Consider the following 286,580-nt stretch of genomic DNA (forward strand, 5'->3'; position numbering starts at 1 on the left):
TAATTTGCTGCTGCAGGATTTACCCAGAAAAATGCAGACAGCCTGAGCTCCGGGGTGAGAATTCAAGCAACTGGAAAGCAGTGGGGTGCACCCTCTGCATATCAATTTTTCAGCTGGCATCAGAGTTAGTGTTCCCGTTCCAAGAACTGCCACTGAAAACAAACTCCTTGTTTTGAAGAGATGGGAACTCAGATATTCCCAGGGAAAAAAAAGTCTGGGGTCATAAATACAATATAGGTAAAGTTTGCTTTTGCATGTAAATCACTTGTGCCTTCTGCGGTGCTAACTCATTTTTAACGTCTCTGTCCTTACTCACTGCTTCAGTCAAGACAGTGCTGTGTTGCAGCTTTTCTGCAGCTTTTACCTTAGGAATGTTAAAAAAAAAAGCAAAGAGATCATACTGGGAAACCCCCAATATAGATTCAGTTAATAATGAAAAATCAGTCCCTTTGCTGAGAGATCTTACTCTGTTTGAGGTGGTAGTTCCGCCAAACCAACGAGGAACACTTTTTGGCAGTATAAACGGGATCTCTATGTAAGTGGCTTTTAACAGGCTTTGAAGGTAAATCAAGTGCTTGAGGGATCATCCCTGCTGAGCAATAGCTCCTGAAATTGGGCAAAGATGGTGACTGTGCTCCAGCTCTTCCAGGGCCTCCAAGCCTCTCTGCAACCAACTTTCAAATGACCTTGGCTAGACAACTGAGATTAAATCCAAGACACCTTCTCTGCCAGGCAGTGCTATAGTTAATGCAACCCTGCCTGTCACTCCTGTACATTTTGGGGGTGATTACACAGAAATCAGCAATCCCCTAGTGCATCTCTACCCTAACCAAAGGTCTTGGCACTCACGAAGCTGACGATTTAACCAGCGCTGCTGAATCTGGTTCTGCCTTTCTGCTGCCATGGGTGGCCAAAGGAGACGTTCAAGAACTGCAACCAGAAGCAGTTTGGATTCCCATAGTAGAATATATACATTCCCATAGGGGACCATAAACTGTGCTCTCTCCCCAAGCAGGAACCCTTTTCCCCATTGCAGTTGCTGCCTGTCAGAGGCTTGTTTCATGTTTTGCTCTGGGAGCTGGGTGAAACCTCCCTGCCCTTCCCCAGTCCGCTTTACTGAAGGCAAGTTGTGTGTGTGATGTGTGCACTCCAATGTTGCTTTAGTCAGAATATGGATCCCCTTTTGGCCTCATGTTAAAATACATTGTCACGTGGCGAGAAACAGAATTTTGACTGGAAAGATAGGAACACAGAGCCAATATAAATATTCACTGCAAAAATAGGAATTGCTTTCAAAATAGCTAAGCTCCCAATTTATTTCTTCCTACTTCCTGAAAATTTATCAGCGCTGCTTAGCTCATGGCTTTTTCCTACTTATCTCTGTTTTCTCTCTGCTGACACATTTCTGAAAGTGCAGCTGGAGCTGTGTCTTGCTGCATTTTGTGGGCTGTGGTAGTTACTTCAATTAAAACTTGCAATTGTCTCTTCAGTGGGATTGTGGGTTAGCCAGTTCTACTCTTAACAAATTTGTAGTGATACAGGGTAACCAAAGATACTTTGGAGTAACTCAGAATTCCTGCATTCCTCCTTGTGTAAATAAAATGACCAGAGTTGGGGTTTGAGGTTTTCTTTTTTGGTCTGAGCTGCTGGAGAATTCCTCTCCATGTCTACAGAGAAAAAAATCATTTAGAAAACTGCCTTCATGCGGTCAATATGTTTATTTCACTTTTCTCTCCACCTTTCTGGACAGTGCGCCAACCAGTACAAGAGACAAGGACAAAATTGAGAGCCCAGGGAAGTGCCACAGCGAGATTGGCTTTGGTCACCTTGGAGGAGGTGATGGAAGGAGATTGAATCGCACCTTGTGCTGCTCGTGGGGGTTACAAGGACCTTGTAAGGGCGGGAAGCCACAGGTAGTAACAAGGGAAGCTCCTGTTCCCATGCACAGTACCCAGACAGGGCCTCCATCCTTCAAGATTTTGCAAAACTCAACTCAGCAAGGCACTGAGCAACTTGCTCTGGGTTGGCAGCCAGTCCTGCTCGGAGCAGGAGGTTGGGTTGGAGATCTCCAGAGCTCCTGTTCCACCAAAATCCTTCAGTAATTTTTTTGTATGACTTAAGGATCAAGCAGCCCACTGCTGCTGTCAGACACATCGCCACTTTTCCCAGCTCAAAGCACACAAATTTGCAGGTCTATTGCTGCAAAAATCCCAAAAATTCCTTCATGGTGCTCCTCTAGCAGAAATGTTCATCTTTCACAAGCCTGATGAGTACAGATTTATTACAAAGAATGCACAGAAAATCTGCTCTTTCTGCTCACATTGGAACTCAAAGAGCAGCTGCCTGTTCCCTGAGGGACTGATCTAAGTCTTTCATGGGGTACCCGTTCCTTCGAGGTCTTCCTGCCCTCTTTGCCTTTCTGCTTTTTGTCCAGCTTCTGAGACAGACACTGAGAGACCCACAAGTAAAACCACCTTGCCTGCAGTCTTATTTCTTGAGATGGCTAAAACCCCCAAATACCACGGAGGAGGTATTTATTTTGTCTTGTCAGAAATGGCTACAAAGGATGGAAAAATGGGAGAGGACTGGGGCGGCTTAACAAGGGTGTGGGAGTGGAGAGCAGAGAGGGGCACTGGAGAGATGTTGACTAACGGGGAGTCAGATATCAGAGAGTGACTTTTTTCAGAAACTGTCTGGCCAGATGTCACATCTCTTGGGGGACCCTCAGTACAACAAGGTTTCTTGCCTGTTTTTGCATTAGGAAACCATTGACGGGCAATATATCACTTATTGACTTGCCTCTGAAAGTCCATTAATTTTGTTCTGTCACTACACTTTAATTTCCACAACATATCCCGCATTTGGCCTGCTGATGTGTAGCATTTCTGCAACATCACTTCTCCAGATGTCAGCTTCAAACTGGAGATTGAAACATCTGGGGAGGAAAAAGAAAGGCAGAGGATTTGCCAGCTGAGATGGTGTGTGCGATGACAGGTTTGTAGGGGAAGCACAATAGCTTGATGTGTTGCTACAGAGACCTACAGCCAAACAGCTAAAGTGTTATTTACACATGCTATTTACACACCTCACACGAGCATCACTAAATTCATCACATGTCAGTCCCTATTGGAAATGAGTTCAATTTTTTCAGCTAAGGGGGTTACAAATTAAATGTCATATAATACATTTTTGGAGCCAGTGCTGCCTGTCTGGAGCAATTTCTGTGGGTTAGATGAGCCCTCACAAATACTTTCAACAAGCAGTTATCTGGATGGTCAGAAGAATTGCCATAGTATTTTCCCAGGCTGACTGATTAAAGTTAAAAAAAAAAAACCCTGTTCTAATCAAAGATAAACTGAGTGATCATGAGAAAGGAAATGCTTCTGTGAGTAACTCCTCTGCCCTGGCCTGTCATCCTGCAGTGTGCTGTTGCTCTGCCCTTTCCCAGGAGAAGACCATGCACGTGGCTGATCCCACTATTTTGGGATAATGTATATACCCAGGACTCAGTGTGATCAGGAGCAACAGAAGCTGAGTTCCCATTCCAGCACGCTCCCATGGTAGCGTTCGAGAAGAATTGTCTCCCATGGCATGACAAGGTGCCCCAAGGTTCAGCCTCATCCTTTGATTTTGACACCTGGGTCTCTGCTGCCAGAAGAAACTGTCCCCACAGTGGGTTTCGAGCCTGTCTGGCTTCTCAAAATGGAAAGAAGTTAAACTATTTTTTGGACTGCTGGGAGGAAAGTCAAGAGAGTTCCAGAGCTATGGAGAAAGGGGAGGACATGGGCAGAGAGGGGTGTGGGACCAGCAATGTGGGATTGCAGCCATAGACCTGCGATGTGGAGATGTTCCACAGGGGGAAAGAAATAAGCCAATGGCACTGGCATAGTGGGCCATTGTTGCCAAAAACATGGGGGCTTACCGAAGCTGTCTGCTGAGCAGCACTTTACCCCGCTGGTGCCTGTGGGACTGGTGTTTCCAAGGCTCAGGACAGACACCAAAGTGGCACTTGCATTTGTACACCACAGGAAACTAAGCAAAACAAAACAAATGCTCCCCCCAAAAAAACCAAACAAACCAAACCAAACCAGCTCCAAACTTTCTCTTTAACCATCGCAGTGCTGTTAAAATTGCTTGGCCCTCACTGTGATGTGTGTGGGAAAATCCCTTATGTCAGAGACCCCCTCCGAGCCGTGCACACAGCTGGCTGTGGCTGGGGACTTTCCAGGTGTGCTCTTGAATCAGCTAGCAGACATTTTCTTAGAGGTGTATGGAAAATGCACCGCAGGCCAAACAGTTGCGATCACGTCTCATACAGCCCTGAGATCAAAACCCATCACTTGCCTTTGAAGGAGATTGTTACCCTGTAGAAATGAGGATAACTTGTCCGGACAAAATATTTTTTAAATTCCCAGTTTTCCGCAGAGAGCTGTGCTCAAGGTGAAACCAGTTTCACCCCGGTGGAACGCTGACTGCTGGGGGCTTGTGCTGCTGAGCATCACCAGGGGCTTCCTCAAGGAGCCTCTCTGCCCAAGCAGCGCTGGAAACCCGGGTGCAAAGGCTGCTCAGTGCCAGGCAGCTGTCCTGGGGGCCCTGAGGTAGCAGAATGGGCACGTGCCTCCTGAAAATTCATCTAACATCACTAACTGGATGCAGAGATTCAGCTGGTGTGGTGCCATCACTCAGGTGACCGTGGGGAGGGAGCATCTCTGTGCCCCCCGGGGAGGACCAGGCGCCCATCTGAAAAGGGGCAGGGTGAACAGCATTGTAAGACCCTTGGGAGACAGCACACAGGCTTTAAACTGAGTTGGAATTCTACAGCTGTAAAACAAGCACTAAACTCTGCATAAATTTGGAGCTCAGTTTAACCCAAATCTTTGCAAACCTGTGCTCGTGGAACTGGAGGTCTGCCAGACTAACCTGCTGTAGAAGACGTGTGATATTTTGAGAACAAGGAGGGATTTTTTTCCCCAGAGCTTTTGCCAGACTTCAGCTTATGAGCGTGCAGATGTAGCTTAGGCAGCGGGGTCCTGGTACAGGATCTTGCTACATAGCCCAGGAAAAGTAAACCTGGATCAAGCCCACTGGTGTTGGATGCTTTGCAGGCCCACGTTTCTCCAGGGCTTGCTGAGCTGCCCAGCACCGTGGGACCATGGTTGGGCAGGACCCGGTGCTGCTCCTGCTGCTCCTGCATGAGCTGCGAGGGAGCCCAGGATTCCCAAGCTGCTCTGGGCACCGAGCCACTGGCCTTCTTCCCGTTAGCCATAATCACTGGTTTGCTGGAAAATTTATGAGACCTGCTGTAGTGCTGTTCATGAATATAGAAGCTGTTGTAGATGTAATTTGTTTCTAGGATTTGACAGTGTTTATCTGAGTGACTTCAGCCACCCGTCATTCACAGTGTCTGTGACAGTGCTTCTGCTGATGGACTCAGATAGCTGTTAGCTTCTGTCAAGGGATGCAGTTTCACCCCTGACTCTCCTCGTGTTCAGTTGTGCCAAGAAGCATGGCAGTTAGTCCGTCTGGTTTAGTATTATTGCTGGAAATGTTGTTGTTAGCCATTAAATTTGCTAACCCTATTTTCAAGGTTATTACAGTATTTAACTTGGCTGCTCCAGAGTGGCTTTAAAGTTGTATTTCCAACATATGATACGGGTAAAAATAGCCAGTGTCTAATTAGAATAATCCCTAGAGAAACTCAGATTCCTCAGTTTCACAGTGAGTTGTTCTTCTCGCAACATGCCAGGCACATTTCAGCTCAGTGACAGTTCCTTCTCCACCACCATGGGTCAACCTAGACCTCCATCAGCTGGGGAGAGGCTGCCATTGGAGATGCCAGGAGAAATCTCCTGAGAAAAGCCCTGAGAGCATCTCATATCTTAGGACACAGCAGGTTCTCCAGGCTGGATACTTAGATAGGGCTTTGGTGACCACCACCAGTAGCTTCTCCATTTCTTTTTAGGTTTTCCTGTTCTATGTTGCTGTGTGGGTCTGTGAGAAAAATCCACTGCTTCATCCATCGCTGGAATTTCTGGGAATCGGGCAGACTCCGGCTGCAGCGTTATGTATGGTTTGGGGCTTAGGCTGGCGGTGGTGCCAGAAATAGTATTTTGCGAGCAGCAATGCGCAGCAGTCCGGCGGGCAGGCAGATTCCGCGGGGCTATGATTATCCCATTAAACATTGCCGGCATCTGCAGCAGGGCACAGGGGTGAGGGCTGGCAGTGGCCTTTAGGCTGCCCACCATCCCAGCTCCTCCCACAGAGCGAGATGAGTCAGGCCTTTGGCTCTGTCTCTCGGGCAGCTGGAGAGCCATCCAGGCCCTCCCACGACACCCAAACAGCAGCCAGGGACTGTGCTTGGGGGAGCTCCAGTACAGCAATGAAGCCCAAGAGGTCTGGATGCACTGCTGGCGCTGCTGTGTGGCCCTCTGCCCCACGCGTGGCTCCCAAAGTCCTGCTAAATCCCATGTCCATGTTCTGAAGAGCTCCAGGAGCTTTGTTGGAGATGGAGGGGCTGGGGAGTGGCTTAGCTTTTCCTCTCAAAGCCTGCCAAGCCAGGCTTCCATGGCTTTGCCCAGATGCACTGAGCAAGTGCTCTCAAGGGCTTAGTCTTTTTTCATTTTTTTGTTCAAGATTGGAATGAGATATACAAACAAATATGTGAGGTGGATGTTACCAAGTCACCGGGATGTTGTCCTGGGGCTGATGGGACGTTCCTTGGCTGGCCACGACTGTCTGTCCTCCAGGCTCGTGGTGAGCCCCTGTGCTCAGAGCTGCGCTGGGAATGGTGCTCTGTGCAGGACACACATTGCCTCTCTCCCTGAGATGGATGGAAATATTTCTGTTTTCCAAAATTAGTTTCCAAATGTGTTGGAATTTCCTTTCAGAAGGAATTCTTGAAAATCTGGTCCTCATTGTGAAACCAAATGCCAGCTTCTTCCAAACCCCATTTTCTGGATTTCCTCACCCAAAGCGGATGGCAGATTTCAAGCATCTCTGTTCCCAGGGCAGCTTTCAGGATTACCTTGCTGAGAGGCTGAGGCAGGGGCTCGCTGTTTGCTAGGTGGCTGCTTGGATTTTCATTTAACAGTGCTTTAGCTGTTACAGCAAAGGAAAATCACAGTGCTGGTTTGGAAGATGCTTCTCATCTCCTCCAGTGAGACTGGACTGCTTGGGGACCTGGCTGCGTTCAACCCCAGGGACACACACGACCCTGCACGAGTCCCTCCTGCTCCGCACAACACCCTCTGTTTGCACAGGGTCACGCACCCAGACTGCGCTAATACAATGAGAGTACTTTACAGCGAGGCAGAGTGCCAATAATCTTATTTAAGGATGACATATCTTATTTTCCATGTCTTCTGGTACCATCTGGACCTCTGGGGAAATATCTGGAGCGGCCTGGCAAATTCCCAATCACACATCTGAAAAGAGTTATTTTCAAAAGGCCAGCAAAACAACTGCTTGAGAGGGCTGATTTCAGAGTCTGACTTCACTTTGAGCAGTGGTTCCTCATCGGTTTTGTTACCAGGGTCATGCTTTTTTAAAATTTATGACAAAACTCAAGCTCTGGACAGAAAACACAACAGCCTTTCAATATTAAGATGGACTCGTTAGCCCTACACAATAAGGCAGATAATTTTATTTGCAGCCTCAGTTACAGAAACTCTTTGTTAGAAATTCTTCCAGAGAAGCATTATCTCATTGCGTCAAACACCCAACTTCAGCGGGCACCGAGGAAGCATCTATGCCTGGGCCTGTTTTGGCTGTCTGATCCAAATGGCTCTTTTGCTCAAATGTAGGTCAGAATTTTATTCCTTTTCCAGGAGGAAAATTAAAAGCAAGCTCAAATACAAGTTTTCCAGGAAACCAGAAGCAATTGCTGCTTCTATTTCTATTACAGAAGCCCTGCCAGAGACAAGCTCCTTTGTACTCAGGCTAACTCCTCTCCTAACTTTACCGTGTGATTGATGACTCAAATGATGAGGTTTTGTTTCCCATTTCTACCTGAAATTTCCTGCTTAGGCTCTTCCCAGATGCAATGTGAAAGGTTACCACAAAGATATTTATGGGCATATAACTCTAGCTGCTAAATTTGTAATTGCCCAGCCCCAGGGCGGAACATCCTTTTAACTGAATCAGTGGCTGTAAGATACAGCACGTACCGTGGAAAACTGGCCTCACTTGCAACACCACTCACCTACTGTGCTGGCTCCTGTGCAACAAAATTATATTAGACTTTGTGATCCCTGTGTCTGAGTCAGCAGCACTGGATGCCGCAGGCTCGCCATTTTCCCTGGTCCCCAGTATGCCCAGCGTTGTGCTGGTACCCTCCTGTCCTTCAGACGCTCTCCTGGAGAGATTTAAATGTTTGGGTTTGATCCTTCTGAGGATCACTAAGAATTTACATTGCCAAAGGCATTTTTCCTCGGAAATGTCCGTTTGGAACCAGCACCAGCGGTCCCTGTGCATAGCACAGCCTGCATATGAGCCAGTGGGTTATATATGATCGTGTGTAAGATGCACCCAGGCTGAAGAGCTGGCTCATGCTAGAGATGTGTCTGGTCAGGGAGCTTTCCCAGCTCATGTCCCAGCCGTGTCACTGTTCAAACAGCAGTGGGGCTGATGCAGTAAGCGCAGAAACTGTGCATGGACCTGGGTCTTGGAGCATTGTCCTGTGGAGCTGCTGAGAAAGATGTCCAGTCACTCTGCCCATCAACTCCAGTTCAGCTCAGTGACCGCACAAAAACATTTGTGCTTTCCCTGTGGAATAAAAGGATGACGATGGGGATAGGCCCATTCCCAGAAAGGAGGGATCCACACTTCCCAACGTAACAGGGCTGGGATGGCTCCCCTGTCCCAGGGCAGGAGGCCTGGTCCAGGAGATACGAGCACTCACATGTCTTGGCTCCCTGCCTGGAGCACCCATGACCTTCATCTCTGCTGTGTGAGTTGTCAAATCTTTCCACATTCCTGCCCTAAACCACCCTGGGCAGCACTTGCTGCTCATGCCAGGGGCGTTTGTGACCCTGTCTTGGGAGCACACCATGGCAGAGCATGACGTAGCCCTGTGGTCGGTGGCTGTCCCGCTGCCATGGCTGATGCAGGGAGCCCAGCGCAGGTGGCCACAGCCACGTCTCCTCTGCCCCTGTGGCACTGCAATAAAGCAATGTTTATGGGCACAGCCAGGGTCAGGTGTGAACACTTTTGTCCACGTACAAATAGACACAGCTGCAAGAGCAAATGCTCAATGAGCAGAAAGGGTCCTCTCCCTGCCAGGAAACCACATCTGAGCTCACTTACCACTGACCTGCCACAAATTATCATCTCTGCAGTCATTAGGCAGCTTTGGTGGTCAGCATGTAAGCATGTTGCTGATTAAATAATTCCATTTGAGGACAGTCCGAACCTACCAGTGTGGTGTGTGCAACCATGAAAGATCGTGGGGCTACTGGAGTGAAATCCTGATATCTCGTACCACCAGCCTGGTGGGAAAGGCAATGAGGACCCAGCTTGCTCAGTTATAACATGATTTGAAATGATGGTGGCACCATGGAAAAAATATATCTATGCCATTAGTGCAAGGATCCTTCCCCATGGGTTGTGGCATGGAAGGCTGTCTCTTGTACGAGGCAACTCATTTTACTGGAGACATTACGGAGATGTTCTCGGTTCTTCCCGGTGAGCTGAGCAGCAAGCGTGGCCGTAGGGATTGCAGACACTCCGTGGGCATTTTCCGGCAAAAAGCTGTGTAGGACGCCAAGAGGAGAAATTGCTGGCAGTCACGCTGAAGCCACAGATGGTGAAGAAACCACATAACCAAAGGAAACATCCTGATCATCTCCCCCTGCAACCAGGAGCCACCACTGATGCACTCACAGCAGACACTCATTTTCCCATGAGCTTGCACAGATCCAGGGGTTTCTTCTCCTTGATAAACCTATGATGACCCCAGCAGGGACATCCTGCCACCCCAAACTGCTCCTGGGAGCTCATCTCCCAGCTGAAAATCCCCTGGACAGTCCTACGCCCTGGTTGTTCCTACACTTCCCCAAAGTGTGATAGAGCTGAAAGCACACCAGGAAGGATCTGCGAGTTTCAGCATGAAGGTGGCATTGTGTTGAGCAAAGTTTGTCCATTTTGTCTGATTTCCTTGCTATAAGTGAAGAGCTGAAGGGCAGCTTTGTCCCCATTCCCCCAATCTCTTCCTGTAGATTTTTAGACAAGACATTGAGTCTCGGTCCGAGGGAGGATAATCGCTTCCATGGCTGTTGGCAAGGGTAGGAGCTGGCTGCCCTCCGTGCTCAGTAGCTTGAGGCTGAGTATTTGCTCCACTCCCTTTGAGAGAGCAGGAATTATTTACTGGGGAAAAGATCCTCATTACAGCTGGAACGTGTCCCAGGGACCAGTGAACTCAAGGAAAAGCAAATTTGGTGATGAAACCAAAAGCAGAGGTGAAAAGGCTGGACTGGTGATGGGGTCATTGCCCAAGCCGGTGATGGTTGATGTGCTGCCAGGCTCGGGGGGCGCTGGAGAAGCGGGGTGTCCCCGTGCAGCGTGTGCGGTGTCAGGGATCGTGCCCTGGCCCCAGCTCTGCAAACAGGAAGCTGGCGAGCAGCTGCTGAATAAGTCATTTTGGGGAGTTTGCACCAAACTTGCTTTCAACTCCTGAATGTGTAGGAAGGAAAAAGCCGTGAATACGCCTTTGTGACCAAGTTTGGCACCAGCCGCATTCTGAGAGAGGGACAAGAATGTGGCCATTTAGCGGGGAGTCAGCTGCCCTTTAAGAAATTAAATGATCCCTTCCCTTTCCTGCGAGGCTTTATTCAGGGGAGAATAGGAATGAGACAGTGAGCAGCTTCTTTCTCTGGCTGGCACTGAGGGCTGTGATCCAAACTGTGGATGTCGGGGCACAGGAGAGACCCCACTCCAGGGAAGCTGCACATCCCAGCCATGAGCCCGTCCAGCTGGTCCCTCTTGCTGCAGCCCATCTGCTCCAGGAGGAATCGGACCGGGGCAGCGAAGCTCCCGATCTGCCCTTTCCCGGATGATGGCACGTGCCCTGCGGTGATTTTGCTGGGATTCCAGCAAAACATCTGTCTGTCTCCTCCACAGGGCTCAGAGGGGTTTTGGAAGCAAGCAGTTTGGAAGGTTTTACCCTTTTCTGAAACAATTCCCCACCCAGTTTTTGAGAAGTTTCTGTTCGTTACATTAAAAAATGGACTTTGTCCAAACATTTGCGGGTTTGTTTTGTTTTTTTTTTTTTTTGGAAAGGCTTAGATACTTTGTACAGATCTTTCCTTTGTGGACAACATGAAATCCAGGTTTTTGTAGCAATCTGAAATGAAGACACACTCTGTTTTACCAAACCTTTCTGGAGTCTGGCCTTCTGATTTCTGCCTAGTTGAAGCTCTGACCATATTCACTGGTGCAATTGTCACATCCAGTGAAAGAGGGAGCCGGTCCCTGGGGCAGACAGGCTGCCTTAGCCGAGGCTCTGGGAGGACAGCTTGGTCAGGCGCATATCCGAAAATTTTCCAAAGAGTGACTGAGGAGTTTTCTTGGCTTTGGGACCTCAGAGGTCCTGAAGCAGTAGGAAGATCCAGATGATTTCAAAATGCTTCATGTGCCAGAAAAAAAGGTAAAACAAGGAAGGCAGATACTTGCAGGCTGGCTTGTGCTAAAACATGCCACTCTACTGGGACAATTTGCTCAAAGTATAGACTTTTCGTAAGAAATACTTGTAATAAAATGTAATACACTCATGAGTCTTGGGTGGGAGTCAAGGTTGATAGTTGCTTTCTTCTTGGGTTTCATTCCTTTCTTGCCTTCCCCTGATTTGGCACCTTATCATAAGCACAAACAGAATATTGCTTAAAAACTTTGCTGGCAGCCTCCTTTTTCCACCATGTCCTGTGGAAGGCCTGGAACGGCAGAGGCAGCTCCACCAGCGCTTCCTCATTGAAGGTCGGCAACAGCTTCTTTAGTTCCTACACCAAAAAAGTCTGCTGGAAAACGGGGAGACTTTACATATTGTTGTGTTTTGACAGTTGTTTGTAGGCTCACTGTTGATGGGGTTCAATTACAAATAATCCTTCTGTTCCTGTTTGCACAGTGCTGGTGATTCAGTGCATCGCGGCATCCCGTTTTGGACAGAGAAACTGGAGCCCAGTGAAGGGCCACTGGGATGGCTGAGACTGGGGAGCAGAGGCTGAGAGAGCAGCGTTGCTCACCCTGGAGCTGGAGGGGATTGAAACCCACCTTGCACAGCCCATGGGGGCTGCAGGGACCCTGCGAGGGCAGTGACAAGGGAAACCGGCTGCACACAAAGATGGGGCTCGTCCTGGTGAGAGCAGCACAGCCCCGGGACAGAACCCAGAGAGGTGGTGGGACCTCCATCCTCAGAGGTCTTCAAAACTCAATGGCAAGGCCACGCTCCAGGCACGCCAGAGACAGAGCTCAGAGAACCTCTGGAAGCTGGTAACCCCCTCCTCTTCCTTGGGTCCTCTTTCAACCTGAAATATCAGGAATAGCACAGAAGGACTAAACCAGCAGAGCAGTGACAGATGGAGAAGAGGAGCCACCTTTCCAGCTGCACCTTTTCCCAGTTACTGAGCAGCACAGCGGGACCGATAAAGTTCAGACCAGAGCCCATGAAATTAGATTGTTTGGCATGTTTTTTACATTAAATATAATTGTTCCTTAAGTCTAACTACAGTACGACATACTTAAATTATTTGTATCTGGAGAGTGGATCTATGTTACTAAAACAGGGAGAGTGGATTTTACTTTGAAATTTTAGCGTGTTACTTTGTCTTTTACTCGCCTATGCCAAAACTATTCTTAAAGATTTGTTTGAAGATATACCGGATTTACACAAAGCCCTGTTATTTTAGTGAAGCAAGCTCTTTACAAGCTTGTTGTCAATAACCGAACTATTTTTTTTTCCAATTACTGAGTTAATATTTTTACATCAAGATAGCATCTCTCTACTCTTTCTTCAAAAATGTAGTTTACTTCCAACAGACCAACCAAAATTCCTCGTCTCTTTTATGAACTCCTTCAGTTCATTTATGAGTAACTGAACTAGCACTCTTTTAAAAGAAATATTAAAATCCTGTTCAGTTAATATGGGAACTTATGAGATGGTGAACTTCATTGTGGCTGATGATGGGTTTGAGTCCCTTTCTGAACTGAACTAGATCACCCATTATTGTCAGTTTTGAACATTCTCCTTCAAGGCTTGTCCCCAGCAGCAGGCTCGAAGCCACCAGGGCTGGCCACTAGCAGAAGTTGGGCATTTAAATGAAAGTCACCGTTCAAAACCCAGGCACTCCAGAACTACAAATCACCAACTAAAAGGTAATTAGTGTAATTTGCATTCAGCCTCTTTCATGCCTGCATTCTGATAGCAAGCTTTGGTCACACACTTGGTGACTACGCTTCGTGTTTGACTGCTGTATAAGAGTCCTCATGTGCCTCTTGGAAATAAATCTGTCTAGTTTTGTAATTCTGAAGCAATATTATTTCATCTGTTGCCAACATTGGACTGGAAAATCATAAGAGTCTTTCAGGCTACATAACAGATATTTTGGGAGTTTCATCTTACTTCTTTCATGACATTTTTATTCCTTCCATATGAAACATACATATATATTTTATATATTTATGTTAAAAGCTCCTTTTTTGTTGGAGTAAACTGGGGAGAATGCTATTTTGCTAAGTGATATTTCCTAAGTATTTTGGAAATAATAGCCTTCTTTACACTTCTTTTTTTTTGTCAGTTCCCCTAATGGGTTGACCAAAATGAAAATTGCCATTTTGATCTGAATTATCAAAATCAGATCATTCTGGGTGAAAAACAGTTAAAAATAAATATTTCTGTAAGGGCTGGCTATGAAATCCTAGTTTTATGTTATTTCCACTCCTCCAGCTCCATCTGGCATTGCAAACACCCACATTCCTTGCGGCTAGAGCTAGGAATGATCAATTGCAATTAATCTGGGCAGAAAATGAAGGGGCTGAGTTTTGATGTGATTTCCTCATGCTGTGCTGGGCAGCAGCTCCTGTGGCTGTGAGCAGTCTGGGGTACCACCACCTTCTGAGATCCTCAGTATTTTGGCTTCTCTCCTGCCTCATCTCATGGGTTTGGTCCCCAGCCCCACATGGACTCGCTGAACACATCTGTGAACTGAATTATCCATCCTGGTTTGTGCTGAATAAGCTGGAGACTAGGACAGCGGGGCTTGGTTTTATTTTTGAGCCTCTTCCCTGGGCTTTAATTCCTGAATTAATACCCTGTCCTTCTCTGTGTGCAGCCTTGCAGCCAGCTGAGCCCGCAGCACATCCAGCGCTTCGCCGTGCACACTGAATTGCCAGGGTAAAGTCACCTCTGTATCACTCCTTGCCACTGTGATCCCTGCTGCTGGTACCCAGGAACCTGGTGCTTCCCCAGGGGTGGGATGCAGGTGATCTCCAGTCCACCCTGGAAATGCATTCCCCAAAGGGAAGCCTCGTCCTCTTGCTCCTGGCAGTTCCCTCTCAGGCTCCTGGCCAGGCCACCTGCATTTGAAACTCCATGGGACTTCGCTTGGGTTTCTGTGTTATTTATCCTCCCCAGAAGAAATCCCAGGCCTTTCTGGACCTCTTCCCTGTTTGCTAGGACAGCTGCCAGGGCTGAGCCGCCGCTTCGTGTCAGCACAGGAGGCACTGCAAAGCCCGTGCATTTCCAGAAGGCCAGGGGAGCTCCGCTTGCCGCGCAAAGGCTGCAATCTGATGCTCTCTGCTGTGCTTCCCGGATACTTTCTTGGCCTAAACCCTGAACAAAGCAGGTTGAAATAAAATAATCTGTCTAGATAACTCTTGATCCAGATAAAAATAGACCTCTGTGCTCCTGGTGTGTCCCAGCTGTCCTGACATAACTGTTAGGCAACGCATGCAGGCTGCAAGATAAGGGAAAAGGCGCTGTGCTGACTCAGAGCACTGCACAGCTCCCCGGTGCCACGTGTCCAGCGGTGGCCATAAGCACATGTCAACACCACCATTTGCCTACTCAGATGTATAATCAATATACACTGCAGCCTGATTTAATACCTGATGACACAGGATTGGTGCTCCAAGGAGCGTTGCGTACAAATGTGCAAGCAGGAGGGAGAACTGTGGGGCGCTGATGGAGATGAGATATTGAGCAAACACGTGAAGTACTCGTGGGCTCTTCTGCACCACTCCTGGCCAGTGCAGACCCACTGGTGCCTGGCTGTAAGTGGCAGGTGTGTGGTTCACCTGGCTTTGAAGGAGCAGTTTGAGAGAGGCGCTGCACTTCACACGCTGGTGGATATCTGTTTCATTGGGTCTCAACCATGTCTTGTTGCAAGATCATAGTTTCTTATGGGTTTCAAGCAGAAGAGAGGAAATTCCAGTTTCCAGCAGAGAAGAATGAAGCAAATGCATGTAATCACATGTTCACATTAAATATAACAAGCACCAGAAAGAGAGGTCTCCTTTAGCTGGTCCTCAGAGGCCACGTTTCCAACAGAAGTTCCCTCTGCAAGCATTCTTGAGGGAGAAAACAAAGCAAACTGTTGGGGGGGATGACCTGCTCTGGACCAGGGCTGGTGCGTCCTCAACACCAAACTGCTGCTGTGCACTGGCTCGTGCTCAAGAGAGAAGCAGTCAGAAGCTGGCCTTAAGTCACCATGTTCCATGTATTTTAGGCTGATAGGACTCACTGCACTGAAGGAGAAACACCCTGGGTGGTGACAGGAGCAAGGAGGGTGTATTCTTGACCAAGAGGGTAGATTTTATCTAAATGCAGCTTCCTGCAGTGGGGTAAAAGAATCCACCCCACAGACTCAGGAAGTGCCGGGGAAGAAGATCTTGTGGGACGGTGTTAGCAGTGCTGTCTGCAGGAGCGTTGTACATGAGTGAGAAATCACGTTTCAGTGATACAGCTTTGTTTTTCTTGCAAAATGCACGTACTGTTGGCAGGAGGCTAAGAAAGAGCAGGGGTGGGTCAGAGTCATATTCCAGCTCCAGAGCGTTCCTCCTGGGAGATGCTGAAAGGCCCTGTGAGTTCATCTCTGCTCTTTTACATTACTGGACACTTCTTTTCCTTGTTCATGTGGTAGAAACATCTGAAAATAATTTGTGCTTGTTAAGCTTTGCAGAGCTTTGCAAACGGTCAGGGTTCTGCATGCAATTTGGTCTCCACCTCAGCCAGGACTAGCTGAGGCTGACCTGTGTTTCCTCATTAGCTGACGAGGTGCACTGCAGTTAGCAGGGTTTTCGTCTTTGAAGTGTGGATGTTGTTGCCGTGTGTGGGCACACACGGGGGGTGCATTACCGATGAGCTCACCCTTTGCAGGGAAGGCCAGCCCCCGTGACACCGACTCTCCTGCTCATCTCAATCGCTCTCGTGTGCAGGTTGGCAGGGAAGATGCAGTAAGATGGCAAAGAGTAGTTATTACTAATATAAAAAAGCATCTGCAGCAGTGGGTTGGGGACCCGCTGAAGAGGGATGTGTGTGCTGCATGCCTTGCTGGAGCTGTAGCAAACCTCTGAGTGAGCAATACATGCTGACTGATGCTCCGGAGAGGACGGGTGGGGAAATCTTCGGCAGCAATACCAGGACAAAAGTGAGGACGGCTGAGCAATCGAGGTGGGAGGATGCCATCCGAGAAGGGGAAAATGTTTAAGCTGCGGGGAAAGAAACAGCTTAGGGAAGGGATGATACACTAACCACATGGCTGGAGGAGGAGGTGTGAGGAACTTGATGGGAAGCACAGGACTAAGTGGGAGGGGGAAATGGGGCAAGGAGCAGGTAAAGGACAGTGAAGAAAACAGCAAGAAAGGAGGTGATGTGGAGCAGCCCAGCCAAGCGTTAGTTGTTCTGTGTGAGGGCAGAACCGCGACAGACCCAGCTGCGAGGAATCCCTGTGGGTGGCAAGGGGGCCGGGGAAAGCCCGGCCGGGGCCTGGCAGCTCAGCTGTGCCCATCCTTGCGCTGAGCTTGTCCCTGCGCTGAGCTTGTCCCTGCGCTGAGCTTGTCCGTCCGCAGTGCCGAGAGCGGCTCCGGCCCCGGGGCTCCCCGCCCGGGGCTCAGCCCAGCTCCCCAGGCACCGCTGCCGCCGTTCCCAGCAGCCGCGGGAGCGCCCGGCGGGCCCGGGGCTAACGGGACCTGGAGCTGAACACTGTCACCGCGGCTCGGCTGCGGTTCGGCGGCTGCACGCCCGAAGGGTGATGCGGACCCCAAAAGCCCGGCGGGGAGGCGGGGGCTCCAGGCCGGGGCCACGAGGGCCGCGCTGCGGGGGCCGCGGGAGGGCCGGTGGCTTCCGCCCGGCGCGGCGCATTCCTGCACCGTGAGTCAGGGCGGCGGCTGCGAGATGCGTCGTCCCGCGGCCTCGGGCGCTGGCACTTCCTCGGCGGGACTCACGCCGCCGAGCCCGGCCCGGTTCCCATCTTCCATTTGCATGCCGCGGCTGTGAATGGCGTGCCCGGCCGGCCGGCCCCTGGCACGGGGGAGGAGTCTCCGCTCCCTCCGCGGGCCGAGCTCGGCGGCGCCGGTTCCTTAAGCCGCACTGGGGGGCAGCCCGAGCCGAGCGGTGGGTCGCCGCTGCGCTTCACCCGCCTGCACGGTGAGTGCGGACGCGGGGCCAGAGGGGGCTAAGGGGCGGGGGGGGGGGGGGCGCTCCGCGGGGCCGGGCGGCTCTGCCCCGGGGCACGGCGCACACGTGAGTTGCGGGCTCCGTCCCGTCCGCGGCCCGGCCGGCTCAGCCGCGGCTCGGCAGCCCCCTGCTGGCGGCCCGGCCGAGAGGGGCAGCCCCGCGGGCTGAGGGGCCGTTGCCTCCCCGGACCGCGCCGCCTCAGCCGGGCAGGGAGCGGCTCTCGGCGGGGCGCAGGACAAGGCCGGCGCCCCGAGGTGGCGGCCGCCGAGCCGCGGGCAGGTGGCGGCCCCGACCGCTGTCAGCGGGGAGGAGCCCTCAGAAAATGGGCACCGTCGCCTGCCCCGGGAGGTGAGGTGAGGCGGGGGCGGCCTTCGGTGCCCCAGGTGGGAGCTCGGCCCTGTCAGTGACAGGCAGAAGCAGCAGCGCTGGACCTGTGTGATCTGCCCTCGGGGTCCGTGTTGCCCGGGAGCTGGGTGATCTGGGGCTCGGGGCCATAGTTGAAGGTGCACGTTCGTGACTTGTTTCAGCTGATCCAAGTCCATGCTGGAGCTGAAAGGCCCCATCACTTGCCACGCGTTCCCACCCACCCTTCCCCTGATTCTGGCACCGGTGGTTTGGCAGCCACTTTGTGAGCTGATCTGGTGGCAAGCACAGTGCTTTTTATATGTTCAGGTTGGTTTTCCTCTGCATCGAGCCCTTGAACAGAGTTTTCACACCGTGCGCTGCTGGCACGGAGCAGGGGATCTCAACAGCCCCCAGTAAAGCTTTTGCAGGGTTGCACCCTCAGTGCACAGTCCTTTTGGGCTCCTCAGAGAGTGACGCGTCCTTCTCCCCATTGTAGCACACACACATATATCTCGCCCAGCGGTGCTGAAGTGCCCCTTGTGCATATTTTGACTAGTACTTTTCGTGCATGTAACTCAGGAGAGGTGAGCAGCAGCGCAAATGAGTTTTGTCCGGTGCTTGTCCATGTGCACGACTTGGTTCTGGCTGCTGATTCTCTTGCAGGTTGGCTCCGTGGTGAGGTGCACAGTGTTGGTCAGGGATGTCTCCAGGCTGGGTCTTGGAACCAGCAGGAAGTTGTTTCCTTTCTTCCTGTTTTTGTCCCCATGGCTGCTGATTTCCTCTAGGAAGAAAGCTGTACATTCTGTAGTGAAGGAAAAAACAGTCACACGTAATGGGAAGGGACAAGGCAGCAAAGCTGGAGGCACTTCTGAATGAAGCATGGGACGAGGAAGAAGCACAGGGTGTTAACTGCAGTAACGCTGATAGAGCAGCAAAAACAAGTAGCTGCCTTTGTGCTGTGACCGCAGGGATAAAAGGGGCCCACTTGGGACAAGCTGGAGAGCAGACCCTTGGAAGGAGAACTGGATCTCCACTCCAGTGCATGGATATATATATATTGCTCTCCAGCTCTTCTACCATGGCGGCGCAAGGAGGAGGTGATAACTCATGCTAGATCAGTTGATATAGTTGGAAGAAACAGATGAACTTTTAGATGCTTCCTTTCTTCAAGTTTTGACTGTTAAAAGGACTTTATGAAAGGCTTTGTGTGCCTACAAGCTTGTCTGCCTTCTCTTTAACCTTCTGTTGCTCTGATAACAGCTATCATCCCTCCCTCCTGCCGCATCGCTCTCCTGTCCGTAGATCCTCGTGGCTATGGCTGGGCAGCCTAGGTCTCCACTGTCTGCGTGCAGGCTCGTGGGGAGCCTGTGCCACTCCTGAGCTGGCACCCTCCCAGAGGTGCTGTGGATTTGGAACAGGGGAACGAGCTTCGTTATGGTCTCTGCACTCATCGGTGCTGAGCCCCCCGGGAGGCAGCGGCTCTCGCGTGTGGTCAGCGGTGTGCCTGCTTCTGTGTGTTCCCATGAAAGGAGGTTAATGCCGTGCAGCGTAAAAGCAACTCCCACAAAAGTAATTCAGCTCTGGGACTTCCCATGACAGTCCTTTTTTTTTTTTTTTTTTTTTTGTAACAATACACTTGCAAGAGATCTGCCTACAAACTGGCTTTTCAGGTTCTGGGGAAAGCCACGGGCTGGCCCTGGTCTCTGGAATGTCTTGCTGTGTGCTGGGTAGGCTTCCACCAGGGTGACGAGGTTTGGATACAGAGAGCGCTGCTCGCCTGCAGAGCAGGCACCTCTTCTCCTGCACGCTTGTCCTCCCCGTGGTTTGGTGCTGAGAGCACGTGGCCCTGACATGTCACCTCAGTCAGGAGTTACGTCCCTTGGAGAGGGCCAGCACCTCGTCACTGGACTTGGCAGACAGCTCGTTTCACTTTGGTGGCAGGGACTGCAAGAGGCTGCAGCTGAGCGAGGTCGCAAGGCAGGAACAGGAATTCTTTTTGGGGTCATCAGTCCTGTTCCTCTGGAATCCAGCCCCGGAGAGTAGCCAGCAAGTCCCAGCACGTTCCCCTGACAGGGGCAGGGTCTGCTGAGTGTGGCATGATAGGACAGTTTATTCTGGGCACACAGCCCACGTGCTCAGATATAATTAGTAAAGATTTTATTCCATTCAGTGTGTCAGATCTCTCTGCAGTGCAATCACAGCCTGATTAGTGCTGAAGGCCTGAGATAAGCAACATGACCAGGAGTCCCGGGTTGGTTTCCTCTTCCAAAAGGTTTCCTCTTGCAAAAAGGTTGGCAGAGCACCTTGTTGTAATGCTGGGGCCTGCTCAGTGGGACTGGCTGTGAGCTGAAGATCCTGACCTTTCTCTCTCTGTACCTCTGGAGCTTTTATTCAGTCTTGGATAAGATTCTTCCCTTGTGGTTCCTGCCTTTCTTCCTTAGTTATCTCTGGAGGCTTTGGCATCCCACGGAGACCATGTGTCCTTCTCAGAAGTTCAGCATTAATTGTGACCAAACACGACACTTCTATTAATTGCAGTTCTTGCAGCCACCTGCCTGTCACTGGTATCTGGCCTGTTTCAGTAGAAAATACTTAAAACTTGAGGATGGGTTCCTCCCTTAACATTTTCCATGAGCTCAGATGTTGAATTAGTTTCCTTTCTTTCCAGCTGGAGAGGTGCTGGGCTCCAAGTCTAACTTTATCATCATCTACTTGGAATAAAACAGGCATGAAATGTGCAAATCTCAGACTGTTATTGTAAAGTTGCCTCCCTGCTGCTGGGTATGTACCTGTTATATTTTTAAGCAACCCGCAGAATGTATGTGCTGCCTGGAGAGCTGCATTGCATCCTCTCTGCTGAGACTGTGACAACATCTCAATGTGCACTGTGGGTGCTGCAACCTGAATTTAGTGGGACTTGTGTCTGGGTCGGGGGTAGAATGTCCCAGTGCTGCTGCTGGAAAGTAGAGTGAAGGTGGTTTCTTCCTTCAGAGGAGGGGACGCCCTGGTGTCCAGGGTCACACAAGTACTTGTCTTCCCAGTGCTGGGGGTTTTTTAGCTTTGTGGTTGATTGTGGTTTTGTTTGTTTATTTTTTGCCTCATTCAGAACTAGCAGAGGAACCAATTGAACAGAATGGACATCAGGACCCATTGCTTACTGTGCTAGTGTCCAGTGATTCCCCGCTGGGGTCAGTGCCCACCATGCAAGTAATAGAAAAAATATTTAGAAGGGACAGCTCCAGCCCTGCAGCTATTAGTCCCAGGAGATTAGGGAGGCAATGGGCAAGATTTACCCTTGGAAGGAAATGGATCTATTAGACAGTGTTTCCCATGGTCATGCTGGCAGCCGTGTTCCTGTGTCCTTGAAGAACCTCAGGCTGATTTGGTGTGGGGAGTGTGCTCTTGCCATCCCAGCCTGCTTGCATGGAGTCGTGGAGACCCTCACTCCACCACAGCGCGGGGTGGGCAGAGCTGCCCCACCAGCCTCTCTGCTTTCACAGCCTTGGCTGTGCTGTTGGGAAGGTCGAGAGGCAGCCCCAAGAGACTGAGGTTTCCACAGGGAACGGTGGAAGTTGTGGCTGTGCCAGGATTGCATCTTGTCATGTCCTTGTTAATTAAACTTCAGGGGTTTCCGATTGCTTTTTCCTTTTTTAGGTGCTGCTCATCCAGCTGCTGTCCAGGATCGGTTGAAGCTGATTTACACATCTCTCACACTTACTGTTTCAGTCCATGCTGCCGTAGGAATGAGGAAGTGGGGTTTTTTAATGTGTGTTTAAATATGTGGACGATGCCACAATGAGCAAATTAGTAGCTGAGTTTTTGAACAGATCGTCCAAACTATGGTCAAATCTTTTTGAATAGCAAGTGGTGGCCGTTTTCTACTTGCTGAAGGTGGAGAGCTTATTCTTCATGTTAACCTTAGCTATTAAATCCACTAAAGCTATAGTTTCATTGATTGTGTGCTCTGTTTGCTGCAGAGACAGCAAATGTCACACCGACATAAGGTTTGTTCTTGCTGAAATTTCCTTTGGGTGCACTCTTCAACTATGTAGATAAAACATTTGTTTCAAATATAATTAAAGCTACTTTTTGCATACCATAGAAATGTTAAACTATCGTGATATTGTCTTGAGCAGCGGATATATTCTCAAATTGTGGGGCCTTCAGCAACAAACAGACCTTGCCTTGGTAATGAGAGCATCTCTAAAACACAGTGATTATTAAAGGAAATGTAATTTCTTCTCAGTGAACTAAGAAGTATTATTGCAAAACTTCCTTGGCACGGGACAGCCTTCCCAGGGGGAGAAGAGATATCAAGACATGCCTGATCTTGCCTTTTCTGGAAAGCCTACCTTTGCCACCTCCTCCCTTTCCTGTTTCCACTCCGCTGAGAGACACAGCCCCTTGCTCTGCTGGTCAGCAGCAATCCCTGCTTTGAAGGTTTTTCTTTTTTCTTTAAAAAGAAACAATCCATATGAGGTCATGCTGAAGCTGCGCAGGATGCCGTTTTTACTGTTCTACACGTCTGGCACTTACTTGGCTTTGACTCAGTGGAAGTTATAACAGCTTGAATTTTAAAATCTTGAGAGCTCAGACGGCTGGGTTGACAAATTCAGCTTCTGTATTTCAGGAGTTATTGCCCTGTAGCAAACAGCACATGGGAGGTTTGTTTCTCTATCACTTGAATTCAAAGCCTTGTGCTTTAAAGTGAACTGTAGAAGAGAGCGGGCAGGGAGTCGTTTTGCCAAAAAATGTGAGGGTAACCTTCCTTTTCTCTGACTGCTCTGGGACTGTAATTTCAAGGACAACAGTGAGAGAGAATGTGCCATTCTCTCAGATTGAACAAGTATGGCTCACTTAGTTGTTGGGTTTTTTTTTCCTAAAACAAAGTTAGAATTATGATTATTTTTATATGTGTTATAAATGAGTTGGTACATTGGACACACGGGGACATACACATGTGCACACACAACCTGCAGAGCAAGACGAGCTTTTCTTGCAACTCCTTTCCTGGTAGCAGGAGATGTGTGTGACTGGCTCTTGAGCACCAGCAAGAGCATCAGAGCAGCAGGTCAGCTCTCCTGTGGGCCTGGCCAAATGAGCTCGTGCTTAGGAAGAGCAGCTCCAGCCAAACCAGCCCTGCTCCGAGTCCTCGGCTGCGTACTCGTTCTTTTGAAGGATCTCCACTGGGCCTCGTTGCTGCGGGCACTGCTGGTGGATGCAGGTTTGTTCTCTCACTTGGATCCAGGTGAACAGAAGTATGGTCGCTTTGGAGAAAGCAGGTGTGTGATGGTGAGCGAGCACAGTCTGCATTTCAGAGGAACGTGCAAAGAAAGGCAGCCTGAACGGCTCAGATGCTGCGGCTTCCATCCTTCCTGAATATAACGTCTGTCTTCTGGTGGCTCCAGTGTTTGTTATTGTTATTTCCTCTTGGATTTTTTTTTTTAGATTGCTATTCAGTGTGGTTTTATGTAACTTTCCATAGGAAATGTTGTCATTTGCGGCAGTTTTGATCTCATTTTCCAGTAAGGCATTTAATACAGTACAAAAAACAGTGATTCTTAGCTGCTTTTAGTACATAGAGTCTTTGCCATAGAGGTTGGGTGGCTTTTGGTCTAACATAATTTTTGCTTTGGGTATTGTGATCATTTTAGGTGAGGTTGCTAGTTTTGGCAGTTGCTTTTCCATCAATTGTTTATTGATGTCATAATTTCTAAATGAACAATATGGCAATCACTAAGAGGTGTTACCAAGAGAATTGCTTTTGAGGTGGGTGACAGGTATCAGCTATTTCAAAAGCAACCAGAACCAGTGTTCATGGTTGTCCTACCACTGCTGTGTTCCCAACTTTCCTTGTGTCCTGAACGCTCATGGGACTTGTGATGAATATGAGAGCTAGCAGAAAAATAACTTAAAAATGCAGAATTTAAATGAAAAATGATACCTTTGTTAAAATACAGTGGTGGGATTTTGTCGTTTCTGGCTTTTGTTTTCTAATGTGGGGTCCTGGCTGTACTGATAAAAGCATTTTTGTGAACCTTACCTTGCTGTAGAATTGAGGCAGCAAGTGTGTCTGTGGTACCTGTGGGTACCACTGCACATCTCTTATACTAGTAATGAAAATAAATCCAGAACAGGGTTTTCTGGAGCCCCATTGGGCTGTTACGATGAGTTAAACGTGTACTGAAATAGCTTCTGTGATCATTCTTTCCTGCTTCTTTGTTAACGAGGAGCTGTAGCACACACAGACCTGGGCAGAGTGCTGAGACCACTGCGCTTTGCTGGGCACCCCGGAGCGAAGGGCTCTGCCCACTCCTCACCCAGCGGGCAGCTGTGTTACCTTTGAAAAGGTGCAAGAACAAGGCTTGTGGAGATGATCCTTCTTCTGGCTATGCTTCCAGTGCTGGCAGTCAGCTTTTTATAATTGCAATTGTTAATATTTGAGTTGTTAATGCGATTATACTTGTTATCCGTTCTGGCTACGTTCACTGTGGCACTGGACCAGCGGTAGTATCCTGCCTTCCCGCATAGGCATGTTGAGATGCGTCAGCCATAGGGTAGCTGGTAGTGGATCTCCAGGTGGCAACCAGCTCCTTCAGAGGACTGGGCAGTGCTGACTCCACCAGCTTCCAAAAGGAACGGGAGTGCTGGGCAGTGCTGGCTTCTCACCCCCTGTCGCTGGAGCTATTAGCTGGTGTTGTCATCAGTCCGTGCCCAGATGCAGCCTGGAAGTGACATGCTGTGACCAGAGTGTCCCAATAGGACGTGGCTGCTGGAAATGTGGCTATTGCATGTGGTGCCGGGCTGGCGTTTGTACAAAGCTGCAGGCTGTGTTTGTGGAGAAACACAAACTGGGTGAAGATGACGAAGTGCTGCAGAAGGTTTCCCACTGCTCTCCTTCTTTGTTGATGATGTTTTCTGCTCAGCCTGTTCCCCTTGCTGGTGTCTAGGTAGGTTGTAGATGGCTCTGTATTGAGTTCAGTCTAGAAGGTGGAACTGGATGCTGATTGCTCATCGCCCGGGCCCTGCGTGGGCTCTGGGGCACAGACGTGCTGGCTCGTGCTGTGACCCTGCTTCTGTCATCTGGGTCACGCGTCCTTGGGAGGTGGGACAGGCAGCCCCTCTGCCCAGGCCGCTCTGCTTGGCTCCTGACCACCTGGTTGCTTTGTGGGTGCCACAGACCACAGGTGAGCAGAGGAGACTCACAGCTTGGGAACACTACTGTGGAAGCTGCCGGCGCATGATGCTTGGCTGTCAGCTCTGGAGAAGTCTGTGGATGGTTTGGATGTTTTCCTATCCAATGACCCTGGCAAAAATTCACTCTGCCTCTGATGATAAAGTAGTATTTTATTCCTCCTGCACTCAACACCTGCATGGAGGGCACTTCTCAGCAGATTATTTAAGCCTCAAGAGATGCAGAACTCGCCACCTCCCTTGTGATAATTGTTAGCTTCCCGCAGTGCTACAAGTGGCCAGGTTTTCATGATTGCTTTAAACTGTGCTGCCTTGAGCAGCAGTCCAGTCATCTGGCTCCAGCTGCTCTTGTTGTTCCTGTGTCTTCCCCTTTCCTTCTGCTGGCACAAGTGCTCGTGGAGCCATGTGGTGACTTGGATCAGGGAAGAGCTTGGGCTGGAACAAACCGTTTTCTTTGCTGAGCTAATGTGGGTCGGTTCCCAGCGTGGATCACCCGGCAGCTGCGGGGATGCTGGTGCCAGCACGAGGAGGGGGCAGCACAGAGGGCTGGGGGCGCTGCTGCTTCTCCTGGCTTGCGTCTCTTTCAAGTGGCTCTGACGCCTTCATAGCATTTTGAACCTTAGCTTCTGTGTTCTTGTTACTATTCTGCCTTTTGTCTGCTGCAACAAAAGGACCTTGAAGATCAGGGTCTGTCTCCTGTGTGAGTGTTTGCAGGCTGCAGCTGGGGGTCATCTTTTAACCTGTGTTTGCAGAAGTTCAACTACAGATCTGGGGACTAACAGGAATCAGAAGAGTTTTTTTGAGCTCCTTGTTTTTCCTCTCCCTTCTGTATGAGGGTACCAGACCTGGATACCTTTCAAATCCCATGCAAAGCTGCTTGGAAAGCTCGTAATGCTGGCATTCCGGTAGGAGCTCATTTATGGTTGTTGCCATCATGACCCACATCTTTTCCTGAAAATCAAGAAAATCAGTTGCTCAGAGGGACCCCAGATCTGCCATCCTGATAATGAGATTGGCTCACATACATTTAGACTTCCCTGGCAGATGTTTTTATTAGCTATTATTTTAAACCCTCAGGTTCTGTATATAGCTGAGCCTTCTCCAAGTTCCTCGGGTCCCAGTTGAAGCTTTGCACTCTGTGTGCCTCTTGCATACCGCTGTCATTCTACAAGGCTTTGCATGAAATCCAAACCCTTGGGTTTCTTCTAATGTAGCTTCCCATTTCCTGTCTAGGGGTCTGCCTGGCCTCTTCCAAGCCAGGAAATTTCCACTGGTATTTCTCAGCTAATTAAATAAAGTGGTTCATGGTGAGATCCCTCAGCCCTGCCTTGGTTGTTTGGGTAGCCACAGAAGTTAAAGACCTTCCCCATAGCATTCACCCCACCTTGGAGGGTTCCTGCTGGCACAGCTCTGTGCTGGTGCTTGCGTGTTGCTTTTCTATGATCCTGCTCAAGTGTGTAGATCCTTTTCCAGTTCCTTCTAGAGCACAGGTTGAAAATAAAACTCTTGGGAGGAAGATTCTGTGCCTTTTAATTCACCCTCTACAAGGCAAAGTTCTGTTTGAGCCTGCGGAAAGGCTTTTGCTACCCCAGATCTGTTTCCTCCATGTTCTACTTGTACATAAAGTTTAAAAGACTGTGTCTTTCCAATGTGCCGCACTGGCCTGTGGGAAAGCGAGTCTTTTAATAAGAGCTTGGCTGTTCCCAGTCCTGTCTGGTCTTTCTCCAGAGGAGAGTGCAGGGGCACACGTGGTTCCCCAAGCACAGATCTGCCAGGCGGGGATGGAGGAGTGCTGTTTCACATGGGCTGTAGTTTGGTGTTTCAGCTAAGTTGCTATCATGCTGAGCTATCACCGAGTAGGCTGGTCCTATGTTTCCTCTCTCAGGTTGTGCAGAGCCTGGATTGCTCAGACCCCAGTTTCTGCTCGGCAGCCTGTGGGTCTGCAAAGCCTTATAGAGTGTCCTTTGAGCTCGGCAGTGAGGGTCAGGGGAGCAGAGCCCTGCACAGGGCAGCGCTGATGGCCTTGTTTCATTTCCGAGTAGTTTCTTAGGGTTGGATGAGGTGGTGGTCTCAGCCGAAGCCTGGGTGTTGCTGTGTCCTCGACAGCTTTCCCCAAGCGTGCAGGGTCACAAGCCTGTTCCACCCTCCCCGTCCCCGCCTGCCCTCAGCCCCTCCATCTGGCTTGGTTTAAAGGTCTGGCTCGCGCCTGGTATTTGAGATATTATTTGTAACTTGTTGGGTCTGATCCATGCTAGATGGTTTTATTGGCAGCCGTGAGGCTGAAACCCCACTGCTCCTCTTCTGCTTGGACTTCCTGCCTTTTCCCTGCTGTGCCAGCACGAATCCTGGAGAGAGAGGCACAGCCGGCTGCCCCTGCCGCCCCGGCTCGCTCTGTCTGCGCAACACATTTAGGATCCTGGTTTCTTTGCTGTCTCTCCACCCGAATAGCTGCTGGGGCAGACGCCTCCAGGTACACGGGACTCTGCACAGGAGGCACTGCAAATACAGCTGTTGCAGCGGTGGGGGTGTGAAAAATGAAGGAACACAGCTGGGGACTGACCATGGGATGCGGTGATCGGATTGCAGTGGAATAGCTCCGGTGTCTGTTACTTTCTGTGGGTGTCTGTAAGAACATGCACACACTGTGCTGGAGTGGAGCAGCATTGTTGAATAAAACAGATGATGTGTGTTTGTATGGTAGGGTTGAATGTAGCTTTTGTTTGTTTGTTTTTAAATTTTTGTTTATATTTTTAACTTGGAATGTTTTTGGAAAAGTAACAGCTTTATTTTAAATGGGAATGCTAGTAAAAATGGAAATTTTGAAAGAAAAATTCAACATGAGAATAGCTTCAGTTGTCAAGTGGAAGAATGGTCTGTCTTGGAGATGACTGTGCAGATTGCTGAACGTATTAGAGATGCCTGTCTGATTTAGGAGCATGCTCAGGCTTCTGTACGAGGCTTTTCCTTCTCTGTTTGGGTCAGCGGGTTTCACTAAGCAGCTTTTCTTGATCATGTGCCAACTTTGGAATTTAATGCATGGTCCCTATTTCTCAGCCTGACCCATGGCACAGTGGATTTGGCTTTGGTGCTGGTACTGTGACCTTGCTTTGGCAAAGAGCTTTTGAAGTTGACTTTCCCAGAGTATCTGCAATATACAAGTTTTTTTCTTTTGTTTGTTTGTTTTAATTGAAATGGACTTTGTTTGTAATTTTTGTGCTGCTACCACAGTTGTACATGCAGCTCATCAGTTAGAGGAAGATGTATTTGCAAATGCCGTGTGTTCAGCCTGTGTGATGGAAGAGAGTTTGTATTTCCAGGTTTCTCAGTTTTGTGATGCTGAGGGAACAGGTTCTGAGCTGGCTCTCCTGGGAGAAGTCCAGTCCCAAGTATTGGCCCTTCCACCTCTTCCAATCCCTTCAGACAGTCTCCTTACCCACGTCTCCAATGGCTCTTATGTGGTTTTGATAATAGTGGAGACTTCTCTCTTGATGCCAGTTGCTGGAACTGTTATCCCGACGGTTTACAAAAGTTGAGTTTCAAGCCTCAATAACCGTTCACAAAAGCTTGAAAGCACGAACATTTGTACCTACCCAGGATAAAGATATTTAGCTGATACCTAGGCTGGTGGAGCATTTTCTGGACTTTGGGAGATGCTGCAAACCACAAGCAGAGGTGAGAGGTCTGGAACAGCTCCTGTCCAAGGACTGAGCAGCTGGATGTGGATCCCACTGTGTTTGTGGGCAGAGGAGGTAGGAAGGGCACGAAGGAGATCTGTAGAGCCAGGACTGGCATGGAGAAGACCAACAGAGAAAAGCTGTTCACTCTTTTGGCCCCAGAACTAAGGGGCATCAAGTGAATGCAGGAAATGTCAGGTTTAAAGGCAAGCTGAAGAAGGTGGCTTGTTGCATAGCACAAGTTTTGGCTGTGGGATTCTTTGTCATGTGTAGTTATGAATACTAAAAGTTTGCTTGGGTTAAAAAATGGGTTGGATATATTCAGGAAGAAAAATCATTGGCTGGATATGGAGACGGGTACAGAGAGACATCAAATGCAAAGACATCTTTGGCACAAGAAGCTCCCGAGTTATTCATAGCACATGCCGTGACTCTGTCGTGAGATAGGGCTGCAGAGTGATCCTGGACTCTGTACCCATTGCCAGGCATCCTCTGTTGGAAATGAGACACTGCCTTTAGATGGACGCTTGGCCCAGCCTGGTGTGGCTGTGCTGTGCTTTTTCCTACCCTGCTGCTGCCACTGACTATTGAAACCGCTTCTTAGGAGAGTGCTGAGAAACTGGAATTATTTGAGAATATGTGACCATTCACATGAAGTATGTGTCTACGCAGTCAATTTTGAAACAAAGCCTGTTGGCCCAAACAAATACATGGACACTGTATCCTGAAATGGTAACCCCTAAAAATAATAGAGGGGTCAGTGTGGAACTTGGAATGTAGTTTTAGTGCAGTGCTGAGACAGAAGTTGATGACTGTGGCACTTCAAGTGAGGACCAGGTGCAATAAGGCATGTTATCTGACTTGCAAAAACGATGTTTGGCTGTCCAACTGTACATACACAGCAGTGCATCTGCGTACATCCATACGTGTGTGTACAGAGCTGGATTCACATTCAGTCTCGCATTAGCTCCTGGAGATCTGCCCCCCGTGTCTGTGCCCCGCTCTCTCCATGCCCTGGGCACTTGGCTGCCCTGCGCTGGGGCCGCATGTGTGCAGAGAACTGAGCCCATCTCATGTGCTTGTGAGGTTCATTCTTGACCACTCCAAATGCAGACCTGTAGCTGGGAACGCCGAACAGCTCTGTCTTCACTGCACTCTTTTGTTGGGAAATGTATGTTTTAGTAAGTAAAAAAAAAGGTTAAACTGCTAGAAGAATTTGCTCCTGAGTTGAGCGCTCTGTTTGCAGTCACACTTGAAACTCACCTACTTTTTAAATACTTGTGTGCACTTACACTATTACTATGTATACGTTTTGATGCTTTGCTATTTTTCGAGGAACAAGGGAGACAAAGTAGACAGCAAATGCCCATTTTACTTATTGTTAACATAATTCTGAGGCAAGATAGTGCTTTCTGGGCCTTATTTTTCTAGTAGAGCATCTATGTGTTGTCTGCTTTTGAAGATCTTGATTTCTCATTGATGTGCTCTCCAAGGAGGGTGAGACATGTAGATTCAAACCCTTCAGGCAAAGGCAAATGTTGAAACAGGGTCCCCAGCTTTTTCAAGAAAGCTTTAAAGAATTCTTTAACTGCCAAAGTTTGGATGAAAGCGGTCTGTTGCCTCTGTCAGCTACGTGAATCTTGTCCTGACATCTTTTTCTTGTCTAAAGTACAAAGTTGAATCGACTTTGGAGATCATAAGGCCACAGGCTTGACCCCATGTGTATGCACGCTCTGTCCTCTGCACGTGGCGTGTGTGCGCAGTGCTGGGTGTCCCCATGCTCTGGTAGGTGTGGGTGACAAGGAAGATAGTGTGCCAGATACGTGGACATCCCTGTCTGTGGCAATTTAGGAAGGGGAACCGAAAACTGAGTTCAGCAGCAAGTCTTTACGGAGCGCAGTGTTGTTGTCGCAGCTCTCGGGCCGTGCAGGAGCGATTTCACTCACCGCCTTCCTGGCTTGGCCTCGCCGTTTGATAAAACTGCAGATCTGAGACATGCTTGTGTGTTTTACACCCAAAGCACCTGCTCACAAAGGCAGCTCTGTAGGTGGACAGGAAGGAACGTGGGTGATTTCTGCTCATTGAAGAGATGCTGGAAAACCGAGAGTTGATAGTTCAGAGGCTCTGAATTTGCCCTTGAAGGAAAAAAAAACGAGGCTCTTGAGTTGTGTTATGACGGGCATGTGTGAAATAGGTTGTGTTTGGTCACACCAGAGCAATGGCTCTGTCTCTCTGGCTGGTTTCTGATTAGAGCATCTCAGAAAGACCTGGTGTTCATGACCCTCATGGGCAAACGCTGGAGCTCTTTGCATTGCACCCAGGGAGTTTTTCAGATGTGAGAAACCTGCTTTGCTTTCTGACCTCCCATGAAGACAGGTTTGCCCATTTTGTATGCAAGACTGGAAGCTGTCTGGTAGTGCATTTACCCTTAGCAAGAGCAGGCGGGAGTTCCCCAGTACTCTTGCTGTTCTCATCTGGTGGGAAGTTAGAACAGGTGCATTTGGTCAACCCTGCGGCCAGGGCTGGAGGGAGGGCAGGAATCGTGTCCCTCTAATGCACGGCACTGCATCTGTGCACACAGGACTGTGGTGCATGTATGAAGGGCATGTCTGTACAGGCTAGATCGTGAATTCCCAGACTTTTGGGGGCCTGTGGTATTTGCTGAAACCCAACCTTCATCCACCTACAGCTGAGTCCTCCCTTTCTGTCGTTCCGGCTCAGCTGAGCGCAGCCCTCCTGGCAGCCAGCCCAGCTTGTGTGACTGAGCTGGCAGCTGCTCTTCAGCTCCTTTTAGATGAGATTCTCTTCTCCTGACCCAATCCAGGTCACCCCCACTCCCTTCTGTTGACCTGCTCCCCCCTGCTGTGTATCTTTTGCAATGGTAAGCTTCTCTGTTTGTGTGGAAAGGCCAGAGCAGCTGCAGTGAGAATATGGGCTGCTGTGGGAATATGGTGGAAATTCTGTGAAAGGCAGCGTGTGTTTCAGGGAACCAGTGCCTAATTTAGGCTGGGAGGGACCTTCACAGGTTGTCTGGCTCAGCCGCTGTGCGAGGCAGGGCTAATCCAGGCTGCTCAGGGCCTGGTTTAGTTGAGTGCTGAATGTCTCCAAGGATGGAGACTGCCTCTGGTCCCGTCCTGGGGCTTGGCTGCTCTGAAGGAAGAATTCATGTCTTGCATATTAGACTTATTGTGCATTTAAAATAAACTGACTGTGCTAAGATTGTAAGAGCACTGAGTTTTAGTGCAACAGAGTTTTCTACTGCTCCCTTTCAGATCATGTGTGTCTGCAAAGTTAACTGGATGCTTATTCCATCTGTCCACCATGGTGGGGGAAGAGGCTGGGACTCTGTTTTGTCCCTTGTAGGATCTGTGGCTGTGGACAATACAAGGAGGGAACTGGATCTTTTGTACAATTTGGTGCATGTGCTTCCCACTGCTACTATGAGATTGTGCGTGTGCTAGGAGAGGAAGAAATATGGGATTGTAGAATAACTTAGGTTGGAAGGTACCTGTGAGGGCCTCTGAGCTGATCTCACTCCAGTGAAATCTGTTTTCCTAATTGTTTCTCTGAGTGTGCGCACTACAGTAGGTGCTCTGCTGCCCTGAAAGAGTCGCATGGTCCCTGTCCTCCTGCATGCAGCCGAAACTGGAGGAGAAAGCTGCAATGCAGTCGAGTGGGCAAGAGGACAGCGAGTCACCCTGGTTACTTTGGCATTTTGGTAACACAGCGATTTTTATTTAAATACCATATCATTATTATTTATGTATGAAACCCACTCTTAGTTCAGGATTAGTGCCAGTTCTCTAATGTTCATGCTATACTTGATTACTCTGTGTGCTACGTTGTGTTTCTAGAAAATGACTACATTTAAAAGAGATTAGAACCAGCCGTGAGGAATGGCCACTTGCTAATTGCTCAGTAGCAGTTGGGTAGGACAACGCGATGCTTGGCTTTGGGTGGGCAAGACGCATGTGTGAGTCACAAGCTGTTTTTAGAGGGAGGTCAGTGGCTTTTGGTGCTGCAGTTACTTAGCTGGTTGGACTGGATCCAGATCTCATTAAGATTTAATTCATGACTGGTTCTTAAGACATCTGGATCTCAGCAAAAATCTTAATGGGAGGTGACTGTCAAACTTGTGACCATGGTCTCCGGCACCTGGCTGGAGATCCTGCGGGCCTTAGAAATATGCCGTGTCCTCCGAGTGTCTGGTCCTGGCTGAGCAGCGTGGGCACAAGCTGTGACACCTGAAACCTCACAAATATTTGGGAAGTTGTCCAGCGTGGGGCTTCTGTCCCATCAGCCGCAGCCTGGAGGCTGCCCTGCTCAGCCCTGCTGGCATGGCCCCCTCCCAACTGTGATTTCTCCCCTCTCCTAGGCCTGAGGACAAACGTGGGACGATGTCGGAGGTGCGACACGACAGCACGAGCAGTTTACAGCGGAAGAAGCCACCATGGTTAAAACTGGACATCCCGGTGCCAGTGCCTGTGTCGGTGCCAGAAGAGCCCCAGCCCGTGCAGGTACAGAGGCTGGGGCAGGAGGGTCTCTGGGGCTGGGGGGGTGCACAGAGCCCTGCTGCACCAAGAACTTGCCTGTGCTCATGGTCTTCAGCAGTCCCGACTGTGTGTGGTGGCACGTCATGAGGCCACGTGAGTAGTGGCTGAGCCATTGGGTATATTTCTGATCAGTAATTAACTCCCCCTTGAAGGGGATGAGGGAGGGACGAGGGTGGGTTGCTGATGTGCTCAGATCAGGGGACGTGACTGTTTGGATCTGGGGATTGTGAAAAGCGTCCTGGCTGGGGGATATGGGAGTGAGGTATTCAAGCAAGCATTTCTTAAGGGGGCTGGAGAGGTGAAGGGCTCCTAAAGAAACATGAGGGCCTGGAAGTGCTGGAGCTCCTGCTGAAATGAGCAGGGAATGAATCTGACTTATGAGTAGCCAAGATAATGACAGGCTCTTGTCACTAACAGCAGAGAAAGAACAGTTACTGGCAACACAAAGCTGTTACCAGCATGAGGCACAGAAGAAAATCATGTGGGATGAGAAATAAGTGACACTGAAGAGTGGTGAAATAGAGATAGGGTGATAGGTTAAGAGGAACTGTGCAAAGTATAAGAGAAAAACATCCGTATTTGTGTTGGGAATAGGAAAAAAAATAGGAATTTCTGCTACGAAATGACAAAACCTCTAATGTAGGGGTGAGACCTGTGTAAGATGATTGCTGGCTGCTCGTGTGACCTTGCTGCGGGGACAGAGACTCCCTGCACCAAAGGCAGAGCCGGAGGGTTCAAAGTGATGTCTGCCTTAATTGCTTACGTCAGTTGGGCCATCAGAAAAATGGAAGGTTGTACAGCTGTCCTGGAGGGGAGTTGTGTGACAGCTTCTGGCAGATAAATCTTGGTCCTGGTTTTCCCTTGGAAGGAAAGTGATCAGGGTTCAGTCTGCAGAGATTAGAAGTGGAATGCAGGGTTTTAACAGTGCAGGTCGAAACCTTCTGAATGACTTATTTAAAGCTTTGATGGATGTTTTCTTACCTGAAATCTATAAATCCAGATGGGCATCTTCTGGAGGGGCACACTGTACTTATGATGGAAGCTGCTGGAGGTAATGTTCTCTGGAGGTCCGGTGTGCACAGCATGGGCTGTCAGGATGGGAATGCATAATGGGTTTCTTTGACTTTTAGCCAAAAGATATTGTTTGATATTGTTTTCACATAAACCATATTAAAAATGTTGAAATTAGTGGAAATTATTAGCTCTCTGAGCTAGAGTGGCTGAAGTCGCAAGTAGTCCTGAGGCACAGACAGTGTCTGACCAGAGAAACAATTGATCAGGGCTTTACTTGCCAGAGGGGCAGTCTGCTCAGCCTGCATGGGAGACGGTGGCTCTGCCAAGCTGATGAAAAATTAATCTAGAGCGGCCCTGGGGAGGCAGCTGTACGGGCTGAGAACAGTCTGGAGAGTTATGTCATATTTGGTAGGTGACATTCAGCCAAGACCTGCCAAGAGCTTTCAGACCTGAGTGTGTCCAGACTATTGGGTTATAAACAAAGCTGATGTGGCTCTCCCAGCTTGCTTAGCCTGCACCAGGCAGCAGCTACAGCACAGACCCACCCACAGCTCTCACAGGCAGATCCAGAGTCACTTATGAAGCGTATTTTGCTTTCTGTGCTTCTCTTCACCTTGTGGAGTGGTCTAGGAGTGTGTGATCTGGGTTCCTTCTGGCTACAAGGATATATTTCTCATGTAATACACTCTGTCTGCAAATGGATGTCATATTATGGGCCAGGCTAGCACCAGTCTGAACTGAGACCCACTGCAACATGCAGATGCTTGGTGCTGACTGTTGGTTTCTGCAGAGCCATTCCTGGCTAACCTGGCTAATCCTGGCCGTTCCTAGCCTGATTTTGCTGCCCAGCTGCATGCCATGAGCATGGGGGGCTGTTGAATTTCTGACTGTTTCACACCCTGGCTGATGTTGTAGAACAGCACTCTGAGAACACTGAGTCCCCTCCTGCTTCTCTTCGCAGCCAACAAGACGTCAGGCCTTTCTGCGAAGCGTGAGCATGCCTGCTGACAACACCCGCGTGCCCTCCCTGCCGAACGAAGTGAGGCGACCGGTGCTACAACGACAGACCTCAATCACCCAGACCATCAAGAGGTGAGACACTGAGCTCATGGAGCCTGCTTTAGTGGATTCTGCCATGTCTTGCCATCCTTTATTTTTGAATTTATGGTCCTCTGCTTGCCCCATTGCCTGGCACTTAAGTGGCATGCTGTCACAGCAGGATTAGTTTATCTCCCTTGTTATCTATCATGAGGGTTGAAGAGGGTGGTTGCAGATAGGTCCCCAACATATGAGCCGAGATGAATAACAGGATGCCTCAGGCCCTGATGTATAGCTGAGACTGTACGATGTGGCGTGCAGGGCTTGCTTTGGTGCGATATCTGAGAGCGTGTGATTGCTGGGGAGGCAGAATCCCATCCCAAGCAGCCCAGGGCTCTCAGCAGCTTGGCCTCTGGCAATAGCTCATTGGCAGTTCCTTGAGGTGGCTACGGGGGTGATGGAGGGTAAGGAGAGGCTGCTCCAGTCCTGTCCCTCGCACCGGCACAGAAGGTTATTCCTCCTCACGACCCAGGGGTCTCTGAGACACGGCCATGCAGCTGGATGGTCTTTCCCTCCCCGTGGCAAAGGCTTATCCCAGTTTGTCCAAAGGGAGTGGCTTTCCCCGCTGCTCTCCTGAGGTGCCTGGCCTGTATCCCTGGCAGCGTGTCAGGCCTGCCTGCATCCCAGGAGCATCTCTGGGGCTCCACAGGTCGGGGGCACTTCCAGCCAGCCAGGCTTCGCCCACTCATCAAGGAGCAACTTTCCAGCAATGGGAGAGACTAACCTCCCACACACTGTTTTCCTTCGCCTCAGACGTTCTCCAGCTGCCTTGGTGGTGAAGCTCTCCCACAGCAGCTCTCTGTGATCCTGCTTTTTGTGAGGTTGGGAGGGCTGAGCTGTGAAGCAGTGTCTGCTCTTTTCAGAGCCATGGGCAGATTCTGAGCCTACCTGCAGCTGTCCTTGCACACCTAGACTGCCAGTTCCTTCACCTCCCTGTCCTTGTCCCACTCTGTATGAGGACAATTACGCAAGAGCATCCCAAGGATGAGGAGATATCCTGGGAAGGCACTGCAGAGGCCCTGTCAAGAAATGTTGAGCAGGAGGGCCAGGATCTCCTTCTCCCCAAGAGGTCCTCACAACGTGCAGCTTGTGTGTAGGGTGGAGAGGTTGGGGAGCTGCAAACCACTTGGGTGCTGGGGGAACAAATGTACCCCCAGTGCTACTATACTATAGAACAGAAAAGACACATGGAGCTACAAGTGAGCAAGGAAGGAGTCCTGAGGGAGGTGCTAACGTCCTGCTTAGCAGCAGGGCCTTGGGCAGGCACATGTGGCTGTTTCACTGACAGACCCTGTAACAAGTCTTCTACTTACCATGCTGTAATTGCAGCACTGGGCCCAGGCTGGTGGCAGCATCCCCGCCTGTTCCTAGTGGACTGTGCAGACATTTTGGACGCTGGGGATACATATGGTCCCACAGGGACTGGCCCAGAGGTGCACAAGTAGTTTTGGAAGTCCTGGAAGTCTCCTGCTCAAAGTATGTGTGGGGGAATTATGCTATTTTGCAGTGCTGAGCTGTTTCCACACAGACTGTTGTGCAGCTCAGGGGGTGGCTGGGTCTCTTTCTGCGGGAGAACTTGCAGATTGCAGGTGATTTCTGCAAAGTGCTGTGGGATGTGGGCAGGAAAGCAAGAGCAGCGGTGGGAAGGACTTCCCAAGGGGCAGAACTGCAGGAGATGCACACAAGACCTGACAGTAGCAATAAAAGCATGAAATAAGTGTATCAGAAACAAGGACAGGGAACTGGAAAGTACCAAGGAAAGGCCTAAAAAACTCTGTTTTGTATGGCAGACTTAGGGGTGCGATGGAGCATTGCAGGCCATGCATCCACAAAGATGCCTTGGTGATTTGCTTTGTGAGTCCAGGGGGGCTGGCTTCCAGGTTTTCTGCTTAACACAATCCCCAGGGTGCACAGAATATGAAACTGTTCTGGCAGCAGGAGTCCAAACCATCCTGTTCGCTGGGGCTTGGAGGACGCAGGTCAGGTGTGGGCCTAAGGTCAAGCCTCTGTGTTTCAGATCATTGCATGGGAGCAATTCAGGTGCCCAACTGTAGGCATCCAACACCATTTCCAGTCTCCCAGGGTGTCTGAGATGTCCACGTGAGCAGTAGTTGTGGCACAGATAGACTTGTGCCCAAGGTGAGACCCTCCAGCGTTAACCAGAATGGGCCCAGGGCACATCCAGGGGCATCAGACACTTATATCTGTGCAGAACATATTGTGGCCTGCTGACACCTCCATAGTTTCATACTGCAGTGTCCAAAGCCAGCTAGTGGGATGTGTAGCTGGGTGAGTGGGTAAAAGAAGACAGATCACAGAGGTCTGGGAGTGCAGGGGGATTGCAGCACCCCTGGTGTCTGCAAGAATGATGGGAGACACGTTGGAGGTACAGACACACCAACGGAATTCTGCAGCCTCCTGGGTTCAAAGATGGTGTTGTGTGGTTTGAGTTTGGTTGTTTCTCTTGGGTCATGCTCTCAGCTGGACTCTGCTGTCACGTGCAGTGTCACATAACTGCTGCCGATGGGGCTAAGGAAGGAGATGAGGAGGGGTTGGATGCAGGTTGCTGCTCCCTTCCACAGCCCTGCGGGCTTCTTCCCTTCAGCTGTCTTTTCTTTGCAGCAGACAGGTACGGTTTCAAAGGAGTCAGACCCTGCCCGTTCGTGGGCACCGGGCAGGCAGGAGCTCCCTGAGAAAGCGGCAGTCCCTGCCCCGATCGTTTTTCAGGTACTGGTAGCACTGAGTGTGAAACCCACCCCTGCATGCGTGTGCAAGGGCTGTTGTGAACTGCACAGATTCTGGCTGTTGCTGGGACCACGTTGCCTTCCCAGGGATGGCCAGTAGGCCCACGAATGGGTGGCAGTGAGAAAGCCATGTGTGCCTCTAACAAAAACCAGTGATCACTCATACTAAATAAGTAGGCAGCTGTCAATAAGTAGCATGGTCTAACAAGCTGTCCACCCACCAGCCTCACTCCCTCCTGCCTTTCCTAACAAGCTGTCAAGCTCCTGGTGCTCACCACAGCTGGAATATCTCCCCAGGGCAGACACAGCACAGCCTGCCTTTGCTAGCATCAATGCCACATGTGACGTACACATATGTTGGCCCCAGAGCATCCTTGGGGCAGAACGGAAAGGAGAGGAAGCAGCACCGAACAGATGCTAGTCATGTTAGTCCAGAGGATGCACAGAAGCTGATGAATGGAATAGGACATTTGCTTTTTCCCTGTTGACATCATGGCTTTTTCTAATCCAAATGTGACTGTCTTCTTTTTGAGGTGCAGGTCTTCGTTTACTTAGCACCAAGGAGATGAGCCACTCCGGGAGTCCAGGGCACAATGGCCCATCGACCACTACCCCAAGATTGGAGCTCAGTAAATTTTTAAATCAGACAATGTGACTTTGTGTGTAGCAGTGACCGGAGTCCATTCTGCATTCCGTCCTCACTGCAACCCTGGTCAGATGCCACGCTGGCACTGTGTCCACCTTTGGTGGCTGTTTGTGTTTGGTCTTGGGCTTTCAGAGCTGGTTAGCTCAATACGACGGAGTGAGAGCTGACCTCTGATGTTGGTTTGTTGCTATTACAGTGCTCTAGGGAGTATGTAAGATGTGTTGAGGCTCCCCAGCTGGACAGGGGTGTTCAGCATCTTCCCAGGATGCTCCAAATACCCTGAGCTCTGTAGTTGGCTCTCTTGGACTATCTTGACTATGATCAGAGAGTAGGACAGCTCTTTACCCTGGCCCTGGACCAGTAGTGGTCTCTGGCAGTTCAGGAGCGGTTCTCACAGCACAAACCAGCTGTGGCGGTGCTTGTCCCTCCAGGCCAACGGGAGCGCAGTGTTGGAGGGCTCTGAGGCGCTGCTGTTGGTGCAATGGGCCGTGCATCAGCAGGCTCTTGCGGGCGCAAACAGTCTTCAGTCCTCACCCTTTGAGGAGCAGCCCCGTGTATGTGCATCTGCACAGGGCATTACCTCTGTGCCAGAGGCTGGGTTTGGGTCTGTCAGCCCAGGTGCTGACCCCAGGCCCTTGCACAGATTGCTCAGATGAGATGTGGGTCCGTGGGGGCAGAGCAGTGCTCCAAGACCTGCGTGTCTCATGTAGCCCCTGTTGACTTGCTGGAAGCATTTGGAGACATTTGGGTCAGTGAAGTCAGGTGTGATGTATCAATGGCCCCCCTGACTTTGTGTGCTCTGAAAGGTCTGTTCTGGATCGCTGGGAGAACAGGGAAGGCTGAGGGTAACGTGTGGTGGTTTATATCTGGAGGTTTTAGCTGGAGAGGCTGTAGGATTTGAACTCGCATCCTTTTACATGTTGGCAAGGCACCTTCTCCTGTTGTTTGATGGTGTTTTTGTTTGATAGGGTGCAAAACACAGAACTAGTTTCCTGTCTCCAGTGCACTGACTCAGTTTCTCTGTGTGACCTAATTCTAGATTTAACCCAGCCTTTACTCCAGTGTGTGTTTTAATACTCCCTTTGTGATCTGTGAGGTCTTGCTTCTCAGCAGCTGGAAATCCTGCCCCTGAGCAGGGGGCCGGAGGCCAGGGTTTCGGGTTTGGCTTGAAAGGACTTTCAGGTTTCGACACCTGGGTCAGACAACTGTAGGCTGACACAGCTCGTCATCTCCTGAGGAAGGATTAACCACAGTGGAAAAAGCTTGGCAAGGCTGCGATGGTCTTTGGAGGTTTAGGATGCCAGCTGTCTTGCAGCATTTGAAGTAGTTTGTTAGTCTGACTTATCTCAATCCCTCTCTGCTTTCCTTGGGATTTTGCTTCTGATCCAGTGCTCTTCCGTGACAGCAGCCTCTTGGCAGCAAACCTACCTTACGGCTGCAACCTTCTGCTCTTCTTCTGCAACCAAAAGTTTGGAGCTGTGTGTGTCTGCCATAGCAGAGATCAGGACCACAGCAAATATTTGCAATTAGTGTTACCCTCGAGGAGGATGGAAATCCTGCAGCATGACATGGAGAAATTTGGGATATCCTGGGAGTGTGTGGGGAGGCTGGGAGAGAACTGTGAATTCTGGTGGCTCTTGGGAGAAGCTCCAGAGCCATGAAACAGTAGTCCCACAATGGGGACCTAGAGCTGGCCTGCAGACGGTAAGTGTTTTTAATACATAGTTTTAAAAGAAAAAAAAATCCTTTCACCAAATTATCTTCTGAATTTCTGTTCCATCTCTTTTTATTTCTTTTTAGAAAAACTCAGAACAATCTGTCTTTTACACACAATGAATCTCTCCTGTCATTTTTCTTCTGTCTAAAGAGACAGAATGCTGTTGGCGGTTGAACATTTCTGGCCAGCATCTGTCAGGTTGCTAAAACCAGCTGAGGACAGGCTGTGAGATGCTTGTGGGGAGGAGTTCTGCCTGCCTTTGAATCAGGGTGGGCTGGAAGTGATCACCAGGGGCTTTGTCTTTTCATGTGCATAGTCCAAGCAAACATAATGCTTCTTTGCTCTTGTGTGCTGGCATCTTTCAGAGGCACAGCGGACTGGTTTGGGGTGAGCAAAGACAGTGACGCTACTCAGAAATGGCAGAGAAAGAGCCTTCGCCACTGCAGCCTGCGGTATGGGAAGCTGAAACCTCAGGTCATCCGGGAAATGGACTTGCCCAGTCAGGACAATATTTCTCTAACAAGCACAGAGACTCCTCCTCCGCTCTATGTTGGACCCTGCCAGCTGGGCATGCAAAAGGTGAGTAGCCTGGGACAGAGTCAAGGCCATTGTGAGCTTCCTGCACAATGTCTCTAGCACTTTGGCAGCTCTGACCTATCTGTGGGCTTAGTTGTGCCTGAACATGTCTGGGTTCCGTGCTCAGACACTTCCCAAGTCTTGGAGACAGTTTGGCAGACTCCCTCCTTTGGCAATCTCTGGTCCTGTTGGCTCAGATCCCTCGGCTGTTTTGGTGATAGGCTTAGAGCTGTGTTTGTCACCTTGTGACTATGGTAGTGATTAGATGTGTGCAGCATGTCCCAGAGCTCTCAGCTCGGGCCTTTTGCTGCCATTTTGCAAGAACAAAGTTCTGTTGTACACAGAGTGGCTGGTATCCTGATCCCAGTATCCAGTAACAGGCCTGGTGTCACTCAGGACTTGCCCAGTGGATCCTTGTCCCACGCAGAATGCAGGCAATAGCACAACTACTGTCCTCATAGAAATCTGCTTATGCTTTAGGACTTTGAAAACTGTCTCTTGCACCAGCAGTGCTACAGCTCTGCTCACAGGTCCTCAGAAACGGTTTTGGGTGCCTGCAAAGGGCATCTGGTAGCCCTCTACTCGCTACCTTCAAGTGTGACCCCAGGGGACAGGGCCCAGTCAAGTACAACCAGTTCCCAGCACCTCAGAACTAGCCCATGATATCCCAGCTCTTTCCTTTGCTCCATTCAGCGATAGCAGTCGATGTGGTTGATGACTGTGCATGAATGAGCACCACTGCAGCCTGGGCAAGCGGGAAAACCAATTCCTTCCAAAGCAGGTTAGTCTGTGACCTGAAGTCTGGCTGCATTACTGAAGCAGAGGGGAATATTGCGCATCTTTCAATCAAGTTTCACCTTGTCGTGCTCTTTCCTGTTTTCTTACTAGTTGGAGTGTCTTGCAGTTAGTCTTTGATCACAGGGGACTCAGAAATATTGCTGGGCTCTGTGGGCTACATTAAATAAGAACATGGTATCAGTAGGTCTAAGCCAATAAGGCTTCCTCTTGAGTGTGCAACTGTGGATTAAAAAAAGCTCGTAAACATTAGGATAAAGCATAGAAGTCTTATGGAAACCACAGCTGTGATGATGTAAGGACAGAGGCAAGGTTTGTAGCTGAAGGCAATATTTTCATTAGGCTAATTCATATGTTTGGAAGAAGTGGGAGCTTTGGCCTGAAGAGTCCCAAAGAAGGGCTTGCAGCTCCTGGAATCTTGCCTGCTTTTCCCAGCTGTTATAACTTAATTAATGGAAATAGATGTAAATATACAGTTAAGCTTCAAGAGGATACTGTTTTAATTTCTGGGCTGTCCAGTATTAGAAAGGAAACTGGCTGGAGAAAGAGCATGGCTTTCTCATGGATTTCTCAAACTCTTGTTCAGACAGCACAGTCTGTGACTGTAGAGCTCACTGGCACAGGAGGTGAATAAAACCAAGAGCTTAGGAAGGGCTGGAGGAGGTTTGGAGACTTCTGTGAACATCAGGAACATTCTGGGTGAAAATAATCAATACCAATGAAAGAAAAAAAACAAAACAAAACAAAACAAAAAACCCAGGGCATGGGGAGAGGTTTGAGGACTTAGGTTTGAGGCTTACCACTAAGGGCCGAGCTTGCAACAGGTTATTTCTTGTCTCCTTATTTTTAGAATTGCTTGTTGCTCTGTGCAGCCTAGTTCTTGGTCAATGCCAGGAGCCAGGCCACTGTCATGGGCTCAGGATGTTTGCTTGCAGAGAGGGCTTTGTAGGGAAGGGTTTGGGGGTGAATGGACTGACGGGCTGCTTCTCTCGGCAGATCATAGACCCCTTGGCCCGCGGGCGAGCTTTCCGTATGGCTGACGACAACGACGGCTGCAGCATCCCACACACACCGATCACGCCGGGCGCCACGTCGCTCTGCTCCTTCACCAGCTCGCGCTCAGGCTTCAATCGCCTCCCGCGACGGCGGAAACGGGAGTCTGTTGCCAAAATGAGCTTCCGAGCAGCTGCAGCTTTGGTGAAGGTACAGTCTGCGGGAGGGCAGGGACCAGCCTGGCGGCAGGATGGGGCTGTGTCCTGAGAGAAGGGAGAGAGGGAAGGAGCTGCTGAGCAGAGAGGATGGCGGGAGCAGTGGTGGGGGAAGAAACCAAGCCATCTCCTGTTCTGTTTCAGCCGTGTGTCTAGGAGGCAGGATTTGTAAGAAGCAGGGATGATAGCTAGGTTTTGGTAGGTCTTGCTTTCCATTTATTGGTCTGCAAGCTGCGATTCCCACAGCCAGCAGCCTCAGAGCATTCCAGCAGGTCCAGTTCAGCCTGCCTGTACCTCTGTGTGGTCCATCTGCACCTGGTCAGCAGTCATGGAAGAACAGAAGCACCTGAGGCTCTTCCTATGCAAGTCTCTTCATCCTGCCACATGTCCACTTTCCTGGGCCCAGTGACCTTTTTGATGTGTCCAGTACCACCCATGACTGCGGTTTGGTCAGAGACGTTGTACAAAACGTGGCAGAGTTGCACGTTGTGAGCCTCAGCCTCATGGGAGGTGGGCACTGTGGATTGAGAAGTGGGGTAACACTTGTGAGTCTCACCAGGAAGGTGTCACACACCAGCAGGTCTGCACTGGGGCTCCCCCTGTGCTGGCTGGGGTGGCCCTGCGTGTGCCTGGTGTTCAGGTTTCTGGCAGTGACTCAGTGCCACTTTCTCTGGCTACAGGGACGCTCTGTGAAGGACAGCACGCTGAGGAGAGCTCAGCGCCGCAGCTTCACACCAGCGAGTTTCCTGGAGGAGGACACGGTGGATTTTCCGGATGAGCTGGACACTTCTTTCTTTGCTCGGGTGAGGAGCAGGGCTCTGGTGTGGTGCTGGCCCCAGAGGCAGCACAAGGCTCTAGGTCTGGCAGGACTGTGTGTTGCAGAGAGCAACATCTCAATTGTGATGCTGGTTTCTTCTGATGGGACTTCTGTTTCTCTGCCCAGGAAGGAGTCCTTCACGAGGAGCTCTCTACTTACCCAGATGAAGTGTTTGAGTCACCATCTGAAGCTGCAATCAAAGACACTGAGGTGAAACCTCTGGATCAGACAGATCTCACAGGAGGTGCCTTGGACAAAAATGAGCTTGAAAGAAGCCACTTGTTACTGTGAGTGTCTTCCTGGAAACTGCCAAAGCCCAACATGGGTTGGCCAACCCATTCAGAGCAGGACCTTTGGTGCTGGGCAGCTGGAGGGGCAAGGCAGCTGTTCCTGCATGGAGGAAGCCAGGATCTGAGTGCTGTGGGTGCTTGGTGCAGAGCTCAAAGAGCACTGCAGTGATGGGTTTTCTTTAGCCCCCGCTTTAAGATGTCCTGCCCCAGCTACCCCTGCATGCGAACGGTGACTCTGAGGCCACCTGTGCAGTCTCTGCAGCAACTTCTACCCTCATGTGATGTGTTTCAGAGACTGTATCCTGCCTGGGGGAAACAAAAGACACTTCAAATCAGCTGTGAGGATGCTGAGGGCCCAGCCTTTGGCTATGGGGAACACAGCAAAGACAGGAACTCTGTTGCCGTTGTCACTGTCACCATGAACTGTTGTCTCGCTCCAAGGAGTGGTGTGAAGTATTGCTGAGTGTCGGGCTGGGCTACATTCCTCACTTGAAACAAGAGAAAGGTGTGGCACTGATGCTGAGGGCCCTACAAATATGTGGGTGGTACTGTACTGTATGCCTAGATTTTTTCCACCTGAGTAATTTCTCTGTGTCGTTTCCGAGTCAGCTCTAGCTTAGCTGGCAGCTCACCCCAGCAGAGAGCTCTGCTGGGTGTGAACACGGAGCAGACAGGGAGGTCCTTGTTGTGGTTCTGCTGCTCACAGCCCATCTTGCTGTGTTGGCGCTTTCCCTTCAAGTGTTTCCAAGAACCTGACTCAGTCTTAACATAAGTGGAAGCAGCAAATGGTGGGAGTTTGTTGTCACTCTTCTGAGACGGTCTCAGTCTTCTTGGCTCGATTTGGATCTCCTCAAATAGTTTTATTTGTTGAAGAAAATAAGTTTCTTTTCACTCTTTGGAGAACTGTTATCAAAATCATAGTCAGGTGTCCTTTTAGGTGGCCGGGTGTTTATTTTGGCTTAGGCTGATAGCCAAGCACCGGAAATATTGGGAAATAGCACATCCGTAACACAGAAACCACTTGAACTCTTGGGGCGACAGGAGGCTGCAGCGGAATCTGCACTTTCTGTTGGGAGAAGGACTTCCCAAGGGACAAGTCATGGGAAGGTGAACCTAGTTGAGACTTCCAGCTTTATAAAAATGCATCTTCTGCCAGGGACAATACTGAAAATAGCTGAAGTTTCACAGCAGGGTTTTTGGCTAAAGAGGTTCAGTTTCTCGCTCATGCTGTAGTCTGTCCATACTTCAGAGCTGTTGTGATTTCTCCAAGATACTCTGGTGATCTTTCAGAAAAGAACTTTGTCAGCTGGTTTCTCTCACCACTTCTGACAATTGTTGTCTTTGTGCAGAGGGGGTTGTTTAAGAAGCTGGAGGAGATAAACTGGACCAGAGCGTGTGTCGGGGACATGGCTCCCACAGCGCTGGGCAGGGAGCGAGGCTGAAATGGTAGGCAGGTGTTTTTTGGTCAAGATCTGAATGCTGCACACCGGACCTCCAGACTTCTGTTCAAGAGCAAAGAAACACAAAACCATTTGAATATAGTGGAGACTTACAAAGCAGGTACTATTCACCAGCAGCCTGCGCAACATTCATTGCATACTCTATTTCGGTAAAAAAGCCTTCCTTTAGACAGTGGTGCTTGGGATTTTTATTGTGTTGTTGAAGCCTGGTTTTGTTGTTCTCCCAAAAAATGCATACGTCAGTGCAAATAAAGGGAGGAATGGAAGACAGATTGTGAGAGGTAACTGGCACAGCTTGCAGCATGTGACAGTATCACTTTCTTGGTCTGGGAGGCTGCTTGGATTCCTGCTCTCCTCTGTCTGATTTGGTGGGCACAAGGGTTTGACTTGCCAGGCTATGACAGTAAAGTGCTTTGAGGGTGAGGATTTCCACTGCTGGGCTAAACTACATTTCATAGAGCAGAGGACAAGGAATTAAGTAGAGTGGGAAATAGATGCGCATGAGGCTGCAGCCTTCCCATTTTAGTCTGTTGCTGAAACACTCTTTAAAGCCTTGAGAGCTCCTTGTCAGTGGGTCTTACTTTGGCACAGCTGCCTTGTGCCACCTGCGGCGTGTAGCCCTGCGCTTTCATCAGCTGGTGCTGTGTAACCCTTTGAAATACAGTGTCCACTTCAGGGCGCCCTGTCTGCTGTCAGCTGTGGTGGGACAGACAGGGCGCAGGGTCTGCTGCCACCAAACACCAGGGAAGGGCTGGTCCCCCTTGCTGTGCCATGGAGAAGGAAACCATTGTGTCCCGCTTTTTGTTTCAGCCCATTGGAGCGAGGCTGGAGGAAGCAAAAGGATGGGGCGCTGGCACAGCCCAAGGTCCGCTTGCGGCAGGAGGTGGTGAGTGTCAGCCCGCAGAAGCGCGGCCAGCGCATCGCCGTTCCCGTCAGGAAGCTCTTCGCCAAGGAGAAGAGGCCGTATGGCCTGGGGATGGTAGGGAAGCTGACAAACCGGACATACCGCAAGCGCATCGACAGTTATGTCAAGCGGCAGATTGAGGACATGGATGATCACAGGTGGGAGCTGCAGTCATAGAACGGGTCCCAACACCTAGCAAGTGAGCGATTGCTGTTGTCCCTTGGTGACTCAGGTCACTGCCTCGGGGTGGTTGGGTGAAACCTGCTGCTCAGTGAAAACTGCAGCAGACAGCAGCATATTAGCACCACTGTGCACTGGGAGCTCATCCTGCTCCTCACGTTGCTCTGGGTGTCTGTATCTCTTCTTCCTGGAGGGACTGCAGATCTCTGCCCCACCACCACTGTCCTGTGATGAACAGGAGGGCTCAGGTATCCCTGCCTCTGATCATTCCCCTAAAGTCATTATTTCAAACACACAGCACACTTTGGCATCAGGCTTATGTGTGCTCAGGGATGTTTTTTCTGGGAAAAGGTGGCTTGCTCAGTGTGATGGGGGAGTCAGAGTGAGCAGGGTCTGTCTGCCAGCAAGACCTTGGGTCATTGCCTCCAGTCTTGTGCATCCCTAGGTGATCCTGGCCCTGTACCCCAGATTCTGCCAAGGCCCCTGGGGAAAAACAGCAACTTTTCTCCTGTGTTCTGTGAATAGAGAATATGTAATATGCCTGGCTTTCTGCCTCTGATCTTTTCCCTTTCCCTCCATCCAGGCCTTTCTTCACTTACTGGGTCACCTTTGTGCATTCACTCATCACCATCCTTGCTGTGTGCATCTATGGCATTGCCCCTGTGGGGTTCTCACAACATGAAACTGTTGATTCAGTAAGTAAATCCCCCTGACTTGCCTGGAGCATGGTTGTGTCTCAGCTTTCAGCTGCTGGCTCTTGTGTCATAGTCCTCAGCACACCGGCTACTTGCCTGAGGGCCTTGGCGGCTGGATGCTGGCTGTCTGGCCTTGGGACGCTGCCTGCAGCATCTCTGTGAGCCCCCACACCACCTTCTGTCCCTCCTGTAGCCGCATTGCTCTTGACATCAAATTATATCTGGCACGAAGCATGGTGGGCTCTGTGCAGGCTCTCACTGTGCTGAAAGCCCTTTCAAACAACTTGTTGCCCTCCTGATGGAGACTGGAAGGATGCTCACAGCAGGGAAATAGTTCAAGTCTGAGTTAAGTTGTTGCAACAGTTGCGGGATTTTGCTTCTGCCAAGAGTAAAACTGACCTGCCTGACTTTGAGAGCTGATTTTGTAGCTGTTGGTAATCTCATGCGTCCTAAAGGTCCCTGGGGTTCATATCTCTACAGCCATATCCTCGCTTCACGCAGGGGATGCCCTTGGGAGCTTCTCACCTACATGCCCGACAGCTTTCAGAGCACCGTCACGGCACCCAGCCCACACTGCCGGCAGGTGCTGCTCTGCTTCTGAGCTGTATGAAGATTTTTGCAGGCTCTCAAGAAATCCCGGGGCCTGGAGACCTGCGAGTGGCTTGAAAGTTAAAGTAGCCGGAGACAGACATTTAAAATGACATCTTAAGATGAAGGTGCCCAGGCCTTCATGGGGATTTACCTGTGATCCTGCAAAAGTCCAGTTTGAGAGAACCATGTGCTCAGTCATTGGCTGTGGAGATTTCTGTTCGTTGCGAGTGCTGTTTTCACCAACCCCTGCTGCTTGCCTTGCTGATCGTGCGGGCAGGAGCTCATGGGGCTCTCGCTTTCTCTCCTTGCAGGTCTTGCGAAACAGAGGGGTTTATGAAAATGTCAAATACGTTCAGCAGGAAAACTTCTGGATCGGCCCCAGCTCAGTGAGTGCTGTTGCCGGGGACTGTTGTGGGCTGATGGGGCGCTGTGTTGCCACCATGCCACCCCAGGGCCCTCTGCTGCTTGGAGCTTGGTGCTAGCAGCTGCTGTTGGTTGGACTTCCATGGGGTTCTGCTGTCACTAGCAGGGAGCAGCGGTGCTTCCGGCCCCAGGGGCTACCAGGAGGCTGGGATGGGCCTTGGCATGCCTGCTGTGCACACTGTTCCTCCGAAGCCAAGCGTAGGGCTAGAGAAAATGCAGGAGCTGTATGGTGTGGGACAGCTTTCCTGATACCATTCCCCCTGCAAAAGGCTGTTGTGTCCCCAGGTTTCCTTTCCCAGCCACAGACCTGGCCTTTCTGGGGCAATGGGCAAGGAAATCCCTGAACTTTTGTTCTGGGCTTGCCTTCTTCAAAGCAGATATTGGGAGTGTGCCTGATATGTGTTGGACTTCATCATGCAGGACTTGTTCCTGATCCCTTGAGTCCTGAGTTTCTTTGCTATGAGGGTGGCTCTTCCCCACGAGGGTGGTGAGGCACTGGCACAGGCTGCCCAGAGAAGTTGTGGATGCCCCATCCCTGAAAGTGTTCAAGGCCAGGTTGGATGGGGCTCTGTGGTGAAAGGTGTCCCTGCCCATGGCCAGGGGGTGGAACTAGATGATCTTTAAGGTCCCTTCCAACCCAAACCATTCTGTGATTCCATGATGGGGATACTCACCGTTCCCCTAGTCTGCACTGCCCTGGGCAATCATTACCTGCCCCTTGGCTGAGCTGAGTGTTTCCCTCTCTGCCAGGAGGCCCTGATCCACCTAGGGGCCAAGTTCTCACCGTGCATGAGGCAGGACCAGCAAGTGCACAGCTTCATCAGCGCCAAGCGGGAGAAGGAGAAGCACTCAGCTTGCTGCGTACGGAACGACAAGTCGGGCTGCGTGCAGACCTCAGAGGAGGAGTGCTCGGTGAGTGCAGTGGTCCTTTTCGTGCTGTCCCTGCAGGCTCAAGGCCACTTCTGTTGATGCTTCTCCCAGCCTGGGCTTCACAGTGACACCTCTGTGACACCTCTCCTCTCTCCTGCAGTCCACGCTGGCCGTGTGGGTGAAGTGGCCCCACCACCCCAGCACACCAATGCTGGCAGGAAGCAAGAGGCAATTTGGGTCTGTTTGTCATCAGGACCCCAGGTAGGTCTCGCCTAGTCCAGCTGGGGCACCGGGGCTAATCCTGGGTCCTGCCTAGTCCTGGGGCCACCACAGCTGTTGTGACAGTAGTTAGAGAGCTGGGGGTCCCAGGCCAGTTGATTGCTGGATGGGACAGCAGCTGCTCTGGAGACCAAGGGACATGGAGCCAGGGAGTTGCTGGGCAACTGTGTGCTCTCGAACAGCTGCCTTTGTGCTCAAGCCACGATCTCTGCTCGCTGGAATGAGGCTGTGGCTTTGATCAGCACAGTCTTGGCTGATCTGATGTAGCCAGAGACAGAGGGGAGCTCTGGGACCGCAGCTTTGGGACAGGGGCAGTGCGGTGACTCCCTGCGGGATCCTGCTGGGGAAAATAATTCCTCTGGCTGATCTCTGCTTTCTGTTGCTGCAGGGTGTGTGAGCAGCCAGCCTCCATGGAGCCGCATGAGTGGCCGGATGACATCACCAAGTGGCCGGTGAGCATCGCTGGTGGCACGGGGCCTGTGTGGGCAGCCAGAACATGGCATTTACATCCCGTTCTGCAGAGCCACAGCTGTGTTGGTGGAAGGGGTCTCTGCTGCTTGTTGTCACAAATATCAGATCAAGGCAGCCACAGCTTTATCTAGCCAAAGTTTGAAGCCCTCCAACAACAAAAGTTCCCCCCTACCACCTAAAGCCCTGAAAGCCCTGTGCCCTGCCAGGGTGACAGGGCAATGGAGACTCAGCCCAAGTGCTGTTTTCATGCCTTGTTGGAGAGGAGGTGTTGACTGAGGCTCTGATGGCTTGGGCAGGTGGAGTGTCAGTCACCATCTTACTATCAGAGGGAGGCTTTGGGAGGCCCATGTTTCTGGGACTGGCTTCTTCCCAAGGGCCTGTTTTGACCTCACGCGGACAGCAAGCAAAGCCATGGCTGTCTGACTGCAGCCTGTTGTCATTTTCCAGATCTGCACAAAAAACAGTGCTGGGAATTACACCAACCACCTTCACATGGACTGCGTGATCACAGGCCGGCCCTGCTGCATTGGGACCAAAGGAAGGTAACGAGTTCTACCTGTACGGAGAGGGGCTGGGTGTTGAGCTGAGACACAGGAGGCCCTTTTCAGGTTGTTGCCACAGCCATTTGTCCTCCTTGTAGGAAGTCACACGCAGCCAGAGCCGTGCTGGGAAGGGGAGTTGGACAGGGAGCCATGACGGGTCTCCCAGGTGGAGCAGGACTCTGGGATGAGCAGGAAATAACAGCCGGCCTGAGTCTGCACTGCAGCAGGGTATCTCGCTCAGCTGGTCCTGTAGTTTGGATGGACTCTGATCCAAAGGGGTTAAATATTTCTGCTGGGGAGTTTTTCACATTTTTTTGGGAATGGACATATTGGTCCTGACAGACTATATTGGCCTCAGCCTGGTGTCCTTCCTCATGTTGCTCGTCAGCTTGAGTTATCCAGTGTTTGGGCCTGGCTTTCCCTGCTAGGGAGAAAAATCAGTGCTGCCCCAAGGAGCTTCTCTGTCCCTGAAGGTCATGACAGGACACTCTTGGCTGAGCCCCAGCTTTCCACTCTGTCCGCAACAGAGGCACAAGACTCCCCAGCCCCAGAGACACAGCTTCCCTGAGCGCTGGTGGTTCGTTCTCAGCTGCAACTGGCTCAGCTTCAGCACTTGTGTGGGAGCCCTTGTAGGAAGGGTGTTAATCTCTGGGAGTGGCTCAGGCTTGGCTGTGAGAGAGAAGCAAGAGGTGTGTATGGAGGGCGGCACTGGCCTCAAATGGCAATGTAGTGGCATATGTGTTGCAGAGATGCTGCAGCGTCAGGGGCAGCTGAAGGTGGGGGCGTGGGGCGCCTGTGAGGGCACAGGATTGTCCATTGTGCCTTCCACACGTAACTTGTTCCTTGTTTTGATTACCTGTGCCTCCCCCAGGTGTGAAATAACCTCAAGAGAGTATTGTGAGTTTATGCGGGGCTATTTCCATGAGGAGGCAACACTCTGCTCTCAGGTGAGTGTGGAGTTGGCTGTTTGTGCGGCTGCCCTTCTCCCTCCCGCTCCCCTTAGCAGCTCAGCAGGATCTGGGGTGCCCGTGGTGCGGTGTAGGTCAGAGTTCTGTGTCCTGTCCCGCCCTGAGCACAGGGGAAGTGGCTGATCTAGACTGTAGTGACAGAGTGCATCTGTGCCTCTCTGGAGTCCAGTTTAGGACTTAGGCTGGTAGCTACAAAAGCCCAGGACAGGACCACAGTGGAAGCAGCAGGAGGATGCAACCCCCTGCTCCATGGGTGAACAAATGCAGACATCTCAGTTTGCGTGTGTTGGGGTAAGGAATGAGGGCACAAAGCTGCCTTTGGTGGGGTGCGTTCACATGTAACTCGGTAGTGGAGACAGGCTGGGACTCAATGCAGTGGAGAAGAGGGGGGAGAGCCCCCCTTTCAGAGCCAACTGCAGCCCCTCCTTGGCCTTGATAAAGGACGGTGCTGGCTGGTGCACCTCACAACCCCTCTTCTGCCCTAGGTGCACTGCATGGATGATGTCTGTGGGCTCCTCCCTTTCCTAAATCCAGAAGTCCCTGACCAGTTCTACCGCCTCTGGCTGTCACTTTTCCTCCATGCTGGGTAAGCATAGGTATAAAGCTTCCACTGTTCATGTGGGGTCCCTGGAGGTGCTGTGAGGGCTGTTTTGGCAGTCCTGGGGGACACAGCAGGGCCTGAGTTTTGTCCCTGCTGAGGTTTATCATGCCGCGTTTGCTGGGAGGGATAATTAGAATAATGGGTGAGGCCACAGCAGAACCTCTCAGCAAAGAACACAAACAAGCACAGGGATGACTTCAGCAGCTGCTGCTTCAGCTCCTGTACTCTGAACTTGGCAGGATCCTGCACTGTCTGGTTTCCATCTGTTTCCAAATGACAATCCTGCGGGACCTAGAGAAGCTGGCAGGATGGCATCGCATCTCTATCATCTACCTGCTCAGTGGCATCACCGGGAACCTTGCCAGTGCAATATTTCTACCCTACAGAGCAGAGGTGGGTCTCCTGCAGACTGGGGTCCCAGTAACTTGCCCTGAACACAAACCTTTCCTATGTGCCTGTGATTCACTGGTGGAGGCACAGACACCAGCGCTGGGCTCATCTCTGCAGCACATGGTTTGTGCAGATTTGCAGCTGGAAGTCTGGCTGCAGTAAGAAGGGTCTCTTGTAATGAATGGGGGGCTTGTCCAACCCCAAGGTAAGAGAGGCCCCTGGTGGGCTGGGAATTGAGAGCTGTACATGGTGCCAGAGACCCCCCACACACGAGTGGCAGGCAGAAGCAGGGTAAAGAGCAGAGCTCACTTTTCCTACAGACTGTCCCTGTCCACATGCCATAGCTGGAGCAGTCTGATGTCACCATCTGGCTTTGCTTTAGAAGACTGCATGGCAGGATCTGGAGGACTATCTTCCAGGTCCTTCAATAAGGAGAAGTACATGGTGTGTGGGGGGAGCCAGGAGATTGCTTTTAATGGCTTCTCCACTTTGGTGACTTAAACCAGATCTGCCATTTTTAAAGATAAAGTCTGTTCTGGTGCTTGCTGGCCTCACACCTACCTTGATCCTAAATCAGACCAGGCCCCTTTAGCTCACTGAACCCCATTATAAGGCAGAAGTTGCAGGCTGCAGTGTCTCTTTCCCAAGAAACACTGAATGAGGAGTTGCGTGATAAAAAACTGTAATGCCTGGAGCTGGCTGCAGACACCAGGCAGATGGGATGTGCTTCACACTACCTGTAATGCTCTTCTTCCACAGGTCGGCCCTGCAGGATCCCAGTTTGGGATTCTGGCATGTCTCTTTGTGGAGCTCTTCCAGAGTTGGCAGATCCTGGCACGCCCGTGGAGGGCTTTCTTCAAGCTGCTGGCTGTGGTGCTTTTTCTTTTTGCCTTTGGCCTCCTGCCTTGGATTGATAATTTTGCTCACATTTCAGGATTTATCAGTGGTTTCTTCCTCTCCTTTGCCTTCCTGCCCTACATTAGCTTTGGGAAGTTTGATTTATATAGGAAGCGATGCCAAATTATAATTTTCCAGCTCATCTTCATTGCACTCTTCTCAGGACTTGTGATTCTGTTCTATTTCTACCCCATCAAGTGCGAGTGGTGCGAGTTCCTTACCTGTATACCATTCACAGACAAATTCTGCGAGAAATACGACCTGGATGCACAGCTCCACTGAAAGGCAAAGACTGGCTTCTCGAGCAGGCACTGGAGAGGGACCGTCTTTGCGTTCGCTGTGCCAGTTCCGTGTGGACAAAGCCTCTAATCCAATGACACTTCTAACCCTGCCCGTGGTTAATTTAAACTGTCTCCTTAGCACTTGGCAGGCATGGTTTTGCCTTATCTCAGAAGACTCTGACAACAGAACTTTGTGCCTTGTTCAATTGTATTGAACCTTTTTCTGCTGCCATTATTTTTATTACACTAGTTTCAATACTACATTTTTAACCAGAGTTGTTTACTACTGCTAAGGTGGTGATTAAATGGTAAGGTAGCGTTTTAGCTACTGTTAATTGTTCTGCATAGTCTGGCTATGTTTGTTACTTTATCTCACCTACGCTGTTTCACGTACCAGTAGAATGAATCCTTTTCTACCACCCAAATGCATCAGATGCAGATTTGCAGCTGGAAATAAGGGCCTTAAAAGCCTCAGAAAACTAGAAGGTCTCTTTAATCGTGAAAGTCCACTCCACGTACAGCTCAGAATCAGACACTTCAAACAGCAAACTGCAAGAAACACGTGAGAATGTCCATTCCCCTGGAGTTTGTTTCTCCTTGAAATGTTACAACCTTTTCCTCCAGAACGTGCTGGATCCACAGCCTGGTCGTGGTAGGGCTGGATTCTCTGCTCTCTCTGTTGGAGAAAGAGGATATCTGGCAGTGACAATAGTTCCTGTGTGCTGGGCTCTCACCACCACACAACCCACCTGGACAGTCCAGGGGGATCGGCCAGTGCCACAGGTGACCGTGGGGTGGGTGGCTTCTCTCACGACACATGGTTTATTACACTGGATGTTGCAAATGTGGCAGCATTGAAAGAAGAAAAGTTACTGTGGTCACAAAGCACCAGTTTCTATCCCGGCCGCAAAACAAAAGACCAAGCCTTTGGAAAAGCTGCTCTTCAGACACAGTGATTTGTGTTATTAGGTGTGGAGGGGAAGCAGAAATAATTTCAGGCTTACTAAGCTTGAGAGCCTTGGCCAGCTCTTGTGTTTGTGTGCACAGCTTTCTAAAAATAGCAGTGTAATACCAGAATTATGTCTACAGAGGTTACAAACAGGCAAATATACGTGCTCCTAGTGCTGCCTGTGCTGGAAGTATTTTTAAATGCATCAATTGCACAGAAATACCATGACCAAAAGTTGTTTAGTGGTGTGTCCTGTTTTCTGAGAACACTGAATCAGTTGAACTCAAGTTTCTATAGCCAGAAAATGGAGAAACGGAGAGACAAAAACTACAAGATGTGTAAGCTCAGGTGCCTTTCCCTAACTCCTTGGAGCTTGCAGTAGTTAAGGAAGATTGCTCAAAACACACCCCCTGTGGAACAGCAAAGCACAAGCTGCGTTTAGTTGTCGCCTGTGCTGATGCGCAGCCCTGGGACATCTCTGTCAGCTGCAAGTGCTGTGAGCGGTACCGGAGCACCAGGAGAGGGTGGGAGAACAGCCACTGTCGAGCCACACAGGAGGAGCCAGGTGACGTGGGCAATGGCGACTGCCTGTGGCACAGAGAGACCTCTGTCCTCCTGGGGGTTAGTTAGCACCGGGCCATGTTCCTGGCAGTGACTTCACAGATTCAAGAAGCTTTAAAGAAAGCAAAGTCCTTGACGCAATCACAAGGGCAAACAAAAGAACACTGCATTCAATGAATCTCGAGACATTGTGGGATCAGACTTGGAGTCTAAACATAAAATAGAGTTAGAGATACACCACTGCCAGCACTAACATATAATGGTGCATTAACTGAAGGAGCTGAATTATCATCCCCGGCCCTGAGAGAAGCACAGGCAACATGACCAGGGTGTGGAAATAGCCCAGAGAGAGGGCACAAGGCTAATACAGACACTGGCATTCGGAAATGCTCTGCTACACCAGCTGCTGTGAGCCTGAGCGCTAAGGGCTGGGGAAGAGGAATGTGAAGAACTGGCAGATCTTAATGGATATTTAGGACTTACCTAACAGGTTACTTCCGAAGTTTCTTTATGAAGCTGACCTCATCCCGGTTTCTGATGCCGTACCTGAACAGAGAGTTATCCTGTTACACGCCAGTTTCCCAGGAACCACAGCGTTTGAAATCCAACAGCCTCCTCTTTCCCGGGGGGACACGGACACCCACCATCACGTGCTGTGCTCTAATCCAGGACAAGTTAAAATTCTCACTTGTGTATGAAGAACATGCTGCCAGCACTGACGGACCTGATCATCTGCGTTTTTAACTGCAACACCCACTTCAATGCAACATGGATCACCCATGGCTCAGTCTTTTGAGGACAGCTTTCATTAGGGCTTTCTTGCTAAATTTTAATACTTCTGACAAGCTTTTCTTACTGGTCTGCACGCCACAGCTCAAGTGCTCAGAAGCAGCTCCTGCCTTGTCCTGAGAATGGGCCTGGAAACGGGGGAGCGATCACTGGTCTCCGATACGCGGACAAGCAGGTCCAGAGCCAAACACTCTTATGCTTTGCGTGCGCTTTGCTTGTCATTCTTCCACCCTCCTTCATACATTTCCACCTCAGCAGCTCCGCCAAGCCCTCTGTGAGGGTGACCAAAGCACTGCAACAAATTGTCCAGTGAAGTTGTAGAGTCTACATTCCTGGAGATACTCAAAACCCAACGGTGCGCAGTCCTGAGCAGCAAGTTCTAGCTGACCCTGCTCTGCTCTACTGCCCTCACACTCATGCTTTTTCTTACAGGATACCTCAGGTGTAACCTTAGCAAGCACAACCCATTCTGCAGCAGTTTGGCACGGCCAGCCAAGGGGCAACGTGTCTGAGTACCTTGGTGTGGCCTGAATTGGACAAACACGCTCAGCACAGGGCGGCTGGGGCTGAGGAACTACCCGAGGCATTCGTGTCCTGCAGACAGCCCCTCGGGCTGGGTGCAGAGCAGTGTCAAGTGCAGGATCGATCCAAGCCAGGGCACCCGGTCCCGGGTTAGCGCTGCCTCTGCAGATGCTGCGAGGGCTCTACCGAGGCTTCTCCAGCCCCACAGACACCACAAGAGACTTGATTACTCACTCTCTCAGCTTCTTTCTGTCATCTGCCAGCTTCTCTCCAGCGTAGGTTAAGTGGTACGTCCTCCATATGTACTTCCTAGGGGAAAAGCACGCCGGGGGAGCGGCGGGCGGACCCGCTGGCCGGGGGAAGGTGCCGCGGGGGGTAAGCAGCCCGACGCCCGCCCGTCCCGCTCACCAGCTGAGGTGCTGCACGCCGCCCTGCCGGGCCTGCCGCAGCTGGACGTGCCGCCGCAGCGCCTTCTTCAGGTCCAGCACCGAGGCGTTCTGCACCACCACCACGGCTGCGGGGGCACAGAGCCCGGTCAGCGCCCCGGCCCCCGCCCGCCACCCCCGTCCCGCTCCCGCCGGGACTCACGCACGATCTCGCCGTCCGCCTTGCAGACGCGCACGGTCATGGCCTGCCCGTACTCCAGCGCCACCTGCGAGCCGATCTCCTCCGCCGTCACCTGCGGGCGGCACGGCCGGGACAGCCGGGGCTGAGTCCCGCCGCCCGCCCCGGGCCCCGCCCGCCCGCCGGCCCCGGCCCCGGCCCCACCTGCGGCGGGAGGTCGCAGAGCAGCGGGTCCTGCACCAGCCGCGCCAGCGCCGCCTGGAACAGCTCCAGCACCTCGGCGTGCGCCAGCTCCTCCTCGGGCTCCGCCGCCATCGCCGGAAGGGGCGGCCGGGCCGGCGGAAGCGGCGATGCTGCTGTTCTGCCCGGCCTGCGGTAACGTGCTGGTGGCCGAGGAGGGGCCGCGCTGCCACCGCTTCGCCTGCACCACCTGCCCCTACGTGCGCAACGTGACGCGGAAGGTGCGGGGGGGGCGGGCATGGGGCCGGGGGGCGGCCGCGGCGGCCCGGGGCCTCCTGACCCGCGGTCCCGCAGGTGACGAGCAGGAAGTACCCGCGGCTCAAGGAGGTGGACGATGTGCTGGGCGGCGCGGCGGCCTGGGAGAACGTGGACTCCACCGCAGGTAGGGCCGGGCCGGGCCGGGCCGGGGAGCGGGCCGGGGGGTCGGGCCTCGCCTCACGTCCCGGTGCCTCTCCCCGCAGAGCCGTGCCCCAAGTGCGAGCACCCCCGCGCGTACTTCATGCAGATCCAGACGCGCTCGGCCGACGAGCCCATGACCACGTTCTACAAGTGCTGCAACGCGCAGTGCGGGCACCGCTGGCGGGACTGAGCCGCCCGGCCCTGCCCTTCCCCGGAGGGGCCGCGCTGGGCCCGGCCGCTCGCCCCGCGACGAGGCCGCGGGAGCCCCCGGGTCGGGCGGGTCTCTAATAAACATCCGTGGGTAGAAGGGCCCGTCTGCTGTGTGGTGCTTTAAACCCGGCTTTAAGCCCTGGGTAGGGCTGCCGCACAGAACTGAACCTCCAGAAGCTGGGGCGCTGACCCTTGTTTCACACAGCGCCGCGGTCCTAAAAGCACACGGAATAAACTAGTGCCTGCACAACAAGAAACCAGCGTTTAAAATACAGGTAACTAAACTAAAGAAGAATTACCAAACCTTAGCAGTGAAACAGAAAGCAAAGCAAAGGTGAAGTGTCACTGCTGGGGCCTTCTGGGGAGGAAAAGAAAAGAAAAAGGGGCCTTTGCTGTGCCCCGTGGAAACCACATCACTGTGAACTATGTGCTTTACAGTAATTACTGCTAAAAAGATAATATACTTAAAGTGGTATTGAGTATTACCTGTATCTTAACATTGTTTTATTCTCAGTTTAAATACATTCAAAAGTAAAAAAGATATATAACTTAAAAACATGGAGCACAAATCGTAATATTTAATCTGCATCAACGCTCACTCCTACAGGACAAACCAATTTAATGTAACTCGGCTTTACCTCTTTTATACAGGGATAATCTGCACCCATTTATTCCAGTTAATTTCACCAGGGAACACTCTTCCCAGCCTGAGAGTGCAGTCTGTCGTAGGCTCGTAGTATATTGTTGGGGTTTCGCTCAGTTTGGGATTGTTTAGCTGTTCTTCCACAACTGGCTGAGAAAAGAGCGACACCAGGGCCGGCTTTTTCATGTAGAATCGTCTGATACAACCAAGAGTTTCCAGACCCTGCAGAAAAATTCACATATTTTAGCTTGAAAGTTGCACTGAAAAGAAAAATCGACTGAATGTTGTTCTACCTAGAGGGTTCTCAGAAACGTTAGATAATTGATCCTAAAAGTGGCTTCACGCCACCCCCTCAGGAGGCCGTGGGATGGCGAAGGTTACAGCACAACAATGCACGTTCACATAGCTGGGTATCTGCTCACTCGTCACTTTCAGCGCAGCAGCTGACATCTGGATATGGATGCAGAACACATGTTCAACAACAGATCTCAACATTTAGGACCAGTTCCAAATCATTTCAGGCTGGTATAGGTGTAAATCCCAGACTTCTGGGTCAGTTCTTGCAAACGGGTTATTGTTTGTTCCCACAGCAACACCCCGCAAGGCCACTGATGTGCTGAAAACATCTGGTGTATATCCAGTCAGCTCACATAGGTATGCATCTGGATTTACTAATACTTGGTATATTACAGATAAAAACTCTGTCTATGGTTTTAAAACCTGTTCTTATCAAATTAATTGGCAGAGAAGTTAGGTTCGAGTTCTGCAATCTGTAAAATGTATAAGCAATTCCTTGACTTTGTGGACGTGAATGAGTTGCCTGGAGGTCTGTACCGCTCTGTGCTGCTCTGCCTGTGTCCTGATCCCAGCTGCCCAGCACTGTTGCTGCGGCACAGGACACACGGACAAGTTGTGCTGGAACGCCCAGGAGAGAGGATGGCTGCTCAGTGTGTAAACACAACTTGCCTTGTCACCAAAATGCATGAGCCTTTGGGCAGAAATATGGCATTAGTAAGGGAAGTCACACTGATGGGAAAGACTGCAATACTACTGCTCTACTTAACATTTTGAATCATTGTTAGAGGAAAAAAAAAAGTTTCATTTGTAATATAGCAATGGTGGCAATCAAACTGCAAGATGTGGGGAAAAATATGAGAAACACAAATTTTCTCACCATGTACTGATTTACAATTAAGGATGTAGGCCTTTAAGCAGCTCTTAGGACAGAAGCTCTTATTTCCAGTACTGTCCAGCAGACACATTTCAGTTTGATTCTTATGTCAAAGACTACCCATCTGAAAGGCTTATGAGGAAAAAATTAAGATGAACTCTATGGTGATAAAGACTGCATTAAACAGCCCAACTTAATATTTCACAGTGACAAGCCACCGCCCTTCAATAACCAAACAGAATTTCAGCTGCATCTGCAGCCATTTCAGAAGCAAGGTCAAATTTCAAAATCAGGCATATGGTAATTCCAAGGGCAGGTAAAGCAGCTTCTTTCCTTCCTCGTTGTGATCAGTAACTTGCTCTGGCTTTGCTTAATCTGCACTAGAGGGAGAAGATTGTTTTTCATGCTTCATTCACAATCCCATTTTCCTGGGACTTCCAGCAAAGCAGCTGCTGACTCCTAAGTGCGGAAGCTGAACCAGATTAGAATTCACACAGGTGATGGCTCACGTACCTGCAGTATCTCTAGGACGGCAACAGGCTGCAGCACCCCCGCGTAATGCTGCAGCAGCGTGGCCTCCGTCACGCCTGGCTTTGTCATGATGTGGTAGAGCACAGCTTCCATCATCCCCTTACACACAGGCTTATTCAGGTTCCCGTCCACAATCCTCCACGGTCTCCCGATAAAGCAGACGTTCTCACAGGCCCTGCAAAAGACAATTTAAAGTCAGCTCTGTCAGGAATTGCTCTTCTAGATTCTCCATCATCATATTTTCTGTTTAACAAAAATTCTTACAACATGCACTGCCAGGGTTTGCTCACACCCTAGGTGTAAATTCTGCAGCTGTTTGGAGCATGGGCAGAGACTGGTGCTGATCTACTCGACAGTTCCACAGACGTGTGGAACACATGAGGTGTTCACCACCAACACACACTTTCAGCTCCATTACACCACCCAACAACTACCCTGAGTCTGGATGACCAGGAAAGCCTTGTTTCACTTGTTTGTTTGTCACTAGCTCTAATAGCCTTCAAAAGTTATCCAAGACCAGCTTCAGTCTGCAACGTGCAGCAACGGTGCTCAGACAGGAAACCAAATTCCTCGTTTTGGAGTCAACAGACAGACCCTGCATAGAAATTCACATTTCACATATTGAAGTTTCTCCAGGCCTTTCCTGGGCACGTGGAGACTGAGACTCCCTGACACTGGACATATTTGAGAAAGAAAACTAATTTTGTTTCACTGATATTTAGGAGCTAGTTGTTTTTTGGCAAAAAACATGTATCAATTTTTTTCAGTATTTGTATGAACACGAGTAACGTTAAGAAAAACAATGGAGGAAAGCACGGAGCTTCTCCATCATCAGTGCTCGCTACCCATCAAAGCAAAAAACAAAGGTTTGCACAGCATTTGCTTCCAGACGTTATTTTGGTAGCGCTAAACGTTTAGTTATTCTGCCGATCTCTGTTACTCACCGGTCCCTAGCTGCCTGGGATATATCTGTTGTAGAACTTCCTGGAAAGAAAAGAACACACAGTTTTTAATTAACCTTAACTCTTTATCTCGTGGAAGGGAAGTAAAAGGTGTCAATGCTGTAAAATGTAACCGCTTATGCTAGAAAGTAACGCAAGCAAACTAGGGCAGGTGTTGTTCTGGGCTGCATGGGGAGCGCTGAGCGCCACTGAGTGAGTGTCCTGACCTGCCTGCGCTGTCCCACACCTCACAGCCACAGCCGTCTGCTCCAGCAACACCTTTGTGGTTCCGCTCCCAAATCACAGAAGTTTTATTCCTACAAGTCTGATGACATGGGTGAACAACAGGTAATTCTACGGATGGAGAGAATGGAGTTTCACACCGAGCTACGCAGGGTCCCCGCCTGCAAGCACTCAGAGGTTTGTTTGACGTGATGCTTCTCCTCGTCATACAGAAGTTGAGCAGAAGTCTGAGCAGCTGTTGACTGAACACACACTCAAGATTCCAGCAGGGCTCAGTTTCAAAGTGAAGGCTGTCTCTGCAGCTTCCATTCTACATTATGTCATGGGTTTTAATTACACAATTACTTAATGTAGGTAGCTCTACCACGCCCAGAGGCTGACAGCTTTGGCTTAAGCACATGGAAACCCTTCAGCAGCAAGACCGGTAAGAACGCTGTGCCTGATAACGTAACTGTTATTTTTTCCCTTCTGTATTACAAACAAGTAAAGGAAGTTAAATCAAAACAATACTTCAGTAGTTCCATGTTAAGAACTACTGAGGTATTTGCTGCTCAGACAGCTGAGTCCATTTCCTGCAGGAAGGCTCCAATTAAACACTACCAAGGTCTGAAGACTCTACGATCAGTCTGCACCAATTCGCGTGGCATCCTGCAGCTGTAAACGTGGGTAGCGGCAGATCTTGGCAAAACACCGCACAAGCAGTTAGCTTGTGATTCAGTCTGAAATCAGAGCTGATAACAGCAAAACCAAAATAAAATCCCCAACAACCTACTTAATGTAAAGCTTGGCAAGAACTACTAGCTATTAAAAAACAAAACTGGCAGTAAAAAGGAAATGAAAATTAAGTCAAATTGGGTTACAAACAAGGCTATTAATCTTCTCACTGGCATGCGCTGCTCTCTGGTGAGTGGTTTAATGACTTTATAACTTTCAGTCATGGGCATTCTAGTTATATGTACACCAGAAGCACTGTGTTTTGTAGGTTTGGAGGTGTCTAGCCTTTGGACTGAAGCCAGAGATGCAGATGCAAATATGGTTTTGGAGAAGCGTAACACATAGAAATGAATTTCTAAGGAAAACACATTTCTGGACTAGTAATGAACATTCCAGCAATAGGCATAGGAAGGAATCTGTGATGTATCTGAAACCTCCAAGACCTCCCAGGTCAATGACAACTTCTGTCACTGCTACGGCTTCATAAAGAATCTAGTACTTGCTTATAAAATGGAGCTACCCGTTTGGGATCAACTGATGATGAGCTAGTCTCTATTTCTTGGATGCAGAGAGCTCCTACTTACCTTTAGAGACTCCAGGGTTCTCTTGTAAGTAGGAAAGATCATCATCCTGCTCATTAGCTGATTGCTCAAGGCCAGGGATCTGCTTGTCGTGCTCAGGGCTGACCTCCTCATTCTCTACTTCAAGCTCTTTGTCATCACAACAAGATTTATCGTGTTCCTTGTAAGTGTCTGCATCCACAGCACCTGGGTGTTCTGCCTGCCCTCCCAGGGAGCCTGTTTCTTCATCCGTGATTACAGTTTCTGTCCTTGTAACGGGATCAGTTACACCTTCTTCAAAGTTACATTCATTCGCACTTCCCACACCACTCTGTGAAACCTCACAGAGCTGATTGCCATCTTGAAGGACATCATTTTGAGTCTTGCATCTCTTCCTCGGGGGTTCTTCATCACTGACAGATGGCGTGTCCTTCCCCAGCTGCTCCTCCTCTCTTGAATGTTTCTCTCCCTTCTCTGGGTCTGTGGGCAGGCGATCCTGTTGGACATCAGGGAGGGTGCTGTCTGCACCTTGCTGATCACAGTCATCCGGTTTGTTCTTCAAACGTACTGAATGTAATAGCCATGGCTTGGCAAATACTATTGCAACCAGTCTTACAGTGTGGCCTCCTACTTCCAAAACCTGCTGCATTTCAATTAGGTCCTATTGGGGAGAAAAAAAAAATATCTCAGGAACGTTTAACCAGATATCATGGAATTGCCATCCTTAACTGGCAGCAAAGAAGAAGAACTTAGTAGAGCATTCAGTTTTCTGTCCTGCTGCACTGAAGCTGGAAAGATGTTTTGCCCCTTCAACTGTTCTGAAATTACAGCACAAGACACGTTTTGTTCAGCTTAAATTAAAATGTAACTGGCAAAGAGTATTTTGCTTCCAAAGGTGAATGTTAGTACCTCTAAATTCCTGAAATGCCTCATCTCTGTCTTTGACTAAGTGCTGCTTTAATTTTTGCTCTTCCTACATTTGAGGCAGGACAGCTATCAGGTATTGGTATGTGATCTCTTGCCCAACAGAAATAGCTTTGTTCAGTTTATATTTGCTTCCTACAGCCTGTAAGATTGTCCTGTTCAAGGGGAATACTAAACATGCAGACATTAATGTACAGAAAGCAGCTGGCTGTAGAATCACCTGAATGTACTGCTCCAAGCTCCTGGTGCGTTCAGGTTCCACCTCTTCATAGCTGCAGAAATGTTTGCTCAGCTCAGCTTTGCAAATTCCAAAGTGGGAAGTTGCCTCTATTGCATTACGGATCTCCAGAACAGCAGCTGCATCTCTGGGACTATAGCCATAACGCTCGGTGCACTCATGAAGAAACTGATCAACCTCATAATTTTCTTCCTGGACTTTTATCAGCCTGGTGAAAGTTTCAGGGAGGCAGGAGACTCCCACAGTCATGTTGTCAAGCAGAGAAGAAACTGCAAAGCAAATAAAAAACAAGTGCATAAGCTGTGAAACAGTTGGTACTATGCAATACATTATAGAAATATAAATATTCTGAGACAGACAGATTAGAGGTGTTCTAGACTATTCCAATTAAAACCAGAGCTCAGTTTTCCATCTTCATTGCTGCCATTCCCTTTTTTCTTGCTGCCTTACATATTTGTCTCCGAAAAGCCCTGTAGAAGAGCAAGCTGGTTTACAAGGGCTTGTCCCCATATCAGAGTGAAGTATTGCTGAAAGGCAGTGCAGACATATTGGTATTCCCTCTAACACCGGGTCAGCTGAGCTCTAAGTTAATGAGAGAATCATCTCCTTTTTTCTGGAAGAAGGTCAAGTGAAAAATCTAGGGCAAGGAAATGCTATGGAGGACCCTATTAATCAAAAAATTGGAAGCAGCTGGTCCATGGCAGAAAGCTATTGGCCAAATGTGGTATAAACTACACGTTGACAATGTCTTAGTACAATTCGTATAACAAAGCATCTCTGCACAAAACAAACCCCCGCTGTGCCAAGTGTTCAGAAGCTGAAGCGGTGTAACACCTTTTTTCCAGTCCCCGATGATAAGAGGGCAGCTTTGGCACTGTTCCTACCTGCTCCCACCCTTTTATCTGCAGGCTGCATTTACAGCACCCCTTGTGGGACACACACGGCAGCTGCACTTTGACAGCTGAGGAAAAATGAGGGCAACTGTAATGAGCCATCAAGCCAGCAGACCTGGAGGGCATGTGTGGCAGCAGAGATACGAGAAAGAATTGCTATTTTACATCTACCACAACAGCAATAGGAATGGACAGGGACAGCATTAGACCTTCCAACTAAAGCCCTGAACAACTAAAGGCTTTCCTGGATTCATTTGCGTCACAGCTGAGAGGTAGATGCTCTTCAAGAAGGAACAGTGCTGATAAATTGCAAATATTCAGGCTCTGAATGTTATCAAAATGTTTAACTTACTGTAGGTAAGAGGCCAGAGACTGGACAGCACTATTATAAACACTTGCATGAGAAAGGTAAATGTGAATTTCCATTCAAGGAGCTCTGAAAGATTTTGTTGTCTCTTTACAGAAAAGAGAGCCTGGGTGTGACATAATATGGTATTTAAGTTGCAGAAGGGCCTGAAAAATCTCCTGGAGATGGGATAACAGAGCAGAGGACAGACTTCCTCATTGAATTAATAGTTTCACCCAACATGAAATACAGGCAAGGACGTGTTACCAAAAGGTGCTCCTGTAAGTCAGCCAGCAGTTTGGTTTTAAGTCAGGAGAGAAACCATTAGAAGGCAAACTGCATGTGTCATGATAAAAGAATGTCCCTTTAGCAGGCTTTGCTCAAATCAGTTCCTCAGCTCATGAGTTCACTATCTTTCTTGCTTCAACCAGCTTCTGTGTGTGTCAGGCCAAACAGACACTGACCTGGAGAGCTGAGTCTTCCTGGAACTGGTGTACACCGCAGCTTCACCTTCACCTGGCAGGAATTGACCACAATATTGTCACTGGGGCTCAGATTGCGCGTGCTGACAATTCCAGGGGCATAGTAGCCTCTCATCAGTAAGTAATTGGTGTGAGATGCTTGACGAGCTTTCACTTCTATTCTCCGTTTGCCTCCAGAGCCGTCATCATCATCGTCATCATCGTCATCGTCATCCTCAAGTCCTTCTTTGCCCAAACTACAGCAAACAGAGGTGTTATGTTTGTTGTTTTTTTTCTCTCAAAATAAGAAAGTGATCCATGATACTCAGCAGAGCAGGAACACGTGCTATTCTGCATTCTAGCATTTAGTTATGAACAGCTGTGGGTATGGAACCTAAACAGCAGGCTGATTTAAAGTGCCAAGTACAAGCAACTATAGGAAAGAAAATGCACTAAAGATCCCCGGAAAAGGAAACTTTCTCTTATTTGCAAATGTGTTGAAATGAACCCAAAATATCTCAGCTTACAGTGCTGAACCTCTTTGGCTCAGCAGACACTTCATCATGAGGGAACATCTGTCAGAGCACAAAGGTGGAGAACAGAAGTGATAATGCAGTGTAGGGCAGACTGTTTATTTTTAAAGGAGAATTACAGACCAAACACTTCCCTTACTTTAAAAAGAAAACCAAAAAAAACCAAACCAAAGCAACCACACAAAAGACCCAAATCAAAACACAAAGCAAACCCACAAAACCCAACCAAACAAAAAATAAAAACACACCACCAAAAAAAAGCAACATAAACCAAGCTGCAGACAGCCTCAAAGTAAAGAAAGAGTAGTAGTAGCAGCCACAAGAGATTTCTCAGAAAGAAATTTAGTCAAAGCAACACTTTGTTGGACATGACAAGAGCCATTATGAATAAAGGTGAAGGCTCTGAACAGCATGATCTAACTCTGAAGTTGCCTCTGTTTTAAGCAGGTTATGCCAGAGATAACCAAAGGTTCCTTCCAGCCTTTTAAGAGAAGGTACTTAAGGTTTAACTCGTCTTAGAAAACATATTTAAAACCAAAAGGGAACACATAGTTTAGAAAAAATAGTGTTAGTACATAACCAGTTGGAAAACTGGACTCAGATGCCTGCACTCAGCAATGGGACTCCTCCAGGGTTCAGTGTATTTTTACTAATGACCTGGGTGATAAAATAGCTTATGAAGTTTGCTTAGGGTCACCAAACTGGGGAGGCCGCAGGTTTGTGAGAAGACAGGATTTACATTGAGAGCACTTCCAGCAAACTGGAGAAATAGTCTGGAAAAGAGCAGGAAGCAATTTCATATGGAGAAATGCATGTTATCTATATCATAGTACTGTGCACCTTCTCTGAAGGGAAACAATCAGCTGGGTAAAGGAAAAAATACTTGTCATGAATCACAAGGATCATTTTTTGGGGGGGCAAGGGAGGGCGGGCAAGATGCGGCTGTTCATCATCCTGGGATGTGTTAACAGGCATTTCACCTGTGGAGCGTGGTGGAATTGGCACAGACCTGGCAGCGAGACCGTGGTGTTTTTATCACAGTTCAGTCTAGAGGAAAATAATGCGGAAGAAATAGATCTGGATAACACGAGTAACATAGCAAACCCACAACTACAGCACTGAAGCAGCCCATTTTAAAGAATAACTTCTTATGGGAGAAAGACTAAGACAACAATCTTCTAATAGGTAATAAGCTGCTCTAAAGAGAAAGAGAACAAAGAATTTTCTGTGTATGTTTGCAATATAACAGGAAGAAACAGGTTAAACTACAGCAAGACATTTTAGATGCACTCTAAGAAAGCACATAATGATGGTAAAAATAACTGTTCATAGGATTAGTCTGCCTAGGACGAGAATTTCAATTTCAGTGGTATTCAATTAACTGGAGGTTTAAAAAAAAAAACAAACCAAAGAGGGGAGACAGGTTTCACTGATAAAGCTGAAACCTTGTAACTAATCCTCCTTAGTCCTTGAAATGGGAAGGTGCATTGATGAGAATGCTCATCTGGCACACACCGCTCTCCTTTCCGCATCAGCTCTGACAGCAATGAAGTGCCCGGCAATTTAAATGTCACAAATGCGAAGGCAAATGCACTCCAAGGCTATAATGACAGGCACTAACTAAAGTGCCATTAACTCTTCATTAACTCCCTCAGAAATAAAAACCTAAACAACATCACAGTAAAGCATGCCACAATACAGTGCAGAAAATGCTAATGCCTGCCCAGTTTCATCCAAGTTACCCCCAAACTGTATTTACTAATAGAAATAACAGTGTTTACCTTTTTATCACTTCATTTTCCACCATAGTGCTGTCCAGCACAACTATCTGCTCTGGGATTCTCACGTTCACAGACACAAGCCCCAGGGAGAACAGGGAAAGCATCGCCACACACTGGCCACCAGGTCCTTCCATAGGAAACGCAATCATGTCGTCTGATGCTTTGTTTTCTTGATCTTTAAACGAGAAGTGATCTGGCTGGTCTGATTTTTCAGCATTTTTGAGCTTCTCGAGGAACTGAAAGGCCTCTGTACAAATGGTACTGGGAAACCGCCATGTGAAAACTCTGGACAAAAAGACAAATTCAGAGAAGCACAAGACTCTGATAATCTGTTCTTACTGCGCATAAATTTTAGACCCAAGGTAGCACAGAGCAGCCAAATAGTTACAGCACGCCTGGGTAGATTCTTTTATTTGCTCAAACATCAACAGTGACCTTTCTGACACCCACCTGTAGTAACTCTGAGACAGCTGATAGGACATGGGTACAAAAGGCAAAGCCCGGCTTTTCTTTGGACCCAATGTGTGGTTTACTCGACGGCGATTGACCAAGCTCCTCTTCTGACACTCCAGGAAAGCCTTCACAAGAATGTCATCCCGGTACTCGCGGTACAAGCGAAACGTCTGCAAAAAACCCCCGTTCAACATAAAAGGCCGTGTTAGCTCTGAATCCACTGTTAGACTCAGCGACTTGAGGATTACCTAACTAAATGAATATGGAGCTACAAGCCAGAATGTAAATGTTATACATACATTTACTTCACTGTTCTATTCCTTTTATGGACTTCCAGGCTTTCCACAGTAAATGCCAATTAAATTAACCGAATGCTATAGAACACCTGATATTCAAAATGGGATCAGGCTCCCACTACAATTATATGTATAAAAAAATGCTCATCTGCAACACACTTTGGTAAATTCTTCCTGTCATTTTACCAGGAACACCTGCTTCTAAGAGCATGGCTTTCTGGGCTCCACTCTGCCTGCTCGAGAGATACTAAACTCCCTTTGAACTTCTATTCTAATTTATTTTTGTTAAGTGCCTGACTGATAGATCATCTATTTTTGTGGTGTCCACCTGAAGGAGAGGCTCTCCAACACCAGTGTCCGCTGGACACTAGGACTGTCTTTGTGATTTCTCCTCCAGAGTGTAATTCTCTGCTCACGTGGGCACTAAATCATGATACAGTTTGACCCAAGGAAGGGATGTGGAGCTTCTTTCATATGATTTTTGGGGATTGCTTCAACCTCGCATCTTGCAATCTCATCCTCAGAGAGAAAAGCAACATACTGAAAATCTGGATACAATGTACCATTTCCTAAAAGCAGAAGAGAGTAATCCCCATCGTAACTGATACAAATCTAAGTGCCTGAGTTTCCTTTCTCTCGTTTGAAAAAGGCATATATCAAGGGGGAAGGAGAAACTCTTCAGGGTTGTACAGCCAGTAAAGTTTGGTCCAGATACTGTACCTGAAATGACTGGCAAGATTTCATCTGGTTATCTGAGAGTGCCAGAGTGCTCTGAATCAAATTCTGTAGCACTAGAAAATGAATATCATAGACACTGAAAGAAAAAAAACAAAAACGTTTATTCATGATGACTGAGTGTGAGTTACCTACCTTACCTTAAACTAGCACAAAAATATACAAACTCATTACCTACCTTAAACTAGCACAAAAATATACAAACTCAATCACCTGCTTCTGAAATAAGGGCATAAAGGTGTGAGACCACTACAGCTGAGGATCATTCATGTAAAAGAGCCTCTTACATTTTCCATGACCTTCCCCCCTGAAGTTCTGCATCAGTCCAGATAATCAGACCCAAAACAAAGTTCTCTTTGTTAAGATCTCCTCCTCCTAAGGCATAGCACCCACACAGCAAACATACACTGTTGTCCTAATGATAACAGAGCACCATTTTGAGAAGGGCACTCCTTCTGTCATTCCATTCATCAAATCTATAATCCTTCACTAAATTTACACACTGCAACAAACAGATGAAAAACATACTGAATTAGAAGACTATATGTATGATTTTCACAGACGTGAGGGCTGACATGACCTTGGACTCCTAATGGGAAAAACTGATGCTACTGCTGCTCACCTGCTTAGACTGTCCTCCTTTGTGTTCTGATCGGTGTCTTCCCCGATCGCTAAAACTCGAAATCTGGGGAAGGGGAGGGAGAAGACAACACTGAAACAAAACTCACATTCTGTGGTTTTATACCAGCCATGAAACGCAGAGGCTGACAAGCGCAACTGCTGATAGGGCAAGTGTGGAAGCAGCGCAGGGGAGCGCTCTGCTCCAGCAGCCCGCAGCACAAGTGTCAAACATTAAGAGCACCGTCGCGATCCATCTCCCTCACTGCACTAAGCTTTCTGCTGACAAGCAGGTAAAACACATTGACAGGAGACAGTACCAAACTGTATGGATTTGCTATTCTATTGAGGTTTTGGACTTCTAGTTACCATCAGCAGCACGTGCACATACAGTAAGAAAATTTGCAAAGGTGCTAAATTTGTTATCATAAAGTGGTTTGAGACCCAAATTCTCGCATTTCTCTCCAAGTGTTATTCATCATGAAGAAGCCTGACGATCTGCGGTTGGAGGAGGCCACGCAAGGCTGGGCGCTCTGCTCTATCAACAGCAGCACTGAGATGATTCAGCTGAGCAACCAGCTACAAATTGTGATATAAAATATGGCCAGTTAATCTGGAAAATTGTAAAGGCAAGTCTTCTATTGCATTAAAATACTACACCTGAGTACCAATGTCTTCTAATAGCAAAGCTAAGGATTTGACCATTTATAAAAATCTGACATTGTGAACTTCTGGTTTACAAGAAGTCTCATTTAGCAAAATGAGAATGGTTTAGAATAAACAAGCTTGTGCAAATAACTGCACATTAGTTATAGGTACATAGGAAGTCTGGATTTCAAAGAAACATTGCTTGTTGTATTTACTGAAACTTCTTTTGATACTAAGAGTACAAGTACCAGAGGGTGTAAAGCATGCACAGCAGTGAAGAGGTCCTCATGTCCTCAATTATCTCAGCCCACATGCAGAGTCAAAAGCACCATAGCTAAAATACCTGGAAAAGAGTTCTTGCAAAGTATCAGGAATCTCAAGTTTGGGATTCCCCAGGGTTGAACTGAATTTCTCTTTCAGTCTTTCCACAAACTCTTTGAACTCCTTTGCACAAACCTTTGAAAACAAGAGAGAAATGTTATCAACCTTCATTTCTTAGAGTGGGAAAACGCCCTCTATTTCTAAAGCTTTTGTGGAAAATTCTAGAAGAAATAGCTGCTTTTGAATTATCAAGTCAGAAACCGTACAACAGACAAGAGAATGCATCAAAAAAGCTGTGTGGAGGTCGAGTCCGCTGATATCAGCCCCAGGGTCTGTCTGTAATCAAGCTCACAGGTACAAGCAACCCACCATGAACATATTAAAACAAATCACACCGAATTAACAGCATAAGATCTCTTGCTACAGCTTTGCTTAAGTCTTTTTTTGTCCTCTTCATACCTTTCAGGCTTTATCATGTACTCCCTTAACTCTGTTTGTACAATCATGGCCTGGAGGACACCTGTTACACACAGTTCTGTATCTCTCTGGAAACAAGATTTTATTTGCTTCCAAAGACAGACGTTAGGGATTGGGGACCCACGCATTTATTTCAGCAATGTCTCACCACAGAACAACTGTTCTTCATTTAAACAAAAATGAATCTGACAACAGAACTGCTTGGGATTGTCTGACAATAGTATGAATTGTCATTCCTGGATAAAAACAAAGAAAATCTTGCTGTGACATTGTGAAGAAGTTTTGAAATTCCAAATGGAATTGTTTGCACCGAAAATGCAAAAACTTTTCAGTTTGAAATTGTGGTTGATTTAAGCCATAAAAATCTCAACAACTAAAAAAAAACTTTGGACTGATTTAATCAAGGCTTCTCTCACCAAATTTGCTTCCGTTCCTGCTCTCATCCCCAGAAGCTGCATATTTCAACATGCAACCAGAAAAAAAATAATTGGCAATTACAGAGCAAAGATGTTTTCTTGCTCAGGTAACAAGGAGGCTGAGAGGATTAAAAAAATAAATTAAAAAAATCAGTGCATACGGGTGCTCCGTCAGGGATGTTTATAAACAAGCACATTGAAAAACATACATTTCTGTTGCAAAGCAGTGCTGCTTATGTGCCTTTGGAAGGCTGCCTGTGTCCACTTTACTCTCAAAATAGCAACGATGCTGCATTTTTACAATGATGCTATTTTTAACATGGCTGAGGGTACAAGGGAGACGTAAGATATGAAATCACAGTAAGCAAAACAGTGCAAACACTCAGTAAGCCAAACAGTGTAAAGCACTACGTGACCTTTAGAATACTTCCTTCCTACCTGTGGATCTTCATAATTGTTTTCTCTGTTCATGAAATCTTCAATGAGGGTTTTGTCTTGGTAAACTTCAGCAAGGCAAACTCTGCAAGAGATACAATTGAAGGTGTTGTACATAGTTGAAATGTTCCCAATTCAGTACAGACTTCGTAGCACTAGGTGCAAAAAAGTTGAAATTTATATTCACATAAAATAAGTTATAAATGTAGGAGGAGCATATCCCTTCACTTAATTTCAGGGGAATTTAGCCTATAGCTAGAACATAGACAGAAACCTTCTTACTTATAATTAAGATAGGTCTGTGTATTTCTGACAATATAACGAGCTCTTCGTCCAACGGAATGAGAAGTTTTATCGAGGGACTCCTCAAAGCTGGCATGCATGATATCCCGAACTACTTGCCATGGAACAAAGGGCCTTTTTACCTGTGTGAAGAACAAACGTGTTTGGAGTTAAACTTCAGCTCTTACGTACGCAAACGGTGCTTAGAACCTGGATGAATTCCCAGGGCTGATGAAATGTGTGGTCAGTACATAGACCCCTTAAGTACAGGTCCTGCTAAATACCTTTGCATTTAGCACATGACTAGCGATTCGGCACAGCAGGAGCAGACTGTCTTCTTGCACTGTCCAGAAGACACGCAGACGTGTCATTCTCTGCAGGGCACTCTGGTCAGCTTCATCATGGTAGCGGAGCCTTTTGCTTTTTTCTACAGAATCCTCTTCTAACAAATCCAGGAAACAAAAACAAACAAGCAAACAGTTATCTCAGCACTACATATTCTGATTAATTCAAACTCCTATCACAGGCAGTATCAGCACCAACTGGAGTTTATAAGAATTAAAAACAAAAGTAGAGAAGGAAATAGCAGCTGAGAAAGTAAAATGCATTAATTACTCTCCCATGGCTGAGAAAATGAACACTTTAGTTAGCAAATTGATTCTTCATACCATGAAGAACCTTTAAGCCAGCTATCAAAAGCTGATGGTGAGCTGCAAGGCATTAATCTGGTGCAGACACAATTAGAAATTCTTTAGTTTGTACAGTACAGGAGTGCAGCCATGATCCACATACAGGTAACAGTTACAGCATGCGGCTGTTTTTCTCCAGAGCAAGTACACAGCCCCAGGACACCTGGATGTCTTTGCTGAAGGAGGCACCCAGAGAGATGGCCAGTAAGTTTCCATTTCCCACACTCTGTGACAATCACAGCAGCTTTTCTAAAGCAACTTACAGCAGCATATGCATTAAAAAGAAGGCCACTTCTTCCTGGTGTGTTAGTTACTTACCTTTCTTTACCTTCTTGGTCTTCTTTCCTGTGTCTTTCCTAAGCCTCTTCCTCTTTTGGCTTTTTCCACCTCTCACTCGTTTGGTTCGATCCTGGGTTGGTTCTTTAGTTATTTCAACACATTCCTCTTTCTGGACAAGTGACTTAGATGCTACCTTTCCTTCTCTCAAAATATTAAGTTTGTTACCTAAAACGACACATATTTACAGGAGTAGAGCTTTATAGCAGTTACATTCTACAATATTAAGGCATAAAGGGCAAATGCCAAAGTTTCAGTATATTAAAAGACAGATGCCCTCCCAGACTTGCCCTTTATTAGTCATGTCATTTTATGCCACTTCTCAGCAGCTCACAATGAATAAAATCCCACATAAATGAGGAATCATCAAGCAATTCCAAGTCCAGCGTACAATGCACAATCAGACAGGAACTGAGTTGAGGTTTCATATTCAACCTGAAGCATTTCCTCCTCCTTAGCTTAAATGTTAGGCTAAACAATTTTAACAGTGCTTAGTCGTACAAAACATTGGTCCCTCTAGACTTCCTGCAAACTGCAAAACGGAAATTACAAAGGGTAAAAATTATTGTTCTATAGCAAAGGAAATTATTTACATATCTACTTTACTGCCCCAGAAGCATCCTAGATCACTGTAAGGAGACAGAAACAACCTATGTTGTCAATACTGGATAAAAAATTATTATTCCATATATCCAGAATTTTACTGCCCTAGGAGCCTCCTAGATTACCATAAGGCGACAGGAATAACCCACATCATCCATAGTGGGTTTGACAAAGACAGTAACAGCTCTAATGCAGTTGCAGACCCCCCGACCAGCATCACCCCCTTACCTCCTGAGCCGAGTGGGAGCGGGTGTTTTGTTAAGAAGGTTTGGAGCCTCACTGTCAGTCCGTTCTCAGAAACTGTACTTTCCTACGACAACACAGCTTTCAGAAAGGTGATTTGCAAAAGGAGGGCACTGGTTTCAACATCACTATACATGATATCCTTTGAGTGGTGTCAAAAATGAATTTTCAGTATAAAGGAAAAGATCCCTGGTACAATGAAGAATTCATTTGTCTTATGACTACCACATATTTGAATGGCTCTACAGCTTTTCTTCAATCATACTGTAATGACCACTAGATTATGTAGGTTAGAATTTCAGAAAATCTCCTTAAGTTTAGAAGAAGTTATGGCTGGAAAAGAAATGCTTGATTCTTTCACTGCTACAGAAGCTGAGCAGAATTTTCTGTAAAACAGTATTTTTTCAAAGCATTTTAGATTCCAAAGGAACTTCTAAAAAGCACAAAACCAAAATGCAAACACAAAAATTGAGTAAATGCCTCCTACACCATATTCTATCCATCTTAAATCTGAGCCCAAACTGAGAGCGATGTATCAGGAGTTTTGCCATCCTCAGCAAACCCCATTTATCTCGTGGGCCGTTCATTGGTGATAGAAGTTGGACACAGGTGTGGAGGGGAAAGCCAAAGAGATGCAGGGGGTCCTGTTAGTGCTGAACAACTGGAGGACAGAACAGCAGATGAAACTGGGAGTGAAATGATCCCACCTGAGGTCAAAACCAAGCAACTCATACACCGATAGGCTCTAATTTGACCACCACTTAGGGCAGGATAATTACAAACAGTTCTGTGAAAGTACCTGTTCAATGCTTGGTAATGGTCAAAAAGCAAAGCGAATGTAAGGAATTCCTAGGAAAGGAGAGCAACACTATGCAGCTACAGTGGTCACAGCCTGAATGCACTATGTGTTTTAACCTTAAAAATGATATAGCAGAACTAGAACTGTTTAAACAAAGGCAACAGGAATGATTAAAGGCAGAACAGGTTCCATGCTGGGAACAGTTAAGTAATCTGGTAGATGTCAGTGTTTAAAAAGAGACGATAATGGGAAACATCAGAGATGTTTACAAAATCAAGTGAAACAGAAAGGGAGAATTTTTTTTCACAGCTTCTGTTAGTACTACAATGATGAGGGAGCTTAAACATCAAAAGGAAGTGGTGACAGATAATAGGACTTTGAAACACTTTGCTACATGAAGTTGCAGATACGAAAGCAACACACATCCAAAAAACAATTAGACAAATTAATGCTAAAGGAAAAAGCTATTAACAGCTTTCAAACATCTCCTCCAGGTTAAGAATGGTCTTGAGCCAAACTCGCAGACAGCTGGGAGAATATTCTGATGAAATATCACTACATATCTACCTTGCTCTTAAAACCTTCCCTACAAATCTTTAATTGGCAACCATCACCGACAGGACATTAGCAGGATGGGGATGGCCATTCTTATTTGCCTGTGTTGGGCTTCCTAGTCAATTTTTTTGCTGTATGTATTTCCTTATTCTGGATGTTTCAGTTTTCATCTGACAAATTCTACATTTCAGAAAGGCAAGAAGCACCACTAAGTCATCTACGTTTATTGCTTCCTAAAGTATTTCTGCTTTGGTTGAATGTATTGCAAAATTCAGTTCAGATAAAATTTACGTCCAATTCTTTCATTCACTTCAGCACCAAGATTTACCCAATTTGGCATTCATTTCTTTGCAGTGATGCACAGCCTTACTGAGACACTCAGGTGAGAAAGCGTGCAGGCAGTATAATTTTGCTATCAGTATCTCAACCTTAAGAATATTAACATTTGGAAAAGCCATTACAGGATATAAGTTTTAAAATACCCACCTTCCTAGTCTTATTGATGATGTAGCTTGTCCAGATCCAGTTGCGTTTTAGATGCCCATAAAAGCTGGAATCCAGACCTGCAGCTCCCAACCCGTCTCCGGGAATGGTTCCATCGTCAACCACCTCTCGGCTGCCTCTAAGAGAAAGAGAAACAAAGCATCCAGTATTTATTTTGTAGGAAGCGCCTCCTCACCTCTTCTTCACCGATGTGTGTGCAACGTGCAGAACCCCCAATTCAGACAGGGCTGGGAAAGAGGAGGAGGAAAAGAGATGCTCCTTCCCTTAACCCTGGTCCAAAAGCAGCATGACAATGATGCTTTTCCATTAAGTTTTAAATCCTGATATTTAATGACTGAGCTTTCAGCTTAGAAATTGCACCCAGAACAACTTCATAATTGTTCACCAAGTTCCACTGGCCAAGTTAAACTCTTCTCAGCCCTATTCCTGCCACAGGACCAGAGGAAATACCTGCTCAGATGGAAAACTTTCTGAGGACAAGTGTGGGGAAAATCCTGCACAGGAACTAAAGGCATTCAAACCCTTTTTTCACGCTGACTGTCGAGCACTGATCTCTCCAGTTTTATAACAAATACATTAAAGCTTGTTAAGCCAGAAAAACAATGAACTGCATTTCTTTCCTGGAAAGAGCATTAAACTAACAGTGAATAGGACATAATGCATAATTAGTGGGGTATTATGGTGCAAAATGAAAAAAATTGTTTATTTTTCTTCTATAAATATGAGACTGTGCAAGAAATCATGGAGAAAAACTTCCTACTTCTTCAAAAAAATCAAACTATGAATGAGTGCTGCATATGCAGTAGACACGACAGCTCTGACAATCCAGTAATAACACCAAAGAGTATTTTTGAAATCCTGTTTCACCTTATGAAAGATTTTTTTTGAAAGCTACCGTGAAAAAATTATTTCAGTCAAGCTTTCAATAAATTCTTCCATGACAACATTACAAACTATTTCTTGCCCTTAAAGAAGCTGCAGTCACCTCTAGGCTAACTGCAAGTCAACACCAGATCTCCAGTTTACAAGATTTCTTACCATACAATGGAGACCATATGTGAAAGCTGACAAGTGGGCTGAACAGAATTTCCTTCTATCAGCGAGGATCAGTGGGATTAAGTTCACTCACCTCCTTTACTTTTTTTAAAATAACTTGATACATGTACTACCAACACTGAACTAACTGAAAATACTTTTAATCAGGCTGTTTATTAAAAGAATAGAATGTTGGCAGAAGTAAACCACAGTGCACAACACTCAATATAAAAGGTGTGACTGGCATTCTGCATGGCTGTCACAGGCGGTCAGTGCACAACCCTCTCAAGTATTCCGGTTGTGATCAGGCAGAAGATGAAGTGCTCCAGATATCACTTCCAGATTTCACCAGCGTACACCAATATCATATTAGAATTTTATCTGTGAACAATATTCAACAAATTGCAACACAGAAGGACAGATTTCAGAATGTGACACTGGGGAGTATTTCTAGTACAGGGTACTAGAAATACTATGATATAAAGCACAGGAACAGAGAATCTTTAATATATTCCCTTGCAGTGACTGTACCCAGAAGCATTCCTTCCCCTGACTTTGCTTTCCCCAAGACTCTTGCAACACACATCTGTACTACTTTAGAAGGAAATCTGAATCTGGTTTTCCCATTCCCCTAGCATTAAAACCTGCTTGGTAAACAAGTTCCTTGTAAGCTTGATACATAACTACATGTCTTTTTAATCAGCCTCTGGATTATGAAAAACAAACAAACAAAACAGCCCTCACAACACCCAATAGAAACGCTGGAGTCTTAACTGCATTTGCTATTGAGTAACATTCTCAAACGAGAACAGTTGGTTTTGCTCACTTTATTCAAGCAACAACACAAAGATGAAGACAACATACGTGGTATATTCCAACATCGCAGTCTTTCGTTCCAGATTGTGTTTATCCGCTGCTGACTCTTGTTCCATCTCTACATCTAGTGCAGTCTCCTCCCCTTGAAGATTATTTCTCTTTGAACGAGGACAGCGGACAACTCCTAGACATACAGATGAGTTGGACTATCAGCATGAGAAGCCAGACTTCAACCCCTTGTTATCCCACTCTGCCATGGCAACCTACAGCTTCCATTTTTAACGCTTCTCGATAAAATGTGCTACCTTCTTACAGCGGCTAATGGTGTTCCACCTCATTTCCAGTACAAGGCCCTAAATTATCCAAAACTGTATTCAGGGCAGAAGTAATGTAAGGCTGGTACACTTTACTAGGAAAATACTGCAGCAGTTCACTGATATTTTGGATGAATCACAGCTTTTCAGGTACTCAAAGGTGGCAGCACTCCTCAAGAACCATGGCAGGTTGTGACTGCTGAAACACAGCGTGCACACTCTTCGTGTCTGACACCTTCATGTTGGAGATACATTTAGGACAGAGCAGAGGAGTCAGGTGATTGTTTTACAGAATAACAGAAGTCAAAGGTAGAAAAAAGTCCTCCACACAATTTCTAGCTCACTAATGCTTTTTGGCTGCCCATGCTACAAAGATAATAGAGCAGGACAGGATCTTAGATGATTACCTCATCTAGAGACTCAACACACACTGAAGTGCAGCACACTGGTGAAATATCATTCCCATATTTTGGGGGCAGGAACAATCACGGTCTGACCAGCCCACAAAGACTGCAACAATCACAGACACACTACCATTTGAAAAATGTGAAAGGAGCCTGCTTCAATCCAAAAGGAGATAAAATTACAAATAAATCCTTCTACCTGGCTGACTAAGTTACAGAAATAAGCTTAGGGTTGTCTATGGTTTCAGGAGCAATCTCTTCCCTCCAATAGTCCTGCATCTGGGCAGGAACAACCCCAGGTTCCAGTATAGGTTGGGAAACTATATATTAGAGAGTAGTGTAAGGGATAGGAACCTGGGGGTCCTGGTGGACAACAGGATGACCATGAGCCAGCACTGTGCCCTTGTGGCCAGGAAGGCCAATGGCATCCTGGGGTGTATTAGAAGGGGGGTGGTTAGTAGATCGAGAGAGTTTCTCCTGCCCCTCTACTCTGACCTGGTGAGACCACATCTGGAATATTGTGTCCAGTTCTGGGCCCCTCAGTTCCAGAAGGACAGGGAACTGCTGAAGAGAGTCCAGTGCAGGGCAACAAAGATGATTAAGGGAGTGGAGCACCTCCCTTATGAAGAAAGGCTGAGGGAGCTGGGGCTCTTTAGTTTGGAGAAGAGGAGACTGAGGGGTGACCTTATTAATGTTTATAAATATATAAAGGGTGAGTGCCATGAGGATGGAGCCAGGCTCTTCTCGGTGGCCAACAATGATAGGACAAGGGGTAATGGGATCAAGCTGGAACACAAGAGGTTCCACTTAAATTTGAGAAAAAACTTCTTCTCAGTGAGGGTGACAGACACTGGCCCAGGCTGCCCAGGGAGGTTGTGGAGTCTCCTTCTCTGGACACATTCAAAACCCACCTGGACATGTTCCTGTGCGACCTCACCTGGGCGTTCCTGCTCCAGCAGGGGGATTGGACTAGATGATCTTTTGAGGTCCCTTCCAATCCCAAACATACTGTGATAATGTGTAATATGTTTTTTAAATGTGTACTTCTTGTAGCTTGTATTTAAAACCGTAAAAGGATCAAAGACAAAAATAAGCTCCAAAAACCTGGGATGCATGAGCTCCCTTAACTTTCACTTCTCATCTAACTCAGGCTATTGATCAGGTTAAGCAACATGTTTCTAAGGAAAAGGGATCTCTACTTAAACTGGCAGAGAGCTATGGCAAAAATATACTGATAACTATTTTCAAAAAGGCATTTTCATAGCTGGATTAAAATCTTACAGGGCTATTATCAAATTGGATACTTCTAACAGGACGGCAATGCTTTTCTTTTAACACTGCTCTGAAAATTTCAGGTGGATCTCAACTTCACAGAATTATATGGACAAACTTGTAGATATTTTCTGATGCACAAGGTGACCAGCCAAGAGACCAAAACATTGGAAATGACGAAACAGACTGCCTCAGGTTTTAGGAAAAGAAAAGGAATTGTGGTATGAACAGAATAAACAGTAAAGGCGCTAAAAACATAGAGTTATATCATACCCAATGGTGTGTTAAGGCAGACACACTGCAAATCGAACCAGAAGTTTTCCACATCCTGCATGGTGTTCAGAACATACAAGCGTCTCTCGAACGGGCGACTACTTTGAGCCAGGTTATAATGGGGGTCACAGACTGTGGTATCAACAATCACAGCATTTCGCTTCATATACACAAAGACCTGTCAAATACAGTATGTTTCAGGTGGGTAGGTAAAAATCATTGAAATTGCCCAATTTACAGGCCACACAACTTAATCTGGTTTAGGACACCTTAGCATCTCCTCAGTCTTCACTGGTTTGAGCCAGTACTCTGAGAGAAGACACACATACACCCCACCCTTTGACACTGCATTCCCAAACTGCCTTTGCCATCAATCCAGAAACGTGCTTTCCAGATTTAGAAGAGTTTCTTTTTGCCCTTGTGCACAGGATATTCCCAGTTTCCACAGAAGGTGACTGTTTCCTACAAGCTCTCATTCAGTATTTGAACAGAAGCGTTTTGGGGTCTAATTATGTCTCTTATCCTCATAAAATGTATGTTGGGACTGCCTTCTCCTCTGCATGTGCTGTCTATTTATAAAAATATGCATATGAACGTCATTATTTTACTCTGATCAGTGACTTTATTCTAACACTTGGATGGAACAGAATGTGCCATGTTCATTTTTCATAAAGTGCTGCCAGTCTAGAACCTCCCAGATCACTATTGTGTGCAATGTTCAGCATTATACATTTCAGTGGTGTCTTTCCAAAGAAAGAGGCAAAAATATTCTCCACAACTTGCAGTATGTCACTTGGATCTGGTGGTTTGCATATACATCTGAAACATCAGTATTTTATTTAACTATTTAAGGTAATTACAAATCCCAAATCTTGCATTTATTTCACTGGAAAACAAACAAACAAACAAACAAAAACATGTAGAATAATGGATCATTTTTTTAGAAAAATTACCTGATCTTTATCTTGAAACTTCTCTGTTGGGCCAAACTGTATCAGTCCCATATAACATAATCTTTGAAGGTTTTCTACCACTGAAAAGATGTATCTCCTGCAGCAATATTGGGAGTATTACAATTAGCACTCAAGAAAACCATAAAAATGGTACCAGAAAGCATGCCAACAGCAACCTGAAGCTTCAGGAAACCACTGCTTTTTTGAAATACTGAGGTTTAGAACTTCTAAAGTGGTATTTTTGTTTGAATTGTCAGCTTACAGAAAACATATTATATCCCCAAGCTCCAAATTTCCTTTCCTCAGATCACAAACACAATATTTTAGTCAAATACTAAAATATTGCTAGCAAAGAACAAAATTAGCCAGATAAGCCATATGTAAAAAATGAATTAAACAAGGTCAGAACACCAGCAGAACTGCAGGCAATTACATACTATGAAAAGAAGACATGAGTAAGAAAACGTGACTGCTAAATATGGGCTGATAAGCCTTCACACGTGCACACAGAAAGATCTGGACACCGATCCTTGCACTTAAGAGTGTTTAGAATCACTGCTCCAAGAAACTGCTTCCTGTTGCTTACAGCTATGGCAGAGCAAAAAGTGCAACATTTCCCATGTATCTACTTATACAGCAAAATTCTGGAAGCTGCAGGAAACGTCTGCAAGCTCTAGTTTCTGGTTGTCAAAAATTAGCTTTGCCCACATTTACCTTCACTAAGGTGAAGATTTTCTGTGCAGTTAAATGGGAATTGTATTTTGGCAGGAGTTTTCTCTAGGGCTCTGGAAGAAGACAAGCCCAGAAATATTAAAGCAAATTTGGCTGAGTTAGAAGTTCTAGTGAACGGGGGGCAAAGAGACACGGTTCTATGTCATACTGTTTTGCATAAACCAGTCAGATGGAGCCTGCAGATTTCGGAAAATACCATAAATCCGGTTTCCTAGTTCCTGATATTCAGCAAGTAGGAGGTTAGGAATAGCAAACCTGTGCTAACCACGAGTCGTGACAGGAGATACTGTCACAAGTCACCAACGACATTTGCAGGTTTGCAAAATGTTGTACAAGATCTCCGGCCACCCAAATCCATGCTGTTCTCATAGCAATGACCTTCTGGGGAAAGTTCTGATGCTGCCGATTCCACATATTCAAATCACTTTCCTTTAAAGTTGCTTTCCCCTCCTACCTTCAGTCCAATTTCAGTTCTTAAATCTCCTAGATGAGGAATGGCAAACAACGGACAGGCCAATGAGAGCATGAGTGGAAATCGAATGGTATGTATAAGAGGCAGGAACTGGGAAATGTGGCACCTTCTGAAAGATTTATGAAGGACAGCAACATTTAGACTCTATTAAATTCTGAATTTAGCAGCAGTCAGGAGTGTGTTTTATACAGAAGTAACATCCTGCTGATGAGTTATGAAGGACAGAACCTCCCAGCTCTCAAACACTGCCTGACAGCATGCATGAATATTGTTTATTAGTTTCTTATTACCTTCTATTTGGGAGAGAAATATACAATTTGGCACACTATCCTTAGAAGACTGATGATCCTTGTCTTAAGTAACAAAGTTCTCTTTGACACAAACAGGGAATAACTGAGAAAACAGGCAACCACTCTTGTTTCCTCCCTAGATCCATTTACTTACCTTTTGTAGAGAAGCTGCTGTCGGATTGACCTTGGAAGAGACCTGATCAGAATGTGCTTTTTTAGTGGATCGTTTAAAAAGTCTTCTAGGCCATCCACCTAGAATTATTTTAGAAGCTAATTAAAATGTGAAATATACCTATCCTTTAAAGCATCAAGCTTTGGTGCCAGAACTGCCTACTGAAATATTTTCTAAGCAAACATTACCGCTTTTGTAAAATGCTTAAACATTATTCTTGCGCATCAATGAGGCAGAAGATTCAGTGAGATTATAAAAAGCTCTTTGCAAAATATTAGCTTAAGAATTTGCAGTATTACCAAGCTATACATTTTTTCAGTGTGGCTGTAAAGGCAACTAACTTTTCTGGAAAAGAAACTATCAAGAACTAAAGCACCTACTCTCCAATGGTGAGCTTTGTTAAAATAAACTAAGATGATATTTGCTACTGCTTATAGGTACAGTTGATATCATCAGATTTGAAAGTAAAACAAATGTAAATGCAAAAAAGCACCACACCTTGTAGCTGACTTGTACTATCTGAATAAAGATGGAGAGAGGCAAGCAGAGAAGAATGTCACTAACGAGAGCCCATCCAAATCCAAACTCCCTGTGAAGCGGGAGAGGAGGGACGTGGCGCATCCACGACGCATCATCCACGTACACTAGGAACGAGAAGACTGGCTTAGATTCAGACAGGACAAACCTAGTAGTTGTAGTAACAGTTTTGCTTTAAGCATTCAAGCAAAACACGTTTGACAGCTGATAGTCTAGAAATCTGAAAATCTAAGTTGACCTGAAATTTCAATCTTTTCTAAAGTGGCCTTTTGCAGGCTTTTTCAGTGTTGGTGAGGACTCTTGAAAAGCACATTTAAGCCTCCTAAAAATAAGTCCGCCCTTCTTTATTAGCTTACACAGTTCAGAGGATGCCTGAAAGCAACAAACATTATAAATTCCCATGTACAAAGATGATACTCACACCACCCTTGTAACACTTTGTTTTTCACTAAGACGATCTGTTCCAAGACTTAATTATCCTTACAGCATACTAAAATAGCTTCTGGATAAGCAATCCAATTATTTCTTTTTCTGTACTCATTAACACGGAGAATAGCTTATCCGCTGCCTTTAACATCCTTTTTTCACTTTGGAAGATATATATCCCGTCCCCCTTACTTCAACTTGTTTTTGTAAAAGAAACAGAAGGTGGCAACATTTCATAAATTAGTTAAAGAGGTAATTATTTAACTACGGCTTCGGCATAGACCTATTGCTACGAAAATTAAATCTAAACCATTTCTCCAAATTTACTCAAGATTATTCTGACTTCAAATCATTCTCTCTGAATTACTAACAAACTTCCCAGCTTTTTATCATCCACAATTTGAGCCTACTGTATTTCACCATCCAGAACGATGCCCTGTTTGATGTCCCTTTCAGTTTGAGATCAAGCAATTAAAAACATATGAGTAGTTTTTCCAAGCTTTGTGTTCCAACCTTAAAATGTTTTCATTGAAGCCGTATTGTCAAACAGTTATGAAGCTACTACACTGAACTGTGGTGCAGTCAGGACATGCCACTTCTTACCTGTTTGGTTAGACAAGTCCACTTCAGCCTCCTGTGCAGAGGATTCAGGATTCACCGCAGGTGTCACAATTTCTAAAGTCCCATCTGGTTGTGGTTCCAGTACAGCTGCGTTCACATCCAGCCCTTGTTTGCTGCCTTTTTTCTCGCCATCACTACCTCCTTTTTGCCGTGTTTCATTTAAAGGGTGTCCATAAATTAAGTACCAGAGGAACATGTGGACCATTCTTAAACGGGGCATTTTGGGAAGAAAGCCAAGAGAGCGCCCAAGTCCTGGAACTGGGAAGGAAGATTAAAAAAGAGCATTAGAACAGAAGAAACATCGACCTCTGCAAAACTGATGTGAAGAAAACTGGAAGGAAGTGGGCAGTTGAAAGTAAAAATAAGTTACAAATATTAAGTGACAAGTAGCAAAGAAGAAGTAGTGAACACAAATACTCCAGTTCACAACTGTAAAAAAAAAAAAGCAGTTAAGAAAACATCGGATAGTAAGACTGCTTTAACATAAACCTATTTTTTCTTCTATAAAAGAAGAAAAAACACAATTGTACCTTAGGAGAGCCCAATATCTGAAAGTGATTATTAATAATAAATGGGAAAGTGAAAGATGACATAAAAACCACATAACTGTACCTGTAACAGGATGATAGTTTTTTAGTTGTGTTACGCCCATTTTTTCATCAGTTTTCCGTGCCCGATTATTATTATCAGCTTTACACGAGCTTTCTTGCGTTTCTCCTGAATCAGGAGCTGCCTCTTGCCTCAGGTTTTCTTCCTCTGTGTGGTCCTGAGGTGTTGGTGTCTGGGGAACTTTAATCCTGCATTAAAACCACACAGCACTTTGGTAAAAATTAAGCACAGTTCAATTCCTCTTCTTTCCTGATATCAGGAGATAGTCAGCATCTTGCTTCATCTCTCTGCTTCCACGTCTCTGTTGCTAAATAAGAGATTTTTCTTTTCTTTTGCCTACTTTGTGTTTATTTCCTCTGCATATTTTCACATGCACTAGATAAGCCAAGTTCCCCACAAGCCACCCAAGGCATCACTAGAACTTGCCTGTTTGCGGTGCTTGAACTGGAGATTCGGAAGCGCACCTGCTCAATGGCACTTTTCACAAGGGAATCGTTGGGACTCACTGAAGGATGCACAACAAACTCTACCTGTTCAGAGCAGCAGAAAGCAAACAAAAGGTATTTATGCAGATATTGGCTCTTAATAAGCTGCCTAAATTATCAGAGATTAACAAACAGCTAATTAATAGTAACCACGATGGATGAATCCTATGAAGATTTAATAATTCATAGAATATTAACACTTTTGGATCAAAACTCCTGTTGCTACTTTGTATTGAGCAAGAGGCCAGACTGTATGGTCTCTGTACCAATCAGCAGTTAATGTCATTTCTACAAACCTCAGGGGGTTTTTTATTTTTGAAATCTGAAATATTTGGGGAACAAACACTTAAACTTGCAAAGATTAGGCTGAAAGGGATAAATGAAAAGCCATACCACATGAGGCCAAACTAATACAGATTGTTGCTGAAAGTACACACACCATTCAGTTTAGTAAGATTTCATATGTGCCCTACAGTAATTGTGGAGCAGGTAATTTTCAACGGATTATCTCCCTGCTTACAAACATTTCACACTAGATTTACAATAAGTCTCAGCTTTACAACTATAAACACTTTACTTCCATAAACCTCAATAACAGTGGGTTTTTGTTTAAAAAAAACAGGTCACGTTCTATAAATTTCAACTCAGAAGCTAACTTATGATTTCTCATATACTCCTGGCTTCTAAAAGGGGATTAAATAGAATTGTGTTGCAGTCTGACAGTCCAGGGAAAGAATCATGAACTGCATAACTGATAAGCAGCAGAACCTCTCAGAAGGAGGTTCAGAGACTTTGATCTCTGGACTATTCCTTGGTTGCACAATTATCTGCAGCACAATAATTGAAAGCACTAATCTGGTTTCCACAGTAGCTTAGTTCAGGACATGTAGCTTCTGGGCAGCTCGACTGAGAGTTCTGCTACAAAAAGTGAAGTCATTTTGGTAAAAAGGTCCAAAACATTTTGATAAATGAGAAGGTTGTGAGAAAAGCTGCTTCTGCTGCCAGGGTTTGCGCAGTCACCTTTTTACTAATGCCATCCTGAATGACCGTGGTGCGATAGAGTCTGAGGAGGCCTTCTCGTGCAAGGTTCTGGACCAGTCGTACAATAGATTTTCTGCAGCATTTAGTGGAGACACCTTCTTGCTTTTCTTGATCCATGACCATTTTCTGAAGCCTAAAAGATGCAAAAAATACCTTACATTTTAGGCAGTTCGCAGTATTGCGGGACTTAAGCAGTTTGTTAAGAGGATGTGGGGTGAACAGTATTTCCCTACTTCTAGCAATCACTGCTCACTTTTCCCAGTAGGTAACTGATAACTTAGCTTTAAATTTCAGCTGTATTTTCTTTGTAATCAAGCTTACCCTTTTTATGTGAGGATTCCTGTTCTGACGACAGCAAATCCTCGATGCCAGATTTCTCTGTGTGTGGCTATCACGCAATTATGAATCCAGCCTCTCTAAGGTCAGGAAAACCAGCTTTTGTTTCAAGTGGTGATTAAATATATGCAATTTATACTTCCACTTGTAAGCTCAGCTCAGCCTGGGGCAAATAGAATTTACTTAGTGGCATTCGGAACTCAGAAACTACACCTGCAATCACCATAGAGAAACACATATCCCATCACTTGAAGCCCTTGCAGCAGTCTGCAGGAGCGCACTCACGCCCTGCTCTCCTCAGCTCTGTTCTCATGCACTTCATCACAAGTGCCCCAGGCCCTACTTCTGAGTCCTGCAATCCTGGAGAGTCAACTCTGGAAAAGATATTGAAGGGCATTAAGGGAATGAGGCAACAAGTGAGTGTACACACGGACTTAATCTTTTTCAAAAGACTAGTAACTAATGTAACTGGAGTGACAACTCAGCAAATTTCCTTGGCAGAGACTGGGGAGGGACAGAACTGTCACGGGTGCTGTGGGAACCTGTGAGCTGCCTTTTGGCAGCACTGAAGAGGACAGCAGAGACCTGAAATATCCTCTGAGCCCACACTTGGTTGCGAGTAGATGAATCAGTGATGAGGCTGGTGCCAGAAGACAAGGCTCTAATTTTGCAAGGCTCTGCAATTGAACTACGTGACAGAAGGTTTCAAAATTCTCAAACCAGAGGAGAATAAAGCCATGATTTCTTACTGAATTCCTAGAGCAGGCAGCTGTGTGTGTACTGACATGCCAGGATCTTACGTGCTGACACAGAAAATGGACGGTGCAATCCTATTAGCAACAACAGTTCTGCCAAATTGGAAGCTCGGACTCCAGAAGAGCACCAGAATTTCCATTTCTCTTTGGAGGTGAATCTTAAAAGGCTGACAGACATTCAGGGAAGTATCTTTAATCCAGACAAGGCAAGTCAGGAGAAAACATAACACTGTACCACATAAAAGTACGAAGAAAAGCAAGCTTTCTGGACCCTGTTAGAATTCTAGTGACCAATGATGATGGACATGAAGATCTGAGTCTCTACAGTCTGTGGCATCATAACACATGAAACATTTTTGAAACCATGCAGGAATGAAAATTATGTGGATGAAAGAATCCTCAAGCAAGGAAGTGCTGTATCTCGCTGTGTGGCACCAAGCACTGGCACACTGTGAACGGAGAAAAAGGTTCTCTGATCTCTATTTATGGGACTTACAGCATATAAAAATTCACTTGTGTCATTATCTGCAGAGAACTATTATTGCTTCCAAAGAGCTGATTAATTTTTAAGATTCAGTATAACTGCAGTCCCCACACACCTTCTGTGTGCCATCCTCTTCAACATGATACAAACAGTGCCATCAGACACACGAAAAGCCAACAACGGAATAAGCACACAGGCTGCTTGCTAAAGTAGTGCTTCTACTACCCAAATGCACCAGGCTCCTAGTACGCTGTTTCCAGATGAACTCACGTGAACAAGCTCTCAATCAGCCGGAGGTTTCGAACAGCTTCCACAATGAGATTTCGGCGCTTCAGCAGCCTGTACGTTTCATGAGATCTCTCCACGGCTGTAGCTTTGGAACGCTTTTCTTTCTTCTGACTGCACATCTTCTAGGGCACAGTACGGACAAAATGAAAATTTTACATGAAATGTTCAATGTCTTCAGCCTAACGTTGGTTCCTCACACAGTAGGATCTGAGGAATTCAGAGTTTTCATGTATTTATTTGTAACAAACTAAACAGACAGGGATCTAAGGCAGAAACTAAGATTTCCATGCAGTTAGATGCAGAGATTTATGCACTTTCTATGCCCATTCCACATTCTGAGCCACTTGGACTTGAGAGTTAAGGCCAAGCCAACATCTCCTCTTTCTCAGAAAGGCTTCTTGTCCCAGGCTCAGTTGTACGGCAGTGAGGCTACACTTTTATGCTGAAGCCTATTTATTTCTCTGGGTCTAGAGCAGACAGACCAGATGACATGCAACACTTGTGTGCACAGACAGACATTAAGTGAGGACACGCATTAAGTCAACAAGGGAATCTGGAGAGCACCAGGGAACCAACCCAGAACCGTATTTCTTACAACTACCTTGCCTCCTCCTGGAATAATTTTCACTTACAACTACAAGGCAGCCAAAATACGAATGTACTTTGAAATTAAATTAAATAAAACAAAACAATGCCATAAATGAATATAAAACCATAGCTTGAAGTCATGCTGTAAAAGTACATAACTTAGCCCAGATAACCATACCGACAAGAAAATACTAAGACATGATCTTACCTTAAGGTTTTCCAGTCTGACCTCCTCAATCACAGCCACGTCCCCGTCTTCAGAAGTGGAAGCAGCACAGGTGGGAACACTGGACTCCTGCTTCACAGCTTCCAAAGTAGAACTCTCGCCCGAAACGTTGTCTGGGAGCTCTTCAGGCTCTTCAAGAATTTGAGGGGAATGCAGCTTCTTCCGCTGAGACTTCACAGTTGTTGCCTTTGAGCCTGGTTTAAGAGCAAACAGCCTTGTAATTGGTCTGCTCTCACAGTTCCTGTAAATGTTCAGCTTTTCTCTCCATAAAAGCCCCAGGTAACTGTACTTAAAATCATCCTGCTACATTTTTTCCCATATTCTACCCTGCTGGAAGCAGTGGTTTGATCATGAATGGCTGCATTCAGCCTCCAAAAGTACAGTTTTAAAAAAACTGAACTCCCTGTCATCAAATAATTCTCTCCGTGCAGAAGCCATTTCAAGGGCAGACTTAGAAGACCATGAAGGGCCAGATTAACTTATCCAGAAACTGCTGTTTGAAGAAAGAAGGTTTCTGTCACAAAGATTCTGAAGTTCTGCCAGAAATCTGACTTTTCAGACTCAAAGCGGAACAAGGATTTAGCACTACTGCAAAGATAATCTACGTAAGAAATGGAGATCTGTTCTCCCATCTTCCACGGGAGTTTATCAGAGAAGTTGTGAAACATCCAAATAGTTAAAATAAATAAATAAAAATAAACCACCATATCCTTTTTAAAATATGTCCCCAAGAGGCTGGTAGCTTTCACATTAAGATGTTCCAAACTACTAAAGAAAAACATGAAGCAATTAGTTTCAGGAGACATTTTTGCTACAATACACTCAGGCGAGTAAGGCTGTGGGTCAAGTCATCCCCAGTCTATTCCTTCTTCAGAGTGGTTGGTTACCACCTCATCTGCTCTCAGACGAAAAATCAGCATTGCTCTGCTTAAACTCATCCCACCTGAAGCTTTGCATCGGTACATGAATAAATACATTCTGCACAGAGCCAAGACTCTAAACCAGATATTTCCAACTGGAAGAAACCACTGCTAAAGGAGAAGAATTTTTATACGTTACAATTATAAAAAAAAAATCAACTGTCTGCTCTGTCAGTTCCTGTGCTATTTCCCACACCTAAGATGACATTTACATATCCAATGGAATGACATAGTGTGTTTTAATGGGAGGCACAGCCCACCTTTTTGCTTACTGAGGAAGGAAGAAATAGAATATTTCAAGAAATACAAAATGTGTTCAAAACCCTTCTGAAGTATTCAAAGACTAAAAGCTATAGCTCTACCCAGGTGGTGCTCACTGATGGGCACAGCCTGAGCATCTATGACAGAGACCTGTCAGTTCATCACAGAACATCCAAGGCAGATACCAAATTTACCCCAGGATGCTGTTTCTCTTAACGACTGACTGCTGGCTCCCATTGTATCCCCACTCTGCTCATTTTTCACCACACAGTCCTGCCTCCTTCCTTCCAACAGTTCGAGAATTTGTCTGACCCTATGCAGAATCATTTCAGCTCTTCAAGCCAACCGAAAAATAACTGAGCATCCAAGGAGCAAGGTGCATGAGCACGTTTCATTTGTATGGGGAAAAGGAGAGAAATGGCAAAGGAGTAAGGAGAAGGTGACTTTCCCAGTGACTGGTGACAGGCAGAAACGTTCTTTGGTGCACACAAACATCAGAGCACACTTCAGCCCCCAGAATCTCCAGAGATTACCACACCTACAGTATTCTAAAACGTAAGATTTCTGGTGGAAAGAGAACATCAAAAAAGCATGGAAATAATAAGTGTAAAAATAGATATATGATCAAAAACCTTAATGGAAGCTACTAGCATATTTTATAGATCATTTTATTAAAGAAAAAAAAGAAAATTGCAAGGTTCTTTCCAGATTTCAGAATCATGATCTACCTTTAGCTGGTGTTGACTGATGGGTATCATCTTGGAAACTTAATTTCACCAGAGAACCAGAGTTGGTCTTCCGACCTTTTCGTCTCTTCTTGCCATCTTTTCCTTCTTCATTGTCAGACTCTGAGACCAAAGCATCATCTTCACCAGGAGGCACATCTTGCACGGGTGGGGAATCCTCTGGCACTAGCGCCAAAGTCACAGTGGCTAACTGCTCACTCCGAGCCTTCTCTCTCTCAAACTGACGGTTTAAATCACTCTCCTCTGCAAACGTGTATGAAATATACTTTGTTGTCCTTTGCCGACCTTCATCCTCCATAAAACCCTAAGGAAACAGTCAGAATGTTATTTTACCACCTTACTTCTCCATTCTTACTGTCTGTTCTCCAGCATCAACAGTGGAAAAATTTTGTAACTGTTCTCCCCTCACATCAAAAGATATCAAGTTATGATCCATTTTTTCCAAATAAGAAAAACGTTGACTAACCTTAACATACGGAAATCAAAATAAACACCATGCTTGAAAAATAAAAAAATATGCATTACCTGTATACTAGAATGAAACACCTACAGCATGTGGGATGCAGAAAAGTCTAAGGAAGAACAAACTATATGTATTCAGACTGGAAAGAATTTTTCAGAAAAATTACTGCAATTTATTAGTTACAAGAGTGAATCAGACTTAAGTGGAGCTGCTGATGCCCTGTCCACTACAACAGCTGCTTTCAAATATCTTGGAACTCAAACATCTAGCCTATCACAATAAGGGAAGATGTCGTCTTCCCAGCTGTCTTTGGAAAAAGTATGTTTAGACATCCCAATCATTTATATAGTTTGTTTGGTTTTAATTCTATAGAAATTTTTTATCAAAAATGTCTCTGTTGAGGGAAGATGGCGATTATCCTGTCTTTGTGGCAAAGGACAGGTGGGTGCATGTGAGAAATGACAGCTGAATTTGTTCAGCTCGTTGAAAGGAAAAAAAATATTGAAATACCTGGAAATAAGGAGTTGAATCATTATAACCTCTACAAAAGTAACTCTTTTTCCAGAATTTACTGGTACTTTCAAAAGTAGATTGATAATTTTAAATGTACAGAGAGTCTTGGACAAGATCCTTCAGTAGAGGATCTTGCAAAACAGGAGTTATGTTATAGCAAATAATTAAGTAAAGTGGCTATTTTGAGTTGAGAGACATTTACACTCATCTTCACAACGTACCAGCCCCCAGATTACCTGGGTCACCACTGACTACAGTGAGTGACTTGGGTCAGTCGTTGAGGCTGGGTGAGGCAGCGCTGAGGCTCATTTCTCTGCCCCGTCTCTTTTTGGGGAGCAGAGCTGCTTCACGGCATGGGGAACAGTGTTTCTCTGCAATGCTGTGAAGCGGCCGGCGCTCGGCAGAATCCCACCCAGATTCTGGTGGCTCACCAGAACACGCCCTCAATACAGACAGCAAACATGGGGCCACAGGCATTTTTTCCCCATGATCTTCATTACTTAAGCACCCAAACACAAATCCATGTAAAATACTTGTACAGCTGGTCCAGCAAACCAATCTTACCGGGACATTTCACTGTCAGTTCTCAGGTCCCTGCCGTTTCTATTGTCTGAGGGTAACAATGCTGTAAAATACTACCACAGTTACCACCGTTGTATCTCCAGTTTGAATAAGAACCTACTTTATTTTATTTTAACCTTACCTTGACAACTTTGCACCTCTCCAGAAGACGACAGAGCATCCTTGCTTCTAGCTTCCCCACATTCATAGCCAAGCGAATTTCTGCTTGAGAAATACCTTTGGTTCCCCTACTTTCAACTGTTTCAGAAAGGAAAACCAGAAAATATCTCAAGGAAATAATCTGATTAAATTACATATACATACATTTGTATATACACCCATATTTGCTCTGAACAACTATATAGGCCGGATTATACAATTTAACATTCACCACTAACAACTAAAGACATTTTCACAGACGTATACAATATACAGTCAAATCCTGCCATAAATCCCAATTTTATGCAAAGCAGTGCCCCAGCAGAATGAAGTTTGAAGGTGACAGCTTCAGATCAAAAGCAGGAGTGATTTTTTTCCCTGACAGCTTTCCACAGTCAGATATGCATTTCTTCAGGAAAAAAGGTAGGACGAGAAGAAGGAACACTGTTTTCTTCATCACCCTTTCTCATCCTACCACCATCCCCTGTTTCTACCGTGATGTCTTTGTTTGGTGGCACTGAACAGCTGATAAGCTTCCAGGGACTGGGTGGCAGCACCTACAGCTCCAGTTTTATCTGAACATAAAGCTCATCTTTTCCAAGAAAAATTGACACTTTCTGATACATAAAAAGCAATCAGAACTTCAAAATCTCCCCACCACAAAATATATCTTTCTTTTACACATACAAGGAATAAGAAGGCAATGGGAAAGTCTTTAGCATGTCACACTACATCACTTACTTAGCTCATAAGCCTGGGTGAGCATATCCCTTTCACAAACAATATCCACAGGCTGAACAGCTTTTGTGATTATCTCTTCTTCATCATCATCATTATAATCTTCCATTTTCTTCCGAAATTCCTTTAGTAATTTAAGGCAATGGACCATGATATCAGTCCCTGTGAACATGAACGTTAGGAACAACTCTTAACAAAATGCAGGGTGTGTGCATGTTCAAACCATCTTCTTTCAGCAGCACAGAGAAGCAGTTGTGCAATGGGGAACACAGAAGACCAAAGACAACTGCTTATTTCTAGAAAAGGTTTGCAACAGCTTTTCTCTGTATACGAGTCTGTCAAAATGCTGACTAGCCGAATTTTTGAGATGCTCCAAACCTCCCCATCTGTGTCAACTAACATTAGGACTGCCCAATACCGTGATTTACGAGTGGAGCAGAAAACACTGCAGTAGCAGGAGAAACTTCAATAGTACAAATAAATCAACGAAAGGCCTAAGTGCTGATCCACAGTATTACATCTTCAGAACACATTTCTTTCTACAGACTCAAAGCACTTTTTACTTTCTATAAATGCAAATCACGTAATGAAAGAGAACCGTACATCTGAAGACACAATAAGCTACCTGGCTCCAAAACTGTTCCTTAATACAGGATTGCCTTTCCTCAGCAAGTGATCAAACTGGATGCCAGCTGGTGGGTCCTACCAGGTGCTGCTTCCAGTTCCCAATATATAAATATATATATATATATATATATATATATATAAAATATATATAGCTTTTCCTGTGTCCTAGCACCTTATGTATTTGTATGCATATATGCTGGAGGAAGCATACACCAACTAACTAGCACCCTGCAGAAAAGGATCAAATAGAACAGCCCTACCCCATCCAGTGAGCTACTACAGTGTAACTAAAATGTAGAGTTATGTTGCACAGTTCCAAAATCGCTGTGAGAAGAGGCTCTTCTCAGCCTTTTTCTGCCAATTCCACAACACATGCTAGCAGTTATATTATGGAAACTCTATATACAACCACGTATGAGCAGCCAAGCGTCTAGATTTCTTGGAACGGTGAGGTTTGTTAACACGTATGGTGTACTGGAATTACATGCAATGAAAACAGAGACAAAAAAAAATCTAAGGTTGTTATATTCAAGAGCAGAACACGCTGCTGCTCACCAGCCACAAGATCCAATTCCACACCTTAACACGTTACTGTCTGCTGGCTGTGCTGTAGTAACTCTCCACCTGCTTTATGCTTCTGCGATCTCGCAGAAGAGCGGGGACAGATGACTCCAGGAGAGCTGCCGTGATCCTGCTCCCCGATATAAGGATGAGCCACTATCAGCAGTGCCATTCAGCTCCTGCTGAACAATTTAAGAGAGCAGCAGTAAGCTAGAAATCAGTGCACACTGCCAACTGATCAAGTCACAGCGATTCAGCAGCTGCTGCAGAAGTAGCCAACTCATCCTGCAGCAGTCGGTGAGAACAGCTACAGCCTCTACTTCTCTGGTACAGCCCTGCTGCGAAAAATGCCAGGTGAAAGCTTTAGGTGAAATCATTAAGGTTTCAGTTAAATAATTTTATTTTTTATATATATGATCAGTTATTGAAGCCCAGCTGACAAGAAGTTAATCAGCGGTAACTTAATCATGTGACTGAGCTCCAGGCCAGATGATTCCACTGTATTTCCTCACTGTATTTCCTCCCTGCTGGTATCCTAAGATACTGCTTAGGACAGTAATTAAGTGCTGACATTCTGCTAAGGCTGCAAGCACTGTTATCACACCCTCTGTGTTTCTACAGCCCATTAATTTTCACTCGAAGCACTATTTGGAAAAAAACAAAACAAAAAACCCAACCAATTCTTTTTACTTTAGCTCCTGCTGCCCAATGATGTGCTTCCCATAGCAGATGCTCTGGCGTCACCCTCAGTGTGTCCCACATATTTCTATCTGCTTTCCTGTATCTACTCTAGAGATTAAACTATCTTGATCGCCAATGAAAATCAGCTATTATTAATTAATCCTACTTTAAAACCTAGTGTTTTTGAAGGCATTTATGTGGATTTTCAGCTTTTCCGTCTATAAGATGGAATTATCCTTCAAGTGAAAGATTCATCAGGTGTCATTTTTCATGACATACTTAAGCAGTAAATGCAGTTGCCATTGTGCCATCCATGACAAAACAGGAAACATCTACTGCCTTGTGGATTGCCACCAAGTTTATAAATGGACTTGTATTTTCTTGTCTTCTAAATAAATTCTTTAATTGGAATTAGATATTTTTACTACTGATTATAAACTCTATCTTTTAGGAACACTACCTACTATTTTGGATTTTATTTGCAAATATCTTCACCTCATTAGAACATCTCTGAAACTTAATTCTGTGTGAGGAAGTATAAACAAATATAACCTGGTGCGACAGTACTCAAAGGCAGTGTAAGAACAAATCCAGGTTTTTGTCAATGACAATACTAAATGGTGTGACTAAAAGTATCTGTGTCATACAAGCCACTGTGAGACATTTGCTCAAACCAGAAATGCATCAACTATGTAAAACATATATTTTGTAAGAGTTTGATTATAATTTTTTCCACATATTTTATTATACACTGAACCATTCCAGAATATTTTTGAGGATCTCCAGTGCCTTCTTGAAACTCTGAACTTAAATGAATCCTTCTGTGTAGAAGTCCCACTGACAGCTGAGCCAGCACTGTGTCCGTGTGGCCAAGAGGCCAACGGTACCTGGGCTGCATTAGGCAGAGTGTGCCCAGCAGGTCAGGGACGTTGTTCCTCCCCTCTGCTCTGCTCTGGTGAGGCCACATCTGGAGTTCTGGGTCCAGTTCTGGGCTCCCCAGTTTAAGAAGAACAAGGAAGAACTGGAGAGAGTTCAGCGGAGCTACAGAGACACTGAGGGGTCTGGAGCATCTTTCTTATTAAGGAGAGACTGAGAGAGCTGGGTCTGTTCAGCCTGGAGAAGAGAAGCTGAGAGGGGATCTCATCAACGTTTATAAATATCTCAAGGGTGGGTGTCAAGAGGATGGACGAGACTCCTTTCAGTGATGCCCAACGATAGGATGAGGGGCAACGGGCACAGACTGAAGCACAGGAGGTTCCATCTGAAAATGAGGAGAAACTTATTTCCTTTAAGGTGCCAGAGCCTGGCCCAGGCTGCCCAGAGAGGTTGTGGAGTCTCCTCCTCTGCAAACATTCCAACCCGCCTGGACACCTTCCTGTGTAACCTCATCTGGGTGTTCCTGCTGCGGCGGGGGGATTGCACTGGATGATCTCCAGAGGTCACTTCCAACACCAACCACTCTGCGATTCTTACGGGAAGCAGGCGGATCTGTATATTTCATGACAAGTGAACTCATAAAATCACTCCCTTTTTTATACAGTACAATGGGGGAGATTTCTCTCTGAACCATGGTAGATGCTGTACCTACTTTTGGCCACTGCTTCACTTTTTCATAACACAATTTCCCTACAGAGAGATTTCTTTCCCCCAGACTTAAAAGATTTGAAGGAATTTGATGTCTTATCAAGAGACTCAATCCAGCCTCATGTAACTGGCATTCACTTTCATCCTCTTGAAGTTCTCACATTTTTATTGGCTCTTTCACTTGTTCCTTTATGATCAATCCTATTCACAAAGACTCAATAATTTGCCATGCTCAGTTCATACCAGATTTTTTTCCCTACATTCAGTTCACTACATCTCTGAAAAACACTGTTCGTCTTTTAGAATGATTTCTTTTTAATCCTGCCTCTTAGGATTCCTTAAGCAATTACATTAATTCAATTAGTGATAGTAACCTTCCTCATACTTTCTATTATTATTTCTCGTAGTTTTTTCCCCACATGTTTTATCTGCATCTTTTTCTGAGAGCAGCTGCTTTCTTCCCTTTCTTCATGCAGTCCTGCTCTTGTCTTTTCACTACATGTTTGAAAGCTATCAGCAGTTCTTGCAAACCTATTAACACTAAATTCAAAGGTGGTTATGCTTCAAACTATCTCTCAGTAGACTACGTCTTTTTTGAACAGCAGATGTTGGCTATCTTGCTTACTTAAAGAATTCCAAGGTAGTGCTGTGGAAGCTTATGTTCATAATTTGATGTCATTCAGCAAAAGTCATAATTTCAGCATAAGTCATAACTAAGATGGTCTGTTTCTTTAGCTTCTTATTTCATAATGGTATTTTTTTTTGTTTTATATAACTTTAAATCTATTTTTGTCAAGTTTATTGACTTGTTTTTCAACTTCAAACTGTAAAGTCAGCAGACTGCTCTTTGACCCTCCCCTCTGTACTGGCTTGAGCAGTCACAATTCACTGAAACAGCTTACACTGATCCACAACAAACTTGCCTGCATCCATTTCTTAAAAGCCTGGAACAAATGCTTAATTCAACTGGGCTGCAGTGCTCTAGCTTTATTAACACATTTTTCCACCTAATTGCATAGACAGATTTTCACTTGCATGTCTTCTAAATTAAGATTTGAAGCTTATAGAAAGAATGGCATGAATGCAATTACATAAAAAGCAAGCAAAAATATGGTTCTAGTTACCTTTCTTTGTCTTGTAGGGTCCTCCATTGGGGTGTATATCTTGTAATGGGACAGATACCACCTTGGCTAGGCCAGCATTCATCATATATTGATAGAGACGTTTGAAAGTTCTCTCACAAACACCCTAATGCAAAAAGAAATGGCAAAAGTCACTGTAGCCCAGAAGTCTCACCTCTAGGTGTTTAGTAACAAAGACATGCATGCTACCTGCTCTTAAAACACAGTATTTTAGAGCAGGATATCAAAGAAGGATATTAAAAGCCTGCTAGTGCAGACACCAGGCAGAGCGCGAGTTGCTTCTTGGTTGTGTTTTATCCCTTCAACTCTACCGTCCAAACTAGCAGCAGCAACCAGGAGCATCCTGCAAGTAAGAACTGCATGACGATACCTATCAACAAACACTTTCTGAAACTGTGGATCGAACAGAACTCATTCCTTGTCACAAAAATCAAGAGTGACCTGATTGAGTACGTTAAGATCCTTCTTTTGATACCCTACCCCAAAATATTGTGCAACTTTAAACACTAGGCAGTATGAATGACTGCCTTTGATACTAATCATCTAGATTCTAAGAGAGTGAGAATTTGAAAGACAGTAATGATTCTCACCAATTCTTCCCTCAAATTTCCTAATGTTTCCATCTGGTTTGAACGAGCACTTAGTGTAGTTGAGAGCCTCTCCATCAGAATATCATATTTGCTCCTCCTAACCAAGAAAAGAAAATTATTTTACATGTAAGCATGCATGTAACTTTACAAACTGGAGTTAACCTTTACAAAATGTCAGTCACTAGAGAAGTATGCTGTAGTGTTCTCAGATTGTTTTAGGAATTAGAGATTTATTTTCCTTCTGTAAACAGCACATGAGAGAATGTGTCACCAAGAGACCCCAACTGACAGAACAGTGACTAAGTCCAGGCTGTTACTTCATTGGCAATCCATGGAAGCACAAGTTCTAATCACAAACAAAATACAAACCCCCCAAAATTCTACCACAAATGTGTTTGAAGTGAGAACACTCAAAATTAACAGAATGATTAATGCTACAATAAGACTTGGGCTTTTTTAGGCAGGTGACAGGCACTAGAATATCCTATCACTTACAGCTCAAAGACAAGCTTTCACTGTCCAGCATCTGGGAAAGGAGTTAATAAAGACATTGAGAAGGGGCAATACCAGGACACTTTGACAGTTCTGTGACAGCAGAGCAAACTTTCATCACAGTACAAAGTCAGTGTCTACCCAGGAGATCTTTAAAACATCTGAGTGGCACATACCTATCAACATGAAAGCGAGTCAGAAGTAGAAGAATCGAGTGTTGCTGTGCTCCACTTGGCAGCCTTATGACATGGGACTGCATTGTTATGAGACCATTTTTGTCCAATACTCTTCGGTGATAATGAATTTTTCCAGCATCCACTCTAAAGAAAAGATGGCAAGATATCTATAGGCATGGGAACTTCTGCAAATAAATTCTAATCATCCAGTATCCCAAAACACTTTACCTAAATTACCCATGGCTGTAGCAACATGTTAATTTTCAAAGTGACAATCTCAAAATTAGAAGTGCCAAAATTCAGATATTCTGTGAAACTGATTTTCATAGTTAATCCAATTAAATGGAGAGAAATACTTTTGATTTTAACCTACAGTCTCTATGCAAAATCCCAGTGCCATGGCATGGTGTGACGAGACAGCTGGACCAATATTGTATCCCCATCCCTTCTTTCTCCAGCCTCTCCTTCTAAGTCCTGGCTATGCTAACATCACTGTCCCCTTTGTCATAGCTCTGGTATCCATCTCATTGCTTGGTGAGCTGACTCAGGACACTGAACTGACAGAAAAGTATCCACAAAAGTTGTCCCCTCTGCTCCCATCATCCCAGTTACCTAAAACAGCTTCCAAAGTGGCAAAAAAACAATGCCAGTAGGTTATGCAAGGTAGGAGCGGGTAACTCAGGCCCCCATGCAGGTCATACCGAAGATGTCACACAGGGCCAGTGCTGTGGACAAAAGGTGGGCATCCAAGAATGTCTTCAGAACTTGGGCAGGACAAGATGTTGACTCATCAGTTTAGAAAACAAAATGAAAATCATGGTTCCATCCCAAATTTGAAGAAAAAGTGCTTTAGAGAAAGCAAGAACTTCCACAAACTAGAAACTCATGTACAGACCCAACAGACAATCTCTGGTTCCAGGAGGAAGTATCAGGAAGTAAAATGAACTCAAGGAAGAGATCAGAAAACTTCTAGCGATAAAGACTCCAAGAACCAAGTGCTCCTGGTAGGGACGATGAGGTCCTACCAAAACGGACACGAGCAATTCTTAAGTGGAAAGATTTTTACAAATAACCAGTGGAAACTTATTAGCTTTGATTTAATTCATATATTAACAGCAAGATATAAACTCACTTGAAAACCCCGGTGTGAAGGTCCCTCTGAAGCTCTCCTTGCCATCTAGCACGACCTAAACGCTCCAAAATACAGTAGGAGAAGTCAGGGAGTTTTAAGTCAGGGTCCCCCTGCCAGCCTATTAAAGCTCTGTAACGCTGGTCTTGGGAAGCAACAATAACCAGTTTCTCTCCCCATCTAAGAAACAGAAGGAAAAGTAATGAATTACTATTAGTTCCGTAAAAACAGAGAGTTTAATCACTTCCCCCTCCCCCCCAACACTATTCTTGTTATAATCTGCACAAACTGAGGACCTAATTTCAAAACTTAAGGTAAAAATATTTAATGCCATATATATAAGGATCTCACTCACTTTTCAACAGCTTCTACATAGGTACAACAAGGCTGCAAATCCTTTGTCCTTATTTGATCAGTGATATCTACTCTTTCTTTAAAATACTGGCAAGAACCTTGTATGCCATCTTTGTTATCCAAAATCATGTGGACAGGATAAATATCATCTGATGGAACGGGATGTCTTTTGGTTTCCAGTATTCCTGTTTCAAGGTCTATTTCTTCGTATCTGAAATAAAAGCACAGGGCCAACATTTAACCAAGCTGGGGGAATTCGGAACTGAAATATAAGATTGTCACAAACAATGCTGATACCTCCATGGTATCTTAGAAAAAACACAACTCTGTTGAAACCTCAAAAACTGGAGAAATACAAAGAGCAGAGCTGCACTCCCTGCGTTCGACCAGGCCTTATCAGCATGCAGTGTCTGAGGCAGGAGGGGAATACATTTTTAGATCTTCAAAAGTTCAAGGATATTGAAGTGGTGGGAACAGAAGAAACCCATAGAAGAAACAGGCTGCCCAGAGAGGTTGAGGAGTCTCCTCTGGAGACATTAAACCTGCCGGACACGTTCCTGTGTGATCTGCTCTGATGAACCTGTGTTAGCAGGTGGGCTGGACTAGATGATCTCCAGAGGTCCCTTCCAAAGTCAATCAGTCTGTGATTCTGAATACAAATACTAGCGTACAGAAAAGGCAAACACCAGGTACATCCACCCTGATGAGGTGGGACACATCAACTCTGCTTGTACTCGGGTGGTAAAGTCATTAGAAGTGGAATGGGGCCAGGGCCCGTACACGGGAGCTGCTGCAACCCCCAGCTCCTCCCTGCCTGCCGCCAACCGGCCGCTCCAGCGTCCTCAGCACAACCCGAGCGGGGCCGGAGAACCAGCCCCGCGCTGCCCCGGACAGAGCAGCGAGCGCTCCCCGAGCCCCTGCGCGAAGGGAACGGAAGGGAAGAGCGCGGCGGCCCCGACCGGGGCGGCCCGGCGGGTCCCCCCGAGACTCCTCACCGGTCGTACGGGCGGAGCGGCGGGCGCGGCCGCGGCAGGAGGTAGAAGCTGATGTCGGGCTGCGCGCTGAGCGCGGCCCAGAGGAGCTGCTGCGTGCCGGGCTCCAGCGGCAGCGGGAAGGGCGGCGAGCGGGTGCCCAGGCGGTGCCACAGCGCGCCCGGGGTGGCGCCGTCCAGCCCCTCCAGGGCCACCTCGTCCAGCAGCGCCCACAGCGCCTCCATCCCCGCCGCCGCTTCCGGGCGCGGGGTGGGCGCGCCGGACGTGAGGTCGCAGCTGCGACGGTAACCAAGGAAACGCATAAACAGGGCAGCGGCCCGGCCTGTGCTCGCCGCCGTGCCCGCTGAGCTGCCGCGGGGTGTCCGTGCGGCGGGGGCTCTGCCCCGGGGTTCCTCCTGAGCCCGGTGGTGCCGGCGCTAAGCGCAGGGGCGTTGGGCCCCAGGCCCTGCTCAGCCCTTCGGGAGGGCGGTCGGTTGGTTCAGCCCCAACGCGGTGCTACTTCAGCGAGGGCGCGGGAAAGGGCCGCGTTTTAGCACAAATACTCCGTAGCCGGTAAGAGACAGAATACGGGGTTTCTTTTTTTGTCATAGAACTAAGTTAAATGTTTTGGTGACAAGTGTAGGCCTGTGAGTGTGTAAGAGAACACCCTACCACAACTTGCAGCAGCAACTCTGGGATATGTGGTGGGAATTGCTGGGAAAGTTCGTATTTCCTGCAAGGCAAGCAAGGTAAAATCTTCAGTTAAACACTTTAAATGGATACAGCCTCTGTAGCGAATAACTTTTGGAATTAACTGACGGCATCAACAGTAACAATAAAATCATCTTACAGGATTGACTTGCTTGTCAGTTCCTGGATTATAAACTCATTGTAGCATATTCCTTCCATTTTTATAATTTGCAGGCTCTTTGGTAAATTGTGAAGGGATCTGAAAAATAAGCACAACAGGTAAAGTTTCCTCTGTTCTTCAGGATCTTTATTTACTGCACTGAGACTTGTTTGCTTTGTTGAAGGAGAAGCTCTTTTCAGTTTATACCTTTCTTGCCTACTGAGGGTGCAAAACCTTCCTTTCTCTAGGAAATCATTGCTATACTTCAGTGTGACAATTATATTCTCATTTCAGCTTTATATTGGGGACATGGTGACTGACTTTGATGAAAAACATGACGAATACTTAATATTCCTTCAGCAGAGAAACCGGTAAGATACAGGATTGTCCCCACCATTGAGAATGCAATATCTGTTGTGTACAGTCTAATATAGTACCTAAAATCAGCAGTTTTGAGTATTAGTTTAGAAACTTGCGTCTTAAACTTGTGATGCAGATTCTGACTTGCCGTGTCTTAAAGCATTCAGGTGATTCTCTTTTCTTCCCTTTGTTTGCTAAGTACAAAGTTATTATTTCTAGAGGACACCGCAATATTTCTTCAGCATACTTTTAAATATAGATATTTATTAATAAGATATTGCTTCCATGGCTTACAGGGAAGTTTATTTAGCAAAAGTTGCTGAAGTTAAATGTGCAAAGTCAGGTTCTGCTAAGGTGAGAGAAAAGAACACCTAGGTTGCTTTTGCAAACTTCAGTATCTTTCAGACAGCTTCAAAACATTTCTTTTAATCTTCGTTCCTATGAACCTTCCTGTCATTGTACTCTAGACAGATGAATTTCATAGGTTAATTCAGAAGGGTCTACAGAACTTTCTTGTCAGATTCCCTCCTTTACCAGAAGCTGTAAGATTTTTACTCAAATTCTATAACAAACTGAATGGTTTGGTGAAAAGACGAAAAAAAAAAGAAACCTACAAAAGCCACAGTTATGTTAGAAAAACAGCCAATTTTTGTGAACATGGGTTTTTTTCTTATGTAGTCTCCTAAATCGGTTTTAAGAAAGGATAAAAACAAATTATTTAATGATTAAAACAACCTGCATCCTTATTACCAGAGCTCTAATTCTGCAATTTGGTGGAAACAAATGCTGCTGAATTACAACACAATGAGCAGGTGGCAGCTGCATCAGGCAGAACAAGAACACCAGCTGCGTTTCTCTCCGGGTTGGAACTGGCAGCTTTGGGTGGTGGGGGCCGCAGTGTAACCTGTGGTGGGGCAGGTCAGGTCCTGCTGGATCCAAAACTAACAGAGACAGCCCATCATGTGCCAAAACAGCACCAGTCTGAGGAGCCGGGGTGGATTTAAGAGAGTGGTGGCTGCCAGGGGTGCGGTTCTCCTGGCTATGGGGCTGCCGGGGACACTCTTGGAACGAGGTGACTTGTGTCACAACAGATACACCCCTGAGGGACTTTGGCCTGTGGATTGACCCACCCTGGAGTCAGAGGGAAGCAGAAACAGCACAGAGGGGCAGGTGGAAATTGTCACCCACGTGGCCTCAACCTCCTGGTGTGCATGTCACCTCACCGAAGCAATTAGGATGGGCTGAGTATAACCCACGGCAAAAGGAGGGGAGACGAGACTTGGAAGAGGGAATGTGTGTGTTTTACTGAAATTGAGCCTGGGGAAGGGTATTTTGTTAATGTTATTTTAACCAGGCTTTAAGTTTCTGGTATCTTTAACTGCACTATTGATTGGGGGTTTTCCACCTCAAGTTTCAAATCACAAATAATATTTTTGTTTGTAATTTTTTTTCTTGAAAAGGGCTCAACCATTTTTAAAATTCTAAGTAAGGCTCTTAAAAAGTATCAAGAAGAAATTTTAAATATACTAAGTACCAATTGGAAAAAAGAATGTGAAATGGGAAACAACACAGGAAAGAGTCTCAGAAGGGAGAGGCTCAGTGAAACTTTACATGTCACAGCATGCAGGTACTCATACAGGCATTACAGAACAGGAACAGGTCCTGGAAGCTACATTCTGAAATTGCCATTTGAACTATGAACATGTTTTTTGGCTTTATGACATTGTGTGGTTTTGTATTTATTGCTAATCTGACCATCTGTATATGCACTGTGTACAGATGAATTATTATGCTTTCTACTCCAGGCTACTGAGATGCTTAAAAAGAAAGGATCCCATACAAATCAAACTGGAGCAGTTAGAACAAGGATTTTCTCTGTATCTGAATGGAGCTAATTCAGAGTTGAGAAATTACCGCAGAAGAATCAGCTCACATGGCCACGTTAAAAATGAGACAAAGACCAACAGGACAAATGGTGAGTTATATGAGAGTTTTACAGAGATTGCCATCTATAACTATTTCAAACATTTACTCATCAGAGCTGTAATAAAATTGGTAAGGTCAGACTGATGAAGAGACAACAGCATTTTAACCTGGTGGAATGAAATTCCAGGGGACTCTTTAACCAGAGCACTTAAGCTGATTCTATGTAAGGAACAGTCTCTGCAACACACTATTGATTTCTCAGTTGATCCTTCTCTAGTTCCAAAGTTTAATTTCCTCACCTCTCTGTTTGTCAAACACTTATAACTAAAACTAGAAGATTATAGATGTATGTAAATTTCTGGTGTAAAACAGTTGTATGCATTTGTCTGATACATAACACCATTCATAGGCTTTAAGATCTGATGGACTCCAATGTTATCTGATCTGGTTATCGAAGTCCAGTGTCCTGTAGACAAACGACATTTGATGACATAGACTATAATCAAATTATATCCAGTAATAGATGCATTAAGCTCATAAATTATGTTTAAGCTATAATAGTTGTCTTAAAAATATAGCTAATCTTTATTTAAATATTTGAAGTAAAGGAAACCTACCATTTTCTGCCAGTGATTAGCTGTCTTTATTTAAAAATGTGTGATTTATGTCTAATTTAATTCTATCAGGCATAGAGAGCAATGTAGGGACAGGAATAATTTTGCATGTATGAAGGTATAAAGTGTGAGCTTACTGGCTTTCTAATCTGTTTAGCATAATGAAAATAAAGTTGATTTTGCTAAATCCCCGTGTAAGGCAGTTTACCAGCCTTGGTCTGTTATCCTCACACTTGCTACCGCCTCTCTTAGAGTGGATTTTTTAATGTGTTGCTGTGTTGATGGTGTCTGCTTAAGCTTTTCTTAAAAATGAAGATGACATGTTTAAAAAGTTGCATAATAATTTATTATGATTGAAGGTTTATTAATGTCAACAATACCAGAAACTAACTTTTCTTTCAATATCTGTTCTAGCCATGACTAACTTTGATCTCTTTTTTTTCCCTCTGTTTTCCTGCTGCTCTGTGTACATACTATTTGTTTTCAAGTTCGTGTTCAGGTTTATCTATATAATTTCTTGCGGGTTATAGGGGATGGTGATGAGGAATCAGATAGTCACCTGGTTTCACTGTTCTATATGGAAGTAAAAACTTGCATGTAAAGAAGAAAAAAAGTTCATGGTCTTCAATACTGGGAAAAAAAGGAAATTGTGTGCTCTGCCATACTGGGATGGTACACCTGTAGGTAGCTAAAGAGGGTGTAAAACAACCTCTGACTTACTGCTCCAAAAATTGCGCAGGGATATTGCGGCAGCAGCTGTAACAGAACTGTGTCAAGAGACATTTCCTCTTGAAGTTCTGCTGTGCAGCTGCCATCTCTAAGCTTAATCAAAGCTGTTTGTGTTGTGGCCGCTTAATGCCATTTGATGCAGTTAATGTAGAATACTTCAGCTTGTCTTTGGAACTTTAAAAACTTCAGTGTCAGTCTCTGTTCCCTTCCTCTACTCCACCAACTTAGAGACAGTAGCATTACCTCTGCAGAAGAGAATTCAGTGTTTTGTTGTTTCTTAGCTATGCGATGTTGTTATATTAAACGTGTAGTTGCAGTGAAAGATATCAACTAAATCATCATCCTGTCATTTTAATTCTGTTTGATTTTACCACTAGAGTCTAGAGTGGGAGTCATTAGTGATCTGTATAAACTCCTTGCCTGGGGGTACTACCTGAGCAATTTTGTGGTCTGTTTCATTTCTAGGCATTTCTTCTCAAGGACTGAATATGATTTTACCTACAGAAATGATTTCTAGCTGAGATACAGTGCAGAATTTTCTTCCCTATCGATCTCCCCTGAGAGTTATTGCATCATTTTTTATTTGTAAAGCATCCATCTATAGGATTAGTCTTCAGTGAAAAATTAGGAATGTGTGATACTTAATACAGAATGGGCACAAATCCCTCTTTGAGGTTCCTGAAAGTGTAATCCTAAATCTATTTGTCTGGGCTGTTTTCTTTGTCTGTGTTCCCTAGGAGTAATTAATGATAATCGTGATTGATAAACTTTTTATGCGCAGGCTTGGTAAATGAATTAAAGTAAATGGGCTTATAAGGTAGTGAAGCTGGTCTCTAGGTATACTGTAATTTCTTTGGGTGTAGAACCCAAACATAGTTTCACGACTATGTATGTACTTCTAGTGAATGTCCGTGTGGTCACAAAGGGTAGCATTGGGTCACCTTTGATTATGACTAATATTTTGATGATGTGCTACTCAGTTCTTAGCTACTAGAACAGGCAGTGTCAGCTCAAGCCTCCAAGGCAATGACACCAGTGGACCTATTTTGTGTGCCGAAGCAGGTAGTGGTTGGTATTCGCATCCCATCCATCCCATGAGAAGGACATTTTTTGTTCTGAAGCAATGTTTGTAGCACGGATGACTAGCTCAGCTGTATCACCTTCTGCCTGGAATTTGAACTACTTTTTTTTTTTTTCCTGGCTTAGAGAGACCTGGTCATGTGAATTCATCACAAAATATTCAAACAATTCTGAGAACCAAACACTCAGTGGTGGCAGCGTGAGTCCTACTCTACCCCTGTACGTGAGTGGCCTTCTGGGCAGTGGCTTAGAAGAGATGGATTGCTTAGAAAGTGGAAGTGAAAGATGCTTCGAGTTGTGTCCCAAAGCAGTGAGTGAACCAGATCACTCTTCTAGCCTTGTAATCTCAGGACAGTTCACCCTCAGTGCCAGAAGAACCCCATAGCAATCAGCACCAATGCTAATCACTGTGAAGTATTTCTGGAGTTAGGTAGGAATAGTGTAATGGAGCAGCAGGAGCTCCAGCTGGAAGGGCTGTTTTTGTTCCTTGGAGCAGTCCATTCCTTTTCCCTTCTGTTCTTAGTCTTCTTTCAGGCCTAAGAGACAGGTACTTTGTGCTGAAGCAGTAGGACAACCTCTTGTTATTCTTGCTCTGTAATTTTATGTTTACTGTAAGTTGATGTAAGCATACCCTTTTTCCTCCAAGAGTGGTCCTACCCTGTGCCTGCTCTCTCCTCCCTGCTTGTACCAGCATTTGTGCAATCTCATGGTTGACCAAATTGTACAAGTGACTACAGTTAAAAGTAATCTTTCTTTTATGTTTTTCCTCAGTTAAAACTTGCCCATATCAGTTCTCTGAACATGCACAGGTGTGTGTAGCTTTGTCCAACCCAAAAGAGAAAAAGTGGTAATGAGAGTTGTAATGAGCAACCTGATCTAATTTTCAAGTAAGTCCTGCTTTAAATGGAAAGTTGGACTAGGTGACCTCCAGAGGTTCCTTTCAAACTAAATCTTTCTGATTCTATGACCTTTGTAGGACGACTGCTTCTTTTATAGGTAGTGCCAGTTTCTGCTGGCTTAGGGTGACCACTAAATTATGGCTTGAAGAAAAAAGGTTTTGCATCAGCTATTTTTTTTCACTGAGAAGAAATGGAAGCTGTAAATCTGTCTTGGACATAGGAAATGAGATGCCTTTATTTAGGATGCTATTGAGAGTGCTGGTGATGTTCTTGTTCCCTTGAGGATGCTGATGTGACATGCAGGTTGTCTGTGTCTTTGTCTCAATGGAAGCATCTTCTCAAAAATCCGTGGTTCCACTATAAGTTGGCACCATTTCCTGCATAGATACCCTTAATTCTGTTTGACTATACAAAGAATTTTTGCAGAAGTTCTGAAACCAACTCTTCCTTGCCTTGGAAGTGAATGAAAATTATTGTCCTTCATTTACGACTTGTATATGAAGAATTATTCTCTGCACAGTGTGTTAAATACCTAATACATTCTACTTAATCTGCCAGTACCTTATATTTTCTGAGTTTGAGAGTAAATACACACAATTTCTTTGTAAACTCAGCACATCGCCTGTTGTTCACTGGTGCCCTGTCTATCAGAGTCTGCCTTTAGTAGTCTGGATTCTGGGCTCAGTTGGCTTCCTAAGACAGCTTGCTGTCTACCCAGCTGGGAGTTAGTGATTTGTGCCCCTATTCTAGAACATATTGCTATACTTTCATATCAATTAATATGGGGCTTTACTTGCTGTTAAGTTAATGTCTCTTTAAACAATTTATTCTGTTGAATACACACGATGATTACTGTCCCTGAAGAGGTTCAAAACTCCTCCTACAGATAGACACCTATCCAGTATGCAAAGTGGAACGCCTTTTTGGTGTTGATACCAGTCACATGTCAAAGACTTGCTCTTCTGCCCTCATCTGGGAAAAAAAAGAATATGAACTAAGGTGTATTGTCAAATACTATATTTGTATTTTCTGCCTTCTAATTCTTGTCTCTGTGTTCTGAAAAAGCAGCCCAGCTAGAACAGAGTGAGTTGCAAAAATGCAGCACACAGACGGCACCAAGGAAAATGAAACGCAGAGGTTGGTTTCAGGTAAGGAACAGTTTGCAGAATGCATCTTTGAACTAATTCTTAGATTATAAGTAATTTTAGGGGAAATTGATTGCAACTAGTAGATAGTGAGCAGTTGGGATTCTCATAGAATCTGAGTCTTAGTTTGGTCTGGATACGGAGTGGTACCTTGAAATGATACCATGACCAGTTTTGTGTGTACTTTGAAGACCAGAGAGGCAAATCTCATTGAAAGGGTCTGGTTTCAGTCACATCCATGACAGAAACTTGATGTGATTGGCTCACTCTGTCCTCCAGCAAAATAGCTGTTGCTTGACATCTCTGATAGCAAGCCTACAGAGCTTATCTGGTGCAAGAACAGATAATCTCATTTTGGAGATACATCCCTCCTGTCACTGCTGTTCTCCACCCTGCGGTAGTATTAAGGGACACAGAGGTGTAATTTGCATAGCTTGAGGTATAATTTGTGACAGATTCTTGTAAAACAGAGGAGAAGAAACATATTTATGGATAATGAAAATACCCTGCCTGTAAGAAATTTAGGGCCATTAGCTACATAGTTCTTGGTTCACTGAAGAAACCTCAATGATCTCTTTTTCTTTTGGTGTGAAGAAGGATCTGACTTAACCTGTGAAGGAGTATGACTTCATCAACAGAACAAATGTGAATTCTGAACAACTGAGACATTTTACCCACATAATTACCTTAATTGATTAGCAATTGCCCTGGCTGGATGTCCAGTCTGTGCTTGAGTGAATGGAGATCAGAGGTCTGTGTCACATCAAGCAGGTTTTCTTTTCTTTCAGCACATATTTCGCGTTCAAATTGTAAGGCTGCATTACTTTATTTATCACCCTTGCTGCTTAGTTGAATTCATTTTCTCAGCTGCTATTTCAGCAGATCACTGCTTACATACTGGCCTGTCAGAACTCATTTGCTAAGTTTGCCAAATGTGTGTCTAGTCATAATCTAAATCATTCTAATCACAAGAACCAAATGAAGAAGGAGGTGTCTCCTTTGACCAGATTGGAAAGTTAGCCAAATATAGGCAGCTATACTAAAAACTAGCGACTGCCTGAGACTAGCTTAGAATGATAGCTTAAGTCTTTTATCCAATTGGAGGGGAGGATAGCAGAGTTACAGCAACTGGCATTATTTAGCTAAGGAAATGTGCAACCACTGAGTAAGATGCAGGTTGTACCAGACAGTTGATGCAGGGGCCTAAGGGTGACCCCGGGAGGAGAGAAACCTTCATGGAAAAGAGCGGAAAAATGTTGCTTGATCTGGATATTGTTATGTAAAATGTAATGATTATTCTTTTTGCACTGCTGATAGCACAAAAGGTGTCCAATTCCCCTGTATGCTTCTTTTAACAGAAAACTGTGGAGATTAAAACCGAAAGGGGTGATAAACTCTGCATTAAGCCTCCTCTCGAGTACTCTGAGGATTTTGAACCTTATGAAAGCTTGAGCATGGAGACAAATGATGATGATGATCCTCTCCGTTACTCCCAGGTACAACTGGCAGTTGCCTTCTATTGTTCATGGCAGTGTCAACTGAAACATGAACAGGCTCAGGTGTCAGTCCTGACTAGAGCATGCAAACCCAGTACATAGTGTGTCTTTCACTAGATGATTTCACGCTGATAAGCTGTGACATAAAGGAGGAAAAAATGAAAAGAAAAAGTAAAACTACTTTGAAAATCTAATCTCAGTCAACAACACTTTAACATGTTAAATCCTTATTTAAAGAGGTAGAATATTGTGTCTGTTGGATAGAACCAAGGTATTTCATGCAAGGAGACTTTCAGTTCACTTAATGGTTGTCCACATGAACATAACTCCTGGCTGTCAGGTTAGAGAAAGCTTAAACAATAACTTTCTTTCTGGGTTTATGATAGTTTTTCAATAATTGTGCTAAAATTGTTGCATGTCATTGCTTTACCTAACAGAAGTCAGAGTAAAGTTTTAAAAATATTATAATCAATACAGTTGCTTTCCATCAAGGGTTGTTATTGTGTTGACTTCACTGTTTGACGGTTCAGCCTTTCATTTGGTTACTACTTACGGTTGGTTCCAGCACAATTAACAAATGTCCTGTCCTTAAAAATATGAATAAATGAACAAAAATTTCTGCCCAGCCAATTAATGACATGAATAAAGCTTTTCTGGGTAGTGGAGTAGCATCTATATGTGAAACTGTATACAGATCTTACCACTGACATCAGACAAACTTCCCAAACACATTTTCCTAGCAGTGCGTCTTTCTACCTTTCCTATATTGCTTTTGAGCTTATGATTTTTTTTGGTTTTCTAAACCAGTAATTTGTTTACAGTGATGGATATTTATAATCATTTATGTGTAAGTAGCAATCTAATAATTTTAAACCAAAAGCCCCCTTCCCTTTGTATCTCAGATGGAAATACTTCTGTTTTCCTGAAGCTATAATGTGTTTTCTTGAGTATCTTTTTTACAATGCAGGTATCATGAGGTTTCAAACCAAAAGAAATGCCATATAACTGTCTGTCAAATAGCTAGAAATATTATTCCTGACTGTCATAAAGATGTTCTCGATATCAAGCCTCGGGTTGCTTGTAGACCCTCTTTTGAACCAAATTTTGCCTTCTCTTTGTAATATGTTTCTGTCAACATGGATTTTCTAACAAGTGTAATCCATAGCAGAAGAGCAGCTTGAAGCTTTCATTGCAAAGTGCACATACACTGTCACATTTAATTTGTACCTAAGGTAGCTTCAGGTTTTCATTTTACTCGTACAGTTTGCTTACCTATATTTACATCAAATCTCTTAATACCAACAAAGTAGGAGAAAAATAAGTTTAAGATGTGAAAGGTCTTTTCCTTTTACATTCATAAACCCAAATGTCTCTCCAGTATCACCTATGCTGTTTGTGGCATGAGCGGAGAGAGGCAAGGCAGTTCTGTCAGCAGTGTGTTTCAAATAGGTTAATTTTTGCATAAAATCCTGTTACAGTGTGTCCAATTTAAAAAAAAAAAAATATCTGTGAGGGCTGGAAGCTTAGTCCATTAAACCACAATTCTTTTCTACTGTTTTTGTAGTACAGATGTGTACAAGACAGGACTGTTATGGTCTCTCCTATTAATTATGAAGAAGTTGCTAGTACATTGGCTTTGTAGTCTCCTGAAGGCATTTGGAAAATCTGCATTGCAGCTAGTCTTCAGATAGCAAGCTAAAATGCATGGTAACTATGCAAGGCTGGCAAAATATATGCCCTTGCCCTCTCTTACCTCCTGTTTGTAACTTATTCCTAAAAACTGGTTTTAAAGAATCCTTGACCTACAGAATTTACCTGCAAGGATTCTGATGAGAAGGAGTGAAGGAGTTGCAGGATGATTTTCTATACAAGTCATCAGAGGAGTGAAGACAGCATAGGATTGTGAATATTTTTAGCTGCATCATGGCTCTGAGTTCAGGAGAAGATTTTTCTTTCTCCTAGGGAAGAGGCAGCCACATTGGTTTATTTTAAAATACATGTTTGAGCTTTTCTGGCTAATCTGTTTGAATTGTACCAGAAACCGAGAAGCAGCTTACAACTCAGTAAAGAAGAGAAAAGGATGGAAAGAGACTCTCTTGGTGATGATGATGACTCTGTTGAAGAGGATGTGCTTTCAGAACCATCTCCCACTGAGGAAACAATTGCAAGCTTTGGAGACCTTCAGCTGCATTGCAGTGGATCACAGCAGAAAGAAGCTTCTGAACGTCAGGACACTGGGAGATGCTCTGGCCTTGATTCTGGTGGCCTTACCATGTTGGAGTTCAACAAGGATCAAAGTAGTAAGTCAGTTAATTATACACTAGTAAAGTACCATAATAATAGTTCTTTGAGAGCATTACTTTTAAGGGAATCACTGCTGGTTAATCATTAATGATTATTCCATGGTCTCACGAATTGTTTTAATCTCCTGATTTGGGAGACTTGCATCCTCTTACTACTGTGTTAAGAATTTTTTTGCAAAGACAAAGATATAGCCTGGGTTAACCCAGTTGCATCACAGAGCCTTGATACTTGAACTAAGATTGTCTCAGGCTGTCTGCGAGACTTTTCAAGTGATAATTATTTTTTTTAAATATATTTTTGGACTGTTTCTTTCAGTAATCCAGGCAGCCAAATCTTCTCAGTCTCAGCTTCCTCTTTTTCACATCCTGGATGCTGGATACCTGCTGTCACAGCACGTGCTGTTCATCCCCGATGAAAGGTGTATCAACTGAAGAAAGCTGATCTATCTGGCTATGGGCTGCTTCTTTTTGTCAGGTCTTCTCCTTTGGAGATCTCCATGTCCAAACCCAAAACCAGTCACTAGGTCTTATTAACTTGTTAAAGGTAGAGGATTCAGGCAGAAACAAGACCTGGACCTACCTTCAGTATTTCTCAAAATTCCCTCCCCACTCATTTCAGGTACATTCATTTGGTTTCTTGGTAGTTGGGGTTGTGGTTTTTTTGCTTTTCTTTGCCTTATCCACAGTTAATTGCTTAACTGAAGAGGAACAATCTTTGAACAAATTGAGTAAAGGAGTGTTCCTCGCATTATCACAGAGGTGACTGGAGTGCGAATGGGGAGAGGTGGTAGAAGAAGAGATGGGAACACGGGCTGGAGCAGCACTGAGAACAAGATTGTTGGGAGAGAACATGATTATGTTTTTCCATGGAGAAGTTTCAAAGGTGTGAGGCAAACAATGGAGGCATTAATAATTCTCAAATAAAAAACTGAAGAAGTATGAAGAAGTACTCATATGAACTACAGTAGGCAGCCCTCACTCCCTTTGAAACTTCTAAATAAGACAATATTTCTTCTGTATTTTAAGAATTTATTTTGGTATAACTATGTTATTAAGTGACTGGGGACTTCTTTTTTATTTTTGCTTTTCTTGACAGTAATGCAGGTAAATATCTAGTACAGATGAGATATATTTGTACCTTATAATGATATATTTTATTTTGTTTCACTAAGTATGTGCAAGCCATGCATCAACAGAACATTTCCATCAATAGAACAGTATTAACGAAAGGGATGGAGGATGTAGCTTATCACTTGAACTATGCCAGCATAATTAAAGTGGCAAAATTTTAGGAGTTCAGATCCACTAAGTTTTCCCTAGCTGGCTTCTCCTAAAGATCCTTGAAGTTGATTATTTCTGTTCACTTATTATCTTGCAGAAGTGAAGCCGCTACGAGTTCTCTCGGCAAAAAGAAAAGATAATGCTGAAATGTACATTCCCGTCAGACCAGTCGCAGTAAAAAATAAAATCACTCGGCCGCTCTCCGCTGAGTTCCTGCAGCAGGAAAGACATGGAAGAACTTGTTCTAGTAAGAAATAAGAATATGTAATGTCAATAAGGAGAGTTTTCATGCTTTTTTTTCCCTCTGGCTCAGATGTAATTTCAGCACACATCTGTCAATATGTGATTTTTCTTAGCTGTTGTCCTTTTTTTGTAGTGTGGGGTGTTTGTTTGTTTTGTTTTGATTTTTTTTGTGTGTGTGTTGGTTGGTTGGCTTTTCGTTGGTTGGGTTGTCATTTTGTTTTTACCACCTCAAGTGTTTTGACTTAACTAAAATTGTGTCTTCTGCTACATCTTTACTACCTCCCTTCTCTTTTTGCATTCACAGCATCAGACATTTTCCTCTCCCTTTCAGTCCTTGTGCTTGCTCTGTCTTTTGTAATTTCCTCATGGTGATCTGTTCCCTGTCATATTAACAGAAATTTGTCTTCTCAAAATCAGCTATTGATGCTTTGGTGTAAGATTTTAACATAATGCATTTACAGCAAAAGAGGCAGAGTTTCCCACGCCACATCCAAACTGTTGCTGTTTGGGACTGTGCTTGAATTACACCTTGAACACTGCAGGTCAGTCCCCTGTGCTGGGTAGATGTGCTTGTATCTCATACCATACTGGAAAATGTTCTTCCTGGACTGGAGAACACCATTTCAAAACACAGCCCCAAATCTAGGGGCTAAAATTGTGACTGCATTTGTTATTTCAGCACAGTCCTTACCTGAACAACTCTGATGAACTTAAGTTTTGAAAAGTCTGAGATAAAGTTTTCAGATTTGCCGTACTCTGCGGTTAAGACACTTTTCAAAAAAGCAAAATCCAGATGTGTCCCAAGAAAGCAATAAAGCTCACAGTTTTGAGAAGTCAAAATGTTAGTTTCTTAATTGGCAGAAAACCAGAGTGAGGAAAATAAGCTAATTGTTTTTGGCTTCAAATAACTCCTCTTTGTAGCTTCTGAGACCCTCACCCACCATCTGTCTGAGCAGATGCTTGCTTTGACCGTTTTCCAAAGATATGTGTAGCATTTACTCAGGTTATAATTGTGCTTATTAGAAGTGCTTCTATCCAACTATCACTTTAAATCCTTAAATTAATTTCATTTCAGGGGGATGGTATAGTACAGAAAAATTAAAAAAAAAGGCTTTATGCTGTCCCTGTTGCAGAGATGACTAATACTTGCTGAAAGTTTTTAGGAGTGTAGATGGCATAGGGCTCAAAGAGTGTGAGTGCCGCGAATCTCAGTTCAGTTTTAACTTCCTGTCTTTTCAAGGTAGATTTCATGTTACTGGCAAATGCCATTTTACTCTGCAGCTCACCAAACCTCACTGCAGCATTATGAACACGCTTGCGCATCAGTCAGTTCTTCAGTATTTTCACTTGATTTTTAGTGTCTGTACCACTTTGGTTTCTTTTCTTCCTTTGACTTTCAAAGTCCTTGAATATGACCACTGGGCTTCTCTTTTAGTCCAATCTCAGATCCTCTATGGTTAAATTTGATTTCCTTTCTTTTAAACCTGTTTATAGGCTTTGACGTTTCTGTTTCTCCGTGATGTTTGGGAAGACTGGGATGCGTATGAGCATTTTGATGACTACTTAAGTGATAAGGTCATTTATTTTGCCTTGAAAATAGCAACTCCTGACTCCCCTTGTTTTGCTAGAAGTCTCTGGGGATTCCTCCAAAATAGCTGAACACTCCAGTTACATTGAAAAATGCTGTGCTGCTATTATATATACTTCCTTTTCAATTAACTGTTACAAGGCATTTTCATTAAATACCTGAACAAAGCAAGTACAAAAAGCTTTAAAAAATATATTTCTCATTTGTCAGTTTTCCTCCTCTTATCCTACTGTTTCAACTGTTGCCTAAAGTAGATGTGACCTGGCATCTTAATATAAAAACAAATTGGTGCAATTCAGCCTTCCTTGGGCTGATTACAGACTGCTAGCAAAGCCCTGTGTCAGTGACTGAATCGAATGTTTCAAAAATATGTTGTTGTAATGTTCCATACCTGTATGCCGGGAAACATGAATATTCCTTCTTTTTTCGGTGGGGCAGGACCATCAAGTCGACCAGAAAGGCCGCTTTCAGCAACTCGAAAGAATGAGTGTGAGAAGGATCCTGATCTCTCAGTTTCAGCTGTGGTTAAAGCAATGCAAATTGAAAATGAAGCCTTGCAGAGAGATCTACAAATGCAGACAGTTTCCACAAGCCCTCAAAAGGTATGGCAACATACAGAAAAGGGCTGTTTGATGAGTAGCAAACCCCCCATGAATTGCAATTTCTTATACACTGAGATTGTGTATGAATGGATGGTGATGCCTCTTAAGTGTAATTGAATTTGTAGCATTCTTCCATAGGGTGGTTTTCTTTAATCCGTTTCCTCAGGACAGCATCCCAGAGCTCTCTCTTGATTTCAGGTATCGCTGAGTAACTGATAGACCAGATGCGTGGTATGTCTATACAGGCAAATGCACAGCTACAGGCTTGTTTGAGCCATTTTCATTCTGGAAGCTTCTTAAACAATATCATGTGTGATTTCCATAGCAGTAAATCCTGCCTTCCTACTGAAGTCACTAACATGGGCACTGTTCCCTGTTGATACATGCTCTGCTTTCTGAGCAGAGCTCTCGCGTACACTGCTGGCTCTTGCGGAGGAGGAGCTAGTATGGCTTTTCTGCACCAATGCGTGTACATCTCTTACCACCAACAACTATGTTTAAAAGCAATTTAAAAACTCATAAACAAGGAAATCAACAGAAATCTATTCCCTTCCGATTCAGGTCAGATTCCTGGTTAAGTTAAAGAATAAGGAAGTTTGTGTTGACCATCCTAGCTAAACTTTGAGCATAACCTATACTTCAGCTCTCCTAACAGGAAGAAAGTACATAAAGAAATTTGTGCATAAACTAGAATTTACAAAGCTATCTATTATAGACAGTGTTCATGGATTCAAAGTGCGGTTCTGGTTTGGTGTTCCGGACACTCATTTTTGTAGGAAGGGAGATATGTTACTCATTTGAATTCTGAGAGTTTCCAGGACAGCTGACTTCTTTAACCTAAGCTGATGCTCCCTGAAGTTATGAGTTGATGCCATGATGAATATGTATCCACTGTCATTGCTGAGCCAACATTAGGTTTCTGTGAAGTTTTGGTTACAAGCGAAGTCTAAAATGTTCTTTTACAGTAGGTAAGTACTTTAGATATGATTTCACCATCTGGGTCAACTTTTCAATCTTATTCTTCTTGGTTTTGAGATACTTATAACTTTGTGATTGAGAGAACAAGTCGCATTGAATATTCTCACATCTTCCTGCTAACATGGCAACTAATTGTAGTATTGTAGTGCTTAAATGAAATACCATGAAATGATACTTAAAATAGATATAATTTTACCCTGACAATTGAAATAGAGTTTAAAAAACCCAGTGTTAATTTTTAGTCTTAAAACTGACCTAAATTATATTCCAGAAGTAATTTAATTTTGCTTATACAATTAAGGGAATCCGGAACTTGGTCTTTGCTATTTAAATGCACAATAATGCAGAATTTTTAATACTAAAAAAGTAATTAACTTCTAAGCACTTTAAAGTTCTCTTACTCTTCAAAAATTAGAGAAATGGAAGTGACCTAAGAACAGAAGGGCTGCCATTCCTAATCTGACTAGTAGTTCACCATGCTGAATATTCTGTATCTGACAGAACCTACCAAGAAATTTCTAGGGAAAAAGAAAATGAAGGGAGCAGGGTGTACCTGCAACGTGGGGTACAGGCAGACAAAGAGCCTGTAGCATTGTAAGAACTGTAGGACTTCTCCTCTGTTTTCTCTTAGGTAGTCACTACTGACAGCTGTATGTTTAAAAAAATAAATCCAGATTTTATTCTAATAAAACTGAGCATTTTTGGGTGTAACATTCTTTATGATGTTTTCTTCTGGAGAAGGAGAAAGTCTAGACAGACCTCTGCCATAGCTCTGGCAAACTCCAAGTCCTACCAAATGTATACAATGACATTTCAGACATACATATATATGTATTTTTAATAGTCATCAGAGAATGCTTTTATATTACTTTTCTTCCGTGCAGAAGATTAAGCTCTAAGCTCAGCTCTTGCACTGCAAATTGAGACCAATTCTGTTAAATGTGCTTTAACTCAGTACAGAGTTACAGATTAGCTAAGGTTAGCTGAGACCAGAGCTGGGCCCAAACTCTTGTTGATTCCAGAGATGCAGACCGATATGTGTTGGTATGTAGAGAACAATGTGAGTGACACATGTTCATATTTTTCTTATTTAGAAAAAATTTTCTGTTTCATCTGTTGTTTCCGCAATGGTTGAACCTCCAGAAAAAAGCCAGACAAGGACTGCAGTCACAAAAGTTGTTGAGAGAATTTGTGCTTTTGGAAGCAGGTATATATATATATTTCCTTTTTTCGAGAGATATTTTTCACTATGTCTGATAATTTTTAGATACGCAAGACATCATGCAAGTAGTAGCAAATCAGGGAGAAAGTTCCAGCCTTGGGCCAGTCTCTGTGAATCAGGGATCTGCCAACATCTCCCTCTGTCTCTGTATTACTATGAATTATTATACTTTCTTAGGCCGCCTCAGAACCAGCAGAGAACTGGAGCCTGTTTTTTTAACCAAACTCTCTGTATCTAAGGGGGAGGATGCTGCAACAGTTACCCACTGCTGCAGTGGTGTTGGGGTACATGGGATTCTTCTGTGGGCTGTGTGGGTTCATCCTATCATCGCTGCACCTTCACACCAACAAAACTATTTCTTAAAAGCACAAGAGTTATAAGGAAGTAACACATAAAAGTGTATGTATGTTTCAGACAACAGAAGAAACTTCTGAATGTCCTTCAGGAGCCTGACAGCCATTTTGCTTGTGATAACGACATAGTCCTGTTTGATGACAAATCTGAAGCAGATTCCGTGTTGAGAGAGAAGGTTTGTGTGTTTGTGCACCATAACTGATGATACATTGGATGATCTATGTTCCACCAATGCTGCTCCACATCAACTAATAAACCATATGGCAGGGTAAGAGGAGAGAATTTATCACTGTTCTTTGTTCATCAGAATGACAAAGGAATCAAAGAAAGAACAGAGAGCTGGTTTGTCCTTAGGCTTTGGAGTGGACTGGAATCTAAGAAGGTGATAAGTTCTCTTACCCTGCTGTAGATTTATTAGTTGATGTGGGGCAGAATTGGCAGAACCCAGAATGATGGAATATTGTACAGATAGCCTTGAGTTGGTAAGCTTTTTGCTTCTAACTCATCAGTATTGTAGTCATAACAGTCTTATTTTGTTCCACGTTATTGTTTTGTCACTTTTCTTTATCCCATATTTCATTTTGGTCCAGATGACAACCAATATGGAAGTACGTGATGCCATTTATGTGACTATGGAACTGCTTTCTAACTGGGGAAATCCAGTACACGTGGGCCTGAGCGAGGTGGAGTTCTTTGATTTATGCAATGAAAAGATATTTGTGTCTCCTCATGATGTGGACATTCGAAATGCTGACAACCCAGGAGATTTGTGCTGCTTGGTCAACAAGAACTTAAATGTAAGAGCTTGGTCCTGGATGTGAAAATTTCTCATGATAATATTTCTTTAGTATTCCATCACTGGGTTTTTGTTTAGAAACATGATTGCATTTTGAACCTGATTTGCATAGCAATTATCTGATAATTCCAAAAATGCAAATATTATTTACTAGTAACAAATCCAGCTTTTCTGTCCAAAATGTTGGTATTCAGTTATAATTTCGTTTTAGGGCAAAATTTGATTAATTTGCCTGACAATTAACTGAGCAACTGGAAGGAAGCAGCTTTAGCTTGGCCTACTTTCATATTAACTCTGTGGTATTGTCTGTATTGTCTTGGATGAAAAAACACATTCAATTTTTAAAGCATTGTAATACAATCATAGTATCTGTAGAACAAGAACACAGAGCTTTAAGGACAGGAAATTTCACATTTTTGTAGTATGTCTGCTCATAAACATAAGTAAGCTTTGTGATCTGAAGGTGTGGGCGCTTCACTGCTAACTTCTTCCAGATGTTTAATATAAATTTAATTACACTTAAGAAGGAAGCATGCTTATTTTCTCTTGTCCTCTTGTTATCCTTTAACCTGGGCTTAAGTTGCCTCCTCCCTTGTACTCTGTGATATGCTGGGGGGGAAAAAAAGATTGGCAGAACATCTGATCCTCACAATTAAGGAAATAGTGCCTGATGGAATGTAATGCTTAATAAGACATGGATCAGGCGTTTCATTGAAATTGCTTTCCCTAAACCTTTTTGATTCTTATATGCGAATTTAGGTATGTTAAAGCTCAGAATAACAAGGATATCTCAGTTTTAGGGTAACACTCAACATCAAGTATATTAATATTGAACATTTTGATTCTGAAACTCTTTACTCCTTGCTTCTTTCTGAGCTGCCACACATCTTTTTCTTCAACTTCTGAACATGTACAGATATAAGTTCTGGATAATGTCCAGAATTAGGCATTTTTTGGTACTTTGAAATGTCGTTTGTCAGTTGTCTGTAAAATTCACACTGGGAGTTTCTTAGAAAATTTCGAGTGTAGAGTCCTATATATCGCTCCAAGGAACAGATCTGTAAGTGAAATCAGTTGTCTGCAAAGTCCGATTAAAATAGAGGCAGTGAAATAAAGTTCTATAAGATTTCCTTCTTTAGAGGTCAAAACAGAAATGTAAGCATTTTAAGATATAAAATGATTATACAGTGTCCATTGCACTCAGTGATCCCCTCTAGTGCCTGCAAAGCTGATTAATTTGGTTAAAATAAACTGGGCTTGCTCTGCCCCTGCAGTTGCAAAGCATGGCAGGCTGCCTGCGCTTGTGAGCGTGCAGATGTCGTACTGGGACAGCGAGCCGCTGACCTTTATCTAATTGTGAGGTTGTTGTGAGCTGTCTTACGGCAGGAGAGTCGGATTTACTCTTTGGAAATGAGGTTAAGGTTTTGCTCTTAACATAGCAGATTTTACTAGATTGTTACTTTTCTAATCAATGTCTATTTTTCTGTGGGGTGGTGAGTTATTTAAAATATCCTGCTTTAGGAAAGAGTATTAGTGACAGTCTACTTGTATGTGTTTTTAGACCACGAAGGAAAGCTTCCTTTGGACGTGCCCTTTCCATCCGCCCGTCCAACTTTACTTTGTTATCCGCAATCCCACCCGGTCACATGACTTTGGTATATCCAAGATCAAGATTTGGAATTACAACACAACAACTCGCGGTGTAAGTAGCCTTTTCTCAACTCCTCTGTATGTACGCTCTACCTTGCCTAGGGATATTCAGCTTGATCTTCTTTCCAAAAGTATGAAATGGAAGTAGATACCAATTTGTCTTATAACATAGAGAGCTAGGAGGGATCCGTGTCTACTGTGGATTTTCTTTTGTCTTAATTGTAAGTGGTAGCAATGTAAGTGTTAACGTTTTCATAGGCACAATTACCATTTTCTTGTAAAGCTATTAAAGATCTCTAAAGATCCAATAAAAAGCTTGTGTGTTCTGTCAGTTAAACCTTTACTGTGCTGAGAAATAAAGTTACAAAGGTAAATGCATTTTAATATTCAGGACTTTCAGTTGTTTTACCACAATATAAAAAAAAATATGTGTTTAAATATGTGTTTTCTCGTGTATTTAAGTATAAATAGACTGACTGCTTGATTTTGGTTTTGTCACTTTAATTAAAACGTATACTCTGTGTTCGTAACAAAACAAGTCATCTAGTGTTACAAGAGAGACATCTCATGGCAGATGGTCTCTTGTTTGTGTGTTTGAATGTCACCATGGAAATTATTCTTGTTTGTACACCGCAATGTTAAGAAAAAAATCCCAGGTACAGGATCAAAGAGGATTTGCTGTCCTGGATTATAAATAAGAGGCTTTCTCCCTCTGGTTTTGCTGTCATCCATGTTCTTATATAAGCACATATGGTAATTTATGTACATGGAAATGGCCATGGAAGGGACAGCTTAAACAAATTTACTGTAACATGATTTATATCTATTTTCTGGAATTTTAATAGCTTCTGCTATTAAAATGTGGGCTACAGAATGTTCCATCATCATTAGAGAGTGCAAAAGGGACTGCTGTTTTTGGAGCTAACAGTATGATTTGTTACTGAAGCTATTGAATATAATGCAGGAAATACACAGAAGTGAGAGTTGCCCAAGTGCTTTTTCAAGCAACAGGCAAAAAATTAATTCAGGCCAGTACTTTTGTATGTTCAAGTTTTAGAACTTGAGTCTGGAGGTAGTAAAAATATGTCTGAAGGAAGCTGTAAAAGTCAGATTACATCATTGCCACAGATTCCTTGATTCATTGTATTACAAGGAAGGTCTCAGGGAATGCTTCATCTTGCATTTATTTACTTCAGATGAGGTTTGTGGAAAAGGACATCATTTTTAGTCTGCAAAGAGAGATCAAGTGTAAGTAAAGGCAGCCAGCTCTTTTCAAGTTTGTCTGAAATATTCAGACTTTTAGTAAACGCTTTCTACAACCTTGACATTGCATCGTTACTTGATGCCATTAAAATGCTTTTTGTAAGATCCAATATAATGTCTGTTGTGTGTCTTCACAAATCTGTGAATGGAATTAGTACTTGAAAGCACGAAGGTCTTAGTTGCCCTCCAGTTGGATCATTTTCTCCTGCAAGCGATTGCCCATATGCGTGTTGCTCCTGTGAGTATGTTAATGCCTGTTCTCTTGAGCTGGAGATATTTTCAGCACTGGGGTGCATTGTCTGTAAGGATGCAGCAACTTTGCTCCAGCAGAGTTAGGTATATAAAATAACTTTTTTCTTCTAGTTCGCTTTTTCTATTGCTCTTTCTTTTTCACTCTTCAGTGAGAAGTCAGGCAGCGGCAAATTCAAGTCCTCTGTCCAAGTATAATTTGCAGAAAAGTGCTTCTGGTTTTAAGCTTTATCCTTCATGCACAAATATCAGTGAAATGGCCAGAAATACCGTTCCTGCTGCTTCCTTGGGAAGCACTATCCCAGCAGGCACCCTGTGGGGCTGAAGGTACAAGCTGGGAAGGAACATCAAGAGAAACCTTAGAACTGTTTTCCGCAAATCTTTAATTTTTTTTCTCTCTGATGTTGATCATACCTACTTGCTTGTTTTGAGACATTGTGCCATTTTACTTACTCATCTGTGAGGAAAAAAATAACGGCCTTGGATGAAGTATTGAGTGATTGTTTACAGGGTGGCTTCTTGATGGTGTTACTCATGAAGAAGTGATTTCTCCAGGCTCCTTGTGCTCAAGGGGAGTTGAGCAGGGTACTAAGAGAGCCTCACCCTTGTGTCAGTCTTTCCCATCACATCTGATCACTAAGCAACTGGGAGCTCAGAAGGGTGGTGGGAGGGAATGAAGAAGAGCAGTTCTTAGTCTTATGTCTGCATATATTTGTTCTTGGAGTCCCTGGGATTTGTTCATATTTTTCCTTCCTGAGCCTCAGTCTGCTTAGAGTTCTGATGCAAGAGATTTTCATTAGCTCTTTTACTGTTTTTTCGTGACTAGATGGTTCTTCTGAGCTCTCAGCTGTTCCTAACGCCTGCCCCAGTTCAATTTGTCTCTATGGTGCTAGAAATGTCTGTAGCTTTGGCTGGTTCATCTTGATAAAGTTTGGACACCTCTTTTTCTTCCTGCAATACCTATCCCAGACACTCCAAAGCATCAGAGAATGGGACGTCATTTCCCACTGACTGTCCCTCTTTCAGGGAAAATAAGCTCCCCCATCTCATTTTGTAATATTTGCTCTGTCTACCTGTCCTCCTCCAGTACTGGTGGGTGAAGTGAGATTCATTTCAAAACATGTTGTTCATAAGAGGTTGCTGATTTTTAGATAAAAACATGAAATTGGCAAATACTTTTCAAAATATACATGTGTGCATTTCTGTGGTTCCATGCTGTTTATATCTGTTCCTAGGTAAAAAATCTTGCTCTTTCCCGTCATGATTTCAGGCAAAGCCATGTAGTTAGTTTTTAGTATATATGATTATTTCAATGTTTTGATCCTCAATTAGATTACTCTAGCAGTCTCCTTGGTCAAGGGGAAAAAAAATACCATGTTTTATAGGCAAATGCATCAGTACAGACATATAGTACTTTATGATACTCTAGGAATAACACAGGCAGCCATAACATAATGGCCAATTAAACTGGGTTTACAGCTGTTTCTGAGAAGCTGGTGAAGGTTAACCTTTTCTATCAGGAATGTCTCACATTCCTACACCTACTTTCCTCCCTCAGCTGTAGCTTTCTTGGTATCCCTGCATCTTCTGTTTTCTCCTCTGTGTAGGTCTGTATTACGTTTTTTGCCCCATACATGCCACGACTTGGAAAGCAGTAGAATGGAGGTTATATAGACTTGTAAGCTGTAAAGTGCGCGTGCAGGAGTGAAGAAGTGGAGACACTTGTACTTGCAGAAGGAGTAACTGGTTTAGGCTGGGAGCTGAGGAAAATTTAAATGAGTATTCAAAGTGAACTGACATCCAGGAGATGAGCAAGAGGGATGAAACTGAAACTTACTTTCATGAAAAGCTTCTCAGTTTCCACGAAAATAAGAAAAGAACAGAGAGTCTTTAAAGACTCAGCATGATGGACATGTTACCAAAATTTAGAGGGCAGAAAGGAGATGGATTTTGTCTCATCTTCTATATTTTCTTTGAAGATACCAGTATTTTTGTTAAGAGGGAGAAAAGGTTAGATGGAAATGGTAAAGAAAATAGAAAGAATATTAGTTCCAACCCCAATGGAATGAAAAAGTCAGATTTTAGTGGGTGCCACAAAAAAGAACATAAAGTTGTGAGTGGCAGAGTTTTGTCTGAGATAACGGCCTTCTATTTAAAAGACCAGTTAAGCATTGGAATAGGCTATTGAGGCAGATTATTTGAAAATGTTAAAAACAGATTTCTTCACAATGTTATAGGCTATTTTACTTTCTTCAGTGGAAAGAGATGGACCAGATGAAGTTTTTTAATGTCCTTTCCAACTCTATATTTCTATAACTCCTTTTAACTTCAGTGGCTTTGATCTGGGTGTTTGTTTGCTGTGGAACATGTAGTGGAAGTGGTGAATCTTAAAGATGCTGAAGCAAAATGTGCCTCTGGAATTTATAACCTGATCAAATATAATTATACTTAATCTAGGCTTCTTTGCTCAAGCTTTTCTAAAAATTTAAGTCTTGTCAGCCAAAATGGTTCATAGAAGTGTCTAGCAGGGTTTTTAGTCCTTTTAAATAAAGTCTTAAATATTCCACAGTATTTGTCAGTTGTTTGACCTTTTGATTAAAAAGTAGTCAAAAGCATGTTAGTGATATGAGAATGGAATCGTTTTAATCTGTTTGTTGATTAAGTGTTCAAATATCAGAGTTCCAGAACAAGGATATCTAATGCTTGAACAGCTTAATTGAGATCTTCATACCTTTATTTTTGTAGGACCTTGATGTTGGAGCAAGGAAGGTGAAGTTGTATGTTGATGAGAACCTCGTATTTGATGGTGAATTAGAGAAAGCCTCTGGAGTTTTCCTCACTGACCATAGCACTACAATTGACCTTACAGCTCACAAGCAAGACATCTCTGTATATTCTTCAAATGAAAGGAAAGAAGTAAACGCACCTGCAGTCACAGAGAAGAAAGCAGACTCAGACTTAAAATGCTTGGAGTCAAACAGTACTTCACTAAACTGGAAATCTCTGCCAGAAGAAAATCTTCTTGAGCATAAGATGAACTCAATCAGCTTTACGAAGAAAAGTTTGTTTGAGTTAGAGGATGGTAGAAAAGCGTTACCATCTCCAGTTCGTATGAAAGATGCTAAAGAGAATGCAGCAGTACAAGCAGTTATGGAGCATGTCCAATCTGATGATGAACTTACTTTGAGCGAACAAATGGAAAAGCTAACAGGAAGAAAGTTGTCTGATTCTGCGGGTGCAATTCCTTCTTGGTTACAGTCATCTTCCCAAGTAACAGAGAATAATCAGGTTACTTCCAGTAAGCAGAAGCCTCCTTGGCTTGCTACAGAACATTGTTTAGGCTTGAAATTTCAAACACAGTCAGATGGAATCATGAAAAACTTTTCAGATCTAACTAATGAGAATGTCAAATGTCAGAGAAATGAGTTGGGAAGATCCAGTAGTAGGAATGCAAAGGAAGATGAGAAATCAGAAATGCCACCCAGAAAGGATGATGGTGTGGGCTTGGACATTTCTAACAAAAATTGCTGCAGTTCACAGTACCCCACAAGTGGAAGGAGAAGTGTCAGAGGTGTAAAAAAGGAGGGATTAAACACTATAAATCTTGGAGAAGATGATTCCTCTCTCAAAGGTACGAGCTCACAATAGAACCTTAGTGCAAGTGCTGACATGTTCTCGATTTTGCAGAAACACAGAATCATTTAGGTTGCAAGGGATGTCCTGAGATTTCTGAGGTGTAAGCAGTGGGATTTTATTTGTACTGTTTGCAGTGTTCATTTTTTCTCATTCATGCTATAGCAATGCTCAGAGTCTCTCTCCTTGTTCTACACCTGTTGTGAAATGCTCTTTCTTTTCTGAAAAATTTACATTCTGAGTTAGTATTTTTTAATTTATTTGGAGAATATCAAAGACTAAATTTCAGTAAATTGTGTTATAATAATTGACAGTGCTGGAGACGGTAAATGTTTGCAAATATCTATGAAAATCTGCAAAAATATAAAGAGTGTGACCTCAAGGTAGTGAGTAGATTTACAGAATTTATTTGTGTAGCAGGCTTGTGTCAATCTCAGTGAGAATGTATGTTGAATGTATTTATTCAGAGTGAATGGAAAACTGCCCTTATTGTCTGTTCTCTGCTCATGACATTACATACCTCTTTCAAACCTCTCCCTCAGACACCTCTGCTCATTTATGAGGAGTTTTCTACTGAATTTAGCTGTTACCTGGTCCATGCTTTTGATCATCCTTTCCATCCTTCTCCAAAGCTTTTTCAGTTCGCCTGGACCCTGTTGGGGGTGGGGGACCCAGATTTGTGTGGTTGTGTTTACTCTGGCAGCAGCCAACAGTGTGTCCCTTGGGAAGAGTTTGAGAATTAGGCAAGTTCTGAAGCACCTGGTCTCTCCCAGCCGCCAGCAACCTATGGCTAAGATATTTTCTGGGCATGGGGTAATGTTTTTGTGCTTAACAAGTCTAAATAACATGAGATATATTTAGTCTCCCCATTTCAGTTTCAAGCCGTGTGTAACTGACCTTTTTTGGGACCCTTCCTGGCCTTTCCTTGGCATTCTGTAATTCTTTAGCATTCAGTAACTTGTCTGAAATGAAGAGAGTCTGGCTGAACGACAACAAGACCCAGAGAGTTGGAAAAAGAGGTTGCAAAAATACAAATAGAATATTTTAGGTGATTTATCATAATTAACCATCGTAACGATTTACATGAAAGCGTACCTTGCTGTATGTTGTATTTGAGTGTTTGCATTAAATTTATGGTCCTAAAGGACAGGAAGGATGCCCAAACACAGGAATGCCAGTTCAAATTTCACAGCAGGTACTGCATGACTTTTTCAGGCAAAGGTGAGGAAAACGGGTCTTTCTAAACAGAATGTCTGAATTTTTTCTTCTCTTCCTCTCTCTGGAGAAAACAACAATTTTGTAAGTATATCAGAAATTATACCTCAAAGAAGAAAAAAGTACGGAAGTAGTTGGAATAAGTGCCATCTCCTCTTCACACACCCACTCACCACAGCCTGTTTGCTGTTTCACACATTTTACAGTGGCTCTGTTAGACTAAAAACTTGTCAACATCATGAAAACTGTAAATAAATCCCCTCTCAATAATTTCTGTTCAGTCATAGAAACGGTAACAGTTTAGGAGCTTGAAATGTGTACTATAAGATGAGGGTTATTATTATTCTAATAACAATGTCCTCTAATTTTGCTCAGAGCAGGTTTTGTTATGTAAAATTCCCAATATGTGTTTGTCCCTGGGAAAACTAGGTGCCATCTACCAGGTTTTGTTCTGTCTGTACTGTACTGTGCAGGGTAAAGCCAGCCTCAAAGTGGAGCTGAGTGAGCATTAACAACAGGGAAACAGTTTTAAGTGTTTCCCTAAGAGTGGTGAATTTTAATTGGCGCGGGGCTCAGGGAGCTGCAGTTTCCCAGTAGTGGTATGTGACAAAGGGGAGTCTGCACTAGCTCGTGTGCAATGTCGCAACACGTCTTTGGTCATTAAATGAAGAATAACAAGAACAAAAGAATTTAGAAATAACATGTACATACATACTTGGCTCGAGTTAATGTTGCTATAAAAACATACAATTTTTCTTCAATCACTGATTTAATGTGCAAAGGAAATGATGGAAGTATGCTGATAAAATTTGCAAATAACATGTAATTTGGGGTATTATGAGGTAAGAAGATTGAAGAACGGCACAGAAAGATGAACTTGAGGACTGGAGTAATAACAATGAAATGCAATTCAATAGTACGGCTTGCAAGGTCATTTGGGGACTAATAACAAAAAATTAAGTTGTAAGCTGAGTAATCATCAATTGCAAATGACCGAGGAAGAGAAGGATCTCGGTTGAGTAGTTGATCACAGATTGCCTATGAAATGCTGGTGTGACGCAGGCGTGATTAGAGCAATGCGCTCTGAGGATGTATCGGCAGAGGCTTTTCTGTTCGTTAGGAGATGTTAATATCTCAGCACAGGCACTCGTGAGACGTCAGTTGGAAAACTGCAGTTCTGATCACCCGTTTTCAGGAAAGCTGATTACAAAGTGGAACAGATACAGAAGAGAGCTTTTAGAATGATTTGGGAAATGAAGTGTGTGATTGCGGCATGGAAATATGGTTGCTATTTATAACTGCAGGGAGTAAAAATGAGATTAACACAACAGAGGGAGAAGAAAGGTGTTTTTTTCAAGCTAATGTTGCCCCAAACCCTAGTTTGCTGAAGTTTTGAGAGGAATTTTATGGTGTGTGTTGCCATCAGAAGCAGGACAAGGGACTTGGTAATTCAAGACGCCTCCTAAGCCCCCAGGGAGATGTGCATTTGAGGTGTCATTATTGCTGGCCTCTGGCATAACATCCATCACAGAGTCATCTCAGGTATGGAAAAGGATGGGGATGCATCTGGAACATCTGCAGTTGGGATACTCTTTATCTACCAGCAGAGTTTATTGTTCACCTGGCTCCAATAAAAATAACAAATTTTAGATTCTAAAAGTAATGCCAAACCCCCTAAGCCTTCAGCCAGTCACCTCTGCTTACGAGCTGTTCTTGGCTGTTCTCTGCTTCTCCTGTTGTCACTCTTTAATGTAACCAATAAACCTGTTAAGCTCTCGTTGAAAATCACTGCTGCTAAACTGCTGTAAAAGGGCTTCAGAGTTGTAATTTCTGTACTGCTTGGAGTATTTAACATAAAAAAAAAATAAAGGAAAAGAAAAAGAGAACAGAAACATCTCCAAAGCAAGGAAAGCTAATGGATATCAGCTACTCTTCTGTACATGCTAATCCTGGATTTTTAAAGCTTTGACATTTCAAAGTGGTAAAAATACATACAGTATCTTCTTAAGGTAAATTATGAGGCTCTGGGAAGTACTATCTGGGATCACCCACCCCATGAGTATCCATGTAACAATTATTTGAGCAAGAAACTGGCTTAGAAATGACTGATGTTCTTTGAAATATGGACCTTTGCTTCCTATCTGTATTTGCCTCATGGGCTAAGAAGGAATGGCCAGGTTGGTCTCCAGCCTTTCATTCTGGAAGAAAACCCCCTTTAGGTAGTTTTCCACGTACTTGAAAATTCTTATTTTTATCTCATTTGTCCCCAGTGTAAATGATTATTGTCCATAGATAGATTAGGAACATTGCCTTTTTCCCAGTGCTTCCAAAAACGAGGTTAGAAGTTAGTCTTGAACAGTCTTTTGGGAAAACATTATTTTGCATTTTACTGCAAATGGCATTTATTCTTGATAACCACTTGTTTTAGTATCTGCTCAAGGACATTGTACACAAGTAAAATCCAGCCCATGGGTCTGTAATTGTTTAGTACTCCACTTGCTTTTCTTCATTTATTTGAAGAAAATACATAAGTGACAGCTTTATTGAAAATCTTTGTTATTAGCTGCTCTTAATTGTTTTGAGATGGAAATGAAGCAGCTCCCCAGTGCAGTCACAAGGAGAACACGCTGTGCCCCTCTCATGCGTTGCCCCCATTGCGTTCCCATTAGACACTTGGCCATTATCTCCCTTCTACATCTCACACTTGCTGAAAAGTGAGAAGACTATTTGGACACTACCTGTGTAGAATGCAACACTCACCTCACCCTCCCTGTATGCTGAACCTACTTCTTTTTTTTTTTCACCTCTTTATATAGCCATGGATGTTTTTAACAGCACTAGCTTTTCTCTGTAATGCTTTAGAAAGTTCACCCCTTCAGCCATTCCCAACTGTATGAAAGATCTTCTGCAGAAATGCCGGCAGATGATTTAAACTGTTGTGACAGCCACACAATAAGTATCACTGGGCAAAATCCCAATTGTCGTAAGTGTTGAGTCAAGAATTCGCAGTCTAAAACTTAGTTGCATTTTTGTATCTTGGCACCTGCCCTGCTCTTCAGTATTTCGAAGTAATTGTTTTCATTATGTCGAAATGGGGAAGGGAAATTGGGACATGTAGCCTTCATAATGCGGAGGCAATATAAAAGAGCTAGCATAACAGAATTTCACAGCAAGGGAACGCAGATATGACCAGCATAATTCCAAAAAGTCTGTGTTGTAGTGGTTTGCACTCAGTCCTGTTTATGCATTAAACGCATATGTAATGTTATTTTCAGATCAAGACTTTTCTCTCACGGACATAGCAACTTCTAGAACAAAGTGGCACAACGAGCAAGAACACACTCTGCAAGAGTCCTGGAACTCCTTGGTGAAGTTTAATTATTCCCATCGTGGCCGAATCTCTAACATGGATTTTCAAGGGGATATCTTTGATGAGTTTCTCCATCAACAGAAAATCAGACGGCCTGGAGAATATCAGCAAATGAGAAAAGAGGGACTGCAAACACTACCAAAAAGGCAAGAAGAAGAAAATGCTGTGGAGGCACCAGATGGAAATGATTTTGAAATTCCTGTTTTACCTTATGGGCAGCACTTAGTGATAGACATTCGAACAACATGGGGAGACAGGCATTATGTTGGTCTTAATGGAATTGAAGTTTTCAGTTCTAAAGGAGAGCCTGTTCAGATTTCAAAAATAACAGCTGACCCACCTGATATCAATATTTTACCAGCTTATGGCAATGATCCCAGAATAATAACCAACCTAATTGACGGGGTAAATCGGACGCAGGATGATATGCATCTCTGGCTAGCACCATTTACCCCTGGAAAACCCCACTTTATCTTTATTGACTTTGTGAATTCCTGTCAAGTAGCTATGATTAGGATTTGGAATTATAATAAATCTCGCATACACTCTTTCAGAGGTGTGAAAGACATTATAATGGTGTTAGATGAACAATGCATCTTTAAAGGAGAAATTGCGAAAGCGTCAGGAACCTTGTCTGGAGGTATGCTATCATTTCTTGTTTTTGTTGTGGAAACAGCAGTACAATACAAACAAATACATTTAGCTCGGTTGGTGTCGCTTTCCACTTCAAAGCAAGCTGGCACTTTGTATTGTATTTAGTTGTTTTCATTTCAAAATGTAACGAAAACCCCACTAATGCATTCTTCAATGATATTGTGAATTTTAGTAGCATGTAGAGCTAATCTATACTCTTAATGGTGTCTTACCAACAATACCATATTTCAATAACATCAGATAATCACTAGACATTTAGAAGTTGCAGATTTTTCTTGTTTTCACAGATAGGGTCTTTTGAAAAAGGTAATGGGGAAGCTTTGTTCCCACTATATTTTATATGCACTTGAAACTGAGTTTGAACTGGATTCTTTAGGTTTTTCTGCGGTGCAGTATAAGTTTGAGTTTGTATCAATAGTCAGTATCAATTTGCCAAATATTCTCTTTAAACACTACTTCAAATTAAATGTAAAGAAGGACCCAACATAGTTTTTATCACACTCTATATTCTTTTATATGGTTTCTCCATTTAATTCTGTATGTTGCCTTCAGCTCCTGAGCACTTTGGGGATACTATATTGTTCACTACTGATGATGATATTCTTGAAGCTATATATTGCTATGATGAGACATACGATGGAGAAATGGAAAATACCAGCTCCTTGAGATACGAAGAAGAGCTCAAGAGACCAACAACTGCTGACAGAGAAGGAGATGAAAGACCTTTTACACAAGCAGGGTTAAGAACAGAGGATCAACAGGTAGGAGCCTCTGTGTTCAGAACTCTCTATGAATATGCCTTTCTGAAAGATAAAATGAAAGTAGGAGATGCTGATTTCCATGATGCAGTGAAGCTCTGCAGATTAATACAACTACCTGTCTATTTTGAAGATTTTTTTCCCACTAGCTCAATAATTTATGCAAATTTTTTAAGTCCAAAAGGCGTTCCAAATTTTAGTTTCCCTGATCAATAAGACTACAAGAAAGGCTATACTGGATTGTATATATATATATTCTTTTCTTTGCTTACTTGGACAGCAGTTAGAGGGGTTTTTTAATTAGGCATTCCTGAAGCTTTATGCTTCTGTCAGTGATTTTTACCATACAGTTATTATTGCAAGGAGTAGTTGTGCTCCCTGTCAATCCAAACCAAAGATTTTTCCATATTTTCCTCAGTGGATGAAACAGTGTTTTACTGCACTGACAACAGAGCTTTTCAAAAGCTCCTCCAGAAGTGTCTTACTTTCTTGTCAAAATTATCCATGGTCATCTGTCTTTCCTGTTAATTTGGTCGTTCTTCAGATGTCAACCAGCAGGTCAGTCCTGTAACTGGTGCACTTGACCCAGCTCTGACTGTGGCCAGTAGTGGGTGCCCTGGGCAGAATGTCAGAATAGAGCGAACATGCAGTGGTGTTTCTCTGAAACACTCGTCCAGCCCTTAGAAATTTGTCTTACAAAGACTTTTTGACTTAACCTTTGCGTTTAATATCCTGCCATGGATTTTTATTGTGTTAAGTCATCCACAAGCTTTTTGAACACATGCGTGCTTCTACAACTTACAATGCTCTTTGGTAAGTTTCCAAGCTTAACTTGCACAGCACAAAGAACCTATTTCTGTCTCCAGGTTCATTTAATGTCCCCTAGTTTTTACCTTGGGAGAGATTAAGCAGTTATTCCCTATTCCCTTCTTCAAGCCACTCAAGAGATTTATGCCCCTCTGTTACATTCTCTTCTGAATCTCTCTTATCCAGAATGGTTAGTCCTGCTTTAGTCGTTCCTCACATGGAAGGTGCTATACAAGTATGGTCAAGCATAGGAGCATGGTGATACTTTCTACTTTTTATTTCTTTTCCAATAATTCCTGCACTACAACGCTATTTTGTTCTAGCTGTAAGGGTCTAAGAACATAGGTAGGACAACGTTCACAAGCAGAAGTAGTTGAAATAATAGAAAATTAGATCATATCTGAAAGAAAAGACACTGGGCACCAGTGGAATGAAGGGATCTGAGTAGGTAAGAAAGGAGGAGGAGGGAGAAAAGAGGTGATGAGGTGGCTTGGCACAGATCATTTATGGCCTGCAAGGGAGGGTGTTATTCTGCATTCTATAGAACCAGTAGCTTTATCACATTCATGGGTTCTGATATTCAGTAGAGTTGCAAACTTCAACTCTCAGGCTGGTCTTTTGAAGTTGTTCTTAGAAAAAGACATCAGATACAGTCACTGTTTTGTGAGAGAGGCATCCCCAGTTGGAGGGTGTTTTCCCACCTCCTGTAGGTTATTGGTGTGTGGTTATTCCTGTGCACAGTTCTTGTTCAGTTTCACCTACTGAATTACCACAAGGACATTTGCTACTACAGGAAGTATGTTACAGTTTGGAAACATATACATACGAGTCCATCGTTATACTGCAGAGATCTAATACAACAGTAGGAAAAAAAGTGTTGACAAGCCTTTTCTTTCTTTTAGGCACAATGTAAGTGCATTTGATGTATCCTGGATGACAGGAAGTTACTTGTAACGATGAATGAAACTATGAAGAATGAGTCTAGACTTCTAATTTCCTGTTTAGCTTTTTGATTACTAATGAGGATTGAGCTAATGTTTTTGTACAACTACTTATAAAAATACCATTCTAATCCGCTGTTATTTTGTTTGGAGGTCAATACTATATGTCTAAAGTTAGGATTTTTTTCCTTATGTGTAGCATTTTTACATGTAACGTATGTAACCATTTTATCCCATTCACTCAATGAAATGGAATTGATCTGCAACGTTTTGTGGCTGTCCTTTGTCTTCCCTACCCTAATTGTACTAGCATGATCAGCAAATTTTGTCATCTGTTTATTCACTTTCTGGATTGCCATATTTAATAGTATGGGCCGTTATTAATTGGTATTGTCAAAGAACAAATGCCAGATTTTGGATAAGTTTACTTCTTTGTTCTGCCTCCTGATTTTCAAGAATAAATTGTAGTGGCATTCTCTGAGGTCTTAACTTCCATCCAGACTTATTGTTTCTGCAACATATTTGCAATCTGTTGCAAATACAGTGTATTATTATTATTCCCATTAGCTAATAGCAGTCTTCAGGTAAATAATAGTGACTTAAAGATTCCAGCCTCTTTGAGAGTAGGTAGCCCACACTAGGGAGTCTCCCATTTAACACTCCTTTATGCGCTAACAAAAAAAGCCCCAAATAGTCTTGACTTTCTAAGGATCCATATGATCTTCTACATTTTGGGGCATGTTTTTCATCATTTGCAGAACAGCCTGGATGGTAAGGCAGAGAGAGGATTGATACCCTGTTTCCCCGAAAATAAGACAGGGTCTTATATTAATTTTTGCTCCAAAATGTATTACTTTTTTACATGTATAGCTGCCTGGAGGCTATTTAAATGGACTTTTTTTTTATTAACTGTACCTAGGGCTTATTTTGGAGTAGGGCTTATATTTTGAGCATCCTGAAAAATCATGCTAGGGCTTAGTTTCAGGGTAGATCTTATTTTTGGGGGAAAAGGGTATACACAAAGCTGGACATTAACAAAAAACCCACTGCCTCCCCCCCAAAAAACAACCAACCAAACCAGCCATAAAAAACCCCAAAGAAACATACAAATAAACCTTCACTTTATAAACAATATGTCTGTAATATATATATATGATTTGCATGTTCTTTGCACCTGTTGGTTTACTTTTTTTTACTTTTTAGGTTCAAGAACAGGTAATTCAGGCAGACCTTCTCTCTGAATATATACTCAAGGAATCAGGAATATTTACTGGAAAATGTAAGTTCTTATATTTACTTCTTCCTTAACCACCCTCCTCCCTAACATGTTATCAAGGAGGATCTAATTTGTCAGAGCAGTATAGGACTTTGTGACAGATGTCAGGTCTGGAGTAAAGAAGAGTAATTGAATCTTTAAGGCAGAAGCTTTGTTTACTATGGCATTTAGAACATTATATTGTAGCAGTTGTCTTTTAATCTCAGAAAAATAACACTAGCCATTTGCCTAGTCCCTGAATGGGATTTGTAATAGCTGCATCCCTTACCCAGTAATTCTCTCCCAATCCTGTGTATTTATGTAGACTGACTGAATTTCTCAAATTGGATTGACAATAGCTAGACTAGAATGTTATATCCATACTTAAAGTAACTGATTTCTTTATCCTGTACAAAACCAACATGCTCTGAGCTTGGAGTTGGATTGAGACCTCCAGATGTCCCTTCCACCCTGCATCAGTCTGAGGATCTATGGAGGCATTGGCGTGGCAATGTGAATACCAAACCGTGTGTGGAGAGCTGCTTCACCCTTTCTTTCCCCTTTGGTTTGAAAATACACTCTGGTCTTGCCTGAAAATTCTTGCGTGCTTGTGCACAAAACGAGTTTAGTCTTAGTAACTGCCTTGGGAATAGCATCTAATATCAGCGTAGCCATAGCTCCAAACTTGTCAGCTAATGGAACTATTTATTTCTTAGTGTCCCTGCAGATACTGAAGAGATCTTACACCCAGGCGAATTTATTTGTATATCAAGACTTAGTCTCATGTAAATAGCTACAGCTATTTATAGGTAATTGGGCTGGATGGCTTAATAGCTTTAATGCTTGTTTGCTTTACAGACCATCATGGCTGCTGGTGCTTCTTCAGGTATTATCCAGCCTGATTATTTCTGGGCTTCTGTAATGTGTGAAGTGAAAGATATTTTTAAATTTAGAGTGATGGATTTTTATGGAACCTGATCAGATTGGAATATTACTTGTTATGTCTGTATATGCTATTTATACTTTTTCAGGAAGGCATGAAACAGGTGGATCTGAAGATACATGTACAATCTTTTGTCTGCCCCATTTTTCTTTCCTATTTATTTTCTAGAGATGCAGTCTAATCGAGACCGCTGCTTTTCACTAATGCTCTCCCATTAAAATACTTCCATGTGTCCAGTTCTGACATGAAGATGGTAACTTAAACACATTAGCAACCAAATTTGATTTTTGGTTTAACTGTGGGTTGGTATTCTCTAACAATTTTTAGATTTACAAGAGGCTGGATTTATATGAGTCTATATAGTCATTTAGCTGGCAAAAGGTGATAGATGGACTTCAGACTAATAGGTCTTCTCTGTGTCAGCATAATTACAAAATCTGTCATGTAACTGCCTAACCGTATCGCTGAATTACTGTCAGTCTACAATCTAAGTAATGAGACACTTGATAACATGCTTGGTCAGTTGTGTCGTTACAAGTGAACAAGATGCTGGGAGCCCACTAACGGGGTCTAACACAGATTTACAGAACATACTGCGCTGTTCCACGGGCGTAGGCATGCAGACCAGGAAGTATACAAATACAGCGTATAAAGTTATTTAATCTAAACAAAATACACATTCTGCTAGTCGCTGGGGCTTACATGTATACTTATATAGGCTCCTTACTTCAAACTAGTAGGTATTAATATGTACATAGATATATTATATGTATATTCTTTTATATAGGCCTGCAACTGAATTTTACCATGACCTGGGGAGACTCTCATTACCTTGGACTGACAGGGCTTGAAGTGATAGGAAAGAATGGTCACGCATTAAAAATAAGTACAGAACAGATTTCTGCTTCACCCCAAGACTTAAACGATCTTCCAGAGTACACAGGAGATTCCAGAACATTGGAAAAGTAAGTAGCAGAAGAGCTGGATTCTGGATTTTTTTCCCCCCTCCTGCCTGTTGTTTCCACCAACTGTTTTGAAGCTCATCAATTTTAGATGCGTTTTATATCAAACTTTATAAAGTGACAGAATTATATAAACTTTTATTATGTTAACACATGTTAATGCAAACATGATTTTCATACCATCACTGCTCATTCTGGGATTTCACAAGCTACCCAGGAACAGCTTGTTGTAAAAACATGAATGAGATGTTTCCAAAAGATGGTGTTTGAGTTAGAAAATGCTAACATGCCTGGTTGGTATCTCTGCCAAGGACTTTCCAGGCAGAAATGTGGGTGTTGTGTAGCATCTGTCTATGCATATGCAGTGATATTTATGCAGGTTTTCTGGATAATTTCAAGGAAAATTTTCAAGTTAGCAAAGGGTGAGGATGCATTAGGGACTTGCACAAATAGGTGCTGTTCTTTTAGAAATTCTGCAGCTTTTTTATGTTTTTGGTTTTTTTTTTTTTGTAATTCTAATGAAGTTTTATACATTGACAAGTATGCTTCCTCACATTAACTTGTGCTTCCTAATTGGCAGCAGTAGAGAGACCATAGGCTATGGGTTTGGAGAGGACTTGGCATTTGTTGTTATTGAAGCTGTACTCTGTTGTTTCCAAGTCGTATTTCAATTTTAAAGGGTATTTTCAGTTGTAATCCTGTCCTCTGGCATGTTTATGGTTTTGCGAATAAGTTTATGAATTAGGACTTCTCTTTTCAAAGACTTTGAGTCTTCCTTAGAATCTTGTATTTATCCACATGTACACTAACTCTGTTCTTTGTAAATTCTGCTAATCTGACTGGTACGTATGTCAAGCTTACTTGTATATAATTACTCCATTCTTCTGCCTATTTGCATTACAATCTCTCTGTAGGCATCTAAGAAGTCTTCCTATGAGATGCCCTGTAATGAAGAGGTTCTGGTGGGGGAATCTCTCCAGGCTCCACTGTGATGGACCCAAATGCAAAGAAGTCATTTAGCTTTTCTGTTCATGTCTTATCTTCCCTGAATGGTCCTTTTGCAGCCCGGTCATCTGTTAATCCTACAGAATTTCTGGCAGGCTTTCTGCTCCTGATGTATTTGAGGAATTTTATTTATGGTACCTTTGGCTTGCTAGCCTTCATACTCTTTTTTTGGCCTGTGCAGACACAATTCCAGAGTTTATGATCCTGTCAACGCAGGGATTTTTGATCATGACTTTTGTTGGAAGATGGCATATCATAATTTCCTTTATCCTGCCATTGAGCCAGGCTGGCTTTGATTTTTTTGAGTCCTCCCTCTTTCTAACATCTTTCTTAGTAAGTGAGATACATCTGTCCTGTGCTTCCAGTATGATACCCCTTAATGTTCTCTCTGATGTGTGTAATTATTTTGTTTTGTTGTTATTATTATTTTTTTTTTTACATCATAATTTTGGCTTAAGAACCTTTTTGGGCACAAGAAATTGAGGGGTTTTTTGCTTTTGAAAATACTGCAAGCATGTAGAATTTGAGTACACTACAGTGCTCCTTAGATGTAACATTTGAAATGGGTCCTGTGTACTATTCAGTACCAAGTCAAGCATTATAACATCTCTCATGGGCTCCCTAATCAGTTCCTCCCTGAAAGAGTCATTATTCAAATCTTTTTCTTTACGAAACTGCCAAGTCTGGCACTCATTCTTCCATTAAACTTTTAAATAAATAGTAAGTACACAGGGCAGTGTAGAAAAGTAATTATGATGGACAATTAATTCATATTCTCCTTTACTCTATCTTTGTATGCCATATTTTGTGGTAGAAGAATATAAAGTCAGAATTCCAAAATGAGGAAATGATGGAATTAACTTTATCTAACCAGCCTGAAGTCTGTGCCCTTATGAAAAGACAATGTCATGCTGGTAGAAAGCTTTTCTTGAATGTAGGAATGTGCCTGCCTGTGTGCGTGAAGGATGTGAACGGACTCTGCTTCTTCCTGGGGCTATCCAGCTCCTGGTCAGATTTCAGTATAATTGCACCGGTGTAGCAACACACTGCAGAGTACCAGATATACTACTTTAGGCACGGAACAATATTAATAAATTATATTGTGTCTGGGCCTTAGAGTTTTGCCTTCAGCCATTTTGGCACAAAGCTAGTTGAGCTTTGCCTGCCTCTGTTCACACAGGGGAAAACTCAGGATATTTCTGCTTTTCCTCAAATGGAAATACAGCTAACAGAAATACAGGTTTTTCTTCCCCACACCATCTTTAATTCAACAATTTCATACTATTTTCTGTGTTTACCGTGCTTTTTAATTGCGTGCACGTAGGCACAATGAGCCCTGGAAGCTGGAAGTGGTGTCTAGAAATGAATTAACTCCTAGTAAAGTACCTGACTTTTATGAGAAAAGCAAGCTTTTCTTTTCTATTTTATTTTTTCTTTTTCTTCTTTTTTTCTTTTTTTTTTTCTTCTTTTTTTCCCCCAGCTAATGGATTTTTCTCTTTGTAGGTTAATAGATGGGACTAATATCACAGTAGAGGATGACCATATGTGGCTCATTCCCTTCTCTTTTGGAGAAGATCATCTGCTCACAATCTATTTTGATAAAATTGAAAGCATTGCAGGGCTTCGCTTTTGGAACTATAATAAATCTCCAGAGGATACCTATAGAGGGGTAAGTAAAAGAAAAGGAGCACTGCCAGCAAAAATATACAGCAGTGCATTGGAAAATTGGTACTGTGATAAATGAATATAGCTGCCTTAATGGAACACCATAAATCTTTCTAGATTGTCTGAGTCTGAATTTTGTGGCAGGTATAATGCATTTCTGTCTCCACAAACAGCAAATATTGAAAAAAAGCCAGAGATAGTTTAAAGAAATCTTCACAGCTGATTTTTCTAAGAGACACATACAATAGCACATATTATTTTCAAGATAGATGGTTCTGAAGTGGTATCTTCTCAGTATCTAGTATTTAGGCCTAGCATATGATTCTTTATTTCCTGGAATACAAGGAATGGTAAAACAGGGGACTCTTCTCCAACAGAAATTCTGTTTAGGTAAGATACAGGAGGCCAGTCAATCAGTACCACCTTTTCCAAGAAGCAAGCTGTCTCTAGAGCTGTAACAGTTATTAGGGAATGTTGACATCTTCAAATAGTTTGGCTAAAGTAGTTCAGCCAAAATTGTACAATGTATCTCCTGTCGTCTTTTTCCAAATTGCTTGGTTTTTATTTTTTCTCATATTGTATTATTGGAATTGATTGGTAATTGACACCTGTTGGAGATCAGGTAACATCTTGCTGGCATTCTGAGTTTGGCCATCCCACATTTCATAGAATCATAGAATAGTTTGAGTTGGAAGGGACCCTGTTTTTTCTCAGAAGCTATAGATGCACTTGTAATGATAACTAAATAGTAGTTCTTGTTCACTGCACAGCAAGTTTATGAATCCATTTGTTTCCAGGTCTTCCCCTTCACACATAACTATTGCATTCTTGATGTCCAAACTCAGTCAATAGATAGAAGAAAAATGTCGATATGTATTAAACTAGCAAGAGACAGGACACAAAGAATAAGCAAAGTTCTGGAAAAAATCTAGAATTGAAGTTGGAGGCACAGATCCTTCATAGGATTGGGCAAGATAGTAGCAAAACTTGCAGAAATTCTTTGTGTAAATTTACCTTCCAGGTTGAACACTATATGAACACTATATGAACACTACATAAATAGGTGTTACCTCTCCACAACAGAGCCCTGGTGTCTTTTAATATCAGCATGGTATGCTTTTGAGTGCCAAAGACTCCCCAGGGGAACAAAGCGTAAGATCTTTCTTTTAAGCTGCAATTGATCAAGATTTTAACATACAACACCCAATTCTGTAATACATTGCATTGACCCAACACGTTTGACACCATGGAGGGTTCAGGAGCATGTTGAGCTTTCCATGTAAACCTACCCCTTGTAAAACAAATGGGTTTTCTTAGTAAAATCTGCTACTTAATTGATAGGATTTGGCATAAAGGACGGACTCTTCCCTGTGAGAGTGGGACAGTGTACAGTGATGGGAGACTTTCAAAAATAAATGTGACAAGGGCCAGAGCAACCTGATGGTAGCTTTGTGGGCTTCTCTGCTCTGAGCAGGAGCTCTGACTGGAGACATGCAGGAGTTCCTTCCAACCTAAACCTTTCTGTGATTCTGTGTACAAAATGCAATACGAAGAACTGTGTTTAAGTGGTGATTTGGTATGTTTTTCACTGCTGTTGTAAGCCCAACATTCTCTAAGGCGTAGCAAGGGAGAAAAACTTGAACATGAATTTCCATACCAAATCAGCTCCCTGTATGTGTGTCTCAGTTATCAAAGGAAGGAAAGAAATAGCCAAATCCTTAAAATCTAACATGGAATTTGGAGGCCAAACCAAGAAAGAAAGGAAGGAAAGAAGGTATATTTTCACAGTTTACTTTGCTAGGTAGAAAATAGAGGTGAGTCTGATCAAGTATGCATGGAGGTGGCACGCCTGTCAGTCCCATAACAGTTATTGGGTACAATTTATATGAGAAGTTCATACCTGCAGTCCTTTAAAAGGATAAAATAAATTATTTGGAAAACTGAAGATGCAAGGTATCTGCTAGGCCACAGTAAAGAGGCTTTAGACTGTAAACCTAGGGAATCATGACATCTGTCTCTTGAAGAATTGCTGTTCCTTCTAAGAAACAGGCCCTGGCTATGAGATATAATATTTGCTAGGCAGCTTTGGACTGGCAGATTCTATTCGCAGCTTTAGTATGAGAGGGTAATGGCAGTGAACTGCCAAAATGAAGCCTTGTGTGCTATTTCCAGCTCTATGAAAAATTACCTTGTGAAAGCTTTGTTTTGTGATTTCTAAAATGCCATGTGTGATGGTTGATTGCCTTCTCAGATGATGAAAATTACTTAGAAATGAGGGCTGTAAAGGGCACATAAATATAAGCAGCTGTGGTATAATAGGTAAGATTTCATCTCCAAATCTCTGGACTTCCCATTCAATATGTGTTTCCTACAGTAAAGGGTATTTCAGTGGATTTTTCACCTCCTGTCCTTAGCATGACAGACTGGTTCAGCCAGGAAGTAGCATGCAGAAGAATTTCTGATATGAAAAGGCTATTTCCTTTCTTTGCTCCCAAGCTTATTAAAGATGAAAAATAGTTATTTCTCAATACTTGGTACTCATACAAACATCCCATCCTAATTAATCTCCGTGCTGTTTGGAAGTGAACTGAGCAGCTTCTCTAGTCTAGTACAATAGCCACGGTTTTTAAATCGATAAATGTTTGTGTACTTGCTTTTGGGATATTGCAGGTGTACCTTACTGAAATTGAAATTGAATAACAAATTAATTACAAATGGAAAAAAATACGAAAAATGTTAGAAATATCGGGTCACTGATAATATACAGGCTTTGCAGAAAACTCTGAATGTTTTTAAGTTCTTCTCAAATAGACACCTGAAATGGGGAATTTAATGATAAATATTGCAGATGTATTTTTAATAGAAATCCTAATAATGAAAATTAAATATTTGCATACAAAACTAAGTTAAGCTCAAATTATTGTATATGCATCAGTATAAAATCCAAAGATTAGAAAACTGACTCGCATTACCTTTAGTCTAAACTAAGTCTTTTGTTAACTAAATGAATCTATTTTAGTTCAGTCCATTAATCAGCAAGCTTTAATTGTAGTGCCAATTACAAGGCCATCTCATTGTATTTCACAGGTATTATTCCTTCCTTGACTGGTAGTTAGTGAAAGACTCAGTGCAATACGTGCTGCTTGTCTGTTATATTTACCATATTTCAGGGCAAGATGCAGGGATAATTGTTGCTGCATGATTGAATTGTTGTGTGACTGGGATCATGCAGACAACACCAGATGGTGCTAATGGGGGAGGGTGAAGGGGCCAGGACTCCCTCATCAGCTGAATAAGTATGCCTGAATTATTTAGTTTAATCTTTAGAGATTGTGTAAGATGCGCATGCATCTGTGACGTGGACAAGGCTCAATTCTTTCTGCCTGGAACGGGCACCTCTTCTTTATTCATATGCCCTTGGGTTATGTACAGCACTGCTTGGCAGATGAGTTTGCATGATCCTGGAAAAGTCCAAATGTCACCTGCCACAAAGATAAATCAAACTGGTGAAACACAGGCTTTCTGTAAATGCAGCAGAGACACAAAGAGCCTGCTCTCGAGAGAGCACAAGGTTACGGGATATCTTGGAGGCTGGTTTCAGCCAGCACTGAGCAATCAGGCCTGGTCTGGCAGTGCGTTCAGATACATGCTGGCTCTGTCTGTCTCCTCAAATCACCTTTGTGACAGATGCTGACTTGAAAGCCACTTCTCTCCATTCTGTTGACGTGTGTATGTATTGCTGCAGTTTCAGGAATCATAGAATCATTTGGGTTGTAAAAGACCTTTAAGATCATCAAGTCCAACCGTTAACCTCACGCTGCCAAGTCCACCTCAAACCATGTCCCTGAGCACCACAGCTACACATCTGTTCAACCCCTCCAGAGTTGGTGACTCCACCACTGGCCCGGGCAGCCTGTTCCAGTGCCTGACAGCCCTTTCTGGGAAGAAAGGAAGCTTCAGCTTGCTGAGATCTAGTGAGATACAGTAACTGAATATCGCTTGAATACAGGGTTTTTTTTCACCCCAGATCCTCACCTCTCCCATTTCCATCAATGTCAGCTGTGATGGTCTGAGTTGCACACTATGGATTGCAACTGCTATCTGCTGGTTTAAGGATTTTTTTTGCCAAACGATGTCATGCTATAGAGGAATAAGATAAATATAACAAAATTATTGACATTATTTCAGCCTCTGACATGAATGCAATTGTTTTGGATGTATTTTATTTTATATTGTCGTATCATGTAATGATATGTTATTTTTAAACAAGGCTAAGGTAGTCCATGTGCTGTTGGATGGTCACAGCATCTCCCCACCGGGGGGCTTTCTTATCCGCAAGGGACCAGGCAACTGCCATTTTGACTTCGCCCAAGAAATTCTCTTTCTTGACCATCTGCAGCCCCAGCTGATTAATAAAGCACAAAGGAGGTAAAGTAGAATGTTTTTGCTATCTGAACCACACAATTTCTCTTAACCATTTAGTATTCTTTCCTATTCTCTGTTGAAGCCAATTGCATGAGACACACCTGTATGAAATTATGAAGGACTTAGAGCAAAATGTTTCATTGGGTTTTAACTATATACCGTTAAACAGATTTTATTGACATCAGAGGGCAATCTAGTCCATAATCACAGGCAGGGGGATTAGGAGTGGTGTTTGTGGAGGCTTAGTTCTTTGGTTTTGTTATCTTCTTTTCTGAATGAGCTAAGGGTTCATAAAGAAACTACTTTGTCTTGTTTTTTGGCAGAACTGGGTCAAAGAGAATGGAACAAGCGAGTATGGACTATGAAGCACCGCTAATGCCATGTGGTTGTATCCTTCTCTGTCATTTTCTTACTTGTAGTATAGAATATTTTAGTTATACACTATGATTATGAGTCCTGACCTTTTTGAATATAACAATTTCTGATACCTTAAGGAATTATCAAGATACCAATAATATGAGAAAGGCTTCCATTAAGTGTGAATTAGGAATAAATAAATGGAATATATTATATGAATCTGTGACCTCTTTTCAGATACTCTGGTAGCTTTTTCTCCTACCTTTTATAATCCATCCAAGCTGGAACTAGGGGTGCATTAGCACAGTATCCAGCCAGCCCATCAACGTGAGAAGTAGTTTGTATATTTTTGCATATCTTTGAGTATTTGTCTCATTTTATATCTTTATTAAGATCGACCAGGACTGTGTAATATTTTTGCCATTTTTCTTATTGTTTGTTACTTTTTAAGCTTATGTTTTTCCTAGATAAGCACAGCACAGCCTTCTGTGATAATACTGTCATGCCATCCATCTATTTGACAGGCCTTTTAAATCCATTAGGCTATTCTAGCCAAGTCTGGAGACAATGAGGTCCCAACAATACCAAGTTCCTGCCAGTTTCATGAAAATCTATGTCTGGGTGGAGGAAAGAGGTACAAGTGAGTGCTCCATTAGAGAAATGGACAGCACAGATTCCATCATTACATTTTCTGCCATTTGGTTTGGGTGCATATTTGCTGGCCAGTTATCACCTGTATAATTCAAAACCAGGCAAAGGCACATTCAGGAAACACAGGAGGGGAGTAAAAGCTCCAAACAGGAGGTCTGGTGTTAAAAAGTTGCAGTGTATAAGGTCTCTGGTGATTTGACCTTGGTTGAATGCCAAGATGGAAAAAAAACCCACTTGTGGGTCCAGATAAAGGCAGTTAAACGAAAGCAAAGGCAATGCACAGAAGCACAGGAAAGCCAAAAGATTTATTCCCTACTTCCCATCAGCAGGTGATGTCCGGCCACTTCTCAGGACACAGGGCTTTAGTACACGTAGCGGTTGCTCCAGCAGACAAGTGTCATAAATAACAAACGCCTCCCCTTCCTCCTCCTTTCCCTTTGCTTTTATTGCTAGGCAGGCATCATCTGGTACAGAATGTCCCTTTGGACAGCTGGGGTCACCTCTCCTGGCTGTGTCTCCCCCTTGCCCACCCCCAGCCCACTGGTGAGGGAGGGGGGAATGTTGGAGAGACAGTAGCCAAAACACTGGTGTGTTATCAACACTTTTCTGCCTACCAGTACAAAGCACAGCACTATGAGGGCTGCTGGGGGAAAATTAACTCCATCTCAGCCAGAGCCTATACAAGGAGGTGGGACACTCTAATTCATTGGTTCTTCATCTGATGGAAGAACATATATGAACATATATGTGCACATGTGTATATGTGAACATGTATAGACAGACTTTTGCCTAGTTGTACCATCTACAGGTGTCCAGCTGTGTGGGTGTATTATCAGTGGCAGAAATGGCAGACTTCTTGTCTTAAAATAGTTTATTCAGAGATGCTTTAGACATAGTAAATTCAGAAGGAAAAGCAGAATTTTTTCACCCATGGTGTTATGTTCCTAAACTGCAAATAAGAATATCTGACAACAAGGTGTGAGCTGCACAGTCATTTTTGAAACTGCACATTAAATAGTCTGTTAGGACAAAGTATCAGTATCAAAATTTTCCTTAATAGTGTTTTGCTTTTTAGTTATTTTCCAGTTTCAGCTTCTGACAAGTTGGGGTGATCCATACTACATTGGTTTGAATGGACTTGAGCTGTTCAATGAACATGGAGACCAAATCTTACTAACTGAAAACAGTATCCTTCTGCAGAGCAAGGGCCTCTGTCCCTTTCAGATACACACTTTGCTCCCCAGCAAATTATCACATTATCACTTCCTACTTTTTCCAAATTGTCAGTTTATCCCGTGTGATTTACTTTGCTTGTATTTCTCTATATTTACATAATGGTTCTTGTTTCCGTATGTTTTAATGTGTTCTATATACATTGAGAATGTTTCTTCTCTGCGAAGGATGCACTAACAAAGCAGGACAAAGTTACAGAAGGGAAGGTTGAAGAATGATATATGGTATTTTTTTGCTATCAACATTTATTTCTTCTATAGTATGGAAGGACCAGGAAGTTTGATGAGCTATAAATTCATAAGAAAAGGTTGACCTCAGTTCTTTGTTATAGAATCTTTCATTGTGCCACAGGAAAGAAATTTTTCATAATTCTTGTTCTGGAGCTTTAGGCTTTTCTAGACACCTGATCCAGTCGTGAAGATAAGGGCTGAGACTGAATTTGATTCAGTGTTCCCTGGGTAACCAACAGAGGCAATGAAGGACATGTTTGAGAGATTCATAGTCATCAGGGTTACACCTCAGTGCTCTGAATCAGCTCAAGTCTCTTAAGAACTGAAACGTTCATACCCCAAAGTATAATTCATGTAGTTCAGTCAGATGGAAGAAACAGAGTTTTAGCCAACTAGATAAAAAGCGTGGAAGCTGCATGAATTGTATCTCCCTAAGGGTCCCCATTCCCTAATAAACAGAGGATACAATGGAAAAGGTAATAAAGGCTCTTTCCTGAGTGCTGTTTTTATTTGTACCGTGTACAAATACATGATACATGATGAACTTGAAACATTGGGAATGGAGATGAAGCATTTTGAAATTGAAAAGTGATAACAGATTGTTTTTAAGAACAGGGGATCTTTAGCTTAGTTTTTAAACGGTTTGTCTTTACAGGACAATACAATGCCAGGTAAGGATACCTCTGCTTGTTTTGAATGATCTCCTGTTTCTGCTTGTACAGTAGTGTTGCTTGGATATATTAGGATCCAGAAAGAGCATATTTGTCTTAATGCAGTACTAACTGGGCTTTTGAAGTAACCAGATTTTCTCTTCAAAAGCATGTTCAATAAAATCTTTCCTCCTCAAAGAAATGAAAAAAGACCTTGTTAGGCAGTTACTGATTTTCATCACAAAACCTGAGCACACCCTAGTCTGACTGACTACCGACTACCTCCTGCAAGGTTACTTTTCTTGAGATGTATTTCATATGAGGACTTTTCACAAGTTCGTGCTAAAAAAATGAGTCTTTGTCGCAAAAAAACCTGTGAGGTGCCTATTCCTGATAAGGGAACTTTATTGATGAAGTCATAAATACAGATTTGAAAGTAAATTAAATGCAACTAGTTAATTTATTCCTATTTTTGAAATTATTTTGAATGCCAGAATCCATAATGGTTGTACTGCTTTTAAAAATGTGTGTCCAAATTCCTGAGCCACCTGTGTTAAGTACTTGGAGTATTTTTAAGTTTTACTGCTGTAGTGGCGAATACTCGCTCATGGAATCTGGAAGAGCAAGTGTGAACTTTTAAATAGGATGTTTCTGAAATGTGCTTCTCAGTTATTTGCACTTAAAGTTTTTTTCAGATATTGCTGCTTTTCCAGATAGTGTCAACGTTTTAGAAGATGTTTCTGGAGACATCCGAACTCCAGACAAACTCATTGACAGAGTAAATGACACAACTGATGGCAGACATATGTGGCTCGCACCAGTTCTTCCTGGCTTGGTACATTTTCCCTTTTCATTCCATTTTATTGATGGGCATAGGTGTAGCTAGAAACATAAAGGAAAGGGGAAGAGTGCATAATTTTTAGGTAAATTTGATATTACTAAAGGATGCTAAATGGCTGCCTTTTAGAAGAAGTTCTTTTTATCCCAGTTTCTCTTCACTGCACAGATAGCAGCAGTATAGATTTCCCAGGTTTGTCATCTCCTCCTGTCTCCATGCTGTAACAGCAGAGGAATTTCCAAGGCTAGCATAGATGTTTTTTCAGTTATGATAAAGACACAAAAGAGTTTAATATGCGTGGTTTGTGCAATAAAAACCTTTCAAATGGGAGCTGACTGGGGTCTTAAATTCATTTTTGCATAAAGCAATGAATGTTATCCCAGCAGTGAGAATTTTTTAAATCTCATCTGTGTTGGGTTCAAATTCATATATTAGAGATGACAGACTTAGTATTTCATGTCCTAAAGTGATTCAGCCCTTTTAGAAGCCCCGTGTTTAACATGTGGGATATCAGATACCTAAGCAGGAAAAGCAGAATAAACTTGAATAAGTTCTGACTTTGTTTTGGGAGTTGATTTTTTTTTTTATGAGCCTGTTCTGGACATCATTAAGATGTATGTAGTTCTTAGAAGAGGATGAATTTTGAAAGTAACAAAATTTAAACCTGACATGTGATATGTTGTAGCTCACTGTATTAGATGGATCCTTACTCCATACGTTACAGTTATTAATTAGAGTATTAAAAGCAGGGAATTGAGTCAATTTTGAAAATACTTCATTATTTGTTGTAATGCAGTGAATATAATCAGGTTAAAGCTTTGAAGTGTCCTTTGGGAAACTGACCGCTTGCATTTCTTAGAAAAATGGAAGGTCTGTGTGCTAATGCTTGAGGCTCCAACTGTGTAGTTCCCTCATGTTGGATCCTGGTAGTTAATTTGATAGGATGCTCAGATGTCCATTATAACATCATGAATGATTGATTTGACAGCCATCTGAGTGTGCTCATGTCCTTATAAATATGTTCATTTTGGCAAAAGGAAAACAACAGTAGCTGGGGTTCTAGCACAGATGCACACGCTGTTGTGTGTTGTTATGTCTGACACCAAATACTGTACAAGAACATGAGATACCAGTTTTAAAAGGGTAAATTGATGAAGTGTGATATGCAGGAGAGAAGAGTAAGCAATTTAATGGCACTTTCAGTACGTAAACTGTAGCAAATTATACCTTTTCAAGATCCACATAGTACTTTTCTCAGTTCTGTCTTCCCTGGTTGTACAGCCAGAAATGTAAATGCCATCAGCCTATTCATGATCACCCTCTGTAGCTGGGATGCTGAACCAGAGCTTGCGGATACTTACACCCTCATTGCCAGGCTACTTTGAAACATGCTGGTTGCCTAGAAAGCTGAATTAACTCTTTGCTATACCAGAAGGTTTGAAAGCTTTAAGGAAATTTTATATTATAGCTTTTATTTACCTTTCTAAATACCTTTTCCTTTCTAATTCTAAAAGTGTTTTCATCTTTTTCAAATTTATTACTAATGTAGGTACAATTTCATTTCTTTGTTACCCTGTTTCTGATTGCTGTTTTATTTATTTGTTTGGATGTATTGTCCGTCAAATTTATCATTTGCTGTTTGGCTAACACTTGCTATTGGAGACTGTGCCCAAATTGTCTTCTGGCAAATCACAGATCTAAACATTTCTATTGATCACATCTACCTTTCTTCTTCAGTAAAAAAAAATGAATAATGATTTAATACAGTTAACAATATCTTCTCCAATGCATCAAAGGATTAAAACTTCAGAGGATTCTAGATATGAAGCTTAAGATATGTTGGCCCAAAGTTGATATAGTAGCTCATAAAAGGAATACCATAGAATTAGCTGTAATAGGCAAGATTGGTTTCCTGCAGCCTAATCTTTGGTCTTAACATCTTGACGTTAATGTCACTGAAAGTAAAATGAACAATACCTCAAGCAATAATTGTTTAGCAAGCATCTGGCGAATTGTCTCTACATTCCTATTAGTGTACCTCACTCAAAAAGTGTGTGATTTCTGTAAGAGCTTTCAAAGTCAGGGGATATAGGAGAAATTCAAGATTTGCAAATAGAAAGGTGGAATTCATTCTTATTTGGTAGAAATGAGATGGATAGGATAGGATGGGATGGGATGGGATGGGATGGGATGGGATACCAGCTTGTCTTATCCTGTGGTGCATGTCTGTATTTGGTTGATGAAATACTCAATAAAGTACCTCTACTCCACTTCCAAGTGACCGGCGGTGCAGGAGGGCAAGCACAGGGGTAGGTGCCATCTTCTGATGAGTTATATGATACTTACATTTGAGAGGGCAGCTCTGGGATGGAGACAACACCTGGGAATTATCAACAAAGGTGGCCCCTGAACTGAAATCCTTAGCATGAGGTATCTGTTCTCTAGCTATATCTCTTTAAATACAGACCTCTTTTGAGGCAACATGCATGAGAATGTCATTTTTTGGGGGAGTTTGTGCTGTTAAATATAAACTGATTCTCTTTTACAGGTGAATAGAGTATATGTCATTTTTGATGTGCCTACTACTGTGTCAATGATCAAGTTATGGAATTATGCCAAAACACCTCAGAGAGGTGTGAAAGAATTCGGCGTAAGTAATTTTTGTATCCATTTTGTATGTTCTGGTGAGTCAGCTTGCTTGATTGCTGCACTTATTTTCACAGTTTACTGAAGTGTGATTCCATATAATCTCAAAGGATGGGATTCATCTCATTTAACTCTGCATTTAGTATTAAAATGACTAATCTATGCCAGTCATCTGTCCTCCCTTTCTTGTCTGGGGAAAGAACACATTATTTGATTTATTTTTTCTTAGATAATTCTCTTAAGGTAGGATAATGCTTTCGTTTTTCCACTGGCTATAGAGCAAGCCTGGAAGACTAGTTTAAACTACAAACCCAAGTTTTAGGCAGCTCAAGTGAGGTGAAATTCATTAATTCCTAGATGTAAGAGTGATTCACTCCAGTTAATAGAATGGCAATTATGTAAAACATGAAATCCATTTTTAATTACCTATTTGAAAGTTGCATTGTAAACATAAGTGAGAAGACCAAAACTTGGGAAAAAAAAATCAAAATTCAGCAGCAAATAGAGCGAAATAAAAGATTTGAGGAACAAAAGCTAAACTAATGACCAGACTTGTGAAACAAATGGGGCAAGATGATTTCTAGTGAATTGACAGAGACAACTGCTGAAGGCAGTGCCTGATTTCTGCATGTTTTTATTTGTTTCTTAAATATCTTTAGCTTCTGGTGGATGACTTGCTTGTGTACAATGGGATTCTGGATATGGTGAACCATGTAGTATCAGGCATCCTGCCAACCTGTGAGCCAGTGGTGCCGTATCACACCATTCTCTTTACAGATGATGAGAAGATTTGCCATCAGGAGAAGAGAACTGTTATTAGGTATGTGAGTGCATCTTGATTGGAAGAAAGAATCTTGTTTTCAAAAAATGATCTTATCTGACTAATATCAGCAATATGTATATTGCTATAGAAAATTCCCTTCCAAAGTGTACTCAGCCTCACTTAGTGAGAAATAACCAATAGTTTTTTTAGATAGTAGGATGACATTACCGGCTTTATTTGTAAGCATTTTTTTCTCACTTACTGGGATTCAGGATTCATATTTACATATGTTTTTGTGGAAGCCTATAGTAATAAACACAAAAGAAAGAAGTTAAGCTTCCTTAGAGAAGAAGATATTACCCGGAGAAAAAAGGAATTCGAAGTTAATGAAAAGGAGCCGAACATCAGAAGTAAAGAAAGTCCTCTGATTTGGCACAGATACTAAATAAGGAATCAGAATTCTACTATTTTTTAAATGTTTTAAAATAATGAACTTCTTAAATGATAAATGAATTGCATTCAGAGGAATGACACTTTGAAACCACTAAGTTGGCAATCTCACAGAAAGTATGATGAAAGGCAGTGAAAAATGCACTTAGATTTAGAAGGTCAGGATTGATAGGGTCTAAAAACCAATGCCTAACAGGGAAAATAAAGATTGAAAGAATATTTTAAATGAGATTGAAAAGTGAAAAATCAAAAGCTTATAAAAATAAATGCTTTCTTATACATTGCATAGCTCACAAATAGAATGTTTTGCATGTATATCACTTGGGATAAAAGGTGACAGTTTTGCCTTCAGAAATGGCACATAATTTGTTCAGAAGAATATTCAAAGATTTAGAAATAAGTGGAAGGAATGTAAGCTGTCCTGATGAAGAGCAGAAGCTCACATTTACCTGTGGGGTTTGTTTTCCTGCGGTTCTCTAAAGCATTGGCTGTTGGCCACTGGTACTGTCAGATGTTAAAATAAGTTATTATTACTTGGATGTATTGTGTTAGACTCATGTTTTTGTACAAGTGGCTGGGTTGTCATGGTAAAATTTGGAGGTAAACAATTTTTCAAGTGAAAAAGTTACTGAAATGAAAATGTCTTGAGGAAATATGAGTTTTGAGAAATTTTTTCTCTCAAATATGAAAAGGAAGAGGAGAAACAAACCTTTGCTTTCTTCAGCTTAATGTCTTTCTGTGAGTAAAGTTATTTCATTGGAAGCAGAGAAGCACCTGCTGAATCATAGATCTTTTTCACATAACTTCCTTGGCACATACAATATTTGTAAGACATACATCCTTTGATTTAGTTCTAAGAAGGGTATATTTTGGGGTCACACAAACTGCTTGATCTGTTTTCCAGTCAAGAACATGCTGAGGCTCTTCTCTTGTAGACTCCTGTGTGGGAGCTTTCTTGGTCATTCTTCTTAGACTGTTTTGTAATCTTCTTTTTCTTTTTTTTTCACTACTACCCTACTAAAATATAGGGTACTTTGGCAATAGAAGACAAATCCTTCACAACATGCTGGATAATACCGCTCCATTTAAAAAATGCTCTTGAGCTTTTATATATCGTTACTTTTGATTTTGGCCTATTCTCTTTCACATGTCACTGTTCAATAGTTTATGAATCCTGAACTTGAGTCTGATATGATCATCAATAGCATAAGTTCTGATTTACTTTGGTATTGGTTCCTTGTTTCACTCTGACAGCTTGAGACACATTACATTTTTCTTCAAAAATAGAAACCTATTTTTTGCGGTATTTGTAGAGAAAAGAAAAATACGCTTACTTTTTCCCAAATGCATGGATGTTTTGTTTTTGTCTACATGAAATGGAGATGTTATTAGTGATGTTTTCTTTAGCTTTCGATTCAGCTCATATTTTTTTTAAATTTAATTTAACTTGGAAGTTATTACTTCTTTCCCAAAAAGAAATTGTTAAAATTTTGCAGTAGCCTGCAAACAAGACTTGTCACAGTAAATGAATTTTCTTTAGTTCAGAAAATTTTCAAGTAATACTAATTACAAAACAGTGTTAAGTTCCATGTAGGGATTTTTATACCCTCTTTATACAGCACTGATTTAAAATCTCACTTTGGTTAATGTGGTTCAAGCTGTGTAGGCAGGCAAGAAAATTGCAGAGTGAATATGATATGTATATTTGAATGTGTGCCTGAATGGATGCCACTAATTAAAAACTGGCAGGAAGTCCTTCAGGTGGACACAGACGCAACGGCTTTATTTCTGGATAGTCTCGTAAAACGTGCTTCAGAGCTTTGTTTAGCCTCCAGGACCTAAATAACTTATTTGGTGACCTTTTCCATGACTCTCATAACTTTTCAGAATGTTGATTACTTTGGCTGTTGTACTGATTTTAATCTTTTCAGCAATCACATGGGCGATCAGGATGTACGAATGATGAATGAAAATGAGATTGTCACGAACAGCAAAAAGAAGCAGGTTGTGGCTGATCCAGGTTAGTTCTGTCTTCTATAGTTTTCTTCTGCTCACTTTCTACAGAGACAGTATGGACAGTGAACATTGTTACACACCTAAACTGGGAAAAGTGGAGAGACTTACACCTCTTTTATATATTTGGGTCTACTTTTTCTGCCATAGGAAGGCAAACCAAGAATGTCATACTCTGGTGGATTTTTATTCTATATCTGAATCTAAAAGTGGATGACATAAATGAAAGACATGTGACATGTAGTCATAGCTTATTCCAACACATACACAGAAGTCCTCAGGAAAGAAAGTGGCTGAAGATAAACTGGGAACTGGTGTTAATTGTGCAGGTTCATAGATAGCTGGTGGAATAATAGACTCATTACATCCACACTGGCCATTCAGGCAGCTTTAGAGATGATGTGTATGTTTCAGAATTTGCTGCTTGTTGCTCCTCAAGCAAATCCAAAATCCTGATTAGTGTAACAAGGGGGAAAACGTGGACTTTACTCTCCCCACTGTCTCTCTTGTTGGTCTTTTCTCTTACAAAGTGATAATTAAAAAGACAACTTCTTTTTTTTTTTTTTTTTTTTTCCCCAAGGAGAAAGAGTAGATTGTGTTTATAGTCTGAAGAGTCCCAGCCGTTCATTATAAAGTGCTCAAAATAGCTCCCTAAGTACGTTACAAATTCTCAGCCAAACTGGTGTATTGAAGATTGTTTTTCTCTCCTGAGCATGACACTTTCTTCAATTAGTTCCTCTGGAAAGTGTTACAGAAATTATTTGATGGCTTTTAGTAACAGTTCTGTAGGAAAAGGATTTGAAATGCCATTTCCTGTACAAGTGCAGCTTCAAAGTTATTAGTATATCAGCCCTAGCTGCATCAAAGTATTTTGAACATCTCTGTGCCTGTTGTAACGACATCCTGGGTTCCAGTGCAGCCATAGCCGATGTCCAGTAAAAAGTAACTGTCATTTGCATGGCCATCACATCCATTGTCCAAGCATTAAGGACACAGAATGCTTCTGAACTCATCAGTTGAGGATTGAGGATTGCCATCTGCCCCGTGTCTCCTCTGTAGTACTTACTGCTATCAGCCACAGTGGTTGATAACACAGATACGCAGAACGATTTGGGTGGAGGAGACCTCAGGGTGTCCCTTCTTGAGGGAGGGTCCCATCTCCTGCTCAGAACAGTGTCAACATTGAATTCAGACCAGATTTCACAGGAAAGTGATACTTGGAAATGTGAAAAAATTGGCAGTGCTCAGTGTCAATGTAAGGAACATTACTGAGAAGAGGAGCTGAGCTTTCGTTCTGGGATGGGATGAGAAATGGGCATGTTTCTGCCTCATTTTAGTGTGTGGCTTCGCTGTTAATACAGGTACAGTCTTAAAACAGCACTCAATTTTCCTTAACAGCTTTACGTCCAAAAACCTGCATATGTGAAAAAGGACAGAGGAGGAAAAGATAACAAGGGATTGTGATTGGAGGGACCTGAATACATCCAGCCCCAAATAACTGCAATCTAGATGTCCAAGATATTTATCATACAAATGGAAGATTTTCCATATCTGCTGCTGCTGAACCACCTCCTGCCTTATGAGAGACGTTTTGTTTGCTACAGGAAATTTTCTTCAGTAATGAAATTTAAAGCAGGAATTCATTTTTCTGTTTGTTTAAAGTTGTTATTATCTGTCTGGGTTTCCTCCCTCCCCCCCTTAATTGAAAATCCAGAGAGGAAGGAACATAAAGGAGTGAGAACCTTGTTGCTGACAACTGTACCTGCTGAGTACCAAGAACTTGGCTGAAGCAGGCTGGTTATAACAAGAGGTCTTTCAGAGTCTTTCTCAAACTTTAATTCTTAAATCCTGACTGATGATAAAGCGCCTCACTAGAAAAAACAAACCAAACCAAACTGTCTGCTTTGTTTCTGATGCCTGTAAATAGTTCTTTGGGAAATGCAGTTACTAGAGGAAAGACTCTTTACCTCTGTTTGTGGGCTGTTCCTGACGTCTGAAGAGGTTCCCCCGGGTGTGGAGAAGTGTGATGAATGCTTTTAAAAAGTGGAGATCAGGAAATGGCATTTCTCAAAGTTTAATAAGTAAGTCTCAGCTGTCACTTCTTACATTTTTTGCAGTGAAATATTTCTTTACCATGAAAAGAGCAAAATAGGTGTATCGCCTGAAGTGCCATTGACAGGCGCTCGACACGTTCTTCAGAGTCCTCCTGCTACAGAGCAATGCTCTTTTCTCCTGTTTAGCCTGAATTTGGTTATATGAACAAGGCGGCCGTACCTCTGTGCTGCAACAACCAGATCTCTTGCCAGCAACATGCCATCACTTTTGAGAAACGGTAAATGCATTTTAACTTGCAGAAGGTAATGAGTGAACTGCATTTTCAAACACAAAATACTCTGCATTTATAGTCATTTAAAGAAAAACTCTAACCAAACAATTATGCTGCAGGATTTATAGCTATGCAAATGTACTTTTCTTTGAAAATTTGTCAGTTGTGACAATCTGTAAATCTCCATTGAAAATTCTTCCTTTCTTGTTTAGAGCTCACTCGTTGTTTCCAGAGAGAACTGAACACTCTGAAGTTGGTGTATGTTTTAGACGTGAAACAGAGAGGTACTCTTGCAGCTCCTGATATAGGGCCAAATGTGCTGCTTCCCTTTCTGTACTAAGTCAGGAGTGCAATACCTTGTATATTGGCTTATACAAACCATACTTCTTAACTGTTTTTGGCTAAGCTGAAAAGACACAACATAGCAATGTATTTCTCAGATTTATGTGTGTTGATGGAGCAACAAAAATGTATTTTGTACTAAATACAAACACTTTACTTCTAAATGTAAAATTGTGTATGTGAGCGTATTGTACTGTGTTTAAAGGCTCTTCCCAAACTGCGCTGACAAGTGAACCCTCTGGTGTTCTGAGAACTGTCACCCTGTGTTTACCAGTGTAGCTTTACCAATTTTTGCTCCAAATCAGATAACCATTACATGCAGCTCCCAAACAAAGAGGAGGAGATGCTGAAAGGAGGGTTATTGGTAGGGTAAAACCAAATAGAAATGTATGCCTTTGGAAGAGGAGAGGCTATAGCAAGGTTTTTATGACACAATCACGGATTTGCCATGTAAGCAATCTCTTGATTGATCTCTTGATGAGACTTGTCATATTGTTTGTTTTTCTGAGAAAATTCTATTGAATGTGAAGAGAAATGAAATCCATCATGTTTCCTGGCACAGAATAGCATCCTTCTTATTGATCAGAAAAGGTGTGAGTGGGAGAGGACTTCCTGCGCTCATCTGTCTTCTCCATATCTGTCTGGAGCAGCGCAAGTCCTATGCGATGGACTAATGATTTTTCAACCCTAATCCTTTGAGTTAACTCTGGGTTTTGTAAATTATTGCCAAGCACTTGGTCAGGCTTAGATGAGTCACAGTTCTCTCTGTCGTCTGTTACTCTGCCACCAACTCTTCCTCACCGGTCAGCTGGTAATTCAGCCAGTTTTCACACCTTTTGCCTTTGGAAATCTGGATCCAGTGCAGCTCACCTGGCACAGAATATTGGCTTGGACCTTCTGCCAGCCTCTCCCAGTGGCTCCTTTTACCCACAACTGCCACACTGTGGAAAGACCGTGAAGGTCTTTAAAATATTTCCAAAAAACTGTTGAAGTTGTGGAATGTCCTCCCCTGCAGTGTCTCTGTCTGAAAGGTTTGCCAGCCTGCTGACTGGGCTGGGGTGACATACACCACCAAGGCAAAGCCTAATGAAGTCCTTGATTCTAGTCAGTCAACTAGAGAAAGTAGCATGATGTTTACAAAATACTTCATTGTTCTCTGTGGAGTAGGAGATGTCGACATTTGCCCTCGTAATTGGAGCTGAGATGTAATGACCCTTTATATAACCAAAGATAGTTAAGTCCCCTAGTCAGGCCTATATACTCAAACGTAGATACTTGACTCATTGCCACAGTGAATCAGAGTTAAAAAACCAACCAAACAAAAAGTTTTATTCCATTTTTCACCTTTTTTTAACTAAGTACTCACAAGTAGATTTAAGTCAGACTGGCATTTACAGGAGGGAAAAAAGTAAGAGTAAACACACAATCAAGAAAATCCCTGCAGAGCACTTCAGTCGATGCCAGACAATTCCAGCAAGAGTAATTCAGCGGGAAAGTGCACGGTAAGATCATTCGACATTGTCAAAAGCATGACAAAGGAAAAGGAAGGATTAATATGAATTTTTGCTAAAGCCTTTTATGTAAATTATTAAACTTTGACCCAGTTCCAATTTCTGGGCCACCCAGAAACCTCTATGCGATAATTACTCACCTTTGGCTGTTGTGACTTGCTTTAAAGGGGTTTGATCAAGATAACAGAAATGAGTGAGTTTGTCCCACAATGACGCTGAGAAGGGCAGAGGATATAGAAATGATCTGTGAGGAAGTACATGTCATGCTGCCTGCTTTTTGATCTTTAAAACGATATTTTTATCAGTCTTCACAGTGTAATCTGAAAACCAGGATGCCTGAGAAGGCCTGTATCTTCTGTTTTCAATTTCTGCCTTTTTGTGGTTTAATCCTGCAGAATTTAAACAGCAGCGAGAAGCACCTGTCTGTGGACAGGGGAACAAGTAGGGGTGCAGAGAGTGTAAGAGGCAGCATAGAAGACCTCATGGAAGACCTCTTCACTTTGGAGGATGAATGCATATGAGCTACATGGGGAGCTACATACAGCAGCTAAATTAAACAGCCCTTCTCATGGCTTAGGCTGGACCTGGATGTAAAATTGCACTACAGCACCCTGCTGAGGCGATGCTGTTTTCTATAAGATTTCCTGGTCCTGCTGGACTTTTACCATGTTCCTGGTGTGTTGGTCATTTCCCATAGTGATGTTCAGTCCTGTCATTACAAGGATGTGTGCCAGACTGGTAACATCTGCAAGAGCCTGACAGTGCCGGTGAGTGACTGGGTGTTGTGAGACTGGACAGAGATCTTGTAAACCCGGTAACATGTGGGACAACCAGAGATAGCTGTCAGTGAGGATGAGAGCAATAGGTGAGGGAAATTGAATGTTGAGTCTTTAAACCCTCTTATGTTACCAGGAAAAGCTCACCTCTCAGCCTAAGTCAGGTAAGAGCAAACATGAAGTGCTGTATTGACATCTGAATTCCGGCTCATGCAGGGGATGAAGTCTGCTTTTCATTTGGTTGAGTAAATGGCTTTTACTCCATAAGAGACAAGAATTTCCCATTCTCACCTGCTGTCTGCCTCAGTAATCCTCACCGTTGGATGCATCACTATACTGGCCTGGGGAATATTGCAAGTGATTGGAGTCCAAAGCAGCACTGGGGTTGAGTAGACACGTTGTGCGGGGATGCCCTGGGCTGGCGTCCACGTTCTGGGGCTGCCGATCCAGGAGGCTGAGCTCCAACAGGAGCTGCTCTGCTGATAAGAGCCAAATCTTCTCCCCTATTCTTCAAAAAACACGAAGTCAAGAACATGCTGCCTAGTAATGATTTCACTGGTACTATACATGCTGTAACTATGCACACTACAGCATTTGATGCACCTTCCTGTGTTCCCTGTTAGCTTTTTTCATCATGTCTGTCTTTTAGCTGCATCGTTATGCTTAGAAGGTCTCTCCTTTTGTCTTCCGAAACAATCCTGAAGGTCCTGTTCGGAATTATTCTTTGTCTTGCAGGTGTGACCAACCTGTTTTGTTCCTCAGGCATACGTGCTCAGATGTATTGGAGCATTAGTTTCATTTCACCTGGTTTCATATCTGTGGGCCCCTTGCTGTCTGTGGTGTCACCAGCCCCTATGGTCACAGCACAGTGGCTCCTGTTCGCACGGGGCCCTTGTTTCCCAGGGTGCTGGTGCTGCATGTCTGCAGCTTGATTATTGTCCCTTCAAAAATGCTGCAGAGATAAATGTTCTTCTTGGAGATGTGCACTGCTGTGACTCCTCTAAAGAGCACAGAGGAGGATAACATACTGGAAGAATGTTTGCTTCCATTTGTGTGCTGAGGTCCTGCTATTCGGAGCACAAGGAGGTTCCTGGTTCAGTGGTCTCTTTGCCCATTTTTGTGACTATTTGGTTGTTTACTGAGAAATGACTTACAGTCCATGTGAGACACAAACATCCCTTTATCACACAGCTTGTATCACCCTAATGGAATTCTGTCAGCTGAGGATAAAATGTGGACTAAGAAAGCAATTATAGAGTGAATCTCCTAGCTGCAGGCCGAGCCGAGAGATGGGGACAGAGTGCCCAGCTGGAGTTATTTCCTGTCCAACTGGCCTCTAAATCTTGCTGGGAAGAGATCAATTTTCCACCCTTGTCTAATAGCACCAGCCCCAGTCACTCTGGCTCAGGACCCTGTGAAGTGCAGCAGTGTTCAGATCTAGGCACAAAAGGAAACATTTGCGATTTGTGACTTGTTCTTACTGACCTAGAAATTACTGGAAAAGTGAAAATATGGCTACAGACCTTCTGCCTGATGACAGTGATCAGTGGGGTAGGAGTTTCCCAGCCTGGACTGTTGCTTCCAACACTGTTTTGGCTCTAATTAGAAGAGGAAAACCACTACCTCATGATCTGCTAGCAAGTGTGCTGTGTATTTCTGGAAGGTCCCTATTACACAGTGAGATCACAGTGAAATCCTGCCTTTAGCTTTCAGCTTGCTCAAGCTCTCCTTGGTGTGACTAAAATCAACTTGACTCACGAATTCTCAGTGTGTCTCTGCTCCATTGCTCATGGGACTTGCAAACTGTCAGCAGATTTTGTGCAGTTTTCCCGGGAGGATGGGCGTTCTGGGGAACCACCAACCAAGGGAGATACATCAGACACACAGAGAATTCACTTGTGCTCTGCTCTTTCTTCGTACTCATATGTGATCAGTTGTTTCAGAGCTCAGTTGCTGATGTTCCGTAGCTGATCTGGATCAGCTGACAAAGGAGCTTCATGGGGGTGTCTGAAAGTCCATTACTCTGAGCTAAGCATGTGGAGGTGAATGTTGTCAAACACTAAAGGAACTTAGAAATAGCCAAGTCTCCATCTTTTTAGCAAAGAAGCCAGTTGCTATCTGCATGTCTTCTGGCCCTGGTGGAGGCAGGGGGTGTGTGCCATGCTAAAGAGAAGTTTTAGATCTGGACTTTTCATCTGAGAGCCATTGTAGGGGCCAGGAGGAGCCTGGTATGCAGCTGCCTCCTCCCGAGAGTGTGAGCCCAGCTGAATATTTTGGACTGGACTGATCTCCAAACTGTGTACCTGTCAGAACAGCTGGAGCTAAAATAGCTGTTGGTCAAACGCTCTGATGGAAAGCAAGCATGGTAGGCATAAGGGTAAGGGAATATAGCAGAAGCTGCTATGGCTTTGAAGGTTCCTCAGGGAAATGACTCTTCACCCAAGGGGAGGATTGTGCTTAGGAGAAGAGATGGTCCCTGTGGTAAAGATAATGAACTAGGAGCAGCTGAGCCCTGTTATCTTTTTCACTAAGATTTCTCTTCTGCCTGATGGCAGCATAAGGTGGCTGCCAGAATAGACATTTCTGTCTGTAACAAGCTGGGGAAGGAACTTTCATCTTGAGCAAGAGAGAGCTTTCATCTTTCATCAGAAAGGGCAAGGGCTGAGGCAGCACCAGCACAGCAGCTTTCCCGAGCGCACGGGGTGGCTGTCAGGAAAATGAGTCGGCCAGCACAGCCACCGCGGCTGGGACACTCGCTGTCACCCGCCTGCTTGCAAGTGTAAAACACTGATGGTGCTGTTCATGGCTCTGTGCTCCCATTCATTAGAGATTTTCCTGACTGCTTTCTGCAGTTACACACCTTTTTTTAAATTATTATTAACCGTACAAAAGTCAGACCAGGTTACACAGGGCTTCATCCCATTTGGCCTGGAAAACCTCTACGGATGGAGGCTGCACAACCTCTCTGGACAATCTGATTTAATACTTGACTGTCCTAATAGGGAAAATGTTTTTCCTTTGACACATCATAATTTATACTTTCCCCTCACTGATTAAAGGTCTAGATCAGTGTGGATAAGACTTCTGGCATTGCAGGAAGGTCATGTCTGCTGTCGTCATCTAGCTGTGTAATAATAAATTCAGTCTCCCAACTATAATTTCAGATTTGCAGATTAGCAGAAGTCTTATGATCTGCCTCTTTCCTGGTCTGCTGGAGGCATTGCTAAAAATAGAGTAAGTAGCAAAGCTACCTGAAATGCTGTAAGCCTAAACAGTGGTAAAAACTAATCTGCAATGAATGTCAGTTCTAGCTTATTTCCAAAGGAATGTTTTTTGGATGGCTTGTTATATACTAGAAATTGTTTGGTAAGAATAAGTTGGTGAACAGATGAATCAAGCTGACATTTCCATTACCAACAGGAGATCTGTCTGTGGCCAGAATTCATGGAGAAGGGTGTGGGATGATAGTAAGACTTTTCATTATGTTTAATATTGTCAGAGAAATGAAATAGCTTCTATTATTCATTTGTCTGGGATGGTGACATATCTGAATATTAACACAAAACGGGAGATCTGATCAGAACCCACTGACCCAGCAAGACATTGATACGTATTTTAATCACTCTCTTTGAGGCAATGAGAAAATGTACTCTTCACAATAAATCTGCAAGAAGCTCAGCTTTGTATTTCTCAGTATAGAACCTTGGTAGATCTGTATGTGATCTGTCCTTGTGTGTTCTGTCTGAAGTCCTCTGGGATCCCCCAGTGGCATTAAGGCACTGAGGCCGTAGAGAGACAACCTTGGTTGTCTGCTTGTGGTTTGAGAGTAAGGGTTGGAGGATGACTTGCTGGATGCTTGTTTGCCTGTCAGACTCCAAGGGCAGGAGGTTACCACCTATAGAAGCATATGGATATAAGAAATGAAAAAGGGTCTCCAGAGGCAGTATCACCTTGGGAAACAAAGACCTGCAGATTTAATGTGGGAATTGCTAAAGACAATTTGGAGTTTGCAAGAGGAACTAGGTATATAAATGTATAGAGAACACATCGCGAGAAGCAGGCATTTATGTAGGAAGAATGGAGAAGGGATTCACGGTAATTAATGGTACCGCCCAAACCCTTGTGACTCAGATTTCAGTACCGATGATGCTGATATTTAATATAAAGATATTGACAGTTGCCTAAAACTGTTTCTGCTATATTTTAAGCCACAAAACAGAAGGGCCAGTGGACTTGTTTTGCGGAAAGCATTCATATTGTGCAGGGATATTATTATTAACAGTATGAAGGGGTAAGCATGAGGTCATAAAATGTATGATTCAGTGACTGATTTTGACTGCAATTATGCATTAGAGATATTAATGAGAAGTCTGAAAAATTAATTTGGCAGTGCATGTTTATCTAACCATAGTAAAGAGCCCTCCGAAAGAGTGCCACAGAAACTTTGCCATTTATCTTATTTTTCCACTGATGCAGATGTAAATTAAGTTTCTACAGGCTGATGAGCCTGTGGAGAGCTCCTGTCTAGATAATGTCCGAGCACAGTGCTGCTGGGAGAAAACTCCTCAGATTTTCCTGTGGTTGATCTGCAAGGGATTCCAAGGCACATTGTTTGTATGGCTTCTATCCTTTTATTTTTTTCCCAGCTGTTGCCAGATGATTGTTGTATTGCAATGTTTTAGTTTTTGCAGCACAGATTTTATTATTTGGTTTCTTTTACTAGTATACTGTCCCATCAGAGAGGTTTGACCAGTTGACCTCCAGAGACTCTTTCAAGCCTAAATTATTCCATAGTTCCATGACCAGTACCGATTAGGAACCTTTGTTTAATCTGACTTATCTGCTCTAGAATCTCTTCTGCCAACCGATGCCTACTGAGCTCCAGCACGGTGAATATTAATAGGTTGCTTATTTAACACAATCAGTCAGTACAAACCACAGATCACCCGAGACTGAAAAAAGTATTCATGTCCTCGCACTTCTGAGCAGACATCTGCTCCTAGAGGGGACACGGGAAGGCAGCCTGTGTGGTGGCTCTTTGGTCCTCAGGTTACATGTGGGAATGAATACGTAACAGTCAGTGCGTGTCGCTCAAATAAGTGCAATACTAATGAATCTGTGGATCTGGGTATGACTGGAGAATAGCAAATGTAATTCCTACAGTTAAGAAAGGAGACAAAAAATAATTTGGACCAGTAGCGGGTCTTCAGACTTGAAAATACGTGTTCAAGGAAGAAAATAGAGTTGTATAGTTTAAAGGAGAATAGAAGGAATGCAACGTGGATTTATGGAATAATTTTTCACTGTGTGTCTGATTGCTTTCTCTGTCTCTATACAAGTGAAGGTGATGACATTTCTGAGAGAAGGCTTATTTAGGCTAAGGAGCAATGCAGGCACGGTGCAAATCAGTATGAATTGTCCAAGAAGAACAATGGCTGGATCTTTTTAACTGTCAGAATAATGGGACTGTGTAATTCCCTTTCTGTCTGAACACTGGGCAGCAAAACCTAAAGTCTTAAGACAGAGCAAAAAAATTGCTTTCTGGCCCGTGTATTTAACACACTGCTGTCTTACTGTTGTTTTGCTGACTCAGTGTTCTTACCCTCCAAGAAGAAGGGCACTTTGTGCAGTAGCAGGTGTTCAGCCCTCACCCTCCTGTTGTGTTAGGAGGTGGTGAACAGAAAAAATAGACTGGACACAGAAGAGCTCTGGGAAGACATTTGTGTTTCTGTCCCCAGCAGAGCCAGCAAGGACAGGTAGGGCTTGTAAAAGGAGGAAAGGACTTGGCAATGCACAGGAATGCAAACAACAGGATGTGCTCAGGAAAATAAGTGGATTTTTCTCTGTGTAGAAAAATCCAGGAAGGTGCCTCAAGTACTGGAGACGGTCACAAAGGTGCAGATAATGTAGTAACTGAAGAACAAACCATCTTCACAGAGGCAGAGCTGCCTTCAAGGTAGAAGCGCAGCAGAAGCAAGGAATGAAGCAATGAGGCTGTGAAGGACAAAGTTAGTGGGTATGCCTTGTTGCTTTTTTTGTAGGTTCCCTTCAGCTGACCACTTGGGCTGCTGTGGCAGATACCTAATAATAATGTATGGACGGTCTGGTAAGACTGGCCAGCTCTGCTTGGATGCAAATAACCTGGAAGCTCCACTGGAATAGCTAAAAGCCATAACTATCAGGGTAGAAAACCTAATGCACATCTCTAAAATGGGCAGAAATGATTTATACCACAACTGATCCAGAAGAAGGAGGACACTGAAACCTGAAAGGGACCCAGAACTGACAGTATCTGACAGAACTGACCTTGATGATGCAAGGCTAATAAAAATAATTCATAGACCTGTGCTGGCCCTTATTAGTAGTAGGCATCAGGAGAACAAGGCTAATAGAGAATCTGAGCATATTGTCTAGCCTCATGAACATGAGAAGCTACAAAACTTGTCCTTATAGGAACAGCTGAACTAAGATTTCACAGGCAGAGAGGGCAGGCGATACAACGTACAAAGACGGATATTGGGAATACCTGCACAGCGTTTTCCTCAGTTCTGTGTCCACTGGAGATTATGGAAAGCTCTGCAGAGAGACCTCTGAGAGAGTTGGGGGTCTGCTCTGTCACAGAAAAGCAAGTCCAGAGCAGTGTCTACATGAGGCCTGTGAGAGGGGCCAGCCTCTTCCCACCCATCTGAACCAAAAGGATGCATTTTCCTACAAAAAAAGAGCCATGTAAGCAGAAAATAACTGCTTTCTGGGAGGGGGTGCTTGTGTGAGAAACAAATATCCCCTCCACAGTGCATGGAGACTTCCAGATGATTTGTCGTAACCCGCCGTGATGCTCAGTGGGGTGTGTGATTTGCTCTGAGGGGACACTGCATCTCCAGCGGCTCCATCCATCCTGCGCTCACCTCTGTGCCCACCTGCGCAGGGAGCTGGCTGTGGGGGATGTGTCCCTTTCCCGGTCCCTTGCTTTGGTGCTGTGACTGCCCCGAGGCCCTCCACTGTGCACAACCCTCTGTGTTGCTGTAGCTACCTGGTAATTTCCCAGATGTGGCTGTAGATCTTGGCTGGAGTGTGGTACAGAGGCTACATGGGCAAACTGCTGTGCCTGTGTCTGCATGTCAGCTTGGAAGTAAAATAAACTGCTAATAATAAGTAACTTTAAAAAAAAAAAAGTATTTGCAAGCCCAGCAGAGAACAGTATAGATACATCACGCTGAAAAATGGGTAGGATCTCTCACACAGATGTCAGAACATCCTTAGGCAGAAGAGCCCGGAAGGTACAGAACATGTCCTTGGAAGGTACTGCCCCCTCCCATCCTCCGGAGATGTCTGGAGTTGTGGTGACATGAGGAATGATCTGCTTTTATTTTATTTTTTTTAATTGCTCCTTTTGTTTTGTTTTGCTTGTTTTTGGAATAATCTTCAGAAGTGGATTATATCCCAGCAGAGGGAAAGGTAGGCTGAACTCACAGGTTACCTTTTGCTCAGTGGCCTGGCAGGCAGCAGCAGCAGAGTGCAGTGTGGACATGTTCTGGTTTTGATGTATTTGTCACATTGGGACCAGGGGAGTGACTGTTTCCAAGAAGTGTCAATTACTTTCTGAAAGGGGGTGGGGGAACCAGTAGGGCAGGGAAGTGTATCTTCCATTGGTACTGAGCAAAATGGCACGAGGACATCACTCCTCCCCTCCACCCTCACCAGATCTTAAAAATATGGGCTACAAGACCAGCCGCATGAGCAGAACTTCATGGACAAACTGTTGTTCATCCATTGCACTTTGCTGGATCCCAGATGGGGAGAAAGGAGCTCCAGGGCCACTTTCCTCTGTGTCCTGCATGACCAGCATCCTCCTTTCCTCAGGGCAGGCTCCGTTGCAACCATCACCTTGAGGGGCATTTGCAAGTCTCTCAGCACCGTTGTCAAGGGAAGGTAAAGCACAGTTGTTAACACAAGAGCTGTTCTGTCAGCTCGGTTAGCACAGGTTGGGTGAGATGGAGGTCACAGACTTTTATCTGTTTCACTGGTGGGGTGATGACTTAGGGACACATTGCACACTCTTATGCCCTGGTCCCCAGTTACCTGGAATGGAGACCTGCTCAGGTGCAGCTGCTGACCTCTCTGCCCTGGTTTTCTTCTCATGTAGCCCAAGATGCAGACAGGCAGGGAGGGGAAGGTGGTAAGGTGATTTGCTGCATACCCAGGTCTCATCCCAGTGTGTACTCAAGTTATGATTGTTGTTTGATTTGATGCACGAAGCATTTTTAGACAAAAAAAAAGATCAGGCACAATTTTCTAACAAGTAATGTCATTTAATGAATGATATACACTAAAAAATAGAAACTACCCAGATGCTGGTTGGTTGGTCTGTTTGGGGCTGGGGGACGGCCCTTGCTTGGACACACAATGCCTTCTCTGGATTCTTTTGTCAGCATTTGTAGTTGCTGGTAACAAGGAAACATCCATATAATGAAAGAGACACTAAGGGGGCACTTTTTTTCTAAAATGTGGGAAGTATGCAGAATGCCTTCCCACCCTGTCTCATTGGGCAAGTGGCATGAGGGGCTCAGAGCTCACCAATATCTTTACAGATGATTCATACCTAAAAGGGATAGACTCAACCAATGGTACCTACCACAGTTCAGTCCTCTACAATCATTGAAGACTTCTCACTTTGCAGAACAGCTTGTGGGCTCTGGTGTTATTGCACATCTTTCTGGGTGCTTTTCTGCACGTGTTGCGTCTCTTCCCTCAGGGTCTGGCTGCTAATTCCAGGGAATATGCTTTTCAGAATGTCACAGTACACTGTGTACAGCTCTGGGTCTATTTTGGGCTTGGGCAGAGATCGGGAGTTGCAGGCCTGTTCAGTGACTGAGTGCTGCAGCAAGTAGACATCGCTGAAGAGTGCGGTTAGGATCTTGTGTGCAGCCTTGTAAGGGTCATCTTCAAACTGCACCATCGCCTTGAGCTCCGTCAGGGTGTAGCCGTTGTAACGCTTGCTGTCTTCGGCCAGGGGCTGCACAGTCTCACCAATGTGTCTCACTTTCCACTTCAGACATTTCAGTTCTTCTTTTACATCCTCTATTTCTTTCTCCACAGCCTGTAATTCCTTCGTGGTTACAAATCTCCTGCCAAGGAAAGAAGCGGCAGACACAGTGTGGAGTTCAGAGGCTCAGAGGAGAGAAATCAGCCCAGCTTTCCTGGGGTCAAACCACAGAGCCTGAAGTTTGGAAAGGGAGATACTGGCCATGTCACTGAATTACCATCCCCAGCTCTTATCTCTCAGGCTTCATAGTAACAGCAGAGTGTCTCTCTGTTAGTACAGGGAGAAATGTGCTTTCGCACTTGGAAGGAAATGAGGCACCTTGAAACTGTGCCATGTTGCAGAAGCTGAGGTTGACAACCTGGCCCAGGGATGGTCCTGTAATCAGGCCTGGAAAGTTAAATGAATATATGGAAAATATGGTATTTTGCTTCTTAGATCACAGGGTTTAGTGACACCATAGGGTAGTTACTGGAAAAAAAACATGGGGAACATTTAAATCATAAAAGATATTTTTTTTCATGAGGGGCTCTTAATGACCCTATACCAACTTGAGTAATTTGAATACTTAAGTGTGTATGGTCTGGATACGTACCTTTCATGATCAGGATCTTCCAGATCTGATTCAAAACCCTTTCCTGTATTCTTTAATCCAGTTTTAGAATAGCCAGGAGACTGGGAACTATCTTCAGGAGTCATAGTTGCTGGAGGCCTTGTGCTTTTCCTGGTTGGAGTCAGTGTGTGATCTGATGCTGAAGCTTGTACGTTTTGTGCTGTGTGAGGACAAAAGGTATAGAAGGAAGTTGCATTGATCCCTGGACTGACTGGAGAGGAGTCAGAGTATTGCTGTGGATTGGCTGAGCTGGGTGTTAGACTGAGCCTGGGGCTGGCTGGGCAGGATGCTGAAATAGTCCTTGGTCCGAGGGGACTGGAACATGATATTGCTAGGTTTTTATCTCTTTGCTCAAATGGTTGAGGGATTGGTGATTCTCCTGGGGCCAACCTGGTGATGGAGGTAATGTCCAGCAGGGTTTGATCCTGAACCATGGAGATCTGGCTGGTCGGTTCTGATGAAAGTGAAGAGCTGCTTGATGTGTCGCTGGAAGAGCTTGACATAGCGAATGGGGGTGTTTTCTGAGCATTATGGTCACTCCTGTTCCTCTGTGTGCTACTGACATTTAGAGCTGGGTGTTGTGAAGCCCTAGAGAAAGACAAACACACACTTTTTCCTCTGAAGTGGGCTAAAGGCTAGTAATACAATTTAAGGCTTAGTTAGGGACAGTTTTAAGCCTGTTTCCAATAACTGCATTTCCCATAGGCTGATCTGCTTCTATTGTCTGTAAAAAACCCTCTGCTTCTCATGACCAAGAGCAAAGTGTTTGAGAATAAGGCACATAAATTCAGGACCAGTTCCTCCCTGGTGCCATTTGTCAGCTTCCAAGGGTGTGATAACCACTGGCACATCAGCATTCTCTTTCCCAAAAGTTACAACAGCTCTGCAAGAACCAAGAGTTTGATACTGGGGAAGGACAGGAAGGGAAGAAAGTTGCTGGCACATTGACTGTGACAAATCCTGGGAAGAATGAAAAATATAAAATCTGGCTTGTAGTTTGCCACAGCACCTGCCCTGGATCATCCCTGCAGAGAAAAGACCTGCCTTCGCCTCACACCCACACGCTTCAGTCCCCTGGTCACTCTGCATGGTGAGCCAGTGAATTAGGGGATGAATAAGCAGGTGAGATAAAAGCAGAAGGGCAGCTCAGAGTGTCATCATTGTTCCTGTGGTGATGTTACAGGACATTTCTGTTGTACACCTTGGTGTGCTACAGACTTTCCTTTCCCCCTCTAAGCTGTAGACCGGGTACAGGGCTGATCAGCTATTTTAAGTGGCTGGAAACGCCAACTGCATGGGATACCAAACTATTCCACCTACATATTATTTCCTGTACTTTTCTCCTGGCTGCTGCTGGGCATGAGGGATCCAAATGCATTTTTTCCTAGGGCTAAATTTTACTTAGTTTGGCAAGAGTGGTGGCAAGAGAGGAAGATGTATCCCTGTAGACTGAAATTGTCCTGATGGGTAGCAAATGCAGCTGGAAATGCCTTGACCTTGAAGGGGAACACAAACATACCCACTGTGCAGACCATGATTCAGGATTTCTAACAGCCAAAGGACATGACAAGCTTCTGTAGCAATACCAGTGACAACTGAGTCATCTTGTGCATCTAGTATATTCCTATTCCTCTTGCGGTAAAAGACAGCAGAAAATCCTGGTCTGGATAGGTTATATGAGATCTAGTGCACAAAGTCCCATTCTGTACTCACTTCTCCACTTCTCTGCACATTTCTCAGTGCTGGATGCAATTAAATGCCAAATTCTTAAGGTCCTAAAGAGCATGCCTCCCACCCATTGGCTTCAATAGGGTTAATTAAGGTTTTTGCTAGATCACAGCATAATTATCAGGTTCAAATCAAAGGTAGAGTTCTTAATTGAAAAAACACACAGTGACAGAACTACTGCATGAAAACAGCCAAGAAAGAAGCATAAAATGAGTTATATAAAAGGCAGGAGAGAAAACAAGAACGCACATGTCAGAGGCAGCACACTTCCCCAGTAGTGCCTTGCTTCTGTAAACTGGCTGAACAGGGGTGGAAGGCAAGAATTGCGAATTAGATATAAGAAGAAGCTTTTTCACCCTCAGGGTGTTCAAATACTGGGAAAGAGGTGAAGTGAGGTATTGGGATTTCCATCCTTGGGGGTATTCAGGACTCCACTGGACAAGGAACTAAACAGCTTGATCCAGCCTGGTCTAACAGAAATGCTGTGAGCAAGGGACTGGCCTTGTCCACCATGTGTTATTCTGTGATTCAGTGATTCTGCCTAGCTATGAAATTAACTTTTCCTCCCCCCCAGTGTCCCTTTGTCCTTCCACTTTTCTCCCCTCTAAGTCCCATCTCACCATCCTGCTCTTCTACTGGAGGCTCTGGGCTCTTTCCTTCCCTACTGACTTTATGGTCCCTGTTGCAGGACTGGCCCTCAGAAATAAAAAGGTTTTTAAAGGAGAACCAGTGTTACTTGCAGCCCTCTGGCTCAGACCGATTGCTACCCCTTCTTTTTATAAGTCAGAGTCGGTAGCTCAGGCCTGTGGAAGCGTGGGCGAGGGTAGCCTGGAGCTGAGCATCTTTTTGTGTTGCCTTCATAAATCGAGTCACAGTTTCTCAGTCTCTCCAGAAAGGAAGGAATGATGGCTTGTGGCATGTTGTGTCATGCTGTGGAGGTGTTCAGAAAGTCAGAATTTGGCACAGGTGAAGCTGGTCGTTCATTTCTCACCAGAAAAACTCAGACACCTGGTAAATTGTGAGGACCTGGAGCCAGTGGAGAAGTGCAGCTGGAGCTGTGGCTGGTTCAGGGGCTGCCCTGGGACAGAGAGAGTGGAAAAGGGGGATCTTCTGGCACAAAGAACATAAAATTACTGGGTATTTAAATAAGAGCTAAATCTCAGGCATTCCTTAATGATCACTACAGAATCCCACATTCAGAAAATGGTTTTTGCTGTAGCAAAGTTAGGAAATGTATTCTGACAAGAGCAAACTCCATTTTAAGGCAATTAAAATAAAAATGCATGTTTTTAACTTTTTTTTTTTTTTTGTTAAAAATATATGTATTTGTCCTCAAATATCTTACAGTGTAAAACTACCTGAACATTAAGTGAGCTACAATCCATACTTATCATACATTCTGGGGGGGGGGGAAATATGCACAGTAACTGAAAAGCTATTTGGTTGCATATACAATCTGAAATACTTCATTTCACATCTTTAGCTGTGTTGGACAAGGTTAGCTTTTTTATAGTGTTTTGGTGTTGTCTGTGTTTGTTGTTCGGTTTTGTTTGGTTGGGTTTGTTTTGTTTTGTTTTGTTTTTTTAATAAATCCAGGATTAGCTGTAGGAGATGGAACATTTATTGCAAGATCAATTTAAAAGAGTGACAGAAAACACATTTCACAACTAATCTCACTGAAATTTATATAAGAAACATTTCCAATTCACCCGTTCACTGGAGGAAACAAAAAAGTACTATAAACTGTCGCTTTGTTTTGCTTTCCTTTTCCACCCTTTAGTTTTCACTGGCTGCAGTGCTAAACATAGGAGTGAATTTAGTTTTATCATCATACTTATCTCAGAAGCAGGGCAGCTGGTTGCTTAAGAAGCAATGCGAAGCTTGCTAAAGCAAAATGTCAGTCTGGATTTTAGCCGAGGTAAATGAGAACAGAACTGAGACCTGTAACTTTGGAGTTTTCTAGTGGGCACAGGTTTGCCTAAAGACAGGAATGACATTCCCATTGCTTTCAGTATAACAAGGCTGGATCTTAGATCTGTAACCATGGTGCTTTATCAGAAGGGATTTTTTTTTCCACCAGTTTTTATGTAGTGAATCACTGTGAACTGAATAAATTACAGAAGAATTGCAAGACCTGGAGTTGAAATCAGTGCTGACATGAAATAGGAAGGTGATTGCAGCTGTCAGGTACCTCCACAAGGAGAAACCTTGACTCAACTTTGAGCGACACTTCAAATGCGTCAAGCCCTTGTTGTCTGCTTCTTCCATCCCCGTGCTGCTCAGCATATCAAGCATGTTCCCCGTTGTCAGAGTGACCTTGTCTGCCGTCTGTGCCTTGCCCTTTCCAGCTGAGCTTGTGCAGCAGAATTTTTGTAGCACTGAATTTGGAGGCATTTGAAAGTTGCCTGCAAATCCAGCACCACTTTCCTTCAGTGGCACTTGCAACCAAGAAAAAAACGGTGGATATATTTTAGTTTTTTAATGAATAATTTCCACCATATTTTAAGTCGAGAGTTCTTCTGATGATTTTGTTTGAACTGAAAAAACATGACAATGTGCTTTACAGCAAAGCACTGAAGGGCTGGTTGCATAAATCTTACTGTAGACAGTCAGAGGTGGGAAGATGGTAGAAGAGCTGTGGGATGGACCCAGGTGAAATGCCTACGGGGTGGTGATAAGAAAAGTCTTTTTTCAAGATTTCTTCTTTGTCAAGCGACACCCCTAAAATGCCCACATTGCCAAAACTTAGACTTTTTTTTTTTTTTTTTTTTAATGCTGAATTTTGAATAGTCTTTCAGTTTCCTATGGGAAAAGTTGGTATCCTGGAGCCTGGGTTTATTTGCCTCAAATGACAACCAAAGCTTTTTAGCTGTTTCCTGCTCAGCTCTTGGCTCTTCTGAGCTACCAGTTTCTACTTTGGCTTTGCCACCATACCTGTCTCTTCTTGTCCTTTGTGACATTTCTCGCACCTTTCTCTTACCTCTTGTTCTACATTTAGCATCTGTACCCCTCCCATCTGCCCTGTGAGTCCCAGGGACATTGGCCTAAGCAGCAGGCTCATCATATTTGTGCCTAGTGGTGGGAGAAGACTGGAGCAGAGGACATGGCATGGACATACAGATGTCTGAAATCAGATACAATTTCTGTCGGGAGCCCAGTAACTGTGAGTATTTCTTCCTAATAAATAACTGTGCAAAACCAACAAAAAATCCTGATGTGAAACCTCTCCTTGTATTGTATTTGTGGAGCGACTGTGCACGACTGGTGGATTGAAATGTCCCAGCCCTGCACATGTGAAAGAAAAAGCTGAGACCTCCAAGATCACAAATGGCAGCAAATAGACTATTGAGACTGTTTAAGGCTTTGCAATGGAAACACTAAGTTTGATATGAACAAAACATGGCTGGGGATATTTTATGTATAAGGGCCAGCACGTTATTTTTGCACAGGAAGGCAGCTCGGTGAGAGCAGATGATGCCAGTTTATGGCTAGACCTCCCTGATGGTGTTCTTAGCCCAGCTCAGGCAAGTTTAAACCCCATTAAAGGAAAATTATCATTTACTGATGGATAATAAATGGTTTAATATAGAATTATTGAGACTGAATATTGAATTACCCTGATCAAGACACCTCTGGAATCAAGCTTCTGATGAAATTTATAATTTAAGGCCACATCCTAAAACAGATAGCTTAGTCTCAGCAACAGAGAAATCTGTGATCCTGCTCTGGTCCTGGCCTGGTATAAGGCCCTTTGTGCTACCTACACTCTCACAGTGCTCCTGGGCTGCTGCCCAACCTTTAATATTCTCTTTTGTAAAAACACCTGGCCAGCTGGTGTTTGTGTTCTGTGATTGCTCAGCCTTGTTCTTTTATTTGAAGTTTTTACCGTTTCACTCTACAGCAGCACTCCCCAAAAATCCTTGCCTCTCAACAAGGACCAGATACCCTGTTGTCTCTGTGGAAGGACAGAAAAAAGCATGATGTCTGAGGATGGGTGAATATTCCTCATATGTTGTTTGATTCAAATTAGAAAAGCCTCAGAACATTTCTTTCTGAGAGCAGCTGACAAGTCCTCCAGAGAATGAAATGCCGGTTGAAGTGAGCAGCAGGAATAACTTCTGGTGTTATGTCCTTGTGTCCTACTGGTAGAGGACCTCCTCTGCGTGAAGAGCTCAAAATGACCTGCTGGCGTTTACTCTGCCAGTGCAATGCAGGTGGTGAGCTGACCAAGCAATGGGGAGGACTTGGTCTGTTTTAGGTGTTCTGCCCTCTTCTATCATACGAGCAGGCCCCTGGATGGCCAAAGGGCCAGTGTAACCTCTGTGGTTGCTCTGACTTTAGCAAAACACTTCTCCTGTTGTTCTCTTGCCATTAACAGTTCTCTGCTGGCCACAAGCCCATTGCATGTGTGGTATGACAAAGAGAATGGGGGTGTATGAAGCTAGAAACAACATTAAGGAGAATCCCCTGATCAGGTACAGGCTGGTTATTGTTTGATGGGGTGTGTTCCAGGAAGGAGATGTTCATCTGAAGGTTGTGAGGCTTTGTGCCATCCTGAGCAGCAGTAGCTGTTGTTTTTTCCTCTCTAATAAGCATGCATAATGAAGATTCTGAAGCTTAAGTTGGATTAATAAGTAAACTGTGAACTGAGAGCAGAACTTCACTCATGTTACTTTATTAATATTGATCTGATTGCATTACAGTAGATAACTGATGTGAAGATGAAACTGATGTAATGTTGAAGAATGGCCACTGTTCTTTAACCCAATACCGGACTTCTTGTTTGCAGTTTGCTTTTACAGCGCTGTCAGCACACCTATGGAGGTAAGCTATGTGTCCTTTAAATCAAAGTACTGGGGCAGGGCTGGGCATAGGACCAATAAAGCCTTGTTTCTATTCCTTAGAATGCCTAATGTCAGGAATTGTTATTTGTTCTTTGAAACAAAGACCTTTGGACAGTTTTCATAATGAAATAAGCATGTTTGAGCGCCAGCCAGTATCTTGGCAGGCAGGGAATTTTCTTGGGAAATATGACCCAGATCAATTTTGTACTAACAGGCATTTTCAGGCATGTGAAAATGAAAGATGTGGATCTGCCTGTGGAAAGGTCCATAACTGACATGACATTTTCAAGGAGCAGGAGTTACCAAGTGAGCTGACGCCAAACCAAGCTGGAGAGCAGTCCTAGTGCAATCGTGCCTGTGGGGAGACCACCTGCAGTGACATGGGACTGGAGAGCTGGTCCAGCAGGTCTGATGAAGGATCAAGACCCTCAGTTATTAGGGTTATGGACACCAAGCTTCCATGAATATGTGGCTGAGATGTGCATCTCAGCAAGACAGAGGCAGCAAAATGCTATGAGGTTTCCAAATTTTAATAGCGCAGAGTCAGCAAGTCATTTTCCCAAGTCTCTCTCCTGCTGAATGAAGAATCACTTGCTTTCTTTGCAAGGAACTAAATGCATGAAACTGCACACATCTTTCCTGGAGAGTAAAGGAAAAGTATATTATTGAGAGCAGGGCAGGAGCCATGCTCCAGTATTGCTCCACACATTGAACCACTGATTCCCATAGCTTAAAGTAAGAATTTTTGCAAATGCTTAATAAAAGCATAGGAATTTTCTGAGTAAGTACAAGAAACTACATTAATTATACTAATGTTATTGTCTACCAAAGCTGCTTTCAATCATTTTTATATTCAATAGCATGCATCATCATGAATTCATGATAAATATAGATGAAAAAAGGTAGTGATAATGAAAGTTATACAGGTGTAAATTAGAGCATATTTTTAAACTACTATGAAGTCACAGCTTCTTGAGATAACATAGAATTATAGGATATGTGCACATTCTAAATTGAATCCTGGAGAATTTTGTACTGTTCATATGCTAGTTGATTACCCTTTGTGCAATGCTGTCTGGGAACGTTACAAACCTCTGCTTCCACAGCTTCCTACTCCAAACCTTATTCTTAACCCCAAGGATGCAGTGTGGGGATGGTACAAGCCATTGTGTATCGGACATATTCGAGCCATGGTCACTTACTATTTGGGGAGCAGCTATGGAGGCACTGTAACCTCAGGTCCCCAGCCTCAGCCCTCTCCTCCTCAGTCCTGGAAAAGAGAATATAGAAGTAGCACCTTTAACAGAAACAAAAGCTGCTCCCAAATGGAAGGGTCAAAATCAACAAGAGTACAACATACCTGGGCTCCTCCATCTATAGCCAGCCAGGCCCATTATGGAGATCGTAATGGTCTCGGGAAGGACTCGGTTCCACTGGCTCTGCCCCTCGTGGGGGAAAGCTCATGTAAAGAGGCCATAGGGAACAGAAATGAGGGGCTCAGGGCTGTGTCTCTCTCACTCTTTCACTCTTCAGGATGAATCTAAGCATCGGGGACTAACAGCTTTGTACAGTGTGTTGGAAGTGGGTATGTTGCTAGTGCTGCACCTTTTATGTGCCAGTCCGTGTAACTTTCCAGAAGGAACAGCTCTGCAGGTAAACCTTCCTGTGTTGCAGAATAAAGTACAGAATAAATCCAGGGCAGAACATTACACTCATCCTTGTGTGCTAATGAAAGGTGAATAGTCAGACTGGAAATTCTTATTGATGTCTATATGAAAAGATCTGACTCTGCAAATGGGAGGTATTGTAGGTCAACAGTTCAAAACCTGTTTGGATATCTAGGTGACCAAGGAGGAAATCAGAGCAAAAGGTTGGCATGTCTTTGGAAAGCATTGATATGATCTGCACAACATCTTATATGGGTACAGTGAAGTTAAAGAAAGAAAGTTGTGATTAAGATACAATAGAGAAATGTACAAAAAAATGAAAAAATAGCATATGCAAATGATTATTTGAAAAGTTAGGATTCTCATAGTGCTGGGAATAGTCCTGATTTATTATCTCTGCAACAGCTTTGGTTCTGCCGTCTGTTTCAAACTGCTCCTAGCACTTCAAAGCTACATTTTCTATCCCTGCAGAGACATTTCATCTGCATTGGTATCAATGGCAATTTGAACTCAGTTCATTCTAGAATCTCACCAGCAGCATCTGCCTGATGTTGGGCTGGTTTTGCAGATCGGAGTGAGGGCTCAGTCAGCAAGAAAAATGTTGTTAAATCAGCTGCAGTACCACAATGAGTGTTGATGGACAGCTGCAAGTTCGGAGATACTGTGCTATGGATGAGTGAACTGTGTAAGGCTGAATCTTCCAGATTTACTTGCTAAGCTTGTACACTGGTGCGTACAAACCGTGCCAAATAAGTGAGATTTGCTTCACAGGGAGCAAAAGGCTGGATATCGAACTGAAGACAGGGCTATACTGGGCTCTACAGCCCCCTCTCCTGCTGGTGCCAGGGTGGGGTGACCTCCGTACCCCCTGCCTGCAGTGGCCTCAGTTCCAATGGGGCTCAATGCCCCTAGGCTCGCACAGCCTGGCGGTCACGGATGCATTTCCAAAACTGCTGCTCTTTCTGCTGATTTCAACACTAAAAGAGGGCAGTAGCTAATTCAAGTTTTCTCATACCACTTCAATAACTTTTTATTCTTTGCTCAAGGCAGTGACTAGCTCTCCATGAAGAGCTCACCTGAATTTGATTTCCACCCTTTCAAGCCCCCTATCCTTGATTCTAAGCTTCAACTCTCGCATAGTCTCATCTCAAGCCTCTACACCCCCTTTCTCCAGATCTTCCTCCCCATAGCTACAGCCCTCCTTGTTCCTGCAGCTGTGACTGTTGCTCCAGGGTCTTCACCTGCCCCACTAACAGCTTCTGCCTGACCCCCAGCATACTGAAGAAAGAAAGGCTTTCACTTCTCATCTGAAAACAAAGCCCACCAGAATTCTGGGAGCAAGGAAAAGTGGCAGGGAGTGGCTGAAAGGGGATTGTTTTAATACAGAAAAAAGGAAGGCAAGAAACTGGGGACAAACCTGGGAAAGACATTCAATGTGAATAACCTAGCTGCACCGTCTCTTGCCTGAACGGATGTGATGACAATGTTGCTGTCGCCAGTTGGTCTAAATGAGCACAATTCTTGTGAATGTGTCCTAATTATAATACAGCCATGTGGGAAAAGCTGCTAAAACTGCTGTATCTACTACTGATTTCCATCTTGCCTTCCTCTCACTGCCTTTTTAGAATCCCCAAACTAGGCGGTTGCACATTTGTTCGATGTTACACTAAGAAAGCTGAAGATTCGACAGTGGATGCACTGAGGTTAGTGCTGCACTAGAAGAGTTGCCCCGGTCCCCTGCTTGTGCGCCTTATTTTCTCATGGGCTTACAGGTATGTTTGTGCAGGGTGTGGAGGAACATATGGGATGTCATGGCATGACCCCTCTGCAGAGCAGCTTTGTCTCTGTGCCAGCAGGCAGTGGCAAAGGGACAGCAGTCCTGGAACCATGTCTGTGTGCCGCAGGGCACTGCAGAAACCAAACAGCCAGGTCGTGAAAGAGGAGAAGATCCCGGCACACTGACATTCCTTCAGTTGACTGTCAGATGGAGCACATCAAACTTCAGATGATAAAGAATCCCCATCCCCTTGACTAATCTGGAAGGATCCTCAGGGCAAAGGAAGCAGAAAGGCATGTGGGGGGATCCCTTCTCTGCTAGCTGGGGCGAAGGTAGGAAATGGACCATGCTCATGATCATGTGGGGCTAGAGTAATCACATGCAACAGAGCAGAAAGAGAAATTGAGAGCAAAGAGAAACATCTGTTATGAACTGACACCTAATAAACTAAAAGACTGAAAAAAGGGAGCAAAAGTTACAGACAAATATTAGGTTAAAAGGAAAACCAGAGAAAAAGGGAGAACAAACAATAATAAGACAAAGACTGAAAGCAGACATATTGCAGATCATTCTACTGATAATTTTAGAGAACACTTACTTCATGAATAATACCTCCAAGTCTGTATCATTTACTTGTTCGGCTTAGAGCTACTCTGAGGGGTATCACATCTTTCTAATCTTAAGGGCTATAATGTCTTTTGATTTTACGGTGTGAGCTACAGAGTTTATTTTGTCTGGAATCTTCAAAGTATCCCAGGCCTGGGGGGGAAATAATTGCTGAATATAAAATCATGAATCTTCGATTTTTCAGCAGCTGTTTAAATGTTTTCGCAGTGACAGAACCAGTAAGATGCGTAGCTGTTGAGAGCTGAAGTCTGTGTCTCTGCTCTCGCAGGCAGTTAGAGAATTTGTCTGTCTGCGTGTAAGCCGTCTCTGCAACTTGGTTGTGCTTACGTGTGGACTTAGGGCTGGATAACTACACATGCTGCTCAAGGGACAGCCAAGCCAGGCTGTGGACCAGCATTTGGGGTCTACATATACACTCATGTGATTTTAAGGTTCTGTCCTATGTTCTTCACAGCTGAGGCAGTTCTTAGGGTGTGGAGACTGAAGTGAACAAGCAGCAGATGTGGATCATGAGAGGCTGAGCTGCTGGGAATGGGATGGGTTGAGCTCAAGCGGATGGAGGGGGACAGGACAACAAGCCAGGCGTTGATGCAGCTCATCCTCTGCATGACCCTCCTGCACCGGGTGGTGAACATGATGAATGGATTGGGAGGTCTCAAGGGAACATTTCAGCTCTTTCATCTAATACACCTCTAGTAAATCTTCTGGTGTTAAATGCAGTTATATGTGATTAAAGTTAAATGAAATACAGTGATATTATGTTTGACAAAGTACTTGCGAGATTGGTGGTATTTTACTGCCAGTATTTTTCATAAAGCAAATTTATTCTCTGGGAACGGGGGCCTGTAGAAATATATTCTACCAAAAGTTTTATCAGACAAAATGGGGCTAATGCTTGTCTTCTCTGACTCCCAGAAGATAAATTGCAACTGTGGAGAATCATAATAAAGCTTTAAATTTCACTAGAAATATGTTGCTCTTAGAAAACTGCCTATTGCACCAGGTCCATTCAACACAGAGGTAGATGCATGCATACAGTGGGTGCTGGGTGTCTACTGAGGTAGAGGAACAAGCAAAGAAGAGGACAGTGGTATGCATAAAGTAACTGGAAGGAAGAAAGGCTGGAGGGTTTTATTTATGAGATATGAAAAGGAACATGGAGGTGTAGAAGTAGGAGGGAATGTGAAATATCCCTGGATATATGCACAGGAAGGAAAGAGAATATAATTTATTTTCTGTTTGTGCAAAGGAAGATTGGAGCTAGAGGAAGATGTGTGCTTACTGGGACTGCTGGCACCCAAAGCATCTAGCAACACTCTGTTGCTAATTGATGACCCCTGGGCGACCTGCAGTCTCCGAGTATTCCCAGGTCACAGTAATGAAGCTGTCCATTAATATGCTAACATAATTAAAAAAAACCCCACACAACAACAAAAAGGATGTAATGCTGCACAGCTTTAAATCTCTGGAATGATCCCATGGTAACACCGTCTCTAGGCTTCTTATGTATTCAGATACAACAATTAAAATAATGTGATATAAAAAAGGAGTCATAATCATGAAGTCTGGGAACACCACATGCTTGGGCTGTGCTTGCCAAGTGTGTGTGGAGGGGCTTGGAGGTTGTGACCAGCAAGTGAATTGTTCACACAAACCCAAAATGAGCAAAAGGAAGCTGGAAGGACAGAACAAAATATACAAGCTCGTCATAAAGCAAGCAGTAGAGGAAAAGGTATTGTCTCTTTATACTGGTCAGGGTGGCTCTGACCAGTATATAGAACATTTACAAAGAACAGGCTGTTCTGTATGCGTTCTGCCTCGTACGGAGCGTGTTTGGAATGATATATATAAGAGAAGAGTTCAAAACCACATTGGTTTGTACTGGTCAAGGTAGGACTTGCTGCTTTCTTGGGCATATGTGTTTTAAATACCCTGTAAGTTGCATAGTTAAGGTCAAACCTTCCTCCCAAGAGACCTGGAAAAGACTTGATGCTGCATTTGGCTTGTTGTCATTCTTTGGGGCCATTCACCTGTTTATCTAATGTGTTGGGGTGAAAGTCTTACAGATTTTCCAACATGAATTTGATTGTAAAGTGCTATGTGGTATTTGTTTACATGTATGTAAAACTGGGGAGGAGGTGATGCTGTGTAATATGGAATCAAAATCAAACCACGCAATATCTATGTGATATAAAGAGCATTACTGTCCTCTAGGACATAAAAGTTTTTTGCTCTTTACTGTTCCAGATAGGGCAGTAGTGGTGCTTTGTCAAGTTTTCTCAGCATTTCCCAATGTAACTCAACATATTCTTTTGCTTACAACTCTGTCAGTCTCTCATCTGCAATTCTCACTTCAGTAATTCAGCTGACTGCTTTCCCTCGCTGGCTGTTGATTTCCCCCAGGCACATGCTGACCACTTCCCCTTCACTCTGGCTGGGGTTTTTTTCTCACACATGAGATTTTTAAAAATTCCCTGTCATCTCTAAATGCAAAGTTAGGAAGGTCATGGTCATTTGAATAATTTCTCTCATCCTTCCAGACTGTCTGAAAGGTAGAGTGAAAACTTAGGAGTTGGCAGGGGAGTAACTGTAACAACAAGGACTATTAATTAAGGTTGGGTAGCCAAAGCAAAGTAATAAGCATGAAGTTCTCTAGTTCTGAAATACCTGATCCTTTCAAATCTTCTGTCTCCTCAGAGCTTCCCAACCACCCTCTTCCACCACTGAGAAATTGCCATATTGGTCAGAAGGACAAGAATGAATCCTCCTTATGTTTTCTGTTCCCAAAATATCTTGACATTACTTCCTTTCAGTGACGATTCTTTCTACTTAGCAGCTCCTCATCCCATGAAGGTGCCCCTATGGAGGGCATCACACCCCCTCTGCTGTATGAGGTCAATATTTGTGTGTTCTTCACATTCTACAATTTTAAGCAAAGCCTTAACCTTCTGTCAGAAGAATGAGAGCAGCAAGTCTCCCAGTGCCGCCACATGGGCTGAGTACCTGGGGTCAGCAGTGTGGTGGGTGGGCAGCGTGAGGTGACAGCCAGAGTGAAGGAGCATCTTTGGCCTTCAGGGCTCAGACAGGACTTAGAGTCCATCTAAGACCCTGGTAGCAGTGTGGGTGGCACTGTGTGGATGTTTCTGACATGCAGCATGGTGTATATTTGTGTGGAGGAGCTCAGGAGAATGCATTGCATGGAGGAGTCTAGGATGGGTTGTAGGCATGTGACTATGGAAGATGGCAAGTCCAAAGTGGCCGAGTGGTGGCTGGAAAATGTCTCAGTAGCCGTTAGGATTATTGGGAGGTGCCTATTACATGAGCTGAGAAAAGATGGCTGTAACATTTGTTATATCCCCACAATTTAACTTTTCCAGAGAGGGAAAATCAGCTTGCATTGGCAGCATAGATTCTTATGAATTCTTATGAATCAGATGCATACTGTAAGGACTTGCCAGTCTTGTGTTTTAATGGGTATGTAAGAAAAGGCAGGCACTGGGTCATCACAAAATTTAGGACAAAACAAATCAAGGAGGATCTTTTCTGTTTGTCTTTAACACACATCTTCTCCAAGTATCTCAGAGACTTCACCCACATGTGCTCAAACAGGTGAGAGCCTGGATTTTCTGAGACTAGCAGAGTCCACGAAAACCTCCACTGATGGAGTGACTGACTGCACTGACCTTTCTCTGAAGTACTTGATGGCTTCCTGGTCTAGGAAGTTCTGCTCTTCTCGAAAGCCCTGCTCAAAGATTTTGCGCTTGTGTCTGAACTCAATGACAGTCTTAGTGTAAGAGTTCAAGGTAGTAACGGAGGCCGCCATGCAGCAGGTGAAAGAGCCCCATGCCAGACTGTGGAGAGAGAAACCAGCAGACAGAGCTGGGTTAAGACAGCAGCTCATGTTATATTTCTGACGCCAAGAGACACACATACACAGGATGCGACTAGGCAGGTAAGTCAGCGGTGACAAACCCATTCTCCTCATCTTACCTCAAGTGACCTGTGGCACGAGCTCAGGCACGCAGGCAGGAGGGTGGGCCAGGGGCTGAGCACAGCTTTCATCCCATGGAGAACCGTGTGGCAGAGTGCTAGTGTGAACCCTCTGATGCACTCTGATGGAACACTTGGATGCCTTTTTGTTTCCCTTTGAAACGTTTCAGAGCCTTGCAGACAAGTGCTAACATCTATAGAACGGTATTGAACTCCTGCAAGGAGTAATGCCCCACAGAGCATGTCTTTTGGACCAGTGGAAGTCCTCGAGCATCCACGGGAGACTGGCTCTGCACAACACTACTGCAGAGATTTTTTTTATGCCTTCTTCAGACTACTGTATTTCCTTTGTTCCTGGTTCATGGACATTTCTAGCATTCCTGGCTTATATCTGGTCTCTGAAATCCTGACCAGAATAGAAGATGGCACTTGCATTTTGTGGAGAGATCCAATCTGAGGGCAGTGACAGCCAATTTGGCCAGTCAGTGGCAGGATACCTAAAAGTATCGACCAGGAGCAAGGAGAGACAGTGGGAGAAAGTGCAAGAAAAAATGTGGCTGCCAAGCGCCAGGCGGGAACAGCAGCAAGTGTTGTCCTGGGTCTGCTGGCAAGGGGGGTTCAGCTGGGAGCTGCTCTGCTCCTGCTTGTGCACTGGGCTTCCCACGGGTGCCTTCTGTCCTCCCCATACATCTCCCCTCCAGCCTTTACCTCACTGTGCAGATGTGGTTGGGGGAAACTCATGGCCCCGAGGAGTTTAGATGCTTTTTGAGCATGAAATGGGGCTACAAAAAAGCAGTGAATTCCTCCTTTTGTCTGCAGAGCTTGTCTGTGTTCAGGCTCACCTTGACTTCACATTCAGCCTATCAGCTCCAGCTACATGTAGTTCACAGTGGCTTCCTAACTAACTTGGATTAACTTAATCATCTCTGTCAGCTACGCACTTTACCTGCTTCTTGCTTTCACCTTTTCTAAATCCAAATTGAACATTGATATAAATTACGGAGAATGGAAAGAATATAGCCAAAGTGGCATTATCTTATAAACACACATTATCAACAGAGCCCTCAGCGTGAACGCTTTTCCCATTCTGCAAATGATCCGCAGACAAGGAAACAGTTTATCATTTCAAATTGAACAAACTTGAAAAAGAACACATATTCATGAACTGAAAAATCTGGGGAAAAAATGGTTCAAGTAAACGGAAATGGCTCATTTCAATGATTTCAAAATTCAGTGCATAACAAGTCCTTTAGGGACTCCCATGGCAATGAAATGTGTGGAGGCAGCCCTTTCCCAGTCATTTTTGAACCCATTTGGCAAATGCAATCAAATGCAAAGGAACTGTAGTGAGCCCCGGGGTGATGACGTTCCCTTAGGTTTCCCACAGTCGGGTGGAGAAGTGGGAAGGAAACTCATGCTGTGTGTGAGTGTCCAGGCACAGGGAAGCCTGGCAAGCATCTTCCTCCTACACGGAGTGTGTGGAAAAGCTCCAACAGCTCCAAACATTGCCAGCTGGACTCCTAAACAATATCAAAGAAGAAGCCAGCTGAAATCACATGCTTCACTGTGCCTGGTTGGTGCCTGGGGAATGATATATGGACAAAAAACTCTCTTGAAAGTTTCTGATGATTTCTAATCATTAACTCAGAAATGCTGAAAGGTTCAGAGAAGGAAATACAGAATGAAGACTCTCAACATGACCTCAGGTCTGGCATTTGGTAAATCATAATAGCGAGACAATTATGACTTACACTTTTAGTTTTTATGGACTTTGGTTAAATGTTATTTGTTTTTAAGGGTAAAGGGTGGTTCTCCTACCTGTAAGAGCTACGTCCTACCTTAGGTAAAGACCTCTGTAACAGCAATGCCCCTCTGTGCCAGCTGTGCCCCAAATGCTGTGGGACTGTACCTATCGTGCCTTCGGCAGGCTGAGCTCATGGCTGTGCTCTCAAGTTCCTCTGTGGCTCAAACAGCTTAGGTTTTTGTATTTGTTTTCTTTCTAGGGGGGGCTGAGCATGAACATGCACTGGTCCTCAGAGCCACGGAAAGCTCCTTCCTGGAGAATCCTTTGGCCCACCCCTGGCTTATGCCAGAGAACAGACCAACCTCCAGGCTTTGCCAATGGCTTGGAAACGGGGTAAGATCACAAGCAGCCTTTCCTCATTTTGAGGAGAGGTATTTTTATCATTCCCTTTCAATAGAGGGGAAATAGAGTCACAGTAAAAATACTTTTCCCGTTGGCACTTGGGAAACAAATGCCAGTCTAGATCTCCGCTCATGCGCTTTGGCTCTTGGCCATGAGGAGACTGCTCCCTGGTCCCATTCCTCAGCAGTGTTACAATTCTCTGTGCTCTGTTGTCTAGTAGGATGCTGCAGTGGTACTTTTTACAGAGAGTTGTAAATAATGCTGATGTTTGCACTACGGGTTCAGGGGTATTTAAAGCTCATGCTTCAGGCCATCATCTGAACCCAGATGGAGCAGAAAGCAATTTCTACATGTGCTGAGTTTCCAAACTCCACCAGTCTGGGTGAGCATTTGTTTTTAACACTTCTTAAAGAAGGTGATCAAGTCTAGGAGGTGTCGGGGAGATTGTAGCTCTCTAGTCCGTACAGCAGTGGTGGTTCAATGTTAGCTGGAAGGAAGAAGACTTGCTTTTGCTGCATTTGACTTTCAGACCTTCCTTTGCCAGGTCTGCTGCCACTCAGTGGCACAGCATGAGGAACCCCCCCTGCTTTTCTCAGGCTGCTGTGAAAATGCTGCTGCTGCTGTTCACATCTGTCCCAGGGGAGCTGGGACTGAGCTGACATTTGTACCTTGCCCAGCATCCTGCATAGACAAGTGGAAGGTATTAGGGAGGGACAGGTTACCTAACTGGAGAAGCTGCTTTGTGACAGCAGTCGCTCAAGCAGAGCTCAGCTTTAACTAGGGTATGGAGAGAAGATGAGGTCCCACTTCAGGAATATAGGAATACATGAGGTTGCCCCCATATATTTGCCTGCTTGTGGGAATCTCCAGCATCCTCCACAGCCAGGCTTAACCCAGGGTCAGTCCTGATTTTTAAACCAAAGCCGACTGTGCCCAGGCTCTGGCTGCCTGGGGAGCGCTGCAGGCAGGGGATGCAACATCTGCCTGGGCCAGCGCTGTGGCCAGGACAGCAGCCAGCACTGGGACCCGCTGCAGTGTGGGGACGCGGGCTCTGAGCATCACCTTGGAGCATGGGCAGGGGGGAGGAGGACCAGGATGGGCCCTGTGGGACCCACGAGCCTCTGGTGCTGGGTCTGAGACATTGGGTTTGTTGTCTTGCACAAGATGAAGGAGAATAATCTAATGAGTGCTTTATGATGCTACATATTTAACAACATTCTGAATTTTGAGTATTGCAGTAATTATAAAGTGGATTACTGAAGACAAATTAATATACTATATGCATTATTTAAATATACAATTATTATTACAGAATTGTTATATATATTTATATCCATATTCTAAAAATACTAATGTACTATATTTACAAGTTCATAGTCATATTCAATAAATATTTATTATTGTTACACAAAATAAGCTGTATTTTTAAAATAACGCAATTTATGTTTTGTAAAGTGTTACTAAAATGTTAATAACTCATCCCATGAAACACAGTATAGTGAAGGGAGAAGGAAAGACTAGTAATGCTCCACAGTGTTGTGCATAAGTATTTGTATTTATTTATTGGTCTTAGCAATGGTTGTTGGCTCTGCTTTGAGACGGAATTAAAATAATATGCTATATTTAGAAATGAAAATTTTCCCTAGCCATCCAAAGAGGCTGATGCCTCTAGGGGAATGTGAATGTTGTTTGCAGGTATTTCTATTCTCCACAGTCTGCTATTCTTGTTAAGCTTCTCATAAACTTGTAAGCAACATAACACAGTTGACATATCTTGGCCAAACTATTTTTATGTGATTTATAGAAGATAAATGGGAAAGGTAAAAAAAAATAAAATAATAATAATAATTTCTCCAGAATGTTTTGCCTACTTTCCCAAGCCTTCTCCCCATGATCCACAGGGAAGTATCGTGGTGCCAGGAGCACTATGCACTCCTCTGCCTTTGTGTTGAAAGTCACACTGTCAGGTTCAACTGGGACATTAATTAAAAACCAAGGAAGAAAGAAAAAAAAACCTAACAGTCTCTGAAATGCCATGGCAATTACGTACCTAAATTGAACTTTAATGAGAGTGCTCAATCTGTGTTGGTAATTGTGGCTGCTGTTTATTTACAAATGCTCTGTACCTGCTGACAGGCACAGCTGCTGCTGCATAGTCACCATCCTCTAACACTCTTAACACCTCAACAATTTCATGGCTGTGGCAGGGTTTTGCTCCCAGCTCTTTGGCAGCTGGACATTCACATGCATGTTCCTGAAAATTTGAGATGATACGTACAATCTCCCAACAGATTGATGGAACAACTCAAAAATGAACAGATATTAACTGGCGGTGACACTTACCAGAAGGACCATCCATAGTCCCATGAATGTGGTCGCCAGTCCTCTGGCCCAAGGCTGACTGTCACTTGGAAAACTTGAGTATACATCATGTGTGCCACCATCCCCAAGAGACCTGAGAAGCAGGGATTATAATAGGAATTTTTGTGCTAATATTTCTTATAATTTTCGAGACAGCTACTGCTGGAAGTGCTTTGAAAGCTCAAAAAAAGTCTCTGTTGTACTTTTATGCCTCCTATTCTACTGTGGAGGAGGGAGCTGCATGGGTAGAGGAAAGATGTCACTGAGAGCTCATTACTTCACATCATGCTGAATTCTCAATTAAGAGAAGAGTTAAAGAAAGAAAATTGTTGAAGAAAATGTTGCACAATTAGCATTACCACCAACCTTGCTGCTGCAAAACAGGGGTGTTCCACCCACAAGTTATCTTAGCCCATCACAGACAGGCCTCAGGTAAGAAAATAAGGAGAGAGGCTTCTGTAGGCAATGCAAGATTGAATGTGTTAATGCCAAAGAACAGTATTTTATCTGAACAGTTGCTAAGACTTATAAATTTGGACACTTATAAAACAGTTGAAAGTGAGGACACAATAGGAATACTTTTGAAGGTACCATGTTGACGATGCTTTCTTTTGTGGGCCCATTATATTTTGCTGAGATAACTACAACCGGGTGAAGATTAGACAATGTATTAGACACTTGACTCACTGTGATGCTAAAGAACAGGGTTGCAGTTAGATCACTGAATTTGCTATTCTACTTAGCTGGCCAGCCTGTGTTTTTACATTTAGACATCTCTCTGAGGAAAATTGAAACCCAAACTTTTCGAGAAGTGGTGGCCAGTAGCAGCTCTGATGGAGAATTTTCTAGCTACAATAATTTGGGATGTGTCTGCTTTAGTACCTAGGCCGTGCAGAATGAAGCTCCCAGCTGAGCTCACCCAAAGCAGGGGTTCAGGCAGTTAGGTGAGCTCTGGGGCAGGATCATCATTTTCCAAATACACCTTGGACTGACAGGTGTCAAAAATCCCTTGTGCAGCAATGCCAGTTCAAGGCACTTTGAAATACTGATGTGCTGCCACAGTGCGGTACAGTGAGGTCCCATATGTTACACTTGCCTCCTTAACCAAAGTCACCATTTACTGTAATCTCTGATCATCTACTTTTTTCCACAGTTGCCCTTCCTCCATGTGGAAGATCCTGATTTTCCCTCTCCAGACCCAGATTTTGGCTCTTCTTTCCTGCTTATTTTCAGAGTCTAATGCACTTTATTAGTCTCACCAGACATGTGGATGATTCAGGGCAATCCTGGGGGAGGGAAGACGAAGAATGTCGTGTTTGTGTTGTGGGTATGTTAAGCAGGACCTTCAGCAAGACAAATGTCATATTTGATACAAACAACTGCAGAGGCTGAAAGAAGATATTTTATTATGAGAAGCTGTGGTGATTTGCTCAGCTGCTTCATGTTGGTGTGACACATTGCAAAGTTAGGAGGTGGAAAAAGTAATTCACATTGGAAAAAATGATATTTTGACAGGGTGGGAGGCCTAATGGGAGCACAACAAACTGGTGCACACCTTGCTTGTTTCTGGCTATATTTACTTTCCAGAATCCACTAGGATCTTGCTGCACTTTTTAAATCAGGGGATTTTTCTCCAGCTGACAGATATGGCGTTGATTTTAAAGTTTGGAGTTTGCTGTTCCTATACCTACTGTCAGTAATTTTTCAACCTTAATAAAATATTACAGGCTGCCCCGAGACATGTCACAGTCACTCAGAGCCATCAGGAGGCTTGATGGGGCCAGGACCAGCTTCAGCAAGGCTGTTCTGCTTTGTTCTGTCATGCATAACCTTAATGCGGTTTCAGCAATGTTCAGACCTTTCTGTGTGTGAGAGGAGAGGATGACAGCCCACTGATACAGGTGAGTAGGAGGTTATCAGCAAGTCCTGCTGTAACACGGGGACCACAGTGAAAATGTGGCACTTATTGCATTTTCTGCCTAATGGCGAGGAGGGTTGGGGGTGGGCATGTCCCTTGCTGTTTTGTCGGTGGCTTTATGCCACATATAAGCTACAGCAAAAGAATACCAGTCTTACTTTCATTGTGCTGCTTCATGCACTTTTGATTTGTTCCTGATGCCACCCATTGGTTTGGTCTGTTTTAGATACACTTTGCCAAGTGCTCCATTGGGATATCCTGTGATATTTTATGTTGTACTTTTAATGGTCACATGTTGGATAAAATTACCTGGCTGTAGCATGAAGCAACAAATACTGTATTTACAAGATCATCTTTTCCTCCAACTGGCTGTCTAAGGCTGGACATATAGAACAAAATGCCTGGATGCCCACCCACCTGGGGCCCAGGGCAAGAGATGATTGTGGGTGGAAAATCCCGGTGATATGGTGAGCTGGGTTGACTGGAGTGAGTGTGAGCGCAGAAACACTGACCATGCGTACTTGGCTCGAGATCATTAGCCTTGCAGGACCAGAGCTGCCTCTAGGAGAGCTCAAGGAATTAGATTTGGAAAAGATTATATATTTTAAAGCATTTTCAGATACCTTTACTAAAAATATTATTTATGGACCATATCACATTGATTCAAATGCTCTATTGTCAATATTACATGAAAGACATATATAAGTTGTTTAATTCATATAAGGTTAAGAAGAATACAAAAATGTCAGTGTTGTGAGTTTTTTAAGATGACTCCTAAGAGGTTACAAAACAGCAGCAAGTGGCCACACTGTTAAGATTATTTTTCCTAACCTTTTGATGTTGAGCTATGAGAATATGGAGATCCCATTGCACTTTTAGGAGGGAACTCTGGCATGAATTTATTGAGAGAGGTGTTGCTTCAAGGCAAAGCCCTCTTTGTTATTTGATTTCTATAAAGCTGTGTAATTATAAATATGCTAGGATTCAATAAATACGCTTTTCTTCTATCCTCTGAGATCTCTGTCACTGAGCAAACAACAAACTAGCAGTGTTTTGGTGTGGTTTTGGTTTAGTTTTCTTCTTTGTATTTCGCTATCCTTTTTCTGTAAAATTTTAAAGTTTCTATTTGGAGCATCATGGTAATGTACTTATAAAGAGGGAAGGAAATAAAAATAGAAAGATGTGTAGGAAAGCAAACTTCATAATTCTTACAAAACTTAAAACTGCAGTTAATGGTGATGAGAAACAGCACGGAAATAATTGTTTGAATGCTGAAGAATTCCACCGTAGTTTAATTTTGAAAATTGAGCTGACTTTTAAAAAAAATCCAATTTACATCCAAAGCTGAAAAGTATGCTTTAGCATTTTTTTTTTCTCTTTTCATCTCCATTTCTAAGTTTTATAACACTCTGTTTCACAACTTGAAGCAATCCCTGAAGACAGAAACTCCTTCACACAAATGTTCATTGCATGGTAGAGTCTCTTTCAGCTTCAAATACAGCAGAATAAAATGCAGGAGTTCTTTCTGCCAGAGAGGTCCATGCAGGAGTGCTCACAAAAGCCAGTGGTGGCTGGTTGCTTGTGCAAGTCCTGGGAAGTGGAGTTGTCAGCCAGCACAGAACTGAAGGGACCCCTAATTACATAGTTTGATTTGATAACTTCTTTTGGAGAACTGAATTGCTCGACTTTATTCACTGAAGGGCTCCAAGTACAGACCAAGCATGAAAATAGTCTGAAACCATTGTTCTGAGATATGTGAATGTCCCCACATTACTCTTGTGGTTGTTCCTGAATGAGATTACTAGAACCCTTTTCATTCTCAGTTTTGCTAATGAGAAAGATGGGCTTCTTTCATGGGTTTGAAGCCTTCACTTACTTTTAGGATTAACACAGAAAAAAAAATTTTAAACACTAAGTGTTTTTCATTCTCTACCAGATAATTGATGATGTTGATAATGGAGGCTTGGGCTATGGCTGTGGTAATGGCTGTGTGGGCTGGGGGGAGGCTAATTACTGCATTGCCTATGTGAAATCAGGACTATGTATTTTCACTTCTCCCTGTCGAGAGGCAAATTTATCATGTGGTCCTTGTTCCCAAGGAATAAAAAATTGTAGTGAAAAATGCAAGAGTTAAAGGGGGGTAAAAGAGTCTTGTAGCCCCCAGTTTTTATTCTTTCAGAGTTTTAGAATTTATTTCTGTTGTGGCTCCTTGGGCAAAAGGGAAAGGGAAGGTTCATACCTGAAAGCACAGTGAAGACAGCAGCAAAGGCATTTAACTTGAGCCCATCTATCACACTGCTTGAATGAAAGAGCTCGAGGCACATAAGGCTGAATCCGACGACTAACAGCATGATGTATAACACCTCGGATACTACTGACAACCACAGGACACCTGCAACGCACAAGAGTAACAACTGGTCACTTGTTAAATACTTTCGAGAGGTAAAGTGGGTAAAAATTAATTAGGATATCAGGAACATCTAGGATTAATTGGGTATTAAGAAAGTTTAAATTTAGCAAACCACCACCCAAACTCTGAAAAACAGAAAACATCATTAATAAAGTTGTGAAGAATGGCAGGGTCGCAAAGACATTGCAGAAAGAACAAGCTGTTTCCCAAGATCTCAGCTTGGCTAAAGAACCTCTTCGGGTATATCTATAACTTCTTGGCTCCTGTGACCCAAACCATAGAACACAGAATCCGTTTTCCATCCCTAGGCCATGGTTTAGATGAGCAGAATTGGGCACACATGTGGTGATGGCACATGTTAACTTACAGTATATGGGCTAGTGGGAGATGAACAGGCTTGGGTACCACCTCTTTTTCACAGAGCTGTTCAAAGAAAATGTTTTCAGTCCAGGTTTTACAATGCTTGTCACAGCATAGTGTCAGGAAGTTATTAGGAACTCTCTTTTACAGAAACTGGTATCCTACAGAATGACTGTTCTGACTTGGTGTGTTTGCATCTCTGATGCTGGCACTAGGCACAAAAACTGCCAGAATACCTGTGGTGTGGAGACAGTTATTTATAACATACTCAGTTGAAGAGCTGCAGATCCAAAATTTGGGCTGCCTTCTGTTTTCTCAGCCCCTAGGCACAATCCCTCAGGTGAGGGGCAGTGTTGGTGTGTCCTGTTTGACCCCCACATTCTGCAGGACTTTGGGGTTCAGCATAGATAAGTGTTTCTGGCAGCATTTGGAAGCAGCTGGCTGAGACTGATCCATCCACTGTAGATGTTACATCTGGAAATTTAAGCACAAACCCTCTCGCAGGATGTGCTGAGTCTTTTAAAGTCACCGAGCCATGGGTTAAATTTAAGAGGATGGTAACTAATGATAATATTGAGTCCCTGCCAGATTTCCAAGCACAATTTCAGCATGAGAATCTGCTAGAATTCTTCAGTACATTTGCTAACCTGATTGCTAGAGAATTCACCTGGAAACAATGAGCAGCGATAGAAAATTTCAGCCTAAGCAGTTGAAACATGGAAAGTTAAGCATCTGAAGACAATGGCTTATATTAGAAAATGTTAGCTGTAACCATAGAGACTGCTACAGGCTTCACGTATATTAATACATTCTCTCCTCACTGAAAGAACATACATATGATAATGCCTGTAGTTGAGCTTATCAAACCAGATATGCAGCCTCACTTTTATCAACTATTTGAGTGTCCTCTTAGAGACCAGGATGATCCTAGCTCACATTTTGTCTGGGAACTTGTATTTCTGTAATTGCAACTAATTAATATATGTTATTAGTTGTTGATGCTGTATCTGACCTCTTGAATTTTTAAACAATACTACAGAGCTAGTAATAAATAAGCCTTTTAATTTCTCATAGTGATTTTATGTGTAATATTGCATCTATCAACAGCAAACAGCTGTTTATCTCATCCCTATTAGTCAATTTGGTATCGGGGCAACTAGCACACTCTTCCAAAAAGAAATACAAGTGAGAGACAGAGAGAGTGTTGTTCTGTGATACAGCAGGATTAAGAAGGGATTTTGCCTCATTTTCTCACAAACAGAAGTTTCTATGACAAAGAAATGATGAAATGGTCTGAGTTGGAAAGGATTACTTTGTGTAAACTTGACCTATAAACTGAGACAGGAAAGAGCCCTAACTAAGGAGTTCTAATTCATAAACGTTTCAACCCAAACTTGAAAGAGTAATATACAACATATCTGCTCAGGTGGTTATTACCCTATTTTAACACTCGAGGATACTCACTGTTGGTATCTACACAAAAGGGCAGTGCTGTCCTAGCAGCTGCAGCTCAAGGCTATAGTGTGGCTCTGTCCTCTACTTCCTTGGGTGAATAACTGGCTGAAGAGTCGGGCTCAAAATGTTGTAGTCAATGGGGTAACATCAGCTATTCTCTTAAATGTTTTTATCACTGACCTGGATGCAGGAGTTGAGTGCATGCTAAGAAGGTTTGCTGTTGATACTAAAATTAGGAGGAGAAGTTGAGTCTCTCAACAGTAGAAAGGCCTTAGAGAGAGATCTTGATAGATTTGAGTGCTGGGAAACCACCAATTGTATGAAATTGAACAAAGACAAATGCTGAATTCTGCTCCTGGACAGTGTAATCCTGAATGTACCTACAGATTGGGGGACAAGAACCTGGAGTGCAACTCTGCAGAAAGGGATCTGGGGTTTGGTTGTTTGCTTGAGTGTTCAGTTGATGTACATAGGCTGTATACAGGTTTTATCTATTGCCCACCTATAGAACAGTGCCTGAAGCTGGATGCTATAGACACAAGTGTGGCATGTTTGAGAAACAACAGGAAGCTGAAGAGATGCTCTGTGTCTCTATGGGAGAGCCCATGTTAACATGTCCAGGAGGCAGGTGAGGGGATACTGCTAGAGGCAGCCTTGTGCACATGCAGAGGGATGGAAGGGCCCTGGGAGGTGGGGGTGGAGGATGCGAGTGCCCAGTTGGTGTTCTTTATCTTGCTGGTGAAAGAGAAAGGAGCGGGAAGAAGGAACACCTGACTGTGGCTGGTGTCACAGGGAATGCTCAGGCTTCTCTAACCACACGGTCCTCTTTGAGGTATAAAGACTGCTGAGAGGAATGGAATCCACCTGGTGAAATGGAACAAGAGTGGTTTTGCTAACAGAATAATCTTGCAAGGAAATCTTCAAACCTGACATGCTGGAGAAGGCTGGTTGTAACTGGAAGGGCTGTAAGGTCATGGGAGACAAAGTGTCAGCGGGCTAGAGCACATGATGTACAAGGTAAAGCAGAGAGAGCTTCACCTTCTCACCCTGTACAAGAGAAGGAGAAGGTCTTCCTAACTACACCTACCTAATGAAAGGATACAGATAACAATGCCAGACTCTTAGAGCTGAGCAGTGGTAGGATAAGACAAAATTTGCAACATCAGAAATTCTAAGCAAAAATGTGGTTGAACACTGGAAGAGGGGTCCAGTGAGGCTGTGGGACCTCTGTCCTTGGAGTCTTTCTTAGTCTCCACTGGACGTGGCCCTGAGCAGCTGGATCTAACAGACATTCTTTCAGCAGGGGCTTGGACTAAAGCTACAGAGGTGCCTTCCAACTTAAATCATCCTATGGGTTTTTAATTGCACAGTTTCTAAGTCTAACGTGCTGAGGGAACAGCTGGAAGGAGGAAGTTAGCTGAGGAAGAAACAGAGTCTTCTCTACTGGAGTAGAAACACAGTGAGCTACTGCTCTGATGAACAGCTCGATGAGACATGAGTTTTGCTGTCCTGTGAAAAGTTTTTCCAATGAGACACAAAGACTGGGTGAGTTTCCCATGGAAGGCATAAGCGAATATTTTTTCTTGAACCCTGTTCCTATCTGGAAAGGAACTCTGTGTCTAAATCTCATGTCTTATTTCACAGTGTAATCTTAATATCTGCTCTGTGCCTTTTAAAAATGCATTTAATGTGGGGAAAGGTAAGTCACACATGCAGCGTTTGCACAGTTCTGAGTATGTCCTGACCTGCCCACTTCGATTTTGGACTTCATCTGAAATAATTACATCCAGAAAATGCAAGCTGTATCTGGATTTTGTATCTTCCTGTGGCTGCCAGAAGCAGAACTGTTGATCCAAGTTATTAATTCAGGAGACAGTGGCTTTCTGTTCCGTGCTGAAGGTGATCTCCCACTGCTCTTCTCTCAACATGAGATTCATGAGGCAGTCATTTGGCATCACTTACTTCCACTTACAATCTCTTACAGGCTCACTCCTGCAAAGCAGAGAGCTCCTTCCCTTGAGGACACCTCAGTCAGTCCAGGTGACAGGGAAGAAACTCTCCAGGGGTTTTCTCTTTCCCTATCTTCTCTCCTGTGGCCTTTTCTGTTTGTCTTATTTCCCACCAGCCTGTGTAACTCTGTTCCAGGAGTTTGTCTGGCATAACTCAGATTATGTTAAAAAAAAATCTCTCCTAAGAATCAGTGCTTGGTTCATTTGGAGGCTCTTGCCTGAATGGCCTGTATCTGAGGGTCTGTATTCTCATAAATCACCATCTTTCCCTTGTTTTCTGGTCTTTGTCCTGTTTATGTTTTTTCCTTGCCTGTTCATTGAACTGACAGTTACAGGTGCAGAGAAGGTGCTGTGGGTTTGTGTACAGAGCTCAGCTGGGTTGTGCATGTCACACCAAGGATGTTCCTTGTTAATGCAGTAGGATTTCAGATGCTGACCTCCCACCTCCTGTCCAAATGCAGCATTTGTCAGATGGTGTGTCCCCTGCTCATCTTGTAGGAAATAATGCTCCGATGATGGTGTAAACGTGGGACCTCCTAGGAAGGGCAGTCTTTAAAACAAAACTAAATCAAAGCTGGTTTCACTTAGACTCCTGTCCACAAATTCTCACAAGCACGAGTATTTGCAAGGAGTCCATCCAGCATAAAAGCACGAAGACGCATGAATTCAATCAGTATCTTCAGGATTCCCTGCAATAATCCAGAAGATGCCAGCTGTCCAGTCTTCCTCATGTCTTCTGGGATTTTTGTATGTTAGTTAAAGTGTCCTAGGTTTGCGTGCTCCTGTTTATCTTGGCTAAGAGCTGACAGCGATCTGTTTTGCTGATCTGTCACATCTCCGTTACGCTTGTCCCATATCTCCCAACCTGTTGTCTGAGAAGCTGTGGGTAGATATGCATTAGGATCTTGATGACCCAATAATTTTGGTACCATCAATGCCTGTTATTCTAATATGCCTTTTCCTGCTATTTTCAACCCTGATGCTTCTACACCAACCAGTCTGTCACATCCTCGACAGTTGCTGACAATGATAGATTTACTTTTGTGTACTGTGTTCTGAAGCTGAACACCACAGACTGCGAAGATGTTCCTGGAGGTAAAGGGGTCACCAAGCTCAGAACAACCTCCTTGCGAAGCAAAAGCACTGGAAGTACAGGACCTGGGCTGAGCTGCTCATCCGGAACTCACCAAAAAGTTAACAGAAGTCAACTTACATCATAGGACTCCTACCTCAGAAGGGATCATATCAGCTTCATATCATCTGATCTCATGACAGTTTGCATTCTATGTGAACATGAGCTTTGCCTGAAATGTGAAAATAGAACCCTGCTGAAAGCACTTTTTTTCATCTGTTCTTCTGTCATTGTCCAGAGATTCTGGTTTCACAAGAATTTCTGTTATCTAGCCAGGATATAACTGAACTTCTTAATGGCTCTGAGCTGCTGTTATTTCATCAACAATGTGCTAAGAAATTGCCTTTTTTGTGGATTTCATGGTGAAAAGCATCAGTACCACCTCCTCATGATCTTAGCTGCTGAATCAGTATTGTTACATGCAAAGGAAATTCATTTTCCAGCAACCCCAAGTGAAGTGAACATACTCTTCACTGTAACTGAAAAGACAACTGTTACCAACACAAACACTGAAATTTTAGGAACTCATGTACCTCATGGACCATCTGACAAGATCGGTCCCCTGCATTTCTGTCGGACAGTGGAGGGCAGCATCAACATTTTGAATGAAGAGTGCAATTCTGCATAGCTGGTGATCATGTTAACGCATCTGCCAGGGATGTGTTAACAAAAGGATGTTGCAAACAATTCTGAATGAATGTAACAAACTGAATGTTTTTCTGACAGCAAGGTCAAGAAACTTTACCTCAGCCTGCAATGAGTCTCAGGGCTCCAAAGTTCTTCTTGAATTTATTTTGTCAGCCCTGCTCACCGGGGAAGGCACTGTGAATGAACACACTATTATGTCTCAACAAGGAACACTCTGAGTCAGGAATCACCAATGCTGACTTTCCCTTGAAAAGGGAATTCTGAAAAAAGTCATTGAAATTCAGTTCAGAAAAACTTGAGACATCATACCACATTTCAGTGAATTCCTGATTAAGAAATCCAATGAACAATGTGATTAATGACTTGCAGGAGTTTTGAGCTGATTTTGACTGTTTGGTATCTAAGTTAAGAAGTATAAATGTGAACCTGGGGTAACTGCTGTTGTTGTCATGGGTTATTCTGTTGGTACGCATCTGGCCTTTTTCCTTTGGAGTAAGAAAAACTAAGGACCATTCACAATACCTTGAGTGAAAATACATACCAAAACATCAAGTATTTTGTCAATTCTACTGCACTTTCCTATAATGAAAAAAGCAACTGTTGCTGTCTCCAACTTTTACACGCACTGCTGTGCATGCAAAGATGATTCTTAGTTGTCTTTGCTGCAATATTAAAGCAATTCTCCGATTCATTAGCAATTTGGACTGAAATACCAAGAACTTGGATACCATCTGAACAAGATTATGTGCAGGATGATAAAGAAGCATTTGATGCTGTTTCTGGAACCATGAAGGCCCATAATTTCAATTACTGTTGTGCTTTTGAGATTAATCCAGCCAATAAACCAGTTCTAGAGTTAAAATTCACATTGATACCTCCTACCACCTACATTCACATGCAGCCATGGAGTTTTATGCTAAATAAGTATGATTGTAAACTTGTCAGCAAATCAGAAAAGTTGATTTTTGGTGCCAGCTCAGTATGGCAAAAGTTTCTGATGCCAGATTGTGAGGTCCTATCTCCAGATGAAATAATGATACTGAAATCCCCTCCTGGCTGCTGCTCCAGGCTGGTCATGTAATGGAAATGACTGTCAAAGGTGCAATATTAGTACATGTCCTCAAGGCAACACTGAAGAGGTGGCCAACAGAAAAATTGCTGTTGAGTTGAAAGCATTTTTGATCCATAAACATGAGCTTATTGCTCGTAAAGGATCTCTTCTGGGAAAATCATATTGCTCTTCCTGAAGAAGATTGCTGACTCATGTTAACTATGTTATATGCAGCATAGGTTGGAATGTTGTGTATGAAAATGTTAGTCATGGATTCTGGCTAGTGGCTTGGAAATCATGCTGGCAAAAAAAACCCATAAATGAACGATTTACTTGCCAGGCTATGTGACATTGCCTGCTGAAAGCCCTGCAGTCCCTGAGCAATGCCCAAGAAGCATTGTCCAGAGTCTGTATTGATTTCAAGGGCCCTTTCAGACAGAAAATTATCTTCCTGATCGGGGTGAACTCATCCAGAATGTCTCAGTGGGATTTTATCCTCCTTACAAACACCCACTGCCCCCGTCTCTGCTCCCCGCTGTAGGTGACCTGTGGTTAGTGCTTACCAGCCCATCTGACAGCAGAACTGCCCTCCCGGCTGATGAGTTCAAGCATCTGACCAAAGCAGCCTCATTTGAACTGTCACACTGCGCTGCTGTCCTTGAGCGAGTAATCAGACTGCACAATGGTGCAGACAGCCAAACGCATCCTGAAAACGTTTATACTTGTCCCGTTCCTCATAACTCACTGTCGCACACCTGTTCAGATAGTAACAGGGGTCTGTCTGAGCTGTAATGAGACATCATCATGTCAATTCAACCTTGATCTGTCTTAGAAATTCTGATGCAAGCAGGTGGAGGCTTTGGGTTTTTTTCTACATCACACTTCATTATCTAACAAAAAACCTTTATGTGCTAGAAACAGTTGAGCTGAGCAATGCATGGTCCTTAATAACTACTGAGATCATTGGACCCAACTGAGATGAAATCCAGAGCACTGCACTCTAAGGACAAGCTGGTTGCTGCGCTGCTGAGCAGCTGAGAGAGACATCAGTGTCCAAGCAACGCTCTCCTGATGAGTGTACATACTTCTTACCTCCTCATTGGCATTGCTGCTAGCCACAGGCGCTGATGCTGTTGCTTGAGGAAGAAAGTGCTCGTGTTGGCCCATGGTTCATCGTCATTGTCCCCAAGATCCCTGAACTGCTGGACAACACGGGGAAACCACAAGAGGCTGTGACAGTCAACTAGACAGGTGTCATCCAACGTGGAAGGAAAAGAGCCTGGTATGAGGGCAGAACTTGGTTTTGGGTGGTGTGAATATTCATGGAGAAAGCCACGGTACAGGTGTTGTTCCTTCTTTGTTCAAAAATATTTTACTGTTCTTGCTCTCCACACATGCTGCAGCATCCAGGGAGATGTGGGAGTCGTTAACTTTGTTCATGTTACCAGCAACAAAAATTGTGCTCACTTGCCTTTGACAGCCTCAGGTCTGTCTGTCCTGCTTTTTGAACATAACACTTGCATCAGAGAGAGCGGGGAGAGAACCTTTGTGCTAGATGGGAATGGTTCCTTCTCCTTGGTTTGTTTTTTGATGATGTAACTGTCTTCTTTGTAAGGTACTGTGTTAGACCTAAACAGTATGTGGGGGACCCAGAACATATCTTCTTAGTGACTGAAATACTGGGGACAGGCCCTTGTTGTCACCCTCCTGGGAAAGGGAACAGAGATTGCTGTGGAAAGAGTGACCCTAACGGTCCACTTGCACTTCCCTGTTCCTTATTGAGATCTGGTTCTCAGAAAGATGCTGACCAGCCATAGCCTGTGGCACCCATGATGGTCTACAACTTCAGGAAAAATCCAGTTATTTCTTTAGTACCCAATTCCAGAGCTAGAAGCGTGTTGCTGTGAGCACACTGACAGCTGCAAAACATGTAGTAGGTGCTGGTTTTTATGGTGAGTGCTCCATAGACCTAATGGGTGTTTGGTTTTCTTGCACTACTGGTTTTTAAGATGTTCTGTTTACCTATGTAGAATGGCATTTTCTCTGCATTTTTGGTCTCATCTGCTTTGTTCCTCCTGGTCTATATTTGCTATCCCTATGTTTCTTGTCTCTGGCTGTCATTGATCTGAATTTCTAGACTTACCTGCTATGTTGGAACTGACACTTGGATATCACTTTGATCTCTTCACGTACAGTGCAAGAGAAAAGAGAGGGAAAAGTATACAAATCGAAACATGTTGAGAAATGTTGTGCATCTTATCTTGGAAAAACATTGAAGTTTAAAGGGGCCATGTAAATCTCACGCTTTCTCTTCCAGTTGCATTCTGATTATTTTAGTAATTTGCTCGTCTCTGCTGCTCCAATACCAGAACTTACAAGCCAAAAATATTGGAGTGATCAATAAAAAATGGTGAAAGGAATAAACACTGAGCATGCTGTTGTGGCTGGCGTAGGGACTCGCCTCTGAGCAGTCAGCCCATCTGTTGGTTAATGCAATCTCATCATATCAGACCATCTGCCTGCTCCTCTTGGGCTGCAGCGTAAAAAAACTGGGAGGGGAGAAGTAGACCACAAAGGTATGAGAGACATTCCTCCAAAACAAAGTAAGCTTCATGATCCTAAGAGTCATTAGAGATACCTAAAACTACCTGTTATTGTAAAACAACTAAGAGAATCAAGATAGATAAGGGACCAGCACCCAGACAAGAGATTGTGGTTTGCAAAACATGAGAGATCATATGATAAATGCAATCACCAGAAACTACCTAGGTGGCAGAAAAAATGCCTGCTGTTTTGATTTGGTTGAGCTTTAATTCTTCCTTTTTTGTTTTGGTTTGGTTTTTTGAAAGATGAGGTGGAGCTGTGAGGTAAATAACTTTATTCTCTTCTACCTACTAATGTGTTTTCTATGATGTTTTATGGTTTTGTCATTGAATTTGGTTCTGAATTTAATTCTGTGTATGGCACTGAGCAAACTGTGGAATATGCCTGTATTCTTATTTTTTCTGATATGAAAATGGCAGTGTAATATAGTGGAAAAGGCCATGAAAACACTCGAAGCAGCACTATCCTGTATGCCTTAATAAATATTTTTGGGCTAAATGGACCTACAGTGCAAGGTCTGTGGTGAACTTCCATCCTCAGCATGGGGCTGAGCAATGAATTCTGTTTGAATCTTGTGGCTACCATTCCCTACAGCAGAGAATCAGTGTTCTCCAGGCCTTTGGCATCACCAGTGTGAAAAGCAAGACTGTTTCTTCCTTCTAGGAATTAGGAATTTAGCTTGAATTCTGATATTAAGCATGGTTTCATCTTAGTATCTTTAATTAGCTTTTAAAAATAACTCAAATGATTCATAATTGGTGTGTAAGAAAACACAGATAGAATGTTAGTAACACATTTTTTCCTGCACACTTAATCATAAGTCTCCTAATACAAGTGCCTAGGTATTTGTCTGTGTGGGTGTATATATATACCCTATTGCAGATATATTAAGAATAATGTAAGCAGAATATTAAATGTTCAAGAAGACAATGGGAACTATTTTGCAAAATGTACAATTCTTGTGGGAAACCCAGTTACATTTCTTTTCACCGGTTGCAGGTCTCTAAGTGGCCTTTCTAGAAAATCTATACTCTTTTTTCTTCCCAGGAGCAGCTGCCCAGTACACAAAAAAAATGTTTGTTTTTTAACTTGGCTGTTACACGTTTCATTTGTCTTTTTTCCAGCCTGAAATCTGTTCTGTGTTCTGCTTCTCATACAAAACAGTATTCCCTATCTTTGACCATAACTGTCCTACCCTCCTCTCTGTCTCTTTAAATTTTATTGTGACTTTTTTGACCTGGGGCTGGCAGGGGAGGATGAGAGGTGCACACTGAGTGCTGGGAGTGGGCACATCATGAACACATGTGGTGGCATGGTGACTTTTTGTTTTGTTCTTTATTTCCTACCGTGATCCTAATATTTCTTTTCATCTTTTCTTAATCTCTGCAGAGCAATGAATTAATGTTTTCATAGAAATGTCTGTCATTGCTCCAAGAACTCTATCCTGAGGGGTAAAAGCTAATTCAGAACCCATCACTATATATGTAAAGGTAGGATTACTCTTCACGTTCACCTCTTTGTATTTATCAACACCAAATATTATCTACCATTTTCAGTTTCTCCGTGACTGATAAAGATTTGTGGATAGTTTAGATGCCTATAGTATATCCAGTATCTTTAAACTTTTCACACTTCATTTGTCCTTTTAGCTGAACCTTTTAATTTCCTTTAATCAGCTCTTGTTTTTCTTATGTTCCCTTCTTCACAACTTATTTTAAAGTTTTATTTCTCCTGCAAGGGTGTTGAATTTCTCTATGTTAGAAACAGATACAAGGTATTTCTTGCTACCATTCTGAACCAAGTTCCCCACACCACTCAGGAATAAGTCAAGAGGTACACATTTCCCAACTAATTTCCCCATACTCATAAATGTTCCAAATTTTAATCTCCACATCACACGGAGCATGAGATTTTCTCAGTCTGTGCATGGGATTTTGAAGCTTACTCCTACTGGTTTGTTTTCTGTCCTTATATCTTCTCCGATATAAATTTTAACCCTGCTACTGTAAGCCGTCCCAATGGGTGATCACTAATATAATTCGGTATTTTTTATCTGAGCGTGGAAGCCATCCATAGAGATTGTTTTGCTCATTAATGACATTACCTTGTTATTGTGATTCAGCTTTAGTACACGACATCTGCTTTGTCTTTCAGCATAATCAGTACCAAGACATTTTTTTCTCACTAATTATCTTTCTCCCATCAAATTTCTGGTACACCTATTATGTCAGTATCCATTGAAATCAGGCATCTAGTTTATCTTCTCATTAATTGCTCTTGTAGTGCTGGCTTAGGAGCACGTATAGATTTGGCTCAGCTTTCTCTTTTTGCATGCTGTGTTTAGGTGAGACTTTATTTGTTTATTTGCTGTTTGCTGTGTACTATTGTAGTTTTGCCAGCTACTTTTTGGGCAATGTAGAACTTTCATTGCTTCATCTCTACAGAATGCATCATCACGAGCTGTGCAGAGGACATGCAGAAGGCATCTCCTACCTGAGTACGGTCTCTCATTTAAAAAGTCCCCTGTAACATTTTGGACTGTTAAATGCTCACCGGCAATGAGCATTTTCCTTCTGCAAGGTTTTGGCTTTTGGTGCCATGGCTTCCAGACATAGTATCTGGCCTTGGTTTCTTCTGAGTGTATCCTCCTTGGCCCCTTGGAAGTCCTCTTGGGCACAGATTTGAAGCAATGTGAAAGGTGAGGTAGAAGGTGCACCCAAAAGGTGTGATGAGAGGAGGAAAGTGGTGGAATGTGTCCCCGTCCGAATGTTCTGGATGGGCACTGCATCGGGAAGCTTGACAGAAAACTGATTTAGCTTTCAACAGCCCAAAGGGAGAGGCTGCAAGCTGCGCTCAAAAATGGACCTGGTAGCTGAAAACTGAGTATACTTTTCAATGTAATGCATAAGTGTCCCTCAGTAAACAGGCCACCCTTTACTTCTTCGGACATCAAAATACTCAGCAGGAGCAAGACTTGGGTTAAGTTTTGTGGACAAGATCTAAGGAACAATTCAGAAGTGAAAAATCTGGTCCAACCTACTGTGGCAGTTTCCTTCCAACTCCTTTTGGAAATACTTGCTATCTCACTACTCACATCTGTAATGAAAATTAGAAAATAGCACACTTCGTGGGACGCAACAACATCTGCTCTGTGGAAGCCCGTTAAAAGTCCTGGCCAACATAACCAGCTATTGCCCTATCATCCTTTATCGATAACGAATGGAAACTGTCATAAGAAATATTTGTGGACACAGATTTTTTTTTTCTCTCATTATTATCTACCATCACCAAGCTGATTTTGTTAAGCAGATTTGGCACTAACAACCAGCAATAGCTAATAAATTCAATGTTAGGCTTACAGGGTTTTGACAGATTGTTGGCAGCTGCCTTAAATGCAGGGAAGAGCTCTCCTAGTGTGGGTTGGAAATGCTTATTTATACCATACTGTGGGTCTGTTTGCCCCAAATTTTGCTGCTTCTTTTTAGAAGATGTCATTGGTGCAATATATGCAAAGGGTATAATAACTGATCAGAAATACAGTATCCAGCTACAGTAGAGATCAGCAAAAATGGATTAAAGATAGGAAACTCAAGCATAAGCTGTTACATTTTTACAGTAAGAATAAGAAATGCTTTCATTTATGAATGCAATATTTGTGGTAAGGATGTAGCTAGGCCTCATCATAGATTTTTTTTTTTACTGTGAATGTTTTGGTGATTAGCTTTGCTGTGCTAAGAAGGTTTTAAATATTATGCAGAGGTTTTATACTGGCTTGCTATTAATTGGCGAGAGACTCTACAAGAGACTGGCTACACAACTAGCCTAAGTTTGTTCTTAGGCTTCCTTTAGCAGGACTTAAAAGCGAAAGATGATTTGCTGAGAACTGGGTACAGGCTTCAACAGCCTGTATTTAGTTCAGAGGTTGGTTAGATAGAGGTCTTCTTTGTATCAGGGGAAACCAACTGAAATGCAAACTTTTAAAGCCAGAGTGCTCCATGACAGTAATGAAGCATGTACACATGGAAATGTTTCAGATAATCGAAGCCTTGAAAGATAACAGCTTAGTGGTAAGTGATGTACAGATGTGTACAGAATGATGTGTACAGAAACTGAATAAGCTGAAATCTCATAGTGCAGGTAAGTTTAGTCAAAAAATTCCTAGTTATACAATGGATGGGTAAATCCATAATATATTTGTATACCTGAGCTTCACTTTTTATATTCAATGCATTTTATCATATCTCATTTACTTGGAAGAAGAATCAAGAATCTGTCCCCGCACTGAGTGTAACTGAGTAGTTGACAAGCCTATGACCATCAAAGTCAATGCTGAGTGAGGGGATGAAGAAATTAAAGGAATATGAAGTTCTTTCTAACTGGAAAAGAAAAGAAGTCAAGAATTTTGAATTCTGCAGCCAAAGTAAGTTGGGCACCGTTGACACATAATTTTCTCTTCACATGTGATGAAAGTACCTCTGGACAGTACAGGACTGACAGTGAAAAATTCAGCTTAACTATGTTGCAGTGTCCAACTTGATCTATAGTACTTTATAAGTCAGAGGGTCAGCACTTTCCATCTCTGACCGAGTGTTCTCCTCTCTTTCTGTCAATATGCCTTACAAGTCCATGGCAAGACTTCAGAAATATTAATGGGGCGGAGATCGAGTGCATCCACCACAACAGGTTTCTTTATACCACTATGCCGAAAGGCTCTTCCTTCCTCAAAGAGGAAAAGCAGAATAGTCTAGAAATACACACTGACATCGTGCAGCAGCTCTAAAATTCAATTTAAAAAATTGCTGACAGCATTTCACACAACCAAAAGTAATACTTAAAGTAAAGAACTAAATGCTGTTTTGGAAAGTGTGTGGGTGATGTAACCAAACATTATGCACCATAATGAACTTGCAGAGAAAATGGATAAAGCACAAAAACATCCTATTGCCTTTATAACAGACACATTGTGCTTCTTTTGATTTGGTCTCTGCAAGGTGTCAGGCAATACCCACTAGTCCTTGTTCTGAGAAAGGCAATGAACTACTATTCCCCAGGTTGCCTTTTCAGTTCCTCTTACAACTTTATTAATGCCCATCATATCTCCTCTCATATGTTTCTCCTTCAGGCCGAAGCATCTTAGTCTCATCCTTGCACAGAACTCTGCAGAACTCCAATTATTCCTGCTGCTCTTCTGTGAGCTGGACTAAAAAGGACAAAATACCACACTTTATTTTATATAGAGGCAAAGCTTTGCGATGTGTACAGTCCTGATGTGACAGGATACTCTCTGCTCTGTTCTCAAATCTTTCCTAATGCTTTCTAACAGATTATTTTTGACCACTGCAGAGTATTGAGCTAGTGTTTTCCTAAGAATGGTTATGCCCCATGGTCCCATTTGTGTGTGTAAGATTTAACTCAGAGCCCATTAGCGGCAGTAACCCCAGGATTGCTCTTCCCTTATGTGCATAATTTATTTAGGTTTGCTTACAATGAATTTCACAGAGACTGTCTCTGTTTCTATTTCTCTCACTGCAATATCCCACTGCTTTATTAATGGTAATTGCCCTTCCCTTTCAATCTATCCAGCTGATCAGCAATTCAGACAAACTAAGAACAATTGTTCCTTATACCATTTACTGCCTCTCTGTCAGACTTGATGAAGGTACCAGGTGCTCGAAAGGTTTTGTGATTGTCTCAAGTGATCTAACAAAAAATACTGCTTTTTCTAACAAACAGGAATTTTCATCATCCAAGCCCAATCGAACCCCAAGGACACTGCGAGGCTCATGCACCTCTTCAGCTCTGGGCTGGGTGCTCTGTCTTAAGCAGGGAGAAGGATGAGCTCAGTTGCCCAGTTTGCTAATTGAAATCTACGTATTTTTTTTTTCCTGATAAATATTTTGAAATATGGATTAAATTGCTGTTGGGACTTTACAACTCCAATACCAGAGTAAAGACAAGCTTTGCAGCCTGCCTCTTTCTGTGCACTTGAATATATTATTTCTGTTCAGGGTAAATCAGACAAACAAGCATCTACATTATTCCTTCTCACAAAAAAGCATTTGGCACTGTGACTGACCATAAATGTCTTCATGGCCTGAGGAAACCATGTAGCATGTCCTTCCTCACTAGAGGAAGAAGAGAAATGTTTGTATTGCAATATAAATCTTTATTTTATTGAAAAAAAATCAACTGGATGAAGAGAAAATGCATCAGAGACATGACAGATCTGCATAAACTGAGTAAACAGCTATCTTAAACCCTTGGCATTTGTTCCACCTCGCTGTATGCAATCTGGATGACATATAGGTCCTTGTGTGCTCAGGTAGTAATGTTTCCCCTGGCATTTAAGTACAATAAGAAACAATTCTGATGCAATTTGTAAAATGGGAAGAAACCTTGACTCTGTTGTCTTACCTTTTTCAGAAGCAGGCGCAAGGTCAATAAAACTTCGACATTTTTCACCTTTAAAAGAAAAGGATTATTTTAGGAGACAGAAGTTGATTGGTTTTGCTCCACCTCCTCTTTCTGACTGGTGTTTCTGCCATCGCTCCCACCTGAGACTCTAAGGGACCAGAGGTTATCTTACTTTCACCTGTGCCTCCAGCCTGGACCAAAACTGCAACAGTCACACAACTAGACTCTCCCTTAGGATTACAGTCCCTTGATGAGGAGTATGAAATACAGTCAGTGAGGAAAATGGTTCTTCCTGATGTCTGGGTCCCTGTTGGGTCTGTGCTGCTCTTTCCCAAGGCCAGGAACAGCGTTGCACTCCAGATGGGGTAACATTGGGAGGGCACAGGCCTCACCAACAGTTTTGCCCCCCTTCTTCTCATCTCCAGGACAATGCCTGTGCCCCACCAGGGTCTGACCAAACCGCCCAGTGCCAGGAGACATTGCCATGGGGACAGATGTCTCAGTAGATGGATATGACACATGTGACTAGGACAGACAAAACTTGAAGCACAAAGTGAACCAAGCAATTGCATAGCATTAAAAAAAAGTTCAAAAAGCAGGCAAATGCCTTACTATGACCATCACAGCCCTGTGCCACTCTCTCTGCTTCGTGGCTGCTGTATCCATTTATCACTGTGAATTAAATTTTCTCTGTTTAAGACTCCACCTCCATTTTGAAGGCATTCTTGAGAAACCTATTACTTCTGAGCAGGAAATGTATCTTAATGGGGGATGTTTTGACCTTTCTTTTTACTTCTTCTGGCAATAAAAGATTATAAAATAGTTCCTATGTTCTAGGTGCATCCATACATGTGTTTTCTTCAATATATGGTATTCCAAGGCGACCAACAGCCTGCCTTGAGGAGTCAGAGCACAGCATGCCTGCCAGAGTAATGGAGAAGAATCCATTTTGCCCTTTAAGACTTTAATTGATACACAGACAGCTTCTGGAGTACGTTTTTTGTTACTTTTACTCAATTTTAATTGCACCATCAAAAGATTGATTTAGGAAATGTGGGCCATTAAAAAAGAATAAACAGTAAATTACTGTAGTGATGGTGAAGTCAGTATGTAATTTTTTCTGAGTTGCAAGTAATTATATGTACAAACCAATACAAAATGTTAATCTTTCTGGTGTTTGTGTTGGTGGGATTACACAAAAAGCAACCATTCAAATGATAGCTGTGCTGAAATAAAAATCTATTATTATAACACTATTATTACCACATTTTATTTACTTTTCACAGTTTTAAGCCTGTGCCAAATATGCTAAGAAGTGTTGTGTACATAGTCTGTAGTCTGTTTTCTATGTATAATTTGCTGTAAAAGAAAAGATTCACTTGACATTGAAATGAAAGTTTCAGTTTCTCCATGGCAGGGGGAAGGACTTCTGCTCTGTGAATCCAGGATCTGCCAAGAGCACAGTCAAGAAAAGAAGCAAGACGACTTGTCAGAGCAGCATCTCTGTTTACAAAGAGGTGGGTAGGACAGCCCAATCTTGAGCAGAAGAAATGTCAGATAAGTTAAGCTATTAAGTTTTGGGGCAGACCGGCTGAACTAAAGGTACCTGGCGGGCCACAGAAATCACAGCATCTCAGAAACATTGTGCTGACAGGACGCAGCAGGTCTGTTGTGCAGCCTCCTTTTCAGAGCAGGACAATCACTAATGCCTGATGAGGTCAGCTGTGACTTCGCCCTGTCAAATCTAGAAATATTTCAAGCATGATGATACCCATTCTTTAGTGACTCCAAGGATGGATTTTCTCCCCTGCTCTTGTCCCAGGGCTGCACCACCCTTCTGGAGAAGTGTTTCCTTATGCCCAGCTTGAACTTCCCTAGCTGCTCAGTCATCTTTGTAGTCATCCTTCCACTATTTGAACAAGCCCATGTCCCTCAACTTCTTTTCGCATGTGGTGTACTTCAGGTCCCTGACCAAGAAATCAAAACAAATAGTTAGACTATAAAAGGTGCTGTGCTGTAAGTAGGAATCATTCTCATTCAGAGACTCTAGTTTTAGGGGATGAAGTGTGTCAGGAATGCATTGACCTAGAATCAAGGGAATATAGGGAGACTGACCCCTGGATTTGAACTAGATATAAGTAGATTAAGCAGGATTTTTCATTCTAGCCATATGGAACTGTGGTTTGGGTTTGGTTTTTGTGGGCTTTTTTCACATGTAAGCTATTACTTTTACTGCAATTTTATCTTAACCTGACATCAAGCTAACAGGCTAGCACTGAATCATCTCTTGCCTGTGGTTGCAGTTAATCTGAAGCCATATTACCAGAAACCTTTAACAAATACCTGACTCTCTAGCTTGTTTTCCCAAGACAGTCATAGGGGAATGGCATTTGCTGCTACAGAAACTGCACAGGCTTTTCTGAGAACTGGAGATGCACAGTGCCTTTCAGATACAAGGTAAGGTGCGAAGCGTTTCTCACATGCCTTGACTTCATTCAGTCTTCTTATCATCAAATCATAGAATGAGTTAGAAGGGACTCATAAGGATCATTGAGTCCAACTCCTGCCCCTGCATATGGCAATCCCTGAATTCACACCATATGTCTGAGGACATTGCTTCTTGAATTCTGGGGTACTGAGGAAGATGATGGTACAATAGTGCTGGGCTGCAGGTGCCTTGTCTGCATGACAGATGTAGAGAGGGTGATCACAGGCTACTTGGAGGAATGTGCATCCTCATTGTCCCTCAAATCAGCTTCCCCAGAAAACTATCTCTCCCAGGAGAGCAGCTGTGGCTGAGGCCTCCAGTTTAAATAACATGGACAGAAAATGCTGAACTGTCCAGAAAAAAAGCCCTTTTGGAGCCATTGCACAAGATATGATCACGGACTGGAGAAAGAGAAAAGCCTGGAGGAGGGCCACTTCATGTTCAATGGCTGCTACCTGGATTATGCCTGACTCACAAATAAAGACTGTGGTAGGAACTGCACAAGCCGTTTCTGATGAAGAACATTTCCCTTCACTGTTCCTGTTGTTGGAGCACTGGAAACCCCTCCTCCATTTTCAATGGTAACCACTGGTGGTATTTATAGACCACATTCATACTTCAACATGCAGACATGAATCTCACTGAGAACTGAAGATGTCAGCAGTGCTTTCACTGTTCCTCGTAGGATTTATTCTAAGTTATTTTTGAGTATCTTGTATAACTGATCTCTTAAGCCCTCTTAAGTTTAATTTTAGACTTGGCAGAGTTTATCCTGCTGTGCTGCCCTTTTCCAGATGCATCTTCTCCTCATAACTAGGCTCCTGGAGACTCTTCAGAGAATACAAAAAGCCTGTTTAGAGATGCAACAAGAACAGTGTCTAGGATTCATCCCACTAATACTCCTGCCTTCACCTAGTTGCAGCAGTGATTCTGACAGAGGAGAAAGCCAAGGAATGGTCTCTCCTACATATAACTCACATAGAAAGGTGTGACCAGGCTTGAATGTTCTCTGCTTCCAGGCAGGAGCAGTGGCCATGTACAGTATATGTGAAGCTCTCTGGAGCACAGCAGTGTCAGGAGCTGCTGGAGGCTGAGGACAGAGGACTGATCAACCACCTGAACATCAATAAGAGCAAAGCTCTTGGTATTGGCTTCTTCCGTAGCTTCCCAAGGATGAGGTAGGAACAATCTATGCAAACCCTTGTAAATGCATTCCCACATAACCAGGCTGGCTCTGCATAGGCTTGGTTGTGTCTCTGCTGGGCTTCCTGAGAAGGGGGCATTGATCATAGGTCTGGATGCCAGCAACTGGAAAGCCCAAAATATGTGTGTTTTTCTTCAATTATGCTAATTAATTATTCTAATCCTGCATATGTGTGTGTGTGTATATTTGTAATTTGCTAGGGAACTTCAAACTGAACCAGCCAGAGAGTGGGAGGAAACACATCTGGAAAAACCTGAGGTCTGAGCTGGTGGCAAGGTAAGGGTCTCGAGGTTTTGGTATGGATAATAGACTTAGAGCCCATGATAATATATGAGGAACCATTAGTGTGATGTGCTCCCACAACACTGCAGGTCAAAGGTTTCTAGCTTGTCAGTAGTTTCTACTGGAGAAAGCTCAACTTCGGGCTTCTGTGTGTTCTTAGGAAGCAGTGTATGGGAAGATGTGGGTTTTATCAGTGCATCAGTCCCAGGGAATGAGAGGGAAAGTTGTGGCAGTATAAGGAAGTGATCTCTCTGTCTTGCTTCCAGCATGAGGCCTAATGCTCTTTCTTCTCCTTCTGCTGCTCACAATGTGGTGGGAAGTCCTGAGCTTCCAGCCCTTCCAAGTCTGTGGCACATAGTTGTCATGAAAATTGCCTCATGTCTACAAAATCAAATCATTTCAGCAAAAAGCAGGAGGCTGTGTGAAAAGCAGGCACTATTCCAGCAGAGTTGCATTCTGGAGAAAATAAATGAGCTGGTGAAGAATAAGACTGCTGTGGGAATGGGAAGGAGGCACCACAGGACACTGCTGACAAGCAGTGGCACACAGTGGAGGGATGATGGTGGCAGACCAGTGTCCAGAGTATACCTCAGTAAACTGGTGGTTTAGACTGGAAACTGGGAAGAGGGCAGAAAACACAGCAAAACCTATAGGCTTTAAGACAATATTCTAAGTATTCATATTCTTATGGAGCAGATCATCTTGAGTGCTGTCACACAGCATGTACAGGACAACCAGGTGATCAGGCCCAGACAGTATGGGTTCATTAAAGGCAAGTCCTGCTTGACCAACCTGATCTTCCATGGCAAGGTGATCTGCCTAGTGGATGAGGGAAAGGCTGTGGATGTTGTGTACCTGGACTTCAGTAAAGCCTTTGATACCACTTCCCACGGCATTCTCCTGGAGAAACTGGCAGCTCATGGCTTGGATGGGCATAAAACACCAATCTTTCCAGAAAGGGTTGTCAGGCATTGGAACAGGCTGCCCAGGGAAGTGGTGGAGTCACCATCCCTGGAGGGGTTTAGAAGGCATGTAGATGTGGCACTTAAGGACATGATCTAGTGATACTTGGCAGTGTTAGGTTAACTGTTGGGCTTGGTGATCTAAAAGGTCTTTTCCAACCTAAATGATTCTGTGGTTCTATTTGAAATTTATAGCATGGCTGTTGCAATAGAAGGACCAGAATCTGATGTCCCGGTTCACACTTGCTGGTCCTATGTTGCTGAGTTCTTCCCTCTCTGAGCCAGTGATAAATGCCTCATTAATAAGCAGGGCAGCAAAATAAGAACAACTCCTAGTTTGTATGTCTTCCAACCACACAGTTTCAAAATATTCTCGTTAATTTGACTTAAAAGAAATCCGTAATTCTGACTGAAAGAAGGATCTCTGTTACAACTCTGCTTTTCATCTTGCAAAAGAAAGAAAAAGCTGTCCGTCTTCACTTATTCTGCATAAATTTTTATGAGTTCAAAAGTACAGTTCTGATGGAAATTTAAATGATTAAATTTCATTTAAACAGCATTCCCTTTTAGTAACACTCTGGCTCCCAGCCTATGAAAGACAAGGTCCCCTTTTTTCCAAGTAGGCCCTAACAAATCTTTATCTCTCCAATTATATCTGGAGTCATGTGATCCTGATGAGATCTCACATCATCTACTGAGAGTAAAATCATTGTATTTGTCTAAAAAAAGATATAACCCTCAAGGGATCCAAGCCTAAATGAGGCTGACTACTGCAACACCACTTCAGTGAAAGAAGTACTACAATAGTGAAAATACAGGTTAATAAGCTCACTGAAACTGAGTTGTATCAAGTTAATTAACACGTGAAATATTCCACTTTTGATTAAACTGATCACAGGCAGAGTATTTAATTGATTTTTTCTAATGAAAAATCAAGTATTAATCTGCAAAATTAACATTTTCCAGTTCACCCTGTTGATTTTGCTGAACTGATATTTTTTTCTGGAAAACAAACAAGTTCATGCAGCATTACACTAAAATATGTCTTGAACTATGAAAACAGTTGCTTTCTTTCACTCTGAAAGCTGTCATTCAGAGCTGCTGCCCATTAACTTTTCTCTTACTTCCAAGTAACAAGAGAATTTGCTCCATTTCTCAACCTCTGCTGAGACAACTCACAATCTTTTTCCCTTTGGGGCTTTTTTAATCTGAAAGCTATACTACCATTCTCTTTCAGCAAGCTGAAACTCTTAAAACTTCGTACCTTTTAAAGGGGAAAATCTTGAAGCTTTCTGCTTTTTCATTCCAGGCATGCATTTTTCCTTAGGTCATATAATCAGAAAGCAATTTTAATGAATGTATCAGAGAGATGTCATCCACATTCTGGAGCTCTCCTGTCGGTTTGTGGGAGCAGCAGGGAGCCGTGCAGGGGCAGAGGGTGCAGGCAGAGCAGGGAACACCCCAGCATGTTTGTGCTCGTGGGGACTGTGTGCCATGGCAACTGCATTTTCTGCACTGAAACTCTCCCTGATGAGGAAAATCTTGCACAGTATCAGAAAGCAAACATCTCCACAGGCCGCTCTCAAATCTCGTCTAATTGAAACACATCCAAGTCACAAGACTCATCTGATTATCTTGCTAAGACCTGAAGGATGTGTACACACATCTGTCTTTTGGGGAGCTGGAAAATAGCTCAGATTTTTAAATTATTATGAAAATCAAGGAAACAATGGTGCTGAGAAAGGCTTTCAGTGATTCTGTTTTCAATTTAGACCTGGCTTTGTAATCTTGAAAACATTAAACAAGGCAGAGAGTTATGAGTTGTTTGAAGCATTTCAAGTGGTGGATGGGAAGAGGAATGTTTTCACCTGTTCATTGCACAAGTGACCATCTGCCACACTGTGCTTACCCTGTGCTAGTGTAAATATGCCCAAATAAAGTAGTTATCGGGGGTCTAGTATCTGTGGGACTGTACAGTCTCCCCAGGAAACTGTGAAAGACTAGAAATTATGGTCTTCACAGAAGATGTAGCTGATTCATATACCTCATTGTATACAGTCTGACATGTCTTCTGCAATCCCCCATGTGGCGGCATTAGCAGTTCCATTCAGGCTGGTGAGTTACAAAAATCAAAGGAGTAATAAGAGCCTAAAGCCCTAGTTGTAGAAGAAATGTGGTTCGATAGCTCCCATTCTTTCCAATTATTAGCTGTGGATCAATGTGGATTATCTTTTAACCATGCCAGTGCTTCTCTCCAGAGAGTGCCCAACCGAGCTACTTGCACTGGATGCATACCCTGGCTCCACAGTCGTGTGAGCAGACCAGACAGCGATGAAAGTCACTGACAACAAAGAAGGAAAGTTGTTTTCACAGATGGGACTACTCCAGAATATGAAAACATCAAAAGCTGACATGTGCCAAAATGGAGGGAAAGACAGATTCAGGACAGAGCATCACTCTGATGGATGCCACATCTCTGTAAACACGAGTCCCGAGGCTGCAGCTTGAAACACATGCGAGGGACTGCAGGTAAGAGGCAAAGGGATTACTGGAGGGGACTTTGCATGTCAGAGCCTGTATCACACCAACCTGTACTTCTTCTCCACAGTTAGCAACACAGCAGTATTTCTTCTCTGGCTTGTCCATCTATCCGCTTTGTTCCTCTTAGCCATTGCATCCTAGGCTACCTGCTTTAAAGTCAACTCCAGATCTTCCTCCCACCTTCCGTATTCAAAGATGCTCTGTTGTTTTTTGGGTTGAGGTGCCCTGCTTTTCTAGGCTGGCACAACTGACTTCAGTTTGGAAACTGAGACAACCTTCAGCTTTCAGCCACAGACTTTGACGGAAGTTAACAGGATGGGCAGTAAGACATTCACACACAGTACGCTGCAAATGAATATCCAGCTTTTGAAACCAAGTGAAAAAAGTTGTGCTTGCATTTCTTCTTGAGAATCTTGTTTCCAAGCTTGTACCTAATAACTTTGCAACAAAGGCCAGGTGATGCAAAGTGAAGTCAGGCTGAAAACAGTATGGTGTGTTTTTTGGAGAGACTGAAAGACACGGAAGAGCAGCTTTGCTTCCCAAGCAATTTCCCAGATTGTAAGCATGGTTTTTGTTCTTTTCCCTGCCCAAATCCAGCCAAATGCAGGGTGGAACACCTTAAAGTGAATTTTGCTTGCCTGTGACTATTCTACAAGTTGTGTCATTCTATAGAAATAGCATCTGTTGCTCATTATTTACTGCTTTCTGTAGTCCTTGTATAATTTGCAAGCTAGATCAGCAAAGGTTTATATTACCATTTTGTTTACCAACAAGAACACTGAGTAACATTACACCAATTCATGATTGACAGGGCCTCCTGTTAGAAGCAGCCTTATTCCCTGGTAAATCCCCATTTTGAGATCTGTCAGCAGGTCGGTTCTGTTAGTTCCGTATAAGGAAAGTTTTAAAATCAGGATTGAGTCTGGTGTAATTTAAAAACCATGGGGATATGATGATGATTGATATTCCATCCCATATTTATTTCTGTAGCCCTGAATGCATCTGTTCATATTTTGCACTAACTGGCAGCAGGGTAAGTACCTCAGTTCTCTTTGAAATATTGGACCTATGTGTTAGTCTTCCAGCACTCTGACGTTTATTCCATTTACAAGAACCTATCAGATACCTCCTTTAAGTCTACTGTGTTAAATGGTTGAGGCTAGACACATCCAAAGAGAAAACGAAACAGTTTTTGCTCATGAGATAGAGAGTAACTTATCAAATAAGGAGCAGTCCACTTGCTAGTCCCTTGCTTTACTCTGTTATGAGTCTCAGCCTGCAGGGATTGTATTTCCACATTTTGTGTATGACAGATGTTCACACAGCTGGTCTTTCTAGCAGGTTCAGAAGGACCTAAACCCCAAAATTTCCAGTGCACTGCAGACACAAAATATCCCCACCACCCTATAAAACACTGAAAGTCTGTAATAAAGCAATCACCACCACAGAAACCACAGCTGTAATGTACCACAGGAAGAGAGCAAAAGACATTGTGAGGAACACAAACAGATCTGAAGACTGTTATCATATAACTTTAATTCCTATGACCAGGTCTATCTTATCCTATAAGCAAAACCCCGAAGATTTGTTAGGAGGAGTTCACAAATGCTTTTCTGAAATGGACCCTTCCCTCTGTTGTAAAAGAAGGCAAAAAATTGTTACTATCCCTGTTATCTAGCCTGAGGGAGATTTCTCTTCTGATCCCAAATTAGATCATCAGTTTAATGTTCAGTGCATGAGCAGACATACCAATTAGATACTGAGAAGCCGTAATAATGTCAACTGCAGCAAAGCAACCTCCTCACATGCTGTCTTCACCTGTAGCCAATTTCTGATGTTTTAGGGAAGGCATAAAACCCTCCAGAAAACGTGATATGCATCAAGTCAGCAACTGTTTTTCTCTTGGCTCCCACTGGTCGCCAGTGACAACTCTGAAGCATGGATGTCGTATAAAAGGACATAGACTTGCTGTGAGCAAGGCAGCCATCCCGTGATGGCTCCTTTCAGACCTCCTTAAGGTACCAACAAATCATCTGTGCAGGACTCACTCCAAGCTTCCTCAGGCCTGAAACATTCCTCTTCCCTCGTACAGTTCTTTTGGTGAAATTTAGAAGCAACCATTTCAGCCCATGGATTTCCTTTGCTCACAATGCCCTCTGTGGAGGTGAAGTCCAGAGATAGGTTTTCTGGGAACCCCTCCTTGGATTTTCACTTTTTTTCTCAATGAGAAATTACTGAAGTCATATTCTTTTCTTGATACTTATCCATATATACATATATATATTTATCTATCTGTCTATCTATCTATCTATAAAGGCACCATCACATCCCCTTTAGATCTTCAATTGCTATACTAAAGAGGACCGGTTTTCCTTTCCTTTTCTTGAAAGAGCTTATCTTTTCCTTAAGTGCTCTGGAAATTCTGCTCTGCATCTATTTTGCCTCCTCTTTTTTCTTACCATAACTGTGTATGATGGCATTAACATAAGGCACTGGTGTTACCTGTGCCTTTCACAGTGGTGCTGATTCTTTCATAGAATGACAGCACCTTGCAGCTCACAGTCACCCCACAGTCAAACACTGTCCCACAACTTGTTTCTTATCTTTTACTCACAATTGATAACTACCTGTGACCTCACAGAACCTTCTGCCTTAGTGCTTTATGCTTTACATTTTTTGTTTGTTTTAATTATTTTAATGCTTTTCTTACAACTCTTTCAGACCAGCTCACATTTTCAGTTCTGCTGAAAAATATCTCCTCAGCAATTCCAATATTCCCAGACTTTGTGTCACAGCATAGGTAAGGACAGCATTTAAAGTAGGATTACTCTCTTCAGATTAAGACTTCTGTATTAGAAATGGCAACTTCATAGACAGACCCCTTGTTGGCCAATGAGAAAAACATTATCCTGGGACTCAATTCATCCCGTATGAGGAGGAATTTAATCTTCCTAAGAAGTACTCACTACTGACTACTGACTGCAATGATAATGTTCATCAGTTTAGGCACAGATAACTACATTTGCTGATGTCCACAATTTTGCTGCGGGATTCACCTTGCCTTTTTTTTTTAATGAATTAGGTGACATGAATTGTGTGCCTAGTTCTTTTCCTAAGTTGCTAATCTCAGCAATAACAGAATCAGTCCCAAAACCAAATTTGACAACAACTAGAAATATCGAATTTTCATTGTGGTAATTTACCTTTTTATATTACTTGCCACATCTTCTTTGTAAGACTGTTCTTCAATCAGTTTACAATCTTTCTATTCATCCCTATAATAATAAAGAATATAAAGTAGAATCTGCACCACAGACTCCAGCAAAAGGTCCACTGACTTCACTGTCATTGTCCAATGACAGATATTTAGGGAAGACCACGGGGGTGGCTGTAGGGTGATTGTGCCCATGTACCCCCTTGTGATACCAGCAACGTGTCAGTAGTTCGGGGACTTCTTGCTGCTCTCAAATCATCATGTCAGTAACACAAATGGATGTTTCTACCCTGGATCCAGGCAATCCCCAGTTTTGGCCTTTAAAACATTGCCTAACAGGGAACTCTGTAGGAAGGAGTATTTCTTTTTGTTTGTTATGCCTTGTTGTTCTTAAATGATGGAGGCAGTCAATGATATTTCTAGTCTGAGCTCTGTCATTCCCAACACCAATACCAGAGTTCTCTGTACAGCGTGTCTTCATTCCAGTCTGCAGAGGCTCAGGAGGTTCAGCATTCCCCAGCCTACATCCATCACTGTGCTGGTACCATTCTCTCCACTCTCTCGTTCTTCTGTAAAGAATTTTCACTGGGATATTCCATCAAATGCTTTCTTGTAAATCTGTAGAGACTGGGTCTAATGTCTTATCCTAGTTTAAGAAGTGATTCATCTTGTTAAAAGATTTACCTTTAACAAAACCCTACTTTTGATAAAACCCATTTGTTGCCATGTACTAAATGCTTTCCCTGAAAACTGTCCTAAGGTTGCTGGGTCAAGTGGTCTGTATCATTTTTTCCAGTCTTCTTTGAATACAGCAACGTGCAGATTCTTGCTACTAAACCTGCATTTTCATGTGCCAATTATTTCAGCATCTTCAGATGGAAATTATCCAGGCCCCCTGGGTTCAGTTCCTCTATTGCTGGAAATTTTATCTTTAATATAGAGCTCTTCCTCCTCAATTTCTTTTACCACTCTTTCCTTCCTAAACAATTTATAGCTACCAATTTTTATATTCCAGTCATGCGAATAAACCCACCAGGTTTCAGTCATGCCAATTATATTATATTTCTCATATTCCAGCAAGAATTCCCAATTCCTCTTGCTTTTAATTATATACTCACAAGGTGCTTCTCCCCAGTCCCTCTCTCTGGACAGCTGCCTACGGTGAATCACATATGCTTATTATCACATGGTGGTAGGGGAGAAGGGTGATGTGATACTGCTCTGGATCTGTGAAAGTGTATGGCAAGTTCATGTCTTTATGTGATACATTTACTCATTTCTGCAGGACACAGCTCCCTCAATCTCTGGCTCCTTCTCAAATGTGCATTTAATGTCCATATTTATGGCCTATTTTGATGTATTCTTACATATCATCTGAGTTCCACTCTACCATTTACTCCTCCAAGAGTGCTAAGGACTATGTGCTACAGAGCATACAAAATGCTACAAACCTCTTGCCCTCAAAATACAATTGCAAGAATACAAAACAAGCCTGTGCATACTCATTCCTGATCTCCCTGATTTCTATGGAGCGTGGTGAGCAACATTGAAAAGTTCATTGTTTATTTAATGGGACAGTACTCTTAAAATGCATCCAGGCACCTGCTTTTCCCTCTGAAAGTGGATGTTATTACTGATATTTTATTTTCATGAGCAACTAAACCAAGAACTGTGTTCATGTTTTTTTCTATTAAAATCAAAGCAAACATGTTATTGAGCAAAATCAGTGAAAATGCTATTGCTTCCCAGCTCTCAAACTCCTCTACCTGTTTGGATAAGGTAAGCTACCTTACCTACTTCATGAGCTAATTTTTTCATGGTATGTGTGTCCTTGAGTCGCAGAATTTACCAGCTAGTTTACCACTGCCGCTATCAGCACATCACTTCTCTGGTGTCTTGTGAGGTGACCAGTACTGACACAAACACAGACCTAGCCTGCAGGTGTGAAATAAGATATGCACTCACAGTCATATTCAAAAAGAAATTACATGATAGAGAGCTCAGCTTTGAGATGCCTGGGCGTAGCCAAGGAATTCACGGCCCAGGGGGAAGCACCAAGTGCCATGTACGGCATGTGAGTGCAGAATAGGGCTCAGGACCAGAGCCCACAGGGTGTGCCTCCTCTTCTAGAGATCAGGTGCATTGCTTTTACAGAAGATTCCTCCACCTGTGTGGGATCCAAAGCATTGAACTCACTCTATAAGGGACAGCTTTTTTAGTAGACTGGGATTCAGCTTACTTTTGAGCCAGAAATTGTACTAAATAGTTACAGGACTCACCCACCAATGAAATATATATGCTCATGTCCTTCTATTCCCAGAGGGGATTCACAATTGTATTTCTCGGGTGATAAATGCTTTTCAGATTCTTTAGCTCTCCTAGACATGCTGGATAAAAATAAACTTTAGATTCACAAATTATTTCAGAAATAATCAGAGCATTCAATCTCTGTTATAGATGTCAGTGAAAACTAGAAACCTGCAACAAGATAAAGGCCTGCTTCGCTCATGTCTGCACAGATAGTGTATGGTGTGCTTTTTGCACCTCTGCCTCTGGAATCTAAGCGGACATTTCAGATAAGCTGTGAGAATACTCTCAAAGATAGCTTTTGATTGCAGCCTAGGTGTCATTTTAAGGTGTGACTGAGTCCCAGCCCCCCCAGCCAACTGGAAGCCCTGCAATCCCATCCTTCCTTGCAGTATCAGGCTCCTGGGAACTCGCCCTGTTGTGTCTCCACTAGAGATCCGCTGTGTTTCAGCTGCATCGGTGCAGAGAGCAGAAAGTTTTGACAGTGCCATGGCTGTAGGGAGAGATACACCAAAGCTTGGTGCCTAGAAGAAGACCATGGCTCACCACCGTGAATGTCAGCAGTCTCTGGAGAGTTTTGACAGCATCACAACCACAGAGAGTGTTATTGACATTCATGTGTTCCTGGCAGCATTCAGGTCGCTGAGCTTCAGACACCGGCAGGGAGGAATGAGGGATGGGTCAGGAGCTGCAGGAATGGTACTGACCACAGGCTCTGGCCAGATGTTCTGCTGACAGAAGTGTGAGGCCATGGAGTGGCTACTGAAAGGGCTTTTCCTGCAGGAAGGCTGTGGCTGCAGCCATTTCAGGATGCTATTGGTAAAGCTTTAAGAAAGGTGCTGTTGAAAGTATGGTATGCGTTCGAATTAGAAGTTTGACTAATTTAATACAGTCTGTCTGTGCTTACTGGTATTTTCTGGATGTTCTTGCATCCTAGGGTGCTTATTAACAACATGGTGACTACATGGCTTGTGATACCCGCAGGGCTGTAGTCAGTAAGTGTGCTGTGGACAGTGTGATGAGCCTATGGGATGGATTACTCACAGATATATTGAGTGTTGTGGGTGTATGTACAAGCACGATCACAGTGCTGTTGGATCGGGGCTGGATGGTGCCTCACTGCCCTAGAGCTCAGATAAAGTGATCACCAGTTAGGCTGCAAAAGGCCATGGCAATGTACAGACAGTCTGGTGTTACAAACCCATAAGCCTAAATGAAGACCTTTCATAGTTATTTTATGTTGACACTCTCAGGGACAAATTTAGTTCCATGTCCATTATGCAGCTCCTGAAGCAGAAAACTATGGTAAATCCTGAACAAGACAGGTGTCTGTCTAAGCCAATATATCCCTGTACCTGCCTGTATTCTTTCTAAAGGTTGGTCACTCCTGGTCTAACTGAAGAGTACTTTCCACCAAGTTAGAGTTTTAAATAAGAGGAAACACGCATGTGGCTGCTGAGGTGGTGCTGGGAGGGAGAAACAACCCTCTCACTCCTGCTTTCACCATAACTTTATAAAGCTGAGTTCCAGCTATCTCCTGAAATCACCCACTACAGCACAGCTGTGTTTACCCAGTACAGAATAGATCACTTTCTCTTCTCCCACAGATAACTCAGTTTTCTGAGTGGGCTAGAGTCACACAGTTACAAGTTACCTCACACATAAATTTTGCCTTGGAAAGCTTTCAATATCTGCCAGAAATTTTAGCATGCTTGATAGTCTCAATCCGTGCTAAGATGCTGAGAAAGTCAGAGAGTCTTAAGCTGCTCACTCAGGCTGCTGTGGCCTAAGTTTATTTCCAAAACAGTAAGACAAATAATATTTTTTTCTGTACTTTTTCTAATGTCAGAGGGTTACTTTGATGAACCCATTTCAGCGTGGAGCTGTTTATTGACACTCCCAAGGCTGGAGTTCATGAGCTTTCATTTTTATACATTAAACTGTGTTTTAATGACCAACTGATTCTTGAAGCACTATCCTCAAAAATACCAGTGAATGTACACATCACCTTGGGATGAAATGGACTGTGAGATGCTCTCCAAGACTACCCCACTTTATAGTAAATTCTTACAGAGCATTTTTGCCAAGATCTCATAAACTTCCCATTATCAGGGAGGTTGTGTCCACAGTGACACAAGACATAGGATGATCCTCTCTCCCCACGGTAGTGAAGGGCCATCTACCCAGTCTACTACTTTGGCAATGGCAGGATAGGATGGAAACAGCGCAGCAAGGAGGAACCAGTATCCACGAGCCATCATCGCCTCATACTGTGCCACATTTGTAAACTTTATTTTCCAGCCACATAATCTAGGAAAAAAACCTCTTTCTAAAGCAGAGTTTGGATATCACCTCTACCAGACAGCTCTGGGAGCAGGGACTGTCAGTTTGCATCTTTTGAGACTTAAATCAGTCCCATGGCTCTCCCTTCCATCCACCCTCTGGTGTTTTATTTGCTGCTAAGTGCCAGGGTACAGTAGGGGAAATGAATGCACCGATAAGCTGGAGCGATGTCTTCTCGAGTGGTTCTCAGCAAGTCGATGGCTGAGCAGAGAACAGAAATGAGCTCTCTTGTGCCCAGTTGTGCCCTTTAACTGTCTTTTCTCTGCTTTACTTCAATAAACACACAATCCAGCCACCAGGAAGGGTTTGTGAGTGGTCATTTACTCGAGAGATGCCAGAAAAGAGGAAGTCTGGGCTACAGCCTGATAAAAACTGCGACCTTTGTGCTCCCCCTGTCATTCAGACCACTGCCCTAGGGGCTGTTCCGGGGGCAGTTACAATGAGATGTCAGCACCTCCTTAGCAACTACCAGCCGCTGTTTGTCGTGCGCTCCATGGAGCGGGTCCCCGAAGGGAAGCAGTGCCCAGCCTCTGGCTGCAGTGCCCGGGAGGGTGGCACATTCTGCTCATCAGAGGCTCAGCTGGCTGTAGAGCAGAGATCCTGCATCAGCCAGCAGGTAAACAAGCAAATTCTTGCTCTCACTGGAAACAGGTTGCTTTTCAATGAAGAACTGTTAAAATCCTGCCTCTCTCTGCAGGGCGAATCTGCTTTAAGATACAGCACAGAACAGCTTGCCTGTGTGTTTATCACACTGAGCCAAACACAAAGCAAGAGAAGCTGGAAGGAAGTTGTTTTATACTTACCAGCAGCATTGATATTTTCCTCACAGGAGTACCAGATCCCAGTGTGGAAATACCTGAAAAGGAAGCGGTCATCTCCTGTCTCCCAGCTGTAATGAACCACGTTCTGGTTTGTCTCATTTGCAGTCTCATTCCCACTGTAGTTGAGGCAGTTTGTCTTTTTCTCTTTCCCACAGCTGGGCTTGGGGACCCTCTGTGTGCCCTCACACCAATGGGTCGTGATAAAAGCTGTTGTAGAGAAGAGGAGAGCCATCAGATTCAGACTCACTGCTAGCAGGGCTCTGCATCTTCGATTTGTCTTCATGGTAAATCCGCCCTCCCTCCCCCTCCTGCTGAGAGAAGAAGTCAAAGGGGTTTGTTTTATTTGGGATGGGAGGGGGTTCAAAGCCTCTCACGATTCAGAATCCAGTTTTCCAGGCACCAAAACTCTCCGCTTCTTCCAATCTGTTGTTGTAGCAGTGAAGGAAACGCTGCAGCCAGACTCCCATTCTTCTCTTCACTTGAAATCCTGCCTTTGTACGTTAAAGGAGCAGCTGCAGGCGCGGGAGTGTGGCTGTCCTCTCGTAGTCGGTGTGCTCCGGCGCGCTGACGGGATCAGAGAGGGTCTGTCTCACAAAGAGCACCAGGAGCAAGTGAACATCTGCTCGGGTACCACACATGATCCCGAGGGGCTCCGCAGCCTCCTCCGCTGGGAGACACCTGCAGGCAGTGGGACTCTGTCCTCGGCTCCCGTAGGATGAGGCAGGAGGAACTCGGCGGGAGGCAGGGACAGCTGCTGCCTGCTGCCACCGTCCTCGGCGGACCGCGGGGACCACTGCAGCGCTCACGGCTGCGTTGGACTAGGGGGAGGCGTCACATCTTAGTCCCAAAAAGAATCGAGATTTGGAGCTGCGAAATACATTTTTCATGTACCAGAGTGTAGAGATTTGTCCAGGAGGAGGAGGAGGAGGGATGGAGTAGTTCTTCAGCTTTCCTGCTCTGAGCTAGTGAGTAGTAAATCAGGGGTTTGATTCTGCTATCAGCAGACCGGTGTAAATCTCTGTCTTCAGGGGCTTGCTCTGGCAGTCAGCAAATCCCCAGAGGAATTTAGATTTGAAAGTATATAATGAGTCAAACCCACATCTTTCACAACACCAAGTGGAGCTCCTTTCTCAGGCTTTTATTTCCAGACACAATGCACACAGATGTTCTGTTTGAAGTGGGTCTGTAGGACATTTTGTTGGTCCTGGTTTGTGTAGATGGAGAGAACTAATTAGAGCAAACCCTGTCTTTTACTTGCCAGATGGCAGTGCTGTGAGAGCCGGGAACACTGCATAATATCCCATTTCCAAAGAGAAGTGCATTGTCCTGTCTTGTTGACTGACTCGTAGAGTTTATGACCTCTTTCCACATTGCTCAGAGCTATCTGGTGAATACTGAGTGCTGTGAGTAGACCAGGGCATCTGATGGTGGTGGTGATACCATCTGTAAGACCTCATATCCAAGCACTGAGGTTGGCCACATTTGTCAAACAGAATTCTGTGTCCTTAGGTGAATGCAATTTTCTGTGGTGAAGAAGGTACATATGCCTCCTGGGCTTTGGACTGAGCGGTGTTTGTTTGGAGTCCCTGCAAGGGCCATGGGGATGCTATGGCCTCTCAGAGCAGTCTGGCAGCAGGTTTCCAGCAAGCTCTGGAAATAACCATGCAGCCACACTAACAGATAGGACAATCTCACAGCCTGTACTCTGTTAAGTCAGCCCATTCACTCAACATGCAAAGCTCATTCTATGCCTTACTGCCTGCAGATGTGAACTGTGGTGGCAGTTTCTCCAGCTCCTTGAAGAAAGTCAGGAAGGACCAGATGAAGCTTCTCCTTAGCAAGCCACCACATGAGACTTCAGGGACCTTCCTGCTTCCCTGATGCCCCCTCACAAGTAGCCACAGGTGTCTCAATTATGTCTCTTGTTGATGCCTGGTCTGCATGTCTGGTCCCAACAGTTCATGAGATTTTTCACTATACAGACTCACTTGGCTTTAGCTATTATGTTTCATAAATAAACCAGAAAGTTACTAGAAAATGCTGCTCTGTGAGAACAATAGTGATGGCAACTTTGCCAAGTCAGTGAAATAGCTTTGTACTGCAGATACTTCCCCACCTAAGGGGCCTTCATTATGCCCACTCCTGCCTGCACATGATGACTCCACCTCCTCTGTGCCAGGAGTCTCGTGTCCCTGTGCACAGCCCTCCTGGTCCTGCTGGAACTGCATGGCACCTCTTCTCTTCCAGTACTTTCAGCGTTACATCTTGAAGCCAAGCAATCAGCATGATTTGCTTTGTTTTTATTGTATGCAAGAAATACAGAAGATAGCTATTTAGAGGGCCACAGGACTGTTACTTCAATTATTTTTATGTTGCAGGATTTATGTTGCACTTAGTAAAGCATTTCTGTGTTCCGCTCAGGTTTATCTGCCTGCTTAGAGAAATAAACAATGCACTTTGAACTATGACAGAATGCCTCCACAAAAAAGCTAGGGCTTTTCTTCCGAATTATCTTTCAAGTGGCTGTCAGTGTCTGAATCATCACACTTTTCCAAGTGTGAATACAGGTGTTTACAGGCCTTTTCTCACAAATCTTCTCTATCTACTGCTCTGTGGCTTGTGTTTTCTGGTCCCGGCACCATCTGTTCTGCCTGTGCCCATCTCCCTGAGGGATGGGCATCCAAGAGTTTGGTTACCTGTGATAATTTTGTCCTAAATACTTCTGAGATTTCATTTATAGTCCTAATCCTAACAGATACATCTATTTCTGTTGCTTCTTATCTTTGTTCTTGCAGGTTTATATTTCTGATTTAGTTTGTTTTTTTTTTTTTTTGCTGGCAGGGCTGTAGAGAACAGAGGTGGTGGCAGTATATATACTTTTTTTTTAAAATAAAATAAAGCAGAAATTTAGTTTCTTTTGTGATACAGAGCATCTAGACTCTTAAGCATTTGGAAATACTCAGCACAAAGTATGCTTGAACTCAGTAATTTTTTTAACATGAGTTGTTTTCTTTTTCCTAAGAGAAGTCTTTTTTTTCCTAATTCTTAGACTCCTCTGGCTGTATATGTTGGGATTACTTGAAAAGAAGGAAACTAGTCTGTGCTATACTCCTGCTGTAATGCTCCAACGATTTCTCTTTACATAATCTCTGTTTATCAGATTTGTTGTGTACAAAAATGGAAAGATCATACATATGTTGCAGAAGGAAGGTCAGATGTCTGGATTAAGTTGTATTTATGTGGTATTATCTTTAATAGTAAAGCAGAAGGGTTTGGATGCTATAGAGACGTAGTTTTCATATTGCAGCTACAAGAACCTTTAAAATCTTTTTTGCAGCAATGGCTTTGCTCTGATGTTGTGAGAGAAACTACCTTCATGAGTTACAGCTAAACCCCTTTTCCTTTACTGTTTCTTATAGGATCAGTGTAAATTGTTATTACTCAGTATTTACTCAAGTGCAAAAAGTATTTGACCCAGAGGATTTAAAAATATGATAGCATTTTCAAAGGAACGCTCTCAATCAGGCTATGTTTTTTCCTGTGCAGGGAACAGAATCAATATTCCCTAAAACGAGAAGCAGCCCTAATTTTGAGTCCTGTGGTGACAATGGGGGCACGGTGGACTTAGTCTGGTTGTTTATTTGACGCCAGCAGTGTCAACTGCACAGGATTATATGCTGGTTTTAAATCAACATTTCAAAACCCCTATAACTTTTATTTGAATCCTCATTTCTTACAGATCTGTCCTTCTGGTCTTCTTCATGTGTTTATATCGTCTTTTTCAGCTGTCACTGGACTGGGCTTCCTGGCTCCTCCTGCCACCTTGGGTTGGACCCTTCCTGGCAGCTCATCTTTGCCTCAGCACCACAGAGCCACAGAATCCATTTGTTCAATTCATTTGTCTTGTGAATCTCCTTTTCTAGACAGAATTTTCCTCTTTTGACACAGAGACCTGCATAGTTAATCTTTTTCTTGTTCTCTTACCATGGCAGATATGAATTATTGGTGTGCCCCCAACATGCTTCCCCTGTCCCCGCTCTGTCCAGTGAAATGGCAATTTTTTCCTTACCTCAGTCATATGACAGGATTGATTTTTGCATTTGGAGGACACGGTTAGGATGGAAATGTTCTACACGCTTCCCCATGCACTACCATGTATGTTCATCAACTATGCATCATTTGTCTACTTTCCATTCCATACCTAGGCTACCTTACACTGGCCCAAAGTAGACTGTGCTCAGACTCCAAGCCCAAAGGCTGAGCTGTACAATCCTGTTGATTGATGCTGCTGAGAGACACTACTGATTTTTTTAGAGAATTAAGCTTTCAGCAAATGGACAGTCTCACTGGGCTATATTTGAAGGTAGGCTGAATATTAATACTGTGTGAAATCTTGGTCATCAGTTTAACTTTTGATTTGAAGTGTGTCTTCCATGCACTTTGCTTGTGGGCATTGAGTCGAGCACAAGAAGTTTGCTCAGGAAATCTTTCCTGTTCCTGATCTGACCAGGCAAAAAATGGTTTCTGACAGTACTGTAACAAAGAGCTTTAGCAGTCTTGACAGAAAGGAAAGAAATAAAATAAACTGTTGAATCTCCTTTCCTCATAAGTGTCACTGGTCAGTAGACAAGACTTTCCTAATTGCCCTCTCCAGAGTAGCTGGTTTGGATATTTGAATCAGTTGTCAGTGTTGCTCATCCTTTCTTGGCCATCAGGACTAGATCTATAGGCACTCTGTCTCCTGATAACAAACGGGTCTCTGCAGCTCTCTGGGTTGCAGTCTGTCCCAGAGTTAGATTAATCATTCAGCACTGCTCTCGGTGTAAAAACTAGATGGGCTAGCTAACTAGGGGTACTAACAAATTTGTACTTATCCAGTATCTGCTTGTAATTCTTCCAGCAGCTGGTGGAGATGAAGGAAGACGAAAAGAAGTGGCAGGCCTGAGTCAGGTTGTAAATCACATCTGGGAGAGCTGACTGGCTAAGTTGCCTGAAAATCCAAAAGGTCATGGCTGAGAAGTGGAGATATTCCCATGACCATCCCCAAAAGGCCATTTTCATGTGTCCACCTGTTCTGGGAGTGAATAAAATGTAATGGTATCCTACTTTGACCCTGAATTAGAAATTTTTCTGTCTTGGAGTTACAATAATTATTTCCTCACAATCAAGATGCGTACTGTTGGATTATAAAACTTAATAAATATTCATAACTTTTGTTAAGGCTAACTTTGCTCAGATACATTTAAGTTAATACAGGAAGTTACAAGCTCACTTAAGAAGTCTAGAAGCAGAATTCACCTTCTTTATTGCTATTATTAAAGAAACATTCTTGCACATCGAAGCCTTACTGGCATCTTGTGACCCTTTCAATACTCATGGACTCCTCACTTGGAAAAATAGTAGCCCTAAAACAAAGGTAGCCACAATAAACACAGCAACGCTGAGAAATGTCAAAGGGCCCATTACACAAATGTGCTCTTTTATAACCCAGACATATCATTTCCACATTCATATAAAGATATATATGTTTATATCCCACTGTGCCTTTGGAGGTGCCTAATCCACTAACTACACAAAAAGTTGTTTATATCACTTACACCTCTGGAAACATGGTTAGAATTACACTGATGCTGCAATAGTTGATCAAAATCTTTTGAAACCATACAGATCTCAGAAACATTGCATCCTAGCCCTTGTGGCAAAGAAAGCAAATTTGAGACAGATTTAATGAAAATTTGACTTCTTCCTCAGAATAGACTCAAACTCTGAAATAGCATCGTAACTCCTCTCAGGTATCACCTCACTGTACCTTTTTTATTTTTTAATATTTTTCCCTCTTATTGTTGGTATATTTTTAGAGACAGAAGCTGGAATGTTTAAATGACTGTAGTTTTCAGTTTCTGCCTGGCAAAGGAGTGAACTATGTATATTTGGTGTCATTTATGTGAAGAATAATGTTGCTAATTTGTATGTCCATTTATTTTATTCCCATAATTAGGATTCCTCCATATGCCCAGGCATTTTAAGTGGTATGATTTGGCAAAGAGATTTTAGTTCAAAAAGGGGTGGCCAGGCAGATTTGTTTGAGCAAGGTCTGCATCCTGGGGTTCATGTTTCTGTATATTCTCTGCAGAAATTATACTCTGGACAACATGCATTTGGGAAAGTAGATTTCATCAGAGCAAAGCAGGAGAGGCTACTTATGTACAGGGATGGCTCTTTGATAGTGCCAGTATGACTTGCAGAAATGAGCATCCGTTCTGTTGCTGAAGGCGAATTCCAAGCCAACGGCTCAAGAGCCCCCAGGCTGTGCTCATGATCCGAAGTCATGTTGCTGGCTCAGGGACAAATGGAAACAGGACAATGATCCTGAAGGTGAGTGCAAAGTTTGGCAACCACAGGAAGGGAGGACAGTCAGGTTGGCTCTAGAAGATGAAACTGGATTTTACAAAATACTGCATTCAATCTACATGGAGACAGAAGCTACAGAACACAGCAAATTCATACATACAGCAAGCAGATTTAAAACATTTTGGTGCCAAATCTCAGTTTGAGCAGAAGTCTTCTCCCTCCGGGAGGACAGTAGAAGACAAAGCAGCAAGAGTAAAAATCGATAGTAAAAGCAAAGCAGAGAGGAAAAATATCTCTTTGTGGCAAAGCTAGATAATTGCATAACTGTTCCAAGTGGAAGAGAAAAGGTCAACAGGCAGATGACAGGCTGAGGCACAGAAAGCCTGTGCCTAGCAGGGGACAATATTTCACAGTGCATTGGAAGAAAAATGAATGCTTATGTAGAAATGACTAAGAAAATGCCAAACTAGATGGACAATAAGTGAAGCTGAGAAGGCCTGGGTAAGACCATCCCATAATGACACACAGTCATGGTGAGAGCCATACTCTAAACTGCAGGACATTTGAGGTAGCACCAAACTCAGCAGAGTGATGGGAACGATGACAAAATTAACAATGAAGTTGTACCAGATGGCAGAAGAGGGAGTCAAGGCCAGGACTTGGCAAGCAGAGGAGAAGCATCAGCCATCAGCCTGTCTGGATAGCAGTGGGAGGGATGAGATGTATGAGCAACCTGGAGGACGAGCAGGACACTACTTAACAGAAGGAAAGCACAGCAGGTAACAGATAGGAGTTATATACATATATGGTGATTATATCTAAAACGTGGGTGGTAAATTAGAAGACCACAATATTTTAAAAAGTATAGAGCTGCATCTGGTTTGTATCAAAGACTGCTTTCACAGAACTGTGTGAACTCCCTGGCCTTAGCAGGGAGGCAAAATGAAAGAGCAATTGTTCAAAGGAAAAATGCAGTAAATCTGGGAACTTAAATGGTAATGAAGTTTGCAGGAAGGAAAAAGTTCAGCAGTAGCACAGGGACTGCCTGCTCAGCTCAGGGGCCTAGAGTTGTATTTCCAGGCTCACAGCTGATCATGAATATTTCCTTTTTCCAACACCTTCCTTGACTGAGATTTGGATGAGGAAATGTCCTTCTATTCTCAGTTTCCTGCAGGGTCTCAGGCAGGGAACAGTTCACCTCTCCACTTGGCCTCTAAAGCTGTGTGCATCTTTGAAGGGGTCCCCATTTTCTCCACCACACGCTCTGTTGGTAGACTCCAAACCATTCAGTTTTCACAGTCATCTATTATTCTGCATATGTTAATATGACGCCCATAACACAGAATGGACTGCATAATTTGATATAAATACAGAGCATTCAGTTATAATATTTCTGCCAGATGTGAATTGTAGAATATCTGTGGTTGGAAGGCCTGTCTGGAGATGTTTTGCTACAACCCTCAACTCCAAGCAAACTTCCAACCTACATCAAAACTATAGTGGGGTCCTTGACAAGTTCCATATTATGCCCAGTATAATGCAAGAATGCTTACGTCCAGACTTAGGGAGACATTTTTTCACCATGAAGACAGCCAAGAAGGTGAACAGGCTGCCATGAGAGTTGTGTGGTTTCCAGTTTTGGAGATTTTCAAGCCTGGACTGGACAAAGCCCAGAGCAGCTTGGTCTGACATGAGAGCTGGTCCTGCTCTGAGCAAGAGGGTGGACTGGAGACCTCCTGAGGTCTCTTCCAGCCTGGATTAGCCTGAGATCATACAAGGAGCTATTACATCACAGCTAGATTCAAATCTCCTACCCACACACATGAACTCCAGCCTGAATATTGAAGTAATTTGTCCATTTTGTTCCTAATGAACAAACATTCCAAGCACATCTGCTTGCAAAAGGTAATCCAATGCTTTCAGGCATGAAGATTCAGCATTACCTTCACAGTAAGCAAAGTTGTTACAAATTTAGTGTGTTTTTCTGCTATTGATCTAACTTCTCTGAGAACAACTTTGATACGGGATCATTTGTTGACCTTGTAGACTCCCTGGCAAGCATCCCATTTCTAAGATCTATTATTATTCTAGATGTTCATAGGAAGCTGTATCTCAAATTCTTTTTGTCCTGATTTATAGTGTGTTTACATTTAATCAGACAGAAATTGTGATCGCTCCTTTTTTTCTCATTTGGACACAACTTCAGGTTTTTGAAGGATGCCTTATTGCTTGTACTATCATCCCTCACCTTACTATTTCACCATGCCAACATTTCTTGGTGCTTCCTAAAGTCTTTTTGGTAGGTGGAATGCATTTACTTTAAGCCTCTGCTGTGTCTTTAAATAGGGTTCATGTTCGTGATTCAGACGTCTGATTAAAAAGAAATAAAGTAAAATGTGGAAATAAAATAAAAACATTCAAATACTGTCAGTGTCCCAAGGGAAAATGAAGACATAGGTCCTTCAGCTGGCTTGTAGAGGAGGTTGATGAGCCCCATGGAATCAGTGGCTGGAGGGGCTGTGTCCAAGACCAGCTCTGATGTGGTGCACTCATGTGCTTGGGCTGGCACAGCAGACCTGATGTGGGCAAAGTCAACCCTTAACATCATTAAACACAGCCGCACCTGGAAAGTTCAGGTTGCCAGTTTCCTCTTTTCTCCACTTCATTCCAGCACTGAAGGTCTGCAGAGCAAGCGCAAGCTCCTGCCAAGCTCAGGGGGAACAGGATACCCACCTGCGTCATGAGGGACTGTCCTGGGCTGCTAACAAAGGTCTGAGTTTGATCCCCAGGCATTAAGCTCCTCAGAAGTAGCCACTTCTGTAGCAATAGCTAAATTACAACCCATATGTTGAATGAAACCAAATTAGGGCTCCATGTGCAATATTTATCTGGGCAATTTCACTTAACCTTGCCATCTTCTAATTCCTTTTATACCTTGATTTAGTAACTTCTGAAATTTTTTATGGTTCTGTTTATTGAGAAGGCCACAAGAGACCTCAGCTGAGTAATATTCTGTTTCTGCACTTTTCTGCTTTAATAGCAACAGAATTGTCTGTACATAAACTCTTTAAACAATAAACATCTTTATCTGAAGCGGTTTAGACGTTTATTATCTTTGTAGCACTTCATTTGCAGGACACAGTACCACCTTCACAAGAAATTCAATCGATTTGTAGTCAAAGTAGTGATTTTGGTTACTTTTTTACTTTGTAAGAAAAAAGGTAACTTTTAAAGAGACAAAGCATACTGTAGTAATGCAGAAAATAGTTAGAATAGTAATTTACCAAATTAAAGATCTGTTTGATTGGACAGTGAAATGCTGGATTGCATATTAGTATCTGCCCTTAAAAATTGCCAACAGTAATATTCTTCTGAGGAAATACAATTTGCAGGAAAAATGAGTCTAAATTCCAGCCAGTTAGTGTCATGCAACAGATAACTGAATTCCTTGCTTTCTTGTCAACTCAATAATATCATGCAATGTTTTTAAATGTTCATGCAATCAACAGTCTTTATGCGGGTATGCATTTAATAGACTGAATTATTTTTTCTTTGAAAACCAGTCTTATCACGATTTTTTCTGTTCTTCTGTTTTTACAAAGTCTTCAGGAAAAAACCTGGGTTTTTGGAATTACAGGTTACATGCAGCATAGAAACAAAATTCACTAAAAAGATGATGCAGGTTTGTGCTTTATTTTCAGGCAAAATTTTTTTGAGGAAAGTAAAAAGGAAGTATATTTTGAAAGAAATGGAGCCACTTAATACCACATCAATGGAAAGAAACAGAGCAGAGTTCACGAGTACACATCACTCTTTGCTGCGGTTTCTTGTCTGGTCCTTCTTTGAAATGTAGTATCATGGTCATGGGAGCAAAACGGGCTCTGAAAGGCAGCCCTTGTTGCCATGACTGCTAAGGCACGATTAACTATTGCAACACATAGAAATGAACTAAAGAGAGACTGACACCAGCTGCCTGCGCCAATGCCACCGTGCTGCTATGGGCACGGATGGCAAAGGAATTGCTCTTGTTCTAGATCATGATTTTCAGGCTTAACAAAAAGCAGCACATAATTCAAAGCGAGAAGCTTTCCAGGAACTTGTAATCAACATCTCAAATTTGGCTTCATGTCTCCACAGATACAAACTGAAATATTCTAATAGAAATTGACTGTGGTCTTGCTGAGATGGTAGCAGCATTTAAACAATTCCTTTCCAACTCCCTATTGTAAGAAGTTTTTTCAGGTGTTTCTTTTCTTTAACATTGCATGGGCAGTTTTGTACAGTTGTGTAACCACTTTATTGGCAATGAGGAAGGGCGTATCTGTTATTGCAAGTGGGAAAGAAACATATGCTTCATATGCAGCTGGAAAAAACTGATTTTTAAAGCCCTTCACATTTAAATTAATGAGCACCTTTCAGCACCCTCTCCTTCCTACCCCCTCCCCCTCAGCTTTCCTCTGCACCCCAAAACAGCTGCTGGTACTGCCATAATGCAGCAGTGTCAGGGAGGAAGAGGCAGAAGTGTTAAGCCTGTTCAGCCCTATGGTCATGGAATGGACAAGTCCTGTTTGGGGACACTCCTGTGGGGCACACTAGAAACCAACACACTGAACTCATCAAAATCAATAGGGAATTAAAGAAGGATAAATGCGAGGCATAGAGGTTCTCTAAACCAGCTCCACTGAGGCCTCTGTAATGGGGAGCTATGCATGAGACCTGCTGGGCCCCACAGTGGTTGTTATATCAGCCCATGCACATGCCCTCCTCCTCTTTGCTCCCGAACCTTCTCCTCATCTGGGCTCACCACCATATGGGCGTTTGCAGCTAGGCATTTCTTAATTATCAACAACCATGAAAATCAACCCTGAGCCTTCAATGCTCAAACTTGTGCAGATGTTCTCAGCATATAATTTGCTACAGATTCAGCAGTACCAATCTTACTATTAAACACCAAAGCATTATACCCTAATATTGTCCAGACAGAAGGTAGCAAGACAAGAATAAAACAATCAACTGGGCTGCAATAGGAGAGTGAAGTACCAGCCAGGGACCGGGCCGTGAACTCAGGACGCCAAATAGTCAAGTAGTCCTGAGTCACTTCTGCTGCTCCCACGATGCATTGTTGCCACCTGATGGCCTGATGCAAGATTGCAAAAATGAGATTTCAATAGCCACATTGTTTAAGAAAGATGTATCTTAGATTTCGTTAGATCCACTGATAGCTTGAAGGAAAAAGCTTTTTAGCTCAAAGTATTTACATGCCCTGCTAACACAAGTCTCTGCTCTGCAGGTAATAAATTACTTTTCTTTGAAGTGATAGCTCTAATTGTGATATATTCAGAACAACTATATTTTATTTATATTTAGCAGAAATTTTTCTTTGCCTTTTGCAATTTCCTTCCTCAAGAGGATGACAAGATATCTGGAAGATAATGAGGTCATCAGGCCTGGAATGGCCACTAACACAGTACTACTGGGATGCTTGACCCATCCATCCTGATATTCACCCACTAGCCATAATGAGCACTCTACTTGCCCCTTACCTTGGCCCTCCTGACCAAGAAGCAGGTTTGTCTTGAGTGACATAGTCAATGTCCAGCTTCAGGTGTGGTGTTGAACCACAGGGATGCCTAGCAGGCACCCTGGACAACCCTAACCACACAATCTGCACATCTTTTTGTTCCTTTTGCCATTGCTTTTCCCATTTCTCAAACCTACTTTTCTTTGTTCATTCCTTACCTTTCTCCACTCCAGTCTCCTCTCACTTAAACAGTTCACCCCCTGTTATGTTTTCCTAAAGATCCCAATTTTTCTTTAGGCATATCCAGGTTTTGTATTTTTGACACCTTCGTCTAGGTGATCTTGGCCCTATATAGTATTAGTGATGCTGCTGGTCTGGCAAAGCTCTGCTCTCCAAAAGGTTTTTAATGCTTCCTCCAACCACCTTTGAAGTCACATCACACCCCCCCCCCCCCAAGCACTGGTGAAACCCAGCCACCCCTCATTTTTACTGATGTAAAAATACTGAGGCTGAAATGGTTTGGAACTAAGGGAGTGGGCTCTGTATTTATTGCTCTGGTGAAATCCTGGTGGCTGAAGGGTGGGCTCTGCCTTGGGACCAAGGATCTGGCTGCCAGAGGTAAAGGGAACACGAGTTAACTCACGCCTGGTCATAGGTATGGATACGAAGGGAAAGTATTGAAGATGGTGGCTGTCACCTGTGACCTTTACTTGTCTTTTGTGTAGATGGATGAAGATGCTACAAAAAGGACCAGAGCACACCACATGCTTATCATACACACCAGCTTTGGTCTGCAGCAGCTGTTAGACACAAATAAAATAATGTTACTTGTTGGTACTCTCAGGAAAATCCCTGGAGCACAATCTGCTCGCTGGGCTTATTTTTCTGGGGTGCTCTAGAGAGTTTCTTGAATCCATAGTCGGAGAACTTCTTCTGAGGGCACCACACGCACCATCAGATCACACTGCTCAGCTTCTTCACTGCCACACAGTATCAGCTGGGTGGGGGGCTCTGATACTCTCTGTAAAACAAATGCACTCACTCAAACCTCATCAGGCTGATGAGCTAGTCTGTCTGTCCGTTTATTTCCCCCACAAACTGCTCTTCTCATCTTTCCTGCCAAAACTGCTCTCACTTGAACTGGACAGCACATTTAAGCTGCTGACTTAAACACATTCCTCCTGAGTGAGCAAGAGGCTGCTTTAGATTATGGGTTTCTCTCATCAAGGAGCTGAGAAGCTCCGTGCTGGTACCAGGGGACACGGAGCAGAGTTCCAGGGCACAGCTGGTTTGTTTGGGGAGCAGCTGGTCAGGCGGGCTCAGGCCATGCTCCCAAGCTGCTTCCTTGTAAGCACCAGGAGCATCGTCCCCGTGGAGGGCTCTGAGCCGCAGGCAGTGACAGCCGTGCAGCCAGGGCTGTGTGACCCCCACGGCTCAGCCCATCACACTGCACTGGGCGAGGCTTCCTACACATGTCTGCTTTTCCTGCCTGCCCCATGCTCTTGTGAATGAACAGCACCCTAAAAACCAATAAAACACAGCAAAAAAAGTTACCAGTGTGTCTGGCAGGACAGCAACAGGGCAGCAGGAATACTGAAAGATTTTACTTGTTTTCCAGGTAAGGAAAGGTAGGGTCAGAGCAGCCACAGCAAAGCCAGCAGAGGAGATGAGGGCAGTAACCAGCCACATGGATGTGCCACCTAGAAATAATGGAAGCAGCAAAACTTCTCAGAGAGACTGAGGACAAACCACTCAATGCAGTCAGCCCGCACCCTCTGTGGCTGCTCTTCCCACCCATCCTGGGGAGATCCTTTGTCCACATGCTCCAGGAAAGGTGGTGACAGTGTAGGGGGCTGCACTCCTGAGCCTTCCTTTTTTACCTCCCCCAAGGAACAAATGGGCAGCACATTTGCAAGACAGACAGGAGATACTGGGTGGAAACAAAAGAGAGAGCTGCTGGGGTATCCTTGACCATGGCTACAACAGGGGAACAGGAAGGACGTCTGGTTATTACCTTGTGCCTTCACGCACTGCGTCTTGCTGAAGCTGCTGCTTCTGTTGATTGCCTCGACGTATGTCTGAGCTTTTACACAATATTCAGGTCCTGCCTCCATGGTGTCCAGGTGAATCACAGACCTGACCTCTTTCACCACCTTCTGCTGCATCTGCCACACGCCCAGGAGAGAGTGCATCAGAACATATGACAAGGAGCTACCCGAGAGCAGGAGTCCTAACATGATGCCAGTCCAGGCTTTACTGGGAGAAAAGGAAGGAGCAGCAGGAGGTGTCAGAGAGGACTGTGTGAATAAGAGGAGAGAGGGAGAAAAACAGCAAACAGTGGCATACAGAATGGGACCACACATTTCTGGAAGAGTAGTAGGGGATGGAAACAAGGAACAGTGAGCCAAGGGGGCATAATGATGATATTGGGCCACAGCACCAGACCATGACCCTTGGTATAAGAGCTTGTTGAGTAAGGTCTTGACCAATCTGAGTTTTTGCTGGGATACCAAAATCATGCCTGTGCTAGCATGATATGAGTGCTGGAGCCGTGCTGTGATAGAGGGTGAGAGCTGTGCTGTGACTCTAGAGCACAGAGTATGGGGTGGACTGGGCTAGTGAAGAGAGAGTTAATTTGGTGTGTGCAACTGTAACACACTTCAGCAACCCTTAAAGAGTATATGAAAACTAGCACATTATTTTCTTGCAATAAACAGGGCTCCACTAACTGCTAACATAATGAAATTGCTATTCCCAGTCCTGCATTCATGAAAGGACAGGTAACAATTAGTTGCTCCTGATTCTTGCTGTGTTGCAGATGCAAAGCCTGCACTCACAGAAGGCCTGATTGACCTCCAGCATTGCACACACGTGGGCACCTCCAATGAGCCAGCAGGGCTCTCCTGAAGGGCAAGTCCCTCTCTCCATCCTTCTCCACAGAAACATGATCTTGATGGCCATTAGTTTGAAAAGACTTCAAGGACAAAATCAGGCCATTGACTACCTGATATGTGTATCCTCTTGCAAAAAGCTCAGATCAGACATGTCACTGTGCACCGCTTGTCTGGGATCGCCCTCGGCTTCTGGTTCATCTGCTCATAGTAAACAGCCCTGCTCCTGCTGCTTCCTGACAGAAGAAAGACTTCTGTATGGTTAAATTGTTAATCCTTTCTAAGAGTGGAAAGACATCACGGTGGGGACCCATGTAGATCTGTGCTCACCTACAGATGATCAGGAAGAAAAATGAAAACTGGTACATGCTAATCATACTAAAAATACACTTCAGAATAATAAAGATGACAGCCAGATGTGAAGAACTGCAGGAGGATCCTGTAATAAAATGACAAATGAAATTCAGCACAGATAAAAGTGAAATGATGCTTATGAGAATTTTTGCCCTTCATTTTTACAGTCAGTGACTGGACCTTAAGTCAAGCATTCCCCATCAGAAACAGGAACTTGGGGTTCAGGTTTCATGGAATAGTCATCTCTGTGGTCGCCACCCATGTTAACAATTTTGGGAAAAGAAGAGGGTGTGAAGACTTATTTTGTTTTATGGTGCTATTCCATAGTGCTCCTGAACATTAAACTGTGCAGGTTTACTCCCTGCCCACCTTGGTAAAGGTAAAAATAGCTGGAAGGGCTGACGCGGGGAACAACTAAGTAGTCTGGAAATCCTTGGCCTGGAAAAAGATACACGATATAAAACTATTAGATCGGTGAGGAGGTGAACAGGAAATAGCTGTTTTCTCTCTCTCTCTCTCTCCCTCCCACCCTGAACCAAGACTGAGACTGTGCAACAGTTAAGCTGCAGAACTCCTGACTACAAGAAGTTGTACCTGGTAAGAGTTTATACAGTTTGAAAAACAGAACAGATAAATTAATGGAACAAAAATTCATCAAGGGCCATTTCAACCTCAGGAATTTCCTGGAGCTGTGTCTCTGAAATCTAAGAACATAGTCTAAGTGTAATTACACACGGGCTCTCTCATCACCTTCCTTTGTCATCTCCATTGCCCTTTGGCAGAGAAAAGATGCTGAGTTTGATGGTTCCATGGTCTGACTTTATATGGCTGCTTTCACATTTTTATGTTCTTAGATACTCTGCAAGCACCAAGTTCCCAGAAGAAAAAAAGTATATATATATATATATATGTTTGGTGAAAACAGAAGGATCTGAATGGAACATGTACCCAGGTGTAAGCAATGCCATCAGCTAAGCAAGTTACAGGTCACAGTCACAGGCAAGCAGCTCTACAAAAAACTCCTGAGGAAACTTCATCAGCACCTCAGTTTGACAACTTATCTTGGTCTGAGTAAAACAAATGATGTTCAGAGAACAAAGTCAACATCAACACCTCCAGTTCCTGACTTCTGTTTTCTTCCAATAGTTGAGGTACCTGGGGGGAACCCTCTTCCCAGAGAAGGAAATGTGGAAAGAACAGATAAGCTTCACCCTGGAGGTAAGAGCAAGCCATTGGTATGTGTGGAGGAATATGGCACACACGGACCCAGGCAGGTCTTCCATCCTCACAGTCAGAGCTTGAACTGGCAGACAGGCCCTGGGCAATGTGTGTACGCTTTCACTTTAGGTATGTGGGCTCTCTTTTAATGCTCAAAACCCGAGAGTAACTCACCCTACTCTCCTGGCCCTTCTTCCAATAGAGAACATAGAACCGAAAAGCAGGCCCCATGTCTTCCAGGTCCACTAGTAACTGATACCCATCTGCTATGACCTTCATCAGAGGTGGGGTCAAGGAAGCTGCCAACACAGAGAGAGCACCATTATCACATCAGAGGCAGCCCTTAAAAACCATCTTCCTTTTCCCAGCTGGGAGAGGAAGAGAACATGCCATCATGAGCACAGTAACATTAATCTGGAGTAGCAGCTGTTTGCTTCAGTGGGGCAGAAACTTCTCTCTGCTTTACCTCCCAGTATGTCTAGATACAGTTAGCAGACTTAAGCAAGAGGAAGACGACTGGCTTTGCAAACAGCAGTCTGGCAATTCCTGAGTTACACAGAACTTGAAAGGTTTTGCATTTTCTCTAGTGGACAAAGTGTCTGGCCTGAGGGTCCCATGTGATCAGCAGCATCAGAACCAGCTGGATGGACAGAAGTTGAGACATCAGATCAGGCCAGTTCTTCTGCTCCTGGGTATTAGCTTAGCACTAACATACGGAACAGGAGCTGTGAAGCTACTGCTTCTTCATGGGAATTTTGGCAGTTTTCACAGATGAAGGAAAAAGCAATATGAGCCTCAGGATAATTCTGGCAGTTCACATGAATCCTGTTCTCCTTTTAGTATCTACGTGGTTTTAGATAGACTTGGGCTGATGACCTGCTGTGACTTAAATTTTTGTAAATGTATGCAAGTAAATCTGTAGGTGATTTGCTGCACACTTACTTTGATATTCACAGCTTGGTTCAGTCTGGGATTCTGCTGTGAGTATTAGTGAAACAATCAGAATCAATCAAGCATGGATGAAACTACACACTGTACATTTGTGAACTGGGAATCAAGGCAGTACAGAGATCATATTGCACTACTTATCTATGCCATTCTTTACCACTCTGTTGCAGCTGAAACTGGTTTTCCTTGCTTTTTCCTTGCTTTTAAGAAAGGAAGGCGAGCAACGTATAGCCACATACAGAAGAGATGTTCTTAATAGAATTTGCTTTTACAACCAGTTAATTGCCATTAATACTGAACAGTATGAAAACATAAAATCCAAGAATGTTCATTATGAGTATGTCACAAATGGGAGGCCTGGAAAATTACTTCATACTTTTATTACTTTATTACTTTTTTTACTTTATACTTCTATTACTTTATACATGGCTGTTTTGTAGAATAAGTGCTTCAATAGGATCAGGTTCTGGACCCTCAGAAGTGACTAGATGACTTGGATTAGATGGAGCATTGACAGCAAACCTGATTGATGAGAACTCTTCAAAATCAGGAGCAAGAGTGGTCAACTTGCCAAAAGAAATGCCCGGAATCTTCTTACCTATTTTTAAGCCCTTGAAATTCAAGCCCTGGTGAATTTGGTTTGGCCTCAGGAGGAACTCATGTCCAAGAATTCAGCATGTCTGTCTAAGAGTGAAACATCTCAACCCAGCATGAAAGCAGCTGAGAAGTAGGATGTATTCTGCACATTTATGGGCTTTGTGTAACACGCACAATAGACAAACATGCACATGAGCAATCCCTCAACAGCGAACTCTGAGAATAGCACAACCGATGTAGCTTAAGCCGAACAGCAGGACTCACTTGTGATGCGATTGAAGAAACCTTTCAGGGTGCCCCACTCTGACCGTCTAGCACCAACGTCTGCCCTTACCCGCAGCTTATAGGCCACAGTGGCTGCGACATCCTCTGTGATGTTGCACACTGTGGCTGTGATGAGCGAACATTCACAGATGGGAATCCAGCTCTCATTGGCATACTCTCGTTCATACTCCCTGAGGAGAGCAAAAGAAATCAGACAGTCAGCAGTTTGATATGAGATATATCCGTGACATGGGCTAAGCCTGCTTGATAGTTCTTTCCAGGTAAAACCAGTACTGGGATACAATGGGGCTGGGATACCAGGAGTATATTAAACCAGTGTGAGTGTGGTTTAGATGTTATCTAAAGAAAAACTCCCACAGCCAGCTTGTTCATGAGTCAAATGCAGCATTTGACTGTAGGAGGTGGGGATAGCCCATGCAGTGTTGATGTATCAAATCCTGCCTACTCACTTAACTTGATCATCCCGGGTAAACCAGAAATCCAAAGTCATTCTGTGATACAAGTCATAGTTCAATATGTATCAGAAACCTTCTGTAATGTGTGTTAAATGTTTAAAAGACTAATGCTGAATAAATCTCAAATATTTCTCTTCCATTTTCTATATAAACTATAGCTAATCTCCTTACCTTTGAATTCTTTGCACAGAGGCAGTTTTCATATGTGGGCTTAATGCACACCTGGGATTACTCACGTAAATATCAATCTGTAAACAGTCCCAGAATTGAAGCAAAAGTATTTTTTTCCCCCAATAGTGATCAACAGTGTAGGGTATCAAACTTCTTTTATGCCTGGGAACGAAATAGTACTCAAGGCATCAAGACAGTGCAGTATTTTAAGTCTAAGTAAATAGTGTTCAAAAAACAAAGAAGAAAAAAAAACAGAAGTTACCCCTGAAACTCAACAGAGTATCTCACAGTTTCTCCATGGATGATCACAGGACTCCAAGTTAAGAAGTGTTTCATGTTGGTAGAAAGAATAGAGATATTCTGAGGTGCTGGCAACAAAGCATCTTCACCTAAAATTCCCAGCAAAAGAAGAAAAAGAAAGGAAGACAGAAAGAAAGAAGGTATATGAATGTACTAGAAAAAAACGTAGAAGAATAGAACAAAACTATGTTTTGCATCAGAAATACACACTCCTCATTTCATTGCTGTCACTTCAGTGCTTGAAAGTATTTTACAGAGAAGAAGAAATGACAACCAAAGAGCAAATGACAAGTAGTTAGGCTGGCACTGCTTACAGAAAGGCAGAACACACCTTTTCATTATTTCAGAGTTTTTCATTGCATCTGTAAAACAGTGAGAAAAGGTCAAGCTTTTATAAAGCCATCCAATTCAATTTAATGTAGTCAAGTAACAGATACTCTGCTGCATTTTATAGACTGTTCCAGTGGATGTCATGGTTTGAAATGTGCTATTTCTTTCTAGGCTTGACTGGACTGGATGCTGTAGAAGATCCTAGCTCTGCTACAGCTTTTTTCATGCTGCAGTATTCTAATAATATAAGTGCTTACAAGCTGTAATCAAAGTACCTCTTAATAGAATAAACTTTTTCAAATGACTATAAATGAAATTATTACATTACTCTGAGATTGTCAAAGCATAAGTATGGGATGGTACCTGCAGTGTAGTTAATTTTATCCTATGGCATATTAATGTAAAATCCTTAGCAGTGTTTGGATCAGAGCACAGAAGCTAGAATTCCCCATGGGAACATCCTGCACTACACTATGGGAAAAAACTTATCTCTATTCTGCTGTTTTCCAGTCCCAAAAAATTATGTTCAATCAGTTCAGTAGGTAATGGTTCCCAAGAAACCATTGGGTAAGAAGAATGGATGGGGCGGTTTCAACCAACCCAGTGCACCAGTGGTCATTTCATTACTCTCCCAGAAACAAGGTAACTGTTCTATCATAGTGTATCTGTCCTACCTAGAGATCACTTCAGAATGGTGTGGTTGGTTTGTTTGTTTGTTTTTAACATCTAGTTCACTTAACAAGGTCTATCTTCCATTAGTCTTTAACTGTCATTAAAAGAGGGTGTCTTCTTCTAAGCTGCGTTTACGAAGTTAACCAGTTAATATCAGTTGTTCTACCCAGGACCAAAACCAGGTTGGTAAGTCCAGGACCAATGTTTTCATCATTATTCTTTTAAAGCATTGGAATAACATTGGTCTCCTTTCTGCCTTTAGAATATTCCCTGTATTAATATCTTTATAAAACTAATAATGATGTGGAGAATTTTTATGATTCTTTGGCATGAGTTATATGGATCTGTTGATGCTCGGCCGTTCTTTAAACTGAGGGTCAGATATCTATGGGATGAGAAGGTTTCTTCCTTGCCATTCAAGAGTCACTGTCATGCTGTATCAGTAGTTCTGTCACTCCTGGCCATACTACTGGGGTCCGTACTGGTGTCAAGGCACTTTTTGTCTATTTTTTTTTAAAAAAAAAAAAAAGAAAGAAGTCTTTTTTGATCTTCACTCTGCAGCTAAACCACCCATTTGGCCTCTTGTGTCTCCAAGGTTCTCAACATTTTGACTGTTTGCTACTGCTTTTCCTTGTACTGCTGGTTCCCTTGCCAATTCTGGGAGCTGGCACACCTCAGTGTGTGAATTACGTAAAGGACTTCAGTTACATGATCAGACACTGGTTCTTCCATGTGACTTATGCACACAATGATGTTCCAGGTCTGAACAGGGCTGCGGTGAGCTGCACTGAAGTGTTTCCTAATTTTTAAAGTCCTTGACTTTAGGTCTTTTTGGATACTTATTTTTTTTTTCTCTGTATTCAACTGTACTGAACTCTATCTTAGTAAGCTGTCTAGAAACTAATTAAAAAAAAAAAAAAAAAAAAGATAGTGCTGAATTGGACTATCTAGCTTTTAATGGCCCCAAGATTATTTTGTATCTGGTTGAGACCAGTCTTCATTTCCTGGCTGTGCTTTGCTTAGTTCATTGTTTTCCTGGTTTGCTGGCAATAGTGGGATATAGTGTTGTGGACACAGAGTTCACATGAATGGTGCACTAGCTCATCTGCCTTCAGATGAAGGGAGCTGCATCCCTAGAGAAATATATTCTTTACCTTTCATATCCAAAGAACACATAAAAAGATATCTGTGTGTGCATAGCTGTTACATGTAAAGAATAAAAGATTTTGTGCTTTTAAGGTTAAATAATTAAATAATGAATACACTAAAGCGAAACTTTTAATTCAGCTCTATTATGTCTCACTTGATTGTATGCACAGAGATGTTTGTAAGTGCATAACCATGTCCTAGTGCAAATACAATGGACAGCACTCAGGATTGAATCAAAAAGGTATAAAGCTAAAACTTGAGATCTTTTTATCCAGTACACAAATTAAATGGGGTCCCTGAGCAATAAAAGCGATGATGCACTTCCCTGCTTTCTGCCTGGGATGCAGAGCCATGCTGAAAGCTGTAGTTTGGAAGAGAGGTTCATGCTCTTCCAAAATACTGTTAATCTAGACATATCATATCCTGTGTCATATCCAAACAAATGATGTTCATGGTTTCTCCAATCCATCTGTTGCAACAGGCCACAAAACGACTGTAAGTAAATACATGTTAAACACAATTCTGGGTTATACAAACAGGGAAAGTACTGAGTATAAACAGTGAAGTATGTTGCTTCAGTACTAAACTACTCCATTAACTCTGGTCTATGCATTTTGAAGGCAAAAGAAACAACAATCATACAAAGTGCAGGAAACAACTGTATAGAGTGGGCAGGCAGGACCCAGAAGGCTGTTAGCCCAGGGCTGCGTACCATTTCCGTTTGATTTTGGGTTTACAGGCAATAAGTAAGTACCCTCAAAGCAAAAGCCAAACTACAGTCTTACAAGCCAGGGTATTAACCCTTACCCTAACATCTCCACTCACATCAAAGAAAAGACATGTCCACATTTTCTCTTTAAATAGCATTTTTCCCTCCTACCCTATCAGCAGTATATTCCATTTCATTTGTTACACAAAGAATGGATTTCCATTTAAAACAACATTTGAACATTTTTCATAATCTTCCACAGAACAAACTTTCAGAGCATATACAACTTGAGGCTGAGTCAGTGGTTTCCATACCTAGCAACTAAGAACTATAAATAACAATCCAAAGCGTTTTGCTGGCCAAGGAGCTATACAGTCAGTTTTTTGAGGCAGAGAACAAAATTAAGCATGACACAACCTGAATTCGGGAACTAAAATGGCACATTTAGATGGACAGACTGAGCAAAATCTGAGCACACGGTCAAGCCATGTTTGATCTCTGGAGGACTGACCATTGCAAAAACACTCAAGCGTAGTCAGGAGATCTGAGGCCAAACTCCTTCCAGGAGATGTGTTTGGAGCCTAACATTTACTTGGAGAAGCAGATTACAAATTGCACAACCTCCTTCCAGGGTAAAGGAGACTCTCAGTGAACACTTTTGAGCTATTAATTAACCCTTTATACCTTTCCTCTCTGACCCTGTATCCCCTCCACAGACAGGGTATCCCCTCTGCTCAGAGACCACCATTAAGAGGACTTGAACATTCAGCTTCTCACAGAACAGCAAAAGAGCAGAGACAAACACCATATTAGTAAGTTAGTTTCCTTCAAACTGAAACTTCTCTTTAGATTTCAGATTGACTTGCAGAACATAGAATTTATGGATTGTCTTTTTCATTTGCTTATTGCAGTATTAATTTTAGACAAAGAATCAAAAGTCAAGATCACTTGACCTCATACTCTTTGGCTTAAGTTTTGTAGAGGCATGTTTAATGAAAGGACAAAGGATTGTTTCTCACAATCCCTTTGACTTCTTACTTCAGCCAGCTGAAGAGATTTTAGCTATTTACCTGTGAGACTTGGTGCAATCAGAGCACGGAGGAAGAAGCAGATGAGATTTAGTGACATTTTGCTCATGCTTGTCGCCTTTTGCCGTGTTCATACCCTGCTGTGCAGCTCAGAAGTTTCCATTCCTGGACAGGGAGCCCTACCTGGGCTGGCCATGGTGTGAGCGGAGATGTCAGGGGAATATATCAAACAGCACTTCTCTGCCCGCCTGTGCCGGTGCCAGAGACATACGTACGTTGTTTGTAAGGGTGTAGTTACAGGGAGTGCCCAGGTAATCTGATGCCAGCATTTCTCTACAGGTCTGTGCAACTGCTCAACGAGATGGCACAACTCTGTTTCACTTAGGTAGCAATTATATGTGTTAAACAAAGACCTTATAAAGAAGAAACAGGATTCACTGGATATTTCCATGTGGTTTATATAGCTGTAGATGCTAATTTTTCTGCTCAGCCATCAAACTAGATAAATCCTGATGCTTCCAAGCACCATGAGGGTTCCCCAGTATTACTAAGGCATGTCTGTAACTGCAGACCTTGCACCAATGGCTGGTGAAGGACTCTATGTCTCTTTGGCTGGCAGAAGGGAGCCGTGTGCTCCAATTTATCTTCAAATACTATTCTAATGTCAGCTCTGTTGGGTGTGTACTGACGAGTATACTCTGTTTTCAGACCTGATTTGGTGCAGGCACATATATACCAGGGTTTTTCTATCTTCCAAGGTTTATTTCTCTCCATCCTGCCCCTTGAGCAAACACAGACTTTTCAGCGGCATGCAGCTCTGACTTCAGCCAGCTGCCTGCTGGCTCCAGTGTTGCAGCAGCAGCCACCTTTATGCTTGTGAGGAAGCTTTTTATGTTCTGCAAAAAAACATTTAAATTAAATGAAATTCTGCCTGTATAGATAATGGGGAGAAAAAAACTCAAATCCTACCAAATGCTTTTAGCTCTGATGAAAGCGAGTATTAGAAACCTCTCCTCTAAAACCTCGTCCTTTTCCTTACAGTTTGTCTCGTTAGAAAGGGCTTTTATTTCATTAAAAAATTATTTCCTTTCTACTACCTTTTAATAGCAAACATATGCCTACTGTTTTCAGTGGTGAACTTAAGAGATCTGCCCACTTGCAGGGTTGCAACTGCCCTGAATTATCAGCAAGACTTTAAATGAAAATTATAATAATGCTATACTATATTCCCTTCCTTGATTATAGCCCCCTAAGGCACAACATAAAAATAGAAATGGGTTTGTGGGGCATCTAAAGAAACCTTCAGGTGGAAGCTGAAGGTGCACATCCAGGGTTAAGTTGTGCAAAGCAGGAAGCCTGGGATAGACATGATTGTTCAGATTATAGCAACAATAGAATAAAAGTAACAAAATTTCTTCTCAGATTTTCCTGTATTTCAAAATGCTGTATGGAAATATTTGGCTTGAAAGAGATAGAACTGCTCTTTCAGTTTTACTGTTTTGCTTTCAGAATTTTATCAGTTTTATGAGTAATTTTGAACTTGATGGAACAAATGTTTTGATAAATTTTCCTTTGCAATTTTGGTTGCATTAACGTTTCTGTGAAACATTTTTACATTATTAAGCATGTACTTCTGAAGATAAACATCTGCTTTGGATTGTAATGCCTGCCTTGTATTTCAAGTAATTCAGGCCAACAGTTACACAATTAAGCCTGGATGTAGAAACCTGATTCGGTGCTTTTCTCACTTGCAGATTTGTGATAGCAGCCTGATTTTCCATCAGAAAAAAGAGCTCTGTTGGACTTAGTTAAAAAAACAACTTAAGGAGCTAAGAAAAACACTGAGAAAAAGATTAAAAATTCACAGATCAGCATAAGTCAGTCAGAACTGGAACCAGATCAATAAGAAACTACAGGTAATTTCCAGCAGTTGCCTACTTTAAAGGTACTCTGAAGTATTTTTGCTCATACAAATCAATCCAAAATATTGAAAAACTATTTGGATGTCAGTTTAGCACAGGTTATCATCAGCATCACGATCATTGGCTCAGAAGGTTGATAGAAATGGGATTCTGTTGTATCAAATGTGACTGCTATAATTTTGATGATACTGACAGATAAACCCTGGATCGTGCTGCAGAGTGAGTGATGCCTTGTGTTCCTGAGCCTAAGTTCAGCTCCTAAACTCAGGAAAGAGCTGCTGGTGGTGGCACAGGGTGCCAGCTGGGAGAGCCTTGGCTCTGCTCCTCTTCCAGTTTGGTTTGCAGAGCTCTGCAGTCATAATTTACCATTCTATCAACAGGGCTACCGAGATCTGGGAGAAGAGACTTCATAGGAAGTAAAGTAGGAAACAGGGACTAAAAAGGAGCAAGTACCTCTTGCTCAGAGTTCAAAGCAAAACCACAAATGAACGATCTGAGATTACCACCAGAATGTTGAGATAATTGGTTGAAAAATTAAGGGAAATAATGGTCCTATCTAATCCTTGCAATTTGATTTGCACAATGCACTGCTTTGGTCTGATTCTCCAACAAGCTGGAATTTATTTAATTATTATTATTTTATCTTGATATGCGGAAGAGCTGACTTTCAAGGAAGACTTTCAAAACAAAATTATGTTGTTAAAATGCCCATGGTAATCTATTAAATACCTTTCTACACCTTTACAAATATTACATTACAATATACAAAAGGATAGGTGTAGAAGGAAGGAGAAATGAACTGTGAATGACAGAGAAGGTGACAGCATGTGCTAGATGTTCCCAGGGTCAACAAGACAATATGGGGTCAAAAGGATTTGGGAATTGCTTGAGCTGCCGCTAAATGTCACTGTTGCTCCACAAAATGGCTGTAGGTACCGTATTTTGTCAAAGACAACTTCTGAAGACAAAAAACCTTTGGAAGCTATAATACACACTTGTTCATGTATTTCTGTTATTTCTGGATGAGACCTATCCCAAATTAATCCAGATAAGAAAGAATATTAATTTTAGAAAAACAGACAGTTTGTTAACAATGTCCACAGGATTAAAAAAAGGGAGCTTTTTTTTTGTAAATCCCCTTGATTTCTGGTATGTTTTCTAGAATCATAAATAAAGCACACCTACTGCATTTTTTTTTTTTCAAAATTCAGTAGAAGTAAGAGAAACAAAATTAGGCACCTTTATATAAAAAAAAAAAAAAAAAAGATGGTAGATGTATTAGTAGGAAATCTCTAGGAGATACATCCAGCAATATAGTGCCAAAAGATAATATGAGAGTCTTCTGTTTGAGAACAAGCCTAATGTGTATTCTAGTGAGGATGTGTAATTTCTTGTTTGAGAAAAGTATCTCTGGGTTGGGTGAATGTTTAAATAATTCAAATTGGTCCCAAAATCCCAAGCACAGTGAGCAAGAAAGTCTTGCAAGAGACACAACAGAGCTACAATTAGCAGAGAATATATCTTCTTTCTATAGGGTGAAATGTTTTTGAGTTTTGAATTATTATCTTCAAGTTAGTGGAACTGACCTCAATAAAATCTAAAATACAGTCTGTCTCATGCTTCTGTTCAAGGAGCCTGCTAATTTTCTTAACATCTGTAGGGAAGAAAAGTTAAGGCAACCTTAGCTTATCTTCGAGCACAGCCTGAGTTTCTAAGGGCCAAAGTGACAATTTTCACAGATCATTATCTATTTCAAAATAGCCTCAGCCACTGTGAATCATTAATGAAAGGATCACATTTTCTGCTGTGAAGGTATAGGAAACAGTTCTGGCACAGATAAATGTTTTGACATCCTGTCAATAAGTTTAGACTAGACACAGGCTCTAAAGTTTTCTGATTTCTCTGGTCACCTCGTGCTTAACATACCTCAGAAGTTCTGAAATACTTTCTTGGATTGTGCCACCCCTCTTTCCTATGGTTCAAAATAGAAAGAACCATAAAGGGGACCCTTATGAACCTCCATCTAGGTAGCTACAGCTTTTGTCCCAACAGAACATATTTTATACGCAGCCAGATTCTCACCTCACATAAAAATTCCATTGCATTCAATGGTCCAAAAATGAAATCCTTTCCTATTTTTACCGTTCTGAGTGACAGCAGCACTTGGTTCTGTGAAATTCCAAAGTGATGGTGTTTTATTTCCCTTTAAAAATTACACTACCAACACGGGCGAGAAAAAATGTAACTCTACGCATTACAACTAATCATCCATCTACAGATTATAGCGACTTGCAAACAGAATTTACATCTTTCTGATGAAAGGCCTCAGATGATATCTAAGTGAACCTGTCAAGAAAACATATAAATTCAGTGATCTTTCTTTATTATAAAGTTCATTATTTTAGGAACTTGGAGAAACTCTAGACCTTCAAAATGCTTTTCCTTGCAAAATTTCTTTTTGCAGCTTGAGACGTCTAAAGTACCCAGACTTCCAGAAATGTAGTGAAAAGCACAGACCAAAACGTATCCTTCCAATGTCTTCCACTGTAATCTATTATCCAAGGCCTTCATGCATACTACATCATCAAATCTATGTTCTTTGATGACTACTGAGTTCTTTTATAAATTATTCATACATCTTTTTATAACACCCACTGTGGCATCAGCCAGGGGCAAACAAATATTACAAACATGGCACCAATAAAAAAGAATGCATAATCAGTCTCTAAAAACTCTTTATATTCTGCCAAGTCCTGCATGTCATTGTAGAATACTAACAACCACTGGATCCCTCTAGTTTAAAGGGCCTCTTCTACAAAAAACATGTTGCTAAATATTATGTGACAAACTGTAGCCCATTTTCGACTTTCACAGATGCGATTGATTCATTTTGAACACAATGGTGGTTTTTTTTTTTTATGTATTTTACTATTAGATTTTTAAATCTTACGAACAGTTTAATTATTTTGGTACTGATGAATAGAGAGACTCCATAGAGACTTCGAAACACAGGTGGAACAGCAAAGCATGCAAAAGCTCAAATGAAAAACATATATGCATGCTGATGCCATTACTACTGCATTTTCAGTAGGGTGAATGAATTAAGAGAAAGATAAAGGTGGATTTGTGGATGTTGTGAAAAGTACTCAGTACGTTGGTATTACTTTGTTAGTACAGGTTCCATTCTGTATTTCTTTCATCAGAAGGATGGACACTCAAACAGCCTTGGTTCTATACTGTGTTTTCATTCCTGGTCTACAAGTTGGAAATGAGATATCAAAATAAATGCTCAATAAAGCCATGAAGATTTTGGAGAGAAGTTTAGAACTATCTTGAATATTGGAGAAATTGTCTAAAAATGATAAAATGAAGCAGGGGCAAGTATGAGATAAAAGGAGCTATTTGATTAGTCAGCTGCACAACTAGAAAATAGAAAAAAATTGATTACTTTGCAAGTCTCCACTAGATCTACAGCATCAGTCACCAAAGTGCAAGCAATAATCCTTGGCTTGGGGCTACCACAATAATGCAAGTTCAGGAATAACACAGCTAACAAGGGTCACATACACACAATTAACTAGGAATTGCATAGATGTCTTGTCCTACTGAGCCATCTTCACATCCAAATACAATTTCTGAACACAAGTGTAGCCACTGTGTGTGTACCAAACACGTTCACCTCATATCAACATGAGGATTTTCAGAACAGGTCAATGAGAAAGGAAGAATCAGGGAAGGAAAAACAGTACAAGGCAGGAAACAGAGTGTTTCCAGTGTTTTGTTGAGAAGAGATCAGTGCCCAGATCTCTTCCCTTTATTAGGCCATTGCTGAATTTTATTTTCTGCAACCATCTGAGGTAATGAGCACAGTAGATCTGATGATATAGACAGTAGTTTAGAGTTTACATTCCTGTGGTAAACATCTGCTTGAAAATGATTCCTTCCCTCTTTACCTTTTGAAAATGTAATACCTTTCTGACTCAGAGTAGGAATGGAAGCTTTCCATCTGGCTTTACTATCTAGCTGAGACCCGACCTGGTGGATGCCAGGGTGATCCCAGGACCCCCCCAGTATCCCCACTGGCATGACCCCAGGGTCATCACAAGAATCCCCCAGCGTTAATGTTCCTCATTAAGAACTGAGCAGTAAGAGACAGAGATAGGAAAACGTAGAAGGGTTAATTTATTCCTCCACTGAAATAACATATGTGCTAGCATTCGTAGTTCACACAGCCTTCACTTACTAGTGGAAATAACTTGTGCTTTGCTTCCATTCTTTCAATTATCGCAGCCTAAGAATTCCTCCTGAGTTCATAATCTCTTCCCATTGCTTCACCTAAGTTATAAAGCTGTTCTCAGTAACCCAGAATTTTTTTTTTAATTTTTTAAGAAATCAAACTGCAGAACCAAACAGCAAGGAAATGAGGCTTGTGAGGGGAACAGAACTGGAGAGAAGAGCAAACAAGACTGCAAGGGCAGCTTTGATCAGCTCTAAAGTTCTTCTCTAAGTGTTGCTCCCCTAGACTCCCTGCACATCTTTTACAAGAGTGTGGGAATAGGCTTTGAATACATTTGGCTACTGTACTGCAGCAATGGCAAAAACATGGTCTGTATCACCAGTGCAACCAAATTCACCAGCCTTCCCGCAAAGGTGAATGGATGTTCAGCTCTGCCATAGACAGGTGTGCCAGAGCCCCCTGTGGTACCCTCCAACTTCCAAACAGAACTGTCCTGCATGTCCAAGGGCTTGTTTTATCTTCCAAAGGCACAATACTTTTGAACAACTAAGTTCAAACAAAAAAAGTTGTCTGCCTCATTTTCTTTCCTATAAATAATGTTTTATTTTAGCTGCTCTTTCTGCTTTGCCTTTATGAAACATTTATTTAATGTTTTTCTTTTGATTCATATATGTAGTGATGTATAAGCCTGCCTGTTGTTCTTAGCTATTCTTCATTCAGTGAAAACTAAATAAAATGGTGCCAAACCATTAAAACAATTTGGATTTACAAGGTAAGACACCCCTCTAAATGATGAATAGCTGAGATTTTGACTTATTACCTTTCTTTCGCATAGAAAATAACAGCTCCATGAATAAATGAAAGCATTTTCCTTAAGGCTGAAATGCTGCCAGTATCCTACAATCATAGAATCTAGGGAGTTTTCTGCAGCAGAGAGTTTTGTGTCAGTAAAGCAGATGGTTGTTCTTTATAAAACCGTAAAGTCTATAAAAGTCCAAAACAGAAATAACTGACAAACACTGCAGATACAAGAGTTAGGAGTCACCTCTCCATTTATAAACATTGGGTTTGCGTAACAAGGGTTTGGTAGTGAGGAGGCTACATTGGTGCCTCCTGTGAGAAGCTCCTAGAAGCTTCCCCTATGTCCGACAGAGTCCTTGTCAGCTGGCTCCAAGATGGACTCACGACTGACCAACGCCGAGGCCAAGCACATCAGTGAAGGTGGTAGCACCTCTATGATGATGTTTATAAGAAAGAGGAAAAAAACTGAGCAACGGCAGGCAAAGAGAGGAGTGAGAATATGTGATAAACAACTCTGCAGACACCAAGGTCAGTGAAGAAGGAAGGGGAGAGGAGGTGCTCCAGGTAACAGAGCAGAGATTCCCTTGCTGCCTGTGGTGTAGACCATGATGAGGCAAGCTGTCCCCTGGCAAACCACGGAGGTCCGTGGTGGAGCAGATATCCACCTACAGCCTGTGGAGGCCCATAGTGGAGCAGATATCCTCCTGCAGCCCAGGAGGACACCACGCCAGAGCAGGTAGATGCCTGAAGGAAGCTGTGACCCAATGGGAAGCCCATGCTAGAGCAGGTTCCTGGTAGGACCTGCAGCCCCATGGAGAGAAGCCCATGGTGGAGCAAGTTTGCTGTCAGGACTTAGGAGCCTGTGGGGCACCCAGGCTGGAGCAGTCCGTTCCTGAAGGACTACACCCTGTGGAAGGGACCCATGCTGGAGCAGTTAATGAAGAACTGCAGCCTGTGGGAAGGACTCATGTTGGAGAAGCTTGTGGATAACTATCTCCTGTGTGAGGCACCCCACACTGGAGCAAGGGAAGAGAATAAGGAGTCCTCCCCACAAGGAGGAAGGATCAACAGAGACAATGTGTGACGAACTGACCACAACCCCCATTCCTGGTCCCCCTGCCCTGCTAGAGGGAAGGAGGTAGAGAACTTGGGAGTGAAGTTAAGCCTGGGAAGAAGTAGGAGGGAAGGCACTTTAAGGTTTGGTTTTATTATCCCACTCTTATTGGCAATAAAATAAAACTAATTTCCCCAAGTCAAATCTGTTTCACCTGTGAGAGTAATTGCTGAGTGATCTGTCCCCGTCCTTATCTCAACCCTTGAGCCTTTCATTGTATTTTCTCTCCCCCGTCCACTTGACGAAGGGAGTGACACAGTGGTTTTGGTAAGCACCTGGTGTCCAGCCAGGGACAACCCACTGCAGAACAAAAATGTTTTGGTAGGTCTTAAAAGAAAAACCTGATAGCTGTGCTATACTTAACTGAAGTTATAGGTTAACTCTGTATGGAAATTATAATAGGTTTGGTGGAAGCTATAATGAATAAGTAACCCCGTGAGCTTTTTAGTTTTCTTTAATTTTTTTAATCTTTCTTTTGTTTCTGGAAAAGATTAATATTCTTGCAGACACGAAAGAGCTACTTGTATGTAATTCAGATTTGAGCACCTCCAAGAGGAGAGAAGAAACCATGAGCTCCAAACTTCAACCTTTCTTGGTGTCTTGTGTAATCCTTACTCCAGACATAATGGGCTCATGGCCTTGGTGAATTCAGCGTACTTATCTAAGACAAGGAGGATGTCAAAGGAGAATGAGGAAAAATGGTACAGAGTATAACCGAGATTTTTATTTTTCTTTAACTGCATAACTTTGTAAATATTCCTTCTCTAAATAGGCAGCAAACATACCCAACTGACCTAGAATGATCTACGCATTATCCCTAACATCAGGTATAAATGGGTAAAAAAAAAAAATGTAGTGTGTAATCTCATTAGTGCTGCTGTGAACCTGACATAAATTAATTGCTTTAACACTTTATTCAACTGTGAAATATAACTGTAGGGAATATACTTAAACTGAAATAAAGCATACAATAGAAAAGGTTTCTGTTTGCAGCATGGTCTCTGACAAATGAGTCTAAGAGAAGAAGGGTCTAGAAAAGAGGAAAAGAAAGCTAGCTCTGCAGCTATTATCTTCTCTGCAGAGTTGACATACACAGGCTCATTATTGCATTATGTTTTATTCAACAAAATCGCTTTAATGTTGCAGCTTAAATTGAATTCACTAAAGCATCTTCATCTCTTGCCTAATGTGTCTCAAGTGTCTGCTTGCTGTTCACATTTTCTTCAGAATTATGGCAGGGAATCTTTGGAAACAGCAAAATTATACGCAATCCACAAAACAATGTGGCTGTAATGGTGTAATTGGCCTTCAGCGTAATTAAAGAAACATTCCCTTATCAAAGTAATTCTGCAAGAGACCTAGAGGCTGTATTGTACAAATCATCCACTTAGTAAAATTCTTTATCTGATTTGCATTTCAAACCTAGTTATGCAAATAGGTTTGCTCAGTGGATCGCAAGAAATGTAATGACTTTAAAAAACTGCAGCAATTAAACAATCCTGTTTCTTCTCCGTAAATCATGGTGCATAATTCCCTCTTATTCACCTATATTTCAATCACTCTGTTACATAAGGTGTTCTGGAAAAGAATTCCTTTGACGGATAGACGTAGTCATGTATGACATCCAGTCTGGCCATGACAATTCTCTGAAGTAAAATAATCCAAAAACACGGAATAAAAGGCAAATGCCTTCTCTTTTCTCTTTATCTAATGATTTGTATCCAAGTAGAGGAATTACATTTGCTATTTTTATCTCAAAGCTTGATTCCTGGTTATGACTACAGCAAATGTCAGTGAAAGGTGACGTGTCAGTGGGAGTTAGTAACACACCATGGAAAAGGCTCATTCTGACAAGGTTCAGGTTCACTTGTAGCAGACGATGAAGTCCCATTTCTTAGACTGGCTTTAGCCTTGAGTACTAATGCTGCGGTCAGTCTTTAAAATCACAACATAAGATTTGCAAGTTGCGTTTGCATTTTGCTACTGTTCTGTAGCTACTGATGCTTCAGTTCACGCAACCTTTTGTTGAAATATAGTTTTTGTTTCTTTCGTTATTCGTAGTATCTATACAAATACAGTACTCCTGGAGTTCCTCTTCAATAGCAGGGATAGCCACAAACAGCATATGAGGATGAGCAAAGGAGCTGTGAGAATGTCTCACCCAACCAAACTGTTTAATTTTTACAATCAGTCTGTGCCTTACTGCTCTTGGACAAACAGTCTGTGCCTTACTGCTCTTGGACACACCGTGTTTCAGTCGTGTATCTCATGGCTAACAAACTCTAGGGCTGGAATTTGAGGGTTTGTAGCTATTTAAGCCAGATCTCCAGAGCTACCTGTTTCAGCTGCCCCGAGACACAGTCTGAACAAATAATTAGTCTCTTCCTTAGTGTTATTCAGACACCGGCTGTCAGGTGACCTTGGATCCGTGCTCAAACTGGGACCCTGTGTCTTACGCATTGGGAAATCTAATTTGTTTTCAATGTATCATCGCAGCCACTGCCTCTGCGGTGTTATTGTGCTCGACCTAGGCCAGGCTTCTCTTCTGCTCCCCAACACCATCTTTCAGGTGACTCGGCTTTAATAGCTCCAAGACGAAGGGCATTTACCCAGAAGTGGAGGGAATAGCAGGATTTTCATTTCAGCAGAGCTAGGTGAGGTTACAAACTGTTAGAAACTTTTAAGACTACTGTTTCCTAGTGATCAAGCCCTTCATTGGGTTGATTTATTTTGATGCTACTGGGAAAGCAAAGGGTTCCTGTTTTCCTTTTTTTTTTTTTACCTTGAAAGAATGTGTAAGTTTCTCTGATATTTGTACATACCCTTTTTCACTCCAGGGTATATACATTTTGTGCTAGTTAGTCTGTAAAACTGAGGTAAAATATCATTATCTACAAATTGTACTAAATTTGCATTATCTCAGCTTTGATGTCAAGGGAAAAACATGGAATAATAATAAAAAAGCACTAGAGCTTATGACAAAATATATGTTAAGCATTAAACTCTCAGACTTGTGGAAAACTACAGCCCCATAATTCCCATCAGTGTTAATTTGCATCACGCAAATTTCCCCAAGGCACTATAGTTTAGCAGCACATAAAGAACAAAAGCAGAATTGTCTTTTCTCCCCCATCTTCCCATTCTCTCCCCAGTCTCCAGAGAATCGGTGCTTTCAGAGGAAACCTCAAGGGTACCGGGGTTCTCTGGCAGTGCTGGAGGGTGGGGGAAGAAGCAAGAAAGAAGCAATGATAAAAAAATGAAAGTGATTCAACCAGATATTAAACCTTGACTTTAGAAACAGGCTAAGAATTCTTATATTGAATATATAAATTGAGTATATAAAATATTAATGTTCACTTCAGAAGACAGGTCTGGGAAGTGGCTCTTCCTGTCCTGTGAACTTTTGCCATTCTCTCCCTCTGTTCCCACTTATGGGGAGCGGGGTGGGGGGGGGGGGGCTGTAAATACTTTTAATAGCTCTGACAAATGCAGTGTCTTATAACTGAAACAGAGAAATAAACTTAACAGCAGAGTCAATGATACTGTTAAGCGACATCTTTTATTTTATGAGCGCTGGGGAACACTGGGGATCATCCTCCGTAAGTGCTTCGAAGACTGGCTGCTCTTGCATTGCTTATATTCACATAATTATTACATATGCATTTTTGAAAATTTTTACATACATCTATACTAAGAAATAATTGATGTTGTTAGTTATAATTGTTTCGTTTCCTACTTATAATACATCTATTAATTATTAAATATAAGCTAAGCACTCTGCTTCTAAACAATTTATCACTTAATTTTCTGTCTCCCTGCTGTCATGCAGAAGGATCTAAAACTTGGAAAATACCCCCTCGTTTCGCAGGTGGTCAGAAAGCATTTAGCGTGTCGATTGGTTAACGATGGGTACGTCTTTTATAACTTAATCACAGTATACTTGTGTTTGGCAGCTTCTCTCCACGACCCCCACGTTAATTGCCGCTGAGTAGCGCAACAGCGTTTGCCCGTTTTGCTGCGCGAGGTTTTTCTGTTCCATGCGAGTCTCTTACAAACCGCTCGCACGGCGGCGGGCGGTGCTGCAACCCGCGCGCACCCCGCGCGCACTTCCCGCGCACCTCGCGCGCACTTCCCGCGCAACTCGCGCGCACCCCTCGCGCCTCCCGCACGCGGCCCCGGGGAGCGCGCAGCCCGGGCTGACCGCGCGGAGCCCGCGCTCCTCCCCGCAGAAAGCTGCGTTTCAGGGCAGCGCCAGCGGTGTTCTGAGGTGAGGAGGGGAAGAGGTGGAGCTACGAGCTGCCCGAGGGATGCGAAGCTCCTCAGCGTTTCGTTGAAGCCAGGAGGGAAGCCTGCAGAACAAAACAATAGGGAAATCTCAGCGCAGTGCAGAACACAAACTGCGTCTTGAACATATGGAAATGAAGTTTTTATTCACCCTATGGACAGCAATCAAATCCCGGCTGTTTTCTAAGCCGAATGCTTCTGAATTTTAAATCTGGACTTTGGTACCTAAATTGTAATTCACTATCAAACTTGTTGTGAAAAGGAAAACTTGTGTGTGGAAAAAAAAAAGTGCTTCAGCCTAGTGATCTGTGTGAAAACTTCTGTGTCACAAAGAAAAATTGCGTGTGAAAAGTTCAGTGTTTGAGCAGAGCAGTGAGTGTCCTGAGTGTGGCCCCTGCGCTCGGATGCTGCGGTGAGAGAAAAACCGGCCAAACCACTCAGTGTCTGCAGAGCAGGATTTTGAGAAACAAAAATACGCACAACCGAACACTGAATGGCAAGAGAGAAACAAATAGAAAATACCTGCTAATTAGCTAGGCACTATTTATTCTATGTATTGAATGAGTGAGGAACCTTGCAAGAAAATATGTGAAAAGTCATTGTCACGAACGCCTCTGTCATCAGCCATGGTCACAGGGACTTGAGTGTAACGTGGTTATTTTTCTACGTCAAGTATTAAACAAAAAAATAGTGTGAAAGCTTCTTTCTTTTTAAATTGGGAAATATTTCAGTACCTCAGAAGCTTTCTACCTTCCTGTTGAGCTGTTTATCAAGCTTGGTCTGTTTCCATCCCCCTGAAATCTAAATATTTTGATAATTCTACTATTTGTCAGAGTGTTTTGTAGGTCTAGGGCATGTAAAACATCTTGTGTAGCCACAAGAAATGGCTCTATACAACAATCGATTAAAAGACTGCTGAAATTAGGTACAAGGAACATTGGCTTTATTCTATTGACTGAGAAAACTGAGGTATTTTAGACTATCCTTTCAAATTCCTCGCAAGCCCTGCAGGATGTGTGAGGGATAGTTGTCATACAAATGTGAAAGAGAGTGCAAACCGTTTGATTTTTATTTGTTACTGTGTAGTTAAGAAAAGCGGGATTGAGAAGAAGATTTTCTGGTATTTGACTGCAAAAAAAGGTCCATGACTGTGCTTCAGAAGCAATGGGAAGATTTTTTTCCTATCTCAGAACTATCTTATGGGTGTACTTGATTTGAAAAGCCCGAAAGCCGCAGGAGCAGCAAAAGAGACTAAAGTAAAGGGACACATCTTTGCAAGAGAGAAGTAGGCATCAGATAAAATTATTTTAAAACCTCATTCTATTTCATAGCCTAGTACTGAGCAAAGAGGTACTAAAGAGTGATGAGATCACTTTTAGTACAAAGCTCACATGCTTCTAGATTCAGACTTTATTTTAATAAACCGACCAATTTAAAAAAAAAAACCTTTAGCAACTGTTGGCCTTGGGTGTGCTCCCTGCAAAATATGAGGCAAACGCACCTAACAGTTTTAGCAACGGTTAATATTAATATTATCATGTTCTAAATTTTTTTTAAACTTATACTATCTTTGCAAAATTACAAATAGCACTTTAAAAAGCTTGTATTTTTGTTTTTTTTTTCAGACCAAACTTAACAGGGTGATTCTACTGTCACGTTCTCCAACCAGAAACCATTAAGGTCAATAAACCCACCTGTGCCAGGACTACCAGTGTGGGTGAAATCTGGATTACACGACAGATGTTCCTGAGAGAAAAATACAAAATCCTGCTATGCACTTTTTAACTACGGTTCAGGTTAGTCATGGGTTTATTTGTTTTGGGATCAGTGTTTTTCAGGATCTCACCCTAATTCCAAAGTATGCATTTAATTTTTTAAGACAGTGATTGTGTAGGTAAATTAACATAGTTGGTCTATAGAGTTAACCAACATCACATGTATTGATCTGACTGAAACTGAAGTTCGCCATTTCCTGTTTATCTCAGTTCCTCTGGAACAGTCCCATGGATGATACTTTCTTAAAGCTCATGTTATGAATAAAATAAGTATCTTCTTTTCAAACTGATTTTTCTAGTGTATCACTCTTTTTCAATCTCCAGCCTCTGTAATTCTCTTATTCTTCCTTCTCAGACCCACTTATTCTTCAGTGATGTGATATGTGGTGTTCTTCACACAACATGACACTGTATAATTTTGGCCCTATTCATGCATTAAGTGAATATATTTAACATTCTTTCCTTGGGTTGGTGAGAGCTGCCCCCCTGTTCCTCAAACACGTAATTTGACAACACTGGAAAAACTGGAGTGATGCTTTCTTTGAGAGAATTTTTCCCTTTTGTCCAAATTGTGTGTGAATTTAGTTGGGGGTAATTTTAATTATTAAAGTCTCCCTTCACACAAGGTAAAAATGAAATGAGAAATAACTATTTAAAGAACTATTTTTAGTATTAATTCTTCATGTCCATTCAGTGAGAAGAAAAAATGTATTTCTTAAGGATGTATAAAAGCTGCTGATTTTCTATATTGTTTGATATTCTTTAATCCAGCTTTAATTTCTAAAAGTACATTTACATCAGATCAGTTAAATATTTTTCTTTTAAATTCAGAGATGAAATGCTTTTGCTTATGTATCTACAACTATGGGTGCCATCACATATTGAAACCAACCAACCAAAATAATAATAATAAAAAAACAACCACAAAACCACAAATGGAATACATAGTGAAATGTGTTCATGAAAAATGCTTTCATAGTTCCAGAGAAACTTCAGAAACTCAAACTATTAAACCATTTGCCAGACAAATCAGCCTGCTACTCTCTCCTTGTCTTTACCATGTGAGATCAATTCAAAGAAACAAACAAACAAATTAACTTATCTTGTTTATTTCCCATACTTTGATGTGATATATGTACTCTGTTACCTTAAAATGTATCCTGAATGTATTAGAGACATATAACATTCAAAGGGGACCAAATATTAGTGAGGTGACAGTGGGGCAAATAGCACCATATAACACCTGATTTCTGTGGAATGACTGGCAGTACTACTGGCATAAGCAAAACCCGATTCTGCTTCCCTTTCTTGTGTCAAGATTGCAAGAGATCACGGCAGAGGAGTAGCCAAGTCTGCTTCCACAGTCACAAAATATCTCTGCTCTGTGGGCGAGATTACACAGACGGATGTGTCTTATAAGGACATATGATAGAACTGGAAAAGGCCCTCTGAAAAGGGATAACGTTTCTTTGAAGGAGTAGCATAGCTGGGGGAGGAACATCTGTGAAGAATTAGTCACAGAACCATGGGTTTGTAGAGGAAAGAAGCCAGGCTTGGCTTGAGATATTGCCAATAGTCCAGAACAGATTGCTACATATAATTCATTGTCCTACATACAGTTAAGAACAAAGAAACAAAAGAAACAAACAAGAAACCTGTCTGCTGAATCAAAACACCCCCCAAAAACCAACCAACTAACCAAAGAAAACAAACAAACAAACAAACAAAACCCCAAAACAACTAAGTAGAACTAAGTAGAGTTTAAGTTTCAAATGGAATATCTTAATGAGATCTACAAAACCTTGTATGAAGAATACTGGTAGGTCATTACTGGGCTATAAATAGGACACATTTCAGATTTGCCTTTACACTTGTTGTAATACAAATATTAGTTTACAATGAAGAATGGTCTGGGCAATGTGGAAATGAGGCAGCTCACTCCATGTAAACTGAGCAGGCTGGACTGACACGGGGCAGGCCAGCAGTACCAGCCAGCTGGGCCATCAGCAGCTCTTCTGGCTTCCACTGGAAACTTTGACCAGTTTTTGCAGAATACACAGATTCCGCTGATTGGTACTTTCCTATGAGGAAGTATACTGCTGGAGGTAATGTGTGAACAGCCCTAGCCTTTGCTTTTGTTCCTTTACTGTCTTTCTCAGGTGTTGCCTTTCTTCAAATTGGACTATATACTGCAGGGAGCAGAGGACATTTATATTTGAATTACAAAGATTCCTGAGGCTTATCTGGACATGAGAGAGCTGACCGAGTAGGCAGCATATGCAAGCCTAACATGCCTACTGAACTTGCAATTTAATTGTGTGTTTTGAACTGGCTTACATTAGCATAATATAAATAACAAGTTCTATCTCCACATCTGCTAGCTCCAGATTGGTATATATAATAATTAATTTTTTTAGCTTAAAAAAATTGAAGATATATAAACCAAGAAAGCTGCAAAAATATCCTAATTAGAATGAAAGTGATTTGCTGCTGGCAAGTTATCATAACTGGCTGTATTGTACTTGGACGTTGAATGCAGTGACATTTAGAAAAGTTTTAAACTTTCGTGTCTTTAAGACCTAAAGAGCAGTTTATGAGTCACTGTTAGAACTCCTTATTTTTTAAGTGTGTTTCAAGTGAAGGAATGCCACAGATTACGGTAAAGCAATTTAGGACCGACTAGTTTCATGTGAAATAGAGACTAGGCTGCACCCCAAGAACAAAATGAGTTACCACATTCAACAATGGCCTGTGAAACTCCTAAGAGGTAAGGAATGCCTGAGATGAGCACAGGAAGGAAGAGGAATAAGAAATTAATGTCTCCAGTTACGAGTCTACTACACCAGTATACTGAGAGCCTACTACAAGAAGAAAGGCTTCAGGGCAACTTTTCTTGCCTCTATTGTGTGTCCTGACTTTATAAAGTCTTTCCCTGTTTCATAAATTCCCTGCCATGCCCATGTAGTGTTCTGTAGGGAGTCTAGGAATAGAATGACACTGAGCTGGATGTTGGTTGATTGGTTGGATTGTTTGGTTCTGTTTTTTACAGTTGTGTGTCTACATGGCGTAGGCTTGCCAAGTCTTGTACAGGTTTGCATTGCCCTCCTACGGTCAATCTTGATACACCCAGCAATGATCTGTTTTCTCAAAATTCAGCATTCGTAAAAAGTTTTCTGGTTTTCTTTCTTTCAGTATACACGCACCTGAAGGAATGGCAGGAAGATGTGCCAGGGGAGGTTTAGGTTGGACATGAGGAAAAGGTTCTTCACCCAGAGGGTACCAGAGCACTGGAACAGGCTCCCCAGGGAGGTGTCATGGCCCCAAGCCTGACAGTGTTCAAAAAGTGGTTGGAAAACACCCTCAGACACATGGTGTGAATATTGGGGTTGTCCTCTGCAGGGACAGGAGTTGGACCCTCTGATCTTTGTGCGTCCCTTCCAACTCAGGACATTCTATGATTCTATGATACCTGGATCAGGGAATGTAGAATGTTAGATATGAGCTAATTTAGTGTGTAGAAATTGCCACCTCTTTTTAATTAACTATTGATCTGAGGAATTTGTGTACTGAGTTTAATCAAGTGTGAGGAGAATACCTGACTTTTCTCAGTTTGTTTGATTTTGAAGTATATAAATCTGATGCAGGGCATCTATATACTACTACATTGCTAGCAGCAATTAATATTAGTATCTTCCCTGGAGCTAGGAATGCAAACTACAACTCTGGTTTACTGAAGTCTCTCAGTTATGAAGTTTTATGTGGCAACAAAGGTTTTGATCTTAAAAAAAGTCATTTTAGCATTACCATCACTGTATGCACCTGGATGTGTTCTGCAAACGATGCAGAGACTACTTTTGTTTGAGAAATTAAAGATGATACTGCCAGTGTGAGCTGAAGCCTGAAGTTTTGCTCTTGAGTAGGGGAAAAGAACAGCTGCCTTCAAAGGTGAGGGTTTCCTTGCCTACAAACTATGAACCAGAGTGAGGAAAATATTCTGCTGAAGAAACAGTTTCTTATAGAAAGACTGGGAGAAAAATCTTCTCTCACTTTCATTTGAAAATCTCACCAATTATTTCAAACTGATTATTTTAAAATATTTATAAGAATCCAATAATAGACTTCATAGGTCTCTTTAAAAATGATGCCACAAAAAAGGACTTTTAAGGTCTCATTGCTTTTCTCCACAGTCTCACTGTGAGTACTTTGTCTGTATAGTGTTAATAAAATGCCTCTTTGCTCTGGTGATACCAATTATTCCATGACCTAATAGGTTACACTATTAAAGTTTCTGCTACTCTAAATTTTAATCCTATTAGCTTAGTCCCTGAAGAGTCATCTCCCTCCTTGCTGTGTTCATCCTCCATGTATTTCAAGAAGGTTATTGTTCCCCTCTGTGATTATTTAGTCAAGGTATTACACATTAAGTCTTTAATTGTATCTTCTGAAGAAATCCCTTTAGCCCAATTTGTGGCTTAAGTATTTGTGCTTATTGACCAAAGTGCATCTTCAGTACAAATGGATGGTGTTACTGCTAGGTAAACAAGCTTTAAATCAACAGGCTACCTTTCAAGTGCCTATACTAAGCTTTTTCTTAGCCCTGGTGTTGGCCAGGTTCAGCAACTACCTGATGTTCTTTCACAATTTTTTACTTGTTTTTCCATTGTAAAAATCTCAGCTGTTGCTGTTGTGGTCTATGTGTGGTACCACTGAGTACTTTTTTGTTATTCTCATACTGTGAAAAGATAAGCCCCTGAAAAAGGACTGCAAGATGATGATTTAATGCCACTAGCTAAAATAACACTATGCTAATTCTTTCCATAATGGAAGGATTTGGACTTTTGGATAGTCATATTACTGATCTGTCTCTTTGAGCACTTAAAGATCATAGTTGTATGAAATATTTTTCATTTAAAAAAAAACCTATTTAATGGTCAAAGCTGAAATCTGGAGCATTCATTCTTCATTAAAAAATTTTGAGTAATAACTTTAAACTCAATACCTAAACTTAATGGTTTGCCTAGGTGGTACAGAAATAATCGATCAAGACATTACAGCTAACACTGTGCATGTGTTATTCTAGCTGCTGTCGAAGCCAGCATTATTATTAATTTTAATGGCTTCTTTTCAGGACTTCAAATTGTACAGTATTCAGTTACTTCCTCATGTGGTTTGTACCGCAAAGATACAGCTGTTTGAACACCATTGATAAATAAAGGGGAGACCTTTAAAACTGTGAGATGCAGAGCCTATATCTCAATTTTAAACAGATCATTCAGGTCTGATTAAAATGCAACAAATGAAACTGCCCTGCACGTGAAAGCAAAGCTTCCTGCTGTGGTATCAAACCTGAACACTGGTGTCGGTGCTCAAGGCACAGATGCAGGATTTGGGGGAGGTTTTTGGAAAGTTTAAGGGCATTGGTCACTACTCTGGTAGGTGTGCTCATCTACCCTGTTGATTCTCAGTGCACAGGTGTCACGGCTTTGGATGCCACCACCCCTGTTCATTAGTTTAAAGCATGATTTGTTAAGTCAGCTAATCTGCCAGCAAGGGGTCTCCTTTTCCAGGCAGGTGAATCCCATCTCTCCCAATTACCTGTACTGAGATAACAGGAGGTGATAAGTCAGGCCACTCTCCTCTTTGTTTGTGTTCCTGGGGCTCATGAAGTTGTTTGATCTTTCCCAGCCGGTGCTTTACCGGGACACTGGTGCCCTTCCCGCACCGCCGGAGGCTCAAGGGCCGTGTCACCGCCCTGCCCCAAGGAGCTGCTGTCACAAAAGCTGCGAGAACATCACAGTACCCCGGTTACCGCTTTGTCACCTGGTTACCGCCTCACCCCCGGTTACCGGAGCCACCTTGGGCTGCTCACGGCAGAACACGGCAGCTGCTGCTTGGAGCATCGGCTTCCCCCGTTCTGAAGAACCGATGTAAGTGCTGAAATTTACATGTCCTGTGAGTTTCTGTTGGTTATAATGGTGGTTAACAGGTACTTGTTTTAGTATAACCATTTTCTTTGAATTGTAGTGCGTTCTTGCTCTAGAGGACAGCTTTCTCACAGTTAGGTTTATAGGTGTCCCTAGAGTAAAATCAGGATAGCAGCAGTGACTAAATATGAACCTATGTAAAGACTGGCATAACTCTTTAATGTTTATAGTTGCTTGATCTCTAATCTCACATGACAGATTTCTTTAACCTCTTGTAGGACCTGTACACTGTACAGTAGCTTATCTGACTCATTGTAATTGTGTGGAGTGCCACATGCAGCTTGCTCTGCTCAGGGCCTAACTGTAAATTCAGTGTAGTTGCTTTACTGTAGCTACTAGTTCTGCAGAGGTGCTGCAGCTGTGTTGGCTTTTTTTTGGTGGAGAACAAATAAGGTACTCCTTCCCTTGGTCCTGTTTTGCAAAGGATGTTAAACTGACTTATCTCTAAAGCTGAGCATAAGAGGTTATAGTTCTGTTGCTTAGAAAAGTACTTTCTGGAAGTTTAGGGCACTAACTAAATGGAGGCTAGCGATTGCACAGCATCAATACTAGAAAAAGAGGAAAGGAGTATAAGAAGTGAATTGTTTTTGCATTTCAGGTTTGGCTTCTTCCCCTGACCTTCCCACTTCAGTGTGTTTTTAAAAATATTTATTTCACCATAGCTACATTGTGAGCATAACACAACAATGAAATAAGCAATACTAGGTATGAACAATGGGTACTTAAGGGAGTTAGGAGTCTTTTACCTGAAATAGTGGACTCATTTTGAGGCTGATATGAGCCAATATGCATTAATCTTTTCTGTTGCTAGGTTTAAGACTACTAAGCTGCAGCCTGCTTTACATAATAGCAAGTAGTCAGATGTTCGTTGTGGCTCCAAACCTGTATTTTATTCCTTGGATTAGAGACTGACTGCAGTACTTTCTTGAAATTTCTGGTCTAATATAAATTGCTTATACAACACTTGGGCACCTGAGATGATGCATATATAAACAAATATAGGTAGCAGCCTCACCTTTGCTGTTTGATAACAGGAACAGGCAAGTAACCTAACTACATTTGTTAAACACTGAATGAGGTTCTATAATTATGTCATAAAAAACTTTGATGGATCAGGACATATGTTTCAATCCCATGTAAAACTGAACACTTATCAATCATGACACACTTGCACAAGACAGAGACAGCTTCTTTCTGCTTCATGACCAAAGGCAACAGGATGTCTTCCTTTCAGAACTGATGCTTGCAGGAAAGTGAACGTACTGGAAACTGCTTGGGATCATGGGATCATGCACTTTATTTCCACTCAACTATCTGTGATAATAACTTGCATTTAAGACAGAAAGGTTTATCTTCTGCTTTGGACCTTGTGGTTTGTTTTTGTGGTTTCTTTGGTTGGGTTTTTGTTTATTTGTGTTTTGTTGTTCTGGTTGGCTTCTTTTTTTTTTTTTTTTTTTTTTATGGCTCAGGTAGTAACAGACACAGAGTTGTACTTTATTTTCTTCCTTTGGCTATGATGAGAAGATTGTTATCTTCTTTTAAGGAGGAATGCTTTAGCTCAGTTATTTCTACTGCTGTTGTTTCCAGGTTGACCTCAACTGGTGACCCTTCTTTCTTTCAGACTCTACCAACTATTCACTTGGTTAAACTGGTTATCTTGACATTGTTCAATGTGTGTGTCTTTGACCTGGCTGCTTGCTCACTCCTGCTGTATGGATAAAGAACATTGTTTTTGACTGACAGAGGCCATTTATGGTATGTGTGGATCATGGTGGCATTTATTTGCCCTAGTTATGATGAAGGGTCTGTTGCATTAAGCTTTTTAAAACATGACACCACTCCTTCAGAAAGATACAGGGCAGACAAAGAAAAGGGATGCAATATATAGGCAAAGCAAGAGCTACAAAGCAGGAGAGGGAAACAAAGCTTTTTAAAGGAGGGTTTGAATGATTCTATCCTGAAGGGAGAAAGGTGAGGAAGGAGGTATTGAAGACAGCAGATGTTGTAAGATGAAGATGCTAGGTAGACTGGAAGAATATTCAGACAGCAGTCACCGTGGCTGAATGTTACAGCAGGTTCTTTATCTCTTCCAGCCATCTAATTTGTGCCTTTGTGTCTTACACTGTTCCTTTAGTAAGTAGCATTTCCAGTATCATGATGATAATGTTAGCTTTTGAGCTGACTGTCTCTGAAATCACTGATAACATTTCTCTTGACATCACTGATCAAGATCTTATTGTAAACTGGACTAGTACTGGAAAGAGGAACAAAAAGCCCCAATGAGTTTAGTGAGAACCAATTGCTGCATTTTTCAAGCTGCTTGTTTTGATTTGTCTGTTACTTCATTGCAATTCTGTGCTTTATCATTGCTCACAGATGTGCCGGTGAATTTGAGAGACAGGGAAGAGTTGCAAAGTGAATTTTTTGTTCAAAGACAGAGGAGAAGAGAGCAAAGGGCAGCTTTATAAGTCTGAGCTCCTTCAGACACATGCCTTGGTAATACAAATAAGTTTATTTCAATGCATGACAGCTGTTGCTGCCAAAACTCTGAGGTCTGTTGCTAGTATGAAATCTAATGATGAATGAAATTAAGGTTTTGGGACTGCCAGTAAATTGTTAGGCCACAGACACAGATGGTGGGATAGAAACTGCTACAAACTAGAAATCTTCAAGGGAAAAAAGAGCTTGTGGAAAATAGTGTTCTTGGTGGTATTATGTAGGAAAATCTGACCTTTAAATCAGGAGAAGGTAGTTTTCTGTAACCTTACAGAAGTAATAGGTGCTCTAAATAATTTTCTTGTCTTCCATCCCCCAATAGTAATGAAACTCAACTAGATTTTTAACATTTAGAAAGCAGGGTTTCAGGAACCTGGCCTCTGCTGGTCCATGTTTCTGCATGTTCCTACTTGTACTGCTTATGCAAAACTTTATGAGGATGCTCAAGTGGAAGGGGAGACTAAGTAAAACTAAGCTTCAATATCTTCTTTCCTGGTTGTACTTGACTGATTGAGGTGGGGGACAGTTAGTAGGAAGTCAATTTGAAACAAGTGTTTTGGTGGAGAAAAGTGTAACTTCACACAGCAAGAAAAGAGAGAAGAGTGAAGAAAGCAAAACCTAGTTGTCCTCTTGCTTGAGACTTCATGTGATAAGAACAACAGATATGTAATATTAACTACACTGTCTACTGGGAATTTGAGTGGAAGGTGTTTGTTTCATTTATAGCCAAGGATGCTGAAGGAAGAACCTAATCACTTCCTGTACTGTTTATATTATTTTTAAAAAAGCCTAGAGCAGATGTAAATACATTCTTGTCCTTCTTTCTCCTGTCTTTATCAATCTCGTTTGCCTCCAGCATGGAATCATCAGGGCCCTGAGAGTACTAATGGATCTTAATTGCACAGAGCAGCCTCAGCTGGCCTCCTCCCACCTGCTGGGGAGTGTACAGGGGCTACTGAGACAGGATGATAGAGATTCCGGAAATTTTCCAGTCACAGAAGCTTGCTACTTACTTAAAATGTTTAGAGAACATTTAGCCTGATATTTCATTTTTAAGTGAGTATCTGAAGGTAACAAGCTTTTTGACTGACATCTGCCATTATTGAACATTCTTTGGTTGAGGTACCTTTTGCCTGATTTCTGTACTCCAAAAGATATTCTGGATGATCTATCCAGGTATATGTATCTTTGTGAGGCTGCTGTTGTTAAGGGCTTGCATTGCAAAGAGTGTTCAGTTTGTCAGCTGGCATTGATGTCAGTGTGAAACCTGCTGTAGAGATGTAGTGCCAAGCAGCTTTGTAGCATGACAGTGCCTGAACTTTCTCTTTGTTACATTTAGAAAAACAGATACAGTTTCCCTGAATTTGGTTTGGGTGTTTTTCATGGTAATTTGTTTTCCTCAGGAGTAATAGCTTGCTTGAAGAAAAGCACGAATCAGCTTCAAGCTTTTCACTGGAATTCAAAATGCAAGCTGTATGGATGTTAAAGTTTGTGAGCCAGCCTGAGATCTCCTGAAAATACTTTCCTACAAAAGCTCCTACTCTGAATATTAAATCTATAAAATGTTACACTAAAAAATAATCATTTTAAGAGGGCTTAATGTCTTGTAAAATACAAAGAAATGCAATTCTATGTATTTCAATACCATGAGCTAGTCTTATGCAACAGTGAAAATAGCAGTTTACAAAAACCAGCATGAATAGTTGGTATGTCATCAATGTACTAACTTCTTCACCTGGTTGTGCTTAACTTAATCTTGACAATGGCTGCCAGTTGACTTTAAACCTGAGCACCCTGCAGAATCTTTAGCATGTGGCCTATGCTCTCTTTAAGGACTAAAACAGGGTGAAAATATTTTCAGTACTGTTGGCTCATCTGCACAAAAATGATGAAACCCATCCTCAGCAAACATGTTGTTATAGCTGCAGCAGGGAGGTTACTTGGAAACTGCTATCACTCTGATATATCCAAGTCCAAACTCCTTTCAAATTAGGAAGTTTTTCTCAAACTATGAAGGGCATATTTTGTGCTCGTGCTCAGTCTTAGTTGCACAACAGAAGTACAGGACCAGCCAACACAAATGGCCAGTAAAGAGAATGCTGAGATGCTTCTCAGCTTCTTACTGTTTATTTGTTCAATCTTTGTTTTCAAATAAGTAGTTCAAATACTTCAAGATGTAAACTGAAAATTAACTTTGTGATTAGCTATGTTTAATGTGACCATGTAAGCAATATTCCCTCGCAGCCAGGGTCTTTTTAGTAAGCTGACATCAAAACATTGAGCCTGGTGTGAATGACTAAGAAAAGCTTACCTCAGAAGACTTTAAACAGCATGAGAGAAAACATAAGCTGTTTGTTTTCTGCTTGGGAGTTTTCTATTTGTGTATGGGTTCAAATTAGTTAGGGGCAATGTTTCCAGGCATTATGTCTGTAGCCATCCCTGCATGCTGCACCAGCACTTGTGTGGTGCTGTGGAATCCTGCCTGTCAGTCTTTGCTTGGGAGACTGTAAATCCATGCAGTGGGTTTACAGGGTATAGTGGTGCCAAAGTGGATTCTGGCCTTCTGATCTGTCTAAGTTTGGGGTGCTATTTAAATATGGTTTTGTGTCCTGTCAGCTATAGTATTTTTTTTTCACCAGTGTGTATTTTCCCACCTGACTTTTATGATCCTGAGCTTTTGAAATGATAAGTATAACCATTTTCTTAAACCTTCTATACAACATCTTTTTGAGAAGGAAAGGTCTTTTTCAGTTGTGTGGTTTTTTTAATTATTATTTTCAAAATCCGCCCCCCCCCAGCCCCCACTGTGGTGCTTGCAGTCTTTCAGGAGTGGTTTGCTATTCTCTGGCCATTTCAGATTATCTTTAAAGAAAATATAGGAAAGACCTTGGATTTTGATGATTTGTAAATGTGTCAGGCTGTGTTTATAAAGACTTAAGTAAAAAGGCTCTCTTTAATAGGTTCTCTTTATAAACTTACTCTGATTTGTAAGGGTTGCACAGATGGGAAGTAATGGTAGGGAGGATAATGCTGATAATGGCATCGTCTTCTTGGTACTCAGCAGGTATGAATCCAGAGTAGCTCTCCTGATACACCTAGGTAATTTGAGATGGCTTTTAGTAAAAAATGAAATACTTGTTTTCTGGCCTGTGTTTTAATATGAGCCACTTGAAAGACAATGCTGTTACTCTAATCTCCAAAAAGATTGACTTGTACTGTTCCAGTACATTTTTAAGAACTTTGTCAAGGTTTGGGATCATACTCCTAGAAACCCAAATGTCTCAAATTCTAGATAAAGTTATCACTTTGGTTTATTTGATGTTGCTTGCAATTGTATTTTGAAATATAGGCAATGCAGAAGCCACCATGTAAAAAAATTTTCTCTCTGCACTTAGTACACAGTAGAGTGAGTTTATAGGGAAACCTGAAGCTATAAGCAATGTGCTTTAAACAATGGAGTCAGTGCCTTCAATGTTTGTTAGTGAACATAAAACAATAATAAAGAACAATGAAATATTTATAAATTTTTAGAAGTAATTACAGGGATGAGATGTGGAGTTTAATTTGGAAGCAATAGTAAAAACTAATGAAAAATTAATTTTCTGTACTTATTGGGTCATATTCAGACTTTTTAAAAAAATAAGTTTTCTTCCTTGTGGCAATAAGATGTGCCAAATTACCTGATTAATGTAAACTTACAGTTCCATTCTTCTCCCATTAAAGTAATTTTACAAGTGGATAAATTCTGTTGTTCCTTTTCTTTGTATCAAAGCCCGTATGAAAAGACATCTGAGCTTTTACTGCTGATTATATTGCCTTTCATTGACAGGACTGGCATTTTATGTTCTCTTAGAACATGAGTAGACTTAGAGTCTGTGTTTTCACTGCAAAAAAGGAATACATTAGAGGGCTTTAAATCAGAAACGAAGTCTTGTATTGGCTTGCAAACTAAGGTGAGCTAAGGGGATGTAACAAGTATTCAATTAAATTAAACATCATAGTGCTCTGATATAAATGTCATTGAGGTAATGCACATCATTTTATTCATTAAGACACTAAAATCTATGAATATACCAAACTTCTGTGTTATGCTGGTTGTGGACTGGTTGGGCTGATTTGTGAGATCAATTGGGAGTGGTCTTACCCCACTTACTCTGAACCTACCTGCTTTCAATGGGAGCACAGCTAGGTTACAGTAAAATCTATTGGTTGACCTCTCATTGAGACTTGAATTTTGCTATGAGTGTTGTTTTCCTAGAAGTCTCTAATAAAGGGATTGTTGCCAAGTTTAAACTCAGAGATCAAGTAGGATGCAAATTATGTATAGGCACCAGCCAGGTGTTCTCCAGGAGATGAAGTTCACCTCCTGAAATGAAGCAACTGTCCTTGATATTTCAGTTGCTTATTTGTAAAATGGAAACAACAAAATAAACATTGTTTATGTCTGAGTGTTATGACACTCAGTCAGCAGGTTTTTTCCCTTCCCACCTCTGCCCAAACCCCCTTGTACTCCCTGGTTCCTTGTGTCCAAATCCTGTGCCCCTTGGTTGGCCAGCACAGTTCTCATTATGACCCCATGGCTCAGTGTGTTTTAGCTGTTGCACAACAGGTGGAAACGAAGTGCAAGCCTTTTTGCCTTGATCATAGGCCACACAAATGTGTACACGGGTATTGAGAGTATATATAAACCGTTGTGGCCACTGTCCCCCATGTTCCTCTGAGCCCCGTTTGGTTCCAGGCAATCACTGATGTTATATTTTCTTTGCTGTTAGAGAAGGTACCTTAGTGAGAAGGTAAACAAGGGAGAGACAAAGATCAGGGGGAATTTTAGGGTGTGTGTGTTTTTGGTTTTTTTGGTAACCCCTATTCCAGGATGCTTGTATCTTACTCAGTTTGGATACTGTGCCTCAATGCAGTCTCAACACTAGGATGCTCAGTGTGCCTGTTGTGTTATACTTAGTGTATCTCACAGTCTGAGAAGTGATGCTGACTAGAGTTGGACTGACTGCTGAGAGTGGGACTGCATATGATACCTCTGGAAGTCTGGCCGTTCTGTTGATATTATTGAATACTTTAACAATGATTCCAAGCAGAAATATCTTGAAAACAGATTGTATAGGAATTCCCAGGGGCTCAAAGAACTTTGTTCCTCAGTTTGGTGTACCTTCCTGGTTCATGGCCTCTTAATTTTAGTGAGTCGTGCTAGTTGCTCTATTTGGCTCATTATCAGTTTTGTGAAGGGCTCTGTGAGGAACCAGTTTGGGACTTGAAATTTAAAAATGCTCATTAGGTATAAAGTAACTTCTGTCAAAAGAAGGGAAGGACTGATTATGGCCAAGACACTAGTTGTTAGCAAACTCTCAAGTCAGAAGGTGAAATGGTAAATCAGGCTGACATTAAGCAAGGGATGTAGCAATACAGAACAGTGAAGGTAGTTAGATGCATCTGTAGCACTGACTTTTCTTCCAGGCTGATCACATTGTCCTCTTCTGAATTTTATGATGATCTGAAAAATTTGGACCCTGTTCCCGAAGGGAGCTCAGTGTATAAAACCCCGTATTACAACTTTTAACTTATAGTGTAGGCTAATGTATTGGAGAACTGGCTGATATCAGGGATCCTTGTAGTGCAACATGCTGTAGAAATATAAAAGATTACTAACTATTCTTCCCATACAGTGTTTGTATGCCAAGTAACAGAAACGAAAAGTTGGATGAACCTTCTTTCCCTGAATACCAACAGATAATTTATTTGGTGTCTTGCCATTTCTCTTTTTTCTTTTCATGAAAATGCTGACATTTCAAAAATGTTTGTTTTTTAATTAGAAACAAAAATACAGTATCTGTCTCTGTTTTTGAGGAAATAAAAATTTACAGGAGCAGTGCTTCAAAACCAAAGAACTGGGTGTTTAATTTTTTAAATTGGAAGAAGCAGATTCTGCCCATGATCAAGACAGCTTGGAGACACAAGTATGCAAGGAGCCAGGCAGCTGCCTGGCAAACACTGACAGGAATGTGGCTGCACTGCTCACTGAGGCAGCCTGTGTGGCTGCCTGGTTCCACTTCAAACACAAATAACATACTGGAAGAACTGGCAAGTTCTTGCAAAGCAGTTGGATTCTATGAAATCAAAGCTTTTTGGTGGAGGACTGTTCCAGCAGAAATTGATGTAGCTTACTCTTCAAATAAGCTATCTGCCTGAACAGTATGATAGTTAAAACAACATTTTAATTTTAGGATTATTTCTATCTTTTAGTATTTTAGGTAAGGTTGGGAGGTGTATGAGAAGAATAAACTAAGTAGAAATAGAAAACAGGATTAAAGGACAAGGTGGGACAAGTGTGATTGGAAAAAGCAGTGTGGGTGGTGAATGAGCACTAGAAAGACGAAAGGTTTGGTCTTTTGCGGTCTGACCACTTTTGCTGTTTAGAGCATCGTGTTTCAGTATGGGGAAGATGATCTGAAGAGTTGCAGAACTCTTGAAAGAGCTCCAAGGCCAGGAAACAGTGAGAAAGGTTGGAGAAGAAGGGCTTGGGGAAGTGTTGGATTGTGTCATTATTATCATAAACAGGCAAGGAGGATGGCTGGTTGGTCACCAATTCTATAGCTTAGTACCCAAGCCCCTGACTGGAATATCTCTAGGTGTTTGTAGAGGGCATCTCAGGGGTTTACTTCACTTTGCATGATATAAGCAACCTCACTTACATCTGAAAGTGCTTAAGTGGTAGAAAAGAGAACTCGGATTGCCTTCTTTCTTTTGTAACTCCATATTGTCATCTGAATTGGAAGAATGAAGTGAAGCGGCATGTTGTAGCCTATATGTGAAAACACTAGGTTACCTTACTTTTTTTTAAGTCTAGATATTACACTAATCCTTTGTGCTGATGTTTTTCATAAACTGGCTGAGAGAGCAAAGAGGATCTCCGAACTGTCATGTTGGGTCATTCTAATCTCATTTCTATAGTCATAGGACCAGAATGCGTTGTGTGAAATTGATGTGAGAATGTGGAATATGGATTTAGAAAATAAGAAGGTAATTTACAAAGTAAGGACACTTCTTAAAAAACAAAACAAAAACCCACAGACTATAATGAAATAACTTTGAAAGAAGTCGTTTGGAATTAAAGTAATATTTATCTTTTAGTGGGTAATAATTTTTGGCTTTAAAACTGTATAACCAAAACCACTATGTCCCTTGAGGACAGAGGTAAATTTGGATTTAAAGAAGGTGCAGTAAATATTTTGTACTTTAAGGAAAGGCAATTACCATGGATCAGGTAGAAGAGAAGTACCAGGGTTTTGGCAACATAAGCAGCAGAATTGTGCATGCAATCAATACAGGAAAGGTTATTTTTATTGGGTGCAGGAGGTGGAGGGTAGGAGCTGGTCTCCGGCACGGTGCTGCCAGTGAGCAGGAGAGGGCGGCAGAGAAACAGAAGTGCTGTGTGCCGTTCCTGCAAAGGCTCCGAAACACCACTAACATTTTTAAGACCAGCGAGAGCACATCGGATCTCTCAGAAGCTAAATCTCCTCCAAAAAGGCAGTTTCACCAGTCTTTAGGAGAAGTCTGTGACAGTTTTAAAAATGTCAAATTCCCGTGGCAGCACAGATGATGTGGTGAAGCAGCAAGGCAGAGATGGCAAGATGAGAAGGGAGGATGTGGATGATTCTCAGCCTGAGGGGAAGAGGTTGAAGCTGGGGAATGAAGGAGGAAACATTGGGAAGGACAGAGGAGCAGCAGAAGCAGAAGAAATAATGCCTTGTTTAGGCAGAGAAGAGCCTGTGCCCGATGGAGGTGGTGAAGGCAAAAGTGTAAGTGAGGGTCTTCAGTAGGTCTGAGCTGGAAAAGGACAACGGCTGGGAGGGAACCTTTGAAATTGTCATCCTGAACTTGGTAATTGGGCTTTAAGTACTGTAGGATGAATATGATCAAGTGTCCCGTCTTACTGAGATAAGGATTGTTATTCTTCAGTTTTTTATCTCGGCTTCATGTCTTTTAGTGCAGAAGTACGTATTTTTAATCTGGCTCTTGCTGTTAACTGCTTGCAAAATATCTATTTGTTAGAGGAGTGATTTTTTCTTTTTTTTTTTTTTTTTTTTTTTTCTTGAGGGGGTGTCAGGGGAGAAGGAGCATTAACTGCTAAAGCTTGTTCTTTACCCCCCTGTATCTGTTCAGAAATTGGGTAACAGTTGGTACATTGAATTGGACATTTTGAGTTGTTTATCAGTCTGTCCATTCAGACTTTGAACTACATTTATGTTGTGGAACACTGTTTTACACCCGGGGGTGAGGGCAGAGCCTCCGGGGGAAGAAGAGTTGGTGATTAGAAATCTGGTCTGGTGAGAAAGCCAATGTCATCTGTTGAGATTTAACAAAAAAAAAAAGCTGCTGAGCAGTTGTCTCTGTAAATATCACCATTATCAGATCTTTATAAGAGGTTAACTTTGTCAGTGTTTCCTGACTGGTTATGTAGCTCAGCTGCGGTGCCTGTCAGCAGGTTTCTGAGGCACAGCAGAAAACTGGGGGTGAACATATGGATTCCAAGACAGCTGAAGCTTTTCTTCTCATGGTGCAATTTGGGCCAGGTACTTTTCTTCCTGGACACATACTAGCTGCTTCCCTCAGTCAGAAGTGAGGGTGGGAACAATGTCTTGACTGTAGATGTTTCGTCTTAAGTCCATTGTATGACAAGAGTATAGCTTCTAGAACTCATTTAACAGCTGCTGGCACTTTTAGGGCACAGGTTTTATCTAGAAGTTTTCTGAAATCTATTATTTTTCTCTCCTGGGATTAATTTCCTGGATTAAGATATTCCTCTTCAAATGAGGAGGCAAGTAAATGCTCCAAGCTTGGTAGGGTTTACTTTTTAAATAATATGAATGTTAGTTTACTTAGTTCTTTCTGATGGAAGGTCATCTCTAAATACAACAGTCTTTCTGACTCTCAAAATATTTAAAATGTGTCTAGAGTGTCAGCTTATGTAAGCAAAACTCTCTTATCAGTCCACGTAACTGCATATAGTTGCACTTTGCTGTAAGTCTTTGTTTTGGGTTTCCAATGCTTGTGAAGGCATGTTCTTTTCGACTCTCAGAAATCAAAGTAGCACTCTTGTTCTGATACCGATTCTAGTTTGTTTGTTTTCAAAGATATACAACGTATGAGCAAGTTAATTGGTCAAACCGAAACTCTTTGTTTTTATGTGTGGTGTGTTTTTGTTTTTTTGTGTGTTTTTTTTTTTTTTTTTTTTTGCTTGTGTTCTGAAAGTCTTTAAATCAATTCCACTTCATGATAAGTATTCATAATTGAAAGCCACTATTGGTTGGAGTAAAAGTTTTTTTGATAGTGCATCTTACTATAATGCTTAATTAAAAAGTTATTGAAAGATAAGCCTTAATTAAGTAAGTTTGTCTTTTGAGGGATCAGTTTTAGAATGTAGAATATACTGCAATGATGTCTACCTAAATTGCTGGGCTCCGCCAAACTTGTGAGGCTCAGTTTACTCCCTTATTAATGTTCTGCCACTACAGGAAAGTTCTGTGGTAATGGATACCTGTCCGTTTTTTTGTTCTTCCAAGGACCTGTGTATGTCTGTTCCGTTTTTTTGTTCTTCCAAGGACCTGTGTGTGTCTGTTCCAACACTATATTATGACTTTTCATCAGGGGGCTGTTAAAAATATTAAGAAAACTAATGTGATAATGAGCAGTTTTACTGTTTGTCTCCCCAGAACCTATTCTTGAATATTTTTATGATAAAATAATAGTTCTTATAATAATCCTTAATTTAAACTTAGTTTTATTCAAAATTAATCAAAGCTCACTGAAGCTGTCCTTTCCACTCACTTCAATAGGCTCTTGCTTGGGATGTTGTACTATTTTTCTATAAATTTCCAGTATTTTTTTTCCTATTCCCATTTAAAGCAGTATGTCTGTGAGGGAAACATTATTAGAAATGAATGTTGTGTGACATTTGAAATTCTGCTATCGTGTAACTCTTTCTAAAAACAGTAAAAACTTGTTCAACAATCACTGTTTGTTACTTTGTAGAGAGCAGGCTGCTGGAAAAGATGAACTGTGTGCCCTTAGGAAACGCTGGAATGACTTCATTTCTGTGCTTAGAAGGATCTTTACTTTAATAGGCATAGTGGTATGGGTAATCAATGCACGCATTGGAAGAACATTTCCTAATAGTCCATTATGTCTTCTATTTTAAAGAAGGACATTAAAAAAATTATAGGCTTTGACTCATTTTTGGACTAGTATTAAAGAAATAGCACAGTAAATGTGCTATTTCTTATTTATTCCACTGCTATTTGCCTGATTCAACATCCATTCTTAAGTTTAGAAGAAAGTAACCCATCTAGGTTGTCTAACTCATTACACCACTTATGAAATCTCATATTATGAGAGACTGCAAACACCATTTATATTTTATGCTTGTGAAATGGTGCATAATACTTCTAGGCATTTACTTGGCGTTGTGTATTTATAACAGTAGCTGCTGCTGTGCAGAAGGACATTTCTGCTGCTAGCTTTGCTGGACAGAACTGGTTTGTTTGCTGTGAGAATGAAGGGTTGCATTTGCCAACAAATAGTTTGCAATGGTCCCTGGAATGATTCTTTCACTTAGTACTAGTACCTAGTTGATGTAGTAACCTGAGGTAAAACTCTAATTGTTAATTTAGACATCTATTAAAACAATGTGCTTCTCGCTTTCTCTTTTTATTGCTGTTATTTATAGTGACTAACCTGCTTGCAGCAGGTGTGAATCACATAGTCTAAGGCCATGCAATTTTTTCCTACGTTTCCTTTTGGTATAGGATCAGAATGAAGTATTTGGTTCAAACCAAATGGAATGTAATCTTTGTAGTAGGGTTCAAATTAAAAATTCTCATTTGGTAAAAACAGTGGGGAATCAGCGTTTGGAAGAGCTCAAACTCAAAGGTTTTGGTAAAAATATTTAACCATGGTCTCTGAGGAATTCAATCAACTTCTTGCATACCTGGAGGGTGACCATAAGTGTTAGCTACCTGATTGTCATCTGGTTGATTGTCACCTTACCCATGCTCCAGCATATGCTGGGAATTATTAGTGTAGTACAAAATAGTATTTACTGAAATAGAAAGTACGTGAAGAAGTGTGCAAGTAATGTTTTTGTTTGTTTGCTTGTTTCTAGGCTGAAAGATGTGTTCTTTCCCTAACTAGTTTATATGAGTTATCTATGAGTTATGATGATGAAGAGTGTGTATCCTTCTAAGCCACGTACCCTTGTACTTATAGGATATGGTCTTGTTTGGTCTCTCTTTATCGAACTGTCAGTCCATATGGCCTTGTGAAGGTGGTTTGGATTTTGGTGCAAAGATATTTCTCTATTCATAATGCATACTTTGTTACAAAACAAGCTTTTTTCTTCCAAACATTTCTGCAAAATTTATAGAAGACCAAATTCCTGGGTTTGGTTTGACTTCTCTAGGGTACACATGCACAGCAGGCTTAACTGTGTTTTCATCTATAATGTCACCTGTGCGGGAGTGTGTGTGAGAGCTTGAACTTTCATCCCTTTAAACAAATTTCAGAATGACTTAATGCCTTCAGGAATTAAAGCACTGTTCCAAATTTTTACAAAAATTCTCTTTGCCTTTGTGAAGACATGGAAAAGAGGGAAGTGTAGAACTACAGGGAAGAAAAATTGCAACTTTTCATTGGTAACATAAAAAGCAATGTCTTTATTGCAGTTTGGGACTGACATGTTGCAAAAGAATCTAAAGAAAAGTACATGAAAACTTGTTTTTTTTGTAGGAGAAAGCTGCTTTCACTGATCAGCTCTGAAGAACTGACTACACTAAACCTGTAGCATATGACAAATTCAGTCTTCTAAATCTCAAGCATTAATAGATACTTTAAACATACTTTAGATGGAACAATGTGGCGTGCTGTGTGGTGTGCTCATCTTTGCATACAGAAAGAGTTGAACCTTTTCATTACTACTTTGAAAAGTGCTGGGAGGTCCACTCCTTAATCTTTAGAGTAGTTTGTTGGAAATTTTGTGTCACTTGGAATATATTAACTACCTTTCATGTAGGATTAGATTTTCAGCATAACTTTCCCATGCTCATCACTGCCTGCATGATACACCTTGAAGGAAAATCTACTCTAGTCCCTGTGGTCTTTCCTTTTGCTCTTCACATGGCTGTATTGTGGTCTGCAGATCTGGATACCTGCTCAGGCCAGATTAAGTTTAGGACAAGCCTTCCCTCTTTCACATTTCCAACTGCTGCTTTGTGTTGAACTTGTACTGGGCACATTTGATAGAAACACTCTGCTTCAGCTCTTTGCTGGTGAACCAGTATTCCCAATCTGTAGAAGAACACACCTTGGAAAGTTGATAATTTAAAAGATTATTTCTCAGGAGGAGAGAAAGGAATTTCTAGAAATTAAGAGACAAGCTTGGAACATAAAAGGCCTCATGTTCAGTTCAAGATAGCTCTCCCTCACATGAGGGAACTTTATGGATTCACAGTATCAAATTAAAAGCTCTGTGAAGACTAGGTGAGGATATAGGAACTGAATCCTGCATCTGGATTAAACTGAGAAACTGTGTTTAGCAGCATGAGCTCCTGTCATGCAAGTGCTTAAGGTAAATAGAAGATATAAGGAGGCATTGAATATGAGAATGGTGTAAATATAGACAAATGAAATGCACGTAGATTATCTTTTATGTTTAGCTCAGGTTATGTGAAAAATCCATCAGTACAGAGTCACATATAGGAAGTCGGTCTGAACTCTGACAATTTGACCTTCCTGTGCTTTGCCACACAATTTTACACTGTATTAATGCAGTTTCTCACATAGATTTCTTTTGTTTTAAAAAATTTATTTGCTCCTTGGAGTTGGCTTATTAAGAAAGCTTGTTTGTGTGTATATGACTTTGTGCTCTTGATCATATTTACAAATATTATTTTGTAGGGGGAATCATGTTTAGAGAGGGAAAGCCTGGGGTGGTGGGTCCATGCTGGACTGAGTTTTAATTTAAGATGCTGATTTTTGACTTTCAGAGTCTGAAACAGATTGAAGCATCCTACTGTAAAGGCTGCAGTTCAGGTTTTTTTTTTTTCCTTGTCTTTATAATTTTGTTTAAATCTACTGAGATCCTTTGGTCACCAGAAGTTATGGAAGGGAGTGGACTGCAGCTAGGATGATGCCATAGATTTGAAACATTTTGAATAGCATGATGTTTGGAACACATGCAAAGCAGTCTGTATCTGCAGTTCCTCTCTTGCCTGTTTTTGGGTCTGGTTACCTCATTTAGAGGATAACATAAGGATTTAGTGTATTGACTTGTTAGGCAATCTGTAATATATGCTGAAATTAATGTTTTGTTGTTTTGATTCAGAACACTGTCAAATTCTGTGATCTAGGACAGTGGTATTATTATTAGTCTTTACACATGGAAAGAAAGGAGAACATCATCCTTTAGAAGAAGTGAGAAGTTGTATTGATATAAGGTGCTGGAGATACATGCACAGGAATATTTGCTATATACTAGCAAGGGAGTCTTTTGTACAAAGTTCTGGATAAATGGTCTTCAAAAACTGGATGCGATTCCAAGACCCAGAACAAGCTGATGGAAAATGTTCTCCCTGAAAGCGATTAATCCATCTGTTAACCTTCTGTTGGTTAATGTCCACGTCAGTCAACAGTGTCACTGTGACTTGAGCAGGAATAAACACAGTAAATAATTGGCTAAGACAACTAAAGGCAACAGAAATAAACATTTATGGGTAACCCCATTTTAACACTTTTACTGTAGTTACTAGGACAGATCACTAGATGGCAGGGGGCAAGTATGCAAACTAAAGACTCCCTATGGACTCCCTGGTTGTTTTGATGTGGGGAAAATTGTATTTTATTCAGTGAATGCCTATTTTTACATGCAATTGCAACCAAGAGTCGCATAAGCCTTTTGTATTTACCCATTGGAAGCTTAATTTCACTGTCAGGGAACATTCATGGAGCATTTCTACCTCAATTTCAATAGTCAATTACTACAATTTTTGTGAAGCAACTGGAGTATTCCTTTTGATTGAAATTGCATCCAAAAATGCATCTAAATCCTCTGAAGTGCAAAAGAAGACATTTCTGGTCTATGGAGTTGAATTAGTGGAGATATTAAGTTATTTATGCATGACTTTTCTTTTTTTGCTACTGTCTTCTACTGTGATCCAATAGAAGCTAGTGTGCATTGAATAATCCCTCAGTCATGAAAAATATTTTTTCCAAGTCTTTATGATTTAGAAATTCATAGAATTGTTTACTTTCTTTGTGGCGTGTGTACCTTTTTTTTTTCCTAATATTTGCAGTCTTAGTTATTAGCCTGGATTGGAACAACAGGGAATATGCCGTAGAAACTATGCAGAAATTCGAAACAGAAGCAGACTGGTTCTTTACCAGCTTTCCCTTTCCTGTGGAGTACTTGATGTTCAGACTCATTTGTGAGTGTATTATTACTGAAGAGTTGCCTATTTTGTTCCATTAAATTAGACTGTAGTATGTGGTGTACTGCCATCCATGTAATTTCTCCATAGAGAATGCACTTAATGTGTTCTAATGCTTTGTCCACTGTGCAGTTCTTGAACAGTCTGAGGAGTTACACAGTCTTGTTTAGACTAGAAAGGAACATGTCCTTTAAATTAAGAATACAGAACATCTACTTTTGATAGTTGTCTTGTGTGCTGAACTTTCCTTCTGGCATCCTAAGCTATTATTAAAGTGGACTTCACTTTGTCAACAGTTGTGAAGCAAGCTAGTTACTAACTGGAATCTTTTAATAGCTTGGTGTAGGAAAATGTCATGGCTGGATAACTAAACCTAATGTCATTGACTGTGAGTGGTAGATAAAGTGATTTTCAATTAGTTGTACTGAGGTTTAATTAATAAAGGTCCATTTAAGTTTTACAAATCAATGTGAAGTGGTGGGAGAGGACATGTTGGTGGCTGCAGTCCTTGGAAAGGATAATTTCATTATTGCCTTAAAAGCAAAACTTGTTTAAAGTGAAAAATTTTTCCTAAGCACAATGATTTTTATAAATCTTTTACTTGCTATTTTCTTTCTGCTTTCTTACAATATAATGCATTTTTGCCACATCACGCTAGCCATTATGTGGAGTTGTCTGACAATGCTACAGATTGCTGATGATTCTGTTCTGCTGTCTCAGGTACTTGCAAGGAAGTAGAGACTGTTGGGGATCGTTGTGCTTCAAACGTTACAGTGCATTACAGATAGTTCAGGATTCCTGGGGAATAATGTAATTCTGGTCCTTCACTTCACTAAAAAAATATAAATATTCTTTAACTAGTAACTAACTAGACAGACAAATCAAGAGATGTGGGGAAAGAGAAGCACATACTTGTCCAAGGCTATGTAGCAAGTAATTATCTGAAATACTCTAGGTGCTCAGCTGTTAAAACCAGTGGTTCCCAACCTGTGACTCAAAGGTAACATCTGAAACCTTTAGTTGTTCTTTGTTGCTATAAGACAGTACGGGCTGTTAAAGGAGAACAAAGCTAGGGATCTGGTGTGTTACTTGCTGAGTGTTGCCTGAAGGTTAGCAAAAATTGTGCAGTGTCATAATGGCCTTTAGAAATTGAGCAGGGACACCACAGCATCAGCCATCACTGGCATA

The 286,580-nt window shown here is 42.8% G+C and overlaps 7 protein-coding genes and 2 long non-coding RNA genes across 36 annotated transcripts in view; 6 read left to right on the forward strand and 3 right to left on the reverse strand.

The window, feature by feature from the left end:
- The first annotated feature begins 17,499 nt into the window (after positions 1-17,499).
- On the forward strand, positions 17,500-54,230 carry RHBDF1 (rhomboid 5 homolog 1). Of its 3 annotated transcripts, none has more exons than XM_065030730.1 (19): positions 17,500-17,632; positions 33,251-33,392; positions 35,404-35,534; positions 38,163-38,267; positions 41,013-41,226; positions 43,015-43,221; positions 43,907-44,029; positions 44,170-44,330; positions 46,604-46,855; positions 47,461-47,572; positions 48,475-48,549; positions 49,337-49,498; positions 49,617-49,717; positions 50,124-50,187; positions 50,654-50,748; positions 51,620-51,695; positions 52,202-52,302; positions 52,557-52,710; positions 53,467-54,230. In XM_065030730.1, the coding sequence occupies exons 2-19, from the start codon at positions 33,273-33,275 to the stop codon at positions 53,884-53,886; spliced, it is 2,673 nt and encodes an 890-aa protein (XP_064886802.1). In that variant the 5' UTR covers positions 17,500-17,632; positions 33,251-33,272; the 3' UTR covers positions 53,887-54,230. The 3 variants fall into 3 exon arrangements, with proteins under 3 accessions (XP_064886802.1, XP_064886803.1, XP_064886804.1); XM_065030731.1 differs by having other exon boundaries at positions 38,166-38,267; XM_065030732.1 differs by lacking the exon at positions 38,163-38,267.
- A 131-nt stretch (positions 54,231-54,361) lies between these two features.
- Positions 54,362-57,688, reverse strand: SNRNP25 (small nuclear ribonucleoprotein U11/U12 subunit 25). 3 transcript variants are annotated; one of them, XR_010466317.1, is made up of 7 exons: positions 57,475-57,688; positions 57,295-57,385; positions 57,115-57,220; positions 56,941-57,015; positions 55,879-55,941; positions 54,635-54,715; positions 54,362-54,561 (listed from the first exon to the last, which is right to left on the reverse strand). XR_010466317.1 is itself a non-coding variant. In XM_065030737.1 (6 exons), exons 1-5 carry the CDS (start codon positions 57,583-57,585, stop codon positions 55,887-55,889), a joined length of 438 nt encoding a protein of 145 aa, XP_064886809.1. In that variant the 5' UTR covers positions 57,586-57,688; the 3' UTR covers positions 54,362-54,561; positions 55,879-55,886. The 3 variants fall into 3 exon arrangements, 2 of the variants coding, with proteins under 2 accessions (XP_064886809.1, XP_064886810.1); XM_065030737.1 differs by lacking the exon at positions 54,635-54,715; XM_065030738.1 differs by lacking the exons at positions 54,362-54,561; positions 54,635-54,715 and adding an exon at positions 55,294-55,507.
- Positions 57,518-58,216, forward strand: POLR3K (RNA polymerase III subunit K). The gene is made up of 3 exons (XM_065030739.1): positions 57,518-57,731; positions 57,805-57,892; positions 57,972-58,216. The coding sequence occupies exons 1-3, from the start codon at positions 57,621-57,623 to the stop codon at positions 58,097-58,099; spliced, it is 327 nt and encodes a 108-aa protein (XP_064886811.1). The 5' UTR covers positions 57,518-57,620; the 3' UTR covers positions 58,100-58,216.
- Positions 58,217-58,594: 378 nt separating this feature from the next.
- On the reverse strand, positions 58,595-102,580 carry GTF3C1 (general transcription factor IIIC subunit 1). 2 transcript variants are annotated; one of them, XM_065030725.1, is made up of 37 exons: positions 102,330-102,580; positions 101,336-101,545; positions 100,984-101,160; positions 99,852-99,995; positions 99,184-99,280; positions 98,576-98,699; positions 94,002-94,160; positions 93,244-93,359; positions 91,547-91,868; positions 89,620-89,831; positions 88,806-88,942; positions 86,940-87,093; positions 85,861-85,964; positions 85,438-85,622; positions 84,808-85,083; positions 83,740-83,885; positions 83,224-83,321; positions 81,576-81,672; positions 80,623-80,800; positions 78,408-78,543; positions 76,491-76,626; positions 74,636-74,717; positions 73,787-73,972; positions 73,064-73,221; positions 72,780-72,922; positions 72,501-72,582; positions 71,192-71,304; positions 70,205-70,267; positions 69,568-69,661; positions 68,549-68,721; positions 68,099-68,383; positions 65,788-66,041; positions 64,067-64,353; positions 62,947-63,583; positions 61,409-61,448; positions 60,447-60,639; positions 58,595-58,984 (listed from the first exon to the last, which is right to left on the reverse strand). In XM_065030725.1, the coding sequence occupies exons 1-37, from the start codon at positions 102,548-102,550 to the stop codon at positions 58,763-58,765; spliced, it is 6,441 nt and encodes a 2,146-aa protein (XP_064886797.1). In that variant the 5' UTR covers positions 102,551-102,580; the 3' UTR covers positions 58,595-58,762. The 2 variants fall into 2 exon arrangements, with proteins under 2 accessions (XP_064886797.1, XP_064886796.1); XM_065030724.1 differs by having other exon boundaries at positions 88,806-88,945.
- Positions 102,581-102,612: 32 nt separating this feature from the next.
- On the forward strand, positions 102,613-158,236 carry KATNIP (katanin interacting protein). Of its 3 annotated transcripts, none has more exons than XM_065030727.1 (26): positions 102,613-102,878; positions 103,450-103,526; positions 105,321-105,490; positions 109,829-109,911; positions 111,267-111,404; positions 113,443-113,704; positions 115,086-115,235; positions 117,258-117,421; positions 119,494-119,606; positions 120,036-120,150; positions 120,566-120,772; positions 122,333-122,473; positions 126,679-127,564; positions 132,057-132,791; positions 133,358-133,566; positions 136,515-136,590; positions 138,297-138,474; positions 140,980-141,145; positions 145,412-145,569; positions 145,890-145,954; positions 147,650-147,760; positions 149,383-149,522; positions 152,074-152,175; positions 152,831-152,991; positions 155,316-155,404; positions 156,796-158,236. In XM_065030727.1, the coding sequence occupies exons 2-26, from the start codon at positions 103,465-103,467 to the stop codon at positions 156,846-156,848; spliced, it is 4,734 nt and encodes a 1,577-aa protein (XP_064886799.1). In that variant the 5' UTR covers positions 102,613-102,878; positions 103,450-103,464; the 3' UTR covers positions 156,849-158,236. The 3 variants fall into 3 exon arrangements, with proteins under 3 accessions (XP_064886799.1, XP_064886801.1, XP_064886800.1); XM_065030728.1 differs by having other exon boundaries at positions 102,645-102,878; positions 109,832-109,911; XM_065030729.1 differs by lacking the exon at positions 147,650-147,760.
- A 10,404-nt stretch (positions 158,237-168,640) lies between these two features.
- On the reverse strand, positions 168,641-248,537 carry GSG1L (GSG1 like). 5 transcript variants are annotated; one of them, XR_010466316.1, is made up of 12 exons: positions 248,330-248,537; positions 244,362-244,488; positions 243,453-243,643; positions 241,818-241,942; positions 239,195-239,345; positions 209,147-209,194; positions 193,303-193,455; positions 189,128-189,239; positions 184,332-184,499; positions 177,780-177,847; positions 169,988-170,593; positions 168,641-169,477 (listed from the first exon to the last, which is right to left on the reverse strand). XR_010466316.1 is itself a non-coding variant. In XM_065030733.1 (11 exons), the coding sequence occupies exons 1-11, from the start codon at positions 248,394-248,396 to the stop codon at positions 169,051-169,053; spliced, it is 2,175 nt and encodes a 724-aa protein (XP_064886805.1). In that variant the 5' UTR covers positions 248,397-248,537; the 3' UTR covers positions 168,641-169,050. The 5 variants fall into 5 exon arrangements, 4 of the variants coding, with proteins under 4 accessions (XP_064886805.1, XP_064886806.1, XP_021151424.2 ...); XM_065030733.1 differs by lacking the exon at positions 177,780-177,847; XM_065030736.1 differs by lacking the exons at positions 168,641-169,477; positions 169,988-170,593 and adding an exon at positions 176,956-177,216.
- Positions 174,765-179,988, forward strand: LOC110363235 (uncharacterized). Its single transcript, XR_010466318.1, has 3 exons — positions 174,765-174,896; positions 176,437-176,557; positions 179,870-179,988. It is a non-coding gene; the product is annotated as an uncharacterized LOC110363235 (long non-coding RNA).
- Positions 212,653-216,467, forward strand: LOC110363234 (uncharacterized). The gene is made up of 3 exons (XR_010466319.1): positions 212,653-212,812; positions 213,039-213,114; positions 216,341-216,467. It is a non-coding gene; the product is annotated as an uncharacterized LOC110363234 (long non-coding RNA).
- A 29,849-nt stretch (positions 248,538-278,386) lies between the features above and the next one.
- RBFOX1 (RNA binding fox-1 homolog 1) overlaps positions 278,387-286,580 on the forward strand; it is a 1,115,790-nt gene continuing 1,107,596 nt past the window's right edge. For 2 of the 17 annotated variants that reach the window (XM_065030745.1, XM_065030772.1), the window contains exon 1: positions 278,388-278,711. In XM_065030745.1, the coding sequence (XP_064886817.1) occupies positions 278,484-278,711 (228 nt within the window). In that variant the 5' untranslated portion in view covers positions 278,388-278,483. Of the gene's footprint in view, positions 278,712-286,580 lie in introns of all 17 variants that reach the window. The other 15 variants (XM_065030741.1, XM_065030743.1, XM_065030744.1 and 12 more) reach the window with 11 other exon arrangements.

The sequence above is a fragment of the Columba livia genome, chromosome 15 (genome assembly GCF_036013475.1).
Source record: "Columba livia isolate bColLiv1 breed racing homer chromosome 15, bColLiv1.pat.W.v2, whole genome shotgun sequence".
NCBI classification, from domain to species: Eukaryota; Metazoa; Chordata; class Aves; order Columbiformes; family Columbidae; genus Columba; species Columba livia.

What these genes read in the sequence shown, in the direction of transcription:
- GSG1L (XM_065030733.1), bottom strand. Translation starts at nt 248,396, where the DNA reads ATGAGCAAAATGTCACTAAATCTCATCTGCTTCTTCCTCCGTGCTCTG. An exon ending in TTTCTTCAATCGCATCACAA is followed by an intron (nt 241,943 to 243,452) that starts GTGAGTCCTGCT and finishes CTGTGTTGGCAG; the next exon opens with CTTCCTTGACCCCACCTCTG. An exon ending in GACTATGGATGGTCCTTCTG is followed by an intron (nt 184,500 to 189,127) that starts GTAAGTGTCACC and finishes CTCTCTCCACAG; the next exon opens with TCTGGCATGGGGCTCTTTCA.
- RHBDF1 (XM_065030730.1), top strand. Translation starts at nt 33,273, where the DNA reads ATGTCGGAGGTGCGACACGACAGCACGAGCAGTTTACAGCGGAAGAAG. An exon ending in CCTCAGAGGAGGAGTGCTCG is followed by an intron (nt 49,499 to 49,616) that starts GTGAGTGCAGTG and finishes TCTCTCCTGCAG; the next exon opens with TCCACGCTGGCCGTGTGGGT. An exon ending in TGCATTGGGACCAAAGGAAG is followed by an intron (nt 50,749 to 51,619) that starts GTAACGAGTTCT and finishes TGCCTCCCCCAG; the next exon opens with GTGTGAAATAACCTCAAGAG.
- POLR3K (XM_065030739.1), top strand. Translation starts at nt 57,621, where the DNA reads ATGCTGCTGTTCTGCCCGGCCTGCGGTAACGTGCTGGTGGCCGAGGAG. An exon ending in TGCGCAACGTGACGCGGAAG is followed by an intron (nt 57,732 to 57,804) that starts GTGCGGGGGGGG and finishes GCGGTCCCGCAG; the next exon opens with GTGACGAGCAGGAAGTACCC. An exon ending in GAACGTGGACTCCACCGCAG is followed by an intron (nt 57,893 to 57,971) that starts GTAGGGCCGGGC and finishes CTCTCCCCGCAG; the next exon opens with AGCCGTGCCCCAAGTGCGAG.
- KATNIP (XM_065030727.1), top strand. Translation starts at nt 103,465, where the DNA reads ATGGTGACTGACTTTGATGAAAAACATGACGAATACTTAATATTCCTT. An exon ending in ATTTGTGCTTTTGGAAGCAG is followed by an intron (nt 119,607 to 120,035) that starts GTATATATATAT and finishes TGTATGTTTCAG; the next exon opens with ACAACAGAAGAAACTTCTGA. An exon ending in GAGGTGTGAAAGAATTCGGC is followed by an intron (nt 152,176 to 152,830) that starts GTAAGTAATTTT and finishes AAATATCTTTAG; the next exon opens with CTTCTGGTGGATGACTTGCT.
- SNRNP25 (XM_065030737.1), bottom strand. Translation starts at nt 57,585, where the DNA reads ATGGCGGCGGAGCCCGAGGAGGAGCTGGCGCACGCCGAGGTGCTGGAG. An exon ending in GGCGGACGGCGAGATCGTGC is followed by an intron (nt 57,221 to 57,294) that starts GTGAGTCCCGGC and finishes GTGCCCCCGCAG; the next exon opens with CCGTGGTGGTGGTGCAGAAC. An exon ending in GACAGAAAGAAGCTGAGAGA is followed by an intron (nt 55,942 to 56,940) that starts GTGAGTAATCAA and finishes CTCTCTGTTCAG; the next exon opens with GTACGGCATCAGAAACCGGG.
- GTF3C1 (XM_065030724.1), bottom strand. Translation starts at nt 102,550, where the DNA reads ATGGAGGCGCTGTGGGCGCTGCTGGACGAGGTGGCCCTGGAGGGGCTG. An exon ending in CACCCAGGCTTATGAGCTAA is followed by an intron (nt 93,360 to 94,001) that starts GTAAGTGATGTA and finishes TTTCTGAAACAG; the next exon opens with TTGAAAGTAGGGGAACCAAA. An exon ending in AGTTCAAGCACCGCAAACAG is followed by an intron (nt 85,623 to 85,860) that starts GCAAGTTCTAGT and finishes GTTTTAATGCAG; the next exon opens with GATTAAAGTTCCCCAGACAC.